This window comes from Carettochelys insculpta, chromosome 6 (assembly GCF_033958435.1).
Source record: "Carettochelys insculpta isolate YL-2023 chromosome 6, ASM3395843v1, whole genome shotgun sequence".
NCBI classification, from domain to species: Eukaryota; Metazoa; Chordata; order Testudines; family Carettochelyidae; genus Carettochelys; species Carettochelys insculpta.
The window spans coordinates 70,009,976-70,234,495 of NC_134142.1; the positions used below are offsets into that span (position 1 = coordinate 70,009,976).

General features: G+C 42.5%; 5 protein-coding genes across 7 annotated transcripts in view; 1 reads left to right on the top strand and 4 right to left on the bottom strand.

The window, feature by feature from the left end:
* Nucleotides 1-1,720: 1,720 nt before the first annotated feature.
* Nucleotides 1,721-13,855, bottom strand: PLEK2 (pleckstrin 2). Its single transcript, XM_074998880.1, has 9 exons — nucleotides 13,784-13,855; nucleotides 11,541-11,705; nucleotides 10,350-10,531; nucleotides 9,963-10,054; nucleotides 8,963-9,150; nucleotides 8,331-8,432; nucleotides 5,179-5,262; nucleotides 4,016-4,094; nucleotides 1,721-2,657 (listed from the first exon to the last, which is right to left on the bottom strand). The coding sequence occupies exons 1-9, from the start codon at nucleotides 13,829-13,831 to the stop codon at nucleotides 2,530-2,532; spliced, it is 1,068 nt and encodes a 355-aa protein (XP_074854981.1). The 5' UTR covers nucleotides 13,832-13,855; the 3' UTR covers nucleotides 1,721-2,529.
* A 9,575-nt stretch (nucleotides 13,856-23,430) lies between these two features.
* On the bottom strand, nucleotides 23,431-38,878 carry EIF2S1 (eukaryotic translation initiation factor 2 subunit alpha). 2 transcript variants are annotated; one of them, XM_074997226.1, is made up of 8 exons: nucleotides 38,741-38,878; nucleotides 36,663-36,904; nucleotides 34,650-34,729; nucleotides 33,914-34,065; nucleotides 29,534-29,640; nucleotides 27,281-27,378; nucleotides 24,688-24,831; nucleotides 23,431-23,956 (listed from the first exon to the last, which is right to left on the bottom strand). In XM_074997226.1, exons 2-8 carry the CDS (start codon nucleotides 36,901-36,903, stop codon nucleotides 23,831-23,833), a joined length of 948 nt encoding a protein of 315 aa, XP_074853327.1. In that variant the 5' UTR covers nucleotide 36,904; nucleotides 38,741-38,878; the 3' UTR covers nucleotides 23,431-23,830. The 2 variants fall into 2 exon arrangements, with proteins under 2 accessions (XP_074853327.1, XP_074853326.1); XM_074997225.1 differs by lacking the exon at nucleotides 38,741-38,878 and adding an exon at nucleotides 38,554-38,637.
* Nucleotides 38,879-39,013: 135 nt separating this feature from the next.
* ATP6V1D (ATPase H+ transporting V1 subunit D) lies at nucleotides 39,014-59,976 on the top strand. The gene is made up of 9 exons (XM_074997227.1): nucleotides 39,014-39,191; nucleotides 45,277-45,394; nucleotides 47,082-47,161; nucleotides 48,994-49,061; nucleotides 52,604-52,648; nucleotides 53,094-53,197; nucleotides 54,190-54,256; nucleotides 56,466-56,544; nucleotides 58,376-59,976. The coding sequence occupies exons 1-9, from the start codon at nucleotides 39,151-39,153 to the stop codon at nucleotides 58,515-58,517; spliced, it is 744 nt and encodes a 247-aa protein (XP_074853328.1). The 5' UTR covers nucleotides 39,014-39,150; the 3' UTR covers nucleotides 58,518-59,976.
* Nucleotides 59,977-62,507: 2,531 nt separating this feature from the next.
* PALS1 (protein associated with LIN7 1, MAGUK p55 family member) lies at nucleotides 62,508-199,191 on the bottom strand. Of its 2 annotated transcripts, XM_074997223.1 has the most exons (15): nucleotides 199,043-199,191; nucleotides 157,379-157,477; nucleotides 134,766-135,284; nucleotides 111,783-111,991; nucleotides 101,380-101,457; nucleotides 98,145-98,291; nucleotides 97,262-97,423; nucleotides 95,782-95,859; nucleotides 92,026-92,209; nucleotides 85,600-85,671; nucleotides 81,044-81,115; nucleotides 78,784-78,951; nucleotides 76,432-76,634; nucleotides 72,937-73,047; nucleotides 62,508-62,698 (listed from the first exon to the last, which is right to left on the bottom strand). In XM_074997223.1, exons 3-15 carry the CDS (start codon nucleotides 135,130-135,132, stop codon nucleotides 62,522-62,524), a joined length of 2,028 nt encoding a protein of 675 aa, XP_074853324.1. In that variant the 5' UTR covers nucleotides 135,133-135,284; nucleotides 157,379-157,477; nucleotides 199,043-199,191; the 3' UTR covers nucleotides 62,508-62,521. The 2 variants fall into 2 exon arrangements, with proteins under 2 accessions (XP_074853324.1, XP_074853325.1); XM_074997224.1 differs by lacking the exon at nucleotides 157,379-157,477.
* A 20,999-nt stretch (nucleotides 199,192-220,190) lies between these two features.
* Nucleotides 220,191-224,520, bottom strand: part of GARIN2 (golgi associated RAB2 interactor family member 2) — a 19,029-nt gene continuing 14,699 nt past the window's right edge. The window contains exons 4-5 of the mRNA XM_074998527.1: nucleotides 224,093-224,364; nucleotides 220,191-220,248 (exon numbers count right to left, since the gene is read on the bottom strand). Coding sequence (XP_074854628.1) covers nucleotides 220,191-220,248; nucleotides 224,093-224,364 — 330 coding nt within the window. The remainder of the gene's footprint in view (nucleotides 220,249-224,092; nucleotides 224,365-224,520) is intronic.

Here is a 224,520-nt window from a genome sequence, read left to right on the forward strand (position 1 = left end):
TGGTTTGAATCTGGAATAAGTCCCCTGAAGCCAGTGGCCCAAGGACACAAAGTGGCAGGGATACCCCAGCACATAACTAGTGGTGATGATTCTGTCTTGGGTTCTTTTCCCATTTCTTCTACAAATCCTTATGCCAGCCAAAAGCCCTCTTGTATGCTGCAGTCCCAAGCTGTACATCAGTATCCCTCCCTCTCTCTCTCTCTCTCTCTCTCTCTCTCAGCAGCCACTTAATAATGAGCAGGATGTCTTCATGTCACCCTGCTATTTGTGAGTCCGTTGATGACTGATGAGCCCAGTTCTGGAGTCTGAGTTCTTAGCATGGAAGGGGAAGGTGTTGGTAGCTGTTGGAGAAGCACGGGGCAGGTTTTGCCACTGTTTTCTTCTCTGCCTCTCCTCGTCTGCACTGTGGTGGGAACTCTCAAATTGTGACACCCCCGATGGATTACCATTCTCCACTGGTCCACAGCAAACTCATGGGTGAGAGAACTGGGCGGGTTGTGGGAGGGCACTGAAGGCCCAGGTGCCCACTGATATTCCCTGGTCTGCAGTGGCTGTGCTGTTGAGGGAACCAGGCATTTGGGGGAGGACTGAAGCCACAGCTGCCAACCACATGCATTCTACTTAATGCAACTTAACCCCCTCACAGCAAGTAAAAGCATTCAATCATTTATTGGCATTATGTCACAGAAAAACGTCGGTAAGGTTCTTCCAATTATAAAGGTCAGGTAATTAATGAATGACTGTAAGGAGGGCTGGTTTTAGGGCTGGGTGAGCAAGGTGGCTGCCCTGGACCCCAAAAAGTGGAATGTGGATGCTCTTCTTCTTCTTCTGGCATATACAGCATTGGCCACTGTCAGAGATCAGATACTAGACTAGACAGACCTTGGGTATGATCTGGTCTGACGAATTTTGTTCCTATAGCACTATGGGTTTTTCTTGCACAGCAAACTGCTGTGCTTCTTGTTTTTTGTTCACACACACACACACACACACACGATAAGAGTGGTGGCTGGGGAGGGAAACATTTTTCACCCAGAAAAATGGCTGGGACCACTGATGGTTTTCACAAACAAAAAAGGAGAACTTGCTGAAGAGGGAGTTTCTTTCAATTTATAGTTTGCTGGACAGAAAACGCCAACTGAATGAGGGATGGGCCTATGGTTAAAGTAGTGCAATGAGACTTAAGAGACATGGGCTCCATGTCTGAGTCTGACATCAACTCCCTTTGAGAATTAGGGGAAGGCATGTACCACAGTATTTTCCAAGGGCTTCTTTTAAGTACTGCAGAAAATATGGCAGCTGGCTATAGGCATTCAAAAAATAAGGAGAATTTTTTAAAACAGTGTGGGCAGTCTATTGCACTGTTAAGCATGCTCCTAAATCAGGGATTCTCAGCACATCGGTGATGGGGTTGCCACAGTAGGGGAAATGAGGTGCTGATATGCCCTGAGGGTGAAATGTCCAGACTGCCTAAAAAGACTTTTAGGCACTTGTCAATGTGATTTAGCCTCCTCTTGTCTATTCTGGCCCTTGAAAATGTCCTTGTGAGTCAACAAGCCAGACTTTCTACTGTGAGTCTTCTGCATGAAGGTCTCTGTGAATTATGGTTGTGAAATTATTCCATAACAATGCTATTCTGGTACAGTGAGAGATGTTCTAGATTGTGGGTGAAACATGGGTAAAGTTTCTCCTTGCTTGAAGTACCATTATTTTTCCACCTCTCCATCTGACCTCTGTGAAAGATCATGTGAAAAGGGTAAAATTGTTTCAAACACCTCATTACTAGATTTAATCAGATCAGATTTCATGTTTACTAGAAAAATGCAAAATTTAATGATTTCAAGTAGGAACAACAGTAACTAGGATTAAATCAGCTATCAGTCTTTTAGTGAAAGGGTAAACTGATCTCCAGCTGGGTTCTGGGAAGAACGTTCCTCTTTACCACGTACTGTTACGTAGCTGCACAAGTGGATTGTGGAGTTCTCTTCTTCTGGTATATACAGCATTGGCCACTGTCAGAGATCAAATACTAGACTAGATGGACTGTGGGTATGATCTGGTATGACGAGTCTTTGTTCCTACAGCACTATGGGTTTTCTTGAACAGGAGGAGACTGAATACTGGAGTAGGTGGATAAACAGACCACTGGTTTAGTCCATTGTAGTATTTGCTAAGGCAACCAGAGTGCAACTAAGCAAAAGATTTCATGGCATTATGTCAAAGGAGATGGCTTCAGAAACCAGCGCTTGTGCTGGTTTTGACCCAACCTACAGTCCTTGCTTCAGTCACTGTGTCTGAAATAGGTGTGGGCTATTGGAATGTATGAGCCTCATTGCAAAGGGGGACCAGCTTTTCTTCTTTAGGGTGAAGCATGACATTCATCTGCCAGAGGTAGATTGGATGGAAAGATTTCCTCATCCATCTCATGATCAGCCATCCCAGAGTCAATACTACTAGCAAAGACAGCAGCAAGCTTGCTCATGAAAGTCAATCACCTGATCCCTGTCTTGGGTACAGAATCTGTCTTGCTCACGTCAGCGGTTTGATGGCGTCAATCCACTGTGCTCGGTCTGCCTTGGAGCTGGCCTGGATGTAGTAATGAATGTCATTTTTAGTGATGATTTTGAAGAGGTTGCCTTGTACATTCCCCTTCACACCTGCAGAGGAAGAGTGCACTAGATTAGCAGAACATGCAGATAACTGGTTTGTGGCAGATATATGTCTTATTGAGGGTGGAATTTGAGTTTAACATAACCAAAGGTAGTAGAAGAACTTGCTCTGTGATTCTGGATTAGTCCTTTAATCCTTCTATGCCTCAGCTTATTTTGGGGATGGTAAAATCTATCTCAAAGGGATGTTTGTGGTCTAACCAGACAATGCTACAATCTCTGAACACATAAATCACTATATAAGAGTGATTATTATTATTAATTATTATTATTATTATTGGTGTTAGACACTATGGTGATGGGTTGCTTAGAAATCCCTACAATAAATTAGATTTGAACTCCTGTCTCCACCTACCCATCATCAAGCTCCATTTACATGGGGTTATAATCCCCATTCCCATCCTCACAGGTTTCTTTTAAAGAAACTGTCTCATTGCATCAGTTATTATTAAGGCTGTGTGACTGTCACTGAGGTTGAAGAAATCATAGATTCTGTGACTCTGCAACCTCCATGACTTTTGTAGTGGCCAGTGTGGCTGATCTCAAGGCTGCCCAAGCAGCTGTCCCCAGGGACTTCACAAGCAACATCTGGTGCAGCTTTCCCCATGGATTCCCCAGAGCAGTGGCACCCTGGGGTCCTCCAGCTAAAATTTAAAAATAGCCATGATTAAGTCATATGCAGGGTGGTGAAAGGTGGGAGGAAAGCAACCTCTCCAGAGTCTTTCATTAGGAAGGATGTTCCCCACTTGAGACCCACATTCGCTGTCCCACACTAATCTCATGCTCATTTGTCTTCATCCTATACATTATTTTGACAGCAGGAACACTGAATCACAGAGCTGAGGTTCCAGACAATATTAAACTAAAGGTATATTAAATTACAGATTTTTCCACTGTAATATTCAGTGCTCACTACATTTGGACCTTGGCAGGTACAGAGGAAAAAGATGGAGTCAGAAGGAGCATGGAAAAGATGAAATGTGAGACAAGTGATACCTCTGGATAATGAGTTTAACCATATACCAGCAAAGAGGAATTGCCCCCTTTACTGTTACCTCTCTGGAGTATCAGCAAGTGCCCTATTCCTTTTCCATGATTTATGTGGAGACCTGACTAACAAGTCCAAGCAAAAAGGAAAGAGGGAACTCTTGATGTATCCAAAAGTACATCTAAACAGTCCCTTGAACCAGCTCAGTGGTACTGGGACAGGTACCTCCAAGGCCCCTACCCTTTTCCCCTTTTCCCATGGGAGGTTCATGACTGGTCTAACCACAGATTTGCATTACAGTAACAAAAGACATGGATTAAAGTGATTCAGTTATTTCAGTGCAAAGCAGACAGCCTACCAGATGGGACTCCATTATCCTCCAGAGCTGAGACAAGGCAGCCACGAAGAGAAAACCCACCAACTGGTCTGTTTTCTTCCTGCAGGGAGAAAGGGAAAATGGGGCCCAGTCGGAAGAGGTAAAAATTAGAACCATTCCCTGAGTCAGATGTGTTGTTGTACAGCGAAGACACAAGACCACACTGAACATATTGGATCTAAAACAAGTGCATTAATGCCTCATGAGAGCCCTCCCAGCACATTGATTCAGTTGCATCACTACATTGCTTTTCCCATCCATAGCTGTTTTCCTTAGCACAGTTGTGGGAAGTTAGTTACTTAAAGTGACAGAGCTAAAACAAGCCATTCTCTGTTTTAAAAACCTATTCTCCGTGTTACAACAACGGGCAAATATTAAAAAGCCATTCAACTTTATCCTGTTAATGCTGTTTGTTCATTTTATACTCTTCACTCATCCTGGGCAGCTTCTGTGGTCTCTTGTCTTATCCCCGAGCTGTGCGATATAGCACTTAAGGGGAGATTTTCAGGTAAATGAAATCTCTTTAAATATAATTAAAATGCTTCTAACCATATGCCTTTTTATATTGTAGTGGGCTTCACTGCACTGTAACTTACTGTGAATATTGTTTATCCACATACATAAGCTCTGCTATTCATTATATACATTTATAACTGATTAGCAGAAATTCCCATTAGCACTCTGTGATCAGGCCCTGTTCAAGGTTACAATAAGAAGGACAAAAGAGTGGAAAAATCACAGAGAAGAAGCAGCTTTAGGATGGGAAGGAGTCAGCCCAGAGAAGATGCAGTCCTCAGAGGAAACTGAATCCCAGAAAAAGCATAACTCCATAGCATGGTGTGTGAGAGAATAATCCCAGAGGGGACACGGCTCTTGGGGAGACAAAGTAACCCAAAAGAGGTACGGGATGAGGGGAATGTAGGAGTTAAAAAAAAATCACACAAGGGATATGACCCCCAGGAAACTCCTGAGAAGCCGAAGGGGCATAAGCAAAGGAAAACCCAATGTGGTGCATGGCCACGGAGAGGAATTGGAGAGGGCAATTCTAGAACCCCATTTCCTGTGTAGTTGACTGTACTACTGTTAGAAATTTGTAAGAGACCTGTACAAAAATCTGGTAGGTCAGCAGCTCATTGTTCACTCACCTTTGTTGGGTCATAGTAGTGCAAGAAAGCAGGGTCAGTCCTCAGAACAAAGCGCCTCACCTTCCAGTTTTTCCTCTTGTGTCCCTGGGAAGTGTGTGACAGAGGAAAAATTAACCCTCTCATTGTCATTTGGTTATCCTGGATCAGTGGCATCTCCCCTTCTACCTGAAAACATAATCATGGCCATATTGGGTCAAACCAAAGGTCCATCAGTCTTCTGCAGTGACCAGTGCCAAGTGCCATAGAAGGAATGAACGGACCAAGTAATCAGTAAGTGATCCATTCCCAGTCGCTTAGAGGCCAGGGACACCATCCCTGCACATCCTGGCCAATAGCCATCATGGATCTATCCTCTATAAATTTTTCCTAGTTCTTTTCAGAATCCTGTTACAGCCTGGGCAGACTGTGCATTGTGTGAAGAAATACTTCCTTTTGTCTCTTTTAAATCTGCTGCCTATTAATTTCATTTTGAGAGCCCCAGTTATTGTGTTACAAGTACTTCCTTATTTACCTTCTCTATACCAGTCAAGATTTTATAGACTTCAATCGTATCTCCCCTTAGTCATCTTTTTTCCAAGCTGAAAAGTCTCAGTTTTATTAATCTCTCCTTTTACAGAAGATGTTCTAATCCCTTAATCATTTTTGTTACTTTTTTCTGAACCTTTTCTAATTCCAATATATGTTTTTTGAGATGGAATGATCATACCTCTGTGCACTTTTCAAGATGTGGGCATACTGTGGCTTTACAGAGTCTCAGTATGATATTCTCTGTCTTATTCACAATCACTTTGTTAATGATTCCCAACATTCTGTTTGCTTTCTTGAATTTTGTTGCACATAGATCAGAGGGGTAGCCGTGTTAGTCTGCATCCACAAAAACAGTGACAAGCCCTGTGGCACCTTATAAACAAACAGATTTTTTTGGAGGATAAGCTTTTGTGTGCAAAGACCTGCTTCGTCAGATGCATGAAAGCTTATACTCCAAAAAATCTGTTAGTCTATAAGGTGCCACAGGACTTCTTGTTGTTGTTGCACATAGAGTGGATGATTTCAGAGAACTATCCACAACTACTGCAAGATCTCTTTATTGAGTGGTAACAGCTTATTTAGATACAATCTTAATAGGTAGATAGATAGATAGGATTATGTTTTCCAATGAGCATTATTTTGCATTTATCAACATTAAATTTAATCTGCCATTTTGATGCCCAGTCATTCAGTTTTGAGAGATCTCTTCTGTAGCTCTGTGCGTTGTGCCTGGGACTTAGGTGCTTTGAGCAGTTTGGTATCATCTGCAAATTTTGCCACCTCACTCTATATTCCTTTTTCTAGATCATTTCATAATATATTGAATAGTACTGGTGCTAGTACAGATCATATGGGAACACAATCATTCTGAAAACTGACCATTTATACTTAGCCTTTGTTTCCTATCTTTTAACCAAAACAAAAAGCAGTCAAGTAGCACTTTAAAGACTAGCAAAATAGTTTATTAGGTGAGCTTTCGTGGGACAGACCCACTTCTTCAGACCAGAAGTGGGTCTGTCCCACGAAAGCTCACCTAATAAACTATTTTGCTAGTCTTTAAAGTGCTACTTGACTGCTTTTTGTTTTGATAGTGTATAGACTAGCATGGCTTATTCTCTGTTACTATCTTTTAACCAGTTACTGATCCATGAAAGGACCTTCCCTCTTACCTTATGACAGCTTACTTAAGAGCCTTTGGTGAGGAACCTTGTCACAGGTTTTCTAAAAATCTAAGTAATCTAATTTTATTCTTTGCTATGGTTTCTACCAGTTTTCCTGGTACTGAAGTCAAGCTTACTGGCCTCTAATTTCTGTGAACACATCTTTAAAAATTGGTATCACATTAGTTATCTTCCCATCATTTGGTACAGAAGCTAATTTAAATGGTAAGTTACAGGCTACACATTTCAGAACTCGTGGGTGAATACCACCTCTTCTGGTGACTTAGTACTGTTTAATTAATCAGTTTGTTCCAAAACGTCTTCTAATGACACCTCAGTCTGGTGGCACTGTAAATGCAACTGTGGCACTTCCCATGAAGAGCCTAAACTTTGCCTTCCAAGTACAGTCAGAGACAATGGAGTTAACAGACCTAGGACAGATGTCTTCCTTGAAATCTTGCCCTTTTTGCTGAACCAAATATGAACTTTCTTCCACGGTGCATGCTGGACACACCCACCTGTATTGAGCAATTTTACATCTCCAAGCATATGCACAGATTTCTCTCTCTTTCTCGGTATACACTACTATAGAATAATTTTAAAGGAAAAGAAGGAAAGAATCTAGGTGAATTTGACTCCTGCCAAACCTATTCATTCTGAGTGAATTCCAATTCACTTCAACATAGTAGAAAGGAAGGTGCCTCTAGTATTCCATCACCCACATGGCAATGCTTCACATAGAACTTCAGAAAAACATCTAACAATAACACACGTAGTGGGATTCCACTCGCCCAAAATTGAGTGATCAGTTTATGCTATCAAACCTGAGGATTAAACAGCAAGCTCGTTCCTAGCACATATCATAACCTATGCTTTACAAACTCAGGACATGAGCCTGCAAACTTACTCATTCACACATTTACTCACATTTGAAGTCAATGGGAGCACGTACATGGATACAGATAACTGCTTGCATGAATAGGCTCTACCCATATGGGAATTATTTCACTCAGCATTGAAATGCATTTATCTCAGTAAGTGAACACTACAGCCTTAACAGCACCACATGACAGGTTAGGGTGGGTAACAGGGAAGAATAGTACACCCCCTTGCAAATGAGTGTATGTTCATGATAGGATTTGGATTTTGGACAGCAACCACGTGCTGTTCTGGCAATTATGTTATAATCCTCAGTAACATTCCTTAACAGGGAGTTCCACAGTTCACTTACTGATATAATCAAATAGGCACTCATCTCATTTCCAACCTTTCAGTATTCCTAGCACGAAAGCTAATTTTGTCAGCCACATGGTTGGTTAGGACAGGTAATGAGGAAGAGTAGTGCTTCCTTGACAGTGCATGTAATTATCCAGCCCTGCTCTTGGCATTCAGCTTCAGAGAGAACAACTAGAGTTGGTTTTCTTCCAGTCTTAATGAGACGAGATGTTCAAGTGCAACATTTACCTGTTTTATTAAATATCCTTGTTTTACAATTGGGCCACTTAATTCAAGGGTGTGGAGCTGCAGGTCTTCCTTGGAGCTGAGTTTCTTCTTGTAGCTTTCAGCCTGCAAATGGAAAAAGGCGGTAATTGGAAAAGTTGAAGTTAAGCTGACGAATGTTAGTTAATCAGTATATAGAAGAGCTTCACACTGATCACATCATCTTCCACAGACCTGTCATTAAACACATTATTTTTTCCAAAAACATATATCCGATTCCATATGCTTATTGCATTTCTCATCAGCTGTAACAGTACAATGGACAAATTAATAATCACAAACATCACCCTATGTTCCTATTTTTTTAGCAGAACCCCAGCCTGGCCATCGTTGATGCATCCACAGTTAGCTCTAGGGACTACAGCTGCACCCAGTTACATGCATAACTCTCCTATTTGTAGATGCCTCCAAGACCATAATTTACTCATTCACCTGTGAGGGAAATAAAAGGCTTGAAAGTATTAAAAAGCCCAAAGCTTCTCATTTTCAAATTGCCCTTCACATTTGTTTTCACCTTTTATATAGTCTACCATTTGTTATGAAATCTGAGTCAGGATGAGTGGGGAGCTCCTACTGCTAGAAACCACATTACTTACAAACATGTACAGTGCTGTGGAGTCATCTAGGAACTGCTCAGCCAGATCACCACTGCGCATGGCTTCAGCGCTCCGGCCTCCAACAGGCTTGATGAAGTTTTCTTCCATCAGCATGGAAGCCAACGTCACAGCCTCAAATCGAGAGGCAACGAAATTACTGGAAATCAGCCAGTCCACTAGTGCAGAACCTACAAAAAGAAAGGCAGCTCTCAGAGACAGCCAGCCAGAGACACCCATGCTTGCTCATCACAGAGACACACAGGCAAACAATCTCTGCCAGCTGGCCCATCCCAGCTTTATCAAAATGGCAAAGACATATCAATGTCAGGCAAGGCAGGATTCACCAAAGGCACACGCAGAGCCAGTCTTAGGGGTTGGCAAGCTGGGCAGTTGCCTGGGGACATCACTTTCAAGGGGCCACCAAAGAGCCTTCTAGCACATTGGGCTCAGCTGCTGTCTCAGCAGCCAGCTTTCCCCTGCTGCACACTCCCAAGCAGACACTATGCTCCTGGCCTGGTCCCCACCAATGCTGCCTGCACTTTGCTCCAGGGCGGGTGCTCTGCTCCTGGGCCAGTCCCTGCCATGCTTCATGCACTCCTGGGCAGGTGCTCCACTCCTGGTCGGCCCCCACTCTGCTGTGTGATCCAGGATTGGGCTGGATGCTGTGTGCACAGCTGGGGTGGTGCGCTGGGTTCTGGGTAATTGTGGGGGCTGCCATTTTCAAGTGGATGCTGAAATTTGTCTGGGGATGCCAATTGGCTAGGACTGGCCCTTGGCACAGAGTTCTACATTTGCTTCTCTTCTTCTACAGAGAGGGGGATCAAGTTGTAAATAAGGAACTTTTCAAGGTAGGTCATAGATGGGCCAAGTACATTCCATTTGCCATCATCTCTCCTTGTATAGAAATAACCTGTTCTCACACAAAAACTCCACAGTGTCTCCCTTTTCTCTGCAGCACAGTGTCAGGCACTGGGAGGCTCATTGTCCAGAGCTTAGGTACCTGTAAAGCTTTCTTTGTATGTGTTGCCTTGTTCCATATTGGGGGTCAGTTTAATTCCATTACTGTTGTCATGCATTTTGTCCACTATGAGGCTGTGAAAGAGCAAAAGAGAGCAGTGTTACGTGGATGAAGGAAACAGTCAAGCAGAGACTCATATGACTTAAAGCTGCAGCTGAGGATTGCTGTTTCAAGAATAAGTAACTTCTGCCTCAGTGCAGTGGAACACACCAAGCATCTACGGAAAATTTCCTTCTAAACAGTATGTAGGGGAAGTGGACTAATCATTCAACAGGCAATCCCATGATGTAAAGCAATAGGCCAGATGCGTCACCAAATACCTTCCATTTCAGAGTATCCTACAATTGCATAGGATACGTTTACACTCACTTGAGGCTGATGTTTGAGGGCAGTTTGAAGGAATTTTTCATTCTGTGAAGTTGCTGAACCTGCACTGGGTGACCAGCATGAATAGCTCCAGTAATGTCCAAAGCCCAAGAGTCCCGCTCTTCTCTGGAGCAAGAGTCAAGGAAATATTCTGTGTTGGTTTTTGTCTTCAGCTTAATGACTAGCTATGAACAGAAAAGTAGAAAAAAGCAGTTAGAGCATTTATCTAACATGCTCCCATAATGTCCTGCCTCATTCAACAGATGCCCCATCAGCCACGTGAGGAACTCAGTAGGTCTCTGCAGGGAATCCTGATCAGTTCATTACCAGACGACACCATTCACAGCTCAAGCTGAGGTTTAGTTAGTTCCAAGTAATAGCTGTCTGCTCAGAGCCCAGTGTACTTAAGAAAGAGGATTGGCCAAAAATGATCCCGACAACATAGGAGTCTGCTAGTGGGAAATGGAGCTTGCACCACTAAACTAAATTGTTCATATCTGCCCTACACTGGTAATGGCCGAAAGCCATTGCTATAGTCATTCTAATAACAGATTTACTGAAATATAGACTCAGCAAGATGTATAGTCTTTACACTGATTTGCGCCTGTCAGGGAAAGACTGCATTGTGCTGCTCACCTGTGGCTAGACATAGACTTTCAACAGCAGCAAGTTCTTATTAGAAAATGAATAAAAGGAAGGGGAATACTGAGCTGGCTGCTAGTTTAGATGCATAGTTCAGAGAAGGCAAAAGCCACAGCTAGGGCTCAGGTGCAACCATTGGTGAAGATGAGGAAAACATATTCCTTTCTCTTTCTCACCCTCCGCATTTGCAATGCTCTTCACATCCTTCTTGGTGTGCCTGAGGGCTGAGGCATTTTTACCCATATCCAATTTTCCCCATCCACAGACATTTTTTATATATGATTGCACCTGTGAGCTGGAGTATTCAGAGAAAAACAACCAGAGTGGAAATCATCAGAGATGAGATAAGGAAATTGAGTAGTAAGACTTACCTTGACCCAGCCTTTCTCTGCTGAAAGACTAATCAGCATCAATTGTTCGAGTTCTAGAGAGTCATGCAGAGGCAATAGAGAAAGAGATTGAGGAAGTAAAGGAAATGAAGACTGAGGAAGGCATGTGAAGGAATAAAAGTGTCATTGCAAAGGAGAATAGTTACAATGTTTCTGAACATACAGGTCTTTTCTCATATTCCAGGCATGGGCAAGTGATAGTGCAACCATCCAAAATGATCCTGCCCTTAGGAGAAGGCTCCTTTCTGCCTCCATCAAGTTTATAATATAGCAGCTTGTCCTGCAGTAAAACGAACCATCTTGCTTTCCAGTTATGCACAACATGCCCCTAGAGTAAAAGAAAGTTCCTTGATTATTTTAAAGACAAGCTTAGAGGAATATTTCTCTGTCCACCTACTCCTCTTTTGCATAGAATTATGGTAATTCATTATAATTACACAGACCCATTTTCTGTATTGGGCATTTCCTCGTAACGAGTGGAGAGGAAAACTGCAATGGACTTCTTTGATACAAACCATTACCCTCTAATTTTGAGAAATGCCCAGAATCATTTAACTAAAGCTATGCTAAGGAAACCTTGATGCATGCTGGAAACTTTGTTTCCTCCAGTGACTCTGGCTGATCTCTTTTGAGAATACTTAAGGTTGTATTTCTTATATGTTAGCTTGCTTGGATTAAAAGAGAAGTCTGGAAAGGGCTGTTCATGGCAGCCAGGGTGGTTTCTCATGGACTGAGAAAGTATAAATCCCAAAGTGATCTGAAATAATCAGGGCTTGAGTTGAAGTCACTGGGAGTCCAGGGTGCTCAGCACCTCCAAGGATCAAGCCTGCCTGCTGCAGTAGCATGGCTGCTGTTAGAGTATATTTCATCTTAATTCTCCATCTGTTTTACACACTGGTAGGTCTTGGGCAGTCTTGAGAACTCTTGACTGTGCACCTGGGTTCTCTCTTACATTCTGTTAACGCTAATTGGTGCTTAGTCATATCAGGCCAGGTGCCCATCTCCTGTGACTAAACTTCTCACTATGCTGCCATTTCCTGTGTTCCTTTCATCCTAACCAAAGGCTGCTGAGTTGCCAAAAGCCTCTTGTCTGTAGTGCTGGGATGCAAACAGAAACCTCTGTGATCCAATAGTGAGCATAACTGGAGCTCTAAGACTGCCTTTAAAGGAGAGCCTATCCAAGGGAATGGTACGGCCACACCTGGTCCTGTCTTCTGGTAGGAGTTCCAGGTTAATGGTGCAGTGCAGTTAGAGGTGAAAGTAAACAGGTGCACCTTGGTGCACAGCTCTGGCAAGAGCTAGCTGAACTTCAGGCAAAAGCCAGCAGGGAGCTATCTGAACAGCTTTCAGAGACCCAGGTTGCAATAGGGCCGTACCTGTAAGAAATTTTAAGCTGCTTTCACCCCTGAGTGGAGCTGACTTTATGCATTTCACAGGAGATGGAGCTTTACACTATGTGAAGCACCCAGCTAGCGAAGGCTTCACCATCTTAAAAACGGTGTGTAAGGCAGAGACAAGGGAACATGTAAGGTCAACATTGCCCTTTCTGTATTCAGATAAAGATAATATGAACAATTAAGACAGATCCATAACAAGAAGCATCTGCTGCTGCTTCTGCTATCCAAAAACATGCTCCCCTCCCCATTAGTGGTTGTGCAAGGGGCAGAAAGACCTGCAACAGAGATCTCCTTTCAGTTGCTTTCTCTATGGTTTCAGCTGAAAGCATCTTATGTGTAGGAGAGAGAAAGTCCTATTTTAGTGTGTGCCTGCATCTATGCTTGTGCTTTAATTTTCCATAAAGCTGATGCTTTCTCTTTTTGAATTGCCTTTGCACAGGCTGTGGAACTCAAAATGCTAGTCTAGTAAGGTGCAGATAGAAGGGGCTCTAAACCTTTTGCAAGAACAGAGATTGAAAGTTTCACACCTCACTCTAACCCTCCTCCCCTTCCCATTACTGCCATCCAGTCTTCTGCCAAGTTCCTCTACCTGCAATTTCCAGAGGCATGTTCTGTTGAGTGTGTGTGTGTGTATATATATAGCTATCTATATGGGTTTTTTTCATAATGGCCATTCCACCCTCTGTGAAAACACTGGTGCAGAGAACCAGAACCAGAGAGGGTAGCTAACTCTATACATACATGCACCTTAGAAATTCTGTGGTTGTACTCAAAATGCAACCACCAGTTTGAAAGATTTTACAGATTTGAGAGAAATTCTTTTTGATGAATGGGGAGTAGCAGTAGAACCAGTATCTGCTTTTGTACGCTCGCCCTAGGGCTGGGGACTGCAAACCCTCATTTCAGATACAAGAGTCTGTCAGAAAAGTCAAATCAGTCCAAATAAATCAGTTTTTAAAGAACTTAAAGTATAAAAGAAAGCCAATTTCTGCCTTGGCTGCAATCTTACCCGTTTAATGAGGAATCCCTCCTTCAATACTCCACTCACATCCTGCATCTTGGCCGCCAAATAAGAAGGCTGTGTGCGCGCCCTGGGAAGTGTGCGAGCAGTTGCAGCCTGTCTGTCTGCATGAGGTTTTTAAAGAGAACCCATTTCTCCTCCCTTTCCTGCCCTGCCTTTCCCTTCCCTTCTAATCATGCTTGTGAGACAATAGTTAAACACTGAGCTGGCACACCACCTGCCTCAGGGAAGTGCAGAGCAGAGAAAGTTCAAAAGGATTGCAGTACTGATTCCATAGAACGCAGTATGGTAGAACATACCCAGCTGGTGACTCAGCCACAAAATCACATGAATCAGGAAAGAGACAGGCATTCAGTGAGCAGAAAGTGGGAGAAGGAAGGAGTAGAGGGTTTAATATTCTGTCCATCAAGACTAGTCCAGTGTGTTCAGATATTGTATGAATTTTCTCCTCACAGATAGGTACGGAGTTACGAATGAGATGGGGCAGTGAACTAATATCTTTTACTAGCTCATTCTCAGTAAAAGATTCTGTCTCATATTTTCTCCCTCTCATATCCTGGGATCAACACTGCAAACAACTGTAGGGATTCTGAACTGCTGGACACCTTGAACTAAAGGACAAGATACTCTTGCCATATTTTGGGCATCAAGTGTCCTCTGAAGCCATGGGCCAAAATGATCAAAATTGTCTGTCTAAAGTTATGCATCCAAATCCAATTGTAGGCAAGTAAATGAATGACCTAATATTTAATAGTTCTGTAAATCAAACCTATCTGCCCTGCCCAAAAAGTATGAGGTCTACTGAAGCTTCCAGGTGCTTCTCACTTCTGAAATTCAGGTCCTATATTTGGGTACCGGAATATGGACTTGGAATAACTTTCAGCACTAATTTTTAAAAATCTTGGTACTATAACTTGAATCAAAAAGGACAGCTGTTTTGTTGTTGTTTTAAATACTATGTTTGCCTGTATGGGAAGTCTTGCCTTTTTCTAGATTACTTAGGAAATTGAAATCAGTCTTTCTACATTGACAGTATACAAGCTCTGCACAATAAAAGAGCAGTAATGCCTTTCCCTTCCAGCTAGTGTCCCAGACAACAACATAAAAGCATGAGTCACGAAATGGGAAGTCTCACTAACTGCTGCATATTTGTACAGCTCAAACTATCTCACTGAGGAAAAGGAACAATCATGTCATTATTTTCTCTTTATATCTTTATTTTAGTCTATCTGACAAGGAGGGTAAAAACATATCAAAAAGTATTTGAACTGGACAGTGCACCAAGAAATGTACTCGGGGAACAATCTTGCACTGACCGCCAGGGACAAAGGAGATGGGAATTGATAGTTTTTTCCCCTGCACCTCCAGAATTAAGCTTAAATGTTTGTCACTCAAAGTTAGAAAAATCAGGTGGTAAAAGTGCTCCAAACACAAGCTGGAATTGTTAAAGGTGCCTAAAAGAAAACTCCTGTTGAAATGTAATGGAATTTGGCCAGCTAACTCCCTTGGACTCAGCTGATTGTGAATTTTGATTTTTGATAAGAGATACCCAGTGGAAACAAATACTGGACCAATACATGCATTTAAAAGTATGGAATGGGGAGAAAACAGACGTCTATGTGTGGAAAATGCCAAAGTAGTTAGTGAGACAAGGGAGACATCTTACACAATACAGTTGTAATTAACCTTCTAAACTTCAAGATGGCACACAGATCTTTCCTAAGCTGGACCACCAACATTGATTTATTGCTGATGAACATTTACAGACAATTTATAAGTCACTCATAAGAGCAGGTTCATAAAGGCGTTAAGGACTCTGACTCAAGAAAAGCAGTGGGTGTCAGCACAGACTGTGTTAGCTGATTATTGTTAGTTAACACAAAGTCCACACATGCACCCTTTACATAAACAGAGGTGGAGTCTAATATTTCAGTGTATGGCATTAAGACTTGTGGCCTGAATTCCAGCACTGTTCAACTTGTTACTGCATGCAGTTCACAACCTGGTGGTAAACAACTTCTTACCAGGGGAAGACATGTAGAAGCCTGCATGGGTGTTTCTTATGATACCAGTGATCTCAGAATTACTCAAGAACCGACTATTGTTGAAGATCTAAACTAGGGGTCTCAAACTGCTGGACTGGGGGCTGCCTGAGGCCCAAACATTCCCTTGCACCTGGCTCCCAGCAGCAACCAGGAACACCCACATAGGCTACGTCTACACGTGAAGCCTACATCGAAGTAGCCTATTTCGATGTGGCGACATCGAAATAGGCTATTTCGATGAATAACGTCTACACGTCCTCCAGGGCTGCCAACGTCGATGTTCAACATCTACGCTGCGCAGCACCACATCGAAATAGGTGCAGCGAGGGAACGTCTACACGCCACAGTAGCACACATCGAAATAAGGGTGCCAGGCACAGCTGCAGACAGGGTCACAGGGCGGACTCAACAGCCAGCCGCTCCCTTAAAGGGCCCCTCCCAGACACACTTGCACTAAACAGCACAAGATGCACAGAGCCGACAACGAGTTGCAGACCCTGTGCATGCAGCATGAATCCCCCGCTGCAGCAGCAGCAGCCAGAAGCCCTGGGCTAAGGGCTGCTGCACACGGTGACCATAGAGCCCCACACGGGCTGGAGAGACAGCGTCTCTCAACCCCCCAGCTGATGGCTGCCATGGAGGACCCCACAATTTCGACGTTGCGGGACGCGGATCGTCTACACGGTCCCTACTTCGACGTTGAACGTCAAAGTAGGGTGCTATTCCGATCCCCTCATGAGGTTAGCGACTTCGACGTCTCGCCGCCTATCGTCGAAGTTAACTTCAAAATAGCGCCCGACGCGTGTAGCCGCGACGGGCGCTATTTCAAAGTTAGTGCCGCTACTTCGAAGTAGCGTGCACGTGTAGACACAGCTGTAGTCCTGGCCACACAGTGCTGCTCAGTCCAGGAAGCTGCGCTGGCTGCGTGTGCTGCAATGAGTACTGTGGGGCCAGACAACTACCCGACCTGATGGGCTTTGGCAGCCAGCAGGGCAGGGTCAGTGATTTCAGTTACCCTGGACAGGGCATCCTAGTGCAAGGATACACGACCAGCACTGAAGCCATTATCAATCACCAACATCTTTGTTGGACTGGTCACATGGTTTGGATGTCTGACCACCACCTTCCTTCAGAGTTGAAGGAAGGACAGAGGAGTGTTGAGGGCCAGAGGAAGCGATTTAAAGAAATGCTGAAGGCACACTTAAAAAAGTGCAGCAGCGGTGTTGACCCTTGAGAGAACCTTGCCCAAGACTGTCCCCAGTAGAGAGCAGTAATTTGGTAGGGGGTGGTACAAATTGAGAGGTCCTGCTGCAGTGCAGATGAGGAAAGGTGGAGAAGAAGAGGGGCAAAAACTGCCCCATGCCCCTCCAACAGCTACTAAAACTTGCCCCTTCTGAGATAAGACCTGTGGCTCCAGAATCAGGCTGGTCAGCCATCAATGGACATATACATAGGAGGTGACATGAAGATGTCCTACTCATTATCAAGCGACCACCAAGAAGAAGACAAAGACGACATACAGATGACCCATGCTTGTACCGAGGGGAGTGAGCCAACACCTGAGTGCCACATTTTCTGTGAAAGAGCACTCACAGTCCTGAAGAACTTTATTGTTAGCAGATGCTGGATGGTGAATCAAGAACTTCCCAGGGTGGAAAAGAACAACAGGTGGCTGGCTATAATACGTCTCTCTAAAATATGATTAGCCAACGAAATGCATGTACTAGTTTATAAAATGCAATGAACACAAAAAAATCTTGGGGGTACACGTAAATATGTACACAACACGTTTTTTAGTCCTGATTGTTCAATACAACTGTCCACAGACTGTTCCACAAAATGAACTTAATACAGGTTGAACTTCTCTAGTTTGTCACTCTTGTCTGGCAACATACGTAATCTGGCATGATTTTAGTTAGACAGATGAGCATTTATCCTGGATGTGGCCAGTTTCTTGTGGTCCTATAAAGTTTGTTTCCAGCCACCAGTCCTGGCTCTCAGTGTTCTGTGATGTTATTTAGCTGTAATTTACCCCTAGATGTCTTCTAAAAGCCTAGGAAGCAGGGGAAGTGTTGGTAATGCTGCTAGACAATACTGATTTGTTGTTTGGCCAATTTTCTTGTTTGGCACCAGTCAGGTCCCAAGGGTGCCAGACTAGAGAGGTTCAACCTGCACAAACTTCAGTTAGGCAATAGCATGTGATACGGGCCCTATGCCATTAGCCAGAAGGTAAATGGGGAGTGAGTATGGGAGCAGAGGGCCCTCCAGTGGGGAAGTTCTGCAAGTTGTTTCCAACCATATACGTTTAGGGAGCACTAGCAAAAGCTAACAGGTCTCAAAAGTGTTACGCTAAACTCTGTCCTAATAATAAGGCGATGACACTGAAATAGGGACTGGGAAAAATGATTTCCCCAAGCCCATTTTTAAAAGACCGCTTTGTTTTCCTTAAGTCAGTATAAGTTTTTAATAACAGGATAGAGGTGCCTTACCTTTCTATTACCAACTTTTAAAGGATCTCAAACCCTTCATACACTGTGGGACTTACATGAAGCATGACTAAAATGCAACCTCCTCTGACATGAAAGGCCTCTGGAGGCTCTCTACAGGATAAGCAGTGGGTAGACTACCCACTATTTTGTATCAGATTCAATAGAAGAATTGGCTGCTGCTTTAACTGGATCCAAAGAACATCTCTGCATTTCAGTTTAGCCCACTTGATTTCAGAAGTCACCAACAGTCATAAAACACACACTTTACTGCGGCAGTCAGGCATGGGAGAAGAGCAAATTTTAGCCAAAGCAACCAGCATCATCCTATCACTTACAGAGAGGACCAAAACAAAAAAGCAGTCCAGCGGCACTTTAAAGACTAACAAAATAATTTATTAGGTGATGAGCATTTGTGGGACAGACCCACTTCTTCAGACCACAGCCATACCAGAACAGACTCAATATTTAAGGCACAGAAAACCAAAAATAGCAATCAAGGTTGACAAATCAGAAAAATATTACCGAGGTGAGCAAATCAGAGAGCAGAGGGACAGAAGAGTGTGGGGGAAGTCAAGAATTAGATTAAGCCAAGTATGCAAAAGAGCCCCTATAATGACCTAAAAAATTCCCATCCCTGTTCAAACCACGTGTTAATGTGTCAAATTTGAATATAAGAGAGAGTTCAGCAGCCTCTCTTTCCAAAGAGTTGTGAAAATTCCTCTTCAGTAAGATGCAGACAGTGTCCACCAAGGTCAACAGACATCACCTCCCTTTTTTGAATTGGTCTAAAGCACCACCACTATAGTTACTACATGATCTGTTTGCCTACCTCAGAAAACGGAAGCACATTGTTGCTTCCAGTATGCTAACCTAGGACTTCTGGGAGCCAGTGGATTTGAAAGCTTTGAAGATTAGGCCTTCACTCTCCATATATAATAAAACATTATAAATTTGGCTCTAAAACTAGTAGTTATGAGGTGTCCCATGCTTTTTGACTAGCTACTCAGCTCAAAAAAGGGTAATGTTAATTAGAACAAGAAAGAAACAAACCATAAAAACCACAATTTAAGAGAATGCGTGTGACAAAAAACATCTAGCTCACAGACAGGGTGACCATATTTCCCCATGCTGAATACCGGAAACCTGGTAAAACTACTTGTATTCAAGCAAGTTCAATGGCAGCGAATCAGAACTATTCAGTACAAATGTTCAAATTAACATCAAGTTGACTGAACCCTCTCTTAAAAGAAATACTCTGTAGCTGGATTCTTTTTGTTTACCTTCTTATCTTGAAGGCTTTAGGGGTCACATCATCTTCCTGGCACTCTTTGCCACTCATGCTTGACTGGGACAGACCCACCTAACCAAGCATCATATCAGTTTGAAGCAATAGGTGGGTGAGCACACAGGGTCACTGACTTTCTGCTCCACCCCAGATTTCTGCAAGGATTCACACAAGACCGTGGCCAGCAGCAGCCTTTTGACACTGTGTGAGGGGGAAGGGACAGGAGCTGCTTCCAGTCACAGTGGAGCATGTGTGAGAGAGACCTGGCCTGCGTCTTTGCAGATTCATTGTGCATCGAGGCCCTCAGAAACTGCAGGGGCTGTACTAATCACCTGGAGAGGTGGCAGCTCAGCAGGGCAGAGTGCATATGGGACCAGCCAGCTCTGGACTTCCTGAGGACAGAAGCCAGGGTGGGATCTGGGAGATGAAGAGGCTGCTAAGTGTTGTGGAGCCTGCAGGTCTTGGGCATGAAAAGGCTGGAAATCATTCTCTCCCTCCCACTACTCCAATGCTTAGTAGAGGAGCATATGGGCTTCCCCGTACTAGAGCGGTGCCGGGCTTTAGCATGTGCAGGTCTCAGCACTTCCTAGCCTGTGCCTCGTGGGCTGTCCTGGGGTGCCTGAGCAGCCAGAGGCAGTGGGAAAAGAAAGGAGCCCAACCAGGACTGTTTCTTTGCATAGTGCTGGAAGTAGGACAAGGCCCATTGATGGGGATATGGAAGACCAGCAGGAAAAGGTTAGTGCAGGGGACTATGTAAATGACTGATGGATGGGCAACAGAGGCAACATGTAACTGGTGGCTGCCTGGCACATGCCCACACTTACCAGCTACTGTATTGTGCAGTCTGCAGCCAATGTTGGCCACAAACAGGATGGGGGACGGGGCATTGCTGGCCAAGAGCCAGCATGCAGCAGATGCTGCATTGCCATACCAGCAAGGGAAGTGGTGGGCCCTGTTGCACTGCATCTTTGCCCCACCACCTGTTTTGCACACCTAACCCATCATCAGTGACTGGCCCCTGTGGGAAGGCTGCTTGTGAACAGGGATCTGGCCAGCAGCAGGACCCACCAGTACTGATGGGGACAGGGGGGAGAGGGAGATAGAATATATGGGACAATTTGCCCGTTTTTAAGAAGCCAAGACACATGCAGGAGGACTTAAACAAAGGACTGTCTCTTAAAAATTGGGATATCTGGTCACCCTAGAAACTTGTTTGCTGTTGATAAGGTTTTACCATTTCAAAGCACTTTCAAAACAAAGTGCAAGTTGATGGGGATAAGTGGTTCTCAGGAACCATGTAGCTATCCAGATTCCAGGTCTGAGCTGGGTTTACCATTCAATTACTATGTGCAAATCTATGAGAAATTAAATTTCCATGTCATGTCAATGTGCAGTCTGCTCCAAAGACTGTCTCTTGCTTTCCTACTACCACAGGTCAAATGCCTCACTACCAGTCAAAAGTTTTCAAATGTGATATGCATGTTTGATTTTGAGCTGCCAGTTTTGCAGTTAGTTTGGGATCTAAAAATGTCAGGCTGGACTCTTTCTAGAAAGTTTGTGTACAACTAGTAACAGCTAGCGACCAGGCCAAATTTGGTCCTTAGATATACCTACTCAACACATTTTCTCTAAATTACTGCCCAGATGAAACAAAAAAGAGAATTTGCCCTTGCACTTAGAATTTAGTAAAACAATTCTGTTACTAATGTACAGCAGAAAAACTCCTGTTCATTAGCCATAGGACTAGCTGTAGTAAAAACATTGGTTACTAAAGTGAGCAGATGCTCTGAATACGCACAGCTCTGTTCAGTAAGAAAGTGCAACTTGAAGAACCGCTAAAGACTTGTTAATCAAGTTCAATGTAAGCCACAGATAATGATAACAACCAGTGCAACCAAGGCCAGCAGTGCACAGTGTGAGTTGCAAAAATCCCTTATCAGGCACAACTAAATGACAAACCTCTGAAAATAATCAGTAATACCTTGCGCTAGCTCCTGCCTTCATTACAAATAAAAACATTGTGGGTTTTCTTTTATTCAAAATTCTTAGCTAGGATTTGTTCAAGAATAACAGCCAAGCCTTAGTCCATGAGTAGGGATGGGGAGGAGACAAGTGTTTCAAATGCAGTCTCCTTCAGTTGCTCTGCTATTTGCCTCAAGCTCAGGAACTGCAAGTCATTCAAACTCCACTATCTCAAATTACATACATCAGTACACTGAGCTTATTTTGAGGATGGTCTCAAGTTGATCAAAAAGCTTAGGTAGCTTTAGCCTGGAATATAAGAGAAGGAAACAAACCTTAAATCATTAAATCTTTGAGCTAATATAAACCACAGCCCTTTGGCTGACAGAAATAGCTTTTTCTAACTCTTCCTTAGGTCTCATTACTTACTGTAGCCAGCTTGTTTGGATGTTCCTTACTTTAGTGTATTAATTTGGTGAACAGATCAGGAAAGAAAAACAAATGAAACATTCTTTTGTCAGTAAACAAATGAAACATTCTTTTGTCAGTAAACAAATAGATTCAAAGCCCAGGAAGTCAATACACTATTTTGGGGCATGGTTTTCTTTTAAACCTCCTGCCTTGGACAGGCTTTGACCATAGTTCTAATGACCTGACAAAGAGGAATGCTGTCTACCAGGGAGCAGCAGCTGCTACACATACAGAGGACTTCACACCTTGATGTCAGCATCATTAACTTTCTAGAAGACAAAGTGACTTGAGGTGCAAATGTAGTTCAAGGATGTGGCATAGAATAGCATGCTCCTTAAGGCTGTGAGAAGACTGTGAAACGCTGAGGAAGATTGTGGCCAATGACTCCTCCTGTGCATTGTGTTCACTGTGCTCTATGACATTTTGCATTGAGAGAACCTATATAAAATATACATATATATATATATATTATATACACAGACATGCACATATAGGTTTTCTCAATGCAAAATGTCAGAGCACAGTGAACACAATGCACAGGAGTCGTCATTGGTCACAATCTTCTTCAGCATTTTGCGCCACACACACACACACACACAAAAAAATATCAAGGACTGGGGCCCAGTTCTGCTAGGCACTGTACATGCACACAATGAGCAAGGACAGCCTTTTTGAAACATCTTGTAAGACAGAAAACAACAGGTAGGTGTAACAGACCAGGGGTGCGTACGGTTGCTAGATAGTGGCCAAAGCATACCAGTCGCCTAAGCATTGTCAAGTGTTTTGTAGGCATCACAGCCAAAGTTAAGTTCAATGGAGAGATTTAAAAGGAACCTGATGTAGAAGCCTGGCAGATTGCTTGGTGGGGGGGCACCTTGTTTTTTCATTGTCCCTGGTCAAGAATCTAAAATGGTGACTTCTAGTAATACCAGATTTGGGGCTCACACTTCAGTAATCACTGTGAAGTTCCCACCCAGCTCCAGGCTTTTATGTCACAGCATCCACTCAGGGACGAGCACAAAAATCTTAGTTTTAAAATATGAGCAAAGGAAGGTGCCAGCTGCCACGTGTTGTGTCATTCTAGTTCATGCCCCTCTATGAGCAAAGTGCAATGATAAAGTTTTCCATAATTAGCTATATTTATTTAAATGGTAAGGCAATGTATTCAAAGTTTTCATACTCTAAAATAATCTATGCAGGCACTGAAATAAGTTTGCATTTACAAAATATGTAAGAAATATACTCTGATTTCTTTTAAACCAAAGAGATTATACTTTTATATAAAATGCTTCTATTCCAAAAGAAAACTGAAGTCTCACCAGCACCTTCAACACCTCATTCACAGTATCACCAAACATGTAACAATAAAGAAGAAGCCTGAAGTGAAATAACCCAGAAGTTTATTGAATATTTACTTGAATACATTCTGTGTAGAAGTGTTTGGTGTGCTCGGTTTTGGTGCTCTCACGAAACCTGATATATCCATTGAGCTGCACACAGTTGCCAATCTGGAGTTGTTAGAATGAAAATGTTAAGCAATGGTCGATGGGTCCCTCCTTGGCCCAGCGGATTTGAGTCTCCAGAGAAAGTAGGTAACTTCTGAAGAACTCAATTTGCGCATGCTGCTATATGAAAGCAAATGAAGTTTAAGAGAAAGTTCCATATGTTGGTCTTTTTAAACCATTCAAATACTTTAAGTATCTGCTTTTGAAGTTTTTGATAATGGAAACTTTCAGTCCAGGTAGTCATAGATTATCTTTACTTTATACTCATCCCAGGAAATTTAGTCTTCAGTTTTTGCTTCCATTTCCTCAGCATCATCATCTCCATCCACTTCAGCATTTTCCCTCTCCAGTCTTTCCAGCTGTCTTGCAAGCTCAGTCTCATCTGTGTCAGTAACCACCTTGGGCTGAAAGGCAGAACACACATACCATTAACATTTTTAGTATAAAATATTAAAGATATGAAAGAAAATAAATCAAATTGTTCTGCTGGTTCTCATCCTAAATGTAGAGCAAAAGATCAAATAGATTCAAATTTACACTATGTAAAATAAAAATATTACTGGATAGAATTTCGCTATCCCCTGCAGTAACAGAAACAAAAACTAGTGTGTCAGTGCAAAGAAAACCCGACAGATCATCTGACTGGAAAGGCAAAAATATCAGACAACCAACTCTGCCCAGTATTTAAAAGGATTTAAAAAAAATATGAGTTTAATCACAAAATTTTATCAGGAACACAGGGAAGTGTTTTTGGTAAACAAACTTTGTTACTGACTCTGGCTACATCTACGTTTTCTGAAACAAAATAGGAAGGATTTTTTCGTAGGCAGGGTTTATTTTCAAAGGAGCCCCATCTATACTGCTTTTTTTCTTTCGAAAGAATCTCTTCAGAAATGAAGCACGCAACATGCAAATCAGCACCTAATTTGAATTTTCAGTTTCCCTCATTTGCATTTTTCTTTCGAAAGAGGAATGCAAGTGTAGACACAGACTTTATGTTTAAGCAGGAACAACATCCAGTCAATACAAAGCAGGTACCGCTTTTTCTTTGTAATGGGAACTTTCCCCTGAGCTTTCTTCCTCTGTTCTAAAATACTTAGAAAAAAGGAACATTTAATATAGAAACAGTTCTCACCTCCATCTGCACATTGAAGACTCCTCTCTTCTCCTCAATCTTTTCTTTAATGACAGCCATCGCTTGATTCAGTACAGAGAGTCCCTCTGTTCTTTCCAGCGTTGTAGTGGTCATAACATAACGAGGAGGAGCTATCAGATTAATCTATAAAAATGGGAAAAAGGCAAATTCAATGATAAAGAAACATACAACAAAAACACTAACAAAACAGCAACAAAACTCTGAAGTGTTCAAGGTTCCCTTCCATTAGGGAATTTGTCAAAGTGGGTATTATCCCTATTTTAGAAATGGACAAATGGAACAACGAAGTAGCATATCATATGCTTTTTTCAAACAACTGATGTTTGAAATGCTGAGGCAATGATGCATACATTCTGAGCATATTGGGTGGGTAGAGTTTATTTGCTCCCAAGAGCAATGCTGGCTGCTCCCAGAAAATAAGAGGTGATTTGGGGTCTTTGGAAAATGATTATCCTTGAATGTACCCACTATACTAAAACTGTGCAGAAAACTGTGCAATAAAGATTGTGACCCCTTTGAAATTTAAAACTACCCCTTGCTTCCCCAATCTGGTCGTTGTGGATAAAAGGCTATACTGCCTATCTAGGAACAAAATGCGTTAAGTGTAGCCAGACATGAACCCCGCATTTGGCCTTTTCTTCTTCTCCCCTCCACTGGGAGAGACAGAGAGAGAAACAAGCAAGGGAGACAGGTAGCCTTTGATTTCCTGGGAACGCAGGTGTGCTGTCTTGCCCAGCCTCTCTACTATACACAAAAACCAAACAGTGAATGGGCTAGCTAATGGCCGCCCTTCTGGCTGATCTCGGTAATTGACACGCCTGATCACTTCCCCAGGAAGAACGGGGAATCTCCGCCCATCACCTCCAAAGGTGCCCAACTGTCCACAATTCACAGGTGCAAACTGAGCCTTGTACCTTCCCTGGGAAACCTGGGGTTCAAAACACATTCCTCCTGATTGGCCACTTGAGAGCAGTAAGAAGCCTACGTGACAAAAGGGGTATAAGAGGGGTTTGGCAGCCCACCCCCCTTTGAGTTTCAATCACCTACACCTGCTGGCCAGGTCTGGAATTAACTCCTGAGACTGGGGACACCTGGTTAGTATCTACTTCTTCCCGAGGGATTGAGAGAAAGATTCTGGGTCACACCGGATCTAGGAGGCAGGGGTAAGAATTACACCTGTATTACACTTCTTTCCTATAGGAATTGAGGGAAAGATGCTGGTTCCACCAGGTCTAAGAGGCATGGGTGAAAATCACACCTGCAACTTGCCTTTCTTGTGTACACATTACTTGTATTAGTTTAAGCTAGCTAGCTTGTCTAAAACTTTTCTTAAGTTAAATTGTGTTGTTTCCCCTTTAAAAACCACGGGTACTAACTGTTTTAGGCTATAAACTGCTAAAAACCCTTAGCCTGTCACTCAAACTGTGGGAAGCCCTTACCTTATCTTTAAAACACATTTACCCCTTTGATCTATTAGAACACTGCGATCCTCCACTATCTTTTACATAGAACTGTAGAAAATCATTATCTTGTCTATCAAACCACAGGGGCTCCTTACCTTACCTTAACTGGCAAGCTGCAGTCAGCAATTACCTTCTGTAAATATTAGTAACCACGAGAAAAATCATTATCCTGTCACCCACTCGGCGGCCATCTTGGTTTCATTCATAAATTGAACGGTCAGTTTAAAACCCCCTTTTACACGCAGCAGCCGCTTCTGTTGTAAAATCGCTGCCAGCGGTTTCCTATTAACTGTTAGTAAAGTTATAAACAAAAATTCACAATTGTGGTACTTTGATCACTTGTCTTAGTTAAATTGTTTCCATCTTTGTATAAATAAAAAGTAACTGTTAAAGCCCCTCTAAGTGTAATTTTCCTCTTGCTGCTGTACCTGAACTAAACACAAACCAAAGAACCCAGCCTGCCCTGGCTGCTTAGCGTAGCTGCTGGTGCAGCATCACCCGCTTTTGCCCCACCGGACCTTTACCTGGCACCTGGACATCAGCTCACAGTTAAGAAACAGGGTTTAAGAACAGTGGTTGTTAACCTGCAGCCCAATCAGCACAGAGCTCCATATGACATCGTCAGAGTCACACAAGTAGTAGTAGATGCAGGCCACAATGGTAAATAGTCTGAAAACCACTGATCTAGAACAGGGGTGAGCAAATTTTTGTCAGGTCTCACTTTTCATCCCTACAATTAGCAGGACGCTGCCACTTGTCTAATGTAATCCAAACCAATGGAAATTTTGGTTATATTCATTTCAACATTTTTAATGAGATGGATGAGCCCGAGAGCCAGCAACAGATCACACAGTGCTCCCCTTATGAAACTTCATGCCTGCCAGAAGGGGCCCATGCCCCAATTTGCACACCCCTAGTCTACAACATGGCCTGCCTGTTTAGTCCTATCAAATTATTTAACACAATGGACTCCATGAAGCCACTTCAGAGACGAAGGAATGGGAAAGCAGGTGAAAAACGTACCTGACAAATAGGTTCCCTGATAAGACACTAAACTGCTTCCTGGCACCAGTCATTTGACAGAGGTTAGGGTTACAAATGCCACTTACTTTGATTGGCATGTTTTCTGTGGAACAGTTCAAACCAGCTCTCAAAGCTTCTTTCACTGCATCGATGCCCTCATAACCATAACAGGCAACTTCAATGTCTAAGACAAAGAGAAACCCAATTAATACAAAGAATATTCAAAAATTCCAAATTTTACAGATGGGGAAACAATCATGTAAATCTCATTTTCAAAGGGTATTGAATTTGTCCTGATAGTTCATTTCATAAAGTGGAATGAGACTTAGATACAACTTCAAAATATAAAAAAAAGATAACAAAAGACTGCAAAATGAAAACAAAGTCAAGAAAGTTCAAACTAAGGGAAATGTCATCTCGAAACAAAAATTCTGAAGCCCCACCTCAGGGACGCTGGGAATTTTTCATACTATCATATTAATTTACAGTTGAAATTACCACCAGGTTTTGGGGTTTTTTTTGTACTGTATCAGGAGCATTCAGAACCACAAAGCTTGTATTTTCTAATTGCTACCCCATTAGTCATCAGACTAAGGGTTTTTATGACTACATCTAGGTATAACTGGTGCACGAAGCAGTCATTTGTAGATTAGTCTCTCACCCAGGTGATTCATAATACCTCACCATTTTAGTTATTGCAATTAAACTTGGATAACAAAGTAAACATCTTAGTCAGCCTCAGACTGACCCCTAAAAGCCCACAGGAAAATTCAGTATTTTCTTACAAAACAGAGAGAACAAATCCTACTCAGACCATCAGCATAACACAAACAGGCTACTGAAACTCTGAGTGAACATTCATTATAAGTCATTTTATGAAACTCTAATCAAAGACCTTTTGTTGTGGTGATGTAATTCAGCATATAAATTGAATCTGAAAATCAAAATCTATTTCTCTATGTAAAGTCACAATTTTAATTCATGTGGTGCAATGCCGCAACAGCCTTCAGCAGCTTCACTCCCTACCCCATACACTTTATGCTGTCTCTTTCATTTCCCTCAACCCAGATATATATCTTATTCTATCCACCTCAGCCAAAACAATAAAAACAGAATGCTGATTGCCCTATAATATTTCACCAGGGGCATGTTCTACCCCTTTTGTGACTGTCTCACACATTTGTAACTATTCACTATATTCTATTTGTCAGAGTACGTGGCCTATTCAATTATATGACTGAAAACCCAGACTAATAATTTTAGCAATCTATGCCAGGCTCAATTAGGCTGTCAGGGAAGATATCACAAGAAGCAATGAATAATGGGAGAAGCCATTAAGAGAGGTTTTAAAATCACCACCACCAGACAGGTTGAAAACTGAGATACTAAACAATAACAGATAAATATTTTAAATCAGTCTTGTGGCAAGGCAATGGGATGAACTAGATTTCCTATTAAGAAGCTCTTTTCAGTCCAGAGATGTCTGTGATCAGTAATATAAACATCAGAAAAATGCCTAAAGACTATTTGAGAGAGGAAAGCAATGTTTCTTAAAGTGGGTTAGTAGAGCATTTTAGCCTGCCTTAGCCACAATCTAGCTCATCCAAAAATATGCAAAGGTACCATATTGTGGGGAGAAAGCGAATACAGAAAAGTTATTTACTTGTTCCCATAATATAAGAACTAGAGGACAACAAATGAAATTAATGGGTAGCAGGTTCAAAACTAATAAAAGAAAGATTTTCTTCATACAGCGCGCAGTCAACCTGTGGAACTCCTTACCAGAGGACGCCGTGAAGGCCAGGACTCTAACAGAGTTTAAAAAAGAGCTCGATAAATATTTGGAGGTTAGGTCCAATAGATGGCTATTAGCAAGGGGTAAGGCATGGTGCCTAGCCTTTTGTCGAAGGCAGGAGATGGAAGGCAGGAGACAAATCACTTGATTGTCTTCGGTTCACCTCCTCTGGGGCACCTGGCATTGGCTACTGTTGGCAGACAGGATACCGGGCTAGATGGACCTTTGGTCTGACCCAGTATGGCCGTTCTTATGTACCATGGGATTAGGAGAGAGAAGGACACAGACAGTAATCTCAAACACATTTTATTAAAGGATAGCCTAATTCTGAAACAAATTTCATTCAAATATTGTCAAGTAGTAGTAATAGTTTTAAATAGGTGTATAATTTTACACTGCTTTTGGTAACTTGATTTCAGTGATATTGTGTGTGCGTGTGTGTATTTTTTATTTTTTTTTTTATATATATATAAAAAAAACATACACACACACACACATATATGAATGACTCTGGTCTGCAACCGTAGGTCCATTTAGAACTCACCAGCTCGGATTTTGACTGCCTGTGGTGTCAGACGTCTATTTATGTTGTCGATCAGCACACGCCTCTCATCATCTGTCAAATCTAGTCCATCCAGAATTGCAGGGTCTCTGAGTTAAGCAGAACATTAAATATAATGTTACAGTGACCAACGGTTCACAAATGAAGACAAGCTGAGACTCCATCAGCAATATCAACATGTAGTACTACTCCTAGGCTATGTCTACAAGGACAGACTGTCGACAGAAATCAATATAGACAGAGAAACCTCGGCAGTATCTCTGTCAACAGACTGCATCTATGCATAAAAGACGACTGAAAGAGCAGTCCAATCTGTCGACAGAGAGCAGTCATGCGCCATGCTCTCTCGCAACATAATGGCTGACTGGAAGCTCTGCAAACTGGGCTGCTTGAGGTACCGGAAGCCCTCTCTGTCAACAGAACTGTCTAAATGGGCACTCTGTCGAGAAAACACTGTTGAGAGAGGCGCTGTTCCTGATTGGGAACAGGGATAATGTTGCTGCCTGAACAGTTGAGTTTTCTTGACAAACCCTCGACAGAGCGCTTTAGCCGTGTAGACATTCAGTGAGTTCTGCTGACAAAAGGGCTGTTCTGTCGACTGAAACTGCCTGTGTAGATGCGGTCCTATAATGTTAATATAATGACAAAGTGATTTGCTGTGTAAAAAGAAAGGGTAAGCTTTGCTAAGAAAACATCTGAACACTGGAGAAAAATAAAGACATCCACATAAAAAGAACAAAAACCAAAACCAAAAACAACCCTTTACTATAGATAAATTACTTGATATAGAACAGGCACAGTTGCCAGGATCTTTCATTCAAGTTATGCAGAGGAAATAAGACTGCATGCTAAACTGATTTTAATTTGAAGGACAGAATAACTTCTGTCTGGCTTCAAATTTACACTATATTTGTAGTGAAAAATGGAGCTCATACACCACCCCTTCTCATCAGGCTATGCTCTGTGAAAGAGAAATCCTCATGCAGAGATTTGAAATAGTGACCTATTCAAATACCTTACAATGTTTTGGTCAGGACAAATATTACTCTTTAGGCTACATCTACACGAGCCAAAAATGGCCATTTCAAAGTTTACTAAAGAGTGCTGAAATACATAGTCAGCGCCTCATTAGCATGCGGACAGCTGCGGCATTTAGAAATCGACGCGGCTCACTGCCGTGCCGCTCATCCAGACAGGGCTCCTTTTCAAAAGGACCTCGGCTGCTTCGAAGTCCCCTTATTCCCATCTGCTCATAGGAATAAGGGGATTTTGAAGATGCCAAGGTCCTTTCAAAAAGGAGCCCTGTCTGGATGAGCCTCCTCAATTTCGAAGTGCCGCGGCCATTCGCATGCTAATGAGACGCTGAATATGTATTTCTGCACTTCATTAGTAAACTCAAAATGGCCATTTGCATGGCCATTTCAAAGTTTTTGGCTAGTGCAGACATGGCCTAAATGTTAGAAAAAATAACACTGTGTGATCACGCCCACTTAGTACAGTGGTTGACTCCCTCTTGTGGTAGCTCCACTGCAGATTTAGCTAATGGGTCTTTTTAAGCTCAGGCAGCAGAGTTGATGTTTTAGGATCCAGTTGCCCTGGGTACAATCACTGCTGCATCTGACCTGGACAGCTGTGATGTGTAACAAGTGGCAGTGTTTTCCTTAATGCTGCTTGGATTCCATTCAGCACACTGCTAGAACAAACAGCATAGCCCACTTAGATTGTTAGGAGTTAGGAATGGGCCTTTTTTTGTTCTATGTACTGCACCTAGCACAAGGGTGAGGGGCTGCTCCATGACTAGGGCATTAATATAAAAAATAATATATATATGATCTTGTATCTATTAATAACTGATAAGTGGCTTGTTAGGATAGTTTATCAAACCAGGATAAACTTGCACTGACTTTTGGGGCAAATGCTCTTAAATGGAAGCTGTATTTCAAGAATGTTGGCAATATGAAGTATATTATTAATAAATTATACTGCTGGTCTTTAAAGTGCTACAGGACTGCTCTTCTGTTCTGTGAACATGTTAACTAGAAAGCTTTGTACAACTAACAATTCTGAACATCAAGCTATGCTAATTTTTGACTCAGGCTTTATTGATTTTACATGCAGAATACAGCACATGTGCTCACGCTACAATCAACAGAGTTTCTGTCATACTGTTTATATCCTAGAAAATATGAACATACAGAGAAGGAACACACTGACCTTATTAAGTCTGTGTATCCACTCTCTGAACATATAACTTGATCCTGCACATATTCAACTTAAGACTTCCATAAACTTCAAAATATATTTATTTTGTGGGTTTATTTACCCCCTGCACGCTAAAATAAATGGTGCCACAGTGAATTATTTCTTAGTAAGAGAAGAGAAAAATATCAAGTATAAGTTCACCCTTTGAAAATGTAAACCAAAGTTTGAGTTCATACATGTCAACAGCACGAAAGATAAGATTCAAGATTACAGCTGATGAGAATGCTTACTGCACCTAGCGTGTACAGCTATGCCAACAACTCCTGTGCCTTCCTTTGATTTTAGATGTATTTTGCAATATATATGCAATTATGCATTATAGTTGTACAGTTAAACTCTCAAAAAATCAGAAAAGACCACGTTTTCCTACAGCATCTTAACTCTGGCCTTTCTACATGTGCATTAAGATGAATTTCATGTTTACAAGATTTCTTAGGTACAATTCTTTCTTTTAACCTTTTAAAAAACCCAAACTCTGAAAATCAGATTTGAGTAATGAGTTGTCCAGGTTTAATCCTCAAAAGAGTCCTAGTTATACAAGGGTTCCAGGTCAACAACACAGTTGTCTCTCAGGGTGCGTCTACACTTGCATTCCTCTTTCGAAAGAGGTATGCAAATGAGGTAAATCGAAAATGAGGCATAAATTTTATTTTGACACCTCATTTGCCTATTCTAATTTTGAAAGAGCCTCATCTTTGAAAGAATCCTTCTTCCCTTTATTTAATGGTAAATAAACCCCATCTTCGAAAGAGCAGTGTCTACACTGGCTTTCTTCTTTCAAAAGAAGCTCTTTTGAAATTAGAATAGGCAAATGAGGCATTGAATATGCAATTTGCAATTCCAATTTACCTTATTTGCATGCCTCTTTCAAAAGAGAAATGCAAGTGTAGACACACCCTCAGTGTATGACAGTGAGCTTGGGGTCCCATTTGGAGCAATGTGCCCAGGTGAGCTCTTTATCACTGAGCTTCCTTTAATGAAACTAAAATGCTTTCTTCATGGGAGATACATGTTAAATACCACCAAAGAGCTTTGTTAATCTCGCTGACAATACTTGAAGTTCTTTCAATACATGACACATATCTACAACTACAAGTGGGTTAAAAGCTTGTAAAAAGCCCTGAACCTCCATGTGGACATACATAAGGAAACATGTACAGAATAAAATAACCAGTCACTGCACTTACAGCCACACTGAAGTTAGACTATTCTATACTCTGCAATTCAGAATGGGAAGAAAGAAGAGGGGAAAATATTTTCTGAGAAATCCAGTTTTCATTTGTCAATTGAGCCCTTTGTGAAGGCGCTATTAAGAGGAACAAATAACTACTTCAAGTGGAGTAAACTCTCAACTGCACTTGAACAGCCTATAGGGAATGGTCTGTATCTCAGCACAAACTATTTCCACTTTTACACACCTTTTGTTTCTAATCCCTTCGAGCAGTTTCTTAATGACCAGTCTCTAAGCTCTAATACAATTTAGGAAGGCAGTAAACCGATCCCTGATATCAAAAAGGTGGGGAAACATTGCCTTAGAGGAATGACATTTTTGTTTCTGTATTCCTGTCTTATACCTGGGAACACGTAATTTGGAGACAAATGAAATGCGATCCAGTCAGTGTATTAGGGAATAAACTTGCATATGCAGTTCCTCAAAGTCATTTTAAAATACGATTTGCAATAATGAAAGGAGAAAACAAGTTAATGAGGAGATAGATTTAAGTGAGCTGGATGCTGACAAAACACAAAGGCTTTTTTTTTTTTTTGCTGCAAAGTATTGCAAGACTCCTTCAGGGTGCCATGTCTACTGCAAACTGGAAACACTTTGAACACAGAAAAATGGCATTACAACACCTCATTCAAAAAGCTCTCAATAACTCCCCAAACCAAATCCTATTACTACTTTTAAAAACAAGCTTGTACAAGTGATGCACACAAGGGAGAATACAGCTGGTTCCTTGGAATCTAGTTCCCAAGGTTAAAGAGCCTCAGTGAGAGCACCAAGTCAGTACTGCCTGAAACAGGTATTATTGAAAACAAGCATATGACAGACAAAAATTGAGAGATTTGTCCGATCAGTGAGTAAAAAGGTGCTCTTACGAGACTGCATGCTTGAATGCATCGTAAGCTCCATATCCTGGTCTTTTGTACTTGTCATCAAATACCCAGGCAGTTCTCTGGAACAGACTCTCCAGCTGCTCATCCTTGCTGTAGTCCAATACTTCAGCAACATGACGCAGGATACTGTAAACCTAGGACAAGCAAAAAGGCCTGGGATGGAGGATCTTATTGAAAATTATTATTCACACTGTAATCTCTGGCACAGGGATTGTCCCTCCTTCCTATGTGTTTGGCACAGTGCACATGGGAGCTCGCTCTTTGTTAGAGCTTCCATGTGATACTGTAATATAAATAATAAGAGTAAAGAATTTTCAGATAAAAGAGAAATTGTAAAGGGTTGTAAATTGAAAGATTTAAGGTGCTGACACTTTATGATTTCCTCTACCAGGCACTGCATAGGGCAATTAAATACCAAACCAGGGTCAGGAAGCCTCCAGCTTGAAGCCTGGATTGGGCTCCCGACTTGCCATGCTTTAGCTTGCAATGCTCAGGGCTCCTTCAGCAGCAACACGAATCGGTCAGTGACAGAGATGTGAAATAGAACTCAGGAGTCCCAGCTCCCAGTCTAACCACCCAGACATCTACATCAAAGTGCGTTATAGGAACCTGAATTACATCTCGTTTTCACAACAGTTCAGCTCTCTGGTTTTCTTGGTATGGAGCAAGTTGGCAATGTCTGGGGCTGGAAGGCAGCAAAGTGCAAACAACTACTTACAGTTTTTGATTTGGTGAACTTGTCTTCACATTTGATTGCCTCCTCTGGAGAAACTCTTCTTTTTGACAAATCAATGTAACCTAACAGGAGACATAACATTTTGAGAGATTTAGGTTCTGCATAAAGCACAAGCACTTTGTTAACGCTACTGACAAACGCCAATCCCCACCATCGCATCTGAAAGTTTTTCAAGGAAGAAAGCTAGCAACATACTTTGCTTTCGGATAAAGACTCTCCTTTTGGCTTCTCTCCTATGGAACTCCTTGCCAAAGGATAGCGTGAAGGCCAAGACTTGAACAGGGTTCCAAAAAGAACCCTACGCTTTGATCCCTCTGTTCTGTTCACTTTGGGCCATTTGGCATTAGCCTCTTTCAGAAGACAGTATATTGGGCTAGAAGAACCTTTGGTCTGACTTAGTATGGCTGTTCTTATGTTCTCTCCTTGTCTTGCAAATCAGTCACTGAGAACAATTACTTCCAGAATAATTTGATAAGAGAGGAACAACATGATGGAGACAGAACCTCTTTTAGGATACTGAAATTTGTTCTTTGAAATGTAAGTCAACTTAAAACAACTACACTTTATATTGCCAATATTCTTGAAATACTGCTTCCATGTGAGGGCATTTACCCCAAAATGCAATGCAAGTTTCTCCTGATGTTCTACTTCAGAAATTAACTAGCCTAAATAGCTGCTACCGTCCGAAGAGCTGTACACATTTTTAGTGACGACACTGGCACGTAGACAAGTAAATAGACATATTTTTGGTGGCATTTCACCAGACATCAGTCTAAGCTCGTATTCTTGGTAGTTTAGATGTGTTAAAGCTCTACAGTATCTTAGCTGAGACCTGAGCTCAATTTCTGTGGCAGCTGCTTGATCTCATCTGTGTAAGAAATGAAGGTATAGCACGCTCAGACATTGCAGGTAGGCATGCCTTCCACTGCTTAATTCTGTGTGAGTAGGGAGCTGCCTTGATAGGATACAAATGCAACCCTAACTAATCCAGCCCAGGAATTCCTTTCAGGGTTCAATAAAAGACATGGATGACCCCAAGAGCATTTGTTAAGGGAATTAAATCTATTAAAGGTAGAAAGTATCCTTCAGTGCAGTTTCTCTCCTCTGGAACACACTTTCTGCATCCCTCCATCTTGTTTCAAGCCTCATGGGACAATATTCCTCCCCCTTATCCAGCCCTCTCAATTTCTCTCCATTTTTCTGTTATCTGTGATGAAATCCACAGTTGTATTCAATTCTGATAAGCATTTCACAAATACATTTTGTTTGAAAAACTATACAAATTAAAGGGCTATGCCTCCCAGTTTCTAAAAGAGAATGCCTGTGTGCTTCCTTAACTACTTAAACAGGTCTGTTACCTGTGAACATGCTCATATGCTGTATCCCACACCAAATGCATGAAAAGAGCTATCAGGTTTTGTAAAGCTAATTACTCTAAAGTCAGGAAATACAAAAGTTAAACTTGCCTATATATGTGTATGTATTTTATGATGGTGTCTAGAGTCATGGTCATATAGTGTTGTACAGGGTGACCCTTGCCTTATACAGTGCACAAGACGGACTGTCTGGTGTGAATTAGGGAATTATATATTATTTATGTTTATTCTCACTACATCAAGAGCAGTGATGATCACCATTTTCCTCACTCAATATCAGCAAGCAGAAACACTACTGCTTTCAAAAGAAAATGCGATTTCACTACAGTTTGTTGACCAGGCATGGAATTTAAAATTCTTAAGGCAGGATCCTGCAAATCCTCCTTGACATGGCTTATCCCCACTCCAGTGAGCAGTCCCCAACAGGACTACTTGCCTGAATAAGAATAACTCACAAGGACAGCAGCTTGCAAAATCAGGTACTGCTTTGTACTGTATATTTAAAAAAGCCAAATACAAACTTTGAAAAAAAAAAAAAAAAGCCAGAGTTCTAGGTTTAACAGCGTTGCTTTTGATAATTATAATCTTAAATTTCACTCCACCTGCTTTCCCAACATACCTTTCTCTTTGTCGACTCTTATGACCACAACACACTCATTCCTGCCTATGCGGATGAGTTTGTTTATGGAGCGGATACGTCTCCTGGACAGTTCACTAAGAAGAATCATGCCTTCAATGTTGTTGTATTCCAGCAGGCTGACATAAGCTCCCATTTCAGCAATGGATCGAACATTGACCATCACTACATCTTCCACCTCTGGAAATTTATGTTGGTAGAATCTACAGCTTAGTCCAGGCATGCTGTGATTGGAGTAAAAGTATTAAAGATTATTCATTTCATTGCACTACTCACCAACCTACTATTGTGGCAAAATTGAGATTTTAACTGCAAGTGGGGGTTGAAGAGAAATGTTTACCTGTATGTCCACAACTACAAATTGTTTATAACTTTAATATTAAATTATATGAAGCTCTTTAACTATCTGGTCATTAATTGCCAGGCGATGTCCAACAAAAATGGATTTTTGGCTAGTCTATAAAAAATTGATACTTAATAATTCTGTTTTTCCTGTTATTCGCCCAACATAAAAGTCAGAGCAATAAGAAAATGCACCACAGAGGCATAATATGATACTAGCTGGCCCAAAGCCACTGAACCCCTAGACTAGGGGTGAGCAAGCTTTCTATGTGGGGCCCCACTTTTTGTCCCTGCAATTAGCAGGGCTCCCCCACAACTGTCTAATGTAATCCAAAGTGATGGAATTTTGGTTGTGTTCATATGAAAAATAGCCCTTTTGGCATGCGTAAGAAATTAAGTATGTAGAATGTAAAACTTTATTAATTGGTATATAAATGTGAATACACATACATAAAAACAGTAATATATTTCAACATGATTGTGAGACCTAGCAGCCAATCATGCATTTTGACATATACTGCTCTCCCAATCCAAGGGACCCCATCTTCCAATTTGCTCACCTGTGCTCTAGAAAAAGAAACAGCTAGCTCAAACAAAGTCTAAACAAGCCAGGGTGATGCCAGAGAGGGAAATACCAAAGAACCAGCTGGGACTCTTTCCACTCCTTCCCTCAAGACAACCATCATTAGGAAAAGAGAGCAAAGCACCAAGGCCCCAGGTGAATTTTCTCTCCCCAGGATAATCTTCACTAAACACACAGCACAGGGTGGCACTGGGGGAACAGAAAATGCCTTTTACTACTTCTAGCTTGCCACAAACTTTGCTCTTTCTTCCTATAAGAGGAGCCACATGTCACCTCTAAACTGAATTACCATAACTCATTGTCTGTGGTTGACTATTTAAGACAGAAGCTTAGATCAGGTAGAAGGCAGCCGGCTCAGCCGCGATGCGTATACCGCCTCTGTGTTCAGAGCTCTCCACTAGCTGTTTCACCGCTCCGTTCACAGCTCTGGCCCAGAGCTGGCTCGGGATACAGCTGTACCAGTGACACGTTGTCACTCGCGCCCCCTTTCAGGAAGGGGGGAGCTCGAGTACGGCGGCGAGCCAGCGGAGGGTCAATGGGCAGAGCTCCCAAGGATATCCCGAGACAGGAGAGAGAAAAGCAAGGCCCGAAAGCGACCAGACATCTTAGCTTGGCAGAACATTTAGCCTAGAAAGCCCCACCCCACACTAGGTACCCGGGTGAGTCTGTGTGTGCGAGTCCCCGCAGCTGCCGTCTACAGAAATCAGCCCCGCCCGCCCCCTGCACCTCCCGTACCCCCCGAGGAACCAGCGACTCGCGCCAGAAGCCGGTCGAGGCGGGAAGCGCGGTCCGGGAGCCGCTTCCCCACTAATGAGCCCAGGCCCCGCCGGGCCGTTCCGCCTGCTAGTCCCGAAAACCGAGCGTCGCCGCCAGGGCTGAGCCTGGTCCCCGGCACAGGGCTCCGGGCGCGTCTCCCCCTGAGGCTTTGGACCCCGGCGATCGCGATACCTCCTTCCTGTTCCGTTGATCTAGGTCTAGTAACCCCCAGTCCGCCTCAGCGTGCGCCAACCTCCACCTCACTGCGCAGCCGCGCACCGCCCCTTTCCTGCTCGCGCGAGATCTCATCATAGACTCTCCGCGGCCGCCCCGCAGGATGGACTAATCATAGATTGCGGGATCTCCGGGAAACACTGACCTGCTGGGGAACGTCCAGCGCTAGTGGAGAGCCGGGTTCTGATAAGGAGACGCGCGCGAACTCGCAGAACCATAGAGTTGAGGCTCTTCTGGGGGTGTAAACCAGCCTAACACGAAGTGGTATTTTCCTTCTTGTCACGTGGGGGCGCGCTAGGGAGTGGGGCACGTGACCGTTGTTGCCCAACGCGCGTGCGTTCTTTTGCCCACCCTGCGTCAGACAATCTGCGACTTGTGGAGGCGGAGGGGCTCAACATCCGGGTCTGAGTGTCGCTTTTTTCTGTGCTGCCGGCGTCGCCGGGCTGGGGGCGGAGTCAGCTGCGGGCAGCAGAAGCAGACTGTGGCCCGACCTTGGTGACGCGCGCGGCACGTGATCGAGCCGGGTGGCAGCGGAGGCAGCGACAGCGGGTCAGGATGTCGGGCAAGGACCGGATCGAGATTTTCCCCTCGCGGATGTGAGTGACGCGCGTGGGCGGCCGCCGGCACCGCGCTCCCCTCCTGCCCCTCACCCGGGGGCGCTGGCGCAGTGACCCGGGACGTGCCGCCCCCGGGGAGCTGCCCGGGCTGTGAACCCACCTGGGGTGGGGTGGCTGCAGATTTCGGGGGTCTTTGTCTGGGGCGGGGGCTGCAGCGCCCGTCATGTGGCTCGTCCCCACTTCTTTGCTTGCAGGTTCCCAGGGCAGAAGGGGCCATTAGGCTGACCTTGTGTGTCCGCAGGCCCAGGACTTCCCCCATGGCAGTTCCTGTGTGACCTAACTCGTATCTTTTAGAAAGCATCGAGTCTTGATTACAGCTGACTCGGGTACGACAGGCAGCTGGAAACGGAGGTCCTTGTATTTGTTAGGAAACATGCACAGTGAGGTGGAGGTTTGTGACATCCACTACAGCTTGTAATGTCTGACTTGGTTGATGGGCCACTTTCTTCATATTGAGTAAAACCTCAGCCTTGCTGAGCTGTGCCTGGATCTGGTAAGGGGCTGGCTTATTCTAGAACTTGCTGCTCACGAGTACTTGTGCTAAAGGTTTTGAACTGAGATTCTTCCAACTTCAATGGATGACAAATTCTGTTCCTTTACGCCAGAACTTGCAAGCGTCTAACACATTTCAGTAGATTTAAGTGAACACACTTATTCTTAAATACATCAGATGGAGCACCCAGTAGAATGCAGTAGCTGTCTGTGCATCTGCTGTTCCTCAGTCACCCTAGATTTCCATGAAATCTACTCCATCTTTTGTCCACATTGTCAGTAGCAGTCCCTCCAAACTCTGAGCATCTTTCATTGCATTTTTAATCTTTTTAAGAAATCTTTCAACTGAGTATCCTTGATGAATTTATAAGTAAACGTGGTGCTGTTTTGTACTGCTACATTAGTCTCCTACAAAACTCTATAGGTGAAGACCAGAATTATATCGGGAGTCAAAAAATGATCTGGGATACAACACTAAGTAGTGGGTGTTCATGTCTTTGAATGACAGAAGCTGGGACAGGATGGATCACTGATAATTGCCTGTTCCATTCATTACTTCCAAAGCATTTGTCACTAGTCACTATCAAATGATAAAATAATGTGATAGATAGATCGATTGATATGGATCTGACCCACTGTAAATAATCTTTTGTACATATAATTTAAAAGTTGCCATTTCAGGAGATTAACATATGGCCAGTGCAACTGTGGCTGTAGTACTCCCCTGCTCTAACAGAGACAGTTTGCAGTGTCACAATTCACTTAAATTTCCTTACCTTATAGCCAGATATCTAAGTAGATTACTTTTTAGTGGTGTTTTTGAGTGGTACAAATTCCACTGAATACTACACACATAAAGGGGGGATCCCTAGAGCCAGCAGTTTTATGGATGTAAAAAGTTTGGGCCACATTAAGATAGCTTCCATTTTATTCCCTTTTAATCACTTTGAAATATAAAATCTTTAAAATTAAAGAAAAAACAGTTAATCACATTACTGGGTTGCTCTAGATGGTCTCTGCATGCCTTTTTCTGATAAATACACAATAAAAATGTAGATCATGTAAGTAGGTCACAATTTAAGGTTCCTCATCTTGCAAGTGCACTAAATTTTGTATTTGAGGAATTGGGAGAGAATGGGCATGAAGCCTGGGTTGTGAAATTAGATCAGGTCTTCCTTGAGAAAACATCTCAGGATTGAGACTAATAAGGACAATCAAGACTCTTCAGAAAGTCAGTGGTCACACAATTGGAAAGTGAGGGCAGGCCTATGCCTTGAGTGCTTTGCCGTTACAGGTATGCCAAATAAGCTGTTCTAGGCTAATGTTTTTAGTTTTGCCAGTATGACTGTATCTTTACTAAGGACTCTTGTCAGCACAGTTATGTCCATCACAAATCACAGCTCATCAGAGATTGGAGTGTTTTAATTTTTCATACTTAAAACTGATAAAGACTGGGATGGGGGCCAGGAAAAGAAAGTGGTGGCTCTGCTTTTGCTTGCAGGAGGGTGGTTTTATGTAAATTGGAAAATGAGACCTGTGTTGGGGGCAAATTCTGAGTCGGGTATATGATTCTTACTGGAATGAAGGGATGCCATGCGTGAACTGAAATGGACTTTTGTTTTAATTTCATATAGAAATTGTATCACAGTTATCAGAATTACTTCAAGTAGAGTGTTTAGGATTGGCAGCTAACTGATAAGAGAACGGAAGAAGTCAGCTAAATAGAGTATAATCCCTGTTCCCCATAATTTTCCAGGTGCTGACAGCAAATGATTTGTCATGTAGTCAGATGTCTTTGACAAAGCACGGAACATGGCCATCATCACAGCAGAACATAAATCTTGTATCTGCTCAGAAACTGTTCATATTTCCAGGGTAGGGGCAGTCAAACTTGGCTGTGAGCAGGAGAGGGGTTATTTCTAGTCTTGTATGCAGTTTTGCTGATGGCTGCTGCTGTTCACTTTGATATGTAGTTGGGTCCCAGTGCACAATATTCCATCTTGATCTACCCTGCAGCTACACCTCCTTATTGAAGTTGAGGATAGTTGTGTACTGTATCTGATCCCCAAAGGTTCATTGACCATCTATCTTCTTTTTCTATTACCCATCATTGCTGACAAACAGATCACTAAATGTTCCCCAAATATAGATGCAGGTATTCTCCAGGTTTGGACTAGGTGTGTATCTCTAACTTATTTTGAGAAGGTTGTGACCAATTTTACACTAGGAATATTTGGATTAAAATTGTTTGTTTTTGTTTTTTCTTCTGAAGTTCCATTATGCAAAGTGAAACATGACTGATTCCCACAGGCGAAAAGCAGAACACAAGATCTTCCCATGTAGTATCCTGGGTACAAATTACTCTGCTTTCCCGTAGCATTAGCTTGTACTTTCCATTTAGGAATCTGGCTTTTCTGCTGACTTAAGAGAATCTAAATCCTCTGATTCAGTTTACACTGATGTGAAAAAGGGATAACACTATCTTCAGAGTAGAACTCTCTTTAAAAGGCACTTCTGACATTCTTAATCAAATAAGTGTGCAGTATTAATATCCAAACCTGAGGAATAACTGAAGTTTTTAATTTTGAAGAATAGCGGTTCTATTCCAGATCTTCTTAAAGGACACTTACCTGCTTAAGATCAAAAAGGCATCCTGTGTGAGAAAAGATTTCATATTTACATGGCTGAGTCTGAACTATGAAACTCCGTTATGTAAATTCAGAACTATAGTTGCTTGACATGCAGATAATGTAGTAGGTTATCTGCCTTGTCTGGTTGCTGCTATTGAATTGTTCTCTTCGGTTTGTTCTCTACATTGTAGAAGCTTGTTAATATCCCCAAGTGATGATGGATCTTCCCCTGACTTCTATAGGGAGCCTATTTTGTAGGCTATTTTTTTTCCACTTAGGTGAGCCTTTTGTGCTTTTTTACAGTTGTCTAGAATAATATTTCATCCTGGAAATTACTAGCTTAGATTGAGAGCTCCCCAAACAAGTAACAGGTGACTTGACTGGGGGGGGCCAACGGAGAAGTAAACTCAAAGGCAACTTCTGTTAATCAAAACCCTACATCTGATTTGTCTTGTCCTCAGTTGAATAGAATTTTTCACTCCCATCTTTTTGTTAGTGAGGTAACTTGTTGCATAAATCTTGTATACATCAGAGATGCCTGGTGAAGGCTTTTGTTCAAGCTGTCCATGGCTTTTTCTTGATGGTAAACAGGACTGTGTTTAATGCATACATTAAGTCTGTTAAATCTGGCTTGGACTAGAAAATGAGCCAGGTTTTGGTAGTTATATCTTGTAACAAGCCAGCTAGTGCATGAAACTGAAATCTCAGAATGGTTTTGTAATTCCAGGCATTCAGTTCTTAAAAACAGGCTTCATTTTAATTCTCTGACTTACAGTCTTCTAAGAATGTTTAGTCATTTTAGTGAGAGTTGAGTTCTTGTCTGTTTAGCAATTTATACGGCTTCTCTCGGCTGCGGTATGTCAGTGTCTCACAGACATTAATGAATTTATTGCTCCAACATGCATATGAGGTAAAGTGTTGTTAGTTCCTATTTTATTGACATGCAGGTGAGGTGAAGGGAGATTAAGGCCACATACTCACTACCTCTATTGTTGGGAAAACTTTTTTTTGCTCAGGAGTGTGAGGAGAAAAAAAAACACACTGCCCAGAGTAGTGGTGTGCCCAGCACTGTGTTGGCTGGAGAGCTTCTCTCCACAACAAAGCTACTGCTGGTCAGTGAGGGTGGCTTAATTATTTTGATGAGAGAGCTGCCTACCATCAGCATAGAGCTACCCTCACTGAGCAGCAGGAGCCACCTGCCTGAGCCACCTGGCTGGGGCCAGCTGCCCACCTGCGAGCCCGGGCCGCCGGGGCCAGCTGCCCGCCTACCCGCTCACTGCTGGGTCCAGGCGCCTGCCCGCCCTCCAGGGCCAGCCACCTGAGCCCCCCGCTTCAGGGGCCAACTGCCTGCCTGATACCACTGAGTCCTGTAAGCTGGACACCTGAGCCCTGAGAGTCCTGCAAACTGGCCACCCAAGCTCCTCCCTTCCCCCAAAGCCAGGCACCTCCAGTCCCCCATCTAACCCCATTGTCCTTCTCCCCCGCCCCCCCCCAACAACCCACACTCACTCACCCTTGTAGGAGGCAGCTAATTCCACGTGGGTCTTCGCTGGCTGCCTGCTTTTTATAGCAGCTGTTCTGGGTCACCCATGTAAAAAGGCAGGAGCTGAAGTAGAGGCTGGATTTTTCTTTGGGTTGGGGGAAAGATGGGGAGGGCTGGGTCACCTTGTGCCGCCCCCCCCCCCCCCCGCGCGGAAGCTATGAGCTACATGAATGGCCTTCCACCAGCGCAGCTGTTCCAGTGCAGCTGTACTACTGTAAAGTCTCAGGATGTTAAAATGGTAAAATGATAGTGCTTATTATGTTCAACCAAGGGCTTGACCCAGGGTTGGACACAGCTGGTCACCACTGGAGTTCACTGGCAAGGGCCTGTTAACTGGTTAGGCCCTGGTAAGATCTCTAGTGTAGACATACCTTGGAGACATAGTCAGGCTAACGCAGGAAGTCTGTGGGCTTGCCTTCACTGCAGAGTTAACTCAAGTTATAGCTCATGTTGACTCCAAGCATGTATGTTATGTACGCTACAGCCAAGTTAGTGCAGTGTGTTGCCTCCTAACCCAACCATTCTGAGTAACGCAGGTGTTTTCATGGAGGGGCCCCTGTCACTTTAGTGAGGCTAACTCAAGAGGTGTGGATTCTGTGGTGGAGACATAGCATATGGCAGTGATGGGAAGGAAACCTGTGACCTTCATTTCAGTTCTCAAGACTTCCACAGGACTGAATTAAATAATCAATGCAGAGAGTCCAGAGGGTACTATTTGCAAACTAGGATCACTTCCAGCTGTCTCAGAAATCTCCCTTGGGGTTTCTGGGGTTAGGGAATGACCCCACTTTCTGGGCAATGTTTATTCTCTTCCACAGGGAAGAGCCAGGTGCTTTTGTCCCCTACACCTCCAGCCCCCGCAAAAAAAAAAAAAAAAAAGGTACTTGACACTTTAGAAAAGCTAGTTCCCAGTGGTTTCAGTAGTTGCCTTTTTGTGGTGGTTGTGGCTTTTGCAGCACTTAAGAAACCAGAATATTAGAAATTAGAACAAATCTACTCAGGATGACAGTGGGCAAGTCTTGGCTCCTATTAAATGGCTATAATGACGTTGGTTGTCAAAGAATTTTTGGTTGCTTACTGTTTATCTTTCTATGATGGCATGCTGAGAAGTGATTTGAATAACCATGCCCTTATACAGCACTTGTCAGCCTGTTGGGATGTTCAGCTTTACAAATGCTCCCCCTATAATCTCTGCCTATGAGACAAGTAAATATAATTCCCGTTTTTACAAATGGGAAAACAAACCACGTGGAGGGACTTCTCGTGGTCAGGGAGACCAAAATGAAGAACTTGTCTTCATTTATTTGCCAATGTCTCTGTCATTGGCCGTGATTTTACTTTCTTCAGATCCCTCTGCGTGACAGAAAAAAAAATCTGTATCTCTTTCCCTGTTTCATAGGGCTCAGACCATCATGAAAGCTCGTTTGAAAGGGGCCCAGACGGGTCGCAATCTCTTAAAGAAAAAATCTGATGCTCTGACTCTTCGATTCCGACAGATACTAAAGAAGATCATTGAGGTAGATGAATTTGGTTTTTCTGTATGTTTGCCAAGCTCTGTTAGGAAATAATCTATTTTCTGTAAACCATACATTTCCATAATGCAGCCAGTGAGACTGCTTTCTCATAAGTTACAATTTGGTGAAGTTTTGCAGGTAACCTGCAATCTGTAAATAGCACTGGAGTGATTTTAATTCCTAGCTGAAGAAGCTGCACAATGGGCCTAGGACTCTAGTTAAGAATTTAACCCCCTCCTTTCCAATTCCCCAGTCAGCCATAAACCCTGCTTCCTTTCGTACCCAGAGCTCCCTCCAGGTCTTCCTGAATTTTAGGAAACTGGCTAGTCCTGACAGTGTTCAGTGTCAAGAGACTGACTTTAGCCTGCTTCCTTCATGCTGTGTGGGTTGGGGAAAATGCTATGGATCAGTATCATCTGCATGGTTAAAAACTGTTAAGTAGGGACAGCAAGCTCTTTCCACCTGTAGTTTAGCATTTTTCTGTAAAGGTACAATGTTAATGTGGCTGTATGTGCAGTTTGCCGCAGTAGGATAAAACCCAAGATTTAGCCGTGGTAAAGTGAAATAATGTTGAACATGGATTGTGTTTATCAACTGTTATAACTGAACTGTCTCCAGCATTGTATTTGCTACAGCTGCTGCTGACACTCACAATTAGCCATGTTTCCATTGTATGATGTAGATCAGGGGTCAGCAACCTGTGGGTCTTTAGGGAGTCATTTGTAGCTCCGGATGGTGCCACAGCCAACTCCACTGTGGTGTGCTGCTGCCGCTGCTGAAAGAGTAGAACTAAATTTAATTGGTTTAATGGCCAATAGGTGGGATCTGTAGGGCTGAGGCAGCAGAGCCTGGGAATTTGGGGGTGGGGAAGGGGACGCGGCATGGAGGATTGATGCAAACATTGCTCCTTCCTGCTTAAGAGCCTATCTCCAGGCGCAGTGTTTTCCTTTGTCCTCATTTGCTCTCCCATCCAGGGGAGAAAGTAACTTAAACTTTGTAACTGGTATGTATCATTATGCACTGTTCTTAAATAGGGGTTACAAAAAGTGTGGTTTGACGTTATTTATTAAGGAGAATCTTACATTTATGTGCATTGTGGCTCTTGAAGTATTGAAAAAATGGCTTTTCTCGCTAGTTTGGTTGTAGACCCTTGGTGTAGACAAAGCCTCAGAAGTGTTGCACCAGGTTTCCTACAGACTCAGTAAGGCAACAGTGCGTTGGTTTATACTCAGATTTTTGGCACTGATAGATTTTCATAACTGTATGGGCTAAAAATGTTTAAATCTTGTTTGCACTGAGAAGACTTGGGAAAAATAGATTTCCCAGTAGTTCAGCTAAACCACTGAACGAAGCTGTTGGAGCCCTCTTCTGCTGTGCCCGTTTTTATGGCCATGTTAAATTCTGGGATTCTCTCTCTATGCTGATAGGGTGGCCTTATAGAGGCATATGTCCATGAGCAGTCTTAGATTAGATATCTATCTTAAATATATAAAAAAATCAGTTTCCATATTAGTGTTTTGTGCTGCTTTTTTAGAGGGTGTGACCTGCAGTGGGGAAAATTTAGGACACAGGATTCTTCTTAATTTGTCTTAGGTACAGCTTGCAACAATTAATTTTCCACCCAGAGGTGACTGCATTTCAGCTTAGATGGTGATTTTAAGTTGTAACTTGGTTGCTGGTTTCTTTACAGACTAAGATGTTAATGGGTGAGGTGATGAGAGAAGCTGCTTTCTCCCTTGCTGAGGCAAAGTTCACGGCTGGAGATTTCAGGTGAGTGTCACTGATTTGTACTGTGCTGCTGCATGGAGAATCCCCAGGTTTCCTGTCCCAGGAGGAGAGGACAGCCAGCAGGCTGTTGGTTCCTATTTTAGGAGCAGAATAGGTGCTGTGAAAGGCAGCCTCACGGTAACTTGGGTACTGTCAAACGACGATGGGAGTAGAAGGTAGGTAAAGGAGAGGAACAGTTTGTGTTGGGGAAGTAATACATTTGGAAGTCAAATACATCAGCTGAGAGAAGCAGTTTTCAGCTCAGTGTAAGTGTGAATCCTCAGGTAAGCCAGGGGCTGCTTCTGTTTTGTGAAAATTTAAAGTGTAGAGATATGGGAAGGCCTGACAAAAGGCTGAACTAGTTTTTCTTTTTCCTTTCGCTCTTTATTGCTGAGTTGTAGAAGCAGATTCTCCTCTTAAGTTGTTTGATTACCTTCTCTTCGTACTCCCAGGGAGATTTACCATGCTGATAACATGAGGTACTATGCTGATGACAGTCTAAGATAACTCTTTCCTCTTCTGTAGGAGTGTCACTCTCCGTAAGGTTAATGTGATGATGCATACATGTCAAAGAACCTTATTAGGACAACATAAAGAGAAATCATATTCATATAGAGGGGATCTTTGCTTCCTTTTGCATCACTTACTTTTATAGGAATGAATTTTAAGTCCAGATTGAAGATATTATAGATTTAAAAATATCTGTGATTACATATATACACGGAACAGGAATTTGCTCTGTAATCTCCTATATGAACATGGTACCTATGTCACGTCAGGTTGTGATTTTTAGAAGACTTTGCAAAGCCATGCAGAACTAAGTATAGTCACTGAAGGCTGGAAGGACATCTGCACTGCTTGGAAGAATCATAGGGAACTGCTGTTGATTTAGTAGGTAAACATCTGCTCTAAATCACTGCCAATGCCCAGGCATGGTGACAAGTATGTTGTGCTGCAGAGGCATTGGCTTATATTTTGGACAAGGTGTAAAACAAATGGCCTGATTTCCTTTGCTCCTTTTGGAGATCCTGTGGTATTTACTTGTAAAGGTGTTGGTCATAGGCCCTACAGATTCTGATTTGGATAATTCTAGCCTGCTTCTCTGAAGTCTTTGTGTAGTTTCATTTGGATGCCGTACTCGTTGCTCCTGGCCTGCCTGTTGTAATAGTAAGTGTAAGTAGCAATGATGTTCTCTCTCTGCATTTTAATTCAGAAGTTGATTAAAGTCATTCCTTGTATGTGGCCTGTAATTCACTGTAGGATGCGAGAGGATGGGGTGCTGTGGAAACATAAGCCATTAATAGGATTAGAATTGGGGGCAGAGTTATTCCTTTCCTTGCAGAATCCACATGTGTTAATTTCTCTTGTCCCTGTCAGGCACAGTCAAACAAAACCCAATTTAATGCTGGAATATGAGCCCAGATTTCAGGTTTTATTGGGCTCTCTTGCAAGTTAGAGCCATAATCTTACTCGAATATTTTTGTGTGGTTTTCTGCCACGTACACTTGTTTGCAGACATTGGTTTTAGGCTGGAAAGTGCCTTGATGGGCTAGATTGCAATGTGCATTCTCGATACTGAGCCTCCTTATGTTTATGAACAGGTGCAGTTTCTGCACTTAGTTTCATGGCTCTTGTGTTAGCTCTGGATTTCTGTGTGAAGGCTTGCTTCATGGAACTGCTGATGTGGGTGAGTGGATCTCCAGAAAACTCAGTGCCAGAGCTGGAGATGTATTCCATGAATCCTTAAAGCATTCTGAGCGTTGCTCACCCCTTGCAAACAATGATGAATTAATGATTTGATTTTACCCAATTAAGGTGCACTTTCTTCTTTTCAGTACCACTGTGATCCAGAATGTGAACAAAGCTCAAGTCAAGATCAGAGCTAAGAGAGACAACGTAGCAGGTGACTATCTCCCCACCTCATTAAAGTTACAAGTATGTCATTGACCCATTTATGTTTCCTGAAAAATACACATTGGTTGCTAAACAGTGTCTCTCTTCTTCTGCATTTTTTCCCTCCTCACCTGCTTTTATTGCTAAGGATACTTGCATGTGAAATAAGAACTTTCTAGGCAACAGATTCTTCTGGTCTCCCTATTGTAACAATTAGAGATTTTGCAGTGAGGGAAATGAGGCAGACAGCCTCTGATTAAGTCATTTAGTCCACTTTTGCAGGGCCAGGTATGTTTTTTCTATTGCAACCTACTTAAGTTTGTCCTGTTCTGTTTTAATGTCCCAAGTAATGGGGCTTTCACTGCTTCCCTCAAGACAACTACACCATGTTCTTGTAGATATCACTAAGTGAAAGCATTTTAATATAGGCAGCTCTTTATGTTTTGTTTCATTTCATCCCATTATACAACCCAGACCACACTGAACAGTTCCTTTCAAATATATTCCCTCAGACATCACTTAACTCCACAACACAAGTTATGTAGAATATCTTGATGTTTCTTCTGATTGGCTTCTCAAGACATTTTAGGCTTGCTTCTGTCTTTTATGCTTTCTGTAACTTATGAACATAATTTGCCCATAAGTTAAGGAAGTATGGGTTGTATACATGGACTGTAAGATGGATAGAAAGCTGCCTTGATGGACGGGCCCAACAGATAGCGGTCAATGGCTCAATGTCTGGTTGGCAGTCGGTTTCAAGTGGAGTGCCCCAAGGTTCAGTTCTAGGATGAGTACTGTTCAACATCTTTATTAGTGACTGGGATGAGGGGATGGATTGCACCCTCAGCAAATTTGCAGATGATACTAAACTAGGGGGTTAGATAAATACATTGAAAGGTAGGGATAGAGTCCAGAGTAACCTAGGCAAATTGGAGGATTGGGTCAAAAGAAATTTGAGGTTCAACAAGGAGAAATGCAAAGTCCTGCCCTTGGGATGGAAGAATCCCAAGTATTGTTACAGGCTGGGGACTGACTGGCTAAGTAGCAGTGCATCAGAAAAGGACTTGGGGCTGACAAGCTGGATATGAGTTAACAGTGTGCCCTTGTAGCCAAAAAAGGCTAATGGCATATTGGGGTGCACTAGGAGAAGCATTTCCTGCAGGTCTAGAGAAGTTATTATTCCCCTCTACTTGCCACTGCTGCGGCCATATCTGGAGTATTGTCTCCAGTTCTGCCCCCGCTCCCCCCAGTATAGAAAGAATGTATGCATGTTGGACAGGGTTTAGTGGAGAACAACGAGAATGATTAAGAGGCTGGAGCACATGACCTATGAGGAGATGTTGAGTGATTTGGGCTTATTTAGTTTGCAGAAGAGAAGACTGAGCGGCAATTTGAGAGCAGCCTTCAGCTTTCTGAAAGAGAGAGAGTTCTCAAAGGTGACAGATTGCAGAAAAAATAGCAATGGTCTGAAGTTACAGAGGGAGAGGTGTAGATTGGATATTGGGAAGAACTATTTCACCAGGAGGGTGGGGAAGCACTGGAATGTGTTACCAAGAGAGGTGGTGAGAATCTCCATCCCTACAGGTTTTTAAGTTCTAGCTTGGCATGGTCCTGGCTGGTATAATTTAGATGGGGTTGATCCTGTGTTAGGCAGGGTCCTGGACTAGATGACCTCCTGAGGTCCTTTCCAGCCCTGAAATTCTATGTTTCTATGAACATACGCTTAGTTTCAGATTGGGTGTGTGAAGGACTTATCACCAAATTGTTTTGTTAGCATGCTTCTGTGTATGACACTTAAAATCTTAACAATCTTAATGGCATAAAGCAACAAAAACATAAGAACAGCCATACTGGGTTAGTCGAATTGTCTGTGTAGTCCAGTATTCTCTTATCTGACTGGTGCCCAGGCCAGGTGTTTCAGAGGGAGTTGAAAGAACAGGGCAATTTCAAATGAGCCGATCCATTCTCTGTTGTCCAATCCCAACTTCTGGCATTTGGCGGCTGAGGGACACCCAGAGTATGGGACTGTCTCTGACTAGCTTGTCTATTAGATTCACTGATAGCTTTCTTCCATAAATCTATCTAATTCTTTTTGGATTGATGTATTACTTTTGGCCTTCAGAACTTCCCACGGCATTGAGCTTCGTGTGTTGACTGGGTAAAGAAGTACTTTTTTTTTTTTTTTTGAAACCTGTTCATTGAGTGGCCCCTGGTTCTTATGGGAAAGAGTAAATAACACTTCCCTAATCATGAATTTTTATTTATCATCCCCAAGTCTCCTTAATCATCACTGGTTGCAGAGCATCCTCCAGTTTACACTGCATGTGCACCCCCACTCCACCCCAAGCCCCCTTCCTGTTTCTTCCTGCTCCACCTCCTCACTCTCCATTGCACTTCCTTGGAGCAATATGATCTGGGGGCTAGTGGGGTGGGGACTTGTGCTGTCAGCAGGGGAGCAGCAGGCAGTAGAGCAATCCAACCCCAGCCTGCTTTGAGCCAGCTCCCAGTTGTATTGCGTTGGGGAGCAGAGCAGCTGGGGTCATGTGGCTCTGTTTCCCACCACCGTGGTGAAATGGATCAACGCATCTGGCAGTCAGTGGAGCAGACTGCCGCCACCAGTGGTGAGTGTGGGGAGTGGGCCTGATCCCTGCTGCAGGAGATTTGCATGGCCATTTCGAAGTTTTGGCCAAGTGTGGCCACAGCCTTAGACTCTAAAAATAGTGATGCCAGAAAATTCCATACAAGATGCTAACGTAATCACTTATCTACATAGAAAGATTGCCACTCAGGGTCAGGAAGCAAAGTGGAATGCTCAGCACAAACTTAAAACGTGGCTCCTTTTGTCAGCCTACTAACCAAATCATGCCAAATTGAATCTACATGCCTGACTTTCTAATGTGACTTCTAGGAATAATCTTTTTAAGACACATTTCACAGTGGTGTGCTGTGGACACTGCTTACCATAATCTCACTGTTGCGTTCACCTGTTTCATTTATATTTGTATTGTCACATCTTTGGGTCACTAATCATTTTATGTTCAGTGCCTAGCACATGAAGCACAGGCACATCTGGGACCTCTGGAAGCGATTGTAAGGCAGATAATAAATTGTATTATAACCCCAAATTCTTGCATTTAAATGTTTTGTCTACTTAGAACTACTTGATTTCAGACTGAAGTGTATGTTTGTGTCTCAGTGAGATCTAAAAATAAGACATGTTTGAAGTTTCTTTTTTTAGCCATTTGAGTTGTCTTTGCTTGCAGTTTCTGACTGGAATGTAGGAAACAGACTTGTTTTCTTCCCTATGCAAGTAACTAAGCTGTGTTGGTTTGAACTTTAAACAAAAATTGATTTCTAGCTGTGGGAGCACAGGGAGCTTCAACTCCCAAAGAATTAGGTAGGAGCATTTATGGGAAAAGAAAGAGGCTAGAATTAAAGTTGAAATTACAAAGGCAGAACATGTTATAGTTAATGTTAACAGTAAGATTGCAGTCTAAGTACCAAATAAACCATTCAGTGATCCTTATGCAAACTCTTGTGTGCCTCGAACAGGTGTAACCCTACCAGTGTTTGAGCATTACCAAGAAGGAGGGGACAGTAAGTACAAAAATAATGTTTTGTGTCTGCTGATGCTTGTGAAAAATACCAGGGTATCCTGGAAACCTTTCAGAAGTAAAATGTTGATGGCACAAGAACCGATCATGCAAGCTCTCTCTCTGTTATGCTGCCAATGCAGACCCAAGCTGTGTAGCCTGGGTCATCACTACACTTTTGATCGGTGTGCTGAAATTAAAGGTCGCCCCGATGCACAGACACCTGTCTGTGAGCAGCCAGAGGGGAGTGACAGACTTTATAGACCGCTGAACAGCCACACAACAATAATGGTCAATAACCACTAATGTTTTAAAGATCAGAATAGTGGACAGAGGGATGAAGAGTTCAGCATTCTGTTAGCAATCCCATAACCATCTCTGTACTTGTAGTGCTTTGTCAAGAGGTTTCATTCTTGCTAATGCCTCTCCCATTTGATGGGCTGTTTCAGGTTATGAGCTGACTGGCTTAGCTAGAGGTGGGGAGCAGCTGGCAAAACTGAAGAGGAACTATGCCAAAGCGGTGGAGCTGCTTGTAGAACTGGCCTCGCTCCAGGTAGGTGGGGAAAGATGATGAGCTAAACGGCTTCTGGTTTCTCTCAGCTGTTGAATGGACAGTCTGGGTGGCTAAGGGTGGACCTTAGCTCCATGATCACTGAGCAGTATGTGGAGCCCCAAGTGCTGCAGCATTTCTGCACTTCTGTGACTTCCCCCCTGCCACCCTGTCTGTCTCCTCTCATCCAGGTCTTCAGTTTCTTTTCCTTTTCTACCTTGCGTCTCCCATACCTCCTGCTGCCAGGCACAGACACTAAATGCATGTTAACCTCTTCTGTGGATTCTCTTGGTCCTCTCCAGCGTCTGTTCAGAAATATAGCTACGCAAAGGCCTTTTTGTGGCAACTTTTCTCACTGCTGTTTTGAACTCTTAAGATGCCTGGCTAGTACAACCCCCTTCTGTGTGTTACTGGCAGGGTTCCCGCTAACTTATGTCCATGTGTGGAATAACTTTTGCTGTGTGCAGCAGACTTGGGGTAAAGGGGTTGGAGTGCAGGGCTGGGGCAGAGGGTTGGGGTGTTGGGTGTGAACTTTGGGGTTGGGCCAGGGATGAGGGACTCAGGATGTAGGCTGCCCCAGCGGGAGAGGATTACCCCCAGCTCCCTCTCCGCCACTGTTGCTTGGGGGGGAAGAGCAGGGCTAGGCTGAATGAGGGCCAGGAAAAGGTGTATCTGTCCCTCCAGCGAGGCGCAGCTCTGGGGTGGGGGTGGGCAGAGGTGGTATTCTGTGTGGCAGACCTGAGCCTAGGCAGCTGCACAGCCAGGCAGTTTAGCAGGATCTTAGGTTATTGGCATGTGTAACACTAGAATGGTTACAGCAAGTCAGCGGCATATGAGCCAGATGTTCATGAGGCTGTACCTGTTTGCACCACAGTGGGGCAGAATTTAGCCTGTAAAGCAAACTTGCTTGTCTCCCTGAAGCTGCCTATGCTTGCTGGATGGGAAAAATACTGACTCTCATTTGATGTGTATTATTTAATCTCACTTTGTCATAGACTTCATTTGTGACACTGGATGAAGCCATTAAGATAACGAACCGGCGTGTGAATGCCATTGAACACGGTGAGTGATTTTGGAGCCCTTCCACTAAGAGACACGTAAGTGATTTTGAGCCTCTTTAGGAGACAGAGCAGTGTAGCGTCCTGGCAACTGTCACTCTTTGTTGGATGGCTTTGGTGTTGGAGGCATTTCTGTGTGTAGTAGGAAGAGGGCCTGCAGCATAAGCTGATGTATCACAGGCAAGAGTTGCTTTGACAATACTCAGTATGTGGAGAATAGGCCAGGAAACGTACTGTAAATAAAGGCAGAGTGGATTGTACGTGGGCTGCAAATTTTGTGAGGACTAGATGAGAAGCAGCTGTACTATTCGTCATAGCATAGAGTGTTTGCACAGGTACCTGTCAAGTCATACGGTGCCGACCCTCCCCTTGTTTTCAGACATTATATTCCACTGAGATGTGCAGGTGTTACCTTTCAGGCTTTTTTCCACGTAAGCAACTGACTGCATTGTCATAGGGATGTTAAGAGATTTTCAGTGGGGGGAATGGGAGGTAGTCAGGCACAGATCCTCGAGCAGCAGTTCCCAGCCTTTTCCAGATGGGGACCCATTTTGACAATTCAGGACGACTTGGTGACCCAAGGCAATTCAAAAACAGGGTGGGGAGAGAGCAGAGCCGTAACTAGCTCATTTTGTGCCCCCTCATGTTTATATATATTCATAAGTCATTTCATGGAAAAAGGGAAATATATTAATAAAATAACATTACATTTATATAGTTTATACATTACATTTATCTATAGTTAATCAGAGTTGTGGTGGTGGAAAGACACTTATCCCCAAACTGCTCCCCGTGACTTAAACCCCACCATCAGGGGCTGGAGAGGGTCTAGGGGAGTCACACTCAGGGGCTAAGAGTCACTCAGGAGCTGGAGGGGGCTAAGGGAGGTACAGGGACCCCCATGGCTGGAAGCTGGCTGGGGCGGAGAGCTCCCAGTACAGGGGAGTCCCTGTCCCTGCGGCTGGAAGCTGGCTGGGGTGAGGAGCCCCGGCCGGCAGTGTTAGCTGCGGGACCTCTAGCTGGGTGCAGGGAGGGAACCTCCAACCCCACACTTGGAAGCTGGCTGGGACAGAGCCCTGGCTGGCAGCACCACTTGTGAGAACTCCAGCTGAGGCCAGGGTAGGGGGGCCCCCTGACCCTGAACCCTGCTGAGGGCTGGGGGGACCCCACCTCCTGCGGAGGCTGGAAGCCAGGGAGCTGAGCCCTCACTTCCACCCTTGGACCCAGGCCCTCACCTTACCTGAACGCTGCTCCTCAGGAATGCAGTTCTCTGCCCTGAAGCTGAAATAATTCAATTCAATTGATTGGCTTAATTGCCTGACAGCTGTTAATCCAAGTAAGAAGTTGAGAACCACTTCAGGAGTAGTAACAGAGAGGGAGCCGTGCTGGTCTACACACTATCAAAACAAAAAGCAGTCAAGTAGCACTTTAAAGACTAGCAAAATAGTTTATTAGGTGATGAGCTTTGGTGGGACAGACCCACTTCTTCAGACCGTAGCCAGACCAGAACAGACTCAATATTTAAGGCACAGAGAACCAAAAATAGTAATCAAGGAGGACAAATCAGAACAAAATAATCAAGGTGAGTAAATCGGAGAGTGGAGGAGTTGGGCGGGGGGGCGGGGAGGTCAAGAATTCAGGAGTGTGAATGGTTCTTGAGAGCCACCTGCAGAGCCGCCCAGCCCAGCTGATGACCCTTTTCAAATGTAATGGCAACTCATAGGTTAGGAGACTCTCCGAGAGAGCGAGAGAGAGCGAGAGAGAGAGACCGACCCACCCACCCACCCACCCACCCTTCTTGGCCACCCACTGAGAATTCAGAGTCTGGCATTCAAGCCAGTGTGGTGTGGGTTACTCTGAATGAAAAAGCAGTCCAGTAGCACTTTAAAGACTAATAAAATAATTTATTAGGTGGTGAGCTTTCATGGGATAGACCCACTTCTTCAAAGCTCACCATCTAATATATTATTTTGTTAGTCTTTAAAGTGCTACTGGACTGCTTTTTTGTTTTGATAGTGTATAGACTAATACGACTTTCTCTCTGTTGCTTTTCACTCTAAATGAAACACTGCAGCTCCTGCTGTCTCAATATGGGAGGTGTTTAAACTCCCTCAGACAAACAGCTCACTGGGCTGACTTAGAATATATGTAATCTCCCCTCACCGCGCAGGCTGTTTGCATGATTAACATGATAGTGCTTGTTTGTATTGTAGTGATTATTCCCAGGATTGAGCGCACGCTGTCCTACATCATCACAGAGCTGGATGAGAGAGAGCGGGAGGAGTTCTACAGGTAAGTGATCTTAAGGGGGGAAGGACCTTCTGGTCATCTCCCCTATCCCTTTCTTCTCACCAGTCTATCCTGTGAAGAAACACAGAAGTGGTGGTGGTGTTGAGTTGAAATGGGCACTAGGCTGAACTACTGACATTCTGCTTTTAGAAGCTCTCCAGTGCTGTGCAAGCACATATCCTTCAAGCAGAGGAAGCATCAGTGGCTATGCTGTGTTGTCCTTGACACCCCGTGCCCAGGGAGTGGAGGAACCCTGCACACTGAATGTCCTGCTTTAATGCCCTGTTGTGCAGATTTGCTTCCCCTCTCCTCTGAGATTCCATGGGAGGTTGTTGCTCTGGGCCATCTTTCTTGACAGGAGAACTGATGGAACCACTAAAATCAAACCTTAAGGAAAATGAGGCAATTCTTTTTTTATTTATATGGAGATACACATCTCATAGAATTTGGAAGGGACCTTGGGAGGTCATCGAGTCCTATCCCCTACTCTCTTGGCAGGGCCAACCATCATCCCATTTTTTCCTTTCTTTCTCCGATCTGTTTGCCCAAGATGCCTAAATAGCCTCAACTCTCAACCCTGGGTTTAGCAGGCCAATGCTCAAACCACTGAGCTATCCCTCCCTTGCCTCCATCTGGCAGAAGGGAAGCAGTTGGGGGGGTACAATTGCTTCAAAAGACAGAGTTGTGAAGACTTTAAACAATGTTTCCTAACATTGTTCCTTGAACAGAATTCCTGGGTGGAGCGTAAGGGATGGAGGTTGGAAGCCGAAAGATTTTGCTGCGGGTGGGGACAGCACTGAAAGTTCTCCCCCAACCCTGGAAACCATAGGGGCCCACCACGGGCTGGATTAAAGATCTGGAGGAGTGGATCTTGCCTATCCCCATTTACTTTCATTACTTGAAAGCTTAATTCTACTTCCGAATGGTTTTTTTTTTTTGCCTGCCTTGTGCTTGCTCTTTCCTCAGTTCTATTCTTGTGCACCTTTATTCTTTCCTTGCGCTGACTCCTTCCACCCATGAATCCCAACAGATGTCTGGGATAGATTCTGTCCAGTCACTGGGTTCAGAGGTGGTTCTTTACTATCCCTACAAGCTGGGAGAGGAGCAGTTAACTGTGGGATAGAGGGTAGCAGGTCATCAGGGTGAACAGTTCCTTGCACAGAGGGCCTCTCAGTCAGAATCTAGATTCAAATTGAGCAGAGAAAATTGAACACTAATAAGCTATTCAGTCCATTAACTGCTGTTACTCCATCACACTGCCAACCAAAGGGTAGTCGTTGGGGAGCCAAACTCATTAAACTGTATGTCATGTGTAGTCCTGGGCTTTGTACCTGGGATGGAAATTGTCTGTTTGAGGCAGCCCAGCTGATGTCAAGAATCTGACATTTGAGAAGAAGTTAAAGAACCTCATCTTTCTTGCTACAGCAAAGGAGCTAGAATCCTCACATCTCCCAAAATTCAACTTGTAGCCTTAAAAGTTGGAGGGTAGTTGAAGCCAAGTGCCTGGTTCAGATATACAGTTCAAGCTAAGAATAAAAAAGCCAGAGTTAAATTGCATGCAGGTGGAACTAGTTCGTTCCAGAGTAACATGCCTATATTGTATGCAGCTGAAGGAGGAAGTGAGGGATCTTCTTCAGACAAGACAGTGCTAGTAGTTGTTTACAGGTCAGCATTTTGAAGCAGAGAGCATCTTGCCGATTTGATCACATCATCTGTCATTCCTGTGGGCTCTCCAGGAGACTGACAGAAAAGTCGAATTGTTGGGGCACACCTTAATTTTTTAGAAAGAGGCACTATCAATGCAGGCATTACTCACCCTACTCTTTCACTGCAGGTTAAAGAAGATCCAGGAGAAGAAAAAAATATTGAAAGAGAAGAATGAGAAAGAGCGGGAGTTACGGAGAGCTGCTGGGGGAGAACAGGAACCTGCTAATCTCCTAGCAGAAGAGAAGGATGAAGACCTCCTCTTTGAGTAGCTCTGTTGCAGGGGGAGATCCAGACACCAGGGTGTTAACTCATGTAATTTTGGACATGCTTTCTGGATATTTATTATGTGGCTCTTCAGTTGGTGTATTAACCTGTGAGCTCCATTGATTGTTTTTTCCCCTAACATGAGAACTTCTGCAGTCTTTCTGCTGAGATGCGGAAGTGAGACTAGTCTGAGCTCTTTGGTGTAAGGGCGAGGTTCTTTCTACTGCCACGCTACCATCAGCTGTTCAATTTTTAAGGATGTATTTGAAAGCTAAAGCAATCACACCTTTTCTTTCTCCTTTAACACAGTGGAAAATACTTGGGGGTGGGGGGGATGAGCAATTTAAATTACATGCATGTTAACTGGTAAGCATTTGAAAGTACTGTTACAATTAATATGTAATTAATATGTAAACTGGATTATTCAGGCTAGCCTTGTTGCAGAAATACACACACCTGTTACTACTGGACTGAAAGACATAATTTTGTGTAAGTGGGAGAAAATTCACTTGTCTACTGTATAATAGTAAAATTTTCAATGTATCCAACAAAGTTTTGCGCAGTAGGCTATGAAGTCACCACTTCCCAGGGTCATGAAAGTGTGGCAGCTTTGCTTATATGTTCTAGCCAAATGTACCTTTAGTTCTGAACTGGAGGGGAACATTTAGAGTGCAGCGTCCATTCCCATTTCACTTTTGCTTTTCTCCTGAGGTGACCACAAAGAGGGTCACAACTGTTTTTCTAGAGACCACAGAAAAGCTTGAGATATAGTATTTGCCAATCTTTGTTGCATTAAGTGCAGACACAAGACAGAAGGAATGTATCCCTATTACTCTTCGGCTCTTGAGGGGTCAAACACTGCAGCACAGTATGTATTCCAAACTTAAATAAGGTTGCGTCCATGCACAAAGTACATGAGACTAGCTGTACTCCTGTAAACTACCTCAAGTCCCCTGTGAAGCTGCTCTTGGGCTTCAGTGCCCACAAGCTCTGTCTCATTTTGCATGCATGCCCCTGAGCGAGGCCCAAAGCAGTTCAGGGACTAGTGTTTATTTGAAGGGTAAGGGGGTACTTAGTGCTTTTCTTAAAAAATTACAGGAATGGAACTTGTACTTGAACAGGAGTGCTTACCAGCACACTCAAAGTGATAGCAGAAAGACAACTTGAAACATAGTTACATCAGAAAGTGTAGTGCTTTATTTTGTCTAAAGTATCTTACATTTTTTACATAGTGTGCAGTTTGAGGTCTCAAAATACAGAGTGCAGCTACAGAAGTACAAGTGGGGGCCAACCACAGCTTATAGTAAAGGTCTTAGTTTTCAAGTCCCCATCTTGTTACACAATGCTAGAACCTGTCAATGTTTTTATTTGTCAGATGTTAAAACTAATTTGTCTGGATTGGCAAAAGCGTAGCTCCTTTCCCCTTTTAGCTTACTATTAAGCAGGTGCCAATGCCTAGTGTTTTCTTTCAAGTTTGTTTCATCCATTTAGCCTTGGGTGGGGGAGGGGGGGTCTGAGCAGACACTTCATGACAAACTAGACAGTGCTTTTGTTCTTACTCCATGTTCAAAGTCAAACTCAAGTGGGGGGGTGGGGCACAGCTATTGTGCTCACACATATCATTTTGGAGAGCCTGGTCTGGCCCTCAGTGCTGCTGCAGCATATATCCATGTAACTATACAAAGGCCATAGTGACTCCTGGGAGCTGCATCTACCATCATATCACTTCCACCAAGGGAGTTGTGACATACCATAACATACTCCTACTTTAAAGAGGATACAAGCCACACATCTCACAACCTCCTACAAACCTACTGCATTGCAAAGCCTGTTCAAGTCCTCAGCCAGCTTAGTAAATGCAAGGAGAGGGTGAGAGAAAAGGTGGTGAGATTTACCAGCATTCACCCACTATAACATGACTGATCAGGGTTCAGTAATAAGCTTGAATGAAATTGTGACCTTTAAAGATTGCACTTTAACTTTTTGAGACCGTTTAAGACCCAAGACATAAGCAAATGGGGCAGAATTGATGGCTAATGCTGTAGCAACCCCATCACCTGACTTATGTAGCTATTACATCAAGCTAACCAATTAAAAGCACTGCAGTGTACTATTAAGCCTAATACTTCTGCAATACTTGACGTATGGGAGCTAATTTAGTAACACGCTAGCTCTTAGCCCAAACATGGTATGTAGTTTGTTTCAGTGGCTCCAACACCCATGTTACTGGAGGCATGTTAGTGACTGCACCTTATGAGTCTTCTCAGACAGCCTGTTTAACCAAGAAACTATGTAACTTGGCTCTAAAAACCTTACTGAACATCACGACTTCTCTCCACAGACAACCAACGTGCTATGGCTCTTCTAGACTATCTGCAGACCAAAACCATACTGTATTTCACTCTGCAATATAGGAATGTTAATCAAAAGTGATTTTTAAACAACCTTTTTCACAGTCTACCAGTATCTGTGTGGCCTAAAGCTATGGCCATTCAACTATGGATACAAAGACAGCAAGTTTTTGCCTGCATCTGTTTATTAAAATTCTGTGCAGAATTTACACACAAAACAAGACAGTGAAAAACTAATTCTTGCTACACATTGACATACCTCCAGTGTTTAACTATGGGCACAAGGAAACTGTGGTTAAACAAGAAAAGCCTTCACATTTAAGGTTGCTCATACTGCCCCCAAAACAAAAAACGCTAAAAGGTCATATTTGTTTTCAATGCTCGGAATAGCCCTTCTATGGATTTGCAGGACTTTTGGGCTAGTTCCTCCAGGACATGCTGTATTTATGGCAGAACATGCTAGGATAGACACCTTGCAGCATGTGTGTCCATTTTCTTAAGTTTGTATGTCAGATGCCAGTGTTTACTACCCACTTTTACTGCAATATTGGAGCAAATGCAGGACAATAATTTGTGGGCAATTCACTACTGGTTTATTTTCAGTAGTTACATTCAGCAGTTTTAATTCCAGTTAATTACCTGTATAACTATCCATAAGACATACCATGGCCAACTATAAAAATAAAAAGACATGCACCACAAGTGCCCATTCAGTCAGCATCCTTTATGTTATAAACAAAGAAAGTTTATCAGGAAGGTTTTTTTGTTGTTTTTTTTTCTTAATCAGTATGTTTTAAAAGAATGTATTTTTATTAATAAAAATATAACCTCTGCCTTCTAAACATCTCTACAAATCTGCAGGGAGCAACAGCTCCCAAAACAACCAATACACTTGAAAGAAAAAAAAATTCATAAAAATATATCTAAAAGATCATGACATATTCTTCTTTCATTGGACCTTAGTAAGATTAATGTGCAGTTACATTTGATTTACAATGTTTGACTACATGGACGCAAAGGGCTGAAATATTTACATTATACACATTTTCCAAATTACAGTGTGCACAGAAAGTGGAATGTAAGTAATTAAAAAAAATTCAAGCCTAACCAGGCAGCTCCAGCCCAAAGCAGCACCTTTATTTCTGTGTATTTTTAAAAAGGGAGAATTTCTGATAAGTCTTACTGTCCTGTGTAGATTTTTAATCTGCTCAATGTTTTTGTAAAAGGTATACTCACAGTCTACTGCCATGTCCCACAGATTAAGTTAAGTGTTAAATAATATAACTGTATGACAACATGAACTGTATATATACACACACACACATTTAAAATCTTTAAAGAAAGGTGATTCCAGGTAGAAAAGGTAAAATTGTGTAAAGCAGCTGTTAGAAAAGCTATTTAAAGTGTTAAAAATTGTTCTGGCTTGTTCAGAGCTTCCATTTCTAGTCCCAAGATGAAAAGAAAACCTTTAATCAGTGTATCATTCTGTTTGTAAACTGCCCAATGGATTTTCTGCACTAATACACCAACTATCAAGGGATACATCCACAGGTCTAGAGCTCATACTGCCATCTAATTTGAGGCTATATTGATTCACGTGCAATCTCCCTTTGACAGACTGCTGGATAAAAGTCTGCTTGTCCCTTAGAATGGTTTTTTCATCGTAACCAGGTGGATGGCACCCACTGAGGTTCCGTGTCAAGTTTGTTTATTAAACGAAGTAGTTCCTGATATGCCTTATCAAGATCAGAATTCACAATTGCTGTATCAAAGTAGTGGCCATTGTTCTGTTCCATCTCCCTGGTCTTCTCTATGATTTCTCTTAGTTCTTCTGGCTGTAACGAAAACATGGATCAATTAAGTTATGTGGTATATAGAATTATGAGGGCTGTCTCATGATTAAAAATTGCGATTAATACGACAATAGATTACTATTTAAATATTTTGGATATTTTCTGTTTTCAAATGTATTGATTTTTCACTACACAAAATATGACATGTACAGTGCTCACTCTATTTTAATTATCAGGACTTGCTCTGTAAAAGTAACAGTGGTTTTCAGTTCACCTACAAGTACTGTAGCGCAATCTCTCTCATGAAAGCTGAACATACAAATGTAGAATTACATACAAAACCCCCTGTATTCAAAAATAAAACTTCGGCCCTTGCATGTCCACTCAGTCCAGCTTCCTGTTCAGCCAATAACTAAGACAAACGTTTGTTTACAGTTATGGGAGGTAAGGCCACCAGCTTATTACAATGTCACCTGAAAGTAAGAACTGGCATTCATATGGCAATTTGTAGCTGGCATTGCAAAGTATTTATGTGCCCAATATGGTAAACATTCATATGTCCTTTCATACTTTAGCTACCATTCATTCCAGAGGATATGCTTCCAAGCTGATGATGCTCATATAAAAAATTTAAGGGTGACAGTTCTGAAACAAAAAAAAAAAAAAAAAATCAAAAATCAAATGGAGAGAGAAATCTCTGAGCCGCAATTCATTTGCAAATTTGACTCCATTAACCATGGATTAAACAGACTGGGAGTGGCTCGCAGCTCACAAAGGCAGTTTCTCTGCTCTGGGTGCTAATATCTCCCCATTAGACTCTGACAAAGGCTCATATCCCCCTGTCTGATCTGACTTGTTTTTTCCTCTTTTGGTAAGTACTGTTGATACTGGGCCATTTCCACCTTGCTGAATAGGCCTTGTCAGCTCTGGTCCTCCCTTTTACTGGGACCCCACTCTTTTAATACCCCTCCCCCCCCACTCATGCATGTGATGAAGCAGGTCTTTGCCCACAAAAGCTTATGCTCCAGAATATCTGTTACTCTATAAGGTGCCACAAGACTTCTTGTGGTTCTCGAAGTTCCAGACTAACATGGCTACCTCTCTGACACATTAAAAAAAATGTTAATTTAATTAGGACTGAACTCTCGGGGAGACCTGTGTCTCCCCTGCCCTGTTTTACCCACATGCTACCATGTATTTCATGTTACAGCAGTCTTGGGTGATGACCCAGCATGTAATTGTTTTAAGAACACTTTTACTGCAGATTTGACCAAATGCAAAGAAGGTACCAATGTGAGACTTCTAAAAAAATCGCAAACGCTCACCCCAAGGTTTAAGAATCTGAAGTGCTGTCCAGAACCCCAGAGGGATGAGGCGTGGAGGATGCTTTCAGAACTCTTAAAAGAGCAATACTTCTATGCAGAAACAACAGAACCCAAATGACCAAAAAAAGGAAATACACCTTGTGCTGGAGACAGCTGACTCAGATGATGAAAATAAACATGAATTGGTCTGCTCTGCTTTTGATTGTTATCGAGCAGAACCCACCATTTGTATGGACATGTCCTCTGGAATAGTGGCTGAAGCATAAAGGGACATATATTCAGCACATAAACACATGCATTATAAGCTACAGGAGTGCCATGTGGATGCCAGATCTCTTTCAGGTGACATTGTAAATAAGCAGGCAGCATTATCACCCATAAATGTAAACCAACTTGTTCGTCTTAGTGATTGGCTGAACAAAGAGTAGGACTGAGTGGCGATGCTCCCTCTAAACTTTTTCCTCTGTGTGCTGGGGATTCAAATGCACAATTTACATTGACTGACTGTATCCAGAAAGGTGAGTAGCAAACAGTTCACAGGTCATATACTGATAGGAAATTTTTTTCAGTCCAAAAATTTAGACCAGTTCTAAAGTACCATAAGAATTTATAAGGCCACAATATGCCCCTATGTCGGCAGAAGTTTTGTTGGAAGATAAATTCTTTCAACAAATCACTGCAATCTCCTTTGGCTTCTTTGAAAAATCCTTGCCTTGCCTCTCTCTTACATACACAAAAGAAAGTGGCAGAAAAGCAGGAAAACTGCAGGTGGCCTGGAATGACTGACAGGCAGAGGGAGAACCAAGGAGGAAGCTAGAATGATCAACTCCACTGCTATTTGAGGATTTCTATTATGAATGTAAGCAGGTTACCGAAGGATGTCAGGTTCCTCAAATCTTTCTGTGCCTATTCCACTGCAGCAAAATTAAAGCAAAAAATATTGCTGCCCTCTGATACTTGAGATAATAAGCAAGGCAGGGATTCTCAAAAGAGGGCTAAAAGGAGATTTTATGAATACAGTTGATTTATGTTTGGGTTTTTTAAATTAAAACCAGACATTTCTTGGGGAAGGGGCTAGACTAGAAGTTCCCACGAAAGAGATTATTCACCCTGTGCAGTAAATGAAGTTCTTTGGAATGTCTCCCCCCACGCAGGTGCTCCACTGTAGGTGTGGCAGTACCCTGTGCACTTGTGATCAGAGAACAGCAGCAGTATTTCTCAGATCGCACAGGCACACGTGCTGTGCCAAGCGTGGGAGATATACAGACCCGTCATGGCGGGGGCAGGGAGTTACCCCATCCACCAGACCCAGCACAGAGGCATCCTCTGCCCTAGCATGGAGCAGCTGTGGCCAGTGAAGCGCTGTGGTAGCTCTGGGCTGAGCCCAGAGGGCAGAGGTGTTGCTTAGCATACTGCCTTGACTCTAACAAGGGGCTTGTTAGGCAGCTATGCAGCCACCCAGCCATGCATCTTAAAGGGAACTTAGATTGGATCCTGTATGAGACTTATTCTGGAGCCCCTTATGGGAAATGTTTCATGAGCAGCGCATGATTGAACGGCCATCGAGGTGACAGCTATCAAACTCACATGGATGGCGCTGGTATATAATTTCAATCATTTCAAGTGTATAACCTGGTGCAGGATAATGGAACATTTGTTACATCACCCTAATGTGACATGCACCAGTGTTAGAACTGAGTCCATTAATGGAAATAAGTAGCATTATGTCTCCTGCTCAAGAGTACTTGTTCAGCTGTTTCTGAACATGTTCTGAATCCTGGAACCATGGAGAAGCCAGGCTTCAAGGTGGGGCAGCTATGGATTTGGATTGAAGAGGCCACCTGTACCCTGAGAAAGGAGCTGCAGAGTCAGGCCAAAAGCGATTGGAGGGCATACCTCTGTAAAGGAAAGAAATACATCAGACCTGGTCCCTTGTCTCTTGTGGAGTACACAGAGCATAAGGGGAAAAGGGAGGAAAGGCCTAGAGTAGCTGAGCATCCCATGTGAAGAGCAATGGATCTCCCAGGAATTTGTGTTCTAGTCCCACTCAAGCAAAATTAAAGGCAGCAAAACCTTTTCCAGTGTGGCAAAAATATCTATAGGGGGTAAGACTATGTTTTAATCACAGGTAATTTTAATAAAAGTCACAGACAGGTCATGCGCAATAAAAATTCACAGTACATGACCCCGACTAAATCTTGATGGGGAGACAGCTTGTGGGTGGCACGTGCCTGGGATGGATTGGTGCTGTATGGGAGGGTGCTAGCAGCACTGGCAGGCCTCCTACTTGGCTTCATGTGCCTCCCTGGAACCATGGCCAGCAGGAGTATTGGGGGCAGCTCCTTTGGAGTGGAAGGAGCTTTGAGGTGGCACCTAGCTGCAGGTCTGCCTAGGAGGTGAGGGACATGCCAGTGCTTCCAGGGAGACTTCGGTAAAATAAGCACCACTCAGAGACGTCACACCAGTTCCCTCCCTCCTACATCCACGGCTTCTGCTTGGGGAGTGGAACAGGGTCCTAATTTTTTCCCCATCTATGGGCAGACCTAATTTTGTGATGTACACCCAGGCACAGGCAATGTGCACCACCAAGAGAAATACATGCTGTCAACTTAGGCACTCTGCTAATCAGTTGGGGTGGCATTTAAATCTCTCCTGGCTGGCTGCCCAAGCACTCAGATGACAGGCAACATTGAAGTACAGTGCAGTAGCCTGAGACGACCCAGCAGTGGCTGGTGCACCTGGCCCATGAGCTGCCTGAACTGCTCAGGTGGCCCAAACGACAGTCACACCAGCCACTGCAGAAGTCACGGAGATCTTGAAGTCACAGAAAAGACAGGTACCTGTTCTGTAACTGGCGTTCTTCGATATGTGTTGCTCATAGAGTCATAGAACACTAGGCCTGGAAGGGACCTCGAGAGGCCATTGAGTCCAGCCCCCTGCCCCAATGGCAGGACCAAGTACTGTCTAAACCATCCCTGATAGACATCTATCTAACCTGTCCTTAAATATCTCCAGTGATGGAGATTCCACAACCTCCCTTGGCAATTTATTCCACTGTTTGACCACCCTGACAGTTAGGAACTTTTTCCTAATGTCCAACCTAAACCTCCCTTGCTGCAGTTTAAGTCCATTGCCTCTTGTTCTATCCTCAGAGGCCAAGAAGAACAACTTTTCTCCCTCCTCCTTATGACACCCTTTTAGATACCCGAAAACTGCTATCATGTCTCCCCTCAATCCTTTTTTCCAAACTAAACAAGCCCAATTTTTTCAGCCTTTCTTCATAGGTCACATTCTCTAGACCTTTAATCATTCTTGTTGCTCTTTTCTGGACCCTCTCTAATTTCTCCACATCTTTCTTGAACTGCGGTGTCCAAAACTGGACACAATACTCCAGCTGAGGCTTAACCAGCGCAGAGTAGAGCAGAAGAATGACTTCTCGTGTCTTGTTTGCAACACACGTGTTAATGCATCCCAGAATCATGTTTGCTTTTTTTGCAACAGCATCACACTGTTGACTCATATTTAGCTTGTGGTCCACTATAACCCCTAGATCCCTTTCTGCTATAGTCATTCCTAGACAGTCTCTCCCCATTCTGTATGTGTGAAACTGATTGTTCCTTCCCAACTAGAGCACTTTGCATTTGTCCTTATTAAACTTCATCCTGTTTACCTCAGACCATTTATCCAGATCATTTTGAATTATGACCCTATCCTCCACAGCAGTTGCAACCCCTCCCAGCTTGGTATCATCTGCAAACTTAATAAGCGTACTTTCTATGCCAATATCTAAATCATTGATGAAGATACTGAACAGAACCGGTCCTAACACAGACCCTTGCGGAACCCCACTTGTTATACTTTTCCAGCAGGATTGAGAACCATTAAGAACTACTCTCTGGGTACGGTTATCCAGCCAGTTATGCACCCACCTTATAGTAGCCTCATCTAAATTGTATTTGCCTAGTTTTTTTAATAAGAATATCAAGTAAGACTGTATCAAATGCTTTACTAAAGTCTAGGTATACCGCTTCTCCCCATCCACAAGGCTCGTTATCCTATCAAAGAAAGCTATCAGATTAGTTTGACAGGATTTGTTCTTTACAAATCCATGCTGGCTGTTCTCTATCCCCTTACCACGTTCCAAGTGCTTACAGATGATTTCTTTAATTACCTGCTCCATTATCTTTCCTGGCACTGAAGTTAAGCTGACTGGCCTGCAGTTTCCTGGGTTATTCTTATTCCCCTTTTTATAGATGGGCACTATATTTGCCCTTTTCCAGTCTTCTGGAATCTCTCCTGCCCCCCATGATTTTCCAAAGATGATAGATAAAGGCTCAGATACCTCCACTATCAGCTTCCTGAGTATTCTAGGATGCATTTCGTCAGGTCCTGGTGACTTGCAGGCATCTAATTTTCCTAAGTGATTTTTTAACTTGTTCTTTTTTCATTTCAACTTCTAACCTGACCCCTCTCCCACTAGCATTCACTATATTGGGCATTCCTTCATCAGACTTCTCAGTGAAGACCGAAACAAAGAAGTCATTAAGCATGTCCATTCCAAGTTCGGTTGCTGGAAGGATTTTGCCCTAGCCAGTAGCCATAGGCTTGGTGCGGCATCCCATGGAGTGGCGCTGAAATGGCAACCAATATATGCATTGCCCGACACACACACACACACACACGCACGCCCGCCCGCCTGCCCCCGGCTCAGCTCCTTCTTGTCAGCTACTCCAACAGTGGAGAAGGCGGGAAGGTTTTGGAATGGATATGAGCAACACATCTCGAAGGACTCCAGTTACAGAACAGGTAACTGTCTTTTCTTCAAGTGATTGCTCATGTCCCTTCCAAGCTGGGTGAATACAATCCAATGCCTAGGAGGTGGGGTCAGAGCCCCGAATGGACTGCACGACAGCCCTGCCCACCGCAGTGTCTTCACATGCGTGCTGTGTCAAAGCGTAATGTGCTGTACACATATGAATTGATGACCAGTTGGCCACCCTACAGATGCCCTGGATAGGCACCTGTGCTCTTGTGGAGTGTGCCCAAATTGGAGAGGGAGGAACCCCCACAAGCTTGTAACACTCCTTGATGCACATCACTATCCAGGAGGAAATCTGCTAGGAGGAGACTGGAAGGCCCTTCATCCTATCAGCAACTTCCAAAAAAAGAGTTCCTGTGTTCTCCTAAAGGGCCTAGTCCTGTCCATATAGAAGGTCAACGCTCTTCTAACATCCAAGGAATGCAAACATTGCTCCCTCGGGGAGGCATGGGCCTTTGGGTAAAGTACCAGTAGGGAAATGTCTTGGTTAACATGAAACACAGAGACCACCTTAGGTAAAAATGCAGGGTGAGGTCTCAGCCTAACCCTTATCTTTGTGAAACACTGTGTACAAGGGGTCCACTGAAAGTGCCCTCAACTAGATGCCCTCCCTGCTGAAGTGACTGCCACCAAAAATGCTGTTTTTTAATGCAGAAACAGCAGGAAACAGGTAGCCAGGTATTTAAAGGGGGCCCCCATAAGCTGGGCTAACACCAAGTTGAGATCCCAAGGGGGCAGTGGTGCCCAAATCTGGGGCTTGGTTCTTTCTAAACCTTTCAGAAACCTTTTGACTATGGAGGCTGAAAAACACAGAAGATGTTTCATGACCTGGGTGAATGGGGGACAGAGCAGCTAAGTGCACCCTAACTGAGGAGAGGAACAAGCCCTCCTGTACAAGACCCCATAGGTAATCTAAAATCAATGGGATGGGGGCTTGCGAGGGAGACAGCCCTCTGTGAAATACTTACACTGAAAACCTTTTCCACCTAGCCAAATAACTCACGCTGGTGCAGGGTTTTCTACTGTTTAACAACATTTCCTTTATGGGATCCAAACAGGCCAGCTCCTGATCCCTCAGCCACAGAGCATCCACGCTGTGAGGTGCAGCAACTGGAGATTGGGATATTGCAGTCTCCCCTCTTGCTGCATCAGCAGGTCCGGACGGATCAGCAATGTCATTGGCTTGTGGATCGACAGATGCAGAAGGGTCAAGTACCAGTGCAACGATCATGCAAGCGTCCTTCCCCAAAGCAAATCAAACAGGCTGAATGGAGGGTCACTTTTGGGCACACATTTGCCGCTTTTTAACAAGTCTTAAAGCCTGGGGATCCAGACATTCCCCAGAGCCAAGGCGCTGGGGGGGGCGGGGGGAGAGAAAGCCCTGTCTCGCCTATTAGTTAAAACACTAAGACTAACTATCAAGTACTAAAACTATTTACACTTCTTCAATAACTATTTACACTGCAATAAGCTACTAGCTAAAGAATCGAGCAGAGAAAGCAAGAGCTCCAATGACCGGCAGCGTGAGGAGAAGGAACTGAGTGGGGGGTGGCTGGGCTGTGCATATACTGGTCACCGTATTGGTGCCACTCCAGGGGGCGTCACACCGACCCTCTGACTACTGGCTAGGGCAAAAACTTCTGGCGACTGAGTGTGCACCTGTGCACACCCAATTTGGAATGGACATGAGCAATCACTCAAAGAAGAATAGTAACAGAGAGGGAGCCGTGCTAGTCTATACACTATCAAAACAAAAAGCAGTCAAGTAGCACTTTAAAGACTAGCAAAATAGTTTATTAGGTGAGCTTTCATGGGACAGACCCACTTCTTCAGACCATAGTCAGACCAGAACAGACTCAATATTTAAGGCACAGAGAACCAAAAACAGTAAGCAAGTAGGACAAATCAGAAAAAGATAATCAAGCTGAGCAAATCAGAGAGTGGAGGGGTGGGGGGGGAGGTCAAGAATTAGATTGAGCCAAGTATGCAGACAAGCCCCTATAGTGACTCAAAAAGCTCCCATCACAATTTAAACCATGTGTTAATGTACCGAATTTGAATATAAAAGCCAGCTTGCCTGGTTCCCTTTCCAGAATGGTGTGATAATTCTTCTTCAGTAACACACATACCTTGAGGTCATTGACAGAATGCCCCATTCCATTAAAATGTTGACTAACTGGTTTGTGGATCTGGAATGTTTTGATGTCCGTTTTGTGCCCATTGACCCTTTGTGTAAGGGAGTTAGACGTCTGTCCAGAATCTGTGACTTCCACATCACGTTCACCCTCTCAGCTGCAGCAAAGCACAGATGGCTTGCTATCAACCGCTGTGCTTTTCAATGCCACTGCATACCAAGATTCAGCCTCCCACTTTAGGCGACCTATGGCTTTATTTCTAGATGTGTAACATTGCATTTGGCTCATTAAAATACTTGTTGTTCAAGTAAGTTCACTTATTAATTAGAATCCTGAATTCTGTACCCTGAAATTGTCCTGAAAATGGAAAGTCCAAGCAGAATCCAAGTATTCACCATGGATAAACTGTTTGAGCTAGTCACAGAATTTTCCTTTATTACTATTAAAAGTCAACAAAACGAATATTAACACAAATTAAAGGGGCCTGGAGCTCTGGATTTCTCCCATAATTTTAATTTATTCATTTTCCAGAACAATAAATGCTGCCTATAAAACACTGAGTTTTGGTTTACCCGCAGTTTGTGCTCTAATCTTAATTCAGGAATGTCATGCAACTGGTGTGCCACACACTGATCCCCTTGTTCAGGGAATGTGCTGGGGTGGTTTCTCTGGTAGCCTGGTTTCTGAATCAATACATTAAGATAGCTCTCAGTGACTGGCATATAATAGTGGTAAAAACCGAAGCAGACTTTGCTTGAAGACAAAGTATTTTTGTCTTAACACAAACTTTCAAACGCGTTTTTATTTTACGAAATAGCACCCAACCTGCATAGCTGTTCAGCAAACTATTTGTGCAGTTCAGATATGATTTGGCATTTGAGCTATGTTTGAATGTGTGTGGCCACTAAAAAAAGCCCCACACTTAGGACGCTAAGATTAGGTTTCTAATAAAAAAGGATTTCAAACTCAATACAGCTAAGGCAGTTTAACCAGTAGGATTGAGGCACACAAGTTATGCAAGTTAATGCACTTTAAGACTGGTCAAATTGCTTCCAATGTCATGAGCCCATCGCTGTAGTGTTAAACTCCATGCCAGATGCTCTTGGCAAACATATGGCTCCGGTAACATTTACTCATGACCCTGATCTGCAGCAACTGAAGCAGTCTTTAAATATGTATTAGATGATAACTGTTCGAGGTTGTTTTTTTTTTTTTAAAACACAATGTGGTTTTCCAAGGAAGACAAATCCAGAGACAAGTGACAGAACAGCAAACATTGATGTGAGAAAAGGACAAGGGTGTCAAGGTGGTTAGAACCGAAGCTCCAGCATACGCTTGTCCTGACATTTTAAATCTTTGCTTGTTCTCTTTTGCACACTTTGCTAACATATGTTTCTTTAAGTGTTAAGAACTGAAATGACCGCTGAAGCCTGCTTGCTGGCCCATTCAAGTATTCTTAACGGGTGGCTCACCCATAGCTCTGGAGATAGGCACCTTAAAAAGCTTGAGGCTGTATTCTGTCATGTATGGAACAAAAGCACTAAAGCAGCAACTGACACCAGATTAAAAAGTATGTCTTAAAGCCCAAAAGGAGGTCACTGACAGTTTCTCAAAGCCACCAAGTGATGCAGGCTGCACTGCACGCAGCAAATGAGACACCGTGCAACAATTAAAAACAACCACCACCGCTAATGAATTTGTTTTAATTTAGATTTTTGTTTTTAAAGGGAAGAGAGAAAGATTTTGTAGAACTGTTTGCTAGACCAGCACAAGAACGCTCTTTTCCCATATGATGCATACTCTATGAGCCCATTATGGCCTGTTCACTGCAGTTAAATATTTAAATGTAATTCTCCAACTCTAACACATTTCCTGTAACATATTTTAAATTAAGCATTATTAATGCTTAATTTTTTTTATGCCAAATTCTTCGGAATTATGTTTTTAAGTGGGACTCTACACTGGTAAACACAACCTGTTGACTAAGAAATGTTAAATTACCTTTGGATTTTTACCCTCTTTGGCCAATAAAGCACGTAGCCGTTCTTGCGAAGGTGGTGCAATGAAGATAATATATGGCTTCAAGTCTGAATTACGTAGGGTCTTCAGCGACTGAAGAAAAAAAATGTTCCATATTTTTATTTAAATTTCATTAATGTTTGTAAAGAAAAGAACAACTTCACTGTTCACATAGTATTCTCAATTGCTAAAGTAAATCAGTACACATTTCAAGTTTTTATTTAAGTTGTGACAACTAATAATGTGATTGTCTGGCTATGTGGCATTGTTAACAAACTCTACTGCTGTTCATGTTTTCCTGTGTAATTTGTATTACTTCTTTTTTGCTTTGCTTATGGAACTTCAGTATCAAGAGCTCACAGAGAAGTAGTCAACCGTTTACTTGGCTTGATCTCAGACTGATGATCTCAGAGTATTTAAAATTTTTTCACTGTTCAAAAGTACAAATAAACGGAAGTTGCACTTTCTCCATATACAACTGAGCACCGGTATATAATGTGTTTTGTTACATACCCTCAAATGTTCTACACACAACTCTAACCTTACAATTAGAAAAACAAAACTTTAGTTTTCCTCTCTCAGTTTATCTTATCAAGTGCGCTAGTTAGGGAGGAACTAATCCTCCATTTTGCATGGTTTTGTGGTAAGATCACAGGACAGAGAAGGCAGGCGGACTGGGTGCTATCTCTGACTATTCAAGGACTTCCTTCTTTGTGACCTTGGACAAGTCACCACCTGTGACTCAGCTTCCTCATTTTCAAAACAAGATTACTTACCAGCCTCACAGCATATTAAGAAATTCATTTTTATTATGTGCTTTAAGATTCTTTCATGGATCATTCTAGAGAAATGTAATATACGCTACTCAGATAAAGAACAATGGAAATCACTTAAGCAATCCTTTGATAACTACACAAATCTGATTTTCTAGTGTTTGTATTTGGTTATGTAATTTGTACTTTACATTCATATTTAACAAATACAGGTCAAAAATCCTTTGTTTTACTGAAAGTTAAATGCTAATGTGCAATTTTACCCGTTAAATAAGCATTTGCTCTGGCAACTGTACATAGAGCTGACCAAAATGTGGGAGTTATGGTTTGCAGGAAGTTTGGTTCTGAATTGGAATGGATTCAAGTTGTTTCAATGAATTGAAATTGTTCATGCTGAACCAGAAATCCTCAAAATGCTTCAAAATCAGAAAGATCAATACATTGGGTTTTCTAAATAAAACCTGCTCCCAGAACCCTGACAGTGAGTAAGTGAAGCCAATAAGAATGCCAGTTTCCTTAGCAGCTGTTAGCATAGCCTGTGTTTTGGGGCAGCCCTGCCATATGGACATTCCCAATCTGAGGCAATCTGCATGGCGTGGCAACCCCAGAGCTGCAGGCCCTGGGAACAGCTCACAGGTCTTGCAAGCTTTGCACCAGGGAGCCTGGAAGCCTTGAGAGCCCTGACATTAATAGATGACAGGTCTCCCAGGCTTTCTGCAGAAGACCTGGGAGGCAAACTCTGGTCAGAGCTGCAGCTCCCATGGATTTCAGGCTCCCAGCTTCAAGGCAAGAACATGAAATGTTGGCATGGCTGCCTCCACCAAAGCCATGGAACTTGCAAGACCAGGACTTGAGGCTCATGGCAGCTCGTAAGCTGGAGCTGTCCTAGAGCTAGTGAACTTGTAACAGCCTGGCTCCCTAACAGACTGACATCCTGGCATGTTTCCCAGGCTCCATGAGACCCTGCCTTTGATTCATCAACAAATTACCAAACCTGAGAGGTTTTCACAAAATATCCTGGGTTGGACAAACTGGCATTTTCCAATGAAACTGTTTCACTAGAAAATTTGCAAACATCTCTAGTTTTATACCCTCTTAAATATTTCTTAGTATATTATTTAAAATTGTATTATTGCTTAAAATAGTTCATCATTTGACAAGCAAAAGGAAGTATTTTTCTAATCTTAATCCTCTAACATTGCAAGTTAATTTCTCCTCTAACCAAAGCAGCACACAATATTCAGTTGCATTATAGATCACTTTACTCTGTATTTATACTGCACTGAATACCGTAATGAGCACTTATCCTTGTTTGTCTCTCCAAAATAAAGCCCAATAGTATATGAATTACATGAATTTCAGGAGTGAAAAAACTCTAAATTTCAAAACCACTAGATTTTTGTCTTAACCAGTTTTTCTTTTGAAGTTATTTTCATTTAGTTGAAGGAAACAACACCTTTTTCCAAGCAGTTGACGAACATGTACCTTCAGCTGCATTCTGAGTTTCAACGTAAGCTGAAATTTATCACGATGTTTCAAAATATGTTCAGAATGAAAGAGTTTGATCCCGCAAAGTACAGATCATCCTTCCTTCAACTTACTCTTAGGTCAAAGGGTCTCAACTTACACGGATTTGTTCCATATGTGATTAAAGCATTAGTATCGGCCCATTTTTAAATAGTTCGAATGCTCAATAACAACCTATCCATTCTATTTCACCCATATTATCTGTGTCAACACGGCAACATAAAATAAAGTGGTGCAAATTCACTCTCTTCTGTGCAACAGTGGCAGTACACGGCTCACTGTGTGTAACTTGGGTTAGTCTTTCAACTCTTTTTCCTAAGCCAGTGCTGTAATTTACGAAGGGAGCAAAGGCTAAAAAAGGAGGTCTCATCAGTAACTGAAGTTGTTTAGGAGTATAGCAGTATATTTCACCTGAGACACGTGTTCCTTCTGGGGACTGCATGAATACTCTCTTGCAAACCCATGTGTTTGGGACAATACCTCTCTTTTCGACCTAACTACTTCACCAGCTGCAAAACTTGAGAGCCCAGACAGTAAGGCCATTTCTACATATGCCACTTAAATGGCCCAAAAATGCTAATGGGGCATGGATGTAAATTCCCAGCACCTCATTAGCAAAGGGTCACATGATTTTTCAGGAAGAAGGGGCTTCCAGAAGGAGGCCTGCCTGCTGCGAGATGCCCCAGGGGCCGTGCTTCTACACGCTGTTTTGGGGTCCGAAAATCATGTGACCCTATGCTCATGAGGCACCAAATTTACATCCACACACATTAGCATTTTTCGGGCCATTTATTAGCATGCCACTTTAGTGGCATGCGTAGAAACAGCCTCAGAGAATTGCAAGAGAGTAGAGGAAGACGAGCATTTTCACTAACACTACTTAAAAAAAAATTGAGAGGACTCAAGACGTCAGAGCACTTTGCATGAGCAATTTTTAATCTACAGAACCAATAAGTATCAGGCTGTAGACATACAAGTTTCCTGTATGCTGTTACCAGTATGCCTAGTAATAAATAAAAGGGACCACCCTAGGGACTGAACAGGCAGTGTACAGACAAACTAACAGGAAATGGATTGTTACTGGGCTGTTCAACTCATACATGCCACCAGTGTACTTTTCATTAATAACACCAACGTGTTCGGTTTGTATAACAATTGCCGCAATAAAATGCAATACCTGCGTATGGAGATTTAAAAGGCATATCTTGCCAGAGCTGATTACTTGCCGCACAGAGTCTATGCTGGTACCATAGAGATTCTTCTCAAACTCGCCGTGCTCAATAAATTTCCCTGCAGCTATGTCAGTCTCAAATGCCTGCCTAGAGATGAAATGATAATCTCTGCCAGCTATTTCATTCTCTCGTCTACTTCGAGTGGTATCTGAAATTAACAACAACCAAACAGAAGGTGAAAAAAAAAATTATGAACTTTTTGAAGTCCAAGGGGTTTGGGAGTAGCACGCCTTTTCAGGCTCTACCATTACAGAATATCCAACTACACAGAAAGCCAGCAATTATCTTTTCAACTGCTTACATATCTCTGAACTGATTTAACTGGCTTTAACTGTATGATAGTCATCTCGCATTTAAGAATTTGACACCTAGCATGATCTGAAAACCATTCTGCCAAATTAAAAAAAAAGAAACAACCCTTCAATATGCAGTCACTTTGGATGGAAAATTCCAGCTGTTTAATAACGTATAGCAACACAATTTAGGACAAGTATGGACAATACCATATCAATGGAAACTGAAGGGGGAGTTTTGGAAAGCATAATACAATCATTTAAAATTAGGATTTAACCAGGACTCCCTGGTTAAAACCATCTACTATTGTGAAATGTTCCATGAGATTTTTGACTACTGTATGTGTCCCAATTTTCTGCCCCCTTCAGGAGAAAGAAAAAAAAAAGTACTTCCAGCAGCACCTGACATCATGCTTGGGCAATGCTTCTGTATTGAAATATCAAAGACATTTGCTGCACACAAAGGTTATCTTCATTGATGCCTTGCCCCAGAACAGAACGTACCCTGCTTAGCATGTAATATTCAGTTAAGATCATAGCCTGAGGTAGTCTGGCTGTATGTTATATTTAGAATAGTGATGATACTGTCTGTGATGGAATACACCCCTGAATTCATACCCTACAATTATTGTAATAATCTTTGTAAAAGGCATGCCTTGTAACATATCATTTGAAAACAATTTGCTTTTCAGTATTGTCCTGATAAAATATATATGGTAACCATGCATGTGAAGTTTTAAGACTTCCTGTACAATATTATTAACATATATTCCATACCCCACAGCTCTGCCTAAGCAGGAGGAGGCAAACAGGTCTGTCCTAAAGGAAGGAATGTGTTTTTGTCTTTCTTTCCATTTAAGCAGTAAAGGCTGGGTCTACACTTGCCTCCAACTTCGAAGTGGGCATGTTAGTCAGTGCAATGGGAGATTACTAATGAAGTGCTGAGCCACGCATGTAGCCATGGGCACTCTGAAGTGCCAAAATTTTGAGGTAGCGCGGACAGTTCAAAGTGCCCACAGCTATAGGCATGCTGGCACTTCCAAGTCTGAAGCTTTGAAGTTGCTGCCGGGGAGAATTAACCTAACGAAGTGCTGTGTATTCACTGCAACACTTCATTAGTACATCTCCCATCACCCTGATTACCATGCCACCTTCGAAGTTGGGGGAAAGCGTAGACAAGCCCAAACAGGGTCATCAAGTAGGAAATGAAAACAAAGGAACATCAAACGGGAGAAAAAAAAAAGGCAAACCAAAAAACCAACGGCAGGGAATAGTCTTCCCTACAGACTCTCTCCTAGTCAGCAGCTGGAAATACCTTTCAAGAGCAGGAATGGAATGATAAAAAGGAGGGACAAACAGCCCAAGGAACACCCCCTTCGCTCTCTCCCCTACCCGCCTCTTTCTCTGCCACTGAAAAGACCAAAGGAAACAACTGTTCGACTTTGGGAGGGACAATGACCTAAGAATATGGTCAGTAACCTAGTGGAGCTTTGGTGAGAAAATTTCCTTTGCAAGTACAATAGCTCCTTACTAATAAGGATTTTATGTTTTTTTCTTTGAAACCATTTGACTCTTAGGTATCATTACTTCTACCCACTTACAACTCCTCTCCGTAGTTAGTAAATTTGTTTTTATTGTTTTACCTAATACAGTGTATTTAAATTGACGTGATCAGGTAACTCTATTTAAGGTAAAATAACGGACTTAATGTACTTGTACTGTCCAGGAAAGACAGAACAGGACACATATTTCTGGGTGAAAATTTATGACTGGATGGTGTGTTGCGGTCAGTATGAGACTACTGAGAACCAGAATGGAACTGGAAGGCTTCAGTTACACACAGACACTTAGGGTGTGCTTGCATGCTAGAAAGTTTTTGGTGAGGAGCACAGGTAGGAACTACTACAACGATACACTGTAAGACACCCAGGGTTCCAGAACAGGGGTGACAACCCCACACTAGTCTGAATTGTACCCATTACGTTATCATCCCACCAAACTTACGAGGAACTGCAGCTGCAAAGCGATCTGCTTCATTATTCATTAGTCTCTGACGTAGCTCATTCTGGCCGCAGTTCTGTGCGCCAATCAGGACAATAGGCCTTTTTCTATTTGCTGGTTGGTGATACAGTGACATTTCCTCGTAAGTTAAGATTTCTTCATTGTCATAGTCTTCAGAGAGAAAACAAAACAAAAACAAAACACAACACAAAACCCACAATGAAAAACATTATTTAAAACAAAGACAACCAAATACAAACAACATGAGAAAGACAAGGTGCGTGAAATGCTCTTTTTTTTAACTGAACCATCTCTCACAGAGCTTTTCTTCAGGTGTGGAAAAAATAACCAGAGTGTCAGAGCTAAATACAAGCTGGGACAAATCAAGTCAAAGGGGTTAACACACTGCAGGAGACCACTTAAAATGAAACAAGAAATCCAGATTACACTTACCTCCACAGATCTAGTAACCATCCCAGACACAACAAAAAATCTTGTCTACAGCCAGAAATTCAACACACACAATATGCTCAAGAGAAACTGCTTCCGTACAGGAAAACAGAGTAAACAAACACCCCCAACAAACTTCTACTCCAGATGGGATATCAAACACTTATAACCCACACTTACTGGGGACCCACCTCCTGAAATAAATCTTCCTGGAATCGTTTCTGGCCTTCAAACAACCCACCAGTCTTTCCAAGCTCTTTACAGACCAGGCTACGCTAACTCAAAGCAGCACCACAGCATCCCAGCCCAAAAGATGCAAAACCTGCATATTTCTATGGTTACAATGATTAATACCACCCCCCCCAACACATCCTTCAAGATCTATGGGTCCTACATATGGTGTAACATCACTGTACCAAATGCACCAGCAACAACTAAGTGGGTGACACCAGGTAATTTCAACCCTCTCAAACTAACTCTCACAGAAATACAACAAAAAGACAAAATCCCTATTATCCACGGGTGAAAACTTCTCACAAAGCAACCTCCCATGTCTGATCTCTCAGTCCTCATCCTCCAAGGAAACATAGACAACCTTGTCAAAAGATGAAGCTAGGAACTTGAATTCACAACCACAGGTGATGTGTGGATGACAGGGAGTTACATGCACCCAGTTCCCCTGCCCCCACACTTACTGTCAGCACTGCACTGCTTCCAATGAGTGCAGAGGAGGTCCTACTGCTCTCCTGGATTGGTACAGCCTCAGAGCAGCACAAACTTCCCATGCTACTCTCATGCAGCACCATTCCTGGAGCGGTTGGGGGTGGAGGTGTGCTTGTGAAGTGCAGCGCCACTACTCAACAGTCGCGGCATGGTGCTTCTGTAGAAAGAGGTGGGTGTGGGCAGCACAGAGACGGGTAGGAGAAGGACAGGAGCACGAGCAGGCGCTCCTCCTGGAATCCCTGCATCAGTGGCCTTGGTTCACAACTCCACTAGATGTTAAACATCAGGGACTCAAGAAAGACTGGTTTTATGGCTCACTAAAACAATTTGTAATCTACTAAAACCCTCCTCTGTTCTATGACTGTCATGGTATTGATTGTCCACTTCATTGAAAATGCTCTCTGTGGCATTCAAAAGCTTCCTTTTTCCACTAGCATGGCTATAAACACCACTATCATTATATACCAATATGAACTGCAGCATGAACCTGCTACAGAATGCAAAGATGTTAGGGAAACTCTTCCTGTCTCACTGTGCATCTCTCACTCTTGAGTCCCTCTGGCTGCGATATCAATTTTTGGCTGAGAATTGGTGAGATCTCATTGTTTATCCCTTTCTCCAGGACTGCCACTATTCAACAGTGAAATGTAATCCTCTTCCTGTCAGAGGAAAGAGCGCTACCATGCCCCACTAGCACAGAACTGGGGAACAAATTTGTGGGTATGTTAATAAATTAGGTTTCTAATAAAGAATCTAGTTCATCAACTCTTTTCTGGTATTTACATTTATAACCAAAATTCAAATTTTCTCAGACTTTGTTCTACATCTAATTTGCACGTGCCATGAATCCCAAAGGTACTTTTGTATATAGAACTCAACTAGCAAGAACTTTGTAGCGTCATAGTTTCAGTCTCTTGTATAGAATAAGCAGACTCATTCAATAAGAAATAGAAGGGACAAGCTGAAATTTACTAAGCGCACAATAAAAGATGAGTCTGTCTTTGTTATAGCAAAGTTAAGAATGTTCAAGACGTTTTCACTAGATAATTCTAAAACCGGCACATTGTTCAACATCAGAGTTACTACTTACCATCATTTTTATTGGCATTATACAAAACTTTTTTCCGTTTCTTTTTATTTTTCTTTGCACACCAGAGTTTTCCTGGAAGTCAAAATAAAAATCACTAGAATTAGATAGGCTTGTACATAAAAATGAAGATTTTTTCCCCCCAGCTGTGTACTTAAAAACACAGGCTATAGATGTGGTCCAAATTTTATATCAAGAACTCTGTAAATTTGCAGATATCTGCTTTATATCCACAGGTATACATTTGCAGATATGGATATATGTTTTATATCTATGCAAGGCTCTACATGTAACTCCAACAACAGGATAACAACAACTTCCTTGATTGTTCAGACTCATAACCCTGAGGTTATCTAATCTTATTTCCTCGTCTATCCAGCAGAGTTCAAATTTTTCCACTTTCTTCCACACTTCCAAGAGCTACCCTTTCTGTTAGGTCTTTATTGTTAAAAACTCTTGACCATGGATTTGTGTCTTGACTATTATAAACTCTTCTCTCTGCCTTGATATCCCTCATCTCTCTGCCAGTTCTTATAAAATAGTTGCTAACAAGCTCCTTTGTTGCTCTGACAAGACTTTATTCACTCATGTCTAGTTAAGGTGGTCTCAGACAGAGTACAGAGATCTTCAGAAGTTTTCCTCTAATCCACCTCTGTCACTATTGTAAGAAGTGGAGGATGAAATTCCTGAGGGTATGTCTATATTTGGGAACGAAGTCGAATTTGTTAAAGTTGAATTTTTAACACTGGATTTTATAAAGTTGAGATTGAGTGTCCTGACCAGCTCAAATCAACCTAGTGTGCCCCCACATGCGATAGCAGTGTGTTGTGGGTACCTATCCCACAGTTCCTGCACTCCATTTCATTTTGGGATTTTCTGCTGGTGTCTTGTGGGGACAAAAAAAATGGTTCTGGGTTTCTGTCATCATCACCATCCCAGAATGCATTTTCCTCACCTCCCCTTTGCAACTTTAAAAAAAAAGGGGGGGGGGGGGGCATTTTTGCATGGTTTTCATCTTGACTGCCAGCTGCCGTTACAGGCACTAACATGGATCCCAACACACTTCAAAGTTTGATGCAGTGTTACGTGCTCAGGTTCCAAATTGCGATACAGTATCTTCCAAACATACTGCCCATGCAATACCAACTCATTGCTGCCAGAGGCACGGATGGACACGAATCTCTGTAGAACCCTACAGTGCCCCATCCATGGGAGGAGAATGAATAGGACAAGGGTGGCATGTATTGTGGTGCCTGGAGTGGCCTGGGGATGCTGTGCTTATAAAAGGGGAAGGTAATGTGTACAGATGGGGGGGGCCTGTAATGGGGCATGTGTGTGTGTAGTGGGGGGTGCATGGTTAACTGACTCTTTATCAAGCACAGCTTAAACTAATGCGGAGGTTGCTGATTGTGATTTCTCTATCAGTGAATTAATTACTTTTGACTGCTTGCCCATAAAGGGCATGAATCCATTTATTCATTCTTGAGAGTCCATGTTTCTTTTTCCTCTAGTCAGAGCTCTGCTTTCTCCTTTTTTGACGACATAAAAATAATTTTCCAACAATTCATTCCCAGTCTTCTTCTTCCTCCACATTCGATGCAGCCTCAACTGCTGGATTGGGCCCTCTGCCTTTTGCCACAATCATCTGCTGATAAATCTAGAAATGTTAATGTCATTAGCAATAGCAACATTTTTATCACAAGAAGTCTTGTGGCACCTTATAGACTAACAGGTATTTTGGAGCATAAGCTTTCGTGGGCAAAGACCCGCTTCATCACATGCATGAGTGGGGGAGGGGGTGGTTTCAGAGGGGTGTTTAAAGAGTGGGATCCCAGTAACAGGGAGGGCCAGAGCTGAGAAGGTCTATTCAGCAAGGTGGAAATGGCCCAGTATCAACAGTATTTATCAAAAGAGGAAAAAACAAGTCAGATCAGACAGGGGGATGTGAGCCTTTGTCAGAGTTTTGTTCTTGAAGCTTCAGACTAACACGGCTACCTCTCTGATACTTGTCCACATTTTTATCTTTAGTCGGAACAACAATAGTGAGAGAATGAATGGCTGGTTGTCTCTACGGAAGAAGATACTGCAACTGCAAGACCGCTCTGGATATTCTTATGACTGAAGATTTCAGCTCTTTTAGAATCTAATTCCATGCTGGAATGGACCTTGTTGTCACCTAACCCTTCTACATCAGGACGTGCTTCAACTTCAGCCCCACAAACACAGGAGTCGATGTGATTTTCGGGGGAAGAGGTTGCATCTGTCCCCAGAATAGTGTGAAGCTCCTCAAAGTATCAGCATTTCTGGGGAGATGCCCCAGACTGATGGCTGGCTGCCTTGCATTTGTGGTAGCTCTGCCTCAGCTCCTTGATCTTAATGCAGCACGGCTGAACATCCCTGCTGCACCCTTTCTCAATCATGCCTCATGAAATTTTTGCATAAATATCAGCATTACTTTTGCTTGATTTGAGCTGGATGAAAATAGCTTCTTCACCCCACACTGAGATGAGGTCCAAGGTTTCCTGATGGCTCCACAATGGGACTCTTTTGCTACCCTGAGAAGCCATGGTTACAAGTTGTGCCACCGAGATGTGATCCACACATCTGCTCGCCATGCTGGCCAGACAGGAAACGAAATCTAATCAAAATTTCCGGGCTGATGACCATCGCTTCTTATCATCAACTTATAGGTCAGCTGGAGAGCAGAGGGGGTGGAGCAATGACAGGAAAGGACACTTTGAAGGGCACTGTGGGACAGCTTAAAGGATAATAAAATGGATTTTAATAATGCTGCACTTGTACAGTTTGAATTTGCAAATTCAACTTCTCGAGTTACTTTGGGGAGGGGGGGATGGGGTCAGAATTACAAAAATTGACCTTTGAGTCCCTTAAAATCGACCTGTTGAACACAGGTGCATAGAGGGATAGTTTATAAAAATCAAACTTAGACCCTTAAATTCGATTTACTCTCCTAGTGTAGACCAGACCTCATCGAGAAAGAGAGACTAATCTACTGCAGCCCTCTTTTGTATGGTTCGAACTCATCCAGCTAGACAAGGTGTTCAAAGAGAAGGTAAATGGTAAAAAGAATCTGACAGGGAAAAATGTAAAGTTCTTTGCTTCAGAAACTTCTGAAATCACAGAATCCACATTAGTCCACATACCACTGGTGTGAAGATGTTTAAAAGTGGGAATTTGAGATGGTATTCCAGTGGATACTTTGGTTGGAAGTGATAATATCTGTATCTAAAGTTCTTAATATGGTTACTGGCAGTGGGAAATGGCACACCCCAGAAACTTCTTTGCTTAACTCAGATGAGGAAAAGGCACAGGAACAGGGTAGGACACAGTGACTGAATTGCAGGAAGTGGGTGTCAGCAGAAGAGCTGACTTATTTTTCCCTGTTAGTGTTCCATCCCTGCTCCATCTCGATGCCCCATTCAATCACCTCAGACTGCCCCCGTCAGCCTTCTGCTGTACTTGAGGCACCTCTCTTTAGCTACTGAACAGCTGATGGGTGTTAATATTTTTCCCCATGGATGCTTGAGCATCTGAGCATCCATACAGTAAGTTCCTATGTGTGTCAGCTCCTCACACTTAGGCAGCTCCCAATTCAGCCAGAGGCAATCAGCCTTTGTTAAAGATCAGAATACAGACCCTTCTTTAGAGGGCACTAGGGAAGCAGTTCAGAATAATGCCCATACAGAGGATTATAAAGGGAGCAGTTTTGTTTTTTTTTTTAAATGAAAAATGGTAGGATATGCAGGAAAGCCCCAGTAGGAACAAACAAAGGACACAAAGAAACCCAAAACAGCTCCTAGTGTCAAATAAGCTCATACAGCATAATTACATTTAGTCCATGATTGTCTAAATGCTCGACATCTTAGAGAGGACATTTGCAAGATATATATTTGTTTGGCCTGGTGCAAACCTAACAGAAGAAGAAAACTATAAATCCTGTGACTTGTGCACTTTAAAAAAAAAAAAAAAAAAAAAAAAAGACTACAAGTTTCTGCAAAGACACATTGTAACCATTACCTGTAAAGGGAGAAGCAGCCCACGGAGTTGCATGTATCTGATGAAATGTGTCTTTGCCCATGAAAGCTTATGCTCCAAAATATCTGTTAGTCTGTAAGGTGTCACAGGACTTCTTGTTGTCCTCAAAGATACAGACTAACATGGTTACCTCTCTGATACTTGCATTACCTATTGTTTGCTTACAGAGAAGTACCTCAAGAATTGACAGTGATTGCCCCTTCAATTTCCTACACAGTAAGGTCAAAGGGCCCACTAAAGCTAGTCAGATTTGTGGGAAGGGAATAACTCAAAGACAACCTGTAAATGAACTGGTATAGAAGTTCAGGACAAAGCATTATGGAGCTGGCACAGCATGATCTTGAAAGAAGCCATGATTTCAAAAAAAAGCATATCGCATCACAAAAAACTGTGCATGTGTAAAAGTACATGACAAAGTCTTTGATACCAAAACACCACAGACACCACTTGGATTAACACTAATACAACAGTTGAAGAATTTTTCCTTAGAATATATCTCCAACCTGATTTCTCCGGCTCCTTGTCCTCTTCTATAGTTTGCTTCATTGCTTCTCTTTGCTGTTGAAAACTCTTTCCTTAACATACAAAATGGCACATAAAACTAGTTAGGATTGCGGAACCATTATTATTTCCTTTTATAAGTGAGATGCCAGTTTTCAGTATTATATAACCACACTATTATCACATCTGTCAATCTGCCAAGGCCCAAGTGCTACAAAGATACAAGATGAGGGACAAGGTGTCAGATATAACACTTGAATTCTGTGGGATTCATGCTTTTAGGGTAAATAAGATTGTGTAACCTCAGTTTCATGACTACAGTTAGGCTACATCTAGATTGTTCCCCAACTTGAAATAATTTATGCAATTTGCACAAAGAAAATTGCATAATTAGTTTGAGATAACTTATCTTCAACTTTATGATATCCAAATGGCACTGAAGTTCAAATTAATTGTCTCTTTTGAGGTTTCTGCTACCCCCACATGACGAGGAGTAGCAAAAACAGAATACCATGCTCAAAATAGTGCTGCTACTTTGAGCGTGGCAAGTAGCTGTGGAGTTGCTATTTCAGAATATACTTCTATTCCAAAATAGCAGGTATAGTCTAAGCAGACTAAATGTTTATAATTTTACACAATGACAGTAACAAGATAGTGAATTTGTATGGAATGTGGGTAACTGAGTAAAGTCTAATCCTTCAAAATACAGGATATTTGGATATATAATTTATAGTTATGCATGTGAAGGTCACAGAATTCTATCTGTAGTTTGGTTGTAATGTCCTAATTAAGCAAACTGACATACATGGTTAACTGTTCACAGAGGTGCATGGGATAAAGCAGTATGACTTCAGCAGGCAACATACATTTCCTTTTAAGATCTAGTTTTATGCTTAAATAACTGAGCGTTTTCACACACCTGGCAACATCAGTAAGTACACCTGTGCATACACTATTTTTCTGTAAGTATGTAATATAGGGAACAACCATTATTGTCAAGGAGAGGGTGAATCATCCAATAAGATTTTTCATCCTTAATGTCTATGATTCTTTAATGGAAGGATTCAGCTCTGCGTGACATAGCATGGAAACACTTATATAATGAGAAAGACATTGTCGTATTCAGGGAAGAGGAGTGTATCCTTAGTAACGCCATGAGCAATTGTGCTTTGAAGAGTGATTTAAAAGACTGGCATTGTTTCTCAATCATTTTCACATTAAATTTGCTCAGTTTGCAAGTAAAAATGTGGGTGTTTTGTATTTTTTTTTCCCAAAATGAATTCCAGCTCTATAAAATCAGCCTGGACTTAAATAATTAAGTCCTGTTCCTTTTCATCTCATGCAAACATGACAAAGTAATGAAGTCACACTTGTAACACACCTGTCTTTAAATTATTGCTTGCTCACCTATTGCTTCCAATGGATTGACATGACATGGATGTAACAGATAAATCTTAATAAACAACACTCTTGCTGATGCTCCATGATGGAAAGTAAATACCGGTTTCTCTGACAGAGGGAGAGTAAACTGCGGTTGAAGTGCAATGCTGCTGCAGCACACAGCAAAGGAAGTTTAAACACAAGAAAAAAAAACTAGAAGGGGATCAACTCTTATCTTGTGATTGGCAGACATACCAGTGGATACTCATCTATGAGAAAATTAACATCTGCTAGTTAGGAGCTTGCAAACAGACTGGTTGCAAACAGGAGGGAGTTATGAAAGGGGCTCTCCTGGTGAAAGAGGGGCAATTTCCAGCACCTTGAGGAAAGCAGCTGTCTGGTATGTGCGGGTGTTTTGTGCTTGGGGGTTCTGGGCTTGTTTGTTTGGAGGTTTTTGAGTGCTAAGCTGTTTGTTTACAAGGCCATATGCTCAGAGTGGCAGTTGGAAGCTATGAGTCATAGTTGGAATTGAAATCTAAAACTCTCTGCTCATTGGTCGAGCTGTACCCAGAGGGCAGGGCTATCAGGAAGGCCAGAGCCTTATAAACCCTGCTAGATAGCGACAGGGTAGTTGCAAACAGGAGGGAGTTTTGAGAGGGGAGAGGTTAGAGGGTGTCATTTCTTTCTGACATATAACATATCCCAAGCCTTTAAATAAAAACCCCATTTTTATTCAAATTATTCTATGGAGAAAATGCAGGCAGAAGCCCAGCAGCAGAGTGGGGACTACCCTGTTTATTGCATAGAGTGTAACATGTATGACTACTTGCCCTGTGGGTGGGTGGCATGTGTGTGCACTCGTTGCAAGGAGCTCCTGAACCTCAGAGACCGAGTTCAGGCTTTGGAGGCCAGGGTGGCTGAACTACAGGAGCTCAGGGAGGCAGAGGGGTATGTGGATGAGGCTTTCCAGGACACTGTAGTACGGGCCCACCTCAAGTCTGAGAGCGCCAGTGCTCTTAAGGAGGATGAAAGGCTCAGGGGAAGAATGCAGCCATTGGAAGCTGAGGGAAACCATCCCACAGTTGGGACCCTCCTTCTAAAGGATGTTACGGTATGCTCTTGCACTGAGGATCTCTCTCCAGGGGAGGGAATGCCAGTTGTTAGGAAAAGGCAGGTGTTAGCAGTGGGTGATTTGACTGTCAGAAACATAAATAGGTGGGTTTGTGATGACTGGGAGAACCGTATGGTGACTTGCCTGCCTGGTGCGAAGGTTGCGGATGTCTTGAGGCATCTAGATAGACTAATGTGTAGTGCTGGGGAGGAGCCAGTGGTCGTGGTACTTATTGGTACCAATGACATAGGAAAGGGTAGGAGAGACGTCCTGGAGGCCAAATTTAGGTTGCTAGGAAAGAGACTGAAAATCCAAGACCTCTAAGGTGTCATTCTCAGAAATGCTTCCTGTTCCACAAGCAGGGCCAGGTAGGCAAGCAGAACTTCAGAGTCTCAATGCGTGGAGGAGATGATGGTGTAGGGAGCAGGGGTTTAGATTTGTTAGGAACTGGGGACACTTTTGGGAGAGGGGGAGCCTATGCAGGGAGGATGGGCTCCACCTATATCAAAGGGGATCCAGACTGCTGGCACTAAACATTAAAAAGGTCGTAAAGCAGTTTTTAAACTAAGAGATGGAGGAAAGCCAACTGGTGCAGAGGAGCACGCGGATTGGACAGAAACTTCTCTTAGAGGAGAATCCATCGATAGAGATACTCTCGGCTTTAGTAAAAAAGAGAGGAGGGGAGATATCAAACAATGGGATAGATTAGACAAACAATCACATATAAAAGAATCTAATACATCTGGGATGGGAAGACATAAGCAGAGGCAAATCTTTGAAATGCTTCTACACAAATACTAGAAGTCTAACTGATAAGATGGGCTAACTAGGCTACCTTGTATTAAAGGAGGAAATTGACATAATAGGCATCACAGAAACCTGGGGGAATGAAGACAATGTATGGGACACAATCGTATCAGGGTATAAAAATATACTGGAACAATAGAACGGGCCGTGTGGGTGGCGGAGTGGCAATGTATGTGAAAGATAATGTAGAATCAAATGAAATAAGAATTTTAAATGAATCAAAATGTTCCATAGGATCACTATGGATAGTAATTCCAAGCTCTAAGAATATAGCAGTAGGGATATATTATCGACTGGCTGATCAGGACAGTGATAGTGATGTGGAAACGCTAAGGGAGATTAGAGAGGCTACCAAAATAAAACACTCAATAGTAACGGGGGATTTCAATTATCCTCATATTGACTGGGTAGATGTCTCATCAGGACGAGATGCAGAAATAAGATTTCTTGATGCCTTTAATGACTGCTTCTTGGAGCAGCTGGTACGGGAACCCACAAGTGGAAGGGCAATTCTCGATTTAGTACTGAGTGGAGCGCAGGATCTGGTCCACGAGGTCACTGTTACAGGACCGCTTGGGAATAGTGATCATAATGTAATAACATTTAATATTCCTGTGGTGGGAAGAACTCCTCAGCAGTCCAACACTCTAGCACTTACTTTCAAAAGGGGAAATTATGCAAAAACAAGGAGGTTAGTTCAACAGAAATTAAAAGCCAGAGTGACTAGGAAAAAAACCCTGCAAGCTGCATGGAAGCTTCTCAAAGACACTATAGAGGCCCAAATAAAAAAATATACTATGAGACCGAAAAAAGAGCCACGACGGGTTAACACCCATGTAAAACAAGCAGTGAGGGATAAAAAAGCATCTTTCAAAAGGTGGAAGGCAAATCCTAGTGAGGTAAATAGAAAGGAACATAAACACTACAAAATAAAGTGTAAAACTGTAATAAGGAAAGCCAAAAAAGATTGAGAAAAAGCTCAAAAAGTAATAACAAAATGTTTTTTAAACAGATTAGAAGCAGGAAGCCTGCTAAAAAACCAGTGGGTCCTCCTAGATGATACAAATACAAAAGGAACAATCAAGGATGATAAAGCCATTGCGGAGAGACTAAATGATTTCTTTGCTTCTGTCTTCATGGCTGAAGATGTTGGGGAGATTCCCAAACCTGCACTGTTTTTTGTGGGAAATGAAACTGAAGAACTGTCCCGGATTGAAGTCTCATTAGGGGAGGTTTTGGAACAAATAGATAATGTTAAGAAATCACTGGGACCGGATGGCATTCATCCAAGGGTTCTGAAAACTCAAATGGGAAATTGCAGAACTATTAACATTAGTTTATAACCTGTCCTCTGGATCAGCTTCCATACCTAATGACTGGAAGACAGCTAATGTGACACCAATATTTAAAAAGGGCTCTAGAGATGACCCTGGCAATAACAGAATGGTAAGTTTAACGTCAGTTCCAGGCAAATTAGTTGAAACAATAGTAAAGAATGAAATTATCAGGCACGTAGAACACCACAATTTGATGGAAAAAAGTCAACATGGTTTCTGCAGAAGGAAATCACGTCTTACTAGTCTGTTAGAGTTCTTTGAAGGGGTTAACAAACATGCACAAGGGAGATCCAGCAGATATAGCATATTTAGATTTCCAGAAAGCCTTTGGCAAGGTATCTCAAAGGCTCTTTTGTAAATTAAGTTGTCATGGGCTAAGAGGGAAGGTCCTTTCGTGGACTGAGAATTGGTTAAAAGATAGGAAACAAAGGGTAGGCATAAATGGTAAATTTTCAGAATGGAGAGGGATAACTAGTGGCATCCCCCAAAGGTCAGTCCTAGGACAAATCCTGTTCATTTTATTCACAAATGATCTGGACAAGGGGGTGAGCAGTGAGGTGGCAAAGTCTGCAGATGACACTAAACTGTTCAAGGCAGTCAAGACAAAGAGACTGTGAAGAACTTCAAAAAGATCTCATCAAACTGAGTGACTGGGCAACAAAATGGCAAATGAAATTTAAAGTGTAAGGTAATGCACATTGGAAAAAAATAACCTCAACTATACTTACAATATGATGGGGGCTAATTTAGCTATAACTAATCAGGAAAGAGATCTTGGAGTTAATGTGGATAGTTCCTTGAAAACATCCATGCAGTGTGCAGAGGCAGTCAAAAAGGCAAATAGGATGTCAGGTATTATTAAAAAAAGGGATAGAAAATAAGACAAGGAGTATCTTACTACCCCTAAATAAATCTATGGTACACCCACATCTTGAATACTGTGTACAGATGTGGTCTTCTCACCTAAAAAAAAGATATCCTGACATTGGAAAAGGTTCAGAAAAGGGCAACTAAAATGATTTGGGGCTTGGAACAGGTCCCGTATGAGGACAGGTGAAAAAGATTGGGACTTTTCAGTTTAGAAAAGAGGAAACTGAGGGGGGGGACATGACAGAGGTATATAAAATTATGACAGATGTGGAGAGGGTGAATAAGGAGAAGTTATTTACTTGTGCCCATAATACAAGAACTAGAGGACACCAAATGAAATTAATGAGTAGCAGGTTTAAAACTAATAAAAGGAAGTTGTTCTTCACTCAGCTCATAGTTAACCTGTGGAACTCCTTGACAGAGGAGACTGTGAAGGCTAGGACTATAACAGAATTTAAGAAAGAGTTAGATAAATTCATGGAGGTTAGGTCCATAAAAGGCTATTAGCCAAGGGTAGGAATGGGGTCCCTGGCCTCTGATTGTCAGAGGCTGGAGATGGATGGCAGGAGACAAAGCGCTTGATCATTGTCTTCAGTCCACCCCCTCTGGGGCACCTGGCACTGGCCACTGTTGGCAGACAGGCTACTGGGCTGGATGGACCTTTGGTCTGACCCAGTAGCTGTTCTTATGTTCTTAAGAAATAGGTAATTATTTTTAAACATGTAAATTAATTTCTATATCACAAAACCATCACAGAGGTTCTCTTTACTCAAAAGAGGTTTAAGAAACAAATGCTAATTTAACCAGCCAATGTCCACAATGTGTCTCTTTCAAGATATTTCAATTGCTGTAGTGGGTTGTATTCCAAACAACGGCTCTCAAAATTACTGCACGTTTGTGTTTTTGGGTACACTGCACTGTACCTGGGATAAGGCCTGCCAAAGGCTGATTGTCTTCATCTCCATCTCTGTAGGCCTGCCACCAGTTTGGATCTTCTTGGCTGATCACATGGAGTATATCTCCTTTTTGAAAAGACAGGCCTAACTCTCGGCAAGGTACGTAAGGATCATCAGATGGATCATAGTCAAAATGTGCTTTCACATGTATCTAGGAAAGAGAGATATAAAATTAAAAGAGAACAAATTAGTAATTCCAAGGATTCATGTTCCTTAAAACACATTCTCTCTTTAGCTGTGCAAGAAACAATGCTGGTCAAGTTGCAATTTCAATATTTGAATCTGTATCTCACATGCAGGTATGGATGGGACTACGCACATGTATATAGTGGTGAGGAAAATGAAGCTGTACCAATCTGAGACAAGGTTAGAGACTGAAGATGAAAGCATGAAAATCCCTTCACACAAATGAGTATGCACCTGAAACACTGAAGTGAAATCATTCAATCCAGTTATTTAAGTGAATGAAGACACATACAGGTTTTGGTGGCACTTTTAAATGTAATTTAAATTTAAATGTAATTTTTGGTGGTACTTTTAATGTAATTTCCTAGTTTTGCTACTCAAATTTGGCTCAACAGGAAGAATATTTGTCTGTAGTGCTTTTTCTCTGATTGCACTGGACTATGATTTTGATGTTAGCACGCCTTATCACAAAGACTATACAATTCCCTTAACTGACATTTTTATCCCTGACCACATACTGATTTAACTCCTTGCAATCCTGCAAGGGTCAGATCTTCCTGACTTTTTCCACTTATCAGGAAACTCCAAGACTAAAACTCATTCCCTTTTTCACAAAGTAGAAAAAACATTATTCTTCAGCAGTGACAATCTGGAAGTATTTTTGAATGCTGATTTAGTTGCTTCACTGGATACTGTGGTATTAAGACCCCCTGTTAACCTGTAGAGAGTACAGCATGGTGGGGAAAGCAAAATTATGTGCCTCTCATACCACTTCCTTCAACTGTCTTGGTAGGGACTTTTTGTGGGCAGGATCCATGCTTTTCACAAGTTTAGTGCTTCTTAGCAGAAAGCTGACAGAATTCCCTTAGCACACAGTCATTTTTGACCCTACAGAGGAGTAGCAATGTCTGCACTACCTACGCCTGACTACATATACATCTGCGTAGACTGGCTCCTTCTTGACTACACAAAAAGACGAAACTCCCGGCTGTGATTGGCTGTTATAAGATCAGACATATCTTTCATACTTGCTAGTTAAATTCCTTATTAATTTTTGCTGGCACTTGGGGTTTATGCTCTGTTACACCTAGCTTTCTATTGCAGTATATTATCCAGTGCTTCAAGATGTCCACTTAGGGAGCCCTCGATGTTCAGTTGTTAAAATGTTACTGATTTGGTGCATTTATTCTTGGCACACCTTTTCCACGCACTGCATTTTACTTCTCTGCCTCCTTGGATATCCTGGATTTTTCCTGTCCTTTTTCTTGGTACTTTTACCTCTTCATTCTTTAGTCTACTTCACCATATCATATATTCCTTCTGTAACTGATGGACCTGGCTCAACTTCTAGCCATTGGCTCTTCCTATACTCTTCTCTACTAGCCTGTGCAGCCCATTATTATTATTTTCTCATGCTGATACTTCTAAGCTTGCGACTCTGTCACAGAGGTCACAGAAATCACAAGTGCCATGACTTCCCATGCCTTCTGACTTCTGCAGCAGCCAGTGCAGCTGGCTGCATAAGTAGCGCAGGTAGCCCCTGAGCCAGATGCACTTCTGCTGCTGTGGCAGTGTCCAGCCAGGCCCACCCTCAAACTCCATAATAGTAGGAGTTTGGGTGTGTGAGGGGGTTTGAAGGTGGGGCAGGTTGCTTTCGACATGAGTAGGTTAGGGCTTTAAACAGTCCTTATCTTGGGGGGTTCCCAGGAAGTGGTACCATGTCCCTCCCATGGCTGACAGATGGAGGTGTGGCCACAAAGCTTGGTGTGCTGTCTCTGCTTGTAGGTGCTGCCTTTGCAGATTCCATTGGCTGCAGATCCCCTGGCCATGCTTCTGCCTAGAAACATATTGCTGCTTCTGGGGAGTTGCACGGAGCTGAGTAGAGAGCCTGCCAGATCTTCCCAGCCCCAGCCTCTACCCTTGCTAGCCAAGGTCCCAGACTGCCTACCCCACCCAGAGCACCTGCTGCATCTCCAGGCTGCTCCACTCTCCAGAACACTCAAGATTTACTTAGGGGTATACAGCAGAAACCACAGAGAAGCACTAGTCAGTCCAAGATCTGTCTATGACTTTTTCTAAATACATCCATGACTAAAACGTAGTCTTACTTTTAACATATGATTAAGTCACTCCTTAAATTTCTCTTCGTAAAGTTAAATAGATCGAGCTTACTGATTCTCTCACTATCAATTATAGCATATTTCCAATCCTTCAAAAATTCTTGTGGGTCTCCTCTGAAACTTCTCCAGTTTATCAACATTCTTCTTCAGTTGTGGACAGAATAGAATGCTAGTGGTCACACGTGTCAAATTTAAAGATTAATCATTTGTTTATAATTTCACAATCTGTTTAAAAAAAAGAGAGCGCAAGCACTTTTTTTATTTTTTGTCATTTTTATGGGTTATTCTGTGCAGCTCTCAGAAAAATGTTTTTTAAGTCTTTGAAATTTATACTGTATTAAGGAAATAATTATAGGTCACTTACAATGACCTTCAACGATAGCTGAAAATCCACCAGCACAAAAAGAATAGTGAATCTAGTATTAACTGTTCTGGTTGGTTAGCACCAAAGCTCCTTGTATCTAAACCTGTGTTTCACTATAAAAGTAGTACAACTCCAAAGGAATGAATTAAAGAGGATTTCATTTTTACTGAATCATAGATGAAGTTTTATTATAAATGAATCTTGCTCAGTCTCCTAGCACATTACTGCAATTTAAAGGTCTTTGTTCACATTTGAATATGGCATAATGTTTTTTGTAACCTGCTATAGTCCAGATTAAAGATAACTCAAGACAATGTTAGCTAAAGACAGACATTTTAGAAAGATCCTCAGTGTATGGTTTTTTATTTTCAGATAAGTTTTTCAAGTTCTCGCACAATCCACCTCTCTTTAAATTCAACCCAAAACCTGTAATGGTCAAATGTATATTCTAAAATAGATATATCAACTTCAGAAAAATTCAGAAGTATAAGCAGAAGTACAAGCAGTTCTACATTTAGCATTTCTTTTTTGTACATGTTTAATGACTAGGAGTAAGCCCTGACAGTAAGCCCCTCCCTCCCAGCTAAGCTCAAAAAATTTGATTATGTGGCAACCCCTGTCCCCGAGGGATGCTGGATAATCAAGCTACTACAGTACTTACAAAAATCAGACAAAAAACCAGTGAAGTGTAGAACACTTCCTAAAAAACTGCTTACTTTCACATCTTGTGTTTACAAAATTTTAGTATATACTGACTTCACTAGTGCTTTTTATGTAACCTGATGTAAAAGTAGGCAAATATCCAGATGAGTTGATGTACCCCCTAGAAGACACCTGTGCACCTGTAGAGGGTGTAAAGGACTCCTGGTTGAGAACCACTGCCCTTGGTTTCCACTTGTGATCATTTTCAGAAGTGTTACTCAAAGCCAATATTAGTCTTCAAGATCTAAATCAATTTCTTTTGTTTCACCCTATCAAATGACCCTCAGAAAACCTTTGTAAGCATTGGGTGAAAAACAACAGCTGTAGGTAGGATTAACAAATTTCACTTACAACTGTCTCCTTGGCAGGAGGCGGCTTGCTCTGCTGACTAGGTATCAGCACAAATGTCAGAGTGCCATGCATGTCAGCCTGCAACAAGAACAAGACTCCAGTAATCTACAGCATAAATATACCTGTTTCAGTCAACATTATGTTCAAACTGCAATACAAACTCAAGAAAATCCAGTCCCTACGATCAAATGTGTTATTAAATATCACTGTGTGGATTAAGATTTATAATAAGCCCTGTATATGCATTCCTATAGAAAAGTAGCATAGTGGGGAAGACCAAAAAGTTGAAGCTGATCTCCAAAGTATGGAAGCCAAAAGAAGCTTAGCTGTGCATACAAACTACTTTCTCTATACAGCTTTTGTGAGAAGGAAATGGGGAAATTAGAGAATGAGAATTACAATTCTGCCATACTGTTCTCAGTTGCTGAGTCAGTCAATACTGCAAAAGAAATATAGGAGCTGAAACAAAAATGAAATGCTGATGGTGAGCTCAAATTTCCATTAATTATAAAACAATGTTTCTAATTATAAGTGTGAATGGTAATGTTTCAGTATAAGCAAGCAGTGTACATAAAGAAATTTATAGTATTTTCCTCCCTATCAAGACACAAAACCTGCATCCATAGACATTGTGTCATTAACAGCTAAAATATATAATTGTTAAATGTTTATATTGTGCTCAGTTCTATAAAGTCAGTGAAGTCCTTGCCAGAAACAACTTATGTACTGGAGACCCCAGTCTTGGGAAGACTTACACACATACTTCAATTTACATCTGAGTTTGACAGGTCAGTTGACTTGTGCTTAAAATAATGCATGTATGTATGTAAATCAATGCACAATTGCATTTTTAAGACCAGATTTATATTGTATAGGAACCACAACACTTGGTTATGTTTGCACATTCTAGTCGTACGGCAATACAGAGAGTGAGCATATGCAGTGCCTTTACAGAGAAAGAAGTCAGCTGACACTTTCATGGGTCAGAGCCAGGAATTCCTGAATTCTGGAATAACAGATTTATCTTCTGTAAGTGTCGCATGGATTAATTGATGAATGATTGAAAAGCATTTTAATGTTGAAACCCACCAGAAATATTTTATACATAAAACCATGTTAAAAGGTAACAAATGAAACAGTAAAAAATTAAGACGTTAGCATTGAGATTGGCTGTGTAACCTTAACTTGACCCCACTGTGCATGCAACAATATGATACAGTCTATACTTACATAACACTGCATTCAACAATATGATACAGTCTATACTTACATAACACTGCATTCAATCTTGCATTATATGATTGTACCTGCTATGAAGTACACAAGTTAATCATAGATAAGTTAACTAGCTAAAACTACAATTAAAGTTTTTTGATCCAACTTTATTTTTTTAAAATGAAGGAGTGTTAACTTTAAAAAGGTTAGACTACAAATATTCCTTGCAACTGAGGATGGGGAAGAAAGGGGGGGAACAACTTACCAGCAAGTCAAAAACTTCATTTACATCTTTTCCACGAATCTCAATGCCATTAATCTCCAGAACTTCATCCCCTTCATGTAATAACCCACTCTTCTCTGCAGCACCACCTTTCACTATTCGGCTAATGACTACAGAATCCATTTCATTGCGTACCGTAGCACCCTATGAAAAAGTGCAAATAATCAGAACTTTAAACAAATATAAAACTCCTGGATATATACTTCAAATATTTTAAAACACTGGATAAAACATTCACCATTCTACAAATGACATTCTCAGATGAACACCTCTAACTAAAGCTTTGACTTAAAAACAGATTTTCAGTTGTTAAAAGCAGGAAGAGGCGCTTCTGCTCACTGATTAAAATTGAGCTGTACATTATGACAGATGAATTTTTAAACAATTTTTCCAAATATTTGTTTATGTCGAACATCAATATCACAACACAACAAAAGCAAAAAATGCAGTTTTTGGCACAGGATTAAAACTCAGTTTCAGCAAATTTTGATACTGCCTTCTGATTAAGTTCTAAATGGCTGCAATTTAGGTTTCAGTGTTAAAATAAGTTAATATAGCTTCAATATAAGAAGTGTACCTTAACCATGAACATTTGTCATTTCACAAATAAAAATTAGTATTAGTTCTCAAAGTTTAAATAGCACAGCCATGATAAAATTCCAAAAAAATTAATGACAACCTGCAAAAGAGTAAAAAATTTGTATTTACAACTATAGAGAGACAATATATCTCAGATAATTTTAAAACAAGAGTTAATACGACAACTTCACCTATCGGAGAGGCTGAAAGAATAAAAGTAAATTCAACAGGTCTAGTCTCATTTTCTTTCAGGGCAGGCATCCGTTGTTAGAACAACAGTACTTACCAACGGAATATCTCGAGCTTTTTCAATGCGAACTATTTTCACTGTCTCACCTCCATACAGGCCAATGTTTTCATAAACCTTTTCATTTGCCACTGGTTCTGGCTGCATTTCTTGCTCTGCAACCTTATCATGAGCTAGTAAAAGTGCCTAATGTTAAACAAAACAAAAATCGCAGTTTAAGAAAATCATGTCTTTCATACTTGCATGAAGCATAACAGAAATTCACTGTTAGAAGTGCACTAACCAGGATATCCATTAAAAACCAGTGAACTGTGCAAATTATCTAGTAAAAGAATTAAAAAAATCCTAAGGATTATCTAGAATGTTCTATCGCAATGGTATGATTAAGTTTTAATTATACTAACTCTTACTGAGAGGCTGATATATTCCTCATCTGCAGAATTCACGTTGTTGTGGAAACGTGCTTCACAATCTTAAATTTTTGAAAAGTTAACATTCTAAGCCCTTATGATTAAAAACAGCAATGCTGGGGTCAGACCAATGACCATCTAGCACAGTGTTTGGTCTTCCTGACAGCTGCCAATGGCATGTATTTCAGAGGAAATGAACAGATCAGAAGAGTAATTAATCCAGCTGGCCATTCTCAGCTTCTGGCAAATGGAGACTAGGGAATTTTCAGAGCATGATTTTGCTTCCTTGTCAATCCCAGCCAATAGCCATTGAGGCACCTATCCTCCTTGAACTTAATCTCTTTTTTGACCCCGTCACAATCTTGGCCTCCACAGTACCTTCAGGCAAAGAGTTCCTCAGGTTGGCTGTGCACTGTGTGAATAAATACTTCCTTTTGGGTGTTTTAAATCTGCTGCCCATTTATTTCATTTGTTGATTCTTAGTGCTTGTGTTAGAAGTAGTAGTAAATAATGCTTCCTTATTTATTTTCTCCACACCAGTCACGATTTTATAGAGCTCTACCATATTCCTTCTTAGACATCGCTATTCCAAGATGTAAGTTTCCAATCTAATCAATCTTTCATTATACAGAAGCTGTTCAGTATCATTAATCATTTTTGTTTTCTTTTCTATACCTTTACCAATTCCAGTACATCTCTGAGACAGGGCAACCAGATCTGCATATAGTATTTAAGACGCATGCACACCATGGATTTATATAGAAGCAATATATGTTCTGTTAGCTTGTTTGACTGCTGCTGCACACAGTGTTTTTTTTCAGAGGACTACCTATGACTACCCCAATATCTCTTTCATGAACAGTTACATGTAAAATAATGGGGCCTAAATTAGGCGTATGATTGGGATTACATGTTCAAATGTGCACTAGTTTCCATTTATCAACACTGAATTTCACCTGCCATTGACTGACTCCTGTGGTGCTCAGGAGGTGCCGGTGCCTGCACCTGCTCTCGGTGCTGGGAGTCCTTACGCAGCACAGTGGCTGATGGCGCTGGTGCACTTTGCACCAAGGAGGCTCCACTCTCACCTCCTATTGGAGACTCTTGAGGCTTAAGAGATGCCTCCATTAAGAGGACTTTAAGGTGTTGGACCCTATCTTTTAATTGGACAGCGATCATGCAAGTACCCTTCCCCCAAGCAAATCGAACAGGCTGAATGGGGTCACTTTTGGGCATGTGTTTGAACATGCCTTAAAGCCTGAGGAGCCAGACATTCCCCAGCGCCATGGGGGACGGAAAGCCCTGCCTCGGCTATTACTTAAAACACTAACTATCAAGTACTAAACCTACTTACACTTCAAGAACTATTTATGCTACAATAGGCTACTAGCTAAAGATCGAGCAGAGAAAGCAAGAGCTCCAACGACCAACAGCATGGCGAGATGAAGTGAGTGGTGGGTTGGTGGTGCATGTATTGGTAACCATATCAGAGCCACTCCAACAGGCACCACACCAACCCTATGGCTACTGGCTAGGGCAAAAAGCCTCCGGCAACTGGGTGTGCGCGGGCGCACATACAACTTGGAATGGACATGAGGCATCACACGAAGAAGAATCAATGGCTCTTAGGAGTCTCAATATCCCATCTGAGTTAACATGTAACACCCGAAACCTAAAGATGACGATATGCCAATGTGCAGATCACTGAACACACACTGATAACATAGAATGAACTGATTTTGTCATCATTAGAACAAATACAGGGGATGCTGTACTGATTGTATTCATTTTCAGACACAAATAGAAAACCCTCAATTTTAACATTTAAAAGTGTCACTGTATTTTGATGATTTTCACTGAAGCACTGCAGAAATTGGGGACTGTCATAAAATTTAAGAGCAACTTCTCAATACAGAGGGCCTTGTTCAGAGTATACTATTAAACATATATTTTTTAAAAAATGTAGTGACATTTTAGTACAAAGGGGCCTCACTGTAGCGGTCTATTAAATTTTTGCCAAGAAGTGCAGTAGAAGCTGTTTTACCTGTAAATTGCAAGCAACGCACATTAACCACATTCTTCTGTAATGGATAACTACAAATTCCACCCGTTGTCAAGTCTTGTTTGTACAATAACAATGTGTGCTGCAATTTATACCCAAGGTTTCACACTCCTCTGCACTTCCAGAACACTTCTGGGAGGTAAGTGGAGGAAGAAGTTGAGAAGGAAAAGGAACATTTTCCCAATTAGAAGATCTCACCCCAGAGTCTCCAGGCTTCAGTAGTCACCACAAAAGAACAGCAAAGATTTCCCCAATAACAGCCAGAAGCAAAAGAGCATCATTATACTCAGTGAAGGCCCTTTATCCAGCCAACATTTCCGTAGCTCCCCAACACCAGCAGCCCCGCTCTCCTTTTAAAATCCATCTGACCTCTGGACATTGTTTTGCATTTGATGAACGGCTGTTTGCCCTGAACTTACTTTAGGTGTTTCCTGTCACAGGCCTTCTGTAGCCAGCCTCACTCTTGCTCCACATATGTCTATCTCCCTGTTCAGTTTGCATACCATACTAAGTATATGTGAAGACTGGTGAGTGGCACTGAACCCCAACTGCGCATTTCATTTTAGTAGTAAATGTCATTAGTAGCAGAAGTCAGAATTTTGTTCCCCCATGAAACACATTAAGTTTTCATTTTTTATCACGTGGACATTTTCCAAATATACTAGGAACACTTGTTTTTAGTCTTAAGAAAAAAGTCTCAAACCAGTGTTTTTAAGGTATTTGTAAGAAATAAAAGATATAAAAACATTTTTAAAAATGTACATGGTTCATATTGCACAGTACCAGCTTTGTCCACTTTTACCTGAATGTGAGGGGCATTCAGCAAAGCACTAAGCTCCTGCCCATCTTTCTGGTGACTGGGTTTCAAAACACACTGTACCTAAAAGAGAAAGAACAGTGAAAGTCTGCTTTGCATAGCAGGCTAATTTAGTTCTGACTAAAGTATAATTAAGAAAGAAAATTAATTGTTTATTGAGATAAAGCAAATCCATGAATTTGTTACTCTGCCTCAACATATGAAAAACTCCCAAATAGTAAGACATTTATGCAATGAAAATACATAAACTATGCTAACATGTCATATCAGAACTATTCCTCTCTATCTAGGCTGTTATTCAGTACATTAGAGTAACTTAAGCAGAGACTATTGACGGGAACTAGGCTACCACAAGGAATGAATAGAAGATTAAGATCTGTAGAAAGAGGGAAGTCAAAAAAATTAAGACACGCACACAAAAAGGTAGCCGATTTACCATGTAACAGCAACCATTACAGACATTTCAAAGACACCCTCCTGGGTGACTCACGAGTTACAGAAAATCCCAGACCATTGAATTGCTAAATTGCTTAGACTCCTTTTCCCTGGGGGAGGAAGATGGTCTTACTTTGTCCAAACTGCTGTTTCCATTAGCAACAGAAAAACAATGATTCCCTCAGACACTGATAGAGTCATGAAACTTCCTCAGCTGGCTCTGGAAAGTCCATGTTGGTGGACAGAAGGGAAGAGGGGATGAGAGGAGACGGCTTTTTTCTTTGCAACTCAGGATGTCAAAAAGCTTATGAGGAAATATGTACATTTCACACTATCCTAATAGCCAGGTCCTGACCTGCCGTTAAGGGAAAGATGAAGTAGAAAGGACACCCTTATCTGGTAAGGAGGCTGAATGGGGTTCCATCTAGGACCCTTATTGTAAGTCTCATCCTCCTCTGTGAACGTACAAACACATAGGTTCAGAAACATTGATTTTAAAAAAAAAAAAATCAGGCAAAAGTGACTTTTTTTTAAAAAGGACAGAGACTTCTCTCTTCCACTTTTAGGATAGTCTTTCATCCTCCACTCTTGCTGATGACTTAAAGTGGCAGTAGAGGGTCTTGTATCCAGAAGATCAAAGACAGGAAAAGAGAAAGATGACTGGTCCACAAAAACAACTGCCAGAGATAAGAGGTCACAGTGGCATTCGAACATTCAGAGAAAGGCGAGAATGGGGAGCATGTGGCCAACACAAAAACGGAGGGATGATTTATGACTGGGAAGTTAAAAAAATAAAGAGTTCTAACCTACTTAGGACAGATCAAGTAGATAAAAAAAGAGGGTGTGAAGTGATGTCAAAAATGGCACCATTTGTTTTCCCAGTCATCGGTAACCTGGAAGAAAATTATCTTGAATGCTTAGAGATCAATGTCCTAATAAAAGTAGCAGAATGGGTATTGGTTCTTGTCTGCTACAGTGCACCAACCCACACTTTGAAACAGGCTGATGGGTTTTATCTGTCTTTAATGTGCAAAGAAAAAAGCTGTGAGATCATGGAGGACTCAAATCTGAGTGACATGTTGGAGGACTGATGATGTCAATGCTAAAACATTTTTGAAATTACCAAATATTACACAGGACAATTCCCTAACTAGAGATGTTCCAGCAAAAATGGGGAAATTCTATATTAGACCTCATCTGTCAGAAAGAGGAACTGATTGCATATCCAAAAATTAATGGCCGCTTACATATTAAACCTGATATTTGTAATGTGAAGACAGAATAAAGTACAGATCAGTAACACACACAATCATTTCAAAGTGCTGAACGTACTTCACAAAGCTGAAGAAAATTATGAGCCAAAACAGCTGGGAGGAATAATTTTAATCAGAATAACATAAATATATGGAGATATACATCTCATAGACCTGGAAGAGACTTTGGGAGGTCATCGAGTCCAGTCTGCTGCCTCCTCACTTTTTTTTTTTTTTAAATCTATTTGGCCCCTAAATGACTGAACTCACAACTCTGGGTTTAGCAGGCCAATGCTAAAAATCACTGAACTATACCTCTCATCCACATGGGAATGATAATTAGGAATTGTTTATAAACACTTTAGCAGATCTGCAAAAAAGCAACAAGCCAAGGAAGAAAGCCAGCTTGATTTAGACATTGACCTGGTTTAGAAGAAAAGTGAAGGCATCAGGTTTAAATTGAGTGTCAGGTGCTATCAAATGGAATTCCTTTAAGGATTGCCCTGCAGTCAGTCCACCATTGCAGCACAGTAAGTACAGTTGGCAGGATGGTACCAACCTTTCCCAGGTGACCTCTGGATGAGGAATAAGACAGGTGCCAGCCACTGCAATTCCTCAGGCATTTGTTGAAGTCTCACAGGTCCAGAATGGGCCAAAGACCACTCTTGATCTTTGGCATTAAAAAGTACCAGGACGAGAACCCCTTGTTCCTGTACCTATGAGAAGCATCTTCTATAGCACCCAGCTGCAGCAACCCTTCTACCTCCTCTGTGAGGAGATTCTTGTAAGATGGGTCCCTGAAAAAGGATGGGTAGGAGGGGGTTGGGAGAGGAGTAGAAAGTAATTGGATGGTATAACCATTCACCACTGTATTGAGCTGCCAGTGGTCCAACATTTTACACTGTGAGGATAAAAAGATAGGTGGAGAAAAACTGAAATAGACAGATCCAAAGTATATAGTCTGGCACACTGCCCTTAGGCACACACTCAAAATGAATGCGTGTTCCCTTGTTTTGTGTGGGAAGAAACCTACTGGGCAGGACATGGAGTCAGATGGCTTGGGTGCACTTGTAGCCCCTATTCATCTTGTGGGACGGCTCCTACTGGTGTTGTCTCCCTTGTCCCTTAGATGGCTGCGGTCTGAATGGCTTTAGGGCTGTACATACCCAGTCAAACCCACGAGTTTTCAGGATAGTGTGGGCGTCTTTTAGCCCATGCAGCTTACTGTCCATCTGCTCTACAGACAGAGCCTGGCCATTGAAAGGGAAATCCTGAATCCACTGCTGGGCCTCGCTGACAGCTCATAGAGCATCAGCCAAGATGTCTGCTGCATGGAGATGGCTGAAGCCATAATGAGAAACAGCATCTGCTGTGTCTGAAGCTGCCTGGAGGGGTGCTATTGCCTCCTTCGGGATCACACAGAATTTCTTTTTGGACTCTTTGGGAAGTGAAACTTCAAATTTGGCCATGGCCTGGCACATCTCATAATCATAGCGGCTAAGGGGGGCTTTGTGGTTTGCCACTCCCAACTGAAGGCTGTAAGACACAGTCAAACAGATCCTTGAGTTTTTATTTTTGGGCATAGCCACAGGTTACCCTACCTCTCTGTATTTAGCAGCCTCAGTTATGAGAGAGTTGGGGGCTGGATGAGTGTAAAGATACTCATGACCTTTAGCTGGCACCGGGTATTTATACTCAGTCCTTATTGAAATGGGGGACATGTAGGAGGGGATTTACCAAAGAGCATAAATTTCTGAAATCCTCTAGTGGAAGTGTAATGCCACCCCAGCAGGTGCTGTGAAGCAAAAGATGTCACAGATCATGCCTCTGCCTGGAGCACCAGGCTGCAGTGACCTTCTTCTTTAGTTCCTAATGAGGCTTAGTATCAGTGAGGAGGACCTATCATGGTTTCAAATGGCAGCAATGAGGATAAAGACAGTACCAAGGGATCTATGATGTCTCATGTTGGTCCAGAAGGCTGTTACCCCGGGGTCCCTATGGGCTTGGGGGTGTTCCCACAGGAGCCCACCACCTTCAGAAAAAGTAGAGATATTGAGCTGATGGCCCATCCAAAGCCCTGTCACTGACTGGATAGCCTGAGATGGTTGGTTGAACCTCTAATGGTTCCATGGGTGTCAGTTCTCTGGCCACTGGCCTTGGGATCAGCTGCAATGCCAAGGAGGTTGGTGGTATCACTGGCACTGGGGCTTATCCTGCTTTCAGTGACTGTTGCTCAGTGCTGGAGTTGGAAGCTGAGTGAATACCATCTGTTGACCATGTTCATGAAGACTGGCACTCTCTCTATGCAGTACCAACAGTTATGTCTCAACACAGAACTATTCGATCAAGATTAGACATTTGTCCATGATCTTGGGGACCCCTGGTGTTTGGCAGATCGGCAAAGGTAATCTGCCAATCTATAGTGACACTGCTTGACCAGTATTAGGATCTAGAGCAAGCTGGTTACTGGGAGGATCCTCCTGACTGTGGATATGCATGTCTTGGTGACAGGTTTCATCAGGTCAGTGATCAGTTGCTTCACTCACATCATCAGTCCTGTGATAGGTGCCAAGGCACTGGAGACATGATGGACAGGTCTCAATACTCTTGCTGGGGAACATGTGTAGATCTGTGCCAGGTTACTAGAGAGCTATGCCTCAAATCCCACAGTTGAGGCCTAGAGTCCAGAGATTAGAGAGGACTTTGCTGAGCTTGCCTCCCTATTTCCGAGGTGTGATGGCTCTGTGTGGGCAAGCACTGTTGGGATGTCACCTGTGATGGGGAGCAGTGTCCCAAGGTGCATTTGCACCAAACTGGGGTAGTGCAAAAGCCAATGTGGGTGGCACTGGTAGTGCCAGAATTTCCTGCATTGCCTGCAGAGCTCTGCGTGTTGACAGATGGCTAGTTGACAGAGGTTTTTGTCACTGTCCAGTGTGGTGGGGAAAGGCTCAGAATGGGCTACACTATTTGACTTGAGCTGGGCCCCATATCCCTGATGGAGGTGTTGAAGCACCCATCACAGTTCTTGACCCTCCTATGGCCCTCTCTTTTCTTCTATGAGAAGCGGGAGATCGTCTCCATGCAGTCCTCTTTGACTTTTTGGTCAGAGCCAGGAAGGGGAATTGGTGCTGGTATGAAAACGGCACTGGTGAGGTGCTCAGCAACAATGCTGTGGTGCTGCCATCTGGCCTCTGCTCTGGTGGCAGAGCTAGCACTGACTCCATCAGGAGTGCCCTGAGATGGCTCTCTCTCTCCTTTTTGTTCATTCGAGGTTTAAATGGATTCACAGATGCAACATTTGATGCACGTCCCCCACTCTGACACTTTAAACAACTACTGTGGGGTCATCAATGGGCATATATGGACATTGATTGCAGGACTTAAAGCCATGGGATCAAGGCATGCCCTGTCCCTAGACTGAGTCTTGTTTGAGATTAAGTAATAATACACTAAGGGATAACTATTTTACAGAAAAAGTCCGTAACGCTGAACAAAGTGAAAAGGCCAGTCACTGCAGCACTGTCACCGGCATCAAGAAGGAACTAAGGGTGGGAAGAGCAAGTAGTGCCCCTTATATTGCCACTCCAGAGGACACCAGAGCCAGTCCCCTACAGATACCACTAAGGAAAAAAACTTCTTGCACCCAAGTGGTAAACACACACACACATAATATGGAATGCAGGCTGGCAAGCACTCAAAGAACCATCATGTTTCTTTGTCATCAAATACATCATGAATTGGATCAAACAGCCCTCTAAGCCAAAGGAATTTCTATAAAGCCAAAAATATGTAAGCACAATGATCCTCCTACAATAATAACATAAAAAGTCCAAAAAGTATATAAAAATGTTAACACTTTTTTCCTAAGCTACTGCATGATGCATACATGGAACAGACAGATTTCTGTAGTGCTACATCTGTCAAAAGTTGGAAACGGGGACCGTTAATTCAGGTAAGCTATTTATTTTGGTGCTGCACATGAAGACCCACAGACACTACTGCTTCAAAAAGACTTCATGGCCACGATTCCTTATAGAGTGGTTTTATGTAGGTAATGTCAGAAATTAAATCTTTTTGCACTTTTTTCTTGTTTGAAGAATCCAAGTTAACAATTTTTGTGCATTGTGTTTTTCTTCATTCAAACTGGATTCCTATTTAGAACAGTTTTGTAGCTCTCTAAAAGCTTTCACTGTGTGTGTTCAGGTGAAATGCATTTCTCTTGTCTACATATTTAGTACCTTTATACTGCTTTTGGAAGATTTCATTCTGGTAAATATGACATGCAGAACATGTGTATTGTACAATCTTTTAGATTATTATGCCACAGATAACATCTACAGATGTGAGAATATTTAAAAATGGGGAAATTACAATTCACAGCTGACTTGCTAAAAATGACAGATCAAGCCAATGGCAGTGCTAGCATTAAAACTCTAGCATTTATGTTATTTTCCTAAAAGCGCTAATCTGCATTGCCTTTTATATTTTTATAGGAAAAGCCAGACAAGATTTTAGTTCTGAAGTAAGGTCTGGTGTGCATAGCCATATTCTGTATCTTGTTTAGTGGCCTCTTATGAACATGTAGCAAGAGTAACTTTTCTAGCCTCGTCATTGCAGTTAATAGATATCATCCATCACATTTTTCCACCTCACAAATAATTCACAAAAAATGTGCCATATTAAAAAAAATTCATTTTACAGGTTGAAGTTCTCTAATCCCATACCCTTGGGACCTAGCATGGGAGATGGGATGCATGGGAGAATTTGCCAGACCACAGGAGGTCAATATCATCTAGCAGCATTACCAACACTTCCACTGCTTCCTGGACTCAAAAGACATCTAGGGGTAAACTACAGCTAAATAACAGCACAGAACACTGAGAGCCAGGACTAGTGGCTGGAAATAAACTATGGGACAACAGGAAACTTGGCCACCCCCTAGATAGTGGTCATCCAGCTAACTAAAATCAAGCTAGATTACAGATGTTGCCAGACAACAGAGTTCCCTATTAGAGAGGTTCAACCTGAACCAAAAAAGATTTACTTGTTTGAGAAACTGGTTTGAAAATGTAAAAAACAAAATAAAAAAAACCCAGCTAATTTTAGCTCACATAGGTGCAACAGAGCCATTAATGTGCATGCCATATTATATGGCAAATTGAGAGAATGTTTCAAATACTGAGGAATAGTTTAATACAGAACCAACAACTTAGTCTTAACTTCCATTTTAATGTAATCTTAGGATATGTAAATTTTATATTAATTAGTAAATATCTGGTTAAGCACAATGTTAGTCTAATTTAATTGTTTGCATATATTTGGTCTTGCAAAAAAATTAAAAATTGTCAATCTTTGAAGCACTTACAATTCATCGCGTGTAAACAGAAACAACTTAAGTGTAACTACTCTAGTTTTAGATAGAGATCTTCTAATGCACTCTTTTTATATTCTTTTCTATGCCAAAAATTATAAACTGTACTGCATTTGATACAGCGTGAACTTTTAGACCATGTTGCCCTCATTCTGACCCCCATTTTTGTCAATTTTTACTGACTTTAAAATCTATTTATTTACATTTGATATTTAAACACCTTATTCAAGAGTCAGATTGAAATTTTAGGAAGTTAATCTCCACATTAATTACTCATGCCTACATGCTTTATTCAGCCTTTTAATTAAATTAAGGTGTCTACAAAGATAAAACAAGATTTGCTGCCCAGTTATCAGAGTTCTATATTTGCTCCCACGAACACTTCAGCTAAACTGTTAAAACTAGCAACGCAATTACATGAAGGAATTCTAAAATGTTCTGAAAGATAAAACCAACAAGCCATTCAATTCTGTAAGAACTGCAAATTTAAAACAAGAGTGAACAAATAGTAACAAAGTTCTTACAGAAATTTCAGTTCATCCACATTGCCCATACAATGTTAATGTATGCATTCAATTGCCTAACGAGTAATTCAAAATATGTACAATGTGGCAGATAAAAATATATTAGTATAAAAGCAATTTCGTGATTTTTTTCCAATTCAAATGCATAATTTTAACCACAAATTAACGTAAGGTTGTTTTAATTGCCTGTGTGTTCTTTAAATAAAAAAATTCACATTCACACACATCTGCTACAATCTGAAGTTGTGCAACCAGATCCCAATAGACTGCAACATCTTTCTGTTAGATATACACTCATCCCTCACTATATGAGCACAATTCGTTTCCAACTTTCTGCTTGTCGGTGAAAACTCTTAAGAGGGACACTAAATTCCCATTAAAATACACGTAAAAGTCTCTGATTGGTTCCTAGTGCTCCTAACTCAGTGAAGGAGTGGCAGTGGGGCACCTGGCATTGGCTACTGTCGGCAGACAGGATACTGGGCTAGACGGACCTGTGGTCTGACCCAGTATGGCTGTTCTTATGTTCAGCATGTGGCGCTGCTTTTAAAAGGTAAGTGAACCTTGGGTTGGGGAGGGTTAAAGGCTGGGGGCAGTTTGGGGCCATGAGTTGGGGGGTGGTGGTTAAAACCTGGTGGTGGGTTGGGTGTGTGGGCTGGTGGGGGAACGTGGGGGTCAGGCTGCTGTGGGTTAGGTCTGCAGGGCTGGTGGTGAGGGGAGTGGTCAGGCTCCACGGGGTAGGTCTGCAGGGCTGTTGGGGGAGAGGGGTCAGGCTTCCACGGGTTGGGGCTGTGGGGCCTGTCCAGGGAGATGGGGTGGGGAGTGAGGCTGTTGCAGGTTGGTGCCATGGCGGGAGGGGAGAGTGTAAGGCTGATGAGGGCTGGGGCTGTGGTGTCAGGCTTCTGCAAGTTAGGGCCGCGGGGCCAGCGGGGGTGGGATCTCAGGCTGCCACGGGGCCAGGGTGTGTGTGTGTCGGGCTGCTGCAGGTTGGGGCCGTGGAGGTGTGTGTGTGTCAGGGTGTCACAGGTTGGGGCTGCAGAGCTGGTGGGGAGGTCAGACTATGGCAGGTTGGAGCCATGGGGAGGGGGTTAGGCTCATATTAGTGGGGGGATGGTTCACTCATCTAGAGAACTAAGAATATGTGTCCTTTGTTTTAAAGTACTCATTTACCGAGGGATGACTGTACAAAAATCTGACTTGTAGAACAGTGAAGTTACATATTTATGATGTTCCTCCACACCAAAAAACTACACAACTCAGCAGCTATGTAGAAAACCTAGAGTAGGTACAGCATTTATGAGTGTAATTCCTCAGTAAGGATAACACATCAAATTAGAAATTTGATTGCACACAATGGACACCAAGTGAACTTCTAATTCTTACTGTTAGTTTGTTGTACCACCCCTCCTTGTGGTTTGTATCTTCAGGATCCCTTCAGAAAAGAGAAAACCAACCTGGTGGATTTTGTGTGATCACTCTCAAGAGAATAAGGTTTTGGGACTAGGTGAGAATTCTTTTCTGGTTCACCTCAGTGAGTGAAGACAGCTTGGCATGCATCACATAATGGCCTGGCCTGGTTAACTCAACTGTTCAGGTACAGAATCAAACAAATTCCTTTTTCAGGGCTCTGTTGCTTGTCACTACCATGATCTTTTAAGAAAATCCAGAGAAGAGAACCTATCTGAAAGTGACGAAGTCCAGCTGTCAGTCTGAGAAGGTTTTAATAAGTCCACCATCAACACTTTACAGAAGACATCATTTAAGCCAGCTAAACCAAAAAAATCTTCCCTTGTCAATGTCAGACACAGAAACTCCTCTTAAATTACTGGTTCACCAATTTCAGCTCTAGAAATGGGTACCCTCTTTCATCCTCATCACTCCTCCTACATCAGGCGTGTCCAACCCGCGGCCCTGGACAGCACTTAAGTAGTATACCTTTTCTGCTATTAAATTTATTACTTTGAAAAACTGAACTCTTACCCCAAAGATATTTCATTCCTGAATGTAATACTTAATTCTAGAAAAAGTAGATGCAGTAATCAGTGACTATTCATATAGAAAGATCCAATTTATTTCCACATTTGATTACTGATAACTCAGACAAGCTTGACAAACATATAAAACTGAATATACTTCCAATGATACACACTAATTCAGGGGCGGGCAAAAATTTTGCAATGGAGCCACTCTATGAATTTTAATAAGTTATCATTGGCTGCACATTTCTACTATATTAATGGAGGGGGTGTGGTGTCTGGGACAGTGTTTGGATGCAGGAGGGGATTCTGACCCGATGCAGAGGGTTGGGGTGCAAGAGGGGGTGTGAGGTGCAGGCTGTGGCTGGAAGGTGCTTACCATGAATGGCTCCCAGCCAGTGGTGCAAAGAGGCACTCATGCAGGCTCCCTGCCTGCCATGATGCCATATCACTCCCAGAAATGTGTGACTGTTGCTGGCATGCCTCTGTGCGCCCACTGGGGACAGCATATCTTTGCACTGGCCACATCTACAAGCATGCCCCTGAAAGCTTTAAGAACAGTGCTGGGGGCAGGGGCAGTGTGCGGAGCTGTCTCCACCCCACCACAGGCATGCAGAGACATGGCAGCTGCGGCTGCAGCTTGCCACTTCTGGGCATGTTGTGGGGCCATGGCAGGCAAGCAGGCAGTCTGCCTGAGCATCACACTCTGCCACTGGAATTTTCATGGCCCAGAAAGTCATGGCAGGCTGGACAATTATGTTAGCACATACTTTGCCCACCCCTAATTACAAGTTACAAAACACATCATGGAGAGGTGTACTGTACCTACCTCTTGTGCTAGCTCTTGTGCATTGGTGATAAGAGGATACGGAGGGCTGGCTTTGTTCATGTGCACTGTGACAGCATTGTGTATCTTAAACGCATTCTGAAAATCAGTATTTTGGACAAGCTGTAAAATGAGAGAGATATCCTCTTGGCTCTGAGGGTCTACCAAAGTGTGTTGGATATGCTTAAGAGACGCTAACAGCTCTTCCACTTCTGGGGAGGGAAAAAATAAAATATGAGAGAGTTAGGTTAAGTTTATTATTATGTTATGAACATTCTAAGCGTCTAAGATTTGTACAAAAGACAGCACTTCAATCTTGACTGAATGAGCAACGATGCATGCCAAACTGTTCATCATTTAGTCCATTCATAAATAAACCTCACACTGAGGAGCACATCATAAAAAAGGGGAGGGAATCAATGTAATTAGGAGCAACAAAAAAGCTGATTAAAATATTTGCTGATAAGTTCCAAGTTTCAGCAGCAATTCATTCCTCAAATTCTTTCACTTCTCTAAAATAATGGTTTGCTATGAAAGAGTTTGATAAACAAAAGCCATTAATAGTACTGAGATTTTACAGTATGAAAAAATCTTTGCTAAAACTAATTTAAATGCTTTTTTTCCCCAATATTTAAAAAGAGACCACCTTATGGCAAATACAATCTTCTTCACAGAATCACAATATTTCCATTAAAAGCTTTATTTTTGTATTAGGTACATACATGCCATTTCCTCTCTATGGAGTTTGTTTTTGACAAGAGCTAAATTAAAAACCTGAGTAATTCTGAATGTAAAGGCCTGAAGACAGGGAGAAAAGTAAACAGCATAGAAAAATTCTCTTACCACACTCAAATTCTGTTAAGTTTTTAGTGTCAAAGTAGGCAAACAAACTGCAAATTGCTTTACCTATTAGACGGTGAATTCTACCTGGAACACACATTTTAATCAGGTTGAAAAACTTTTAATATTACATCTTTATACTTGACTACATTTGTTTTCTGGAGAGTGTTTCAAAGGTTAAGAACTCTTTGCAGAAAGCAGAATTTTAGATCAGTTGCAAGAATTTGATATTTCAAATATGTAGTATTTAAAACTAATCTTAATGTTTTCGTTTTGTGTGACTATGAAGAGCTAATTAGTTTGGTTACAAAAGAAAGTGGAACTAATCCAGCACAGCAACGTTCTCTAACAGGCAGCTGAGGACTGAAGTTGGATGGGGGACAAATAAGAAGGCAGCAGCGCAATATTCCGTATTGAATAATCACTTACCTAAGGATGATCTGAACAGAAAATGAACCCCATGAAGATATATTAAGACCTGATACACACTTACAAGCTAAGTCTGCATGAATATCATAGCTGGAATGGATGTAGCTTAGGTCTACACTGCAGTGGCTCAGAGAAACTCTCCTGTCAATTTATGTTACATCTCATTCAGCGGAGAATTGGAGTTGATGGGACAGTGATCTGCAATAGATTTAGCAGATCTTTCCTGGTGGACTAATCGCCAAGCACCAATCCCCAGTAAGCACAGACATACCTTAAGACGATAAAAGCCTTCGTGGAAGAAGCCTTCCCTTTTTTGAGCTTAAGAATTAAGGAATTTCTGCCTATTCCCCATTGGACATCTTCTGCCTCATGCATTTCTCTGTCTTTTGGGGTATTCTAACTGCACAACTCTTGGCACTCCTGGTGAGCAAAGCCCAATCTGATAAGTAGGGTCTTGGACATGAAAGTGTGCATGCATGTGTACTTTTTTGCCTGTGACACATGCCTGCTCCTTATCTTCTATTCGGAAATGGTAGTCCCTGCTGTCTAAATGCTTTAAAGACTCCTTTTTGTCCTAAGTTCTGATGAGGATTCTGACTTGAAGGCTACAGAATCTGGCACTGAGAGAAGCTTAGCGTCTTTATCCAATAAGGAACCAGCAGCAATAGAGAGTCTGTTGGGTTTTATGAGAAAGCTGGCTCTCGAAATAAGGTAACTATGTTTCTGGGCTGGGGTGGATAAGTTATTCTAGCTACAGAGGAAGACAGAAGAAGGGAAAGCTATTGCATGAGGGTTGGTATTAAAGGAGCGTCAGCTTTCCTAAAGTTCCTCTGAAGTCTTGTAGAGCTGCAGTGTTGTAAATTTTGTTTAACTAGAATGGTGAGAATGGAGATAAGTGATATCAACTATGAAATGGAGGCAACAGACCTGCATGAAGGTGTTTTGGGGGAGATTCAGGCAACTGTCCTTGTGAAACAGAGGCATTGTGCTGTACCTTTGGACCTTGAGGAGCGTGTCTAGGATTACAAAGGCAGATCCTTGCAGGAAGGGGCACTTGTTTGCAAAGCACAGATCAAAGACTCCCTGACTGTAAGGAGGTCACAATTTTATCCTTTTTTTGACCTTGGTGTCCCCTTTACCATTAGGGAAAGGAGCACACTGCAGCAGTTGCACTGGAGTACAGCACCAGCTATCCAGTCTCACCCCTGAAAGATACCATGGAGCATAGATGGATTATAGTAATACTCTATACTTCATGCAGGAGGGCAAATGAACATTGGAATAAAAGGTTTCTTTAGATAATCAGCGTCTCAGCAGAAAACTGTGGTGCAGCTATTTAAACAAACATGCTCCTGACTTCACAATCCCATAATGGTACCTCGAATTTGTTCTTTACTATTCCATCCAGATCAGCTGGCAAGAGTATCAGCAACAGAGCACTATCAAATGGCAAACCCCTTGTAAACTGAGGGATATAGATCACCAAAATGGTGAGGTGACTGGTTCTCAGGAACTAAAACATTTGGACTCTCACAGAAAAGTGAAAACATTCAGGTGCTACAGTATGCTGTTTTTCAGACATACATGTCCCATTAGCTGTGCTATATACCTAATTACACTCAGCAGTATGGCTCTCATTTTGCCAGTTGGACACTAGTCAGACAAACAACACCTAAATACTGTGTAATTTGCTTTTTCAAGTTTACTTTATTCCATCACTCTCTTTCTCTATTATGTAACTTTTCCTCACACTTCTATTTATGTTCTCTAAAAGTTTCTTTTCTCTTTACAAACCCCAAAGTTCTTCTCCCATACAGGCTACACATGTACCCACCTGTGCCCACTTCCTGGTCACCCCTACATTCCCCCCACTACTGCAAGAGCAGACTGTTGCCATCTCCCCTTCTTCCTAACTCCCTACAAAGTCTTGAACCGTGTGTGTCCATCACCTCATGCATGTGTATTAAAGGCCAGAATCCTACACAGTCTGTGTCACACAAAAAAGAAGATGGGAAGATAAAGGAGCAATAGCAGTTGAATTAGGTGTTCCCCCAGGGCAGGCACATTTAAAAGACAGATGCTAACACAAACATAGTATTTTCCCAGCTTCTCATTTGTGAATCCTAGATTTCATAAACCTGTGTTCAATATATCTAACATCTAGCTCAGCATTTCCCAAATGAATTTGGCCACAGAACAGTTATGGCTGTGAGATATATGAATGGACTATATTAATGGAACACACACATTCTGGTCAGGGGGGTGGGGTGGGGGAGTCAGACCAAGAAAGTGCCGCTTGGAATGCTCAAAAGTTGATTTAAAAGAGTTAGTCTTTTTATATATGTTTTGTTCTTTGTAAAATAACAGCTAAGACAAAAATCTGATGTCCTTCTGATAGGACAGTTGGCATCCCTATCATTCAGTTTAAAAATTCAAAATTAAATACAAACCCAAAACAAAACATTGATATAGCAGCCAAAAGAAGGATGGGTTTGTGTCATTCTTAAGTACAAAAACAGAAAGGACTAAATTGTTCAAAAAAGCACTGTCCTTTCTTAAAGCTTAAAAACATTTAATAAAAAAGAAACACAAAACAAATTAGGCATGGAAAATATTTTTCCATTTTGTGTTTTTATAAATGTGTTATTTTTATAGAAAACTACTGGAAAACAAAAATAAGTAACACTTGACAACTTTTTAAAAGGGAAGAGTGCTTCTGCATCTGTTTCAGGTTGCATAGTAACTATACTATTATGAATATGTTATAAATATTAATATACCTTAAATCTACATATTATTCAAATACCTTAGTATTTTTGATACACACAATTTCTTACTTAATATTTTAGAAAAAAACACCACTAGCATTGAAATGTTTTCATGGAACACAGTTTGGGAAACACTTATCTAGCCCATTCCCCAGTGTTTTGCCAATGAGAGATCAGTCTATTATATCCATTCCAGCCACTGTTGAACAGTCTTCAGTTATAAATGTTTTCCTTAAGAAAAAATTACATACTGTTTAATAAAATTAAAAATCTCTACTCACAGATAAAGTGAGGCTTCTTTTGGATTCAGCAGGTCCATTACAGATCAAAGACTACTTCTCCACCCAAATAATTCTTGTTTTGTTCCCTGTTTATGAGAAAACTTGCAGTCTTCCCTGCTGGTTTAAGAAATGGCATGGAACCTATCTGAGCACTATGTAATGTGTGTATTAATCAAAAGCTTGGCAGCAGAAAAGATATGCAACTGCAGGGGAGGATTCCTGCTGTGGTTTGACATGTTTGCTGATTAGCTGTCTTGTTATTTTAAATACAGGTTGCATACTACATCTCAAAAGCGCAGTATGAATAGGAGCTACAATATTACTTGAGACGTGTTGCTAATCTATGCAAATTGCCTATGTCAACAGATTAGTTTAGTTCACATTCTTTTGGGACATCTAATTTTCACTAATTCTCTTCAGTACATGGACATCATCTATGGTGCTTTCTAACCAGAATTACATTAAAATCCCAATATACTGCCTTGCTTAAATCTCTGTATATCGGCTGGCACTTAAAAGGCAGAGTATATAAAACATTCTGTACAAGAGAAAATAGGTTTATGTTAACTTGGCCAGCATTGCTATTTGTGCCCAGCACTTCTTCAGTTTCATTAGCATTTAAAAAAACCCTGTTAAAATACTGATCCACTCTTCCTGCTAATTTTAGTTACTAAATGATAAGTTTAATATTTTCCTTGTATATTAACCCTGACTAAAACTGGCACAATGATCATTTAAGGATTTTGGTTATTTGTCTTTACAACTTATGACAGTGACCCGCTCCTGGACAACAGAGTTGAGGCAGGAAGAGGCTGAGCAGCATAATGTGGTGTTCTTAGCAGATTACCTGACATGAAGTGTTTAACATATCTATTTTTATTTAAACTTATTGAGCACAAACCTGATGGCAACTGAAGCTATTAAGCTTAGCGTGATAGTCTCTGAAAGGCAGACCTTTTGTTGAAAATCTACATAATGCCCATAATGCTCTCCCAAAACTCTCTATCAGATCTGGTGACTTTAAAATGTCATCGACTGATAGAATCCTAGGGCTGGAAGGGACCTCAGGAGGTCAAGTCCAGCACTCTGTCCAAAGCAGGATCAACCCTTACTATATCATCCCAGGCAGGAGTTTATCAAGCCAGGACTTATAAAACCTCTGGGGGTGGCGATTCCACCACCTTTCCAGGTAATGCATTCCAGTGTTTCACCACCTTCCTGGTGAAACAGTTTTTCCTAATATCCAACCTCCTACTCAGTAACTTGAAAGCACTGCCCCTTGTTTTGCCATCCCTTGCTACTGAGAGAAGCCTGTCTCAATCTCTTCTTTAGAGCCCCCCTCCAGGAAGCTGAAGGCTGCTATAAAATCGCCCCTTATCCTCTTCTGCAAACTAAATAAGCCCAAATCCCTCAGCTCCTCCTCGTAGGTCATGTGCTCTAGCCCCTTAATCATTTTCGTTGCCCTCCACTGGACCCTCTCCAATGCAGCCACATCCTTTCTATAGTGGGGGGGCCTAAAAATAGTTGCAATACTCCAGATATAGCCTCACCAGTGCCGAATAGAGGGAAATAACTTCTCTAGAGCTGCTGGAAATACTCATCCTAATGCACCCCAATAGTGCTTTTTGCCTTCTTGGCCACAAAGGCACACTCTTGGCTCACATCCAGCTTTTCATCCACTGTAATCCCCAGATCCTTTTCTGCCACACTGCTACTTAGCCAGTCAGTCCCCAGCTTGTAACAATGCTTGGGACTCTTCTGTCTGAAGTGCAGTACTCTGCACTTGTCCTCCAATTTATTTTCTTCAGATCCTCCAATTTATGGAAGGAAATAGTGAAGGAGACATCAGACACAAACGGCGCTGAAACCATGGCTATTGATGATGATGATGATGATGAATCCTCCAATTTATCTAGATCACTCCGGACTCTATCTCTACCCTCCAATGTATCCACTCATCCCCCTCCCTTAGTGTCATCTACCAATTTGCTGAGGGTGCAATCCATTCCCTCATCCAGGTCATTAGTAAAGATGCTGAACAATACTGGCCCTAAAACCGATCATCGGGACACTCCACTTGAAACCGATGGCCAACCAGAGCTGTTGATCACTACTTGTTCGGCCCGACCATCTAGCCAGCCTTTTATCCACCTTGCATCCATTTATCCAATCCATACCTTCTTAACTTGCAGGCAAGAATATTGTGAGAGACTGTATCAAAGGCTTTTCTAAAGTTAAGGTATATCATGTCCCCTGCCTTCCCCATATCCACAGAGCGAGTTACCTCATCATAGAAGCTAACTAGATTGGTCAGGCGTGATTTGCCCTTGGTGAATCCACGTTGACTATTCCTGATCACTTCCCCCTCCTCCAAGTGCTTCAAAATGGATTCCTTGAGGACCCCCCCCCACCATCATTTTTCCAGGGATTGAGGTAAGGCTGACCAGTCTATAGTTCCCTGGATTGGCCTTCTTTCCTTTTTTAAGGATGGGCACTATGGATGCCTTTTCCCAATCATCCTGGACGTTTCCCAATCTCCATGAGTTTTCAAAGACAATGGCAAAAGGCTCTGCAATGACGTTTGCTAATTCTCTCAGTACCCTTCAGTGCATTAAATCTGGACCCTTAGACTTGTGTATGTCTAGCTTTTCTAAATAGCTCTTAACCTGTTCTTTCCCTACAAATGTATTCTTAAATTAGGTTGGGGTTTTTTTTCCACCCAGAAAGCAAACTATCATGGAACCACAGAATCACAGAATAGTAGGACTGGAAGGGAACTCAAGGGGTCATCGAGTCCAGCTCCCTACCCCAATGGCGGGACCAAGTACTGTCTAAACCATCCCTGATAGACATCTATCTAACCTGTTTTTAAACATCTTCAGTGATGGAGATTCCACAACCTCCCTAGGCAATTTATTCCACTGTTTGACCACCCTGACAGTTAGGAACTTTTTCCTAATGTCCAACCTAAACCTCCCTTGCTGCAGTTTAAGTCCATTGCCTCTTGTTTTATCCTCAGAGGCCAAGAACAAGAAGTTTCTTCCCTCCTCGTTATGACACCCTTTTAGATACCTGAAAACCACTATCATGTCTCCCCTCAACCTTCTCTTTTCCAAACTAAACAAGCCCAATTTTTTCAGCCTTTCTTCATAGGTCACATTCTCTAGACCTTTAATCATTCTTGTTGCTCTTTTCTGGACACTCTCTAATTTCTCCACATCTTTCTTGAATTGCGGTGTCCAGAACTGGACACAATACTCCAGCTGAGGCCTAATCCGTGCAGAGTAGAGTGGAAGAATGACCTCTCATGCCTTGTTCACAACACACCTGTTAATGCATCCCAGAATCACGTTTGCTTTTTTCGCAACAGCATCACACTGTTGACTCATATTTAGCTTGTGATCCACTATAACCCCTAGATCCGTTTCTGCCATACACCTTCCTAGACAGTCTCTCCCCATTCTGTGTGTGTGAAACTGATTGTTCCATCCCAACTAGAGCACTTTGCATTTGTCCTTATTAAATTTCATCCTTTTTACCTCAGACCATTTCTCCAATTTATCCAGATCATTTTGAATTATGACCCTATCCTCCAAAGCAGTTGCAACCCCTCCCAGCTTGGTATCATCTGCAAACATAACAAGCGTACTTTCTATGCCAATATCTAAATCATTGATGAAGATACTGAACAGAACCGGTCCTAACACAGACCCCTGCGGAATCCCACTTGTTATACTTTTCCAGCAGGATTGGAGAACCATTAAGAACTTCTCTCTGAGTACGGTTATCCAGCCAGTTATGCGCCCACCTTACAGTAGCCTCATCTAAATTGTATTTGCCTAGTTTTTTAATAAGAATATCATGTGAGATCGTATCAAATGCTTTACTAAAAGTCTAGGTATATTCCACACCTACCGCTTCTCCCCTATCCACAAGGCTCGTTATCCTATCAAAGAAAGCTATCAGATTGGTTTGACATGATTTGTTCTTTACAAATCCATGCTGACTGTTCCCTATTGCTTTTCCACCTTCCAAGTGCTTGCAGATGATTTCTTTAATTACCTGCTCCATTATCTTTCTGAAGTTAATTACCTGCTCCATTATCTTTCACTGAAGTTAAGCTGACTGGCCTGTAGTTTCCTGGGTTATTCTTATTCCCCTTTTTATAGATGGGCACTATATTTGCCCTTTTCCAGTCTTCTGGAATCTCTCCTGTCTCCCACGATTTGCCAAAGATGATAGATAAAGGCTCAGATATCTCCTCTATCAGCTCCTTGAGTATTCTAGGATGCATTTCATCAGGCCCTGGTGACTTGCAGAGATCTTATTTTTCGAGGTGATTTTTAACTTGTTCTTTTTTTTATTTCAACTTCTAACCCTACCCCTTTCCCACTAGCATTCACTATGTTGGGCATTCCTTCATCAGACTTCCCAGTGAAAACCGAAACAAAGACGTCATTAAGCATCTCTGCCATTTCCAAGTTCCCTGTTACTGTTTCTCCCTCCTCACTGAGCAATGGCCCTACCCTATCCCTTGTCTTCCTCTTGTTTCCAATATATTTATAAAAGTCCTTCTTGTTTCCCTTTATGCCTGTAGCTAGCTTGAGCTCATTTTGTGCCTTAGCCTTTCTAATCTTGCTCCTGCATTCTTGTGGTGTTTGCCTATATTCATCCTTTGTAATTTGTCCTTGTTTCCATTTTTTATACAATGCCTTTTTTATTTTGAGATCATGCAAGATCTCCTGGTTAAGCCAAGGCAGTCTTTTGCCATATTTTCTATCTTTCCTACGCAGCGGGATAGCTTGCTTTTGGGCCCTTAATAATGTCCCTTTGAAACACTGCCAACTCTCCTCAGCTGTTTTTCCCCTCAGTTTTGCTTCCCATGGGACCTTAACTACCAGCTCTCTGAGTTTACCAAAATCTGCCCTCCTGAAATCCACTCTCTCTATTTTGCTGTTTTCCCTTCTTCCCTTCCTTAGAATTGTGAACTCTATGATTTCATCATCACTTTCACTCAAGCTGCCTTCCACTTTCAAGTTCTCTACCAATTCCTCCCTATTTGTTAAAATCAAATCTAAAATGGCTTCCCCCCGGTAGCTTTTTGAACCTTTTGGAATAAAAAATTGTCTCCAATGCAATCCAAGAATTTACTGGATAGTCTGTGCCCTGCTGTATTAGTTTTCCAACATATATCTGGATAGCTGAAGTCCCCCATCACCACCAAATCCAGCACCCTGCATGACTGTGTTAGTTGTTTTAAAAAAGCCTCATCCACCTGAGTAGGCGGCCTGTAGTAGACTCCCAGCAGGACATCAACCTTGTTTTTTTACTTCTCTTAGTCTAACCCAGAGATTCTCAACACGTACGTCTCCTATGTCCATCTCCAGCTCAGTCCAAGTGTGTACATTTTTAATATATAAGGCAGCACCTCCCCGCTTTCTTCCCTGTCTATCCTTCCTATGCAGGCTGTACCCTTCAATACCAACATTCCAATCGTGTATTATCCCACCAAGCTTCCGTGATGCCAACGATGTCATAGTTGTATTTATTTATTAGCACCTCCAGTGCCTCCTGCTTATTACCCACACTTCTTGCATTTGTATATAGGCATCTAAGACATTGATTTGATCTTGCCTCCCAGTTTTGCCCTGACCCTCTTTTTTTATTCCGACATCGTTGCCCATGCTGCCTCCCATTTCCCAAACTATGAAAGACAGCTTTCTGAATAAGACAAATCTTATTCTGAAGTTTACCCAAAGCTTCAGTTTTTAAAGCGAATCCATAATATAGGGAAAAAGGACATGCACAGAAGTTAACAAAACCTTAGGAAAGGATAATATAATTGTTGTAGAGTTTTTGTTGGTTACATTCTTGTCTTCCTCATTATATTAAAATTTAGACGATCCTAGCTGATAGTGGCTAAGTATGATTCCTCAGCGATTATTAGAGATTTGACTATTGCACCATTTCATCTAAAATGTAGTTTCATTTACATTTACAGCAACATCTGAGATTTGACCAATGACCCCCCAATACCATCCTAAAGTGGACATTAGTCACATGCAGTGTTATAATTCCTTAAAATCAGGCTGAAACAGTTGCCTATACAACCTTGATTCAGTCCCTTCACGTGTGTGCGTGCTGATAGTCTTTAATGACATGACTTTATATTTTCTTCCACCAGACCCTGCCTTTTACTGTGCACAGAACAGCATTCCATTAAGGAACCAAATCAATATTTTGTTTTATCCTGTTCAGTCTCTCTTCTTAGGCCTTATTTACTGAACACTATTCAAACCCTGCTCTTCTATGACACTTATTATAGTGTCCTAGTATTCTCAACCTTTTTGATAGCAGGGACTGGCTTGCTGCCTTCACTAGTCCACAGACTGGTCACCAAGAAACAATGCTCTAGAGCAGGGGAGAGCAAACTTTTTACGTTGAGCCTCACTTTTTAACCCTGTATTTAATAGTGCCCCCCTCCTATCTGTCTAATGTAATCCAAAGTGATGGAAATTTTGTGTATGTTCATATGAATGAAAAAACCCTTTTGGCACACATAAGAAAATAAGTGTGCAGCATGTAAAAACTTAATTAATCCGTATATAAATGTGAATACACATGCATAAAAACGGTAACATATTTCAACATTTTAATGAGACGGATGAGCCTGAGACCCAGCAGCCAATCGCACTGTGCCCCCCGCTTACAAAATTTCACGTTCCTCTGAGAGGGCCAATCCCCTTCTTGTGCACCCCGGATCTACAGGGCAAGTGCTAGAGTGAGATGATAAGCACTTAACAGTTCCTTGTCGCAGTCCCACTCTCCTTGCCTACCCAGCACCAATCTCCAATCCTCCATAGGCTTATCATACCCAGTCCTCTATCTCAGCCATACAAAGGCCTGGTATACACTAGGAGATTAGGTCAAATTTAGCTAACGTCAATTTTCTAAGCAATCAGTTCACATTACAGGGTCTGTTCTGCCAACTGTATCAGCTCCTTGATGTTGGTACCCTGGCTGTTCACAAGGAGTAACATGAAAGATGACCTTGCACAGTGGACTTTAGGGCAGTGAATACGGATCATTGTGAAATTCACCTTTCTTGGCCTCCTGGAGGTGTCCCAGAATGCCCCCATGTGACTGATCTGGCCATTACTCTCAGCTCCACTGCTCTCTAGGGCTACGTCTACACGTGCACCCAACTTCGAAATAGCTTATTTCGATGTTGAGACATCGAAATAGGCTATTTCGACGAATAACGTCTACACGTCCTCCAGGGCTGGCAACGTCGATGTTCAACTTCGACGTTGCTCAGCCCAACATCGAAATAGGCACAGCGAGGGAACGTCTACACGCCAAAGTAGCACACATCGAAATAAGGGAGCCAGGCACAGCTGCAGACAGGGTCACAGGGCGGACTCAACAGCAAGTCGCTCCCTTAAAGGGCCCCTCCCAGACACACTTTCATTAAACAGTGCAAGATACACAGAGCCAACAACTAGTTGCAGACCCTGTATATGCAGCACGGACCCCCAGCTGCAGCAGCAGCAGCCAGAAGCCCTGGGCTAAGGGCTGCTGCCCACGGTGACCACAGAGCCCCGCAAGGGCTGGAGAGAGAGTATCTCTCAACCCCCCAGCTGATGGCCGCCATGGAGGACCCCGCTATTTCGATGTTGCGGGACGCGGATCGTCTACACGTCCCTACTTCGATGTTGAACGTCGAAGTAGGGCGCTATTCCCATCCGCTCATGGGGTTAGCGACTTCGACGTCTCGCCGCCTAACGTCGATTTCAACTTCGAAATAGCGCCCAACACGTGTAGACGTGACGGGCGCTATTTCGAAGTTACTGCCGCTACTTCGAAGTAGCGTGCACGTGTAGACGCAGCCTAGGTGTGCATGAAACAGCCCTGGCAAGTTTGAATTTAATTTCCTGTCTGCCCAGTGTGTCAAGCAGACAAGGCAGCACACCTCAGTAGCACTTCCGGCTATCAATTCCCAGCGTCACAGATGAGCTCCAGCACAAAGCATGCAGGAAACCCAGGACCTTATTGCACTGGGGGGGGATAAAACTGTGCTGGCAGAACTACAAAGCAGCAAAAGAAATGCAGACATCTATGCCAAGATCTCACAGAGTATGGTGGAAAAAAGATACACCAGGAACACCCATCATTGCCATGTGAAAATAAAGGAGCGCGGGCAGCCATACCAGAAGACAAAGCAAGCAAATGGATGTTCTGGGTCATCGCTGCAAACATTCTGCTGCTATGAGCAGGTGCATAGGATTCAAGAGATGGACCCCAGCACTGCCCCCAAACACTCTGTGGATACTGCCCATGAGATTCCTCAGGCAGCCTCTGCCAAGAGCAAGGAAGACATGGATGAGGAAGAGGACTTTTTAAAATTTTGGATCTCATTCTCTCCTCCCAGGATGTTTTGCAGCTGTATCCTGATGGTAAGGAGGGCATCTCTGGTAAGTTCTCATTTTAATCGTGCTACAAGTGGGTTAAGGCAATTTGGGTGAGATTTGGGACAGGCACTGCACCTACACACCCCTGATCCCCTGGAAAAACTTGTTAACGTGTCTGGGTACAGAGAACTGATCTTGCCTGCACAGTTCCAGAAAGCTCTCAGACAGGTACTCTAATTTTTCTCATAAGGTTTCTCGGGAGGCCTGTTTCATTCCAATCTCCACAACAGGACACCTTCCCTCAACAAGCCAGCAGTAAGAAACCTGGTGTCACTGCAACACAGAAAAGTGCAACATAGCGACAAGCCTTCTGCCCATATTCAGTCAGCATCTGTTCCTTATCAATGTTTGTTACTCTCAAGTGGCTTATACCTTTCTTTGCAGCCTAGAGGAAGCAGGGGAAGAAGCATTAAGCTATTATGATAGCACAAGCTGCTCTACTATGCTTGCACCATGCCCCCATCCCCTCGAGCTCCTGCGGGAAGGGAAACTTCCATGGTCCCAGCCAAGCTGGGGAGTACACAGTGACTGTGAGAGCCATACCGCCCCAAAAACACAAGCTACACTGCCATGCCTGTTACCTGTCCCTCCAGGCTCCTGCAAGAAGGGAAACTTTCACTTTCCCAGCATCACGGGGAAGAGAAATACATAATGACTGTGAGAGCCACACGGCCCCAACAGCACAAGCCACACTGTTGTGCCTGTCCCTTCCCACCTTACTTGTCCCGGGCCCTGGGGGAAGGGAAAGGCTCAACATCTCAGAAAAGTAGGAAAAAGCACACAGTGACTGCCACTGCCACAGCCCCTAGGGGATGACCTTGTCTCCCTCTGTCCAAACCCTCCTCCCCCATACCTGTTTGCAGTACGCACAGCTGCAGAAACTGCTTTTGGAATCACGGGTTTGAAAGCCTGCCCCAGTCCATCCTTTGTCATGACTGGAAGTGAACAGAGTCAAGCCGGTTCCTTAAGATCTCTGTGTAGTACTTGCTGCACAGAGGATGCTTAAAAGCCAAAATCTGTCTTTGCATCTAACACATTCCTATTTTGTGCCACCAAGGCTCTTTCATAAAATTCCCTTGTGTGTTGTAAAACATTTCATCTACATTAGATTTATTGCCCTCGTGTCTGACCTTCACTTAGGTCAACAGTGGGCTCACTGATCCTCACTCCCCACTAGTTGTTAGACTGGCACAGATCCGAAACAGAAAATGAATACGGGAAGATATATTACTAGAGCACATGTAAACTACCCATACAGACAGGGCAGTTAACTGCTTGAAGGAGAACTCTGGAGGACAGGAGGGCACTCAGAGAGCATGAAGTCCAGATCCAGGAAGACATGTTGAAGCTGATGGTGTATCACACAGAGCTCCTGAGGTGCCTGTTGCAGGAGCACAAAGCCCCACTGCAGCCCATGATGAATCTCACCCCCTCCTCATCATGTTCCCTACCCTCCCAACATCTGCACTCCAGAATGCGAGAGGAAAGAGCCTCAAGGGCAGCCTTGCACTCCACTCCCCAGGAGGCTTCTCAGAGTAGAAGGTTGACATTCCCACACAAGTGATGCGAAAACACCCCCAGCTCTTGCTTATAAACATCTGAAGCCCCTACCATAAACTCCTTTACTGTCCTTTGAACAAAAATGATTAAGATATCAAAAACAGTGTCTATTGCTTGTGCTAACCATGGAGGGCCAGGTTTACAGGATTTACAGCCCAACACACATCATACAGAGGTCACTTCCTTAAGGGCAACAGACACGACTGTCATGTCACTGTCTGGTCACTCATAAAGCTGTTTTTCCAATCCTCCCTGATCAGCAGTGCCCCTCTGTGTTCTCCTTGTTCCACTGATGTTTGGCTGCTGATAATGAGTGGCCAGGTGGTCTGACTTGGACCTCCAGTCTGACATGACATTTCTTCCCTTACTCTCAATAGTGGAGCACACAGTAGGCTGCCACCATGAGGGGAATACTGCTTTCCCTGAGGTCTACCAGTCAGGAGGCTCTGGAATCTGGTTTTTAAATGGCCAAATACACATTCTACCACCATTCTGCACTTGTTCAGCCTGTAGTTGAACTGGTCCTTATTGTGGTCCTGGCTGCCTGAGTACGGTTTCATGAGCCAAGGTAGCAAGGGGTAAGTTGGATCTCCCAGGATCACTGGTGGCATCTACTATGTTTCCAATGGGAAGAAAATTCCATTCTACAGCTTTATGAACAGACCAGAATTCCTGAAGATGCACACATCATGCACCTTCCCCAACTATCTCACGTTGATGTTAGTGAAACTGCCCTTGTGATCCACCCATGCCTGCAACACCATCAAAAAGTACCCCTTGCAGTGCCAAGAGAGAGAGAGACGTGTTCTCTCAATCAACCTAATGCAGTTAGGGAACCACATCATGGGAAAACCATCCACTACGTCCTACACTTTTCCCCAGAGTCACTGTCTATCATAGCAGAAAGATACAGATTTGTCTACTCAGAATCAATTGCCGTAACCATCTGGCACTGCAAGCTTCCACAGAGCTACTGCCACTTGCCTCTGAACTGTCAGAGGTCTCACTCTGCTATTGCAGCACATCAGCGCTGGGGAAAGTTCCATGAAAGTGGCCTTACACATGCAGTAGTTTTGCAGCCACTGCTGATCATCATATATCTGCAGAACAATGCAACCCTCCAATCTGAGCTTGTTTAATTGCACCAGAACTGGTGCTCCACTGTGTGCAAAATGTCGAGTGCAGCCAGCATCTGCCCATTCCACCTCTCCCATGTTTCACATTTGTGTATGTCCATGCTCTCCACAGAATCTTCACTGGTCTGACAGCCGCTTAGGCTTTGCACATATCACAGCACATTGCATGAGGCACTCATACTACTTGCCACAACAGTTTGAAGCTGGACAGGTTCCATGCTAGGCTTCCGAAGGAACCCATATGGGCACCCAGTAAAAAAGGGTGCAAAAACATTTTTGCTGCTGCTTTCCAAAGGGGGGGTAGGAGATAAGGTCACTATGGCAGGCTGATGACACACACCCAGAACCACCCACAGCACTTTTGTTAACCCGCAATGTGAAGGGGCAGCAGGAACTGTGTGATAGGTTCCCACTGTGCATTTCTGACAAAGTCAAAGGCACCCACCCTAATGGAGATGTACTCCATTGACTTCAGGTACCATTACGGACATGCACTCTTGACTTCACAAAATTGGGTGCTACAAAATCAGCCTTAACAAATTTGACCTAATTTACTAGTGTAGACATACCCTTAGTCTAGTCCCCCTCCAGCCTCGCTGTCAAAGTCCAAATTCTGCCTATTCCCAGCTTCTTCACTCCCTCCCTTTACAACTTCTTTTCTTCCCAGCCTCCTTGCTCCAGATTCTTCCACCTAGAATCTCATCAGCTCTCTTCCCTCCTCCCCGACTGGCTGGTTCCCAAGCTCTCTCTCTGGTCCTCATTCAATATCAGTCCTGCATGCCTTCCTGTCCAATGTTCCTCTGCTCAACAACGCTACCTCTACCCCAGCTCCTCATCCAATCTCAGTATGACACTTCTTGCAACAGCTCTAGTCCCAAATAGTCCCACCTTCCCCATCCTCTCAAGCTCCCAATCCTAGTCTCCTAGTCTAATGAACTGCGCCTGCCCTCCACTACCACACAGCTGTTTCCTTTCTAGCCAGTCCCTGCCAAATTGTCCCTGTATCTCTCCTCTCCCCTCTGTACCGACTCCGGTTACAGTCTACTTCTTTTCTTTCCCACTGGTCCTACTCCTGTGCCCTCTGAATTCTAATCAGATGTTTTCCTCCTCTAGGATATCTGCTTGTAGCTCAGCTGGTGGGCTGGAAGGATTTATTCAGAACACAGGAAAGACAGGTGCCTTGCTCCCAATTTCAATGCCTGACCTCACTGATGCCAGGAGAAAATTCTTCTGAGCCCCAACAGCCCTGGGCTAGAACATGCTCAGCCACTCTGTAAGGATGGTATATGCACACACAGGCACTACAAAGGAATTGGGCATGTTCAGTGATAATGCAATTATAGATTTCAGCTGTTAAGTTTGTGCAAATTTCTAATGAGAATGCATGAATTGTGATTTTTGAAAGTCTTATAATTTGGCAAAATTGAAGCAGTTTTCATTGGAACAGCTACAATATCTGCACATAACAGCCTCCTGCCCTTCCAAAATTCAAATCCCAGCTCCAATGCAGAGAGAGCGCACAGTATTCCAAAGAAAAGATTGCAAAGAATATTTTAAAACATGGGCAGAGACTATTTTTCTCCATCTGATCTCAGAAACGGCTGAAATTTAAAGATCAGACTGAGGCAGACAGCCAACATGAAACATTTCAGTCCAAATTATTAAAACTTCCTGTAGTCAGACACAAATGAAAACAGTGTTTTAATATGGCAAGTGCTTGGCAACCTTAATAGCCAGTACTACTAGCCTCACCTATAATGAATATTAAATAGTCTGCCCACAGATCACAGAAGTTTTGGTAGCTCATCTCTAAATTTTGGAGACACTCAAAATTCTCAGCGGAATACCTCATGGGACTGTCACTATCTTAACCATTATAGGTCTCTCCCTATTAAATGTAGTTACCAAATGGCAGATACTCCAGTAGCTATTGTACTGCAAACAAGGAAAGCTTCCAAATCTTTCCCACATTTTCACAGAGATACCTTCTAATGGATGTGAATTTCTAACAAGCACATCCAAATGGCTTAAAACTAATCTCCCTTTCTACAAAAAGGAATTGAAAATTACTACAGATGAACATTTATTAAGTGCAATTAAATCATATTTGCAACTCAAAGAAAGAGCAATTTCTGGTCATGATATCTGTTCACCATAGAGTGTTTCTGGGACCTCACTAAAAAGGAGAATGTATTCAAATGATAAACAGCATAAAGTTGGGAGGCTGTAGTAATTTACAATATAAAATATAGTTTTACTTAAACTTACATAACCAGATCTCAGCCTTACATTACCAAGAATCAAAAAAGGAGGGTCTGTACATTGAGATGAGGGACACAACTTCCCAACTGAATCTTTTTTCCAAGATGAAAAACAACCAAAACCTCTTAATCAGCTCATCATTTTGCCACCAACATCGACAATTCACACCAGAACATAAGAACATAAGAATGGCCATACTGCGTCAGACCAAAGGTCCATCGAGCCCAGCATCCCATCTGCCGACGGTGGCCAATGCCAGGTGCCCCAGAGAAGGAGAACAGAAGACAATGATCAAGTGATTTATCTCCTGCCATCCATCTCCTGCCCTTGTTCTGAAGCCTAGGGCACCATACTTTATCCCTGGCTAATAGCCATTTATGGACCTAACCTGCAAAAATTTATCAAGCTCTTTTTTAAACCCTAATAGAGTCCTGGCCTTCACAGCCTCCTCGGGCAAGGAGTTCCACAGGTTGACTGTGCGCTGTGTGAAGAAAAATTTCCTTTTATTAGTTTTGAACCTACTACCCATCAATTTCATTTGGTGTCCCCTAGTTCTTGTATTATGGGAAAAGGTAAATAATTTTTCTATATTCACTTTCTCCACACCATTCATGATTTTATATACCTCTATCATATCGCCCCTCAATCGCCTTTTTTCCAAACTGAAAAGTCCCAGTCTCTCTAGCCTCTCCCCATATGGGACCCTTTCCAAGCCCCTAATCATCTTAGTCGCCCTTTTCTGAACCTTTTCTAATGCCAATATATCTTTTTTGAGGTGAGGAGACCACATCTGCACGCAGTACTCGAGATGTGGGCGTACCATAGTTTTATACAGGGTAAGTATGATATCTTTTGTCTTATTATCGATCCCTTTTTTAATAATTCCTAACATCCTATTTGCCTTACTAACTGCCGCTGCACACTGGGTGGATGTCTTCAGAGAACTATCCACTATAACTCCAAGATCCCTTTCCTGATCTGTCGTAGCTAAATTTGACCCCATCATGTAGTACGTGTAATTTGGGTTATTTTTTCCAACATGCATTACCTTACACTTACCCACATTAAATTTCATTTGCCATTTTGCTGCCCAATCACTCAGTTTGCTGAGGTCTTTTTGTAGTTCTTCACAATCCGTTTTGCTTTTGACTGTCCTGAACAACTTGGTGTCATCTGCAAACTTTGCCACCTCACTGCTTACCTCATTTTCTAGATCACTGATGAACAAGTTGAACAGGATCGGTCCCAGGACTGACCCCTGGGGAACACCACTAGTTACCCTCCTCCATTGTGAAAATTTACCATTTATTCCCACCCTTTGTTTTCTGTCTTTTAACCAATTCCCGATCCATGAAAGGACCTTTCCTCCTATCCCATGACCACCTAATCTACATAAAAGCCTTTGGTGTGGGACCGTGTCAAAGGCTTTCTGGAAATCTAGGTATATTATGTCCACTGGGTGCCCCTTGTCCGCATGTTTATTAACCCCTTCGAAGAATTCTAATAGATTAGTTAGACACGACTTCCCTCTGCAGAAACCATGCTGACTTTTGCCCAACAATTCGTGCTCTTCTATGTGCCTTGCAATTTTACTCTTTACTAGTGTTTCTACTAATTTGCCTGGTACTGATGTTAAACTTATCGGTCTATAATTGCCAGGATCTCCTCTAGAGCCTTTTTTAAATATTGGTGTTATATTGGCCGTCTTCCAGTCATTTGGTACCAAAGTGGATTTAAAGGATAGGTTACAAACCACTGTTAATAACGCCGCAATTTCACATTTGAGTTCTTTCAGAACCCTTGCATGAATGCCGTCTGGTCCTGGAGTTTGCAAATGGCACAATGATTTGAGATGAGGGAAATAACAGTTGTAGACAGTTACAGAGACACAGCTGTATTAGTCTGTGTATCTTCACAAAACAAAAAAAGCAGTCATGCAGTTCTTTAAAGACTAGCACAATAATTTAAAAGGTGATGAGCTTTTGTGGGGCGACAAGACTTCTTCTTCAGTTGTAGATATTCTTAGCAGAAATGTTTACCGGGTTTGTAAACACAGAAATTTGGCCCAAATTTTGGCCAAGAAACATTTCTGATAAAGACAAATACCGTAGCTTAAATATGAGCGAAGAGGGAAAATAGTTTTACAAAGAAATTTAAGAGAATTCCTGCACCTGACTTCAGAGGATAAGAGAATATATTATCTTGGTCTCAGAATAATTTTTTCTTTTAGCATAAGGATCATCTTTTCCTGAACTAGACTGCCACTAATGACTGCCTAGCTGGGAAAACATATACAGCTAAGAAGCAGCAGACAACCCCTTCAATATAAAAGAAAATTTTCTATCTAAAACAAGGAAAACAGGAATAAAAGTTTAAACAACTAGATTTTGGAATTAAATTTATTGTTAGTTATCATATGTTAATTATATAAACAATACAATACAGACAAACATCTACAAACAAATGAGATGGGCCCTAGCTTAAAAGGTAATAAAACATTTCAGCAACCTAAAATGGTTTGTTTTTTCATTCACTAATTTAGAGGAATAACTTTCTAATTAAAGTTATGCAGTCAGATAAGACCTACAAAATTACTTATTCAGAGCCCACAAAAGCTTGGCACTTCAACCTCTGAAACAGAAGTGTCCAACTGCACATAAGTGACCACGTGTCTTGGGTTAAAAAGGGTTCGGGGTGGACAAAAAGAGAAAAAACAAGATTGTTTTGGTACGGCTGTGGTCTGAAGAAGTGGGTCTGTCCCACAAAAGCTCACCTAGTAAATTATTTTGCTGGTCTTTAAGGTGCTACTTGATTGCTTTTTGTTTTGACAAGAGGATACACTTTTTGTTAATCTAATCGGATGGCGGGAGGAGGGCCTCTAACAACCATGATGTGGTCATTGAGCCTGAAAGAATCAAACTACCCAAACAGTGACAAAACTATCAAAGATGCATTTTCCTGGATAGGCCCCCTGAGGCACCAGCAAACACACTGGACCCCTAAAAACACATTGCTAATCAATATAGTATACAGGCCTAGACATCTACATGGAAAGTGAGACTTTTCTTAAACAAGTAAGAGAGAAAGCTGTGCTAGTCTATATACTATTAAAACAAATAAGCAGTAAAGTAACACTTTAAAGACTAACAAAATAATTTATAATTAAGCTCACCTAATAAATTATTTTGTTAGTCTTTAAAGTGCTGCTTTACTGCTTTTTTGTTTCTTAAACAAGGTGTGTGTGTGAGAGAGGGGAACAGGAAGAAAAAGAGAAGATCAAGAACAGCAGGCATGCTGTTAGCCGTGACTTGTTGGCTTTCAAGTAGAATGCGAGTTGGGTCACTTTTGTTACTCTAATTTAAGAGAGGGAGCCGTGCTAGTCTATACACTATCAAAACAAAAAGCAGTCAAGTTGCACTTTAAAGACTAGCACAAAATGGTTTATTAGGTGAGCTTTTGTGGGACAGACCCACTTCTTCAGACCATAGCCAGGCCAGAACAGACTCAATATTTAAGGCACAGAGAACCAAAAACAGTAAGCAAGGAGGACAAATCAGAAAAAGATAATCAAGGTGAGCAAATCAGAGTGGAGGGGTGGGCGGGACGATCAAGAATTAGATTGAGTTAAGTATGCAGACGAGCCCCTATAGTGACTCAGAAAGTTCACATCACGATTTAAACCATGTGTTAATGTTCCGAATTTGAATATAAATGTCAGTTCATCTGCTTCCCTTTCTACAAAAGGAGCGATAATTTCTTTTCAGTAACACACATACCTTGAGGTCATTGACGAACTGACATTTATATTCAAATTCGGAACGTTAACACATGGTTTAAATCGTGATGTGAACTTTCTGAGTCACTATAGGGGCTCGTCTGCATACTTAACTCAATCTAATTCTTGATCTTCCCCCCCACCCCTCCACTCTCTGATTTGCTCACCTTGATTATCTTTTTCTGATTTGTCCTCCTTGCTTACTGTTTTTGGTTCTCTGTGTCTTAAATATTGAGTCTGTTCTGGTCTGGATATGGTCTGAAGAAGTGGGTCTGTCCCACGAAAGCTCACCTAATAAACTATTTTGCTAGTCTTTAAAGTGCTACTTGACTGCTTTTTGTTTTGTAATTTAAGAGGTTAACAATTTCTCATAACAACACAACAGATCAGACTAAATACGTATGTATGCTATTTGTTGCTTTAAAACATTTTACTCTCTAATGCTTTGATCCAATTGCTATAAATAAAGCTGCTCATTTTAAGAGGGCTGTTAGTCAATCTCACTGATCACAAATTTCTGATATGAAAAGATACAGATGCTTAAAACCCAGTTAGGCCTGAAAGGTGAAAGCAGTCATGGGGTAGTATATTTGATTCCCAACAAAAGGGTGAAAGAACCACAAAAGTCAACACAGAAAACATGAGGGGACCCTGCAACTACAACATTACCCAAACATTAAAAAATTGGTAAGGAATGTGTGTCTTATTAGCGGTTGTGAATGTATACTTCAGTAATCAATTGTTTACGACACCTCCATTAGGAGCTGTAACTTAAATACACATTCGCTGCGTCTATACTACAGCCCTCTGTTAACAGTAACGTCTGTCGTCACAGTACATCTACACACAAAAGCAGATTGACAGAGCAATCCACTTTGTGGACAGAGAGCAGCCAGACTTCCCTGCCCTCTGTTGACAGAATAGGTGACTTGAAGCTCTGCAAGCAGGGCTGCCTGGTGAACCAGAAGCCCTCACTGTCAAGAAAGGTGTCTACACCGCACTTCCCTTGACAGAACTCTGTCAACAGAGTGTTATGCCTCAAATTTTTGAGGGATTACTCTGTTGAGGCAAAAGCAAAGTTCTGTCGAGACTGTCGACAGAAGGCTTTATGAGTGTAGACGTTCCCTGAGATCTGATGACAGAAGGCGGCCTTCTGTTGACAGAACTCTCCAACGTAGACACATCCATCAGAAGTTAGTTGGACACAATCAAACCCAAAATGTTTTCCAGCAGGCCTTAAATTATAAGAACAAAAATGTAATTAATTGTGTAATTTATACTATGGGTCAAATTTCCATCACTATCTTAAATTTTTACCAGAAATTGCAGGCAGGAATTTGTGTTATAAAACTGGAAGGTATGTTATAACATTGCAACTCCCCCATAAGCGAAATCAACTAATGCTTTTTGGCCTAAAACAGTATTTGCATTTAAACAAGTATTCCCCCTGTACTTTTTACTTACCTAGTATTTTCACAGCATAATGAGGACTCTCCAGAATAACTCCTTCTTCTGTGTCAAACATGGGATTATCTATTCCAGTTTTGGGAGGAATCTGTGCTAATTTCTTAAGCCTCATTGAAGCAGTAAGATCTAGTTCTTGTTTCTTTCCCTCCTCTTCTCGCCTGCGCCTCATGTCTTCCTGTTGTTGGCGAATCCGCTCAAGTTGAGTGCTTCGACGTACTGGCATCATCCTGGAGCCCAAATCCCCAGGGCAATCAACAGCCATCTCTCTGTGTTTTTGAGGTTCCTCAGGAGATGCAAGATCCACATTTTTTGTTTCATTGTCAGAATCTTCTGTAACATGTCCATTCATATGAAAAGTTGTCATGATTATTTATAATAATCTGTACCACTTTTCACATACAAATTCTGTTACAAGCCCAGTTTTCATCATGCTCCCATTTAAAAGCCATTATAACATCAAAGGATGTTTTCCTAGCATCAGAAGACCAAGGTTGGATAAATATCCACCAAGGAAACCTAGTAGAAAAAAAATGAAAAAATAATTGTTACCAAACAAGAAAAACAAACAAAATGTTTTACAACTTCCTGACTCTGCCATTTATCTAGCCCACTTCCCCCAACACAAGCCTTAATTTACTACAGCACTGACACAATTAGAATTTTTTTAAACACTGGTATGTTTGAAACCATCAGAAGACTTCTGTTACAAAAAAAAAAATTGTTCATAAAATTTCCTGATGAAGCAGTAGAGATTTTACACTGACTGTACAAGATTGAAAATTGACACCCTCAATTCCTGTATTTTTTGTTTCATTCTGAATGAATGCAAGACATTTCTCAAACTATGCCTCTTATCCTACAAACACTTACAATGAATGGGACCACAGAGTTTAATGAGGTTACGCACACATGAAGATATTTACGTCTAAGGGTTCCCAGAACTGGGGGGTTTCCATACAAGTATTACTTCACCTATCACGTCAGGTGAGATAGAAGACATTTGCTGTTTAAAAGCGAACAGCATAAACTACATAGTTTTGAACACATAATAAAGGAGACTGTATGCAGCTGAAATGAAAAGGCAATTTAGCAGACAGAACAAAATTTACTAGGACTGGCATTTGACCATTGATGATAACTGTGCTCACCAGTTGTAAGGACACATATGTTAAATGTACTGACTTGGTATGACTTGTCTCAGATTTAATTTTTCCTTTGTGTGTCTATTACAGAAAGCAGGTCATACTGTTCCTAGCAATTGGTACAAAAGTAATTGGAGTAGGGTGAATTCTCTGACCATTCTGGAAAGAGCTCAAGAAGTCAGAAAGATTTGGGTCATGTTGAAACAAAGTTTCATTTTAACCTGAATCAATTTTTCATTTTGATTGTGGGCATTTTAACAAAAGCAAAGAAGAACTGGATTCACAAAACAGGTGGAAGAGGAGAAAGCAGTAGAGCAATCAGAGGGGATGTGGGAAACTCAGATTCAACTCCCCCTTCTGGATAACATGGAAAAAGAATTTGAACTCGGGTCTCCCACAGTAAAGGAGAGTGCCCTAACTCCGGGGCTATCATGAGATATTCTGTTATGCAGCTTTCTGCATTTTGCCTGTTGAATTCACTCCACGTCATATACATATTAAAGAGTGATTAATCCAAAGAGCTGAAGTTGGGTTTCTACTTTATTTGATAAGTGTCCTAAGCACCAAGCTGCAGTCAGTCATTTTTACTTTTTCCCAGATCCAATGACAAAGAGGGAATTCATCAAGAACATCACACACCCTAGATCAAAAGCTGCTCCAATGATTACTAAATTACTTATACAAAGTGTAATTGCTTCACCATATAAAAATGGACAAAAAATTATTAGAGCTCAGCAGATAGGGCACTTTCCCGCCACATAGAAAATCCAACCTCAAATTTCTTCTCCACGAAGAGGGGAACTGAATTTGGGTTTCCACATTCTGGTGAGCACCCTAACCACTGACCTAAAAGGTACGAAGAGGCTACCTCTTCCAGACATTCTGTGAATCTAGTCTCCCCTGCCATTTTTTTTAAAGATGCCTGAAACCTAAATGAAAAGTTTTGAGTTGTGCCAAAATTAAATTTTGGTTTAGATACTTCCAAAACATTTTGCTTTTTTTTGGTTTGGGTGAAGCTATGCTGAATACTTGACACAAATTTGCAGTTTCAAGATGACAAACTGCATTTTTTGGACAGCTCTAGCTGCGATGGTCTTGAGTTTTTAAATATTCATTTGGTCCAGTCCCAGACTGGTCCCAAAGAAAATTGTCTTCTATGAAGACAAGATTTACCTCATGATAGAAAGTTCCAAGCCCTCTGAAATGGAGTTGCTGGTAACAGTCCTAATGGGGCTTTAAGTCATTTTTTAGACATCCTGGCCTAAACACCTAAAAGATGAGGACTGACAATTTGAACTTAATTGCACTGCTGGATTAGTTATATGATTAACCCATTAAATCATATATAAAAAGGTATAGCCTGTCGAAAGTCATGTACACTCTTTTTCTTCTTTCCTCATGAGTACACACACTTTCACAGTCATTCATTCTCCATATGGAATTTTACCTGCCCTCCAACCCACCTTCAAGGCAAGGGGAAGGAGAATGGAGACCAAGATTTTCTCATTTATGCCTTCCACTAGGTGGTGTGGGCTTATCTGAACTGCTTAAGAAGCTGACAGGAAGGATTTTCTTTCTGGAGCTGTGGAGAAAGGGACTTAGGTCTTGTCTACACTGACCTGAAGTCTACACACTCATTGCAGTGTTTTCCATGAGTAAGGTCAGTGAGGGCTGTTCTCCTGTCTAGTCTGGCTACACTTCCTGTCCTGGTGGAGTACCCGAGTGAACCGGAGAGTGCTGGGAGATCAACTTATCACATCTAGGCAGATGCAACAAATTGACAAACTGATCAATCATTGCAACATTGATCTCTACATATTGGAGACAAGCCTTTGGAGTGTCAGCTGGCTGTCTAGCAAAACTCTACACAGGACACTTCCTGCATATCTCTAACCAGCACGGTGCTAGGAGGGAGGAGGAAAGACAGCAAGACACTCAAAAACCAGACACAGACACTGAGCAGCCAGGGATGGCAGAGAAGCTATGTACATCCTGGTGATGCTCCTGTAGTTTTGCTGAAGCACCCTTTTTTTTTTAAAAAAAAAAATAAAAGACCAGGCAGCTCAGTAGCAGTCCTACATCAGTTCATAGCCCAGGCCTGATGCAACATTCCCATCTGTACCATTTCCATATTTACAGAGTTGCAACATTAACCCAATGTACAATTGCTACCCAAAATATAATAGGTTTTATGGCTATTGTTTGTAAGTGGGCCTGGGACCACCATCAATTCATCACCAGGGAGGGTAGTAAAACTGGGAATGGCTGGACAAAGACCATTCCAGTCTCACTCTCTCCAATTCCCTATTTCCTTGATCAACTAATTCTATCCAGTACTCTGTTCCAGCTCTTCTTTCCTGGTCTCTCTATTTTAGCCATCTAAGTGTTTCTCAACCTTTTTTAAAAAAATAAAATACCCCTTTAAAAAATTATAAGTGGCCCTAGACTTCTCTCACCTACCTCTCAGGGTACTGGTACTACTGGTTGAGGAAGATGGTTCTTAGGTAATCTGAGGTCTTGAAACAAGTACCATTCAACCTTTCCAGACTACTGTGCCCTTTAAAGCAGTCAGATTTGTTTTGCATACCACCAAGTTACACCTCACTTAAAAACAACTTACTTACAAAAACATCACAGAAGACTACTCCTGAAAACTTGCTGACTTTCCACCATTGTATTATCAAATAAATGAATTGGAATAGAATTACTGTACTTACATTTCAGCATAAGGCATGTGAAGCAGTAGAAACAAGTCATTGCCTGAATGAACTTTTAGATTGTACTGATTTTACCAATGTTTATGTAGCCCGCTGTAAAACTAGGCATATATCTAGATGAGAAACTGTACCCTTGGAAGACCCCAGTATACCCACAGGGGTACTCATATCACTGGTTGAGAAACACTGATCTAGAACATGGAGGGAGACTGGGATGAAAAGACAGAGGGGGAGACTTGGGAAATGGAGTGGGAACATGAGCTGGGGATGAGAAGGAGCACAGAGTGTCTGGGTAAAGAAACTGGAATGAGAAGCGCAAGAACAGAAGAACGGGACTGGCTAGGTGGGAACAGGAATGCAATGTGAAACCAGAGATGAGGTGAGGAATAGACAGGACAGTTTGGAGGTGAAAAGGCAGAAGGAAAGGGAAAAGAATGGTAAACTCTTGGAGGCTGGAGAGGAGAGAAGAACTTATACATAAAGGAGAATACTCCCCTACAAAATCTGGAATGGAACTCCAGATTCTAGAATCTCCTTCACCTGCTGTCAGGAAATGAATGTAAAACCCACTTGCACATCATGATTCCCCTATAGTTCCAACCCAGCAAAGAGGACGACCTTCTACTGCTACCTGTTCAAGAAGCAGATACATCTGGGTATACCCATGACCAAACCATTTAGCAATGCCTCCCCTCAGACTCTGGTCCTGGTCCTGGTCCAGGCCTACAGCTTGCCCTGCTGTGCCTTCTTGCCTGGCACTCTGGGTAGTGGGGCTGAGACTTAGCATTCTCACCTGGTAGTCTAGCAGCCAGCAGGGTTGAGGGCTCACATGCCACGCCTGCTAGGGGAGTTAGACAAGCTAACCACCTTGCATTCCTGATGGGGAGAAGGGTCAGGACATGGGGACTTGCCTGCCTGCAAGCACTCACTCTCCAACCCTGGCCCCTAGTTGGAGCGCTGGGCAGGCAGGGACAGCAGACTAATAGCCCCTGACCCCACTTCCCAAATGTAGTGGGGCAACTTTCAACACCATGACCCCACTCTTCGTATGCATGCCTGGGGTGCAGGGAGCCCTTGGCCAGAGTGTCAATTACCTCCAAAAAAGCTGGCTGGAGAAGAGTGTCCCCCATCTTTCCTGTCCCACTCTGACATTGCCCACCCACATGTCCCATCCTGGCTGCACCAATGAGACATGCAGTAGCTCTACAGTTTCAACCCATGATGATGAGTTTTGCAATTATCTCAACATTACACTACATAGAGGGAATTTCTGGTTTTCCAGTTTGCTTTCTTGAAACAAAGGAAGTTACACATAAAAGAACCCCAAAGTGAGCAAAATGCCACAATTAAGAGTTTCCTGTGCTATGAAGGCTTTCATTACTTTACCACAAGATGTAAGCGCATGGTTACCAAAATTAAGAAAACCTTAATTCCGGCATTTCTTAACCTTTGGGTGTTTGACTTTGCAACCTCAGTATTCTTTTAAGGTAGTAGTTTGTCTGTGTTTGAATTGAGTCATATCAATAAGATTGACTTAGCCAAACATGTACGCTACGTCTACACTACAGAGATCTTTCAAAAGAAGCCATTACGGAAGATCTCTTCTAAAAGAACTTCTTTCAAAAGTGTGTGTCCATACAGAAGAAAGCTGCAGATCAAAAGAGTGATCTTTTCTTTCAAATGAGAGCATCCACACGGCCCCCACTCTTTCAAAATGATGGGCCAGGTATTGAAAAAAAATCAGGTGCCACAAGGACTACTTTTTTGAAAGGAGGGCCCTGTAGAGCATCTACACATTTTCTTTCTAAAGAAGCTTTCAAAAGAAGGGACTCTTCCTGAAACAGGAATGGAAGAGCACTTTTGAAAGGAGTGCTGTGTTCTTTCGATTTACTTTCAAAAGAATACTTTGTGTGTGTAGACCTGTGGTTCCCAAACTTTTTGGCATCATGCCCCCTTTTTGATTTTTGAGAAACCCTCACCCACCCACCTCTCCTTCACCATCATCCAACACCCCTTTTAACAAAAAATTAATTTAAAACTTAAAATAAACAAACTTGGTATAAAAATTTAAAATTAAATATAGGAACAAATAGTTTTTCTTGGCACAAAAATTTAATAAAAATGTAATTTAACATCAGAAAGAGCAGAAACAAGATGAATTTAATGTGAAGGATGATGATGCGTTTTCTTCACAAGTTGGGAAGTCCTAGGTTTGAAAGATGAAAGTACATAATGCAAATCATTTTTGACATCCAGTTGATCTTTGTTTTGTTTTTAATGTGACTAAACTTGAAAAGCTTTTTTCCCCACAGGAGGCATGTAGACAAAAACAGAAAAATAATACATAGAACTTCTCCAGCTTTCAAGTACATTGGGAAATACTTTATCCAAAATTCCTCCAAGCTTGAGTTTTTGAAATTATCCTTCATACTTGAGTCATATTTTAGTTCGAGTGCTTGTTCTTGCAATACTTCTGGCAATGAATCAACATCAGTGTTGAATGGACTACATGCTAATTTATGAATGGCATTGCCAGAAAAGTTGTCTGGAAAATAGCGGATGAATTTGTCACCAAGGCAATCCAGATGAAACACAATTTTGTTCTTCACATCTTCTTTACAAAGTTCTTGGAAACCCTCCTTTCAGTGAGTGATGAAAATGTTAGAAAAAAATGAAAAGTTAGGTGTTTGAGCTTGTGTGCGATGTTTCCAAAGCTGGATTTTTTCCTTAAATGCTTCGATGGCATCATGGTGCACTATAATGTTTGCAGGGTTGTTCCCTTACAGCTTCAAATTGCAGTTGTTCAAAGTTTCACAAATGTCCACGAGGTACACCAGTGAAAGTTGAAATATTTGGTCCATAAATGCATGATATAACTCTTCTTTCTGCTGTTGCTTGAGGAAAATTTCCACTTTGTCTGTCAGTTCGAATAATCTTGAAAGCACGTTACCTTTGGAAAGCCATTGTACCTCCCTGTGAAACAAAAGTCTTATGATCCGCTCCCAAATCCGTGTAAAGAGCAGCAAAAAGTCTTGTCTTTAAAGCACTGTTCTTCACAAAATTGATAACTTTGACTGCTTAATTCAGCAAGTCACATAGGTCATCTGGAAGGATTTTAGCAGCTAACACTTGTCTGCGTATCAAAACAAAAGAGCAGTCAAGCAGCATTTGTGGGACAGACCCACTTCTTCAGATCAGTTGATCTGAAGACGAGGGGTCTGTCCCCACAAAAGCTCATCACCTAACAAATTATTTTGTTCATCTTTAAAGTGCTACTTGACTGCTTTTTTGTTTTGACAGAATGCAGACTAACACAGCTATCTCTCTGTCACTATTGTCTGTGTATGACTCACTGAGTTGTGGTTATGGCTGGATTCTCTTCTTTTACCAGTGTCACAAATTCAGAGCAAGAGCCAAGCATCTCTGGAGCACCAGCTGTGCATACACCAAGTAGTTTTCCCCATGAAAGTCTATTCTCTTCAAAAAAGTTGGCAATCATTTTCGTAACATCAGAAGCCTTTGATGTGGTCATCAATTCCTTTGAAAAAAGCATTTCTTTCACAGTTCCACTGTTAATGAACTGAACACAGACAAGCAACTGACAACACTGTGCAACATCTGTGATACTGTCTCACTGAACTGCGAAAAAAGGAGAAACCAACACTGTCTCCACAACTTGAAGTTTAAAGATCTTTTGCCAGTTCATCAATGCGATGTTTCACGGAATTGTTGGAAAGCGAAATTTCCAATAGTCTTTTCTTGCTCTCAACACCAAGCACGATATCAGCTACTTTCAACAAGCAAGGCTTCACAAGAGTTTATCTGATTATATGCGCTTTCTTGGCTTTAGCATGAGCAATGTCAGTTCACACGATCTTCCTATTGCTTTGGCCAATTCCTGGTGAAAAAGTTCCAATAGTGTCTAGCTTCATGCTTTTCAAATTTTGATGTTTGTCTGTCAAAGTGTCGTGGTTCTTTGTCAATTGTTGCTCAAGATGTCATTGCTGACAACTGTGTGGCATACTATGCATTGAGGACGAGCGATACCGTTTTTCTTCCATGACGGTGAAGCCACACTTAATGTAGTCTTCTTCATACTTCCTTTCTTAATTGCAACCATATATTAAGAAAATCTATAAAAATAATTTATTTCCTGATTAGAATAAATTTAATGGACACAAGTGACTTTGACAAGTTATCGCGAACGTTTATTTACTACTACTATTACATACAGACATGCGATGCCTCATATATATCCACCACCAGTAACCACACAAGACTGGCTACCTACTCCCATGACAGAACAGTCCCACAAACTCCCGTGAGAGTGTTAGACAGTTTGAAAAAGTTCCATTACCTTCTGTGTTGTTCTTGACCTCCCCACTGACTGAACTGGTACCCCATACGTCGAAAGGCAAAAAAAAAAAAAAAAGGTCTTTATTTATGGGGGCAGAAGGTCAGGGAACCTGTTTTGGGTCGGGGTCACTGACCCACAGAAAAATAAGTCAGGGACCACACAAGTGAGATCATCCCCCAAAAAACCCTCCAAGACCCCAAGCCTCCCTGACGTGGCCCCAACTGAGACACCTACCTCCCCAGCATCCCAACCTCATGGGGAAAGAGTAGGTAGGACTGAGGTTTAAGGCTTCAAGCCAGATTAATTCTTTTGGGGTTCCAGGGTTAGTGGAATTTGTGGGCCTCTCTACACTCTGAGGGGGGGGCCAAACATGAGGAATCCCATGCATGGGACAGGACTGAGAGTGAGTGGGATAGGGATGGGGTGCAGAATCTGGGTGGAAAATATGGTACAGAAGCAAGCTGGAGGTATGTATGTATCTGGCCAGGCAGTAAGGGGCAGCAGTGGAGTGCTGTTGCGGGCTCGGGGCGGGGAGGGGTGCCAGGGAGGGATACTTGTGGGTGTCTGAGCATGCTGCCTCCTAACCCTCCCCCCAATGCAGGTAGGTGGCAGCTGGAAGGAAGTCGCCAGTGGGCAACATACCCAACTTTTTAGGAAACGCGCCAGATGTTTGGTGGGAAAGCAGTGCACATTCTTCCTGAGATGCTGGCTCTGGCATGCAGCTGCAGGACTTCCCTCCCACGTCACAGGAAGCCAGTGCTACCTCCATTTTTGCAGAAGATAATGTCAGCGTGGGCTGTTTCTTGGGGTGGATGGGATTGACTGGGGGTGGGGCGGGTGCTGGGTCACCTCGCGCTCCCCCTTGGAAATTCTTCATGCCCTCCAAGTTTGGGAAACTATAGTGGAGACCAGGGATTCCCAACCTATGGGTCGGGACCCACACATGGGTCGCCACTAGATTTCTTAAGGGTAGCCAGCTGGGCAGTTCCCAGCTGCATGTGGCTGTTAAAGAAGGCATTTGCAGTATCTTAACATTGCTGCCTCAGGCAGATATCTATCAATAGAGATAGTTGTTGGAAACAGCAGGTTATCACTCAAGGTGGCAATTACCCTATGCTTAAGTGCTGAAAACTTTACACTTGAGTTAATTGGTTCTAATGACTGTCACCTGCTGGGAGCAGGAGGGCCAGGGGAGCCGCCCAGCTTAGCAACCCCCGTGATGAGGCTGTGGTGGGAGGAGGGGGAGTGTCTAAGGAGGGGGCCGTTTAGGGCTGCGGGGCAGGGGAAATTTATGGCTGGGTTGGTTTAGGGTTGCAGGGTGGGGGAGGGGTTCTAAGCCTGGGTGCAGTTTGGAGCTGCTGGGGGTGGGGGTCTATGGCTGGAGCCAGGGATTGCGTGTTGGCTATTATGTGTTCAGCCCTGGAACATTTAAAATATTTCTGTGTGGACCCCAGTGAAAGAAAAATTGGACTCCCCTGCCTCACGCATTACAGAGACTGCTTCCATGTCTTTGACATTCATAGTGATCCCAGGCAAGCCACTCAATAGTCTCTGGCAGTAATTTTCTTCCCCTCCTTTGCCCGCACTTGTTTGTTTGTGACTTCCCCTGCCAGACCTTCCAGCCGTAGAGTGTGGGGTTTAAACCAGGGGCAGGGGGGTGCGGTTTGAGGATGAGTCTTTCCCCACCAAAACTCAGATTAAGTATAACAATAAAATAATAAACTATAGTAAATGGTGTTATTTTATTTTCTTTTTATGGAGAAAATATTAATATATAAACGTGAGGGGGCACAATTTTATGTTCTTTCCTCAGGCACAAAATTAGTTACAGCACTTCTTTCTGCCGCCCCGATTTTTGAATTGCCTTGGGTCACCAAGTCTTCCTGAATTGTCAAAATGGGTCCCCGTCTGGAAAAGGTTGGGAACCGCTGATGTACACACTCAGCTGGATCTTTCAAAAGAGCCCCCTTCTTCCCAAAAATCTTTTGAAAGTACTTGCTAGTGTAGACGTAGCCATAGTTATTAGTAAAATTTCTCAACCCAACCTGACAAATGGTGTCTACTTTTGCTAATGTAACTTGCATGCTAAATTACCCTTGATAAATTCCTGCTTTGAAACATTATATTCAACTTTTCTGTTTATGCAGAGTAACATGCTTTTTCCCTTTTAAACAGACATCCGATGAAACAAAAGGAACTAATTTATGTGAGGGAAAAATGACTTTCAAAATCCCATGTTACATATAACAATGATTTCTACAAGCTAATACACCCAGATTTATGAAGCATACCAATTAAATATGTGCATGAAACAATAGTGTTTCAGACAAGCGTGGATGCAACATGGCCTTACTCTACACACATTAATTGTGCCAGGACAATTCCCTGTCACTTGTGGCACTCTGTTAGACCAAGACCGACAGCTCTGCATGGGCTTTCTTTTACTGATATATGGTCATGGGGAAGCTAATTAATTCCATGAGATGTCTAAGCAAAGGATAAGATGGCACACTGGAGAACTTTCTCTGTTTCCATCTATCCCATCCAGGAAGAGACAGAGCATCTGTGGAGTTAAAAGCAGAGGCACCGATTGCACTGCAACTCAGAGTCAAGTTGCCAAACAAGAAAGCAATCACACCCATAAGACTTAAACTTAGTTTAATCATAATGTTACCTTCAATTTACACACACAACCCCAGAGGGTATAACTAGACTTTCCTTGGCTAGTTCCCTCAGCACAGTTTTACCAGAACATGAACACAGTCGCAGAGTGTTCCTGGGGGAATTCTGCATGACTGTATGCCTGCAAAGAATGCAGCCCCCACCCTTCCCCTGGGCAAAATTCCTGTGCTTTCCTGCAGAAAACAGCAGGGAAATAGAGGGACTGGGGTGGGGCAACCATGCACAGTTTTTTGGGGGGAATGCTCCCCCCACAGATGCAAGGCATGGAGAAGCACATAGGGCTTCATGGCATTGGGGACCCTCCCCCCGATTTCTGCAAGCACAGAGCTGACCAGCTGAAAGAGGATGTCAGCTCTGCCGCTAAACACTGGATGCTACTGCCCACAATGCTGCTCTTCTGTCTGCTGGGAGCCTGTTTTCTGTTCAACAGCAAGTGAATGTGGTGGGGGCTGGTAAATGGTGGGATTGGAGGAAAATGAGGAGGCAGAGAGGAAAGAGACAATAGGAAAGGAAGCAGGGTGTAACAGGGCATGGGAAGAAGTAGGGGCCTGGCATGCAGTGTCCCACAAACTCCTCCGCTAAGGAGGCCCATTGAACCCTCAACCCTGACAAGCCTTACCCGCTATAACTGAACACCTCTGATGAGTGCCCCTCCTCCCAGATTCCCGTCTCACTGATCCTCAACCTGGATGCCCACCACATCAAGCCCCATTCGCCTAGCACTTGGAGCCTCCCATGGAAACCCCCACTCCCAAACCCCAATGAATCCCATCTCCCCATATGCAGACACATTCCTTCTGAGCCTTAAGTGCTATCTTCTGGATGCCCCACAGAGTCCCATTGCCCCTGCATCCTTAGTGACTGCCTCTCCCCTGCCACGATCTCCTGTGGATCCAGATCTCCCTCACAGATTGATTTTATAGTTAAAATCAATTTTAAGACTTGAGCCTAACCCTGAAAGTCTTTTATGGCCCACACATTCAAACAGACATTCTCCCTAGTCAAGCCCCATTCCATTTCAGGCTGTTATGGTGGCAGCTTATTTGTATTAAGTAACTGAAATTCTGAATTCCTAGGCTACAGTTAGGAAAAACTTCAAAATCCCCACGCTTTTGGCCAAATTGGAGAATGTTAATGAGGTGCTGAAATAAATAATCAGTGTCCCATTAGCATGTCGCCGGCCACGACACTTTCAAAGTGCCGCGTTTCGCTCGCACGCAGCTTGTCTACATGAGGGTCCTTTTCAAAAGGACCCTGCAAACATTGAAATCCCCTTATTCCTATTACCTGGCTAGAGGGGCCCTGGCCTGGAACATCCATGGTCCTTCCAAACCATAGATGTTGCCAGTCCAGAGAATTCCAGTTTTTAGAAGTACAACCTGCATATGTTAATTCTTTAGGGCCATGTCTACACTTAGGAAAAAGCTGATAGGAATAAGGGGATTTCGATGTTGGTGGGGTCCTTTTGAAAAGGATCCCTGTGTAGATGAGCCACATGTGGAGTGAAACGCGGCATTTTCGAAGTGTCACAGCCAGTGGCATGCTAATGAAGTGCTGAATATTCATTTCAGCACCTCATTAGTATTCTCTGATTTGGCCATTAGGAAAAACTGCGAGAGGGCCATGCTAATGGCCAAATCAGAGAATACTAATGAGGTGCTGAAATGAATATTCAGCACTTCATTAGCATGCCACTGGCTGTGACACTTCGAAAATGCCGCGTTTCACTCCACATGTGGCTCATCTACACAGGGATCCTTTTCAAAAGGACCCCACCAACATCGAAATCCCCTTATTCCTATCAGCTTTTTCCTAAGTGTAGACATGGCCCTAAAGAATTAACATATGCAGGTTGTACTTCTAAAAACTGGAATTCTCTGGACTGGCAACATCTATGGTTTGGAAGGACCATGGATGTTCCTGGACCAGAGAGCCCCAGGCTAAGGCCCCATCCAGCCAGGTGGGGGCTGGTGGCAGGGAACCAACCCCACTCTGGCCAATTTCTTTGTTCAAGACTGGTGAGGTCCTAGGGATGCTGGACCAGAAAGGTCCAACCTGTACTTATAATTAGTGATTTATTCTTTTTAATCACTAAATGTAAAATCAAAGATTTTTAACTACACTGCAGTTCCCCTTCACCTTCCTGAATTGCTAGGCCAATGGGACAAATATAACATTAGCAACACATCTGAGGGAGGGGGGAAAAATGACTATGGCAATGCCAATTAAGCTTTTTTTCTTTTTTTAAAATTAAAACTAATTACTGGTTTAAACTGGTCAATTCCCTTTCTTTTTAAATAGTGAAATATCAGTAATTGAATCTCTGGGTGGTTCTTTAATATACTACAGTGTGCATGTTCAAACTAAAACCCCCATCTTATATTTTGTTTCCAGGGAATGTTATGAATTTGGAGGAGGCTACTGAAGCCTTAATGCTACAAACTAAATGTGGTATAATAATGGGGGAGTAGCACTAACACCTACACAAATTTCTGCCAGCTTGCAGTTTCAAATCTGAAGTGCTAGGTTTCATGTTAATGAAAAGAAATGTACAAAACACTTCTGAGAAAATTAATCTTTTCAGCTGGCCTCTGTAGCTTCTGTTGTCAGAGTAATTACTGAAATCATTCAAATAATAAATACTTTGCACCTGTATAGTAATGAAGATTAATTACTTCCCTTAGAGACTGGACAGCTATATTTCAATAAGTAATCAATAAAAAAAAAATCACACACAAAGATTTTGATCCCCAAAAAATTATAAGGAAGAGTATGTGCACCCACTAGCACCTCCGCCATTAACCACCACAGGCTTAATCACTACAGTTGGTACTTTTTATTCAGTGCCAGATTCATCAGGAAGGCACTACAAAGAATAAAACAAATGACAGACAACGAAGTCAATGTCTCAAAGAAATACTAAAGATAAAGGACAAAAATCAATGAAGGTTCTCTTCAAAATTAATGAAAGGACAGTTGGGAATCCTGCAAGATCTTCAGAGAAGCACAATTACACAAGTAAATAGTCAAGTATCGGAGGGGTAGCCGTGTTCGTCTGGATCTGTAACAGCAACGAAGGGTCCTGTGGCACCTTATAGACTAACAGAAAAGTTTTGAGCATGAGCTTTCGTGAGCACAGACTCACTTCATCAGATGCTGGTCTTGGAAATCTGCAGGACCAGGTATAAATAAGCCAGAGCAAGGGTGGGGGTAACAAGGTTAGCTCAGTCAGCAAGGGTGAGGCTTACTACCAGCAGTTGATCTGGAGGTGTGAACACCAAGGGAGGGGAAGCTGCTTCTGTATTTAGCCAGCCATTTGCAGTCTTTGTTTAAGCCTGAGCTGAGGGTGTCGAATTTGCAGATGAATTGTAGCTCAGGAATTTCTCTTTGGAGTCTGGTCCTGAAATTTCTTTGCTGTAGGATAGCTACTTTTAAGTCTGCTACTGTGTGGCCTGGGAGATTGAAGGGCTCTCCTATGCATTTTTGTATATTGCCATTTCTGATATCTGATTTGTGTGCGTTTATTCTTTTACGTAGAGACTGTCCAGTTTGTCCGATGTATATAGCAGAGGGGCATTGCTGGCACATGATGGCATACATTATATTGGTAGATGTGCAGCTGAATGAACCCACGATGGTGTGGCTGATCTGGTTAGGTCCTGTAATGGTGTTGCTGGTGTAGATATGGGGGCAGAGCTGGCAACGAGGTTTGTTGCATGGATGGGTCTCTGAGTTAGAGTGACTGTGGTGCGGTGTATAGTTGCTGGTTAGGATTTGCTTCAGGTTGGCAGGTTGTCTGTGGGCAAGGACATGTATGTTTAGCATAAGTCTATATATTTGTACATAATGAAAAACTGTGGCAATGGCAACGATATACTTTTGGAATTTTACTTCTACATGAAAGTAATAGCATATGAAGGTACGGAGAATCCAAGCCTCCTAAAGCTGACATCGCTCTTTACAAACTTTGAAAAGCATTATTTGACGAACAAGAAGAAGAAGAAAAAAAGAATGCCAAACTGCTGAAGTCCAGCAGTGCAGGAAAGAATTCTGTAACGTTGGAAGCAGCAGCCAGAAGAGATGAATCATACTCAGCGTTCTCAGGCAAGTCTCTTAACTTAAAAGACCCCTGCAGTAAGTAATTTTCTCCCCCCTCTTCCCTACCCTTTGCCCCACCCTCCAGCTGATTTGTCAGTTTTCAATTAATTTTTTTTTGTTTTCTATCTCTCTGTTATATATTCATCATGAGAGAGCACTATTTCCAGATCTGAAGAAGTGGGTCTGCCCCATGAAAGCTCATCATGTAATATATTATTTTGTTAGTTTTTAAAGTGCTACAGGACTGCTTTTTTGTTTTGTAAAGATACAGACTAATGCAGTCACCTCTCTGTGACCAGCAAAACAAAAAAGCAGTCCAGCACCACTTTAAAGACTAACAAAATAATTTATTTGGTGATGAGCTTTTGTGGGACAGACCCACTTCTTCAGACCACTTCTCTGTAACTAGCAACAATACAGTCACCTTCCAAAGTGGCCAATAATCACCTGATAAAACGCAATCTCCTGAATCAAACGCACATGAAGTCTCTTTAACCATTCAACCATATGTTACAGAGACATAAAGCCCTACCTCCCTCAGAAATAGAAAAGGGAAAGTTATTCCCGTAGCAAATTACATTCAAGATTAGAAAACATCATACAAAGCAAGCCCAAAATTTTTTGATAAAAGTGCAATAACCTCAGCTAAAGCTATTTAAGCTGCCAGTTACAGGATCATAAGTCATCCAGTGTTTTGTGAATATTCTTCTGGTGAATCTAAGTAATTGGTGGATGCCTTGTGCCTCCATGGAAATACAGTAAGGTCTCAGAGTACGCGAGGGTTCTGTTCCACGCACCCGTGCGTAACCTGGATTTCGTGTAAGTGGCGGCCCGGCTTTTTCCCTCGCAGAACACATGTTCTGCAGCCGGGGAAGCAGCGGAAAAGTAACTCCTGCTGTGTGGGGGGCAGTTGGGGAGGGTTAAACCTGGCAGTGGGTTGGGGCCATGGGAGGTGGGGGGGGGGGGAAAATAAGCCTGGGGTGGGTTAGGGCTACAGGAGGGAGAGAGAGGTGGAGTTAAGCTGGGGCTGCGTGCAGGTTGGTGAGTCAGAGCCCTTCTCCAGTGGTGAGCCAGGACGCAGCGGGAGTTTGAACCGGAGCCGGAGCCAGGCGTGTGTGGTGAGACGGCGGGGGGGTGGGGGTTTGAATTGGAGCTGCGTGCAGGGGATTTAAACCAGGGCAGGGAGTAGAGGGTGAACTGGAGCCATGTACACGGGATGGTGAGCCAGAGGTTTGGGCGGGGGGGGGGGTTTGAACTGGGGCCGCACATGCAGGGCTGGTGGGGGGTTGCACCAGAGCTGTGCGCGAGGGATTTAAACCAGGGCAGGAGTATGGAAATGGAGCCGCATGTGAGGGGTCTGAATCGGAGCCACGCATGGGTGGTTTATACCAGGGTGGGGAGTGGAGGGTGAACCAGAGCCACATGCAAGGGGTGGCAGGTGAGCCAGAGCCCAAGCATGGGCAGCGAGCCAGCAGGGGGTGTTGAATGGGGACCAGAGAGGTAGAGCTGGAGTTGCACCTGAGGGGTGGTGAGCTAGAGCCGGACGTGGGGTGGGGGGTGAGCAGGAGCTATGCGCAGGTGGTGAGCGGAGCTGGGGGTGGGTGGTGAGCCTGGGCCACGCAGAGCCAGTGGGGTTCAGCCAGGGCAGGGGGAGCAAGTTAAGTGCAACTGGAAATCGCGCTACAGGGTTTATAATAGGAATCAGGGTCAGTCGTGTTAAGAGCGGGGTCACGTACTGAGTTTGCATACTCTGAGACCTTCCTGTAGTTTTTCAATGTGATATCCAACAAGTTCTCACTTGTAAAATTCCTCTCTGAATATATGGCTCAAAATGTACCCAAGTACAGCAGCACACCCACCACACTCCTTTGCTGTTGGAGACTTTACTAATGCTGAAGTGGTATAATCTGTCACCTGTAAAGGTGCTGAAAAAGCCCAAGAGTTGCACAGTATTCAAGAGAAAGTGGACACAGAGGTAATTCAGCCTCTGTGGTAACTAGCTCTTCAGGGTGGGCATCCCCAGAAATGCTACAATTCAGTGCAAGTGCCACATGTGCCATTGATCGGGGATTTTAGGAAAAAGACTCATTCAGCCCTCACACGTATTCTACACTGCCTTATTCTCTACACTGTGGCTACATCTACACTGGAGGGTTTTTGTTTTTTTTTTTGGACAAAACCAGCAGAGCATTCATATTAAAAATGCATTCTGCCTTTCTCGACAGAATCTGTTGACCAAAAAAATCCATGTGGATGCTCTGGGGAGCCCCTCTGTTGACAGACAGGGCTTCTGGATCACTGGGCAGCCCTGTCTGCTATGCTTCTTGTCAGGTGTTCTGTCATGAGGGTTCTGGGCAGTCTAGCCACTGCTGACAAAGCGGATTGCTTTCCTGATCCACTTTTGTGCGTTGACACACTGTCAACAGAAATTTTGGCAGAAGATGTCTTCCGACACAGTACCATTGACAGACTGCTGTAGTGTAGACATAACCTGTGGCTACACAGAGATGGGTGCGTGAACTGCCCTCAGTTCCTTATCTACTGCAGTGCTTGATAGAGAACTACAGATAAGAAAGGATGGAGGACAGACAGTAGCACACCCATAACAATACACATCTCTAAGAACTACAGTTACTAGACAGGACCAGTAACCTCTCCTCTCGAGCAGTGTCCCTGTGAGCAGTCCACTTCGGGTGACTTCTCAACAGTACCTTCTGTGTAGGGCTTAGAGATGAGCCCAAGATTTAAAACAACACAATACAGCCACAACACAGCATCAGAAGCTGAGTATAGCACTATGCCCCCGCACAATTCACAATTTCCAACATCAGTTTTTTATAAAGTGAAGCCATGGTTGAAAAGAAAAGAAAAGAAAAAGGTGGTGACTCTATAGCAGGGGTTGTCAAGGTTCATTGCACTGTGACCCCCTTCTGACAATAAAAAGTATTACTTGACCCCAAGAGGAGGAACCAAAACCTGAGCCCATCCAAGCTCCATTGTCCCAGGGGTCAACTCCAGGCTGGAGGGTCTGTACCTGAGTCTTCAACATGTAAGCTGAAACCCTCAGGCTTCAGCCTCAGGTGGCAGGGCTCGAGCTTTGGCTTTGACCCTGGCTGGGCCCCTCCAAGTCTTAGCCAGCCCTAGTGACACCATCACTGTGGCTGCAGATGCTCAGAATTATAGCCAGAGAGAGGCATCTCCCCCCTAAGCCCACAGTTGCCAAGGCTGGGCAAGTGCTACTGCAGGGAGAGAGGGCTGGGAAGTGTCTTTTCTGGGACAACCTGCACCCCAATGCATCCCCAGCCCCACATCAGAGCCTGCAGCCAAACTTCTCACACTCCCTCTCCCAACACATTGCTCCCCACTCCTGCACCAATATGGAGGTGATATGGGGCATGTACCAAAATCCATTCTGAACATGTTTGGGAAAAGTTAGATGGAAACATTGCTGTCTACTAGATGTTAGTCTAGTAAAGCATTTCCCAGATTGTGTTACACAGAACACTGGTATTCCGCACCATGTGAATAGGTGTTCTGTGAAAAAATTATTCTAGCAACAGACTTCATTCTAAAATTTTAATTATGAAATTGTGTGTATCAAAAATACCAAGGTATTTGAATGGTATTTAAATTGTAGGTATATTAATATTTATAATGCATTGATAATAGTATAATTATGCAAATCAGGCTGAAAGAATTGATTTGGATTGTTTTGGTATGAGTGGTGTTCAGAGAACTCACATGATGCTGCATCTGATAAGAGGATTTAACTTTCCAGCATCATTCCTAATATTAACTGAATTTGTGATCAAAAGATGTGAAAACAATTCCCATTAAAAAAAAAAAAGTCAAAATGTTACTTATTTTTATTCTCCAGTAGTTTTCTGTGAAAAGAAATTTATAAAAACAAAATTTAAAAATGTTTTTCCAGACCAAATTTGTTTTGTATTTCTCTTAAGCTTTATGGAAGGAGAGTCCTTTTTTGAACTATACTGTCCTTTCTATTTTTGTACAGAACAACAACAATCATCCTCCTTCTTTCAACTACTATAGTGATGTTTTGTTTTGGATGTGTACTCAATTTTTAAACTTAATTATAGGACTGCTAACCTTCCTATCAGGACGACATTAGTTGTTCATTCAGATGATTTTCTCAAGTTATTTTTTGTTCTTTGTAAAATAAAAGATATCTAAATAGACTAACTCTTTTAAATCAACTTTTGAGCATTACATGTGGCAATTGTCCAGTGTGAAACCCCACTACCACCAGCATTTGCGTGTTCCATCAAGATATTCCAACCTCAGAAGTGTTAGGTGATCAAATTAGTTTGGGAAACACTGGTTTAGCACTGAGAGCCTGGATGATCCTATCAGTACTGATTTAGAAGTCTTCTCTTTGTCTTCTCCTTGTTACCTTGGTCCCCTGATAATACTGATGATCTTCTGGAGCTGGATCTCTAGATTATGTGGGTATAATAGCATGAGGAGTATCTGAGGAACCTGCAGATTTGTGAGTATTGAACTGAGAACCCTTGGGTGCTTGAATTAGTTCCCTGAATCAGTGACTGGGTTTTTTTAATTAGATTTCTTAGCTGGGGAATTCAAACTCTGTTTCCTAAATTCTTTGAAATGATTCTTCAGTTTTCCCACTTAGAAACTCTAAGGGAGTGTTGTGTTTAAGTGGTTTAGACACTTTATTTCCCCAGTGACTGGTGCAGAGGGTGGGTCTTCCGGCCCAGGTCAGAGGCCAGCCATCAGGAGCTCTCAATCATGAGAAGGTACAATTTGGTCTCCTGATTCTTTGCCCACGAAAGCTTATGCTCCAAAATATCTGTTAGTCTATAAGGTGTCACAAGACTTCTCGTTGTTCTCAAAGCTACAGACTAACATGGCTACCTCTCTGATACTGGTTCATTATGGCTCTCAAATTTTAAAGCCAGACAAAAATGACACTGTTGGTGGGTATGGGAATTCAGAGGCTAATGGTCCCATGCACCAGCAGAATCTGTCACTCACTAGGAGAGAGTCTTCCTGCATGATAGGCAATGCTGAAAGCCCTGACAGTCAGACATACTCTCCAACAATCTAAAGTTCACCACAAAGAACAAGACAGAGGACAACAGTCCTTTGGATACTGGGCTAGATGGAACACAGTCTGATCCAGTAAGGTTGTTCTTACTACTGTATTACCTTAGTTACACTAGTGCTATCAGTAACAGAGAGGGAGCCGTGCTAGTCTATACACTATCAAAACAAAAAGCAGTCAAGTAGCACTTTAAAGACTAGCAAAATAGTTTATTAGGTGAGCTTTCATGGGACAGACCCACTCCTTCAGACTATAGCCAGACCAGAACAGACTCAATATTTAAGGCACAGAGAACCAAAAACAGTAAGCAAGGAGGACAAATCAGAAAAAGATCATCAAGGTGAGCAAATCAGAGAGTGGAGGGGTAGGTGGGAAGGTCAAGAATTAGATTGAGCCAAGTATGCAGACGAGCCCCTATAGTGACTCAAAGTTCCCATCACGATTTAAACCATGTGTTAATGTGCCGAATTTGAATATAAAAGCCAGCTCGGCTGTTTCCCTTTCCAGAACGGTGAGACAATACTTCTTCAATAACACACATACCTTTAGGTCATTGACAGAATGCCCCATTCCATTAAAATGTTGACTAACTGGTTTGTGGATCTGGAGTGTTTTGATGTCTGTTTTGTGCCCATTGACCCTTTGTCTAAGGGAGTTAGAAGTCTGTCCCATGAAAGCTCACCGAATAAACTATTTTGCTAGTCTTTAAAGTGCCACTTGACTGCTTTTTGTTTTGATAGTGTGTAGACTAGCACAGCTTCCTGTCTGTTACCTTTAGGTCATTGACAGACTGCCCCTTTCCATTAAAATGTTGACTAACTGGTTTGTGGATCTGGAGTGTTTTGATGTCTGTTTTGTGTCTGAGCTGACTTTTATATTCAAATTCGGCACATTAACACATGGTTTAAATCGCGATGGGAACTTTCTGAGTCACTATAGGGGCTCGTCTGCATACTTGGCTCAGTCTAATTCTTGACCTTCCCCCCCACCCCTCCACTCTGATTTGCTCACCTTGATGATCTTTTTCTGATTTGTCCTCCTTGCTTACTGTTTTTGGTTCTCTGTGCCTTAAATATTGAGTCTGTTCTGGTCTGGCTATAGTCTGAAGAAGTGGGCCTGTCCCACGAAAGCTCACCTAATAAACTATTTTGCTAGTCTTTAAAGTGCTACTTAACTGCTTTTTGTTTTGATAGTGATATCAGTGAGTAACTAAAACTATATTCGAGGTAACTTCAGCTCAGACACTGATCAAGAATCAAGGCAACCAAAAAGGAACTGAGGCTGGTTCTCCCACGCTGCTCTAAACGGTGCAGAACACAAGGCAAAGTACAGTGCAGGCACAGGCTGAATGGGCATTTCTACCTAAAAATCTTTAAACTGAAGGTTCATACACACCTAAAAATGAAGCATCCATAGTGACATTACTTGATCAAGAGGGATGCTTCTGCATGCTGTATGTGCCAATATGGTTTTGGGTCTTTTGGTGACAAAGGAACCATAGTAATTAGGCCATCTGACACAGATTCAGATGTTTTGGTCCTTTCTAGTCACTATTTTACAAAAACAGAATACACATGGATTCAAACTGCCAAACTACAAGCTATTTTGATGCAAAGAAAAGATAGGAAGAACAGCAGAAAGCCTATATGACTCCATCAGTATCTCTCTAATGATCTGAAAATTAAAAAGGCATGCTGCCAAAAGTGGAAAAATGGACAACGTGCTAAGTACAAAAGAATAGCACAAGCATGTAGGAAAAAATTCAGGAAAGTTAAGGCACAAAATGAGTTCTGACATAGCATAGGACAAAAAAAATCAACAGAGATTCTTCAAATACATTAGGAACAAGAAAAAGATGAAGAAAAGTGTAAGTCCTCTGCTTAATACTGTTAACAATGACAAATTAATTTGCCTATTTTTTGATCTTGACTATCCAGTTGACTCTTAGTTATAACAGCCAGTATCAATGCTCAGTTTAAATCCTTTTAGATACAGTAAATAAGTTTAAATGTTGAAATATCTCATGGAGCTTTTATAAGTACCAAACAGTTTTAAAGTTCTGCAAATATTTCAAATTTAACAGAAAATGGCTCTAAATTAAAACCAAGAAGCATTAATTTACAGGGAAAACAAGAAATTGAGTGATGCTGCTTTGAAAGAACTGTTTATAAGCAGAGAAATCAAAGAACTGTGATAAACACTGTAACAAATTTCACTAATCTCCCTTCAAATCTTTGCAATGATGGCTAGATTATTATTAGTCATGTGCAAAAACTGAGGCCAACTGTGCAAGATGTAAAGCAACGTGAACACCCAGAATCACAGATCAGAAGAGAATCCAGACTCTTGAAATGCTGGATTTCTGCAGACATCACTAAACGGTCAGATTTAAGAATCATTACTTACTTTGTGTAAACAAACCAAACAGACCTTCAAAATGCTTATCTGGAGTTTCAGACAGTAGCAGATAAATTGTCAGCCAGCCTTCACTGGCAACTTAAAAAAAGACACACACAACTACAACTTACTTATGGAAAGGTGCTCCTGTAAGACCTATCAAACAACAATCTGGTCATTTGTACCAATATGAAATCCTCTGTGATGTTCTCTGTATAGATGGTCTGTATCTGTAATGAACATGGATAGAGGACACATTTTAGTTATAGGCTAAATTTGGCATGCAGGCAACATTTCGTGGATCCAGATCTATTTTACCATAGATCTGAAAGCGTAAGTTGACTTATGAAACAGTTTAATTAAAGGTTAGTTTTATTCTGCTCAAGTAGTCTTCACTTTAACACCACATTATGCATCCATTTTGTTAATTAGTGTAATCTAAAATTACTTTTTAGTAAATGATTTTTTTAAAATACATGTCAAAAGCTGATAAAATGGCATGCCATTTTTTCTTAACCTTAGTTGACCAACATGATAAAGATAATAATTTGACTAAATCAGGGGCGTGCAAAGTGGGGAACTGGCCACCTCGGGGGGAGTGAAATTTCATAAGGGGGTGCAGTATGATTGATTGCTGGGTCTCAGGCTCATCTATCTCACTGAAGTGTTGAAATATGTTACTGTTTTTATGTATGTGTATTCACATTTATAGACTGATTAGAAACATTTTTATATTCTACATACTTTCTTGCACAAGCCAAAAAGGCTTTTTTTCCATATGAACATTACCAAAATTTACATTAGTTTGGATTACATTAGAGGTTTGGGAGGAGGGGGGCTGCTAACTGCAGTGACAAAGTGGGGCCTGATGTAAAATGTTTGCTCACCCCTGGGCTAAATTATTCTCTGTGTTTTGAAGCAGTGATAGAAGATTTCAAAATACTATCTACAACTCTAACAACAGAATCTCATTTCCAGCTCTAACAACAATGAGAAGTCCTGTGGCACTTTACAGACTAACAGATTTTTGGGAGCACAGGCTTTAGTGGGCACAGATCCACTTAGATGCCCACCATAGTTTATGCTCCAAAAAATGTTTGTGTAAAAGGTGTCACAAGACTACTTGTTGTTTTTGAGGATACCCCCAATACTTGTCACCATTTCTAACTATATATTTGTCAAGAATCTGAAATTATGACACAAGGACAGATCAAACACACTCATCTAGAAAACTGGGATATTAGCTCTTGTTGTTACCCCCTCTTACAGCTGCCTTTGCACAGCAGCTGGAATGCCTCATATCAGATTAGCATTCCATTTGCATTCTCTGGAGTGGGACTATTTGTTTCTATAGCAACAGCTTTGTCAGCTTGGATGAAATTCATGCAAAGAGTTGAGGAAAGACCTTGCCTCATACAATCAGAAATGTCTTTTCTCAGTCTGATCACTCAGCCTTTTCTGTGTTTTAGGCAACAGTGGTTAACATTCTAAATCAGTTAGAAATGAAGAGCCATAGAACGCTTTTCTGATAACTGTATCAAGCTCAGTCGGCATCTGGCTAAAGCCTCCTAGTAAGTAGCAGTAATTATGTGAATAAAACCTCTAAAGAACAGCGCTTAAACTATCTGCTCTAGTTATGTCAATCATTTGAAAGTACTTATAGCCTGAATGACTCAGGGTGAGTGAAACAAAAAAAGCAGTCCTATAGCACTTCAAAGATTAACAAAATCGTTTTAGGTGATGAGCTTTCATGGGACAGACCCACTTTTTCAGATCTGGAAATTCTGTAAACGTAAAATGGCACAACAAGAATTTAACAGAAAGATAGAAAAAATTAAATGAAAACTGATGAATCAGCTACATAGGACAGAAGGAGGAGGGCAAAAGCATGGTGGGATTACTGCAAGTGTCTATTAAGTTAAGCCTGAGGTCACTATGAATATCAAAACATGGGGAAACAGTCCTTGTAATGCATCAGGTAACTGGTATCTTTATTGAGGACAAGGTGTAAAGTGTCAGATTTGAGAATAAATTTCAATTCAGATGTCTCCCTTTGAAATCTGGTATTAAAGTCTCTTTGTTTTAGGATGCAGGTTTTCAGGTCTTGGATGTTATGGCCTGCTCCAATGAAATGCTCACTGATGGGTTTGTGTGTTTGATTCCTAATGTCTGATCTGCGTCCATTCATTCTTTGGCAAAATGATTGTCCACTCGTCCAATATACATAGCAGATGGGCAGTGCAGGCACACAATGGCATATATCACATTGATGGAGGTACTGAGCCTCTGATCATGTAACTGACATGGTTAGGTCCAATGATAGTGTCTCCAGAATAAATATGTGGACAGAGTTGGTAAAGGGGTTTGTTGCAAGGAAAAGTTCCAGGATTAGTATTTCTGTGGTATGGTGCATGGTTGCTAGTGAGATCTAGTTGCTCTTTCCCCATTCTTCACCCTGCCTTCTTCTGTCCTATATGGCTGATTTGGTTCTGTCCCACGAAAGTTAACTGCCTAATAAATCATTTTGTTAGTCTTTAAAGTGCTACAAGACTCCTTTTTTGTCCTGTGAAGATACATACTAACATGGCTACCTCTCTTTGGGCTTGTCTACACTACCACCTTCTTTCGAAAAATTTTGAGGAGTAAAGGGACTTCGAAGTTGCCCCGGCACTTTGAAGTACTGGCGGGTGAGCCACGGCTAGATGTGTGCTGGTACTTCGAAGTTTAAAACTTCTAAGTTGCCGCGGGGGGTAATTTGGTTAATGAAGTGCTGCGTACGCACCGTAGCACTTCATTAGTAAACTCCCAAAACCCTAATTACCATCCTTCCTTCGAAGGAAGGTGGTAGTGTAGACAAGCCCTTTGACTATTAAGGTGAGTGAAATTGGATTAAAAGATAAGTAAGAGACACAACAGTAGATTACTTTTGAGGATATACTTCAATTCCATTAAATTCAGCTATGAAACTAATGCTCATTAGCATTTTGCAAAGCCTCAAGCAACTGGATAGTTTGGGGTTCCTTTATAAAAAGGGAACAAAATTACAGATCATTCACACAGTAAGTTAAGACTATCACTTTACATGGGATAAGCGATAGTATGCATTAAATAATAAAGTTGAACATTGTCTGATAATAAATGTTAGCAATGGGTCCCCTTGAACTGGTGTGGAGATCAGTCTGAATACTAGGGAGGGTAAGACAAGACTGTTGAACATGGTTACAGCAAGCATAATTGAGTCTTAGCAAGTCTCTATAATCATGGTGTCAAATATGCTCCCCGTTCACCATATGTGGCAAATGGGGTAGTGGAATGTAATGAATGAGACAGCTCAGGAGAGCCACACAGGCGGGGCGCCCCTCCCACTGCTCTGTGCGCAAGTCCCACCACTTGGTGGAATGTGTGTGTGTGTGGTGGCAGAAGCGGAGGCATCTCTGAGCCAGGGACTCTTGCGGCCCCATGCAGTCGTGGCTCCAGCTGTAGTGTGCTTACACAGCAGCTCCAGTCCATAATCTCTGGGAGGGTCACACCCCCACACACTGGAATGGGGGGGAAATGTGGCGATCCATTAAATTTCTTTTCAACACCACTGTTTCATAATTTTTTTACTGAGGTGTTCAATTTTGTTCCAGTTACAGTAGCAAATGAGTTGTTTGAAAACCTGATTCAGGGTGAATAGCCACTGATCATGTCAACAAAGAATACAGTATCTTAATGTCTCAACTCAGGCTCTAAATATATTTTAAATATAATTAAAGTTCTTAGACAAGAGAGAAAAAGGTGTAGGAGAAAGAATATCCTGAAGACAGAATTCATTAGAGCTACCTACCACTGTAAGAAAACTTTTCAATAGTTCTTGATAATATTCTTGAAGTTTAGCTTTTAAATTTCACAACTTTCAGATAGAAAATAAAGACCTGTGTCCATGTAGGCACTAGGCATTTAATTTCTACCGCTTGACCTTTGTTTGTATTTTTATCATCCTGTATTTCCACTACCAAGCTTTTCCCTAGCTTAATCTCTTTTGTGCATCATCTTCTCCACCTCAATAAGGCAGCTAGTGCTCTAGAGAACTAATTTTTCTATTAAGTTATAAACAGTACAGCAGAGGGCAGTCTCTACAGTAATTAGAAGAATGGGACAGAACAGGACAAGTTAGAGTTGGAGATGAACATGAAGGGAAAGTCTGTTCAGAGCAAAAGTTTGTATATTAATTAAAAGGGGCCCATATAAATAAATAATTATACAGCAGAAAATGCCCATGTAGTTCATATAGATTCATTACCATGGGCTGCTCTGCTAACTTGCACCATGGTACAGTAACTGGATGAAAATGTATGCACGTACAACTAAATGTCTAGCTTCACCACTGAATTCTCTGCCATCTTAGCCTACTGCACTATTATCAATATATAGTCAAGTGCTGTGGAGAACAAGGACAATTCTAACAACCCAAATTAAAACGTCAAATTTCTGTTTTTCTTATAGCACAATTCCCATCTTTGAAAGCCTCAGAGAAAGAAGGGCATGACATAAACTGCAAGGAAATTCTTATAATTTCTGCTGGATATTAACAGATTTCAGTATAATAAAGGACACTTGATAACAGTCTAGATATTTTCTTATCACTTATATACAGGCATTTCTTCACAACATTACCTCACATTTTATAGTCTGAAAAGTAAACATGTCTGCCCTGGGTTCAAATGGAGATATGCATACGTATCTCACAGAGCTGGAAGAGACCTTGACGGGTCATCAAGTACAGGCCCTTACCCTCTCAGCAGAACCAAGCACCCTTCCTGACAGATATAGATATCTATATCTATTTGCCCCAGACCTGTAAATGACCTCCTCAAGGATTGAACTCACAACCCTGGGCTTACAACACCAATGCTCAAACCACTGAGCTGTCCCTCGGTGGTTGCATTCTCACGAAAATATTAAAATACTGTTGATATTCTCATTTTCTACAGGAATTTCTCTGTATTCTACTTGTCCTGTTTTGGATTATTGTTCCAGGGTCTTATTTTTAAGCGCCAGCGGGGTAGCTGAGCTAGTCTGTATCTTCAAAAACAACAAGCAGTCCTGTGGCACCTTACAGACTAACAGATATTCTGGAACATGAGCTTTCGTTGGCAAAGAGCCACTTCGTCAGATGCATGAGTGATGAGTTCCAGAGGAGGGTTTAAATATATAGGCTTATGAAAAGGAGGGAATCCCAGCCAAGAGGAGGGCCAGTTCAATCATGGAGGATGTGGCCCATTATCAGCAGTTAATGTGGAGTTGTGATCATCAAGCTGATGTTCTGGAACGCCCGCTCATGCATCTGACAAAGTGGGTCTTTGCCCAGAAAAGCTCATGCTCCAAAATAGCTATTAGTCTATCAGGTGCCACAGGACTTCTTGTTGATTTTTAAGTGTCTGACCTATAAAATATGTTAATATAATAATTAGAACACAGAAGATCACAATATGGCCAGGATCTGACCAAGATAGCTAATCTCTAGGAAAATATTAGCAAATGATAACCATAAAAGCAAAGACCAAAGTCAAAATACTTATAATTAATACTGTGGCTTATTTTATTTAGTCATTATTACACAACCAGTTGTTCACATCATTAGATACATGGACAAAGACTACAAAATTAAATATTCATTAACTATACTCCCCACAAATCCTCCTTTTGTGCCTCATTATGTTTTTGTTCTATAGGTTTAGGCCAAGAGAAAATACCATTACTTTTGTTTTGATACTAAAGCTAAACCAAGATTGGCAGCCTTCTCATTAGATTTGTATACTATATAGTTTTTTTTTTTTTAAAAGATTAAAAACAACAAAACTAAAGGTTGAACCTCACTAATCTGGAACTCTCTCATCTGGAAACACCCATAATCAGGCATGATTTTAGTTAGCTGGATGTCCACTTATCACGGGTGTCGTCTAGCTTCCCACAGTTCCATAAAGTTCGTTCATAGCCACCAGTCCTGGCTCTCAGTGTTCTGTGCTGTTGTTTAGCTCCAATTTACCCTTAAATGTCTCCTAAGAGACAAGTAAGCAAAGGAAGTGTTGGTAACGCTGTTAGACAATACATACCTTCTGTGGTCTGGCAAATTCTCTCAGGACAGGTTAGGTCCCCAGGGTGCCAGATTAGAGAGGTTCAACCTGTATTGAATTGGTGGGTTTGTGTGTCCCTGGCTCACCACACTTGCCAAGTGCCCTCTCTTCCTGAGGGGGTTGGACAGCTGCGCGGCCAGGCTTGGCCTTCACGGGTGAGTGGGGAGGGAAGCAGGGCAGCCATCCCATTAGAAGCCAGGTCCTACCTACAGAGACAAAGGGCTGCCTTCTCTTGGAGCCTGACTGTATCTGTTACCCTGGCTCTGGGGTGCTTTGACCCTCACACCTCTTTCCACCAATCCATCTTCACACCTCCCTTCCACCAACCATGGGACTTGCCCAGGAGCAGCAGCCATCACCAGACCATGGCTGGGAGGGAAGGTGCTGCTACTGACTCCCTCCACTTCCAGGCCATGCAGCATTACATGGCTCCCATCACTAACGACAGCTGAAGCTCATCTCCGAGTGGGTCCTCCAGTCATCTCTGCTGGGAAGAACTGGTCAGAACCAAGCTTAGGGAAGCTACTTCCTCTTGTTTGAACCAGGGTTGGAGGGGAGTCAGTAGTGGCAGTCACAGCTTGGCTCTGAGAGGCACCTTCCCCTCCCCACCATGGCCTGGAGGTGGCGGCTTCTCACAGTTCCTCCCTGCCTGTGGGCATAAGCAGACAGAGCTGCCCCCAGCAAATTCCCCCAAACCTTCCCAGGCAGCACATGAACACATTTGCATGATGTCATTATGTTGCCAAGAAGTGGGAAAAAATTACATAAAGAGAGATTATACTTCCAAACTGGAAGGTATAGTAAGTTAAATTTTACATCCAGTTTTGAACTATGCTTCATGCCAGAGGCAGTGAACAAGTGGAACACAGGCCAAATCTGGACCACTAGACTCTTCTGAACAGATCCCAAAATCTTTTTATTGTTTATTATTTTAACATTTTGCTCTATAAGGTCTGGACACTGACTATACCTTGACCAAGAAATGTGGACCTTGACAAAATAAATGACTACATCTGCTCTTTGATGTCAAGACAGAGGAATAGTTCAAAATTTCTGTCTACACTAGTGTCCATTTTATGTTATGTAAAAAAGCAAATGTAGATTACATATGGATATTTTATTCTCGTTAGCTGGATAACAAAAAGTGAACTCAACTTATAGGCCTTGAGAACTGTGGGCAAATTAAATCTCTAGAACATAATGAATACCATTTCATAAAAGTAATAGGATAAAATTAAGGTGGTTCAATAGCTCACCAATTTGAAAGTTATATTGCAACTTGAAGAAATTTTGGAACTATGTAACCCAAAAATGGAAGGGCAAAAAACAAAAACAAAAAAAGTATTTATTTTTAACCACAAAATATGTATAACTGCAAATGTAAGGAGGAGCCAATACCCGCATCTTATAATTACTGCTGAAATAAGAGAACATTTTTGGAGATGGGAGAAAAGTAACTCCTCTATTTAAAGACCCTGAAGAGGATGGAGAGAATCTGTTCTCAGTGGTAACAGACTGCAGAACAAGGAGCAATGGTCTGAAGTTACAGGAGAAGAGTAGGTTGGATATTAGGAAAAACTTCTTCACCAGGAGGGTGGTGAAGCACTGGAATGTGTTGCCTAGAGGTTTTTAAGTCCCAGCTTGACAAAGTCCTGGCTGGGATGACTTAGTTGGGGTTGATCTTGCTTGAAGATGGGGGCTGGACTTGAAGCCCTCTTGAGATCCATTCCAGCCCTATGATTCTAGGACATGGTTTCCCAAACTGGGGGGTTGTGAAGAAAGTCCGAGGGGGAAGGCAACCCAGCCCCTCCCCCGTTATTCCCCCCACTCAAAGAAAAAACTGGCCCTTGCTTCTGGCACTCACTCCCTGCCATTTCACATGGGCGACCCGGCACAATCGCTATAAAAAGCGGGCAGCCGGCTAAGGCCCACATGGAGCTAGCTGCCTCCTGCAAAGGTGAGTGAGTGTGGGTTGGAGGGGAAGGGGAGGAAGATGGGGTTAGATGAGGGGCTGGCAGTGCCTGGCTTTGGAGGAGGGGCTCAGGCAGGCAGCTGACAGGCAGCTAGGGTGGCTGGCCTGTGGTAAAAAAACAGGTGGGGAGCCCTGAAGGTTTCTCAAAAATCAAAAGGAGGGCATGATGCTGAAAAGTTTGGGAACCACTGTTCTAGGGGGAGTGCACGGCTGTCACAGTCGATTGTGTGTGAAATCAGCACACACCTCACTTTCCATGTCCTTGCTTTAGATGCGTATCACTAGTAGGAAAAATAAACTACACTGACAAAAAACAGAGTTGCCAGATTCCTCTGAGCATGAGCAATAGGCCACAGGCAACAGCCACACACAGAACCTCCAAGGACTACAGGTTGCCCAGACCTGGGATAGACATTTATACTAAGCACAGGTAGTCATTGCCATTTCAAAAGCTATTTTACTAAGCAACACTTTGCACAAGACTCATATATACTCATACACAGACAAACACACCAAAAGAAATACCTGACCTAGAAATAAGTTTGCACAAGCCCCACAAAATAGGGATACTAGATGTAAACAAGTTTATTTTCATTAATCACATTTAAATATTGATTTTTTTCCTTAAACAACACTGTATATTTCTTTGTACAACTTCTACCAATACTTAAACTGACTCCTACATATTTCAGAGTTGGGAAGGAAAAAATCCAAAAATAAACTTCTTGGCATAATCCTAAAACAATGTCACCTCAAGGCTATACACACTTGAGATCCAAATGCCTTCATTGTATTCTCTTTTAGTTTAATTCTGAAAGAATCAAAATATTATTGTCAAAGTTTAAGCCTCATAATAATGATGGCATCCATTTAAAAGGAAACAGCTATTAAATTCAGAAACTTTAGAGCCATAATTCCTGCAATTAAGCTAATCTAACAATAGAAGCTGGATATTTGGCAGTTGTACATTGGGCTATTGAGTAAAGCCTTCAGTAAATGGGACTTTAACAAGTTTTACCACATTAATCCTTTGAATGAAAAGGCCCAAAAAACTCTGGACATGTGTTTCCTTTTAAAAAAAAAAAAAAAGTAAAGTTAATATTACTTTTGTCTACAGCTCTGGAAAGATGTATTTGATAGACCAAATAAGAAAAGAGGAGGAGGTAATTTACTAAACTTGTAAACCTGCTTCTCTAAAAGGCATCTTGTGACTAGATTCTCCGTCTTGAGTCTCACACCCAGCATCAATCATGTAGCTTTGTAGTAGAAATGAGGCCCAAAACTAAACACATTATGACTGCTCAGTGTTGTCATTTTATATTAATTTTTCCAGATAATACTGTGGATAGTACTGCAATATTCTACTAAAACTGTATGTAGCATGCTGTCCCCTGGGAGCTTGACTGGAACATTTACATCCCTTGAAGCTACTTTAATGAGCAAATATTTAGAAGATTAACAAAATATGCTGTGTGTTTACAGATTTGTCATCCTCACAAATGTTGTCTATTAATTTTAATGAGAAGTTTACCCCATTGGTGCCAACAGAATATACAAATTATTATTGCACAGAGTTACACGTAGCAGCTTTAATTTGTTGGTTTGGTTGTGATTTAAAGGACAGTGTATATTTAAGGTAATGATGAACTTTGTAACTAACCCTCCAACTTAAAGATCATTAGGGTTATATAAACAGAAAATCAAGCACATTTTAATCAATGCTAAATGCCTTTTTGTCATTCAGCAGCGCACAGAAAAATGGGGACAAGGGACAAGGCTTGGAGAGAAGCCTCTCTGACTTCAGTCCCTCCTTCCCTTAAGAAGCGATCTTAACGATGCTGAGACAGGACACTTCAATACCCTCTACTCAAAGAGTGAATTGGCTAACAAAACGAAAGACTGGGACGGAAAGAGAGGTATAAAAAGCACCACTAGCAGAACACCAATACTGAGATTTCCATATACTGCCTAAGATATTGTCATGACCATAGTGGTACAAGATCCTGGAGATTTTGAGGGCACTAAGCAGTAGCAATGCTGAATGCAAACAGCAATTCTAAGGAAAGAACTTTTCTAGAAGTCCACAACGAGGAACCATAATTTTCTAAAGATAGCAGCCAAGGACAAGTATCTGCTATGGGCTCACAAGATGTCAAGGAAAGGCACTCATTTCTGTTTTGGCTTTATAACCCAGGCAACAGTGGGGAAAGAATGGATACTTTTTTTTTTTTTAAATAAAATCACAGGGTCAGAAAGCACCACAAAAGGTCAGGTAGTCTAACCACCTTCCAAGATGCAAGATTTGTTGTGTCTACACCAAGGGTGAGACAACTTTTTACAGCGGGCCCCGCTTTTCGTCCTTGCAACTAACAGGACACCCCAGTCTAATATAACCCCAACTGACTGAAATTTCGCATTTAGCCATATAAATTACTTTACTGAACTAAGAGGGGAGGAGGAAAACAGCACTACCCCAACGCTCTCTTTCCCACAATAACTAGTTGGAAGAGGATAGAACATCATACCCTCAGTCTAAGGGACGAAGGTTAGCACCACTGGTGTCCAGTGAAGCAGGAGAATAAGGAGCTTGCAAGCACAACCAAATAAATGACAGCTTATATATAAGACAAAAGAAAACTGCAGCTACCATCATGGACAGAGGGAGGCAGGAGTCGATGTCTCTACACAGAAGATCCCTACTGTTTGAAGATCCTGCCCTACTATTTTCCCCAACCCTTCTAGGCAGTTCTTTAAACAGCAGTGTCATGCTGTTTAAAGAGCCTACTCCACTGGCTCCCCAGCCTTCCTAGGAAGCCTTTTAAACAAATCAACATAAGGGACAAACTGTCATTTAAAATAAACAAAAACAAAAAAAACCAAAGAAAGTTGGAATGCTCTCCAGTAAGCTGAAAAAAGGGACTGTCTGGGTAAAAACAGGACAGCTGGTCACTTTTTTTTTTCAAATATATATATATATATATATATATATATATATATATATATATATATATATATATATATATATATATATATATATATATATATATATATACACACACACACACACACACACACACCTCCACTTAGATGCCCCTGCCAAACAGGACTCCCAGCTTGCTCCTGCTGGAAGGCACAAGTGAAGTGTGGCAGTGAGACCGGAAATGCAAGCATTCTTGAGATGGCAGACACTCGGAGGCGGGGGATGGCAGTGCAGGTCAGGTGAGCCACAAGAGGCCAGGGGGCAGGCAGCAGAGTTCATGGCGAGGTGTGTGTGGAGTGGATAAACTGGAAATGATGCCAGTGTTCTGGTGATGGTGGACATTAGAAAAGGTTCAGAAAAGGGCGACTAAGATGATTAGGGGCTTGGAAAGGGTCCCATATGGGGAGAGGCTAGAGAGACTGGGACTTTTCAGTTTGGAAAAGAGGCGATTGAGGGGTGATATGATAGAGGTATATAAAATCATGAATGGTGTGGAGAAAGTGAATATAGAAAAATTATTTACCTTTTCCCATAATACAAGAACTAGGGGACACCAAATGAAATTGATGGGTAGTAGGTTCAAAACTAATAAAAGGAAATTTTTCTTCACACAGCGCACAGTCAACCTGTGGAACTCCTTGCCCGAGGAGGCTGTGAAGGCCAGGACTCTATTAGGGTTTAAAAAAGAGCTTGATAAATTTTTGCAGGTTAGGTCCATAAATGGCTATTAGCCAGGGATAAAGTATGGTGCCCTAGCCTTTATAACAAGGGCAGGAGATGGATGGCAGGAGATAAATCACTTGATCATTGTCTTCTGTTCTCCTTCTCTGGGGCACCTGGCATTGGCCACCGTCGGCAGATGGGATGCTGGGCTTGATGGACCTTTGGTCTGACCCAGTATGGCCATTCTTATGCTCTTATATGTTCTATGTTCTTATGACACCATGGGAGCAGACAGTACAACTGAGCCCAGAAAGTCCATGGGGGAGGCAGTGGTGGCCCTCACGGGGGGGGAGGAGGGCCCCAATTTTGAAATGTCACCCATTTTGCGCACCTGTGGTCTAAACCCTCCAAGACAAATGGCTATCCAGACTACTATTGTTGATCATGAGGTGAAAAGTGTCACATCTCAGGAAGTAACAGCCCTTCGGATTATGATCCGCCATTTTCTCTTTTGATTTGGAAGCCAAAGAAGGAGCTGAAGATTTTGCAGTGAGAAAATTCAGGCTGACAGAGGAATAAAGATTTAAGAATAGGATGCACTATGCCAGCAATGGGCAAACTAGGCTAGTGAATGGGCCACAAGCAGCCCTTCATCTCAGTAACAGTAGTATTAAAAACCTACGTGGATGGAAACCAGCAAAATCATGGGCAACAGTAAGCAAAATGTCTCATGGGCCACACGAGGCTCTTGGGCTGCAGGCTGCCCACCCCTGCCTTAAGCAATCACCTTAAGTAACCTAGTCATTTGTGGCAAAGGGGATCCCACTGAGAAACCCCTCACCAAGACCTTCTTGAGAGTCAAGGTTTAAATTCAAGGAGCACAAGCTGAATCTCTGAGAAAAAGACAATTCAGATTCAACACTAAACCTAAGTAATCCCCTTCTTTTGAACTAAAAAAAAGCAGGCATGAAGGGCCAAGACGCAATGTTGAAAAAAAGACATGTTTGGGAGACAAGCCTTTCTTTATAGTACAGGGAGATTCAGTCACCAAAGCAAAAAGGAGTGCAAGTTACTTCAGGGGAGCCCTTCTTTCTGCAGGGTCCGTTCCCTATAAGCAAGGAAGAAGGCAGCATAGCTCACCTAGCAATTGAGCAGGCCTGGGAAGGGCATGGCTTTGACAGTTCCCAGATTTTTTCCCTCATCTATCCAAAGAGAAGAGTGGGATTTCCCACCACATAGGTTTGCTTGTTCCCTGCTCTTTAATAGATGTTCCACCAAGTATTGTATTGTAAATCCTGATTAGACCACTGTGGAAGAGTAGTGGTGGGGGAGCTACTTCCCACTTTGACAGGAACTATCCAGCAGGCTGCCCCACTATGGTCTGCAGTTGAGGGCACAGGCTCCAGGGGTCTGCCATCCCTTCAACTAGCCACCCATGGTCTGTAAGCTCTCTGGGAGGAGCTATAATCTACACCAGTGTTTCCCAAACTTAAAACATTCACACACCCCTTTTGGGACTTCAGCCTTATCTGTGTACCACCTCTCCCAGTGCCATCCCAGTTCTTATCTCCTGATTTTTAGTGATTTATTTTCTGCCATGTACCCTTTGAAATCCTTTCAAGTACCACTGGTGGCGCACGTACCACGCTTTGAGAAACACTGATCTATACATTTTAGAGTGTGTCTGTCAGTGCTACATTTGTAGATCCAGCTCACCCGCACGCCATGGTTGGAGGGCTGTCTGAGAGCCAGGCTCCAGGGGCTCCCCACCCTCCAGCTGTCCCTGACTCCAGCAGGCCGTGGGGGGTGGTGGGGTGGGTTGGCTGCTGGCTATCTGGGTGGGGTGAAGTTCTTGGGGCTGCCCCCAGCCTTCAGCACCCCCTCACACAGCCTGTCTGGAGGCTTCCTGCCTCCAGCATACCCCCCTTCAGTCTGTAGGTTCTCTGTGGGGGAGGGTGGGTACTCTGTTTGACAAAGGAGAACTACCTAACTTGTCTTTATGGAAGACAAGACAGTGGAGCCTCGGCTCAGCTGGCCTCTCTCTCGGTGTTGCAGATGCCCAGAGTGGCCACTCTTGGTATTATGTCCCTCCTTTCTGTGCCCCTCCATTTCAACTCCCTCTGCTCCCATCTCTTTCTATGTTTGGGAAAAACGGCCCCTTCCCAGCACTTCCCATTTCCCAGGCAAACCCAAAGCATGACCGTGGTTTACAAGTTTGGCATGCAGCCTCCTCTTACCCTAATTTCATGGCTGTAGCTCTTACAGTTAAAGATGAGTTCTTCAACAAACCTACCACCGATGAGCTAGATGAATACTAGTTAAAAATACAGTCATTATAAAAAATGGTAGAACAGGGAATTTACAGGGCAAGTGTTTGAAGCGGTACACCTATAGTGGGGATGGGCAAGATATGGACAGCAGGCCACATCTGCCTTGCCAAACCTTTTAACCTAGCCCACGGCCTGCCCCTATGGCTACAGAGGCAGGAGAGCTTCTTGTGCTGCTTCTGCTTCCAGCAATATCTCTCAGCTCCTATTGACTGGAAACTGACCAAAGGGAGCCGAGACACTTTGCTGGGGACAGGGCAGTGCATGCCCCCCTCTCTCACAGCACTGAGATCCACATGGAAGAGCCAGTGGGCTGGGTCTGCTGAGAGGGAGGGAAGCCTACTTGAGAGTGCTGCTCGCTGAGAGCTGCTTATGGAAGCACCTCCTGGCCAGAGCATGCCTCAACCTACATCTCAGCTCCCTCGCAGACCCTACACCTCCTCCTACATCCCTCCCCAGAATCCTCTCCTCTACCCTGCACTCCAATACCCTGCTCATGTCACAATCCCTCCTTCATGCAATCTCCATTTCAGACCCCACACCCTTCTCCTGCATCCCAGTCTCCTACCATGAGTTCCATTCTGCACCCAACCGCCATCCCAGAATCCACATACACTCCATAGAATAGTGCAGTCGTTGATCACTTACCTAAATCTTGGTGTGGCCCCCACATCAAAAATTACTGCTCAATCCTGATTTAAAACCTTGCTAGGATTCCTTCTGAACCTTTACACTTCATTGAAGTTACCAAGAGTCAAACTGAAATCCTGCCCATTTCCCAACCAGTAGCCAAATGACTGATATAAATTTTAAACGACCATACAAACCAAGCTCCATTTCATAGCTTAAATGTCTAGTAAATCTTATAAATTACCAACATCATTTTAGTCAATTGAGCAATTTCCTTTTTTAGCTGAAGATATAATAAAAATTAATAATTAATAACAGCAGCAGCTTTAATGGCCACTCATTTCACAATCAGCCTTGTTTTTGGAGACAAAATCTGTACAACAGAACAATAAGCTTTAGGAAAAAATTACTAACATTTTTACTTTTACAATACCTGGCAAAAGTTGCAGGCAAGCTCACGCTAGGGTTCACAACTAAATTCAGTAACAAGGCTGTACAGTCTGTTTTAACATGATGTTAGGACAAAACACCAAGGTGACAAAACAATATATCCACAGTAATTCTGAATACCTTTAAGAAACTGTAATACCAAAGTAAATCAGAAAAGACACCCTTCATATCAGCCAAATCAAGAGCAACTCTCGGTCATAGAGCATCCAGAGATAAATCCTCCCGAACAAAAAAGCCTTACATCAGTAGTTCCCAAAATTTTCACTAGTGTGGACTCCCCCAATCACCCCATCAAACCATTTGTGGACCCTCACCAAAGCCAATTCTGTTTTCTCTAATCATTTTATTTATCTTATTTTTTTCATGTCCCCCTTGAAATACCTGTGCAGACCACAGGTTGGGAACCACCAGCTGAAATGATTAAATGTACTGAACAGCTTCTGTATGAGAGATTAAAAAGACACTGACCAGGAACAGAGATGATTGGGGATAGGGAGGAAGATATTATAGAAGTCTATAAAAATCATGAACATTACTCCTCCTGGGGGGAATTCTTCACCAAAAACACACCCTAAGCGTTCTGGTACACTATTTTAAAATTCTGCATATTTTATTTGTCAATAATATAATAAAATCATGCTGGTTTCAATTTCGTCATACAAACTCCAGCAAATAGCGAATGGAGTGGGGAGCATGAAGGAAATACTCAAGCCCTCCCCCATCTAATAAAAATGCAACTAATGTTAAACCTTTATTTTTAGCTACAGTATTAGTCAAAAAATATATGGAGCAATATATTCAGTGCCACATCACGCACAACTGAAGAGCAAATGAGGGCTGGGGATCCAAACTAAATTTCTATTGGCTACTGATTGTCTCCAAAAAGGTCAGTAGCTAACAGTTCATAGATCACATTTTGATAGGAAATATTTTCAGTCCAAAATCTTAGACAAGTTATAATCAATAAAGTACCGTAAGTATTTATAAGGCCACACTGTCCTTTACACTACTTCAGCAATATAAAGGAACCTTAAAATTTGTTTTATACGAGTTTGCACGCTATACGAGTGCAACTGATTCCCAACTTTCTGCTCATGGGCAAAAACTTGTAAGAGGGACACTAAATTACCATTAAAATACATGTAAAAGTCTCTGATTGGTTCCTAGTGCTCCTAATTCGGCGAAGGAGTGGCAGCATGTGGCGCTGCTTTTGAAAGGTAAAATGAACCTGGTGGTGGGGAGGGTTGGGGAAGGTTAAAGGCTGGGGGCAGTTTGGGGCCATGAGTGGGAGGGAGGGTTAAAACCTGGTGGCAGGTTGAGTCCGTGAAGCGGATGAGTGGGGGGGTTCAGGCTGCAACAGGTTGGGTCCATGGGGTGGGTAGGTGGGGTTAAGGCTGCAGCAGGTTGGGTCCGTGGGCCGGCGGGGGTGTCAGGCTGCTGGTGGGGGGTTCAGGATGTGGTGGTTTGGGGGTGTGGAGCCGGGGGGTGAGGGGTTCAGGCCACGGAGGATTGGAACCAGGGGGAGGGGCGGTAAGGCTCATATTAGTGGGGGGAGTTCACTCATCTAGTGAACAAAGGTAAGTATATGTGTCCCTCATACGCAAGTACTCATAAGTAAAGTACTTGTTTTACGCAGGATGAGTGTACCTGTTTTATACTCAGGAAGGATGGGCAGGAGAGAGAGAGAGAGAAAGCAATAGGAAAAAATTCACTAAGGCTGTGTCTACACTATGAGATGAACTTGAATTTAAAGGAGTTAGCTTGATATTAATACCATTACCTCAATTTAGTGTGCCCTAATACCGATAACAAAAATGCCAATATTATGGGAGAGGTGGAGCATCAATTTTGAATAAAGGCATGTGTGGTAGTGCCATGTCTTTAATGCGACTTTATTAGTTTCCAGAAGTGTCCCATACGTATCCCACAAAGCTACGCAATGACCCTCCATGTACGGCCACTTCCTTCTCTATTGTTCGCCATCAAAGAGTGCAAGAAGGTCACAGGAAGCCCGCGAATTTTTGATTGAATTAAAATTTGAATTTGAATTGAGCAGCAACCATGGCTGCAAATACACAGGGTGTCTAGAAATGAAAAAATTCCTCTACCTGTTCCATCGCACCACATCAGTAGCCATCACACCATACCAGTAGCCATCTCCTGCAATCATGAGTGCTCAGGGTAGTGATCTGCCTAGTAGTTCTCAGGCTTGCAGGCAAGTCCCAGCATGAACCCATCAAGAGATTCTGGATCTTCTAGCAACTTGGGGAGACCAATTGGTGGTGAACAGACTTTGGGTGGCCTGGTCTTAATTGTAACACTTGTGGAGGCCCTGGTCTGGAGTCCAGGGCAAGCCGAGAGGAGCTGGGTGCCCCAGAGAAAGAGGACAATAGAGAGGAGGACGGGAGCAAGAGCAGGAGACCGAGGAGGTTCTTCCCGACAGCCCAGACCTCTTCACCATAGACCTGGAACCAGTCTCCTCCACGCCAAACCCCTCCCACACTGGTCCCCAAACTCCCTGGACCAAGCTATTAGGGTGAATATTTATTCTGCATGCTAGAAGCAGGTTGTAGGTGGGTATAAGCATCAGTTTTACTATAGATACAGGTTTGCTATGATCTGTGACCCACAAAACAGCGTGTTAATGTGTCTTGGGATGGAGCGCCTCTCCTTTTTGGAGATCTCCTCAAAGGCCTCATCCAGGCACTCTTGTATTTTTTTGCACAAGGTTTTTGGGCAGGCCCGACTTCTTGCAGCTTCTACTGTTGCAGACCTTGCTATGCCAGACAACCAAATAGCGATGTGGTGGCATGGGACAGCATTTTAGCAAATATTCCATGCTCCAAGTCACAAAGGATGAGCAGGTCTTCTTTCTCCATATCTGTAGGTTTTAGAAGGGTGATGTTTTCTTTGGCAACTGTGGCAAACTGATTCCTGGGGCGGGGGCTACAGAATCCTGCAAGAAGGCAGGTATACAGGCTGCTGGGGGAATGCTTTCCTGTTTCCAGAGTAAACCCAATTAAGGCAGACAGCTGGGGGCCTCATTAACCCTTAGCCACAGCTGACTCTAATCAGCAATCATGGTCAGCTGAAGCCCTGCATTCCCTATAAAAGGGTCCCCCGACTGGTTGCAGTGGGACGGTTTTGGAAGGTGCACTGAAGAAGTAGAGCAGAGCAAGTGAGAGGGTTACTCCACTGGAGCAGGCGTGGGCCTGCAAGGGGGACTGGCTTTATCCTCCCCATTTGGGACTTGCTTTTGATGAGGATGGCTTGCTAAGTGGAGACACCTGCCTCTGGAAAGACCTGGGCAGATATGGGGTCTCTGAGAGTCTCTGAGGCACAACAGAGAACCACCAGGAAGCGCAGGGACCCACAGGGGCTGACAAGAGAAATTATCACACAATCTACAGAAGCACAAGAGTTTGCATCAGATTTGTTTCCCATGTCTCCTGCCCTTTTACACTTCCCTGGAGCAGCTGGTGGGTGCTCTGTTCCCCTCCCGCCAACATGGGAGTGGGAGAAGCTCCACAGAGCCTGCAACCCATGTCCCTTTCCAACCAGTATTTCTTTTTACTTTACAGGGATCCCCCCACGCAGCTGTCCATGCAACTGTAATGGAACCCTTCTCTACCATTCCCTCTCGCCACACAGCTGCAGGTACTGTGTTCCTTGCTCACTGGGGAGGATTACTCCAGGAATGGCCAAGAAAAATTTTTGCCTTGCCCCAAGACACCTGATGGCTTCCCCTGCTTTTCAGCCCTCTCCCTTCCTTGAAAAGCAGACAACTGCTTATGGCTTACCATGTCCACAAAGAAAATATGCTGGGTACGTGATGGTATATAAGGTGTTGTGAAATGCACGCTTAGAATCCCATCCTTAAGAAGCCTTTAGAGGCCTTGCAGAAGGAAAGCTTCTTGATAATACACACAGAGACTCCATCATTCCATTTGAAAGCACACTGTGCAAATTGTATCTCAGTTTTGACCTTCACTTTCCAGCTGCCATGTCCAACATGGAGACAGGTCAAGAAACAGAAAAAGGTGTAAGTAATACCTCAACCTGCAGCACGTAGAGCAGAACCAATCAGAAAACAGTAAGATGACAAAGGACACTGATCACTTGCATCATCGTACATCTCAGTGGCATCAGAGTCAAGCTGAGTTGCAGCAGAGAATACCTGATTTCCAGAAACAGCACGTGACAAAGCAGAGTGAGGCTGTGGCAAAGCTCATAATGGCAGTGACTGAGCAAAAGGAGGTCCTGCGTGCCCTGATGCAGCTGCACATGGGCTCCCAACAGCACTGCAGGAGCCAATACCTACTGCCCTGAGTCCCCTAGAGAGAGGTGACCCAGCCCGTCATCACAGTCCCTGAATATGGGGAGAAAGGGCAAGGCTAGCCTGCCACTCTAGGCCCAAGGGACACTGCAAAAGGCCATTCAAGCACCTTTGACAATGCTTCTTTTTCCTGCCACTTAAACTTCTCTGTCCCCCAAAACAAAACCATTCCTTCGAGCTCAGTGTGATTTTGTGGCATGCAAGAGTGGTAGGGAACACAAATCATTGTGGGGAACCAGGTGGGTTGGGGGAGGGCTGAAGGCACAGCTACCCACTGCTACACTAACATCTGCAGAAGACATGTGGTACAGGGAACCTGGGTGGGTTTGGGGAAGGGCTGAAAGCACAGCTGCCCACCACATGCATTCTACTTACTACAATGTAACCCCCTCCCACCAAGTAAAAGCATTCATTCATTAAGACAGTATGATTTATTGGCAATATGACAGAAAAATGGATAGGTAGCATGTGTGTCACAGATCATTCATGAAGCTGTTTTAAAGCATCCCTTTCTGCTTCTGCCTCAGTGTGGTTATTAGTGAATGGTTGCGTAGGCAGCTGCAAGTAAGCTCTGCCTACGGCCTCAGCTTTGAAGTTCCACATGGATGGAAAACTCTCCCACCTGGATTCACAAATGTTATGCAAAATGATGCACACTGTAATCAAGGTTGAGACATTAGTTTCAGAAAGGTCCAAATGGATCAACAAGCATCTGAACCACACTTTTAAATGGCAATGGTGCATGCCATCACGATTCTGCACCTGCTGAATCTGTTACTGAAGTTTTCCTGGCTGGGGTCCAGGGTTCCTGTGCAGAGCTTCATAAGAAAGGGAGCAGAGGGTAAACATGGTTGCTCAATAAAACAACAGGCATTTCCACATTGCCAATCGAGATTTTCTGGTCTGAGAATAGTCCCATCCAGGAGCTTTCTGTACAGTCCAGAATTTCAGAAGATATGCACATTGTGAACCCTCACTGACCAGCCAACTCTGATGTTGGTAAAACAACCTTTGTGATCTACCAACCCCTGCAACACAATCACGAAGTACCCCTTTGGGTTTATATACTCAGACGCCATGCGGTTGGGGGGCCAGAATGGGGATGTGCATGCCATCTATTGCCCCATCACAGTCAGAAACCCCTGGGCAGCAAAGCCATCCACTATTGCCTGTACGCCTTCCAGGGTCACAATCTTTGTGAGAACACACCGACAGATTGCATGGGCCACCTGCATGACCACAGATCCTACTGTAGATTTGCCCACCCCGAATTGATTTCCTAGTAACCGGTAACCGTCAGGAGTTGCAAACTTCCACAGATCCTCTCGCTTCTGAACCATTAAAGCCAGCCTCATTCTTGCGCTGTTGCACTTCAGGGCAGGGGCCAGCACATCACAAAGTTCCACAGAAGTGGACTTGCACATGTAAAAGTTCTACACCCACTGCTGGTTGCCCCAGGACTCCAGAATGATGGGGTCCCATCAGTGTGTGCTGGTCTCACGAGTCCAAAACCACTGCTCCACTGCATCCAGGGCAGCCAGCAGCCTTGAGTTCTTGGACCATAGTTGGGAGATTTCCTCTTCAAAACCAGCATCATCTTTATGATATGGAACCACTGAGCTTTGTAATGGAAAGCAAAATTGCATGACAGCTAGTGTGGTTGACGAAACAATGTGTGCTGCAAGTTGAAGCGTTTGGGGACTCATACTTGTGCTGGTAGAGAAAATGCTGCAGGAAATGCTGCAGTCTCCAGTTCATTTTTGTGCAGTTACTGGGTGATCTGAATTCTGAGACAGTACTTTGCACTCTGGGATTCTAACATTAAACACTCACAAAAAACAGGGGCTAAGTCACAATGGGATAGGTACGCACAATGCATTGCTCACACTGTTGAACTTGCATAGGGCAAACAGGACATGGAAACTCGACACAGAAAAACAGTGCATTGAATTTCAAGAAGGTCTGGGAACACAAATTTGATTGCATATGAAAAAGGTCAAAATCAAATTTATTAAAAATCAAATTCATCTCATAATGTAGACACAGTCTAAGCAGGTGGGCTACTGCATTCTGCTCTGCCTGAAGAGACAGTGTGCCCCACACCTACCTCATCAGAAATATCCCCATAGTCCTTCCTCTCCACACCATACCTGCTGCAATGTACTCACTGCTATTTTTAGTGCACTTGATTGCACTGAGCTAGCAAATGCCTATTTACCTGGGTTGAAAAGCACACTCCCAGCTGCAGTGTAAGACATACCCTGAACCATACGTTACTTTATCGTAGGAACCCCATATATTTTTTAGTAGTTTTGCAGATGTCCACAGATCTTCTAGCAAAAAAAAGCGTGAAGACCTCATTTTTTTTCCAGGAAAAAAAACATGCTTTCGAAAGAGAGGTGTCCTCTTGAATGAGCCATGCCTACAAGGCTGTTTTGGCTTTCACAATCAGCTCTTCTGGAATGGAGATCCTGAGCAAGTATGCAAAGGAGGTGAGAGATATTTAAGTCCATGCCTCATTTGCATTTCCCATTGGCTGTATTTGCATGCCCCATATGAAAGGAAGGGGCAGTGTAACCACAGTCTCAGTGAGTCAGCTCTGAAACATGTGGGCAGTAGTAGTACTGTTTCATAAAGCTGTGTGTGAGAAGCAGCCAGAAACATGATAGAAGCAGGCAGAAAATGCAGCAGAAAGCCAGGGACAACAAGAAAAAGGCACTCATATCATGACCCTGAGAAAAAAGCGAAGAGGTTTTTGGGTAGAGTGAAGACTAAAAGCGTTTAAGACCGTTTGGTTCCTAGTGTGTTGAAGAAAATTGGACTTCATGTATACAGTAAGGTCTCAGAGTATGTGAACTCAGTATGTAACCTCACTCTTATGCGTCCGACCCCGATTCCTATTGTAAACTGTCTACCACGATTTCCAGTTCTTCTTAAGTCGCTCCCCCTGCCCTGGGCTCAACCTCCCCCAGCTCCGTATGGCCTCAGAGCAGCTCCTCTCCCACCCCTCAGCTCCACTCACCCTGCGCACGCCCACGCCTGGCTCTGGCTTACCACCACTCTCACATGGCTCTAGCTCACCCCCTGACCCGGTTTAAACTGCCTGCAAGCAGCCCTGATTCAAGCCACCGCCCCCCCCCCCGCAGCCCCGCACGGCTCCAGTACAACCCCCCCTGCCAGCTCACAAGCCACCCATCTCCCTCCCCCTGCGCCTCCGGTGCAACTCCCTTGCTGGCTCACAAGCCACTTGCTTGCTTCACTCCCCCTGCGGCTCCGGTGCAACCCCCAGCTCACAAGCCACTCGCTTGCCCCCCGCCCCACCCATGCCCTGCACAGCTCTGCTGCAAATCCCCCTGGCTCACAAGCCGCTCACTCACCTCTCCCTCCCGCTCCACGTGGGTCTGCTCCAACCACCCCTCCCCGCCGGCTCACAAGCTGCCCACCCGCCTCCCCACCCCCGTGGCTCTAGTGCAACCCCTCAGCTCACAAGCCACCCGCCCGCCTGCCCAGCCAGCCACCCCAACCCCACATGGCTCCGCTGCAGCCCCCTGCCAGCTCACCACCAACACACGGCTCTGGTTCCGGCTCAACTCCTCGCCCCCCTGCAGCCCAGCTCACCACCCGTGCTCAATCCACCCCTCACCCCCCTGCAGTCCTAACCCACCCCAGGCTTAACCCTCCCCAACTGCAGCCCCCAGCCTAGGACTTACCTTTCTGCTGCTTCCCTGGCTGCAGAACGTGTTCTGCCTGTGAAAAAGCCGGACCCCATTTACGTGAAATCCGGGTTACAGGAGGGTATGTGGAATGGAACCCTCGCGTATTCTGAGACCTTACTGTACTGCATATAAGAAGAACTGCACTTCATTGTCAACTTCTCCAGTTAGAAATAGAAACAACGTGCAGAACGCCAAATACAGGCTAACTGCTCAAGTGAAAGAGAGTAGCAATATTAAATGAGAATAATTATATCAGCAATATAGTAACCTATACAGAGAAGTGTATTTATAATAACCAGTGTCACGATACAGTGAATTATATTACACAAATTAAATAATTATATGTATTAACAATTTTCAGCTATTAAAAAGGTCACATCTTTCAAAATAAGAATGTTTTCAGCAAATTCTAACAACCATGGTTATAAAAGGTGATGGACCTACACTTTCAATATAAAGCAGATGACCTTGAAGCAAGCAGGCCCACTATTTTTGGAGCTACTTGTAGCGATAAGCTTATTTGTCTTGCTTTCATGAAGATGGGTCAGGGAACAGTCAAGTCATCCTGTTAACCAGATCGTCTCTGGAACTTGTTCCAGAACACCATCTGCTTCTGTCAGACAGGTTGAACTTTTAATAAATACTAAGTAAGATACTTAGGAACCACGTATTAGATACTCTTCTAAATTTTTACATAATATAAAATAAGATAAAGACAATTCTGTCAAACAGTAGTTTTCTGTAAAAATAAGATTTATAAAACCACAAAATTTAAAAATATTTTTCCGTACCTAATGTACTTTGGATTTCTTTTTCATAAAAATGTTTACGGAAAGAGAGCTTAACATTTTCCGTTCTACTTTTGTATAAAAAAAAAAAGACCCTAACCAGCCTTTTTCTGGCTGTTATACTGATGGTTGGTTTTGAGTTTGTATTTAATTTTTATACTTAATTATAGGGTTGCTAACCATACTCCTATTAGGACATTAGTTATGCATTCAGATGATTTTCTCTTGTTATTTTTTGTTCTTTGTAAAATAAAGACATCCAAAAAACCTAATGCTTTTAAATCAACTTTTGAGCATTACATGAGGTCATTTTTCAGGATGAAAACACTTCATGACCCCCCACCCTCAACCAGTACATATGTGTTCCATCAATATATTCCAAGAGCAAAAGCGTTCCATGGCCAATTTAGTTTGGGAAACACTGGTCAAGCAGTATTACCAACACTGCCACCACCTACAGGACTCAGACATTTAGGGGTGTAAAGCGAAGTTACTCACTTGGTAATGATGGTTCTTCGAGATGTGCCCCAGTGGGTGCTCCACGTCACGTGTTGGACCTGCCCTAGTAGCGCAGTTTGGAGATTTTCAAGCCACAGTTAGTCAGACCACGCACATGTGGGAGCGTGCCGGACTCTCTGCACACTTTTAGTCACGTGCCTAATTTGGTTCAAGACAGTGCCTCAAAAACTGCCCTAAGAGCACCTGAAAAACAAAGCAAAACTCCAAAGAGGGGAGAAATGGGTGTGTAGTGGAGCACCCACGGGGACACATCTCGAAGAACCATTGTTACTACTCTATGGGCTCTGGGGGAGCAGTGAGCACTGCCTCAAAAAGTTCTCTTGAAGAGGAGAATCTGTGCCTCTTTGGAGGTGGAGATGCGGAATGTCTATATGAGGGACGTAACTCTGGAGATCTGTCCCTTGATCTAAGACAATAATATCTATGACAATCTTTGTGATGACATGAGCGTGTGTAATAGTAAATATGTGATCCCAGTGAAGAGGATCAGGAACGTGAATGCCACCTATAGGTATGGTGGTGGAAGAAGTAAGGTAAGTGGGACCTACTTGATGACAGAGGAGGAGATTGGCGTGATTGATGTGAAGCAGGTGATGAAGGCCTGAGCCAAGGAGGAGGAGGGTCTGAGGAAGGGAGATGGAGGTATAAGAAACAGTGGTGGAAGCGTCAGAGGCCGTTCTGGTACAATTGGTTCTGGGGGAGAATTAGGAGATGATAGCGATGACATGATAACCAAGTCAGGAGAAGGAGACTACAGTGGTGTGTTTTAGTCTGCACCTTCCTAGCTGGTTGAACTACGTGACTGTCAGAGGCCAAAATGTACAGTACCAATGGAAACAGTGCTGACATAGGTGGCACCGTACCCGGTGATGTAGGCCTCAGTATAGAATCTATTGGTGCCGTTTGTTTCAACACTGCTGGTGCCAGCCTTGGTTCCAATGTTCTCTGTGTGGGATCCGTAAGTACAGAGGTGTTTGGTACCATGGGCCTATCCACCACATCCTCCAGCTCCAACGCTGTTTTTGGTGCTGGAGATGATTGTCCTTGTGCTGCAGTTTCCTGTGCTGATCATTTTGAGACATGCAAATTCCTTGGATCCAAGGTGTGCCTGTGCACCTGGGGTATAGCTGCTGACTTCTGCTCCTTAGGCCGTTTGTCTCCTTTATATGTAGAGGGATCACTGCTTTCAGGTAACACCGGCAAGGATCAAGTAGGAGATGATCTCTTTCCTATGGCCAGATGAAGAAAAGGAAGCTGCTTTGCAGTTCTGAGGTAGTGACGAACCCTCAGGGGGTGTCAGCTCAGAGGTCGTAGGCTGCAGAGCCTTATCGAATAGAATCACCTTTAGCCTCATCTCTCTCTTCTGGCTCTTGCTGTAAGATTAGAGCAGTGGGGACATTTCTGAGGCATATGGGCCTCCCCCCAGGCAGCAAATATGCTTGTTGTGGCCATCAGAAGCCAGCATGCCTTCGCACCATGAATCACACTTTTTAAAACCTGCTGCAGGCATTTTTCTCCACCCCGCCCCCGCTTTTTTGTATGCGCAACAAACAGTATTTAACTGCTGAAGGTAGTCCGTCATGTCCGACGATGACATCTTGAGTTTGCACAGGCTCATCGGTTGTGGACTCGCATGTGGCTGAGGAGTTCAAGCTTTGAACGGCATGGGCATTCACAGTGGGGGCAAAGGAACTGTCCTGGCTCTGCTGGCGTGGCTGCTGCTGTTGCTTTCTTCCTCTCACGAGCATCAATGAGGCGTACGCATCGCTGCTCTTCAAAGTTGTCACAGGCGTGTCATACGAGAGCACACCAGCCTCTTTGGTCTTTTGCATGCTGCTCTAGCTGATCTGGTTTTAACCAGAGTGAGCAATGTTGGCCTTCACGCAGTCTTTATACCTCTTGCAAGGCCTACCTTGATTCCTTTTGCCCTGGGAGAGTTCACCATAGAGGAGTTGCTAAGGGATTCTGGACTCCTTCATTCGTATGACATGCCCTGTCCAGCAAAGCTGGGCTTTCAGAGTCATGGCTTCAATGCTTGTGGTTCCTGCTCTGCCTAGGACTTCCAGGTTCATAACTGTCCTGCCATCGAGTGTGGAAGCGCTCCAGCAGTTTTATGTTTTCTGTACAAGGTCCAGATTTCACAGCCATAAAGGAGATTGGTCAGGACTACAGCCTTGTTCACCTTCAGTTTAGTGGACTGTCAGATATTGTGCTAATTCAACACTCGTGCTCTCAGGTGTCCCAGTGCCCGGCTGGCCTGGCAGATTCTGGCATTGATTTCTTTCTCAAGGGAGCCATCATTGGCTATCATGCTGCCAAGGTACTTGAACTCCTCTACTGTTTTTAACTCCGTTACTTCAATAAAGATTGCAGCAGGGAGAGCAGCAGATCCTGGAGCAGGTTGAAACAGTCCCTCGGTCTTTCCTAGGCTGATGGTCAAACCAAAGAGGCGAGTGGCATCAGCAAACTTGTTGACGGTGAACTGGAGATCAGATTCCTTGTGTGCCATAAGTGCACGGTCGTCAGCAAAAAGGGCTTCCAGGATGAGCCTCTCAAGCATCTTGGTTTTAGCATTCAGACAACAAAGGTCGAAAAGTGACCCATCAAGTCTGCATTCTACGTAGACTCCATGGTCCAGGTCCCTAACGGAGTGGCTGATGCCGCACGTGAAAAAGAGGTTGAAAAACACTGGGGCCAGCAAGCACCCTTGCTTCACACCATTGGATATCTCAAATGGATCCGAGGACTCGCCATTTGAAAGAACAAAGCCAGTCATGTCATCGTGGAACAGGCGTATGAAGTTAACAAATCTTCTCAAGCAGCCACGTTTTGACAGGATAATCCACAGGGCTTCTCTATTGATGGTGTCAAATGCCTTGATCAGGTCTATAAAGACGGCATATAGATCCAAGTTCTGCTCTATGCACTCTTCCTGTACCTGACGAACAGCAAAGATCATGTCAATGGTGCTGCGCCCTGGGCAAAAACCACACTGTACCTCTGGTAGGTTCTCCCCTCAGATGCTTGTGACCAGATGGTCCCGCTTTGTTGCCCTTGTTCTTGAAGAGCGAGATGATTGTGGCACCCTTAAAGTCTTTGGGCATGTCGTCTTCTCAGATGCTGATCAAGATGTTGTGAAATGCTTCAAGTGACACCGGTCCTGTCACTTTGAAAATTTCAGCATGGATACCGTCCATCCCAGGGGCTTTGCCAGACCTGGTCTGGCTGATTGCCTTTTTGACCTCATCCATTGTAGAGGGCAGGTCAAGACTGTCTATTGGGGGTTTCTGAGGGATATGGTCTAGGGCCACAGGGCTGAAAATGGAGGGTCTGTTGAGAAGGTTGCTGAAGAGCTCTCTCCACCTATTGTTGATGCTGTTCTTCTCCCTCTGAAGATCATGCCATCTGCAGACAGGAGAGGTGTAGTAGTTGGCTTGTCAAGGTCTGCATATAGCTTTGACAGCACTGAAGAACATCTTGAAGTCCAATACTACGCTGACACCAAGAACTCCATCAGCTTTACTCTCCCACCACTCATCTTGCATTTTGCGAAGTGCCGTTTGCGCCCAGCTCTGAAGGTGTTTTAAACGATCACGTTTGGAGATTGAGGACTGATCGTTTTGCCATAGCAGAAATGCGTTCTGTTTTTCCTCTAAGATCTTCATGATGGCTTCATCATTTTCATCAAACCAGTCTTGGTGAACTCTCTTTTTCAGTCCTACTGTTTACTTGGCTGACTCCGTCACCAGGGTTTTGAAATGGTCCCACTTTTGTGTGGAGTCTCCAGTCAGAGGTCCATGGGACGTCAGCACTTCCTCAAGGCAGGCTGCTAATTTCTCACGATGACCAGTATGTTGCAGCTTCCCGATGTTGAAGGAGGGTCTGACAACCTTGAGCTTCTTGCGGTGCAGTGGTGTGATGTGCAGCATAAGGACGAGTCTATGATCAGTGCAGCACTCAGCTCCCCCCATGGCTCTGGTGATCTTAACATCTCGAATGTCCCACCTGCAACTGATGACAATCAGGTGCCACTGTTTTGATCTCAGATGCATCCACATGGTCTTGTGTATATTGGCTTGCCTGAAGAGAGCGTTGGTAATCGTCAGGTCGTTTTCTGCACAGAAGCTCAGCAGAAGGCGGCCATTTGCATTCATGTTCCCAACACCACCATGCCCCAGCACCCCCTTCCAGGTCCTACAGTCCTTGCCGACCCTGGCGCTGAAGTCACCCAACAGGAGAAGCTTGTCACTAGGAGGAGTTGTTTTCAGAAGATGGTCAAGGTCCTCATAGAAACTTTCTTTTGCTTTGTCGCTGCTAGTCAGTATGGGGGGGTAAGTGCTGATGACTGTAACGTGGCAAGAGGTGTTGAGGGGGAAACAGAGCTTGATCAGACGCTCACTGATGCAAGTTGGTAGGTCAGAAAGCTGGTGCAGAAGTGATGTCTTGATGGCAAGTCCCACTCCGTGGATTCTATCTTCATTTTCTGGCCTGCCTTTCCAGAAGAAGGCGTAAACTCCTTTTGGTTTGCAGATGGATCCTTCCTCTGCCAATCTGGTCTCACTCAGGGTGGTTATGTTAATGTTATAACATGCCAGGTCTTTTGCTATGAGGGCTGTTCTTCTCTCAGGCCTCACAGCATTCTCCCTGTCCAAGAGGGTGCCAACGTTCCATGCTGCAAATATCATCTCTCTTTCCACTGTTTTTTGACCGCTGTGAGGGTAAAACTGCCAGCTGTGGCATGCTGGCCATTTTGGTTGGGACAAGCAATTTTTGGGACACCTTTCCTAGTCCCCTCCCTGATTTTCAGGGTGAGCAGTGCTGTTCCTAAGAAGGCCTGCTCAGTCACCTGGGATGCTGCCGAACAACTCTGTCATCCTGGGATCAGAGCCGAGCAGCCAAAGTCCACAGGCCGCCTACATGCAGGCTTGGAGCTACGACTCCCAGTGGTCACCTCCACCTATCACTTTGCCCCTCCGCCAACGCCATAGGACTTTGATGTAGACAGAAGTGATGAGAATGCGCAAAGAACCTGTGTGAGAGAACGTTTAAAGTGGAAAAGCTGTTGCACAGGGGCAGTTCCACTCTCTCAACCTCAGAAGCCTGGTTCCAGTGGTACGAAAAATCGTCATGGCTGGGACTTCCTAGGCTGCAGTGGATGGCCATGCTGTCTTTGGTGCCTTGTCATGACCTTCGCTCTCCACAGAGCGTTGCAGAACCGCCTTCCTGGTCGTTGGATCTTGCTGTTGATCTCATCTGCCCCGTCCGCCGGGGCCAACTTTGCATGCTGGGATAGGTAATTCCCTATCTCACCGCAGGTTTCATACTTGCTGGCTACCCTCACCTTGTTTAGCCCACCTGTTGAAGTGGTAGTTAACAGTCAACAAGAACAACTCCTTAGTAACTTGTAGATAACTTTTAACTTGTTAATAAATCCTCCTTTTTCTCCCTTTTTTAAAAACTATATAGAATAAAAACTCGCAAAAATGTTGAAAAAAGGTAAAGAAACTATTAATAGAGAAGTTTAACTTTTCTTTCAGGTGTGCATTGGCACACAAGTGAAGTCCATCAGCAGCTGCTGGTGGCTGAGAAGAACTGGCTTGTACTGGATTGCACACATGACTAAAAGTGTGCAAGAGCCCGGCGTGCTCCTGCATGTGTGGTCCGACTAACTACGGCTTGAAAATCGCCAAACTGCGGTGCTTGGGTGGGTCCGACACCTGATGTGGAGCACCCACGGGGACCACTAGAAGAAAAAATTACAGCTACATAACAGCACAGAACACTAACAGCCAGGACTTGTGGCTGTAAACAAACTTCATGGGACTACAGGAAACTTGGCCACACCTATGGTAAGTGTGATGTGGCTAACTAAAATCATGCTGGATTACGGATGTGGAGTGCTGGATAAGAGGCTGAATCTGTAGAACATTCTCCTTATAAATTGGCCAAGAATAAATCATTCACTATAATTAGGCTCAAAAGTTACAATTCACCTTTTTTGTTGCCATCTGTTTGGGCTAGTTTTCCCTCCCGAAGCTGCTTGCCTCTAGAAGTCTGGGGAATACTACGCTGGGGTCTCAGGAGTAATGTTAAGCCTGTGCACCTTTTTATTTTATATAAAACCAGAGTAATATGACCCAGTATAACTAGGAATTTAGAGGCTGAACAGTTGAATCTCTCATTGTATAAAAAGTCACCCTGTCACAGTTTGAAACAAATTTTGGAAGTGTTATAAGAAGGTGTGGTATCAAAGCTGTCTCTTATGCAAACAAATAAAAAGATACCAGTGCATCGGTCAGTAACAGATTCCTCACCTTCAATACAGAATAAAATTCTGTTAATACTGTCATAAAAGAGCTATTAGAGGGGTCCAGAGGCTGACAATAAGAACTATTTGATATATGATACAACTCCCAAGCGAATAGACCAAGTATGGGGGTTGTTAATTTAAAAAGAGGACAAAAAAAAAAGATAAATTGCATATAAAGCAAGGAATATGAAATTAAAATCAGAAAACTCCAAATACAAAAGCAAAAGACATTCAACTAAAATGAAACGTAAGAAAGTGCTTTGCATTGGTTAAAACACGTACATAGTTAACTCACAGAATGTATTTTTTCCAAGATATTGTTCAAGCAAGTAGCCCAGAAGTATTCAAAAATACATATAGCTATCATAAGTACAATCACATTTAATTTAAAATAGAAAAAATGAGGCTATAAAACCTCTTACTTCAGGGCATAAGTTAAACTTCTAACAAAATGGTTTAGGATGAAATATTCCCTAAAAACAGATGATTCCATAATACTTGCACCTTTCTCTGAAACATCTTACACTGACTAAGATTAACCAGTACCAGAGGGGTAGCCCTGTTAGTCTGCATCTGTAGCAGCAACTAAGGGTCCTGTGGCACCTTACAGACTAACAGAAAAGTTTAGAGCATGAGCTTTCGTGAGTTAACTCACTTCTTCAGATGCTGCTTCAGACCAGCATCTGAAGAAGTGAGTTAACTCATGAAAGCTCATGCTCTAAACTTTTCTGTTAGTCTATAAGGTGCCACAGGACCCTTCGTTGTGCTAAGATTAACCAGGGCACTAGATTAGTCTGCTCAAGAGAGAAAACTGTTTTGCAATTCTACTTCTCTGATGATGTTATGCAGGATTAATACTCCTGAGGTCTAATTTACCTATGTTGATTCATGCAAACATCTGCAGCAAGTTGAAATTTTATTTTATGTTTAAAAAAACAACACCTTGGACACGCATGTAGGATGACTTGAAGATTCTGCCCTATTTTAAGTAGAAACCAAACCTTGGTACAGAAGTACTCTTTCCCATGTCACTATCATTTGTCAGTTCCTTTTAGGAGCAGGCAAAAACAGCTTCAACAACATCCAAAAATAAAAAAAGGAAAAAAAAATATCCCTCTCCACACCACAATATTTTTAAATGCAAAAAGGAGCTATTTCTGAAAAGGAAGAGGCACCCTCAGGAAGTAACCCGATCACTTCATCATTTAAAACTCAAAACTCTACAGGAAAGCAGAAACAGCACAAATTTTCTCTTTTCCAACAATATCACCTATACTGGGTTCTCACCAAGGGAACACACCAGCAACTGTTACTGAAAGCTGGAATATGTAAGACATTGTGACACCCTGGCACACACGCACGCACAAACAAAAACCTACCACTCCAGGCAGAAGAAAGTTTTGATTCTATGCTTTGGGTGCAATCTCAAATCTGAAACTCAGTCACGAAACCTAATACACCTATCCCTCGATTTACGAACATCCAATTTATAAATTTCCACTACAACGAGCCATGTAAATGTCTACCTGTTTTTCAATTTATGAACACTATTTTCGCTTACAACAAAGAACCAATCTTTGTGAGAGTACCCATGGTACAGCCAATGCTCTGCTGGCAGCTCCATTTTAAATTTATGAATTATCATCTTACAAACAGTTTTCATTGAACCAATTACGTTTGCAAATCAAGGGATAGGTGTACATGCAGTATGGTTAAAGAATATATTGAACATGGCAATGTGGTCTATGTATACACATAAATGTGCACGTGTGCCATCCTGCTTGCTGGTAGTACTGTTCATCTCCCCATGGACCAAGCAAACCTTAACATGATCTTCTACTTCTAGAATAGCCTTGTCAAAGTAGACAGAGCAGATATTAGAATTAAGACTCCAAAAGTGAAGACATGCAGCCCAAGTCTGGGAACCATTGAACACCGTCAAAAAAAGTCTAGTTAGCTCAACTACTCATTATAGTTTTTGGAATTAGAGGTTAGGCCCTACCCCAGGTGGTTTCCATTATATAGACAGGGTTTAGTCTGGTTCAATGGCTCTTAGCACCTCCACTATAAAAACTGTACCAGCACCCCTGACGCAATGCTTATGGAGCTGTACCTGACTGAGAATTGATACGACAAGGGAGAAAGACCTTTTGTGTTTGAGATTAATTTGATAAACAATCGAAACTAGGGTCTTTGCCTGACAGAAAATACCTTTAATACCATCAAAAGGAGACAAGAGAACTTTACAAGGTCAATGTGGATCTGTTAAAACAGCAAAGCCTACCAAAAGCACCAGGAAGTTGGTATATGGAAGTGTCTATCATGAATAAGGAAAGAAAGCCTTACCAATCAGGTCAATACTCCTGGACAGAGATACTACTTTTTAAAAGAAGCTTTCAGTCTCTGTGCGGAGGAAATCATCAGGCAAGGAATTTACAGATTCTTGGATTCTAAGGCCAACAGAGGCCACTGTAATTTAGTCTGAATTCCTGTATAGTAGTGGTTTTCCACCAGCGTGCCATGAAATTGTGTCAATCTCCTCTCACCACTGCTCTTTGCAGAGACAACTCCCGGGGGCTTGGGGCGGGGGCGACGATTTATGACTAGCAAGGCTGTCCGAGTCCCAGCTGGTGTGGGGTTTTGTCAGTTTAACCCTCAGAGTGGCTCTCTGCAGAGCTGCTGTGACTCCAAAAGAGCCCATTCACACCAGTAAGCAGCTGAAATGATGCTTCCTGGTCCTGAACGGGCTGGTGGGGAGCTCGCTCCCAATCTACCATGCTGTGGCAAGGAAGGAGAAAGGGTGAAAGTCTACTGGGCCTGGGACATGGTCTAAAATAACTACTGGCATATCTCTTTTAGAGAAACATCCAGTCTTGATTTTGCAGTTATGAAGAATCCACCACAACCTTTGGTAAATTGTTCCAGTGCTTAATTCTTCCGTTAAAAATTAAATCTTACTTCCAATCTGAATTTGCCTATGCCAAGTTTACCAAGCAATCCAGACCATTGTCTCTTCATTGAGACCATTATCTCTTCTGTGACCAGTTCTTTTCATTATCTATCATTTTCCCAAATCGGCAAGTTTTTAGTATCTGATTTTGTTTTCTTCCATATTATTAATAAAAATGTTAAACAGCATATATCAAAACACTGATCCCTGCAGAACTCCACTTGAAATGCACCCAATACAATTATTTCCTCTTACAATAACATTGTGAGAGCTATACGATAACCACCTTTTAATCCAGGTATTGTGTGCATTTTAGTTTTTTGGTTTTTTTTTAAATCAAAATGTCTTAGGGTACTAAATCAAATTCCTTACAGAAGTCTATTACATCAAAACTTACTTTTGTCAGTTAAACTTGTAAGCTCATAAAAAGGATATCAAGTTGGCTTAACAGGATCTGTTTTCTCTAAACCCATGTTGACGGGCATTGGTTATATTATCCTCCTTTAATTCTACGTTAAGTGAGTCCTGTATCACCCACTCTATTGTCTTGCCTGGACTCTATATCAGGCTGCCAGGCACATAATTACAGGTCTTTCTTTAACCCTTTTTACAATTTTTGAGTTGACTAACCTTGCAAAATCCTTACTTTCAACTTGACAGCATTTATGTTACTTATCTGTATTTACTGTGATACTCTTTGAATGACCAATCTGATCAATTTCAAAAGTTCAGGAAATATTCTAGACACCAGGAGCAAAATTCCTATTGATTTTGAGGGAAATCTAAAAAAAGAGGAACAAATGGAGCCTCTGCCACATCTTTAAACATCCCTGCAATTGTCCACAGATCAAACTGGTTGATGGCAATAAATAATATTTTCCAAGCTAACACCTCTGCTGATCCTCGCAATATTGTTTAATATGTGGACAACCTGCATGCCTTATCTCCTAGGCCAAATAATGGGAAAAAGGTAGTGCACACAGAGCCTGAGGCGGGTGGAGGGGTGGTGAGTGAGCACAAAGAACCCCTGGTCAGGGGAGACTGGAGGCACACACAGCCTCCGGCATTTGTGGGGAAAACAGGAATGGAAGGCGTGAGGGTGCACATGAAGCTGTTGGCATGGTGGAGAACAGGAGGCATATGGAACTCCTATCAAGGGAAGAACCGGGGGAGCTGGGGAGTTTCAGGTAGTTCCTCAAACAGAAGATGAAGGAAAGCACTAGGAAGCTTGTGGGGTGGAATGGAGGATATGGAAAGCGCCCCCCCACCCCACCGGTGCCATGCAACATTTAAGAATGTTATAGCCTCAATAACATTTTCCAGGATGCTGGTCCTAAATTTTTATATAGGATTACTCTGGAAGTAAGCACTAGTACTGAGTAAGTAAAATTAGGTTTGCATTTCATTCTAAGGCGAGCCAGGAAATTCCACACGAAGACCAAAAGGTCACTTGTAACAAACCTCAAAAGAAGGGCACTGTGACAGGAGTTAGGGGAACAGTATCAGCATAGGCTTTACAGTCCTGTGACAAAATACATTTAAGGTACAGGCTGAAAATATAACTTATTCCAAGATCACACCAAATATAGTGTTTCAGCTCTTAAGTATACATTTAATCATGACAAATATACAACTCTCTGAAACAAGAGTTGCAACTTTGTTCAGATGCCAATTATTCTAAGCAATCAGCTGACAATCCACGTCATTGGGTTTGACTGACAAATACGATAAATATGAACCAACTTCGCATGAAACACTAATCAAAAACATGGTAAACTTAACCTTCAGCCTTGACAACATTTCCTAAGCGTACCTTCTATGCCTCACTGGGAGGTTATAACAGTTTTGTGTGTAAGTTGTTGGATGCAAGCCTTCTCACTATGTATGATTGCTGCCTTTAACACCTTCAGACTGAATTACTGCAAACATTCTACATGGGGTTATGCCTTCAAACATGGGTTCTCGAACTTCACTGCACTGAAAACACCCTTCTGACAAAAATTACTTCACAACCCCAGCAGGGGGACTGAAGTCTGAGCTGCTCCCATCATGTCTCACTACCTCAAATGGAGGCTTGGGCAAATCCCAAATCCCACCCTTCTGGGCAGAAAGGCAAAAGCTGAAGTTCAAGGGCTTCAACCCCAGACAGGGGAGATGCAACCTGAGCCTTCCACTCAAGGTTGAAGCCCTCATGCTTTGGCCCTGGGAAGTGGGATTCAGGCTTCCTCTAAGCCTCAGAAAGTCCAAACAGTCCTGATGATCTGATTCAAAAGAGAGCTGTGACCCATTTTGGGGTCTTGTGTCACCTTAAAGCAGTCCGAAAACTTAAAACGGAAGCACCAATCAAGGGCTGCTGCATTGCGCATTAAGGGTATGTCTACACAGCAAAGTTACTTTGAAATAACAGGTGTTATTTCAAAATAACTTTGTGGACACCTACACAATGTAACCACTATGTCTAAATAATTTTGAAATAGCAGACAGATTATTTTGAATCTGGTAAACCTTATTGTACGAGGAATAGTGCCTATTCTGAAACAGGTATTTTGGAATAGGGGATGTGTAGGCAGAGAATAAGGGCTACTGGAAAATAAGATATTCTGGAATAGTTTATTCCAAAATAATTCTGCTGTGTAGACATGGTATTTCAGATCAGAACACTTGGAAGAACAAACAGGCTCTATTGTGTCTAGACACAGTATTTTGAAATAAGTTTTGCTTATTCCAGGGCTTCCCCGTAGTGTAGGTGCATTATTCTGTAATATCTTGTTTTGGAACAACAACTCCAGAATAAGATATTCCAGAATAAACTTGCTGTGTAGACATATTCTACGTATGGATGTTAAAATAGTTAACCCATTAAATAACATCCTTAACAGAGTGCTATAAGTTAACCAGTTAGCTTCTTCCCAAATGGGTAAGACTTACTGGTTTCAGTTAACTGGTAGGCACTGGACCATTTTCAGTAGCCTTTATCTTTCTAACATTACAGATCTCTCATCTGCAACCAAAACCAAACCTGGACGCCAGCAAAACCCCTACACTCTCCCGCCACAGAACCATTTTTACAATCCTTCCCCACAGTGATTTTGATTAAGACTCTTTTATCCAAACACTTATTTCTTTACAGCTTACCACACTGTACATAAATGTTACTCTACACTTTTACCTTGATTTCTTAACCTCCTGGAAAGCTCATATTGTCCAATATCTATATTCCAGTCATAACTGCTATTTCACCAAGCTTCATTTACCCTTATAATAACCAGCGTCACATCCTGCACCAGTAGTTCTACAGTCACTCACATTAGAAGTTTAAGCACTTCAGCTGACTCATTCTTAGCCTACATGAGTAACAATATCAAAGTTAATACCTTTACATGCTTACATATCTATTTGCTCACAGAATACTATTAAAATAAAAAGCAAGGAAAAAAAACTAGTGAAGTCAACCAACCAAAAAAAAAAAAGACTTTGCTTTCCCCCCACTATCTAGATTCCTCCCTTCCTCTGACAATTTCAATTATTGTTACATAAAGATCATCAAAGTCTTAAGTCTCTAGTATAGAGCACTCATTCATATAATTTTGCCTGAACACTGCAGAAAGACAGTCTACAGCCAACATAACCTCATTTACATCAACAGGCCAACATAAAATCACACGCAGAACTCAATATAATTAAATGTGTTAAAGACAGGCAGTTCCTGAATCAATGAATCAAAATAAGCATGATCAGAATCATAGCTGAATGTTGACTGATGTTCTGTGTATTCCTGATATTTAAGGATGTACTTTTAGTTACAGCTTAAAACTGCTTCTAAGAGAAACTTTCAGGAAAAAGGAAATACCGAATATAAACACACAAAACAATTTAAAAGAACACCGATTAATATCTTTTGTATTATGGTTCATTTTTATACTAAATTTTTACTGTAAAATCAGTAAAAAACAACACATTGTAAGTTTATAATCTGTACTACAGAAAATATACAAAAGAAGAGCTTAACATCAAGCTTCACATCTTGTACCTCCGTGGAAACCAAATCTGCAGCTCCAGGGAATCATCTAATGATTCCAGGAAATAGGAAACATGGAAGTTTAAATATTTAACGTGAAGTTGGTGTAGTTTGGAACAAGATGTTAAGAAACAATAACTGGAATTTTGTCCATTAGATTACAAGTTCTTCACAGCAAGATGGTATTTTCCAACACCCATCACTTTGTGTGTACTGCCAGATCACAAACACAAGTCTTCTTTTGATGGACAACATTAAGATTCAAGGCCCTGATCCAAAGCCTAATGGGGAGTTTTTCTGCTGAATTCAACTGAAGTTGAATTAGGTCTAAGGAATCAGACTTAGTAATATCCACATATGAATACAAAAATCCACATACTGAATATAATCACTATCTAGTAAAAAGGGATATTTAAAAGGCATATATCCCGATGGTGTCTAAGCACATAGGCTAGAGAAGAAAGACTCTTAAGAGGTTTATGGAAAAGAACATTAAAGGAATATCAGACAGACAGACAACGCTAATTTGTACAGGTGGCAAATCTACCATGAACAAAATCTCTGCATTCAAAAGAGCAGATTTTCAGTATAAAAAAAATTAATATTTTGTGAAACACAGTAGTAGTGTGAGCTGTAGTCATGATAGCCATACAAGACTAAACTTCATTATGCAAAACATGTCTACCCACTAAAGAGAGAGTAGATATTAATATTCCATTTTTCATTGATAATTCTGCTTCAGAATTTAAATAGTGCCAACAAAATTCAATTACACAACACAATTTAAAATCATTTTTATTGATCAAAACCTTATATATTTTCAATTTCTAATAAAATATCTTCTAATGTTTACAGTTAAATTATTAAAAAAGGGGAATTAACTGTAGTAGGTGAATTAAACTGATTATTTCAGGGAAACCTGGGAAAATTTTCAAATATGCCTAAGTGAAAATTACTGGAGATTATGTTCCTATTACTTAAGATGCTTGACAAATAAATCACCACCTAAATTACTCTGGCTGATTTAGTCTACCACATTTATTAAGCTTGACCTGAAAAGTCAAAATACGAAAACATCTTTATACAGAAAAACAGCCTTTATCTCAAAAGCTTCTGATTGAAGCTCATGGATTCAACACATTTTTATATAAATGTTTTACGATATTACACCAAAATTTAGGCCTTAGCATAATTTGCATTACAATTCAGATTTCAATGGAAAACATTTTGAAAGAGGTCTGCCTTTTAGAAAGTGTGGCACACCCACCCTCAAAAAAAAAAAAGACCCCATTAAAATGTCTGAAATTGCATATAGTACATTGAAGAGCCGAAAAATTACTACACGTAGAACCTTCTCTAGTCAGATGCCCTCTTGCTCTGCAACATCTGTAATCTGACATGATTTTTTAGTCAGGTGAATGATTATCACAGGAGTGGCCAAGTTTCCCTTGGTCCCACAAAGTTTGTTTACACTCAGCCTCCAGTCTGTGTTCTGAGCGGCTATTTAGCTATAATTTACTCCTAAATGGCTAAAAGTCCAGTAAGGAGTGGAACTGTTGCTAATTCTGCCAGACAACACTGACCTCCTGTCATCTGGCAAATGCTCTCATTCACCATGGTCAGGCCTCAAGGGCGCCAAAGTAGAGAGGTTCAACCTGTAGTCACTTTTGAAAACCTTGGTTGGTGTTGCCAGTGCAGGAGTAACCAAGATGTAACAGTACAATCAGCAGAAACTTATCAAATATTGTAACAAATGAATTATAAAAGATTGCAGTGTTCCATTTTCATAAATGTTAAAAAAAATTTCATGTCCAAGACTATGTGATGCTTTCCAATAAGCAGGCCAGTAAGATCACTGTTCAAGGAAGATATATTGAACTGGAATGTTTTTTTCAAAGCAATCAGCTATGTAAGAGACACATCTGATTATCGAGTTCAGGACAAATTCACACCAAAGGAGGCAAAACATTATATGGTCCTAGTTACACTGCTCAAGACTGTGAAAAACTTCAAGGCCTGTACAATGTAGGAAGATAGACCAACATATAGACAAAGCTAGGTTTGATGGAAGAATCCACTATCCACATTCCACTATGGTCCAACAGAGATACACCACCCATAACTGTGCCATTGTAGGATACGCATACACTATATCAAGACCAGTAAAATCAAGCAACTGTAATGCATTCCTGAAGATCTTTGATTACTACTCCTGCTCTTATCACACCAGAAGTGATTTACAAGGATTTAAACAAAAGATTGCCTAGGACAACGGCCATGTCTACACTAGCCCCAAACTTCGAAATGGCCATGTAAATGACCTTTTCGACGTTTACTAATGAAGCGCTGAAATACATATTCAGCTCCTCATCAGCATGCGGGCGGCTGCGGCACTTCAAAATTGACGCAGCTCGCCGCCGCACGGCTCATCCTGACGGGGCTCCTTTTCGAAAGGACTCTGCCTACTTCAAAGTCCCCTTATTCCCATCTGCTCATTGGAATAAGGGGACTTTGAAGTAGGTGGGGTCCTTTCGAAAAGAAGCCCCATCAGGACAAGCCGCGTCAATTTCGAAGTGCCATGGCCACCCACATGCTAATGAGGCATTGAATATGTATTTCAGCGCTTCATTAGTAAACTTCGAAATGGACATTTACATGGACATTTCGAAGTTTGGGGCTAGTGTAGACATAGCCAACATTACATAACAAGACAATAAACACGGAATCATGCTTTTAGTTGAGGTGAAATTAGAAATTAAAAAAACATGTTTTGAGAGCACTCAACAAGATAACCAAAATCTTGAGGAAATATCCTCAGTGGCCCTTCAACAAACTGATTTTTCACTTTACAACAAAATATGCTATCTTTTAAATCATATATTATTCTTTCAGTGCACTCAACAGAACTTAAGGATTTACTTAGAGTTTTAATTTTAAGCCTGTGTGACTTGAAAAATTCACATAAACATGCACAAAACACTGTATGTAGGCCCTGGTTTAGCAATTACAAAATATATTTAGAAATAAACTGCTCATTACCTGGACAGTGTTTTTCAACAGCACATCATAGAAGGCCCTCTATTTCACAAGCACCATCTAATATGAAATGCAACCTTTATTTCTACCATAAAACTCAAAACTATTTTAACTCACACTTTGAAAATACATTTAGATGACCTATTCTAAAGTAAAATTGGATACTGCAATTTCTCTGACACATTATATCCAAAACATTGAGCACACTTGAACAGCTCTACCCAAAACAGACACTTTCAGCTTTCTAGTAAAGTCAGCAAGACTTCTCTTACTGTTTCTAAAGTAAGCCCTCTGGGACGGGGACAGCCCTCCTTGTTGCTTGTATATACGCTGCCTAGCCTGATTCCTCGATCAGAGTTCCTAAACCTTACTATTAACAGTCTCATCAGTGTATATCACTAATATTTAAGCATTAGTCAGACCCATACCTCTTTCGGGAACACTAAGTGTGCTGGCTTCCAAGCCACTTTAACTTAATCCTGCAAAGCTCCATAAATCACTACAGAGCAATCTCTTTAGTACATGAACACTCCAAACGCTGGCTTGCCAATAGATGGTGAAGAGTAAATGTAGTCCCTTATTAGAATAAATATACTCAGAAAATAAGACAGCACTCATCAGGAGTCCTTATTAATACAACTTTAAGGCCCCAAACTTGCAATATGTGCACCAGCGAGTAAGCCCCGTGTGGGCAGAAGCCGCACCCTCAGGCCCTTAACCCGTACGGGGAGGGGGACGGATGCACAAATTAGAAGGCTGTCCCCCATAAAGACCAACGCACTCCCCGACCTCGCAGACACGGGCGGGGAGCGGCTCACGCCGCGGGGACCCGAACAAAGTTGACGCGGAAGGCGGGGTGAAGAAGCAAAGTGCGCAGAGCGCCTGCCCCCATCTCCCGGGCAGTCAGAGGCGTAGCGTGAGTTGGGGCCACAGCGCCCCCCCCGGGGGTTAGATCACACGGTGGGATAGAGGTGGACTCACCTTCCTACTCCTACCTCCACCACCGCCGCCGTCGCCAGCCGCACGCCACGGACGCGCCCGGCCCGGAGACACCAGAGACAGCCCCGACTCGCTCACACCGCGGAGCTGCGCAGCCGCCGCAACCACATACCAGGAGACAAACACCTCATCGCCGCGCCCGATCCGTCCCCGCCCCCCAGCGGTGGCCCCGCCCCAGCGGCCGCACGCACAGCACGCACAAGCTCCTCCCACTTTCGGCATCTACGCGGCCTCATTGGCTAGCGGGCCGGTAGCTTGAGGAAGGGGGGAAGTGCTTCCACCCTCACCCTGCGCTTGCTGCTGGGGTGGCTGAGGGTTGGGTGGTTGCCGCTGAAGGGAAGGGGGAATCACGAGGACGAAGGGACGCGGCGGGGGGCGCTCTGTCTGGCCAGCCTCCGCCCACAGTTACGGCCGGGAGCTCCTTTCCCACGAGCGGCCGTGGCTCCTATTCACCGAAACGGCGGCTCTCAAAACGCCCTCGTCGTAAGCGCCCCTCCCGCCTTGCTCTTGCAGCGCCTGTGCCCCTCTCTTCGACCACCCGCTGCTGCTTCGGGCCGGGCCAGCGGCTGGACCCGTCCTCTGCGCAGCCTCTCGCGCTGGCTGCACGCATCCCACTCCGGCAGACCTTTGCTCCTGGTGCCTGTGTCGTGGCCAGTGGAGCTGCTCGAGGTGCCAGAATAACCACACGCTGGTTTTCACGGCTGATTGTGAGAGACTCTTGCACAAGGTTGTCTTTTTTTCTTGACACGCAGGCATAGCTCATCATTCTTGTAAAACAGTCCCGCCCAAGCAGTGATGAGACAAAAGGTCAAAACTTTGTTGCCAGACCTGTGGCACCCAGAAGGATGGGGATGCTGCTAAGAGAAGATGGCCATCAGAGAAAGGAGGCACTAGATTATAAGCCACCGAGGACCTACCAGCATTGCAAACAGGCACTATGGTGAGGATCCAGCTGTTAGAGAAACACCAGAAAGAAGGGACTAGTGGAGTTACAAGGCTTACAGAGGCACCCAGGTTATACAAGTGATTATGCAAGAGGGACAAATGATTCATTTAAAAAAAACAAAAAAACAGGAGACAGGTGCTAATGGCTGCAATACTCAGATCATTGTAGAACAGAGAGGAGAACCTCACAGAGAGGGAAAGAGGACTCTTCTGAGAGGGAGTTTTGCTACAGTCAAAAGACAGGGAGATGGAGATGGGTCAGTCTTACTGTGGTCACCTGTTGAGACCTGATTATCTCAAAGACTACATAATCAGTGAAGACGAGACTCCACTTTGGCCATGTGCCACAATTCCTGTCCAAATACACACTGGGTGAGTGTCTAGGCATTGATAGACTTTTAAAATTTTTATATTAAAATATTTTTTAAAAGGAGAAAATGTATTATGATCAATGGATCTTTAATCAGAGAGCTAAGTTCCTTGGAAGAACTTCCTTGTAGATAACATACCAAAGTCCAGGCAGCAACTGACCCACATAGACAAAGCAGTCCACAGGATTAAAGCCATGTGTTCAGCTTTACTAACGAAACACTCCTGTTTTCTCCTCCATTTACTGATGTTTTGAACAGTTTCCTGCCTCCACAAGATCTGGGACTTCAGGGTCACATTATCTTAATATTTTCAAGGCTAGGGTAGTGATTAAGAACATAGGAATGGCCATACTGGGTCAGACCAAAGGTCCATCTAGTCCAGTATCCTGTCTGCCGACAGTAGCCAATGCCAGGTGCCCCAGAGGAGGTGAACCGAAGACAATGATCAAGCAATTTGTCTCCTGCCATCTATCTCCCACCTTCGACAAAAGGCTAGTCACCATACCTTACCCCTTGCTAATAGCCATCTATGGACCTAACCTCCAAATATTTATCGAGCTCTTTTTTAAACTCTGTTAGAGTCCTGGCCTTCACAGCGTCCTCTAGTAAGGAGTTCCACAGGTTGACTGTGCGCTGTGTGAAGAAAAACTTTCTTTTATTAGTTTTGAACCTGCTACCCATTAATTTCATTTGGTGTCCTCTAGTTCTTATATTATGGGAACAAGTAAATAACTTTTCTGTATTCACTTTCTCTACACCATTCATGATTTTATATACCTCTATCATATCGCCCCTCAGTCTCCTCTTTTCTAGACTGAAAAGTCCCAGTCTCTCTAGCCCCTCCTCCTATGGACCGGTTCCAAACCCTTAATCATTTTAGTTGCCCTTTTCTGAACCTTTTTTAACACCAATATATCTTTTTTGAGGTCAGGAAACCACATCTGCATGCAGTACTCAAGATGTGGGCGTACCATAGTTTTATATAGGGGAAGTAAGATATTCTTCATCTTATTTTCTATCGCTTTTTTAATTATTCCTAACATCCTATTTGCTTTACTCACTGCTGCTGCACACTGCATGGATGTTTTCAGAGAACTATCCACTATAATTCCAAGATCCCTTTCCTGATCTGTTGTAGCTAAATTTGCCCCCATCATATTGTATGTATAATTGGGGTTATTTTTCCCAATGTGCATTACCTTACACTTACCCACATTAAATTTCATTTGCCGTTTTGCTGCCCAGTCACTCAGTTTGCTGAGATCTTTTTGAAGTTCTTCACTTTCTGCTTTGGTTTTGACTATCCTGAACAGTTTGGTGTCAGCTGCAAACTTTGCCACCTCACTGCTTACCCCTTTCTCCATTGACCAATAAGTTGAACAAGATTGGTCCCAGGACTGACCCTTGGGGAACGCCACGAGTTACCCTCTTCCATTGTGAAAATTTACCATTTATTCCTACCCTTTGTTTCCTGTCTTTTAACCAGTTCCCAATCCATGAAAGGATCTTTCCTCCTATCCCATGACCACCTAATTTACGTAAGAGCCTTTGGTGAGGGACCGTGTCAAAGGGCTTTCTGGAAATCTAAGTATACTATGTCTACTGGATCCCCCCTGTCCCCATGCTTGTTAATGCCTTCAAAGAACTCTAATAGATTAGTAAGACACGACTTCCCTTTACAGAAACCATGTTGACTTTTGCTCAACAAATCATGTTCCTGTACATGTCTGACAATTTTATTCTTTACTATTGTTTCTACTAATTTGCCTGGTACTGACGTTAGACTTACCAGTCTATAATTGCTAGGGTCTCCTTTAGAGCCCTTTTTAAATATTGGTGTTATATTTGCTGTCTTCCAATCATTGGGTACCGAAGCTGATTTAAAGGATAGGTTACAACCACCATCAATAGTGCTGCAATTTCACATTTGAGTTCTTTCAGAACTCTTGGGTGAATACCGTCCGGTCACAGAGACTTGTGACTGTTTAGCTTATCAATTAGTTCCAAAACCTCCACTAATGACACTTCAATCTGGGACAGTTCCTCAGATTTGTCACCTATAAAGGATGGCTCAGATTTGAGAATCTCTCTAACATCCTCAGCTGTGAAGACTGAAGCAAAGAAATCATTTAGTTTTTCCAGAATGGCATTATCTTCCTTGATTGCTCCTTTTATGTCTCTATCGTCCAGGGGCCCCACTGCTATTTCAGCAGGCTTCCTGCTTCTAATGTACTTAAAAAACATTTTACTATTGTTTTTTGAATTTATGGCTAACTGTTCCTCAAAATTTTTTTTGGCTTTTCTTATTACATTTTTACATTTAATTTGGCAGTGTTTATGTTCCTTTCTATTTTGATGACTAGGATTTGACTTAAAAGATGCCTTTTTATCTCTCACTGCCTCTTTTACATGGTTGTTAAGCCATGGTAGCTCTTTTTTAGGTCTCTTACTGTGTTTTTTAATTTGAGGTATACAAATTAGGTAGGAGGTGCTGGAGTAGAGGATCGCTAAAGACATAGTAATGTTAGGAAGTGTTTCTTGGACCACCAAAAAAAAAAACAAACCAGAAAACAACTGCATCTTTAAAATCTTTTTCCTCTTCCGCAGATTTACTGACTCATCATCATTAATAACCATGGGCTCAGCGCCCGTTAGTGTCAGATGCATCTCTCCCTATTTCCTTCCATCTTTCCCTATCTAGTGTAGAGTGGCTTAATTTCTGTAGACTAGCTCCGCACCAATCTATTACATCATCTATCCATTCTCTGTGGGGTCTGCCTCTCCTATTCGAACCATCCAATATGCCAGATACTAGGGTCTTGATTTTTTGTTCGTCGTTCATTCTGCAAATATGTCCAAATAGTTGTAGCTTCCGTTTTATAACCTTCTGCAGCAGTTTCTCTTTCGGCTGTATCTTCCTATATAATTCCTCATTGGTGACCTTCTGCATCCATCCTATTCTCAGAATCTTTCTATAACAACTCCTTTTGAATGCCAATATTCTTCTTTTTGAATTGTTTGTTATCACCCATGTCTCACATCTGTACAACATGCTGCTGAATACACATGTTTTCAAGATGACCAGCTTCGTTCTTAAGCTAATTGCTTTGCCTTTCCAGATCTTATCCATCGCCTTCAAACTCGCTCTTGCTTTCGCAATTCTAGTCGCTATTTCCTTCTTACAGTCTAGATCAGGCGTGTCCAACCCGCGGGCCTCATGCCGCCCTGGGCAGCTAGTAATGCGGCCCCACAAGATCGTAAACTTTTAACATTATTATGTGATTTATATACATTAACTATATTATATATTTTATATGCGCCCCAAGACAACTCCTCTTCACTCAATGCGGCCCAGGCAAGCCAAAAGGTTGGACACCCATGGTCTAGATCATACGTTATGTTGCTCCCCAGATATGTGAACTTCTCTACATTTTCTAGTTCAATACCATCGACACTGATCTTCCTTCCTATTTCCTTATCTCCAAATACCATTGGTTTTGTTTTATCCATGTTATTAATCAGTTTGCACCACTTCCCTTCTTCGTTTAACAGCTGCACCATTTTCTGTAGCTTCTCATCTTCCGCGAACCTCAAGTTGTTGATTCTTTTCCCGTGCACAGATATCCTGTCTACCTTTTCCTTGATCTTGTCCATCGCTCTCTCCAGATGTGCGATGAAGATACTTGGCGCTATTGGATCGCCTTGTCTCGTACCTCTACTTATTTTAAACCAGCTTCCCAACTCCCTGCATGTTGTCACCGCTGCCGCCGCATTATCATTGATATCTTTCAACAACCGTATTAGTGTGCTATCTACACCATATGACTCCAACACCACCCAAGTCACTTTCTGATCTATTCTGTTAAATGCCTGACTGACTGCCCCATGTAATTTGTTATATAGGTGTCCCACCACTTTTTATTCTCTTGCCTACACTTATCCTGTCTGCCCATAATTTCCATATCTCCTCCTTCTGAAAACTATGTACACACTAGTGTGTCTTCAAATTCAAACCTCTTTTCTTGGCATAAAAATTGGCCATCTAATCCTCCATTAATATCAACTGTGCCAAACTGTGTGCTTGCCTTTCCACAGAAACATTAATAAGCTCCAGGCTGTAGCCTTTTTACATTGTAGATTTTTTGTGCCTTTTAAGGCAAACATCTCCAATTTGCGTTCCATTTTTTTGTGCAGTCATGTATTATAGCTGCATGCCAAACCCAGCATGTCCACTTGGATTAGTAATAGGAGTCTGTGTATCAAATGCAGGGGAAGGAAAAACTTCTGGAATGACAGAATCCAAATTCAGGCAGACCACAGAACTATTATGCTTTTTTTAGAGGCATAGAGGCAGGGTGAGGCAGATTGAAGGTGATCCCAACTGAAAAAAAAAAAAGGTTCCCCACTTCTGGTTTAAATATTCATAACAAAGCTTGTTTACAAACATCATAATCTTTATTTCTTTGCTTTCTGCAAGCATAAAGTATCCAAGGCCTTTTTTTCCCACTTTACCATCTCTTATTTTACAAACTTGTAGGAATACATCCATGCATGTCATAGAATCATAGAACACTAGCTCTGGAAAGGACCTTGAGAAGTCACCAAGTCCAGTCCCCTGCCCTCACAGCAGGACCAAGCACCATCTAGACCATCCCTGATACATATCTGTCTAACCTGCTCTTAAATATCTCCAGTGATGGAGATTCCACAACCTCCTGAGGCAATTTATTCAAGTGTTTAACCACCCTGACAGTTAGGAGTTTTTCCTAATGTCCTTCCTAAACCTGCCTTTCTGCAGTTTAAGCTTCTTGTCCTCGCCTCAGAGGCCAAGGAGAACAATTTTTCTCCTTCCACCTTGTTACCCTCTTATAGGTACTTGAAAGCTGTGTCCCCTCTAAGTCTTCTCTTTTCTAAACTAAAGAAGCCCAGTTCTTTCAGTATTCCCTCATAGCTCATGTTCTCTAGATCTTTAATCATTCTTGTTGCTCTCCTCTGGACCTCCTCCAGTTTCTCCACATCTTTCTTGAAGTGTGGTGCAAGAACTGGACACAATACTCCAGTTGAGGCCTATTCTTTCAGTTGGATTTCCAGATGTGCTCTGATCCTCTTCATCTTCAGCTTCTCTTTCTCCAGCTGTTGAACTGTTCACCACTCCTGTTGCTTGGTCTGGACAGAAAGTAGTTACTACCCCATCAGTCTCATCCCCCCATGGTACTGGCTGCAAGATCATAGTTGAATCCTTTGCCAGCAGACTAAATGTTTTCTGTGAGCCTAAACCATTATTCCTGTCCTAGTCATTAGAATGTAGTAAATTGTAAAAGCTATGGTTTTCTTATATCTTCTGGGCTTAGTCTCATTTCTCTGCATATTTCATTCAGCTGATTTTTCCCTCAGCTGTTCATAATTAATTTCCCTGTACTCTCTTTTTACTATCCCATTCCAAAAAACATTTTTTAAAGACTTTAAATAAGTGGATCACAAGGAAATCCCATTAGTGTTCTGACAAACACAGTTCACTGCTAGACTGAAAAATACAGTACTATCAGCTAGATACCAATATTTATCTTTGATAAATACATTTGTTTGGAAGTCAGTAAAGGATCCTTAGACTACTAGTAAATTGCCAGCATAATATATGATGTTTCTTAATCAAGTTAACTCTAATCTGCAAATGACAAGATTAAGTATTTTCTGTTGAACTGTTGCCCTCTAGTGAGGGAATGAAAAGTTGCAGAATGATTAAAGTAAAATGAATTTATATCATTCTTGAATGATTCCTTCAAAATGGTTATAGCAAGTGTTAATCCCATGATACAGTTTGATCTGTAGGGCTACGTGTACACTACAGAGTTATTTTGAAATAACAGGTATTATTTCAAAATAACTTTGTGAACGTCTATACTACACACATGCTAATTCCAAATAAATTCAAAATAGCGGGTATGGAATCATAGAATCATAGAACACTAGAACTGGAATGGACCTTGAGAGGTCATCAAGTCCAGTTCCCTGCCCTCAAATGTTATTTTGAAATTGGCAAACCTCATTGCAGGAGAAATAACACCCCTTTGAAAATAGGTGATATTAAGACACAGAATAGCAATATTAAAAAATAAGCCATAATGGCATCCAATGGCACTATTTCAGAATAGTGCTATGTGTCTGGAAATGCTATTTCAAAATACCTGGGTGCTATTTCAAAATGATATTTCAAAAGCTTACGCTCCAAAGTATCTGTTAGTCTATAAGTCGCCACAGGACTTCTTGTTGTTTTCGAAGATACAGACTAACACGGCTACCTCTCTGATACACATCAATAATTGCCTCACAAATCCATGTCACCACAGAAGCAACAGTTGACTTGCAAACACCAAACTGGCTAGGCTGTGACCTCCTCAGGGCACCCATCCCTTCATTAATTCCTGGAAAATTCATTTACATTTAAAAATAAAGTCTCTTCTGTTCAGACTCCAGCTGGAATCAGCCCCTTCTTGAGGACTCCTTCTGCTCACTGAGTGTTTGGAACAGATGCAATGTCTACCTACCATGCCCTCTGCTGTCTCCCTTCTCTTTGCTCCAGCCTCTGGCTCACACTCACTTTTCTCTCTCCTTCAGCCAGGTGTCCAGTATCCTTTTTCAGACTTGGGTTCAATCCAGTCTCTCCCACGAAATTAGGAGTTCCTAGCATACCTTCCCAGAACTGAACTATAATGAAAAAGTGTCTTACACTCACCCCATGATCCAGTTTTGCTCTCCAGTAGCTGCAGTTCCCTGACCTTTTGGCAGTTTTAATTTTCTAAGGCTTTCTAATTGGAATATTGGCCTCCCAGTCAAGAATCTCCAGTCTTCAGAGTTTATTCCAGCCATCTGTCACATCTGCACTCCCTCTCCAGACTTAGCGTGAATTAATCACGTAACGTCCCTCACTATAACCCACTTGAAATGAGCTGATCTTGTCACAGATGGACCTGAGGCCCCATCTCCCATTAAAGGGGCCAGCCAACTTGTGACAGGCCAGCACCAACAGCTTCAGAGAAAGGTTAAAGCAATCCAATTATTAAAGAAACAAGAATAAGGAATAGCTTGCTCATAGGGGAAGTTTCTGCCTTAATTTTGTCAGGTAGAGCTGTTGTTTTGGTAGAGTGGAAAGTGATGCTCCATCCGATGAGCACATGCTAAAGTATGACACGGAGCCCTTTAATCCATTTGAAAAAAAAAAAAGTTTTTACAATGCCTGAAGAAAATATGAGGTATTTTTTTTAAAGTTGAAAGTTGTTGCAATTTAAACACGTGCCTTCAGAGTTGTGAATTGTGCTGATGCATGAGTACCAGGAAGTTATACTATTTAGTCTAATTTTACTTTCTAAGCTGAGCGAAATGCAAACATGAAGCTTTTATGCTGTCAACATCATGTTCTGTGATACAGCTTTCTGATGAGATGTAAAGAGATGGAACATTGTTGAGGTGGAGATATACAAGAAGAAAGTTTTAAATGGCAGGTGCCACAGTGAAGGCTCTTGTACTCACAGAGACTATAGGATGTGTGAGAGATGTGGTGACTGCTAGCCAAGCATATGGAGCAGGATGAGGAGTAGAAAGTGAAGGACCACGAGGTCAGAGCATATCCACTGAGGGTTTTAAAGTGGGGTGATATCCATTAGAGTCTCAAATGAGTGGAAAGAGTGTAGTATGAGTGTAGTATGAACGTGCACTCATATTTTGAAAACAAAAAAGCGGTCAAATAGCACTTTAAAGACTAACAAAATAATGTATTAGGTGAGCTTTCATGGGACAGACCCACTTCTTCAGCTCACCTAATAAATTATTCTGTTAGTATGTAAAGTGCTGTTTGACTGCTTTTTTGTTTTGATAGTATATAGACTAGCACTGCTTCTCTCTGTTCATATTTTGAAGTATAAGTCTGTTAGATACAATAGGCTTAATGGTGCCTGGCCTGATTATTACATTAATGGGACATGTCCTGGTAATCATTAGATGCAGCAGGAAATGGTGATGGTGATTCAATCAATGGCATGCTTTTCCTTCAGTCAATATTGAATTAAAGCTCGAGACAGAATGAGCACTGTATTGTTGAGGTGCCCGTTCAATGCTGCAGCCCCCACCCATGCTGCTAACAATGGAGTAGAGACACGGTTATAAACTTAGCGAAAACTTGTTGTAGGCTGGGTTAAACCCCTTTTAGGTTGGTTGGTGTTAACTCATCCTTCAGCCAGCATAGCTATAATCTTAGGCTCTACCTGAGACGAAAAGCGTATGTGAGACGGTAATGGAGCCTGGGGGCTAAATAGGGCTTTGGGTAAGCATGCGTGGTGATGATGAAACTGTTTTTAGGGTGGGAATGCTGATGTGTGCTCCTGCCTTATCCCTTTTCACTTCACAGGGGTCACACATTGGCAACCCTAGGCACAGCTGGCAGTGGCAGTGGAGCCCCGGGCCAGCAGTGGGACCCCAAGCAGCAGCAGAGCCTCCAGGGCCAGTAGCTGCACCACCATGACAGTAGGCTGCAGAATCTGTAGCTGTGTGTACTGTGACACTGCTTGCTCTTCTTAACCACTTTCCCTCACAAGTAATTGTGTGAATTACTCCTCTGTGCCTCCCCTCACCAGAGACGAATGAGAGGAATGCATACAAGCTGTGTATTTTCCATTTGCTCCCTGACAGGTAATAGCCCGTGGTGCAGGCCCCTGGGTGCAGGGACCCAGGAACAAAACCTGGAGGTGCTGTAGCATACCCACATTCCTGCTTTGCATGCCTATGGGTGTGTGTGTGAGAGAGAGTGAGAGAGAGAGAGAAAGAGAACATGTGGCAACTGGAGAGACAAGAAGAGTGGTAGAATGAAAAAACAAGAAAGTCTAGGAGTAGCCACGGAGCACATTATGATCATGGAAAAAGCTAGAGTGAGCATTTTGGGTCTGTTTGTTGAAGAGCCTTGGGATGTAATCCAAGAAATTGCTACTTTTATTCTTGCTTCCTTCAGTGTGCAGAGACACAGGATTTTGCACATTTTCTAAATAAAGTCGCATCAAAGAAAACACCAGACTGTCAATTTCTACTTCCAGATGGAACATTCTCAGGGCCCCAAAATTTGAATTAGCTACTTGTGTCAAAAGGGTGCCTGGGTATAAAGCAGATGAGTTCTTCCAAAACTTGCTTGATATGTGCAGTACCACAATAGGCATGTCTTGTGCGAAATCCAGTAAGAAATCTATGTTTCTGGTGATTAAAGCAGTATTCTATATTCTACCATCATTTATATCACTATAATGCTCCTAAGTTTCTCTAACAGGAAGCACATTTCAGCACATGGAAGTGTGACATATTTTGGCACAAGCATTTAAAATTAAAACATCCATTTCACAGAAAAATAATCTAATTTATTTTGCTGGATATTTAGAGCCTATTGTCAGTGACCAAAACTAATCTCTCTTTAGTTGTTAATATTGGATTTGAAAAAATAAGGAGGCAGTGTGAGTGTTTCAGCAATGTTTAATTTCACGATATTGAAAAGTAGGGAATAGTTCTGACGTTTCTAGGGTATTTTTCCTTCTCTTTCCTTCTCAGTTGTATCTCATTATCAGACTGCTTTGCTTCATTTGAATTCTTTCTGTTGATAAGCCCCTTTGAAATTCTACTTGCAACAGATTACTCCACATTTACTTCCATGCTTTACATTTCCTGTAAAGAAATAGGAGCATGAGGAAAATAAAGGCCAGGAAAGCAAGAAATGGAGAGTGAGTGAACAAGAGAGAGAATGAAAACATACAAAGACATGCACAAAATGACTTTTTTCTGCACCACTTCTTGGAAGGTCACATCACTAAATTACCAGAATCACTGATTTTGTGTTCCTACAGCTGTTACCCCTCACTTGCTCCCACAAGTCACATCTCAGCTGTTAATCTCACACCAGAAGTAATTGAGGTTCATTCAAAAAGGAGTCATATAAAAAGTGGAAACTAGGACAAATTACAAAGGATGAATATAAGCAAACAATATAAGTAAGCAGGGGAAGATTAGCACGGCAAAGGCACAAAATGATCTCAAACTAGCTAGAGACATAAAGGGTAAAAAGAAGACATTCTATAAATATATAAGAAGCAAGAAGAAAACCAAGGACCAGGGTAGGCCCACTGCTCAGTGAGGAGAGAGAAGCAATATCAAGAAACTTGTAAATAGCAGAGGTGCTTAATGACTTATTTGTTTTGGTTTTCATCTAGAAGTTTGATGAAGGAACACCTAACATAGTGAATGCTAGTGGAAAATGGGTGGGTTTAGAAGATAAAATTAAAAAAAAAACAAGTTAAAAATCATGAAATGCATCCTAGAATACTCAAGGAGCCGATAGAAGACATATCTGAGCCTTTAGCTTTCAACTTTGAAAAGTCATGGAAGTTGAGGGAGATTCCAGAAGACTGGAAATATAGTGCAGATCTATAAAAAGGGGAATAAGAGCAACCCAGGAAGTTACAAACCAGTCAGTTTAACTTTTGTGCCAAGGAAGATAATGGAACCAGTCGTTAAAGAATTCGTCTGCAAACATCTGGAAGAAAGTAAGGTGATTGGTAGCAGCCAGCAAGGATTTGTAAAGAACAAGTCATGCCAAACCAATCTGATAGCTTTCTGCGAGAGCATAACAAGTCTTGTGGATAAGGGAGAAGCAGTAGATGTGGTATACCTAGAATTTAGTAAGGCATTTAATATGGCCTCATGTGATTTTTTTTTATCAATGAACTGGGCAAATACAACTTAGATGGAGCTACTATGAGGTGGGTGCATAACTGGCTGGATAATCATTCTCAGAGAGTAGTTACTAATGGTTCACAATCATGCTAGAAGGGCATAACAAGTGGGGTTCTGTGGGAGTCTGTTTGGGGACTGGTTCTGTTCAATATCGTCATCAACTATTTAGATATGGGCATAGAGAGTATGCCTAGTAAATTTGCAGATGATACCAATCTGGGAGGGATTGCACCTGCTTTCAAGGATAGGGTCATAATTCACAACAATCTGGGCAAACTGAAGAAATGACCTGAGGTAAATAGGATGAAGTTTAATAAGGACAAATCCAAAATACTCCACTTAGGAAGGAATAATCAGTTTCACACATACAGAATGGCAAGCAACTGTCTAGCAAGGAATCTTCTTGGCGGTCACTCAATAATGAGTAGGGTGTCTTCATGTCATCCTCCTATTTATGAATTTGCTGATGGTTGATCAGTGCAATTCTGGAGCCATGGACCTTATCACAGAAGAGGTAGGTGTTAGTAGTGTTGAAGAGGCATGGAGCAGTTTTTGACACTCTTTTCTTCTTTTCCACCTCTCCTCACCTGCTCTACGGTGGCATCTCTCAAATTGCACCACCCCCTCATGGATTACCGTTCTCCATTGGGGACAGTCTTGGGCAAGGTTCTCCCAAGTGTTGACACTGATCCTGCACCTTTTCATGTGTCAGAGAGGTAGCCATGTTAGTCTGTATTTTCAAAAACAACAAGAAGTCCTGTGGCACCTTGAAGACTAACAGATATTTTGGAGCATAAACTTTCCTGGACAAAGACCTGCTTCGTCAGATGCATGAGTCATCGTGTTTTTCATAAAAAAAACAGTCAAGTAGCACTTTAAAGACTAGCAAAATGGTTTTGTTTTGATAGTGTATAGACTAGCACGGCTTCCTCTTTGTTACTATTCAACGTGTTTTTCATGTGTGCCCTCAGTATGTCCTTATATCACTTTTGCTGTCCCCCCAACATTTCTCTCTCCTTCCTTCAGTTCAGAAAACAGAATCAGCTTTGGGAGCCACTGATCAGACATCAAAACCATGTGACCAGTCCAACAAAGTTGTTGATGAATGATAGTGGCTTAAGTGCTGGTCATGTTTGACTTTTCCAGGATGCTAGTATTCATGAGCCTATCCACTCAAGAGAGATGAGGATTTGCCTGAGGTAGCATTGATGATATTGTTCAAGTGCCTTCAAATGCCACTTGTATGTTGTCCAGGTTTCACATGCATATAGTAGTATTGGAAAAACCAATGCATGGTATGTTAGGAGCTTTGTCTTGAGAAAGATATCCCAGTTCTTGAAGACTCTTTGTCTCAGGCGAGCAAAAGCAGAGCTTGCACAGATCAGACAGTGCTAGATTTCTGCATCAGTGTGAACTTTATCTAAAAGATGACTTCCAAGGTATGGGAAATGCACCACATTTTCTAGTAGTTCTCCATTAACTTCAATAGAAGGTGCATGAGACTGTCCCATTGGCGAAGGTTGGTGGAGCACCTTGGTCTTTTTGATGTTCAGTGTGAGGCTGAGATTCTCATATGCTTTAGCGAAGGTACTTCAGATGGTCTGAAGGGCTCTGAGAGAAAGAGCAACAACCATATTGTCATCCACATACTGGAGCTCCATGACCCTGAGGTTGTGGAGGTCTTGCTTTTAGCCTTCAGTCTCCTGAGATTGAAAAGCTTCCCATTCATTCTACAGACAATCTTCACCCCATCTGGAAGCTTACCATCAGTGAGGTGAAGGGTCATGGTGATGAAGATGCAGAACAGTGATAGGGCAATGATATAGCCTTGTTTGACTCCCATTTTGACCTCAAAGGGGTCACCTTGGGATTCGTTGTTGCTCAATATTGTGACAGTCATATTGTCGTGAAGCAGCCTTAAAATGCTAGTGAATTTTTTGGGGCACCCCATCTTTGAGAGGATGGTGTGCGGTGAGCTGTGATTGACTGAGTTGAATGCATTGCTCAGGCTGATGAAACTCATATATAAGGCTTGGTTGTGTTCATGACATTTTTCTTGCAGTTGCTGGGCAGTGAAGATCTTGTCCGCTGTTCATCAGAATGGTCGGAAGCCACATTGGGATTCTGGAAGAATTCCTTCTGAGAGTCGCAGGCATCAGTTTGTGAGGGTTCAAGCTAAGATTTTCTTGGCTGTTGCCAGGAGGGAGATGCCATGATAGTTTCCACAGTCCAACTTGTCACCCTTCTTAAAAAGACTGACAATCAGTATGTCTCTGAAATCTTGTGGCATCTGCTCCCTATCCCAGATTTTGAAAATCAGGAGATGGAGCTGTTTGTGGAGCTCTGGTCCACCTTCTTTGAAGACTTTGGTGGGGATTCCATCTAGTCCAGTTGCCTTGCTGCTCTTCATTGCTTTGATGGCAGCTTAGACCTCACTCATGGTAGGAAGTGTTGCAAGATCATTTCTTGGCAGTTGCTGAGGGATTTGGTCAAGGGATTCTAGGACCATAGTGGAGGGGCAGTTCAAGAGCTCATCATAATGCTCCCTCTAGCAAGAAGTAATGGCTTCATTGTCTTCAAGAGTTGGGTACAATCCTTTGATCTCAGGGGACTGATTCCATGGTTTCTCAGTCCATAAACTGCTTTGGTAACATTGACAAAACCTCTTGTATTGTTGATGTCTGCAAGATGCTGGAGTTGTCGTGCCTTTTCAGTCCACCACTGGTTTTTCAGAGTCCTTGTTTTACATTTCAATTCTGCCTTGGCCTTGGCACGTGCTTCTCTCTTTGTCATGCAATTAATGTCATTTTGCTAGGTCCTAAAGTCTTCCCTTTTTGCCTCAATCAAGCATTCAGTTTCCACATTGTTTTAATCTAAACAGTTCTGATGCTTCCTGGTCTGGTAGCCAGTGGTTTTGTAACAAGCTCCAATGATGGCATTTTTCAGTTGACGCCAGTGTTCGTCCACATCTTCAGGGTTCACTGTCAGCAGCTTCCTTTGGAATGCTATCTGTAAGTCACTTTATTTAACGGGGTCCTTCAAGCTTTGTGCATTGATCCTTCATTGGATCTATTTCCTCTGACTTCTCTATTTGGTGACCATCTTAATCACCATTGGGGATCGAATAAGGTGGTGATCGGTCCAGCAGTCATCAGCACTAGCAATGGCATGTGTGAAAATGACATCATGCCGATCCTGAGTGTGGACAATGACATAGTCTATGAGGTGCCAGTGCTTCGATCAAGGATGTTGCCATGAGGTCTTAAATTTGTTCTTCAGGTGGAACAGGGTGTTCCTGATGACTAGGTTGTATGCTGCACATTTTGTAAAGAGGAGCACTCCATTGGAGTTGCTGTTGCCGACTCCTTCTTTCCTAGGGGTAGTCTGCCAGAGATCTGCGTCTCTACTGACCCTGGCATTGAAATTTCCTAAGAGAATAATCTTGTCTTCTTTGGGTATGTGATTTCAGGACCGTGTCCAGTTGGTCATAGAACTTCTCTTTTACATCATCTTCGGTGTCTTGAGTTTTTGCATAAGCTCTGATGACATTTGCCTGTTGGTTTTTGGCAAGCTTCAAGCGGCAAGTTATGAGAAGCTCATTGATGCCGACAGCAACTTCAGACAGGATCTTTATCAGTTTGTTCTTGATGGCAAATACGATTCTATGAACTTGTTTTTCTTCCTTTGGGTTCCTTTCCAGAAAAACGTGTACCCTTAACCTTCTTCTCTTAGCTGTCCTTCTTCTGGTCTACGTGTTTCTGCCAGGGCAGTGATATCGATGTTGAATCGTCACAGCTCATGGGTGATAACTTCCGTGCATCTTGCATATCACTCACTGTGTGGGTTGTCCATTAGAGTCCAAATATTCCATGTTCCATAGTTTACCATTAGATTTCAACTGCATGGAGGTGAACCCAACAGATGCGGTTATCCAGTCAGGAAGTTGAGGTGGACTATGTTTAGGGCACCTTTTCTACCCCCCTTCCCCATGTTAGGGTGAGCACAGTGGATCCTAAATAGGGCTGCTCACTTGTGGATTCAGTAGCTGGACTATTCTACCACCTCAGTCCTTGAAACAGAACAACTGATACATACATCCACCACTGACATGCTTGTTTATGACTGAAAGTTTCCAGATTTCACAATCCTGCTCCTGTCACCATTCACCAGTTGCTATAGGGATTAAGTTTAGGAGAGTAATATACAGAGGAAGATGCCTGTGTGTGACTTCTTTTAACGTAGGGGGACTGTTGCACTGCAGCCACCACACGGTTTTTGATGGATAGAAAGCTCAGGTCCAGTTCATGGAATCCATGACAACTGGGAGTCTCCTGTCCGCTGCAGCCTTCATCTGCCTTTACAGCTGTGGTAGCATTACCTTTGTTATCCTCCACCTGTTCTGCCGTTGAGGACTTAGGATCATTCTTTGTCTGGACCCTATTCCTTGCTCTTGCTGCCATGGGTGACCCTCTGGGAGCATGAGATTCCCTGTGGCATCACTCTTGGGTTCATTGGAACAAAAAAGACCACTACTGCAGAAAGGGATCTGGGGGTCATAGTGGATTACAAGCTAAATGAGAGTCAACATTATGACCCTGTTGCAAAAAAAGCAAGCATGATTCTGAGGTGCATTAACATCAATATCGTGAGCAAGCCACAAAGTCATTCTTCTACTCTACTCTGCAGAGATTAGGCTTCTGTTGGGGTATTGTATCCAGTTTTCGGCACCACATTTCAAGAGGGATGTGGAGAAATTGGAGAAGGTCCAGAGAAGAGCAACAAGAATGATTAAAGCTCTAGATAACATGAGCTATGAGGGAACATTGAAAGAACTGGCTTTGTTTAGTTTAGAAAAGGGAAGACTGAGAGGGGACATGATAGTGGTTTACAAATACCTAAAAGAGTATTACGACGAGGATGGGGAAAAATTCTTCTTCTTGGCCTCTGAGGATAGGACAAGAAGCAATATGCTTAAACTGCTGCAAGGGAGGTTTAGGTTAGACATTAGGAAAAACTTCCTAACTGTCAGGGTGGTTAAATGTTGAAATAAATTGCCTGGGGAGGTTGTAGAATTTCCATCACTCTCAAGGCTAGATAGATGTGTATCAGGGATAGTGTAGATGATTCTTGGTCCTGCCATGGGGGCAGAGGACTGGGCTCAATGACCTCTCAAGGTTCTTTCCAGTCTAGTTTTCTATGAATCTATGATTCATTCTGTGTGGAACAGCTGAGAGATGTAAAAAGCCTGTGCATACCTGACACAGTTGAAACCCTATGCCCAATACCAGGGTGCTGTCATATTTTTCAGCTGTTAGCCAGGGTTTGAAGGTTATTTCTGTTGCTGCTAAAAGTTGAGGAGCAGACTGAGAGATGAGTACCGCAGGTGGCCTAGTTTGAGGAGACACTTCCTATTCCTGACAATGGCCGTAGGGAAGAAAGAGGGAGGAATCAGAACAAATGAAATAAGAGAGGAGCAAAGAAGGAAGGAAGGAAAGAAGGAAAATGGAATCATAGATAACATAGAGAAGGAAAAAATGCTTGGAGGAGGAAACGAGGGGGTTTGAAAGAATATGGAAAGGAAGAGAAAGAATATGAAAGGGTAAAAGATTTAGAGAGGGAAAGGAGGGAAGGAAATGTTAATTAGAGAAGCAGCTGAAAAACTGTAAATTACTGAAGAAAATATGTGGTTAGACATAGAAGGAAAAACAATTAATTGAAAGAAGAGAAAGAGAAGAACCAGGGGAGATAATGTCAGTCATTCTATATTGTTTATAAAAAGTTTATGCAAAAACATTACCACAAAATGTGTAAATTATTAATTTGATACATCAGGAAATAGAGATATGACTGTTCATAAGGGATGCTCAGAAAATCCGATAGGGAAATGACAGGTGAATCTGGGATTCCCTTGTTTAAACATACAAGTTGTTTTTGTTTGATTTTTTTTTGTGTGTGTGTGCATCATAGATACTGTTTTTCTGCATGCTTTAATGATTGTGTGTGTTTGTGTGATGGGGAGTTACGTAAAACTATTTTGGTTCTGGTGATTTGGTAAATGGTATCTTGTCAGACTTTCGCATATATTTAAGTATTGAATTCTGTTTGGTGCACAACTATGTCAAAGTTCCTATGCAAGTTTTAACATTTTCTGCCCAATTTTCGTGTGATTGTCTTAAAATCTTCTAAAATGTCTCAAATTGCACTGAAATTAAACAATTTCTAAGAAAGAGTAATCCCAGGCCCCCTGTAATTTAATCCTTCTCACAAAAGTGTGAATGCTGGAGAAATGTAAAGAGTGTGTGTGTGTGGTAGAAAGAATTGAGATTGTGTGCTGATTCACATCTGCCCATTGTCCTTTCCCCAAGTTGGCTTGAATGGCTATTGTGTGAGAAGGGAAGAAGAAAACCATAGATGAGACAGACACAAACATGCATATATATAACCATGGACAAACAGAAACATTCAACAAGACATCTAGCTAGCCAAGTGAATGTACAGGAACTAACTCATAAAGTGGGTGAAGGAAACAGAGATGTGTACGGGAAGAACATGTTTTGGGTTTATAGTTTTTTTGAAAATTAAATACAGGTGCATAATATAACACAGTAGGATACAGAGCGTTATCAATGCCAGGTGAGCCAATGCGAGATCACCACATAACAGGTAGGACAAGGAATGGCACATAAGAAAAGCCAAATAGAAAGAGGTGGACAGAGTAAGGGCATAAAGTATGCAGAGTGACTTCCACTCATTCCAAGTTCTGTGGCTTGGATGGAGGAGGTTCAACACCAAACTCTAATTCAAGTCTATCCTTTGCTAGGATTCAAATTCAGTCATAGGTATGGGAGTTCAATAATATATTAAATCTGCTCTTAGTCTGCATCTACACTATGAGATAAATTTGACTTTTAATAAATTTGATTATTTAACCTCAATATTATGAATTTGAATTAAGTGTCCCCAAAGCCTCGTGGAATTAGACCCACCATTTTTCCTTGTCAAGGCTCCGCATCCCCATTGCCCTGTGCAAGTTCGACAGTGTGAGCAGTGCATTGTGGGTACCTAATCCCACAGTGCCTTAGCTTCAGTTGCTTGTGGGTGTTTCATGTTTGAATCCCAGAATTCACAGCACCAGTAATTGCGAAAACAAACTGGAGATTGCACCATTGTCTGCTGCAGCATTCCAGCATAAGCCTAGATCCCCAAATGCTTCAACTCATAGTACACATTGTTTCAGCACTTTGCTGTTGTGCAATTTTTCCTTCATTTACAAAGCTCAGTGACAGTTCAGTATCATAATGGTGCTGCTGCTGCTGCTGCCGCCGATGATTTGGAAGAGCAAATCTCCCAACTGTGGTCCAAGAACTCAGAGCTGCTGGCTGCCTTGGATGCATTGATGACTGTGGAGCAGTGGTTTTGGACTCATGAAATCAGCAGACACTGGTGGGACCACATCATTTTGGGATGACCATTAGTGGCTGCAGAACCTTCGCATGCACAAGTCCACTTCTATGTAACTTTGTGATGTGCTGGCGCCCACCCTGAAGTGCAACAACACAAGAATGTGTCCAGTTTTAACGGTTCAGAAGCATATGGCAATAGCACTGTGGAAGTTTGCAATGCCCGAGAGGTACCAGTCACTGGCAAATCAGTTTGGGGTAGGCAGGTCTACAGTGGGGTCCGTGGTGACAGAGGTGGGCCATGCAATCTGTCAGTGTCTTCTAAGGAAGACTGTGACCCTGGGAGATGTACAAGCAATAGTGGATGGCTTTGCTGTCCAGGGGTTTCCTAACTGCAATAGATGGCACGCATATCCTCATCATGGCCCTGGACCATTTGGCCTCTGAGTATATAAACAGAAAGGGATACTTCTCCATGTTCATGCAAGGTTTGGTAAATCACAAAGGTCCTTTCACCAACATCTATGTTGGCTGGTCAGGGAGGGTTCACAACGTGCGCATCTTCTGAAATTCTGGACTGTACAGAAAGCTCCTGGATGGGACATTTTCCCTGATGGGAAAAACATGGTTGGTGACATGGGGATGCCTATTGTTCTATTGGTTGACCCTGCTTACCTTCTGCTCCCTTGCCTTTTGAAGCCCTGCACAGGAGACCTGGACCCCAGCAAGGAAAACTTCAATCACAGATTCAGCAGGTGCAGAGTGGTGGTGGAATGCACCTTTGGCCATTTAAAAGCGAGTTTCAGATGCTTATTGACACCTTTGGACCTTTCTGAAACTAATGTATACACTGTGATTACGGTTTGTGCTATTTTGCACAACCTGTGGATACAGGCAGGAGACTTTCTGGTCCATCTGGAATTCTGAAGCTGAGGTCATAGGCAGGGCTCATGGGCAGCTGCCTACCCAACCATCGACTAGTAGCCACGCTGTGGCAGCAGCAATAAGGGACGCTTTAAAACATAGCTTCAGGAATGATCTGTAATGCATGTTACCCATATATTTCTGTGACGTAATACCAATAAATCATATTGTGTCTTAATGAATAAATGTTTTTACTTGGTGGGAGGGGGTTAAGTGGCAGTAAGTAGAATGCATGTGGCGGGCAGCTGTGCCTTCAGCCCTCCTCCAACCCACCCGAGTCCCTCAGCCATGCGTCTGCTGCGGACCAGGGAGTATCAGTGGGCAGCTGTGCCTTCAGCCCTCCCACAATCACCAGGTTCCCTCAGCTATGCATCTGCTGTGGACCAGGGAGCATCAGTGGGGATCTGTGCTTTCAGCCCTCCCACAACCGGCCTGGTTCCCTCAGCTGTGTGTCCGCTGTGGACAGGGAATATTAGTGGCCAGCTGTGCCTTCAGCCCTCTCCCAACCACCTGATTTGATTTGTGTTTCCCCCCGGTCTCCTGTATGCCACAAAATGATACAGAGCTCAAAGGAATTATTTTATTTTGGGGGGAGGAGAGGCTATTGTGTAGAAATGCTGATTATAGGGATTACCAGCAACTCCTGTTTTAAGCCTCTCCTGTGCACAGTCATTGTGGGAAATACTGTAGGAACACTGGAGATCAGGAGGGGAATAAATATTAAAATATTTAATTCATACCTGAAGCCTGCAAAATATTTTCTTTTTTGTTCTCTGCTATATTTTCCCTGGAAACAAAGTTCAGATAAAATCTTCCTCAGTTCTGTCACAAATACTCACGAGAGAATTACATAATATGTTCTGTTATTTTAAACTCTTTCTGCCAGCAATTGAAACATGCCCTGGTATCAGTGCTACCATTGAAATGCAGCTGTGAATATAGAAGCTATTTAGATGCTACGGATTGCACTTACATAACATGCATCTAAACTACTTAATGGTGTTAATGTGTGGTTTGGGCCTGAAAAGCAACTACAGGTTGAACCTCTCTCATCTGACACCAGTCAGGACCCAAGGGTGCCACACGAGAGAATTTGCCAGACAACAGGAAGTCAATACTGTCTAGCCTATTACCCACACACTTTCACTGCTTATTGAACTCTTAGAAACATTTTAGGGGTAAATTACATCTAAATAACAGCACACAACACTGAAGACCAGGACAGGTAGCTGTACACAATCTTTATGAGACCATGGGAAACTTGGCCACTCCTGTGACAAGCGGTTGTCCAATTAACTAAAATCATGCTGGATTATGGATGTTACCGGAGGAGAGAGTTCTGGATTAGAGAGGTTCAACCTGTTCATAAAAGCTCCTCACTCCATATATAGGACCAGATTGTTAAAGAAGGTTTTCACCTCTCTTTCTCTTGCCTCCATGCATTCAAGAGTGCAGAGAATCTGCTCCTTTCTCATATTCCCCTGGATGCAATAGTCCCAAAGAGAGTATGGAGGAGGTGGTGCTCCCACAGCAGATCACAGAACTGGCCGAACAGCAAGAGGAAGCAGAATGCTGCATCTTGCCTGATTTCTTTACGTACTGGCCTAGGTGATGTGTTGGAGATGTTAAGGGGGGGGTCTCACCTCCCTCCCCCACCTCTTTGCCTGCACTGTGCTGCTTCCCATGAGTGCAGGACCAGCCCACCCGTCCTCTGGAGTGTTGCGGCCTGAGAGCAGCATGAGCTTCCTGCCTTGTGCTACTCCTAGTTCCACTCTGGGGATGGGAGAAATGACGCTGCCTTGCACTCATGGGAAGCGGTGGGCAGGAGCAGAGCAGGGAGAAGGTGAGGCATGAACGGACTGTCAGGGTGGGAGCAGCATACATGGGGAAGAGGTGGCGTGGGGTGGGGTGGGAGGGGGAGGGTGATGGGTGCAGCAGGGATGGGAGGATGAGAGGCATGAGTGGTGCAGGGGCACATGGCTGCTAACCCTCTCTGAATCCCTGCATTGGTCACCTCTGTGTACTGGAGAGGAGTGTAACTTCTCAGTACTGACACCAGACTGCCTGCCCTCAACACAGACTTGAGTCTTAAAAGCACAATCAGGTCCATAATATCTGCTCCCTCAATAAATTTCACCTCAATATTATGAACTCGAATTAAGTGTCCACAAAGCCTCTTGGAATTAGACCCACCGTTTTTCCTTGTCAAGTCTCCTCATCCCCATTGCCCTGTGCAAGTTCGACAGTGTGAGCAGTGCATTGTGGGTACCTATACCACAGTGCCTTAGTCTCCGTTGCTTGTGGGTGCTTCATGTTCGAATCCCAGAATTCCACCACTGCTCTGACATTTCTTGTATCAGAGTAGCGGGTGTGGGAGGTGTGGTTGTTTTAGGACTGCTACTTTTAAAGAAATTTCTAAAATCAAATGGAGAGAGAAATCTCTGAGCTGCAATTTATTTGCAAATTTGACTCCATCAACCAAGGATTAAACAGAGACTGGGAGTGGTTGGCTGCTTACAAAAGCAGCTTCTCTGCCCTGGGTTTTAGTATCTCCCCATTAGACTCTGACAATGGGCCAGATCCCGCTGTCTGATCTGACTTGTTTTTTCCTCTTTTGATACATACTGCTGATAATGGGCCATTTCTACCTTGCTGAATAGACCTTGTCAGCTCTGGCCCTCCCTTTTACTGGGACCCCACTCTTTAGATACGCCTCTGGAAACACTCCCCCACTGACTCATGCATCTGATGAAGCAGATCTTTGCCCACAAAAGCTTAAGCTCCAAAATATCTGTTAGTCTATAAGGGACTTCTTGTTGTTCCCTGACATTTCATATAATTCCTAACTGAGAGGAATTGTCTCTTGGGATAAGAGGGAAAGTTAATCTCCCTGAATCTATAAATATTTAGCCTCTGCACTGAAATTACACTATTTGGAGCTAATTGTAGTGATTATTTTATGATCTGAACACCTCATTTCTAGAAATTGGACAACGACCTAACTAACTTCAGAGAACCAGACTAAATGTGAGATTTGCAGCATGCTCATTTGAACATACACCTTCAGATAGAGCAATGATGGGCAACCTATGCCAGTGAGTGGGCCACTAATGTGGCCTTCCTTCATCTCTGTGTCCTGCAAGATTGTTGTAACCAAGCCTATCTACCAGGATAGGGTAGTTTCTCTAATTGTGCTTGTGTACCTAGAACTTTCGGGACATGCTGATTGAACCACAGCACCACCTTGATGGATGCAGAGGGAGTGCACGGATCTCACAGGCAACGCGTGCAATCAGCATGTATATCACTTCATATGCCTTTGCTTTATATGCATGTCACTTCAGCAGTGCAAGCAGGAAAAAACATTTGTGGACAGAAACCAGTGGAATCGAGTACTGCTGCATGTGGGCAACAGTGAACAAAAACTCATGTGGAACACATGTAGAATCCTGATGGGCTGCAGGTTGCCCACCACTGAGATAGAATTACATGCACAAAACTGTATATCCTTCCCCTTGGTGATGGGTTCTGAATGTTCTGAAGATAAGGTTTACGCTCATGACTTTCCATACATAATTAGATAGGGGTACGTTCTTGACGAATAGAGTCTGCTGCAGCAGCAGATTTCCACTTTTCTTTATGTATATTGTATCATTGTTTGAATATTTTTTATGGTTAATAAAGGGGGAAATTTTCAAGGGCACAAATATAAAGTCAATGGAGCTTGAGTATTTGTGTGCCTTTATAAATTTCTTCCAACTTTTATAATCAATGTTCCCTCTAATTTTTTCCATCCATGTGATGAATAATTTTGTTATGTGCATTGATGCATATGCAGATGTGTACCAAAAATAGAAACAAATGCTGCTAGTTGTAGGCAGTGTGGGCACGCTGGTAAATAGCTGGACGGCATTTGAATTTCTTCAGGATGGGCACTCAAGCAGTCGCCCTACAGGGAACACTGCTTATAACTGTCAAAATTTAGGTTTTCAAATTTCACACTTCTAGATGTAAAGCCTTTTGGTGGGCAAAGGCTGGGTATTAGGTGCAGTATGAGTATGTGGGGGTTTGTCTTGGGCACTTCTAGAGGCAGGAAATCAGTTAGACCAGTAGTCCAGTCCAGCACAGGAGGAGGCAGGATACTGAACTCCAAAGATCAGTATGTAGCTCAGGACACAAGATACTGGACCAACTAAACTCTTAAGTTTGACCTGAGATGGCAAATACCTATGATCAAAAATTTCAAACATGGGTCTCTAAGGTCAGGCATCTAATATGGCCTGATTTTCTGACATGTTGAGCATTTGCAGCTCTTTCAGCAGTCCAGGTAAGCAGTGAGTGCTGAACACGTTTGACAATCAAGTCACTTACATTTAGGTCCTAATTATGGATTTAGGGATGGGATTTCCAAAAGGGTATGTATGACTGAGGAGACTATGTCTAGGAGCTTTTGAAAATCCACTCTATGTTCCTCAGCAGCTCAACCTAATAAAGCAGCAGAAATATCACAGCAATTCTAGAGTGTTGCTGAAAGAATAACCTTCCCAATGACAGGAATATGCCATGTTTTATTCTCTAAAGTTTTGTGGAGACCCTCTGTCTTAGCATAAATATACCCCCACCACACATACCTGGCTTTCTTCTTCTCAGTGCTCTTGCTCTTCTTTACCTCCTGATGATCTTGTCTTTGGTGTTTCTCTGGGTGCATACTGGGATCTCTTTTGGTCTCTTTCATAGAACTGCATGTGGCCACTGCTAGCCCCCTCTTGCTGCTGCCACACCCTTCAATAGGACCCACTATGCCAGAGATGGTGACTCGCTTGGAGGATGCTCGCTTAGCAGCTCCCTCCTTCTCTGATTCTGAGATCTCAGCAGAATTCTGAGTCTCTAGATGAGTATCTCTCTGTAGGGATTAAGCAAAATACCCAATAAATAAGACAATAGGAATGGGTACAAAGTAAAAGGTTAGGTGGAGTTGGTCAGCATCACTGGAGCTTTGAGCAAAGTTAATCGGCCTCACTGGAGCTTTGAGCAAAGATTGGGACATAATATATTTATC

What these genes read in the sequence shown, in the direction of transcription:
- PALS1 (XM_074997224.1), bottom strand. Translation starts at nt 135,132, where the DNA reads ATGACAACTTTTCATATGAATGGACATGTTACAGAAGATTCTGACAAT. An exon ending in TGAATGCCCCTCACATTCAG is followed by an intron (nt 98,292 to 101,379) that starts GTAAAAGTGGAC and finishes GTTTAACATTAG; the next exon opens with GCACTTTTACTAGCTCATGA. An exon ending in AAGAGGGTAAAAATCCAAAG is followed by an intron (nt 62,699 to 72,936) that starts GTAATTTAACAT and finishes TTTTCGTTACAG; the next exon opens with CCAGAAGAACTAAGAGAAAT.
- ATP6V1D (XM_074997227.1), top strand. Translation starts at nt 39,151, where the DNA reads ATGTCGGGCAAGGACCGGATCGAGATTTTCCCCTCGCGGAT. An exon ending in TACTAAAGAAGATCATTGAG is followed by an intron (nt 45,395 to 47,081) that starts GTAGATGAATTT and finishes GTTTCTTTACAG; the next exon opens with ACTAAGATGTTAATGGGTGA. An exon ending in GAGCGGGAGGAGTTCTACAG is followed by an intron (nt 56,545 to 58,375) that starts GTAAGTGATCTT and finishes CTTTCACTGCAG; the next exon opens with GTTAAAGAAGATCCAGGAGA.
- EIF2S1 (XM_074997226.1), bottom strand. Translation starts at nt 36,903, where the DNA reads ATGCCTGGACTAAGCTGTAGATTCTACCAACATAAATTTCCAGAGGTG. An exon ending in GCATTCAAGCATGCAGTCTC is followed by an intron (nt 29,641 to 33,913) that starts GTAAGAGCACCT and finishes TGCTTAACTCAG; the next exon opens with AGACCCTGCAATTCTGGATG. An exon ending in GGCAGTCAAAATCCGAGCTG is followed by an intron (nt 27,379 to 29,533) that starts GTGAGTTCTAAA and finishes TCTTTGTCTTAG; the next exon opens with ACATTGAAGTTGCCTGTTAT.
- PLEK2 (XM_074998880.1), bottom strand. Translation starts at nt 13,831, where the DNA reads ATGCAGGATGTGAGTGGAGTATTGAAGGAGGGATTCCTCATTAAACGG. An exon ending in ACTACTATGACCCAACAAAG is followed by an intron (nt 4,095 to 5,178) that starts GTGAGTGAACAA and finishes TTCTCCCTGCAG; the next exon opens with GAAGAAAACAGACCAGTTGG. An exon ending in GGATAATGGAGTCCCATCTG is followed by an intron (nt 2,658 to 4,015) that starts GTAGGCTGTCTG and finishes CTTCCTCTGCAG; the next exon opens with GTGTGAAGGGGAATGTACAA.